This window comes from Ahaetulla prasina, chromosome 2 (assembly GCF_028640845.1).
Source record: "Ahaetulla prasina isolate Xishuangbanna chromosome 2, ASM2864084v1, whole genome shotgun sequence".
Lineage (NCBI taxonomy): Eukaryota > Metazoa > Chordata > Lepidosauria > Squamata > Colubridae > Ahaetulla > Ahaetulla prasina.
In genome coordinates, this window is record NC_080540.1 from 157,980,360 (window position 1) to 158,247,161 (window position 266,802).

The window sequence follows — 266,802 nt, forward strand, 5'->3', positions numbered from 1 at the left end:
TATTTTTTTGTTAATTTATATGCTGCCTATCCCTGAAGGTTCTAGGTTACTTAATAGTCAAGATAAGCATAAAATAAAAAGCAATCCCCTTCAAAAATAAACTCATAAACTACTCCATAATATAAATAAAATTGATATAAAAACAACAAATATACGAAGCAATGTGCCTGCTGAATTCTAACCTTCACTCACAACATACCTTCTCCCTGCACTAGATGGCACCCAGGTCTTAATGCCTCTCCTGAAATCCAGGAGGGAAGGGATACACTGAATCTCTCTATTTTATTTTTTATTTTATTTATTTATTTTTGTCACACAGTATATATAAGCATAAGCATGAAACAACTATACAGCACATAAGCCTATATATGAGTATGAGTATGTAATAACTATATTAATTGGATATAACAAAGGAAAACAATAGGACAGGAACGGTAGGCACGTTTGTGCTCTTATGCATCCCCCTTACAGACCTCTTAGGAATGGGGTGAGGTCAATAGTAGATAGTTTTTGGTTGAAGCTTTGGGGATTTTGGGAAGAGACCATAGAGTCAGGTACTTTATTCCAGGCATTAACAACTCTGTTACTGAAGTCATATTTTCTGCAATCAAGATTGGAGCGGTTAACATTAAGCTTAAATCTATTGTGTGCTCGTGTATTGTTGCAATTGAAGCTGAAGTAGTCTTTGACAGGAAGGACATTGTAATAGATGATTCTATGAGTTAAACTCAGGTCATGTTGAAGGCGGTGTAGTTCTAAATTTTCTAAACCCAGGATTTCAAGTCTGGTGGCATAAGGTATTTTGTTGTATTCGGAGGAGTGGAGTACTCTTCTTGTAAAATATTTCTGGACACATTCAATTGTATTGATGTCAGAAATGAGGTACGGGTTCCAAACAGTTGAGCTGTATTCAAGAATTGGTCTAGCAAATGTTTTATATGCTCTGGTTAGTAGTGTAGTGTTTTTGGAGAAGAAGCTAGAAGAAGCAGCTGCTCTCTCTCTCTCTCTCTCTCTCTCTCTCTCTGTGTGTGTGTGTGTGTGTGTGTGTGAATCCTAAGTGGTAATTGAAAATGCCTGCTCCTGACTATCTTGTACAGACACGACCTGGAAGGAGCCGATTCTTTCTGATGAAATGATAAAATAAAAACAGGGAAAGGTGGCTGTCTAAATATCTGGATAGCTACAATTGACTGCTTTAATTGAGGAAAGAACATAATTCAACATTGTTCCTATTTGGAAACAGCTTCTGGACTTTCTACTCAATATAGAAAAAAATGAACTCTGGATGTTGCTGATTAATAGGCTGTTAATATTTCTTAAGTAAAAAACTGAGGCTGTAATGTTATGTTGTACTTTGCTGCACTGAAAAAAATTGGGAGTCGATGCTTTTGAGGGATCCTCTCTGAACTAGCTTGTTTTCTTGCAGACGTTTTCATGACCCTAATTAGGTAACATCATCAGTGCTAGTGAGGAGTGCTGTTTGCTGTCAGTTTATATTCTGGTGGCTTGCTTATCTGTGTGGGTGGGGGCCGTCTTAAGAGATTCTTTGGTTGGGTTGTTTACTGATGGCTCTTTGGCAGATTCTTGACTGGGATATTGCTTACTTGACTGTCTGAACTTAACTGTTGTGTCTTGCCCGCTCTCACGGCAGCCGGGGCCTTCTTATCTGCTCCCGAACACGGAGGAATGTATGCCTCCTGGCCCCAGTCCTGGCTCCATGCCCAAGCAGGCTGCAGAGGAGGGAGCATCCCCCGGCCCCAGCCCTGGCTCCATGCCCAGGCAAACGGAGCAGCTAGACCCCTCCCCCTCCTCCACAGCATGTGTGCCTGAGGAAAGTTTATTTCCAACAGCTGCTGATTGGAGTGACTCTCGCATCAGAAGACTGGATAGGCGGAGGCAACAGAAGGAAGGGAGGGGCAGGCCTTAATGAGTGCTGAGTCATGGAGCCACACCCCATGGCCTATATAAAGGATCTGCTTTCTGGCAGTCTCTGAGTCAGGCAAAGTCGAACTTATCTTGCTGAAGTCACTTTCTGGTCTCCTGCCTGCTCTGAGGACTTTGCTAGGACTTTGGGCAGAGCTGCAGAGGCAAGCCTGATTCGGATTTCCCTGACCCGGCCGTCAGCGGAGGAGTGGGACACGACATTAACCTTGGAGATAATCTATGCTGATCTGGGTGCTGATTACTGGTGGAGAGGTGCTGGAGTCTTTCTTTTTTGGGGCTGGTTGATTGTCTCTTTTGCATACGATATAGATGTTGTTAATATCTATGTGTCTATTGATGGCTGATTTGTCAGAGGGCCAGGTTTCTAAAAATTCCCTGGCATTTTTGGACTTGGCCTAGTCCAAGACTATCACATTTTCCCAACTGAAACTATGCTTAGATCTGTCTATAGGTTGTGAAATGAAAGAATTTTCGTCCTGTCTTCTGACTGCTAATTGGTGTTCATGGATGCATTCTGCCAGTCTTCTGCCTGTTGGTCCTACATAATGGTTGTTGCAGTTCTTACACTGTATGTTGTACATACAATGGGTCTTTTGGTTTGCTTAGGATATTTTGAAGGCCTTTGATGCTTTTATACTTACAGCCTGCAGAGATTCTCAGACATCCAGGTCGTGGTTGTCCCAAAGGTTCTTTTCAGGAGGCAACTGGACTTTCTTGTTTTTCTTTTGAAATTTTTATATATTTGGTTCTCCACAAAAAAGATCTTTCTAGGTAGTTCTCTATTCATTCTATTCTATTCATTCATTCATTCATTCATTTCTCTATTCCGTTTGAAACCATCTTTTTAGGAAGGAAGAGAACTACTGTATAATTTAATGTCTCTTCCCTAGTTTTGGTCCAGGAGGACACCACGGTTGGTGGTATTGAAACCTCCCCCCCACACCGTCCTGAGATCTAGGAGGGTTGGCCTCCTCTCATTCTGGTCCCTCCAAAGTTTGTTCAGATGACAATGGCTGAGTGTTAAACAATCATTCAATAGCAGTGGGGAAGCCAGATTCATTTTACAACCATGTTACTAGCTTAACAATAGCAGTGATGCATTTAACAACCGTAGCAAGAAAGGTGGTAAAATGGGGCAAAATTCACTTAACAAATGTCTCACTTAGCAACATAAATTTTGATTGTACGTTGTGATTGTACATTCAGGACCACCTGTACTAGACTGTCCACATTCAGCAAATGTATAGTTTTGAACCACTTTCCCAATTCTCCTTCAAAGTCATTTCACCCCAATGTCGTTTCACCCCAATGTCATTCAGGCTGATGGTCTTTTCACCAGCAATATTTCCCTCCAAGGGGGATTTCCAGAAAAAAAGATGACACTAACATTTCACAGATTTTTTCACAGTGGTGTTTCTAAGAAAAACTATCCTGGATAGCTTTTCAGTTCATTGCCTTATACACTGTAAGCCGCCCTGAGTCTTCGGAGAAGGGCGGGATATAAATGTAAATAAATAAAATAAATAAATAAATAATGGAAAAATGTTTTTTTTAAAGTGTAAAAATTTAGTAAAAACTGTCCCTCTCTGCTCCTTCTAAAGCTGGCAGTATAGCTTTGAAAGAAGCAGCTTAGCAGAAAGGTGTGGATAATTTAAATTTGGTCCATGTCACTACAGGATGCAATCAGTGTTTACCGGTAGTCACTAAGCTGTTCCATCAAATTCTCAGTGAACTATTGTTTTGAATAAAAAACCAAAATCCAAGACTGCTGCTACAAGCACATTTCTTCAGCACTCATATTTTTCAGATAAATCCGTCTCTCAACTCTGTATTGTTTTTATACTTTTTTTGGCGGTATGTTGCCCAGTCACTTCTTGTATGATGTGTGAGCCTATACATTTGATACAAACCAACATATATACACACACACACACACACTCTCCTTAAGATTCACATTTTTTGGGGTGGGACATATTCAATGTATTAAAGGCAACTTTTCAAACTAGCCGATCCAAAGCCATTTACAATACTGCAGCAATACAGCCCCAACTAATACATATGTACATCGCGCAATAAATTCATCTCCTACACGATCTGTGGCTCTGCATCTGAAAATAAACGTCTCCCCAAAGCTTCTCAAACAGCTAGATCCGAATAAGTTTTCGGGAACACCGTGTACCTTCGTTAAAATAAGATTTTGGCGCGCGGTTTCTAAGAGACAAAAAGCTGACAATCCGTTCTTCTTTCGCCTGCCCTGTCCTTCTATTTAGCTTCCCCAGGTTTGCGTTCATTATCCACTTTCCTTTTACATTGCTAGATCGCAATATTTTACCACCTGATGGATTCTCCTTCCATCCCAGAGCTAGTTAGATAGGCTGGAGCGGCGGAGAAATCCCACAGATACGCGCCTATCCACACTTTTCCAACTTTCCGCCTCCATCCTCGCAAATAGAAATTCTCCGCCCGAGGCTTTTCTCCGTGTACGACGGGGTTGCATCTCCCCAAACAAACAACGGCCTGCTTGCTTTCTGGCGAGCTGGATTTGCTGGACCTCCCTGGCTAGGGTCCGTGTGACTCACCTGCAGTTGATTTTAAGTGCAGCTTTCGCAGCTTTAGATGGTCCTTGGAGGCAGCGACGGCTTTTCTTAGCTCGCCTCCCCACTTATACCACTCATTTCCCCCCCTTCCTCCCCAAGGTACACAAGGCGGGCAGTGACGCTGGAGCCATCGTATTGGCCGCCAGCAGCTCCTCCCTTTGCTTGAACTTCGTCTCAAGCAAATTGGAACCAAAGACTACTTCGGAGAAAGGGTCTCTTTTCGGAGGAAGAAGAAAAAAAGACATTCTCCACCTTCGTAGACTTTGTTTTTTTTTTTCCACTTCTTTCTCTTTTTTAATTGAAAAAGTTTTAAAACAACAATTAATTTTTTCCCCCTCCCCCACCTTCCCCCCTCCCTCCAAAACCCCCTCCCCCCCCCACTTCCCGGAGCAAACACAAGGTATAGTTCATTAAACAAACAGTCATACATTAAATTTTTAAAATCTAACACAATTATAATCCTTCTCTCCCACATAACCTGACTTCTTCCATTAAAATCAAAAACAAAATCCTTCATTCAAAGGCAATCCGAAATTTCTTAATCTGATATCTATTTTGAATATAATCAATCCAGTTCTTCCATTCATTTAAATATTTTTCTTGAGTACTGTCTTTCAAGAAGGCTGAAATTTTAGCCATCTCAGCCAAATTGGAAACTTTCAATATCCATTCTTCTATTGTGGGTAATTCTTTTTTCTTCCAATATTGTCCAATCAACAGTCTTGCTGCTGTTATTAAGTTCAAAATCAACTTAGTCTCAATCACTGTACAGTCCGTTGTTATTCCCAAAAGGAAAAATTGCGGTAGGAACTTTATCTTCTTCTTCAGAACATTCTGCATAATCCACCAGATTCTTATCCAGAAAGACTTAATTTTCTTACAAGTCCACCATACATGAAAATATGTAGCATCACACCTTCGTAGACTTTGGAGTGGGCATAAAGGCAAGCGAGCAGATGCCTCCATTCATGCAGCAGAGCAGAGAAAAAGCAGGAGGTGAGTGGAAAAAAGCACGGAGCGCGCAAACACAACGACTGCGTAGAATCAGAGGTCCCCGACGGGGTCCATAAACCGCGCTACTGTACGGTATTACCTGTAGGTGGGCCACTCTGGCGCACGGAAAAGTTCCCTCTCCTACACGAACACCTCTGAGTTTGTGTGCGTGTATATCCATTTTTTTTGGGGGGGTAATTGATTACAGTATATACTGTACTAGTGCAAAGTATATACACATGTTCGCCACCTTCAGGTATTTCTAAAAGTAATCAAGGCGGAATATAACTAATACAATAAATAAATGCATGTCCCGTAGGATTCCCTCTGTGGTGAATTGGGGCCAATTTTGCCAAAACATGTCCTCAGAATTCCAAAGGAAGCACAAGAATATACACTATATGTACCACAAATCATCCCCAAAATCAAAAGGAAAAACAAATTTCCCATATCAATAAAAAAGCTGCAATCCCCAAAAAAAATCCCTCTGGAAAAAAACCAAAAATGATTATGTAGCAAACTTCAAAAACCGCTACAAAAATATTTGCAACCAAATAAAAACAGAATGTAACACTTACCACACTAAACAAGAAGAAAACCTTCTACGCACCAATTCCAGTCGTGCTTTTTATAATTTTGTGAACAATAAACTTAAAGAAACAAGAACCATTCCACCACTAAAAGAATCTAACAGTAAAGAATGTACTGACGAAACAGACTACCAACCTTGATCAAGGAAAAGCAATAGATCCAATCTACATAGACTTCTGCAAAGCTTTTGATTCAGTAGTACATGATAAACTACTCCTCAAATTAAAATCCTACGGCATTTCGGGACCTCTTCACAATTGGATAAATGCCTTCCTGTCAAACAGACAACAAGTGGTCAAAATTGGCAACGCTATATCTAATCCTGTTCCTGTCAAAAGTGGCGTTCCCCAAGGTAGTGTTCTTGGACCAACACTCTTCATACTATACATAAATGATCTCTGCGACCTCATCTCAAATTATTGTGTTCTCTTTGCTGATGATGTCAAACTATTTAATACCACTAATAATACTTCTACTCTTCAAGAAGACCTGGACTTAATTTCCGATTGGTCTAAAACTTGGCAACTCCAAATCTCAACCAGCAAATGCTCAGTCTTACATATTGGAAAAAAGAACCCTAACATCAAGTACAAACTTGATGGACATTACCTAACTGGTGACCCCCACCCCGTCAAAGATCTTGGAGTTCTCATATCAAATAACCTTAATGCCAAAGCCCACTGCAACTACATAGCAAAAAAGGCCCTAAGAGTTGTAAACCTAATTTTACGCAGCTTCTTTTCTAAAAACTCTACACTACTAACTAGAGCATACAAAACATTTGCCAGACCTATTCTTGAATACAGCTCATCCGTCTGGAACCCACACCACATCTCTGACATAAATACAATAGAAAGAGTCCAGAAATATTTTACTAGAAGAGTTCTTCACTCCTCCGAAAACAACAAAATACCTTATACCAACAGACTTGAAATCCTGGGATTAGAAAACTTACAACTCCGTCGACTTCGACATGACCTGTGTTTAACACACAGAATCATCTATTGCAATATCCTTCCTATAAAAGACTACTTCAGCTTCAATCGCAATATTACAAGAGCAAAAAATAGATTCAAGCTAAATGTCAACCGCTTCAAACTTGATTGCAGAAAATATGACTTCTGTAACAGAGTTGTTAATGCTTGGAACTCATTACCTGACTCCATAGTCTCTACTCAAAATCCCAAAATCTTCAACCAAAAACTGTCTACTATTGACCTCACCCCATTCCTAAGAGGACTATAAGGGGCGTGCATAAGAGCACAAAAGTGCCTACCGTTCCTGTCCTATTGTTCCCTTCATCATATCAAATTGATATAGTTGATGCATATTTTTTTACATATATATATATATATATATATATATATATATATATATATATATATATATATATATATATATATTCTTCAAAATATGTTGTTTTATCTATGACAATTGTTTGTGTATATGACAAAAAAAAGAAGAAGGTTGGAAAGCTCAGACATTTACTTAACAACAGCAAGGCAGCTTTTAAAAATTACTTTTAAAACCATGACAAACCACAAAGTAAAACACAAAGATAAAAATATATTGTCAAAGAAAAAGAAATCACTTTAAAAAAACAAAACAAAAAAAACAATAAAGGAAAAAATGGTAAATTATTTTAGCAGTAATTAGTTACAATTCTATATGTAGTTATTCAGTGCAATTAATATTCAATGCATTTCTGTAACTGGTTTTTTTTTTTAAAGAAGACCTATTGTATTTTATATAAATGAATCCTATGTTTCATTATATTTGTTCATATGAAGTCTATATCTATAGGGATTTCATTCTTAGGTGGCAATTGCAATCAGGCAGTTTTAAAAAAAATTTTTTTGCTTTATTTAATCCCTCGTATCTTTTCCTACAGGAAATTCCTTTTTGTGCCACATGCACCCCATTAGATTCAGAGCGAATAGGGGTTAAAACCCAACATTCAATAATGTATATTTTGCAGGCATTTCTGACAACAGAATAATTCGTTGATTTTGCAAAAACAATTTGCTGCGTAAGGAGAGATGCCTATTCGGACATCTGGAGAATGATATTGTGTTAACCCTCCCCGCAAAAAAATTGCAATATGAGCAATCTTCATGAAGCAATGCATTGAAATAGTATGACTAACAAATCAGATGAAATGAGATCTACGCTACAGTAATAGGACTGTGCAATGTTTTGGCTTCTATCCAGTGGTGGGATTCAGCCAGTTCGCACCACTTCGGGAGAACCAGTTGTTAATTTTCAGAGTAGTTTGGCAAACTGGTTGTTGGAAGAAATCATTAGGGCAGAGAACCGGTTGTTAAATTACTTGAATCCCACCACTGCTTCTATCTCCCATGGTGCTTCTAAATAAATGGGAGTGTGAACCAGCCAAGCATCTTTTGAAGACTGAATCCAAACTGGAGAGGCCTAATCATTTATGTGAAATGGCATATTGGGTTTTTATGCAATAAGAAAATAGATGCAAGAAGGCATGCTAACTTTACTCTGATGTTTTCTGATTTGCACAATAGAGAGATGAAGTGCCAGAAGGATAAGAGCCCTTCTTTTTCTTTCTTTGTTTCCCAAGCTGGAATTTTAAGAAAAATCACCAGATATTAATTGAGGTTAAGGATATTATATTTTTTTACCCAAAATTACAATTACTTTGGATGTGAAGCCATGCTAGGGCTGCCTTTTCATTGCCTTTTATAGGCTTGTTAGTTTAAAGATTTAGCCAATCATTATCAGCAGAATAATATGTTAACACTTTTTTCTTAAATTGAAGGCAGATGCTTCCTTATTTAGAGTATAGTTGAATATATGTTGCCTAATCTAGAGATAAAGCAACAGGCTTTCCTTTTCATCTTTCCTCCTACGTTATTATAAGATATGTGTTTTCCTTTACATAGATTTTGCCACATGGTACTTGTTTGTACTGATGGGAACCAACATTACTCTTTTCCTTTTACAATCTTCCCTTATTGTAAACATATAATGAAAATATTCCAATAAAAGTGCTTGCAAATGGAAAATTAAAATTATTAAATAGTTTACTGTATTAACATTTGGAGGAGGCTGAATATATACTGATAGTTCTCCTAACTTTCCGGAAAGTCTTAAGAACATGTCTGTATGCTTTCTTTTAGGACTAATGGATAGGCAACTAGGAAAAAATCATGGAACTTTGTTTTTAGATATGATAACTGCAGCAAGATTATTTTACCCTTGAAAGTGAAAAGGCTTGATGCTATCCACAGTGGAGGCATGGCTGGGTAAGATGATAGAACTTACAGAGATAGCTAAACTAATTTCTTTGATTGGAGAAAAGCAATATCTATATTCATGGCTAACTGAAAATCCTTATAGACATTTTTCAAGAAACAGGAAAAAATGTCCTCATGATTTGTAGTTTTGATGAATAGAAAAAACTGGATAACAGATAATCATCATAATAAGTGAACTTCTTATTTTTGTAACTGAGAGTTAATACTGTAAATGTACTGTGTATTGTAGAAGAAATCGGAAGCGTCTTTTTTCTATTTTTTGGGTTCTTTTCTGCACTTTTTTCTCTTTCTTTGCTTCATTTGCTCTATATTAGTTTATGTTCCTTTTTATATTTTTCGTAACACTTTTAAGAACATTTATAAAAGGATGATTGACACCTCCAACTTTTCACCCAGCAGGTTTAACAGTAAGATTATAATAACCTTCCTTATTACAAATCCAAATGTCAGTTCTCAGTTAAGCCGAGTTATCATATTTCATTTAAATGTCTCATTTAGGGACAGAGTTCCTTCCAATCTGGCAAAATTATACTTTAGTTTTAACAAATTGGTAAGAAATGTCACAAAATAAAATTTGGGACTTGCAGACTTGTTTGCTAAACATTATGGGATAGCCTCATAATGTGAGACCAAGAATTTTCAATTTTTTTCAGTTTTCAGTTTTTTATGTGTTCAACTTACTTGAACTTCACAAAAATAATTCCTCAATTACAGCACTGGGATTTGTGTTGCCTTTTCTGTTTTCACTGGGTGTTGTGCTGTCTGCATTTATTTGTTTATTTGTTTGTTTATTTACCTATTTATTTATTATATAGTATGCTGCCCAGCTTGCCAAATTATATCTGTTTGTAGCCAATAATTGATATTAGATAAAATGTTCATATTACTTAAATATTTATTAGACATGTATGCATGCTTGTATAAATAAATAATAGAGGTACCAAAATGTGTGACAATTTAATATTGTAAGCTGAAACATTTTGCGAGGAGATCTCAATTTGTGATAACACTCAGAATGAATCCTTTACTTAGGAATACTGAGGCCCTGCTGTGCATAAATATGTCATTAGGTATAATAAAAATGGCAAAAGTAACAGATTAATACAATGACATTAAATTGACTTTTTTTTCATTGTGAATGCCTGGGTGAAGCCATGCTAGGGCTGCCTTTTCATTGCCTTTTATAGGCTTGTTAGTTTAAAGATTTAGCCAATCATTATCAGCAGAATAATATGTTAACACTTTTTTCTTAAATTGAAGGCAGATGCTTCCTTATTTAGAGTATAGTTGAATATATGTTGCCTAATCTAGAGATAAAGCAACAGGCTTTCCTTTTCATCTTTCCTCCTACGTTATTATAAGATATGTGTTTTCCTTTACATAGATTTTGCCACATGGTACTTGTTTGTACTGATGGGAACCAGCATTACTCTTTTCCTTTTACAATCTTCCCTTATTATAAACATATAATGAAAATATTCCAATAAAAGTGCTTGCAAATGGAAAATTAAAATTATTAAATAGTTTACTGTATTAACATTTGGAGGAGGCTGAATATATACTGATAGTTCTCCTAACTTTCCGGAAAGTCTTGGGAACATGTCTGTATGCTTTCTTTTAGGACTAATGGATAGGCAACTAGGAAAAAATCATGGAACTTTGTTTTTAGATATGATAACTGCAGCAAGATTATTTTACCCTTGAAAGTGAAAAGGCTTGATGCTATCCACAGTGGAGGCATGGCTGGGTAAGATGATAGAACTTACAGAGATAGCTAAACTAACTTCTTTGATTGGAGAAAAGCAATATCTATATTCATGGCTAACTGAAAATCCTTATAGACATTTTTCAAGAAACAGGAAAAAATGTCCTCATGATTTGTAGTTTTGATGAATAGAAAAAACTGGATAACAGATAATCATCATAATAAGTGAACTTCTTATTTTTGTAACTGTAAAATGAGAGTTAATACTGTAAATGTACTGTGTATTGTAGAAGAAATCGGAAGTGTCTTTTTTCTATTTTTTTGGTTCTTTTCTGCACTTTTTTCTCTTTCTTTGCTTCATTTGCTCTATATTAGTTTATGTTCCTTTTTATATTTTTTGTAACACTTTTAAGAACATTTATAAAAGGATGATTGACACCTCCAACTTTTCACCCAGCAGGTTTAACAGTAAGATTATAATAACCTTCCTTGTTACAAATCCAAAGGTCAGTTCTTAGTTAAGCCGAGTTATCATATTTCATTTAAATGTCTCATTTAGGGACAGAGTTCCTTCCAATCTGGCAAAATTATACTTTAGTTTTAACAAATTGGTAAGAAATGTCACAAAATAAAATTTGGGACTTGCAGACTTGCTTGCTAAACATTATGGGATAGCCTCATAATGTGAGACCAAGAATTTTCAATTTTTTTCAGTTTTCAGTTTTTTATGTGTTCAACTTACTTGAACTTCACAAAAATAATTCCTCAATTACAGCATTGGGATTTGTGTTGCATTTTCTGTTTTCACTGAGCGTTGTGCTGTCTGCATTTATTTGTTTGTTTATTTACCTATTTATTTATTATATAGTATGCTGCCCAGCTTGCCAAATTATATCCGTTTGTAGCCAATAATTGATATTAGATAAAATGTTCATATTACTTAAATATTTATTAGACATGTATGCATGCTTGTATAAATAAATAATAGAGGTACCAAAATGTGTGACAATTTAATATTGTAAGCTGAAACATTTTGTGAGGAGATCTCAATTTGTAATAACACTCAGAATGAATCCTTTACTTAGGAATGCTGAGGCCCTGCTGTGCATAAATATATCATTAGGTATAATAAAAATGGCAAAAGTAACAGATTAATACAATGACATTAAATTGACTTTTTTTCATTGTGAATGCCTGGGTGAAGCCATTAAATATTAACTTCTTCCTACCTGCTTCCCTGTGAAAGTGGAATATTTAATGTTTCCTCAGGAGAAAATCTCCCTCCAAAGCAATTTAAGGCTTAAATTAAAAAAAAGGAAAGTGCTTCAGTATTGGACAAAACCCCTGCCGCCCATCATGAAAGCTGGAACGCCCATTAGTGGGTGGTAGGGACCAGATTGACTACCACTGATTTATAGGGAAAACTTTCACTATTAAAAATTAACATTTAGTATTTAAATATTTAATGTTATATTACATTATGTCCCAGAAGTTTGGAATCTGACTATTTTTATGGTTGTACCAGACCTGAGATGTTGCGAAGAGAATTATTTTGAGAAACTAGAAAAAGATATTATTCTTGATATTAAGGACTGAATTCAAGAAGTATGTAATTTATCTGTTTTTGAAAAGCCAATTGCAACATTTCAATGAAAAATAGTGCAATATGTTTCATCTTCAATGAAAACAGATTAGATAAAATAAACTTCAGGGATATGTAGTGTTTGAATATTATCTTTAACAAGGTTGGCTTCAAAAGGGTTTTTCAAATGGATTCTACATCCTTAAGCAATGCCTTGCTGCTCTGGTGATGATCCGTGGCGATGCAGTATTGCAGGCTAATTCTGCCAGCAGTTCGATCCTGACTGGCTCAAAGTTGACTCAGCCTTCCAACCTTCCAAGGTTGTTAAAATGAGGACCCAGACTGTTGGGGTCAATATGCTGACTCTGAAAAACCACTTAGAGAGGGCTGCGAAGCACTATGAAGCAGTGTATACAATAAGTCTATGTGCTATTGCTATTTCATGATCATGCTTTAGGGTGTGAGTGCATATACTCACGTATACGTATACAATATATGCAAATATCTTATGCAATATCTTATGCAATATATGCAAAATGTAGATACTTTTCCATTCCAGAAAGCCATATCTTACACTGTTGGATTTTTGATGAAATTTGCTATTTGCCATTTCTCCTACCCTCTCTTCAGTGCTGCCTTAGAATAGCTTTTTTTGAATGTCTGAGAACTTCGAGTCCTAATGGAAATATATCAATAACTTTACAATGAACAATACAGCTATTGTGTAGAGCATATGTTTGTGGAACATATTTTCCAAATAGTACAGGAAAATATTAACTTTTTGGTTTGCAAACAATAGCAGCTCCAGGGCTCCTAATAAATGCTCATTACATTTCATAATTTTACGTTTCAATTTCCAAATGAAAAATGGGAAAAAAATTACTTCTATACATTACAGATGCAGTTTGAAGTATGGTGAAATATGAAACAGAATATTATCGATTGTGGCACCAAGAATAATTAATTATCTTTTCAAATGATATGGCTATTGTATATCTTAGAATTTTAATTGTCTGGTTGTGACCTGCATCTTGTTGACTCAGTGCAGACATCCCAATGTAGCAGCCCTTTGATAGGATCAGAAAACAAATTCCACTCTATGTCATTGTTTCAGAGTACAATAATATTGTACAATACAAATAATACTGAAAGTCTGAGCAAACAGAGATAATCAAGTTGGGGCAATCTTGAGCTCTTCTGTCTTCCGTCCTCTTTCTGGCTAAGCTGGTGCTTACCTAATCTGTTTGAATTCCTTCTTCAGGATCGCATCTACAATCCTCTGCACCAGTGGTTCTCAACCTTTTCTTTACCATGGACCCACTTTAAATACCTTTTGTGACCACAGACTATGGCCACGGACCCCCAAGACTTAACTCAAAATTTAAATCATAACATTTCTTCAAGACTTCGTGAACCCCATGACATCATGGAAACCCCCCCCCCCACAGGCTCAGAATCACTGCTCTACACCAATGTTTCTTAAACTTTTTCTCCAAGAGTTGTCTGGACACAGTCATACAAAAGTATCATTTTTCCATGCTATTGCAGTGTTTTATTGCAGATAAGATCGACATTTGCCTACTGGTAGTTTCAGTGAGAAATAACATTGGATTAGCTTTAAGTATTAGAAGGTGGGGCAGAAGTTTAGTTGTTGTTGTTAGTTGTGAAGTCGTGTCCGACCCATCACAACCCCATGGACAACGTTCCTCCAGGCCTTCCTATCCTCTTCCATCCTCTGGAATCCATTTAAGCTCACGCCTACTGCTTCAATGACTCCATCTAGCCACCTCGTTCTCTGTCATCTCCTTCTTCTTTTGCCCTCAATCTTTCCCAGCATTAGGCACTTCTCCAGTGAGTCCTTCCTTCTCATTAGGTGGGCAAAGTATTTCAGTTTCATCTTCAGGATCTGGCCTTCTAAAGACCAGTCAGGGTTGATCTCCTCTAGGACTGACCGGTTTGATTGCCTTGCAGTCCAAGGGACTCGCAGGAGTCTTCTCCAGCACCATAGTTCAAAGGTCTCTATTCTTTGGCGCTCAGCCTTCTTTATGGTCTAACTTTCATAGCCATACATTTCAACTTGGAAAACCATAGCCTTGAAGCTTAGTAGGCAGGGATTAAATTACTACAAAATTCAAATATACTATAATTATCACTTTTGATTTTTAGCTACAATGACTAGTCTGGATTCAATTTTGGAAATAGCTTCCTTTTCCTCTGTTGCCTTCTTCACTTCTGTTTAAGTGGGGTTCCTTTCCAATGAGGAAATATGTCCCTTTAAGATGTTACTTATATCAACATTCACAAATGACAGATTTGGGAAATGCTAGTTCAGCTGCATCTTTGGATTTTTTCTCCTGAGGGTTTATTTTTTATTAGATTCTGATTTGAGCTTTCCAACAAATGCTGCTTCACTTCTTTCGTAAATCAGAAGAAACTCTGGAATCTCTCTTTTGTCCTCTTCAGATAACTCTAGGACAAGCCATGCGAATGTCATTCTTTCTCTCTCCTCTTTCTGCTTCCCTTTGATGACCCATCACCCAGACAATATTTGTGTGTGATTGTGCCATTGTTTGCATTACTGAAGTCTAAACATTGATCTTTGTTCTTGCAACACCTGTATTAATTGATTATATCTTAAGTGCAATGTAACAAAGTTATTGGATGACTAATGGATGAATGGGAAGGTGAACAGAAGTAAAAAAAAAAATGGTCAAGAGTGAGGAAAACGTTGCAAAATGCTGACTGCAGGAATGGCACCCCTGAAAAGCTGATATTCAGAACTGATGGGGTGATTCAGGGAGAGATCAGAATCAGGATAGCAGGGGATTTAAAAAGAAACTATTTGGCCAAAGAATTTGGCAGGAGTTACAAACATATGTCATATAAACAGCTGCTGGATGACTCACAAAAGAGATCTTAGCTGGCCAAGAAAGATTTCTGACTGCTAAAGAAGTCGAAGGAAGGAAGGAAGGAAGGAAGGAAGGAAGGAAGGAAGGAAGGAAGGAAGGAAGGAAGGAAGACTTTCTGTACCAAACGATATGATGCTGTGTAATATGAGCAGGAATTATTACAAATAAATATATAAATAATCTTAATAAAGTTAAAATATAAAACTTTGGAGTTGGTTTCATGCTCGCGTAGTTTCACATGCTTCTCCCATCATCTGCCAATGCAGAATTGATTATTTTAGTCCGGCTGCATTTGCAGGACTTCAACAGCACAAGTTCGGTCCTGTGACATTTGCTTGCAATGTTGTAAAGGATCCAGCATCAGGGCAGTGAAATGCTGCTTGTGACAATTGCTTCTCTCTTCTCCCTGGCCTGCAGCAACTTTAATTTTAGCATGTAATAGTTGCTGAATACAGTCACTTAAACAGAATTGTGCTTCAACTTTGCACAAGATCATTCTGTGCGTAATTTTTATCTCAGCTTAAAACCGTTGTAACTACAATGTTACTTTTTCCGCATTGTGTGCATCTATTTATTTTTCAGTTCTATTTTGATGGACTGCAGATGGGTTAGCTCTGGAAGTCTTGGGAAAAAATCCTACTTCTGTTGAAGATCTGTGGGTGCTTTTTTTTTTTGGGGGGGGTCGGTCCTGAACCGTGGGTGGGAATTGTAAAGATTCTTTTTCAGAACTAAAGCAATTGAAAACTTTGTTTTCATTAATGCCGACCTACTTGGTTAGGAAATAGCTAAGACAATAAACACCACTGCCAGCTTTAACAGATTAATAATTTTTATTTTTTTTTCTTGGCATTGGTGTTTCTGCTTTGTAGTATTTAGTCATATGGTTCTAATTTGTTGTCCAACTGGATTTTATGTTCTTTGCCACTGGTAGAGAGACGCAGACCATGAAAAACCTGAAAGGAAAACACAAGCGTGCTTCTGGGTCTGGAAAAGGGCTTTTTCGGTGGTCAGAGGCTGAGGTCTGAGGGTAATGTCATCCAGAATGGAAAAGTGATTAAAAACTACTGTTCTGGATATTGTCTCCACTGAAAGAATTCAGGCAGTGATCCTTTGTTGGAATGGTAAAAGATTTGTCTGGTCAAAGTAGGCAGATTACTGTATAGAAGAGGTGAAATTTAGGGTGCATATTGAAGATGAGAGTGGGCGAGCAGGGGAAAATCTGGCTTTTCAAACCATCCAGATGTCCTGGGGGGCTGTTGAATCATGTATACTTTATAGGGGTTTATATGGAAGTCTGCTTTGATGTTGACTCAGCAATGGATATTCAATGATTCAACTTTTACATGTAATCCTTGACTTACGACCACAATTCAATTCAATTCATTCAAAAAAAAACATTCAATGCCTGGAATGCACTACCTGACTCTGTGGCTTCTTCCCCAAACCCCCAAAACTTTAACTTTAGACTGTCTACTGTTGACCTCACCCCATTCCTAAGAGGTGAGTAAGGGGCGCGCATAAGAGCACCAGCGTGCCTACTGTCCCTGTCCTAATATTCCTTTTTACCCTTACTCTTTTTATGTATTCAAATTATGTTTATACTTTTTATCTGTAATCTTATATATGCTTGGCAAATAAATAAATAAATAAAATTGAACTCAAAATTTCTGTTGCTAAGCAAGGCAGTTGTTAAGCGAGTTTTACCCTAATATATGACTTTTCTTGACACAACTGTTAAGCGAATTACTGCCGTCGTTAAGTTGGTGATACGGTTGTCAAGTGAATCTGGCTTTCCCATTGACTTTGCTCGTCGGAAGGTTGCAAAAGGTGATCACATGATCCCGGGTTACTGCAGCCATCATAAATATATGCCAGTGGCCAAGCGTCCAAATTCTGATCACATAACCACAGGGATGCTGCAGTGATTGTAAATGTGAAAAACGGTTATTAATTTCTTTTTTCAGTACCGTTATAACTTTGAACAGCCACCAAAAGAATGATTCAAAGTCAAGGGCTACCTGTATTTCACGATTAGTCATTGGTCCATAGACAAATTTTCTTCTGCAAATGTCGTGTCCCACTCCTCCGCTGACGGCCGGGTCAGGGAAATCTGAATCAGGCTTGCCTCTGCAGCTCTGCCCAAAGTCCTAGCAAAGTCCTCAGAGCAGGCAGGAGACCAGTAAGTGACTTCAGCAAGATAATTTCGACTTTGCCTGACTCAGAGACTGCCAGAAAGCAGATCCTTTATATAGGCCATGGGGTGTGGCTCCATGACTCAGCACTCATTAAGGCCTGCCCCTCCCTTCCTTCTGTTGCCTCCGCCTATCAAGTCTTCTGATGCGAGGGTCACTCCAATCAGCTGTTGTTGGAAGTAAACTTTCCTCAGGCTCACATGCTGTGGAGGAGGGGGAGGGGTCTAGCTGCTCCGTTTGCCTGGGCATGGAGCCAGGGCTGGGGCCGGGGGATGCTCCCTCCTCTGCAGCCTGCTTGGGCATGGAGCCAGGGCTGGGACCGGGAGGTGCCCCCTCCTCTGCAGCTTGTCTGGGCATGGAGCCAGAACTGGGGCTGGGAGGCATATATTCCTCCCGTGTTCGGGAGCAGATAAGCAGACCCCGGCTGCGGTGAGAGCGGACAAGACACAACACTATCCCTCACCGCAGGACCCTTCCCCCGGGGCTGACGATCGGGATGCGGTCGGGCCGGGTTCTGCTCGTGGAAGGCCCACACCAGGTCCGGGGCATGGACGTCGGAGGCGTTGACCCAGGTGAACTCGGTCCCGTACCCTTGCCACGCAACCAGGTATTGGAAGCGCCCCTTCAGCCAGTGGGAGTCGCGTATGCTGTGCACCTCGTACTCCTCCACCCCGTCCTCGTCGACAGCGCTGGGCGGCGCCGGGCGCCAGAGGGGAGACGGCGGGGCCTCAGGGACCAGCAAGGACCGGTGGAAGACGGGATGGATCCGCATGGAACGCGGCAGGGTCAGCCGGTAGGCCACCGGATTGATGACCGCCTCGACGGGGAACGGACCAATGAACTGGTGGTCCAGTTTCTTCGCCGGCCGGTCGGACGGGAGATGCTTTGTGGAGAGCCACACGCGGTCTCCGACCACCAGCGGGGGTGTTGCTCGTCGGGAACGATCGGCGACCCGCTTGTAGTCCTCCTTCGCCCGATTCAGCTGCCAACGCACCATCTGCTGGACCGCGTGCAACTCGGAGAGAAAAGACTGTGTCTCGGGAACCGGGGAGTCCGGGGGCGCCAGAGGGAAGAGCCGCGGATGGTACCCCAAGTTGGCCAGGAACGGGGTGGTCTGGGTGGAGGTGTGTTGGGAGTTGTTGAATGCGAACTCTGCTAGGGACAGGTAATCGGCCCAGTTGTCCTGCTGTTGGTTCACGAAGCACCGGAGGTACTGCTCCAGGATGCTGATGACCTTCTCCGTCCCGCCGTCGGTCTCTGGATGGTGCGACGACGACAGGCACACCTGCACCTCCAATGCGGCCATCAGGCTCTTCCAAAAGCGAGCCGTGAACTGCACCCCACGGTCCGACACCACCCTGTCCGGCAGGCTGTGGAGGCGGAAGACGTGCTGCAAGAAGAGACGGGCTGTCTTGGTGCTGAGCTTCTCGCACCCGAGCCCGTAAGTCCACCGGTTCCCGGGCGGCGGCCAAGGCATCCGCCGGCAGTACGGTCCATGGAGGAAGAGGGTCTTGGGCGCTCAGGTACTCCAGCTTACGGGACAGGGCGTCCGCCCTCCGGTTGTGGCCGCTGGGGATATAGATGATGCGGAAGTTGAACCGGGCAAAGAATAGCGACCACCGGATCTGCCGCTGGTTCAACTTCCGAGCCGTGGTGAGATGTTCGAGGTTCCGATGGTCCGTTCGGACCTCCACCTGATGCCGGGCCCCCTCCAGGTGGTGCTGCCATGCTTCGAACGCGGCGTCATAGCCAGCAACTCCTTTACCCAGATGGTATAGTTGCGCTCGGAAGGGTTGAGCTTCCGCGAGTAGTACGCGCAGGGAAAAAGAGTGCCGCCATCCGCCGGGGCCTGTAGCAGAACCGCTCCGAGGGCGACGTTGGAGGCGTCCGTCTCCACCACGAAAGGCCGGTGCGGGTCGGGATGTCGCAGGATGGGCTCCGTGACGAAAGCCTTCTTGAGAGCCGCGAAGGCTTCCTCCTGCGGGGGACCCCACTGGAACGGGACCTTCTTCTGGAGGAGCTGGGTGAGCGGAGCCGTCAGCGTGGCGAAGCCCGGGATGAAGGTCCGATAGTAATTGGCGAAGCCCAGCAGCCGCTGGACATCCTTCACCCAACACGGGGCTTCCCAGCTGCTCAGGGCCTCCACCTTGCGCGGGTCCATGGCGATCCCCTCGGGTGAGAGGATGTGCCCAAGGAACTCGATGGACGACCGGAGGAAAAAGCACTTCTCCAGCTTGGCGTAGAGCTGGTGCTCCCGCAGGCGCTGCAGGACCAGGCGGAGGTGCTGGAGGTGACTTTCCCTGGACCGGGAGTAGACCAGGATGTTGTTCAGGTAGATCACCACGAACCGATCCAACATGTCCCGGAACACATCGTTCATAAAATGTTGGAAGACGGCGGGGGCGTTGGTCAGCCCGAACGGCATGACCGTGTACTCATAGTGTCCGTGCGGTGCGAGCGCCGCCTCCCACTCGTCCCCTCCACGCATCCGCACCAGGTTGTAGGCCCCCCGGAGGTCGAGCTTGGTAAAGATGGAGGCCTCCCGCAGCCGGTCCATCAGCTCCGGGATGAGCGGCAGGGGGTAGCGATTCCGCACCGTGATGGCGTTCAGCCGGCGGTAGTCGCAACACAGGCGCAAATCCCCCATCTTCTTCTTCACGAAGAGGACCGGGGCCGACAGAGGGGACTTGGAAGGCCGGATGAACCCTCGGGCCAGATTTTTGTCCAGAAAGTCCCTGAGGGTGGCCAACTTGGGCTCGGACATGGAATACAGGCGTCCCATTGGCAGCGGGGCGCCGGGTTGCAGGTCCACGGGGCAGTCGTAGGGCCGGTGCGGGGTAAGCGGTCCGCCTCCTTTTTGCTGAAGACGTCAGCGAAGTCCTGCAGCTCAGGGGGCACGGCGACGGCCGGGGTGAAGATGTCCTGGCCGGCGCAGGTGTGGCGGATGTGGTCGACACACTGCAGGCTGGGAAACGAGATGGCATTCTGCGACCAGGCCACCTGAGGGTCGTGAGTCCACAGCCAGGCCAGTCCGAGGATCACTGGGAAGTGGAGGTCCGCCGTCACGTAGAAGCGAATCGCCTCCTCGTGGTCCCCGATGGCGAGGCGCAAGGGCTGCGTGGCGAAGTTAATGGGTCCGCCCACCAGCTCCCTCCCGTCGATGGTCTCGGCGCTCATCGGAGGTCTACGGAACCAAGGGACACCAAAATGGTCCACGAAGGCCCGGTCCATAAAGTTCGTGGTGGCCCCAGATCCACCAGGGCGTGCGCCGGGATCCCTCCCGGCCGGTCACCCACCCCCCCCGGGGTGTCCAAAATCAGGTGCCGAGGGGGCCTGGGGTCCACGTCGGCCATGTCTGGCGGGGGTTTGGTCCATGCCCGGCCTAGGGTTTCCCCTGGGCAGGGCCTGCCCCGTTTCCCGACTGGCCAGGCCGGGATTCTGGGACGGGCATACGTGCTCCGGCGCTTCCTGGGGCATCTGGCGGCGAAATGGCGGGCTCCCCACAGTACAAGCACAGCCCCTTGGCGCCTCGGCTCCGCTCCTGGGCCGTCAGGCGAGGCCTGGCGCTCCTAACTCCATGGGCTCCTCGGCGGCCACAGGCGTGGGGCGGCCGGGGCGGGTCGGCACGGGTCGAGGAGGCGGCGGTCTTTGGCGGTTGCTGGCGGCGACAGGGCAGGCGTTGCTGGAGGCGGGTGTCGGCGCAGGCAGAGGGCACCAGGTCAGCGAGGTCATGGCGCCTCCACCCGAGCCAGCTCATCCTGGAGCTCTTCGAAGGCCCCTCTTGAGCAGCGTCCGCTAGTGCCGTGTCGTTCCAGTCGAATCATGGCACAGCAACCGGAATTCGCGATGTACTCCCGGGCGGGGCCCTTGTTGGATCTCTCCAGGCGCCAGGCAGCCGTCTGGGCCCGCACAGGGTCTTCATACATCAGGCGCAGTTGCCCCCAGAACCCCTGGTAGTCCGCCAGCAAGGGGCTGTCCCTGAGCACCAAGGGCATGGCCTACTGCCCAGCCTGGCCAGACAACAGGTTCATCACGAAGGCCACCCTGGCCCGGTCATCTGGAAAGTCCCCCGGCCGCATTGCCATATAGGTCTGGCACTGGGCCATGAAGGCCGGGAACATCTCCATCCGTCCTGAGAACTTCTCCGGCACCGGTACCGGGCTGTGGCGCTGAGGAGGAGGAGGAGGAGGTTGGACTGCTGGGGCATTCCCAGCAGCCAGTTGAGCAGTCAGCTGGGCGACTTGCTGTTGCAGTTGCTGGTTATCTGCTTGTAGCTGCTGCACAATCAGTGCCAGCTGTTGCTGATCCATCTTGTAGATGTGTGAGGGGTCAGGCAAGATGTCGTGTCCCACTCCTCCGCTGACGGGCCGGTCAGGAAATCCGAATCAGGCTTGCCTCTGCAGCTCTGCCCAAAGTCCTAGCAAAGTCCTCAGAGCAGGCAGGAGACCAGTAAGTGACTTCAGCAAGATAAGTTCGACTTTGCCTGACTCAGAGACTGCCAGAAAGCAGATCCTTTATATAGGCCATGGGGTGTGGCTCCATGACTCAGCACTCATTAAGGCCTGCCCCTCCCTTCCTTCTGTTGCCTCCGCCTATCCAATCTTCTGATGCGAGGGTCACTCCAATCAGCTGTTGTTGGAAGGAAACTTTCCTCAGGCTCACATGCTGGGGAGGAGGGAGGGTCTAGCTGCTCCGTTTGCCTGGGCATGGAGCCAGGGCTGGGGCCGGGGGATGCTCCCTCCTCTGCAGCCTGCTTGGGCATGGAGCCAGGGCTGGGACCGGGAGGTGCCCCCTCCTCTGCAGCTTGTCTGGGCATGGAGCCAGAACTGGGGCCGGGAGGCATACATTCCTCCCGTGTTCGGGAACAGATAAGCAGACCCCGGCTGCGGTGAGAGCGGACAAGACACAATAGCAAATTTGATTTGCCCCCTTTTAAAGTAATCTAAACTAGCAGCCTTACATATTACGATTGCCAATCATATTGTTTACTTATGGTCTGTATATAAAGAAAAGGCATTTTTTCCATATGTATGATTTATAAAGTGGGGTTGTGGTGATCTGCTGAATGCTTCCTGGCCAACATTTGCAGGAAAAGAGAAGTAAAGGCCCTCTCCCCATTTGCACTTAATCATAATACCGTCTTGCCTTGACTGTTCTCCTTCTGTTCATGAGATCACATATGTGTCAGATTTCATACCAGTTTCTCCTCAAGGACTTCAGAGACTCAAGGGTTTTGGAAGCTTTTGGTGCTCCTTGCACCTAGTGGGGTGAATCTAGCAAGTTTTCTACCCTGCTCTCCAAAACCCAATTTGGAGATATTGCAAAGGTATGAAGAAATTGCTTTATGATAAATAGCATGCTGTGAACGGCTGGGTGATTATAGGTTAAGAAATTTCACTTTGAACAGCTGCCAAGGTCAACAAACTACAGAGCAGCAAACGAGCTGACTTAAAGATAGAGCAATGAACTTTTTTGATCCCCATGGGCTTCTGTTAGTATTGTTGAGCATTACCCATAAGGCAATCTGGTTGGTCTGTAAAGTGCACTTCTTTTCTAAATTCACTCCCCTTTGTCATAGCCAGGTTCCCTTCTTTAGGGACTTTTCTGATTGAAAGTGGAGGCAGCTTCTCTTTGGAGAGATCTGGAGCAAACAGCTCACATTTGGCACAAAGGGGATCTGACTCTGCTCTCTTCCAGTTGCTTTTGATATTTTTCAGGGGCGAGGGGGAATATCTCAGGTTGCAATTTTAAATAGCCCTCTCCAGTGGTGGGTTTCAAATTTTTTTATTACCTGTTCTATGGGTGTGGCTTGGTGGGCGTGGCATGGCTTGGTGGGTGTAGCTTGGTGGGCGTGGCAGGGGAAGGATACTGTAAAATCTCCATTCCCACCCAACTCCAGGGGAAGAATACTGCAAAATCCCCATTTCCTCCCCATCAGCTGGGACTTGGGAGGCGGAGAATAGATGGGGGCGGGGCCAGTCAGAATTTTTACTACTGGTTCTCCAAACTACTCAAAAGTTCCGCTACCGGTTGTCATGAACTGGTCAGAACCTGCTAAAACCCACCTCTGGTCCACTTTTTTCTTAACTTCTTATACAGCTAGCCCTCGACTTATGACCACAATTGGGATGGGAAGTCATTTATGAAGATATTGAAGAGTACTGGGTCTAAGACAGAACCTTATGGTACCCCACACTGACTGACAAACTGTATTCAATGAGTAGTCCTTACTGGGCCTATATCTACATGGGGAGAAGTAAGCAGTGGGGTACCGCAAGGTTCCCTCTTAGGCCCAGTACTCTTCAATATCTTCATAAACGACTTAGATGAATAGAAAGGAAACTCATCAAATTTGTAGATGATATTAAACTGGCAGGAATAGTTAACACCCTAGAACCATGATGGCAAACCTATGGCACGTATGCCGGAAGTGGCACACAGAGCCATCTCTCCGGGCACACCAGTCTCCGCCCGTTGCTCTTCCAGTTTCCGGCGCACACATGTGTGCACACATGCATGCCAGAAACCAGAAGACCAGATGACTGGCACGCATGCGCGTCCCAGAAACTGGAAGCTCAGCTTCAAGTTTACCAACAACTAGGTTGTAGTCTTCTTTGTCGAATGCCTTGTTGAAGTCTAAGTATACTATGTACACAGCATTTCATTATCTACTAATTTAGTCACTTTGTCAAAAAATGAAATAAGACTGGTTTGGCATGAACTGTTTTTAACAAACCCATGCTGGCTTCCAGTTATAACTTTATTTGTTTCTAGATATTCACAGTTCTGTATTTTGATTATTTTTTCCAGTATCTTTCCAGGTATTGATGTTATTCATTGATTCATGTCCTCCTTGTCTACATGCATACTTCCAATGAGCCTGAAAACTTTTAGTTTTTATCTTGCCCGCTTCATGCACCTCATACTACTGCCCTATATTTGGTGATTCCAGCTGCATTTCTTTCTACCCTTTGCCCTTCAAGACGGGCCGGTCAAGGAGCAGACACAGCCAAGGCAGGATGAAGTCAGATCAGGGGTGAAATTCACTTACCTTCCCTACTGGTTCGCAAATGTGTGTGCGCCATCATCCGCGCATGCACAAAGCCTTCTGTGCATTTGCAGAGGCTGAAAATCATTGCAAAAAAGGGATGCCATGATGTCTGCACAGGTGGGAGGGGCTTTGCACAGTCAGCCCTACCGGATTGTGCAATCCGGATAGAACCAGTTGAATTTAACCCCTGAGACAGATGCATATCCTAAGCACATCCCCAAATGGTGCTCCTCAGCCCTTTCATTGCTTAAATGACAGACCTTAAAGTCTCACAAAGTGTTAAAAACTAAACTTGAGTGGCAGTAAAAGAATCAACGTTATGATAGCTGGGAGGGAGGAGGGGACACTGAGGTCCCCCCCCCCCATTTTCTTCTTACTAATCCAGGGCTAGACAGAGCAAGGAATCTGGGGATATGTCTTGATTTGCTGTAAGGTGTACTCACAGAATATACCATTAAAACTGATACCATCAAAGTTGATATCAGCCAGAGCACTGAAACTCAAAGAAACAAGGCAAGATTGGAAGATGTGGAGAGACCTGGATCATAGAATCGCCAAGAGTTGGATACAACTGAATGGATAACGTCATCCTCATCATAGTGACAGAATATTCAGATAAGGATTTTTAATTTAAAAAAAAATCCTAATGTCATCCAAAAAACAAAGTGTTATGTACAGGTTCTTCTTGACTGATTTTTTTTCCCTTGTCAACATGGGTTGACAATAATTTCCCAATAAAGTCTCTGCGCTTCGCAAATTTGCTAGGTGCATTTCTCCCCATCCATTCATACGGCTTACTTTTTCCTGGTAAGTTTCAGCTATATGGCTCTATCAGGTTGCCCTTGTGGGGCTTTACCTCCTTAGTTGTTGGTACTGGTGCTGGGAGAGACAGATAGTACATATTCATCACCGCTTGTGAATTCTATCTTTGGGAACAGGGGGTGGCCGGGCAACTGGATGCTTGGGGTCTGTGGGTGTTGGCCACTTGTCTCACTCCGGAAGGGGCAGAACATCTGGAAAAAATCACATTGACTGCTTAAAATCCTCGCTGCTGGATGTCATTAGCACCAAGTGTTGCAGCAGCAACTGACTTGGTGAGAGCATGTGTGGGGAACAAAGGTATTGTGCCTGACTAACTCTTACTCTGTGTCCTCAGCGCATCCCATTATGCCCATTCTTTTTAAAAAAAATTAGAATGCCAATATTATCATGACTTTCTTGCCTAAACCAATAAGCCATTTTTAGACAATGGTGATCAATCAAGGTTCTGGCTACTTTCCTCCAAAGTCTCTCACATGGTGTAGAATCACAGGAGGCCTTTTGGTCCATGAAAACAATTTAAACATTGCCTTTGGGAAGACTATGTTTTTGGCTCGGTGGTGCAGAGAGAGCAGACAGGGTTTAATTATTCTCAGAAAGCATCCAGTACAAAGGTTTACAACACAAAAATCTGATGCATGATTTACCGATTACATGTAAAGGAGTAATAAGGAGATAATTTGCAGGACCCCCTTTTTGGTATATAGGAAGAATGATGGAATTAAACAATTTTTTGAAAAGCTGTAAGGTGTTATTTCTGATTGGAAAAAGGGGAACTAGCAGAGATGTAGACTAAGCAGAATTAGATTTTAAACTTTTTGGTAAAATTAGTCTTTGTCAGGCATTTTACTATTTTTCAGAAATGTTTGGACTTTTGTGTGGCAAAACTTAGCAACCACTACTTGAAGGTATATTAAACAGGCCATGGAAGTATATATTTTTATAGCCTGCTGGAGCTTAGTCCAGTTCTTTAATGATAACTTCTGTTTTTTCTCCTTGAGAAGTTTTTTCTAACTTTTTTTTAAGAGTACAAAAATTTTCCTGAGAAGAAGGGTCATGTTGTGGTCCGCTGGCAGCCTGCAGACCTGGCAGCGGAGTTGAACAGTGAGGAGGCTGGGGAAGACAATGGGCCAGTCCTGGAGTCAGGGGAAGGCTCGGACGAGAGCTCTGCGTCCGAGGCAGAGATGGAGCCAGGGTCATCTGGGAGCGATGTGTGGACTCCAGAGCTCCAGAGGTGGACAGCAGAGAGGCAGAGGAACAGGAGGAGCTTGTTCCTAGTGCATGTATGCGAAGAGCTTCCAGAAGGCAAGAGCAGCTGAAGCAAAAAGGACAACTCAGGAATAAGGCCAGAAGATTATTGGCCACTCCCATAAGACTTAAAAGAGCAGCAATGAGCCGTTGGGTTCTTTGTAGAAAAGCAACGTTGATTACATTGCTTCTTGTCAGCGTCTCTTGAACTTTGTGGGGCTTTTGCCAAGAAAAGCCTTTTGGCAGGTTGCCAAAGACAACAAAGGTTGGTGATAATGCCGAAGGATTGTTTATGGAGAATTTGTTTTGGATTAAGCTGAGAATGAATTAATTCTCAACTGATTTAATAAAATATGTTTCAGGACTAATTGTGTTTGGTAATCACTACTTGGGCTGTGATCACAACAGATCATGCATATTTGGGTGTTACCTTACTTTCCTTGCAACACACTGTTTACCAAACCATGGTTTAGATTGCTATTTTAATGGAGAAGGAGAAGGGAGTTGCTGACTACATTTTACATATTTTTTGAAGTAAACCAATAATTTGTTGAAATGTACTTATTATTTTATAAACATTGCTAGCCGCACTTATAGACGGTTTCAAATGAACAACTTCTGAGGCTACAAAAAAATTGAGACATACCCACAGATATTTTATTAGACCGTGTTGTATTTTCCTTCAACTCATATAAATCTTTCACTTATAAAGACCTGGATGAAATAAACTGTTGGAGGCAAGGTAATCAAGGCCTTGTAAAGAATGGCTCAGCTCACTTAATAATGAAGAAACGCATCATGGAAAGATGGTCGCTTACTAGATGGAAAGACACAAAAATATTTACAATGATAGCAGTGGTGGGTTGCTCCCGGTTCGCCCCATTTCGGGAGAACCGGTAGTGACGGTGGCGGGAGACTCCGCCCACCCACCCAGATGTCATCAAAAATGATGTGGGCATGCGCAGAAGCGCTGCATGCTGCCGATAGCGAACCGGTAGCGCTGGGTTTTGAAACATACTACTGAATGACAGGCAAAAACATTGATAATTAACTTATGACCCTAAAAGTGTATTTATTATCAGGATCATCAGGCATAGCTCTATCACTGATTTTCAAATAAATGTTTATGGTCAACTGTGGCAGTCTCCATCTCTGCAAGATTCTGTTCCTGGAACCTTATAATAAAAGTAATAGCATTCATAACTTCAGATTCTGGTCCATCGCAAAGGGCTGCATATTCTTGATAGGCTAGGTATATTGATTCTGTGGAAGGCCGAATAGATTGATAGATGGAAAGCTGCAAAGATAAGTAAATAGGGTTGTAAATTTCTTATCTCCTTTGTTTTCATAAGACTTTGGGGATTGATAAACAGTGACGGTACTGCAGGATCCAAGCTAAGTCAATCACCTCGACCAAAGCTTTTGTCATCCCAGCTTACGAAGGTGTGCTGGAGCCCATCTTCAGGGAATTTCTCTCTAGCACCTGCTCTGTGTGTGGTACCTGTTGTATGTGGATTTTTAGATGCTGATTAGGGTGTTGATGGTTGGCTTTTAAGTCATTGGTTATCATTTGCTTGTGCTGCCCAGCCCTCACCTTTTAAGTACTTGATATGCTGGTGATAAATTAGCAGTTCTGTTGACTGATGAGGGGCCTGTTTCAATCACTTCCCTGGCTGTTTTTGTGCCTGCTCGTTCTGCAATCTTAGTCGCTTCAAAGTTGAATGTGTGTCTTTGTTTGTTGTAGTTTGAGGCTACCATTGAATTCAGGTCTTCTTGTCTGAAGGTACTGGTCATCCAGCATTGGAGATTTCCTGCTGGTGAGAAAAAAAACCCAGTCACATTCCCCAACACGGGTGAGGACTGGAGAAGGAGCTGAGTCCGAGTGTGGAACACCAAGTAATTTTTTTCCTTATCCTGTAACCGTTTTTCTTGCCATGTTCTCATGAACTTCCCCGAGGCAGTTTAATGTCATTCCAGTTTTAAAATAGAATAAATTGCTTCCAATAGCCCTCTTGTTTTGTATGTTTTTGCGGTTATGATTTGGCATGCTTTGCTGACCATTTGGGTTTACCAGAGTCTCTATAAACTTGGGCTTTATACTCCTTGAGAGGGCTAATTCTGTGGTGCCCAGGTGATTGGATTGAACTGAACCAGAAAGAGAGCTGGATTGTGCCAGATTTATGCTGCTACTTGTGTTGCCATTGGCAGCTGTCCATGTTTTCTGCTGTTTCTATTAACTGTTTTTAGTTCGCTGGTTCCTTAAAAGAACTGTACGAAGAAATGCCAGAGGCGATCGCCCGGATAGCAGAATTGAGCATCCAATTATGAGGCCACTGCTGTACCCCCTGTAGACGTTTTGTATATAATTATGTGGATTATGTGTACATCAGTGGTGGGTTGCTACCAGTTTGACCCGGTTCGGGCGGCGGTGGTGGGAGGCTCCGCCCACCCACCCAGATATCAAAAACACACTGCGCACGCGCTCCTGAAAGCAAACCGGTAGCGAAGGTAAGTGGAACCCACCACTGGTTTACATGTTTACTTCTCTTCTGTCATGGGCCTCTGGTGGCTCAGGCTGGTAAGACAGTCTGTTATTAACACAGCTGCTTGCAATTACTGCAGGTTCAAGTCCCATCAGGCCCAAGGTTGACTCAGCCTTCCATCCTTTATAAGGTAGGTAAAATGAGGACCCAGATTGTTGTGGGGGCAATAAGTTGACTTTGTATATAATATACAAATGGATGAAGACTATTGCTTGACATAGTGTAAGCCGCCCTGAGTCTTCGGAGAAGGGCGGGATATAAATGCAAAAAAAAATAAATGTTCTCATCATACGCTAAATCAATAAAAATTACCTTTGTTATATTTGAGGACTCGTACATTGGCAATACAACTTTCAGCTTGACTGGGAAATGCTCTTGAGATCAATATCACATAGATCCAGGCCTCAAGATTACTTATGTTACCATCCTCAGCCATGCCATTTGCTTACACCATTATAATTTTGACATTCTTAGGGCGATCACTGTTTTTATTATGCATGGCTCTATCAGCATTGTTGGTTTCCAGGTTGCTGTCCACTGGCTACAGTCCTGTGCTGGGTTTTGTTTTAACTCAGCAGCCTGAAGAAACCCTCATTAACAATTCCTGGTTCCTATTCCATTGTTTTGTCCCCCTCTTTCAACATTCCTGTTGAGAGACAAGTGCTTTCATCTCCTTTGCAACCTACCCAACTCATTGGGAGACAAACAGGAGCTTTGGTCAGTGAGAGTGGGAGAGATGAAGCATTTAGTACAGGGGTCACCAACCTTTCAGACCTCAGGGACCACTAAATTCATAATTTTAAATCCCGCGGACCACTAATATGATCTGCTTAATGACCGGCTGGGTGGGTGTGGGAAGGTGGTCATGTGACTGGGTGGGCATGGCCAACTCAATGTCATTTATGTCGAGGGGCACCTTGCCAGTTTCTACTCGCCACTCCTCACCTGCCCATCCTTAGGGCCCCAACAGGAAGCAGTTGTTAGAGCTAAGCAACCACTATGAGAAAGAGTTGGCAAAATAGCTCAGTTCAAATTGGATCCGACCGAGAAGGAGGCTCAGTAGAAGCACCTCACTGAGGACTAGGAGCATAGGCTTTCCAAGCAGAGGGAAGACCTGAGGGATTGCAAGGCCTGGTATTGGCACCTGGAGGCTCAGCAGGCTGAGATGGTCAGCCAGTTCCAGGCCATGATGCAGTCCCACTGGAGCAAGGCCCTCCGGCACTTTGCCACCAGCAGCACTTCCTCCAGCCTTCGTCCAAAGCCCTGCACCAGGCGGCTGAAGCAGACCCTGAGTCAGAATTTCTGCCCCACTCTGACACACACAAAAAGACCCCAAAGGGGGAGACTCTCTGCAGCAACACAAACGTTCATTGCACCTTAGTTTGAGGACCCCTAATTTAGTGAAATATTTAAAATGCTAATAATTTTTTTGGGGACCACCAAAATTTTCTCACAGACCACCAGTGGTCCACGGACCACCAGTTGGTGACTGCTGATTTAGCAGGTCAAGGAAATTATTTATACACTTACAGTGGAAATGCAAAAATCAAGATCTTATGTAATATCCAAGAAAAACCAGATATTACACTTGCAGTCGCCATGAATTTAGAAAGCTTCTATTGTACAGTTTGCTTAAGGGTTACAAATACAATCATGTATTTGAATGTGGGAGAGAAAAAGTGCTAAAATGGGATGGCAATGTGCCCAAATTATGAAGTCTCTCGGAATGAGAGATCAATTCATTTCTTTTGTTTTCATCCCTTGGTACCAACACCCATGGCCCAGTGGTGAGTTTCAAATCCCGGAGCTACCGGTTCACTATTGGTAGCATGTGGGTGTGTGCGCTTGCTTTGCGAGTGTGTGACACTTCTGTGCATGCGCAGAGCGTTTTTGATGACATCTGGGCGGGTAGGCAGAGCCTCCCGCTGCCGTCACTACTGGTTCGCCTGAACCAGGACGAACCGGGAGCAACCTAGCACTGCCATGACCTATTCCTTTCAATGCCTGCTCAGTGTTGATCATTATAGATAGTCCTCGATTTACAACAGTTCATTTAGTGACCATTCAAAATTACAACAGCACTGAAAAAAAGGGACTTATGAACATTTTTCACAGTTACAACCTTCGCAGCATCCCCATGGTCACATAATCAAAACTCAGATGCTTGGCAACTGGTTCATATTTATGATGGTTGCAGGGTTCATGTGATCCCCTTTGGCAACCTTCTGACAAGCAAAGTCATTGGGGAAGTCAGATTCACTTAAAAACTGGATTACTAATTCAACAACTGCAGCGATTCACCGAACAATTGGGACAACAAAGGTTGTAAAATGGGGCAAAGCTCACTTAATAAATGTCTGAACAACAGAAATTTGGGGCTCAACTGTGGCTGTAAGTTGAGGATTACCTGTACGTGACCTGCTAATTGGCATAATTATTTTTTATAGCTCCCATTCCAGAATTATTTCCTTGTGACAAATTATTTCCTTCTGATCTCTAGGCGGTGTCAGTGAATCTGGTCGGGTAGCTTCCTTGTTCTTCACCTTCCTCTGTACGTCCCCATTTTTCCTCAGCTTTGAATTTCATTCATCTCTTTCTCCCAGTATTATTTTTTTTAAATATGTTCATTCTGGATGCCTACCCACAGCAAGCAAATTTTCATTTATTTATTCCAAACCAAGTGAGGTAAAACGGACTGGGGTGGGGTGATCTGAGGTGATAGCTGCTTATTTTCACTATAGGCAGAAAATCTAACCCTTATTATAAAAAAATAACTGTGTTTACCCAAAAATAATACCTACCCCAAAATAAACCCAAGTTAAGGTCGTCATCAGCCGGCTGGCGTGGCCGGCACCGGAGGCAGTGAGGGCTGACCATGTCTGGCAGCATCTGCAGCCTGTGTCGCACAGGTGAGTTGATTATCCGTCCAATCAGGAGGCAGAGGTGGGGGGGAGGCATGCGATCCAGATGTGCTGCGCAGGAAAGCCGAGAGACACGAAGATGGCCCCTGGCCCACTGACTCTTTGCTTTCTCATAGCCCACATGGCATGTCCGGATTGTGTGCCTCCCCCGCTGTGCCTCTGCCACTGTCTGCTGCTTGGACAGGTAATTGATTCACCTGCACTGCATGGAGTGCACTGACCAAGGGGCCATCTGGACAATGTTGACCCTCACGCACCCACTGCCTTTTGTGTGTATGCTGGGGGGAATGCACCCAGCCATGCTGATGAGCCTGATAATCATGTTTCCCTGAAAATAAGCCCTAATTTTAGAGCACCCAAAAATATAAGACCGGGTCTTATTTTCAGGGAAACATGGTAAGTTGATTGGCATTTAACATCATTACTGGTCAGCAGATATATGACTCTATAAAGGTTGTTTGTATCCTTCTTAAGTGGGCAGAACCTTCTGGTCTGTCCCCAGCGCTGTTCAAATGAATTTGACTTGGGCAGATTTTATGATCTCCACTTGTAAACTGGGATGTGGGGAATTTTCCCCTTCAGTGGTGCCCTTGTTTAAGCTCTCAAATGTGACAATTTGCTATTTTGAGTCTTGGCTGGATCAGAATGTGGAATGCTTGGAGCTGATGGCTGAATTCAGCAAGCTGCCCAGCAAAGAGCTCTGTTGCAATAGCAATGATGTGGCCCAACTGACAGAAGCTTCTGACAATAGATGAATAATGAAGCCTAAGCGAAACCAGTCTGAAGGCAAGCCTTCAGGGTGCAGGTTCAGCTAGAGCGGATATTAGAAGATAATGGGTTGGGAATAAACTGTCTTGTCCAAGTCTGATACAAATAACACACACATGCACAAGGAGTCGAGTCCAAGGCTTTACTTAGTCTGAGTAATTACAACAAGGTGTCTATAATATGCGGACATGCACACACAATCTCAAACAGTACAGAATCACTTGGAAATTTAACAAGCAAACTCCTGATAAGCAAAAGTTTCAAGTAGTAGGCAGAAATGTCATCCAAGCAGTATTGACTTTTGTAGAGCCACTGTAGGTCATCAGCCGGTCCAGATTCAAAAGCAGCGTTTCCACAGGCAGGAGTTCAGGGCACAAAAAACAAAAGGGTCCAGTAAATGGAGCAGTTGTTGCCCATGAAAGGTTGCTTGCTAGCTGTGGCTCTAAAACAGAGCCGCCCCAGTTGCAAGCAGTTAATGGAAGGGATACCCTTCCCTTGGAAGGACCTGTGCAGATCTCCTCTGTGGAGCCCTTCATGCCTTAGAACTTGGGGTGTCGGGGGCAAAGGATCAGGACCATGCATTAAGTTGCATTTCAGGACATTTATCCAGAGGTGAAATCCAGCAGGTTCTGACAAGTTCTGGAGAACTGGTAGTGGAAATTTTGAGCAATTCGGAGAACCGGTAGCGGAAATTTTGAGCAGTTCGCAGAACCGGTACTGGAAATTTTGAGCAGTTCGGAGAACCGGTAGCGGAAATTTTGAGCAGTTCGCAGAACCGGTACTGGAAATTTTGAGCAGTTCGGAGAACCGGTACTGGAAATTTTGAGCAATTCGGAGAACCGGTAGCGGAAATTTTGAGCAGTTCGCAGAACCGGTACTGGAAATTTTGAGCAGTTCGGAGAACCGGTAGCGGAAATTTTGAGCAGTTCGCAGAACCGGTACTGGAAATTTTGAGCAGTTCGGAGAACCGGTACTGGAAATTTTGAGCAGTTCGGAGAACCGGTAGTGGAAATTTTGAGTAGTTCGGAGAACTGGCAAATACCACCTCTGGCTGGCCCAGAGTGAGGAGGAAATGGAGACTTTGCAATATCCTTCCCCTGCCACGCCCACCAAGCCATGCCCACCAAGCCACACCACGCCACACTATGCCACACCCACAGAACCAGTAGTAAAAAAAAATTGGATTTCACCACTGCATTTATCGCTCAAACCTATGCACAAGAATCTGGTCAACTAAAGTTCAATACTAAATTGGCACCAGATAAGGGTCAGCGGAAGAGGACTTGGATTGTTTGTGGGAATGTAGTGCCTCTAGGCTGATGACATGCTTAACTCCAGCTCCCAGCCCTGCCTGCTCTTCTTTGACATGTGTGGTGAGGCCTTAGATCAGACCCCCTCATCTGCTGTTGCTTCTAGCTGCTCACAGGCTCTGCAGCTGAACCAGCCCCAAGTGTCTCCCTGCTGTTCTCTGAGGCAGGCTGCTCTCCCACAAGGTTCTCTGAAGTTACCTCCACCTCAGAGCCTTTAGAATCAGAGCCCTTTCACTTCTTGATCAATAGGAACACAGCTGCCAAAAATCGCTATTCATATCTACTGAATTCTTCTCCTTTTTTGTTTGGTAATCGTTGTCCGGTGTCATTCCTACGTTAAAGAATCTTCTACCCCAAAACAATGATTTTGAGTGACATAAAAGTGAACGTTTTTGTGAAAATATAAAAATGGATCGGTCCACGTTTATGTAGGATTTTAAGGGAAATGAACTTCAGTTCCTTATTAAACCTACTGACCAAGATAGGTTTTAGTTTTTTGCTCAAATGACAAACTTGGAACTGCATGTTTGCCTTTATCCAGTGGATTGATTTTATTTTTTACAAAGCTAAAACATCTTACTATAATCCATGTGTCTCATCATTTCTATACGCTCATCTCTTGTTTTGCAGTCTTGTTATGTTCCAACAATCAGTTTGTGAAGCGAAATGATTGCTAAGTGAACACATGACAGAGACGCTGCAAATATCACACACTGCTCTGCATCGTCAGGTGGGTAAAAAAATTGGTCATAAATGTGTCCGTTGGCTCAGTTCAACTGAGGTAGTTGCTAAATGAGAAGTGGGTGTAGTCTGATTCTTGTGCAAACGATGAGACTGTGATCAATACAAACTTTTGGCTGGTCTGGGGTGGCCATATGTCAGAATATAATCTGTCCATAGGGCTGGCAAGTAAGAGAGGGGGATGAAGAAGAATTTGCTATCTCGGCCTGCAGCGTAACGGCTATGAGGGTAGGCAGAGATTAGGGCATGTTCCATGCAGTCTGTAACTATCTGTAGGTTTTTTTTCTTCCATCTACTGCCAACAAATGTTTGGTTAACTGTGGATAGAAAGAAAGAATAAGAATAAGTCTGGCACCTGGACTGGGCAAACCATCTGTTTGTCAGCATAAGAAACAGTTAATTGGCAATCTGGGTTGAGATCTGTCCCTCGGCTGTAAAATAGTACTGTGTCTTTCATGCCATGATGACATTTCTCCTGTACCACAGCTATGGCTACCACCCAAAGAGATGAAACTATATTATATATTATAGTATTTTGCATATTGTTTTTACAGTGCTAATATTTTATTTTACCCTGCCCAGAGTCCCCTGTGAAGGAGATGGGTGGTTCTTAAATATGATAAATGAATGAATCAATGAATAAGTAAATAAAGAGTTGGAAAACTTGAGAGAATATTGTTGTTCTGGGTGTATCTTGCCATTTTTAATATTCCTTTCTAAATTAGGCTGTGCAAGCGATTGGCAATATCTTCCTGTGCCACTGCGTAGTCTTGCCTTGGCATTGGCATCTGTCATATAAATAGTTATTCTTTTTTAAAGTGTTTAAAATCTCTGGAGACCAGCAAATCTTATGAGATTTCAGTCATCACATTCCCATGATCTCGTATCAGAATTCTAAAATTTTGAGGGATTTCAACATTCTTGCCTGAAACTTTCCAGTGTTTTTTTTTTTAGCTGATAGAATTATTAATGTGATGTTTTGAGGTGGAGCCTCTGCAGACTTGACAACGGAGCAGCTGATAATAAATTTCAGATGTCTTGGGAGGCATAGAGGCCATTCAAGAAAGCAAAAACAATTCATGGAACTGAACTGCTCTTTTCCCGCAAGAGGGTAATATGGGACCTATATAAAGCTGAGGGCTATTTGCTGGATCTGGTCTTTTTAAAAAAGGTGCAGAAGACTGGTTTTGTTCTTTGTAGGAAATCCTCAGGTGCTATGATGAATCATCTATTAGGATGTCATTACTGGAAGCATTTTATATCGTAAAAAATAGTACAAGTCTCCTGTAATATATACACTGGTGGGATTCAAATGCAGCACTCTGGGACATGGGGGTTAATTACAAAATGGGCGCTTTGCTTTATGACATCCAGATCCAGTGAGCAAGGGGTGTGAACTGCACAGAAAATACACTTGTTTGGTTGTGAAGAAATATCCCCAAAGTCAGATGTACACTAAATGTAGACTGACTTTTAGCTACACACTTCCCCAGCAAACAGCAAATTTTGAAGCTGCTGGTAAAGAGGATTCATTTTAGGATGAATAACCACAGTTTGTATGTTGGAGGTTCCTAAAGGAACGCTGAGAAACTCTGTATTTTAAAGAAAATTTGAGGGAGGGGTGCAGAATATCCCTTCTCCGCCTGAGGCTGTAGAGACCCGGCATCAATCAAAACATTTTTTGTGAAGCAGCTGATCAACACTGACAGGGTAAGCCACTATTATATGAAAATAAGAGCAAATTTCACTCCATTTTAGTACTGATGATGTTACCTAGTTTGGTAATGAAACATCTGCAAGAAAACTGTCAAGCTCAGAGAGTACCAAGGAACCCACAGTTCAACCCTGAGCTACAAATATTCTCTTCTATCGATAAACACTTTTTGGTTAGAGAGACTCAGAGCCTGCCTTATATGAGATGGCTCCCAGTGGATTTCATTCTAAATTTTGATATGATTTCTGTAAAGAAAGAATGTAGACTTATAGTGGCTGAGTATCTGATCCTTCATACATCAAAAAAATACAAAGCTAGGGGATAAACAAATAAAAATATTTGAAAAAAGAAAAGGCTCAGGAAAGAAAAAGAGTGAAAGTGTAAGAAAGAAAGAGGAAAAGAATGACTTCCAACTTTCTTTGGTACAGATATAAGTAAAAATATATATCAAACTCTTACTCTAAGATTAACATTTGTCTACATTATTACCATAATCCCTTATTTAATCATCAAAACCCAGATCAATTTTTAATTTCAGTTGCTCACAAAAAGTCCAGTAATGGTTCATATTGCTTTAATCACTATTTGTTAATAAAACCACAACTGATTTATTTAATTGCACCAAACTCTAAATAAAACAGGACTGAAAAATCCTAAATGCTAGCATAGACCCATGCGTCTCAACTTTGGCAACTTTAAGGTACATAGATTTCAATTCCCATAATTCCCCAGGGAGCATGAAGTTAGCCCATCTTAAAGTTGCCAGGACTGAAAATCGCTGATCTACAGATAGGGATTCTTCCATTCCTCTTTTACTGGTTCCTAGTTTTAAAATCTGAATAACCCATGTGCATAGGCATATAATTTAGTTACTAGATGAACATTTGCTACTCTGCTGTTGTTGAATTCCTTTATGCTATGTAGAGAAACAAGTTTGCTATCTACTTGTTATTTTTTACATGTCTCAGTATCATTTGTAGCCTAATTTGTTTTTGCAGATTTTCATATTGTTTAAAGCTGTGTCCTAGTTAGGATAATGCAAAGCAGAGTTTGTTAGAACAATGAAGTGTAAACTTTAGTGTGGTTGCAGCAGCTGGAGCAGGGCAACGATTGATAAAATCCATGTAACCACAATAGAAATGTTCATATTAAAAGAAATATTTTAGAGGAAGAGAAGGACCAGCAGAAAGGTGGATTGGCTCATTACAGCAGCAATGGCTGCACTGTCTGGAAACTTGAAGGATCCAATTGGAGACAGATTGTCATGGGGAATATCTATGTCATTACTAAGCGCAAACATTGACTTAATGGCACATAACCAGTCAATCAATTTTAAAACAAGTATTATATGCATAGCCATATACACACACATTTTGTTTTGAAAATGAAAATGAAATAGGCTGGACCAGGAATTAAGTAATGTATAACTTTCCATTTATTGTTTCCTGGCTGACATCATTCCTCACTTTATTTCTTTGGTTACCAAGCTAACAACTACGAGCCAGAGCTAGTGCTACTATAGATGTAGGTCTATGGAGATTCTCAGTCATCCAGGTCTTGGTTGTCCGAAAGATGCTTTTTCAAGAGGCAACTGGATTTATTTGTTTTTCTTTCAAGACATTTTGCTTCTTATCTAAAAAGCTTATTTAGCTCAGATTGGATGGTCCTTCCATTCTCCCCCATCCAGTCAGAGTTGAAGAAGCTTCTTGGTGATTAGTGAAATCTCTTCAAAGAAAAACAAGAAAATCCAGTTACTTCTTGAAAAAACACCTTAGTTGTAAGATGGAAAGTGCCTAAAGAAACAACGCAGTGTAGTTAGGCTAGTCAATTGTATAGAACAAAAATGCTTCCACCTGAATTCTGTTTTATCAAGTTGCAAAGCTATACTCAAAGTAAAGTCTTAGAGTAGCAGGTATAATAACATATGAGGTATTGCTGATAAAAAGGGCTGGGAAGTGGCTCACCAGGCTAATGTAGACTATTATTAACACACAGCTGCCTGCAGTTACAATTACTGCAGGCTCAAGTCCCACCAGGCCCAAGGTTGACTCAGCCTTCCATCCTTTATAAGGTAGGTAAAATGAGGACCCAGATTGTTGGGGGGGCAATAAGTTGACTTCGTATATAAATATACAAATAGGATGAGACTATTGCCTTACACAATGTAAGCCGCCCTGAGTCTTCGGAGAAGGGCGGGATATAAATTCAAATAAAAATAAAAAAAATATTAAAAGTGGTGCTGTCAATAGGAACAAACTTTGCCTTGAATGGTAATGAGTAACTTACACCAGAGCCGTCTGGAATGCTTAAGTTACCCATTAATTTAACAGAACATAAGAGCTTTACTTTGGGGGTGGGGGCGGAGCTACCACCTTTTTGGGGAAAAATCAATAAGAAAACAGCATCCTTTTTCTGGGGATGGTCCTCAACAATTGGAAATGTTCTGTCATGTTTATTTGGTGAACCGTTGAATGAAGGGGTTGGAAGGTAGTTTGGAGATCCTCTGGTCCAATTCTTTCAGGGCCAAAGCAAGACCTCATGATGGCAGCAGTGATAGTGGGATGCTCTTTGTTTTTTTAAAAAAACAAAACAAATTTCTTCATTTCTCTCACTTCACTGGGATGCTACATTATAAAGACCCCAAGAAGGGTGTGGTTTTCTTTAATAGAGTTGCATGCGGTTCTACCAGCTGCACACATTTCTTATGAGCAAAATCCTGCCCCCTGCTCTGGTCCTGCAGCAGCGTTGATGGCAAACTCAGACAGTGAGGAGGCTGGGGAGGAACATGGGCCAGTCCTGGAGTCTGGGGAAAGCTCTGATGAGTGCTCTGAGGCAGAGATGGGGCAGGGCCATTTGACAGTTATCAGCTGCCTTTGGAGTCGGATATCAGTGGGGCAGAAGAACAGCTGGAGCCTGTTCCCGATGTGCGCATGCGCAGAGCTGCCAGGAGAACAGCTAAGGAACAAGGGCCGACTCGGGAGGTGGATGGCTCCTCCCATAGGGAATAAAGAGGAGCGAAAGGTGGGGGGAGTTTGCAAGAGACAATTAGTTCAATTCACGAGGGTGAAGATCTGTTCCTGACTTCTTGCCAAGTAATTGCTGCTACAGTGTGGGGTTTGGAAGATATTGGCCTGGCAACTCTCCAAGCCTGATAAAGGTCTGGAGTTGTGAAATCTAATGAAAGACTGTATGCTGGGACTTTGCTGGAGAGGAATTTCCCTTTAACCTAAATAAAAGGTTTTATCAGCACAAGGAGTTTGCTTCATGCTCTTGGGAAGCCTAGGTCAGAACACCCCCTTGCTACTCAGTGGGACTTTGCTTCTCAGCAGTGGCTGAATCTAAGATGTGACTCTAAAGCAGAGTTCCCCAACCTTTTTGGGTTGGTGGCAGTGGTGGGTTTCAAATTTTTTTACTACCGGTTCTGTGGGTGTGGCTTGGTGAGTGTGGCATGGCTTGGTGGGCATGGCAGGGGAAGGATACTGTAAAATCTCCATTCCCTCCCCACTCCAGGGGAAGGTTACTGCAAAAATCCCCATTTCCTCCTGATCAGCTGGGATTCGGGAGGCAGAGAATAGACGGGAGCGGGGCCAGTCAGAATTTTTACTACCGGTTCTCCAAACTACTCAAAATTTCCGCTACCGGTTCTCCAGAACTGGTCAGAACCTGCTGAAACCCACCTCTGGTTGGCGACCCAGTGGAGGGGCAGGGGCAGGTGCCTTTACGCACATGTGAATGGCAATGCTAATGCGAGAGGGTGTATGTGCACACATGCACTGGCCAGCCACGGCCCACAGGTTAGGGACCCTGACTCTAAAGCACCACAGACAAACATGATCATCCCTCTCTTTCTCTTGCCACCCAGGTTTTTTTTGCTTTGGATACCAGTCCCCTAACTCCATATATCCTCTTTTCACCCTGAGAGCTTATCACCCTCTTTTATACATAAATGGAAATATGCTCACACTTAGATTCACGTATTGGTCCCTCAGGAATAATTCCTGCATCTGATGAAATGAACTGTAGTTCACGAAACCTTATGATATGAGAAATAAGGTCCTGCAAGATTACCTTTTGCTGGCAATGTTACCTTCCTGGTTTGCAAAATTTTACACATTTTTTAAACTTACATTTTCTCCAGAATTCCTGGCCGTAGAGTTCTTTGATATCAGCTGGTACTTTGCTCCAGAGGGTTTTGAAGAACTCTGCTGCACATTTATCTACTCCTGTAAAAAATGCACCTGGCTCAATGATGCTGACTTTGACTCCAAAAGGATGCATTTCACGCCTACAAGAAAAAACAACTCTTTAAAAAGTAGGGATTTTCCTCCTGCCTCCAATTGGTATCATTCCTTGCTCCATCTTGCTAGATCCCCAAATGTGCTTTTCTTCTACTTACCTTGTTTTTAACTGAAGACTTCCCCCCCCCCCCGAGAATAATCCCAGAATTCAGCTAGAATTTATGAAAACAAGATTTTGATAGCCTAAGAGCTGAATGAAAGAAAGTGACTCAAACAATGAAGGAGATAAAAGATACTGTCCTTTCTATCCCCCAAAGGAATTTGCTTTTAGCAGACCAAAAAATCCAGAAGAAAAATTTAATTAGGACATTTGCAGCTTTGGAGGATAGCAGCAAACCCATTTAAATAATAACCATTATGAAAGAGATTTTAATTTATACCCTTCATAAAATATTCCCTTGATTGTATCATGACTTGGGTGTGAACTACACACCCATCTGTGTAGTTTTCCTGGCAACAGTGGTTTGCCACTGCCTTCCTCCAGAATATTTTTGACTATCATCTACATTGTGGATTTGCTAGTTGTCTACTATCCAAGAATGAATCAGGTCTTAATTTTTGGAGATCAGGCAAAGTTGGCTTTTTGATGCCACCTGCTGGGCTACCCTTCATATGAAGTCTTCTTCTAGTTTTCAAGCTGAGCTCAATTCTTCTGACTTTACAAACACATTCCATTTCTATATACGCTAAAAGCAAAACTTGATCTCGTGGCATCCTAAAGTCTAATAACATTTTCAAAAAGATCAGTCAAGTTTGGGTATGTGGGGTTAGAAATATCATCATCATCATCATCATCATCATCAGATACAAAGGGTGGAAGGGGAGGATGCTGAAAATGTTGCAGGCACCTGTGCTGCCTCTCCCCCATCCCAGTTTGAGGCTTCTCCCCAGCAGCACAGCAGAATTGCCAATAAAAACTGCAATTGTGAAACAGATGGGGGAGAGCTATGTGCCGCTAGCAACAAATAGGAAACAGCCAAATAGATGGGACTGTTATTTCTTCACAGAAACAGAATTGTCCACGGGGAAAAAAAAGAGGCACAACAAAGCAAAACAACCCACATCGTGGAAGGTGCTAATGCTTAACATTCTGTATATTAATAAAGAAGAAGGAATTTTTTTAAAAAAAACAATGGAGGGTGGAGGGAGTTAAAGACAGAACAGTATCAGAAGAGAGCACTGCTCTATGCTAGTTAATAGTAAAGGTAATAAAAACAATGTCACAGTTCCAAGCCAAGCCAGCAAAAGAAGAGGCCACACTGAGCAGAACGGGTCTCTTTACTGGAGTCTTGGCTCGGCATGTGGTGAACAATATAAGTAAAAGGGTTTCTAGCCAGCATTAGTGGCTTCTGCTAGCTAGCTGGCTATAGGGACTCAGCACGCCCTGCCCTCCTGTTCCCCATTGCTCCCTGGCCGGCTTCAGCAAGTACTCTTTGGGCCTGGATGGCTTTTGAACTGACTGCAGCTGGCTTGCCTTCCTAGCTCCCCTCCCAGCATGAGTCCCATCACCCGACAACCAACCTTTGCGCCCCATCTGCGCATGTGTGGCAACTCTGAAACGGCACATTGTGGCAACTTGGAATGGTGTGCTGTTTTGGATATTGATAAACGGTATAGAAGTCATAATAGAACAAAGTATAGAGAAAATAGGGTAGGACAAGAAGCAATGGGTGGAAACTAATCAAGGAGAGAAGCAACTTAGAACTAAGAAGAACTTTCCTGACAGTTAGAGCAATTAATCAGTGGAATAACTTGCCTGCAGAAGTTGTGAATGCTCCAATATTGCAAGTTTTTAAGAAGAGATTGGATAACCAATCTGAAGTGTCTGAAATGGTGTAGGGTTTCCTGCCTAAGCTGGGGGTTGGACTAGAAGACCTCCGAGGTCCCTTCAAACCTATTCTATTCTATTCTATTCTATTCTAAATTATATAGTAGCAATAATAATAGAAATAATGAAGGATATGATAACAACAGAAAGCACTGAAAAAATGTGTACATTTTACCTTTGTACCTATTTTGTATTTTCAAACCAAGATATTCCCATCCCTTATATATAAATAGATATAAAAATAGATATAAATAGATATAAAAAATCAGCTGACTCAGCATCTTTTCAGTCTGCATCAATCAAAATTGGGTGCAGTTTAAAAAAAGAATCTGTGCCGATCATCATCATCATCATTACCCCCAAAAGCAGAATTAAGAAAATTAAAAGCAAATCACTGGAATGACAATTTTCTTTTCAATATCCATTTTGTTTTACTGTTAATGGGTAAGTGTTTAATAATGCAATTACATGGATTTCCATTAAATGGCATGTACTTAAACAACAACAACCAGAAATTCAAATGCTAGGGTGTGGGAATTTGAAAGGGAAACCAAATCAAGGGTTATTGATGGTTTATTTTGAAAGTAAGGCACCTGGACTTAAACCTGGATAGAAAATGTTCAAGATTTCTATGTTCCTGAACTTAATTTATTGCACATGAATGCTTCTTTTGGCTAGAATGTCCAAGCCCCCCAAAGAGACGGAAATGTCCAAACATGAGATGGCTAACAGATGGTGGTGATATGTTGGTTTGAAACTTGTTTATTGTGAAATGAGAGGCTAGATGAGTACTAGCCTCATCTCCTCTTTCCCATGGTGATAGCAGGCTTAGAAGAGACAGAATGAAATAAATATCCAAGGGAATGACTTGCCGGAGACTGTCAGAGAAGGCTTCCAATGCAAATTTTGAAGGGCTGTAGCCGCCTCCACCAACGGCAATTCTTCCAGCCAAACTGCTCACGTTGACCACTCTACCTCTGGCTCTCCTGATGAGGGGCAGCAAGTGGAGTGTCACATCAACTACTCCCAGCAAATTGACATTTAGCACCTTTGCAAAGTCATCTTTGGTCAGCCACTGGTTGGGAGCCAATGGGAAAGCGACGCCTGCATTGTTCACCAAGCCCCAGAGACCTGTGGAAACAGACTCATTACTTCTCTTATATGGAATCGAATTGATGGTTCAATAGATTACTTTGAAGATGTCTTCAGAGGTTTTAGCTGTTCATGTTGATTCATATAAACTGAAAGTTTTTTGGCATTAAAACTGAGCCCAGCATCACATTTTTCTTACTATACCTGCGCACACACACACACACACACACACACACACACACACACACACACACACACACACACACACACGTGTTATATTTGTCTGCCTGCCTGCCTGCCTGATCTGTCTGTCTGTGTCTGTTTGTCTGTCTGTTCTATTTTATCTTATCTTACCTTACCTTACCTTATCTTACCTTAGTATCATCTCCCCTGCAAGGAGAACCCAGGCCACTCACATTAACTCACCTCCCAGTTCTAAGCAGGATTATGGCCAGTAATTTTAGGATTGCACCTGTAGTTTTTGAACTAGCAAAACCTTTAAAATCTTTACCATTGAACTACTTACCATATTAGATATATTTTCTCTAGACACTTATATCTTCACCATGCCCTCAAGAGGCCCCTCAAGCTATTTTTTTCTTACGTCTTTAGTTATCTGAGTAAAGCAGCCAGCAACAAAATTTTCTAACTTTTTTTTATTACTAAGCTTAGTGAGGATTATTTATATGGAAGATATTTTCAAGACTCTTTTGTTAAATAGTATTATTTAGAGTGTGATTTCAAAGCAATGAGAATGTTCAGTTGTATTTAAAATTTTAGGAGGTCATGCTACCACAAGTTTAGAAGCCTTGTCTTACTGGCACTGTTGTCACTGAATATGGTTTTCACCTTTCTTGAAATAATACAACATCTTAAAAAGATGTGTTATGTTCTGAACATTAACTACTTTGATTGTTAACTACCATGTTCCTTCGAAAGTATAGACCTGGTTTTATATTTTTTTGGACTCCAAAATAAGCACTAGAGCTTATTTTCGGGGAAACATTATTTCAGGGTGATCGGCCCAGCTGGTCACCCCATCCCTCAGCACACATACAAGAGGTGACAGGTCCATAGGGACCAACAGTATCCGGCAGCAGCTACAGCCTGCTGCTTCCTTGGTCTGCGTACTCTGGGGCTATGCAGCCTGTGTAGCTCAGGTGAGTTGATTCCCTGTCCAAGCAGCGGATGGAGACAGAGGCGCAAGGGATGGGAGGCAGGCGATCCAGACATGCCTCGCAGGCCAAAAGAATGCGGAGAGTTGGTCAACCAACTGAGCCTCTGTGGCTCAGACTGGTAAGACAGTCTGTTATTAACAGCAGCTGCCTGCAATTACTGCAGGTTCAAGCCCCACCAGACCCAAGGTTGACTCAGCCTTCCATCCTTTATAAGGTAGGTAAAATGAGGACCCAGATTGTTGGGGGCAATAAGTTGACTTTGTATATAATATACAAATGGGTGAAGACTATTGCTTGACATAGTGTAAGCCGCCCTGAGTCTTCGGAGAAGGGCGGGATATAAATGCAAATTTTGAAGGGCTGTAGCCGCCTCCACCAACGGCAATTCTTCCAGCCAAACTGCTCACGTTGACCACTCTACCTCTGGCTCTCCTGATGAGGGGCAGCAAGTGGAGTGTCACATCAACTACTCCCAGCAAATTGACATTTAGCACCTTTGCAAAGTCATCTTTGGTCAGCCACTGGTTGGGAGCCAATGGGAAAGCGACGCCTGCATTGTTCACCAAGCCCCAGAGACCTGTGGAAACAGACTCATTACTTCTCTTATATGGAATCGAATTGATGGTTCAATAGATTACTTTGAAGATGTCTTCAGAGGTTTTAGCTGTTCATGTTGATTCATATAAACTGAAAGTTTTTTGGCATTAAAACTGAGCCCAGCATCACATTTTTCTTACTATACCTGGACAAACACACACACACGTTATATTTGTCTGCCTGCCTGATCTGTCTGTCTGTTCTATCTTATCTTATTTTATCTAATTAAAATGAAGGCACCTGGTAAGCATCATGGGAGGCCTATATAGGCACACCCATGCTTGTGAGCATCACACAGGCTGCAGGCAAGTTGAGAGACACGAAGACAAGCCTCTGCAGCCACCCGCCTGCTCTGACCCACTGACTCTTGGCTTTCCTGCGGCCTGCGTGGCATGTCCAGATCGCATGCCTTCCCCCTGCCTCTGTCTCTGCTTGCTGCTTGGACAGGTAATCAACTTACTAGTGCGGGCTGTGGCTGCCCACCGCTTCCTATGCTGGCTACACAAAACCCACTTCACTAGGGCTTATTTTGGGGATAGGTCTTATATTAGGTGCACACTTAAAAATCAGACTAGAGCTTATTTTTTGGGTAGGTCTTATTTTTGGGGAAACACAGTCTCATTTTGGATGGCTAATCATGAATCTTAATATGATTTTGAAGGATGGATGTAATCAGTTGTGGCCTGATTTGGATACCCGGGTATCTTCCATACCATTTTAAAATAACATTTGAAACCAAATTTCCTCATATTCACCACAAATCATATACTCTAATTGCAATGGCCGAGGAGCTATAGAATATGTATTTATGTATCTCAGGTGATTACATCTGAGTGGTCTTTAATATGACAAGATTTCAGAGAGGTGTCAGATGTAGACTTCCTTTTAAGGTGAATGACATCAAACTACTGCTTTGCAGTGATTCATCATTTTGATAAAAAATTTATACAGGGCACAGAGGAATTTATGTAAATAAAGATGATGCTAGAAATTGGTGAACTGCTTTGCAATGTGCTAACTTCCCATTTATTTATTTTATCTAATTAAAATGAAGGTACCTGGTAAGCATCATGGGAGGCCTATATAGGCACACCCATGCTTGTGAGCATCACATATTCTATGCTTGGCCTGCCTAGTATTCTTGACTAGGCAGGAGTTTGCTAATTTGGAGCTGAATGGAAATGTCTCAATAACCCCATTGTTATGGTCAGGTGACTTCCTGGAAGATTTCGATTGGAATTGGCTTATACATTCTGCAGTCGTGGTGGATTCACTAAGTTCCATAATTCTTGGACTCTTTTGGAATTTTGAAAGAATCTTGTATGTTCTCAAGGACTTTCCAAATTGGCATTCAGTAATGAATGCTACTTTCTCTATGGAAGAACATGATGGAAAGAAACACTAATCATTCTCAAGTAGTATCCTCTCTTGAGTGATGGAGTCCAGCTAGTCCCAATTTAATGAAGAACTAGGAGCAATATAACTTGTGAGATCACAACTAGAAACAAATAGCACAGGTTTCCCTGCAACTACAAATTGCTACTAATAACATATTCATATGCTTTCCATGATATGAGGACAGCCACGTTTTCTCACTGTTGTATCATCATATTGTTAAATAGTAGTAAACAAGAGATTTTATTAACAATACAAGGAACTACTATATCTAGATTTTGAAAGGATGAGTTGCAGTGTTTGAAGCCTGGGTTGACAAATGTTTAAACAATCTAATAGTACAGATATTTTTTTCTCTGACAGTGCTAGTTTTCATACCGTTCAAGAGAAGTGATATGGTAGCTCCACTGATTTTTGCAGAGTAAGTTTTGTGAGCAATATTGAAGGAGTTTTGCGTGCTTATAATAGTTTCACTATGGAATAGGTTATGCAAAGCTTGGAAGGCAACTTGATTCTAAGGTGGTTGAAATATTCTATTGAATGTCTGTGGAGATTCTCACAGAAGTGGGTTTCAGCAGGTTCTGACCAGTTCTGGAGAACCGGTAATGAAAATTTTGAGTAGTTCAGAGAACCGGTAGTAAAAATTCTGACTGGCCCCGCCCCCATCTATTCTCTGCCTCCCAAGTCCCAACTGATCGGGAGGAAATGGGGATTTTGCAGTAACCTTCCCCTGGAGTGGGGTGGGAATGGAGATTTTACAGTATCCTTCCCCTGCCACGCCCATCAGGCCACTCCCACCAAGCAATGCCATGCCCATCAAGCCACACCCACAGAACTGGTAGTAAAATTTTTTGAAACCCACTATCCAGGACATGGTTGTCCCAAAGTTGCTTTTTCAAGAGGCAACTGGACTGTCTGCTTTTTCTTTGAAGACATTTCATTTCTCATCCAAGAAGCTTCTTTAGCTCTGAATGGATGGTGGGGAATGGAAGGAAGTTGGCTAGGTGGTTAAAGTACCAGACTAGAAATCAGAGGACTGTGGCTTTTGAGTCCCACTTTAGGCATGAAAGCTGTCTGGCTGACTTTGGGCTAGTTAATCTCTTTCAGGCCAGCTCGCCTCACAGAGTTGTTATTGTGGGGGGAAATAAGAGGAAGAAACAGTATTATGTACATTCATCATTTTGAATTACTGTACACCCAAAAAGAGGGTGAAAATTTGGGTGTATCTTATACTCTGAATGTAGCCCACGCAGCTTCTCAAACTGAGGTTTCAGACACTGAAAGAAGCTTCAGGAAAAAAACCCCAAACAGAGCTTCAGAAAAAAAAGTCCCCAAATAAGAGCTTCAGAAAAGAAGCTCCCAAACAGAGCTTCAGAGGCTTTTTTTTCTGTTTTGGAGGCTTTCAGAGGCAGAAAAAAAAAAGCAAAAAAAAGGCAAGGCACAGAGCTCACAACCAAGGAAACTGTTGCTAAAATTCACCTCTGGAAACAGCTGATTGGGAGTATTCCAGGAGGCCAATCCACCTGCCAATCAGCCTTTTTCTTATTTTCCTCCCCAAAAACTAAGGTGTGTCTTATACTCCAAAAAATATGGTATTTCTAAAAATAATAAAGGTGGAATAAATAAATAAAAATAATTAGGTCCAATTGGGCTCACGCAGAAAGAACAGTATTTATACTGTACCTTTGTCTCCTACTTGCTCCTTCACCCACTCAGTTGCTGCTGCAACACCCTCAGTGCTGGTGACATCCAATAGGGTGGTTTTCAAACAAGCCGACGTGACTTTTTCCAGCTCTTCTGCCCCTTCTGGAGTGAGACAAGCGGCCAACACCTGCAGACCCCGAGCATCCAGCTGCCTGGCCAGCTGTTTCCCAAAGCCAGAATCACAGCCCGTGATGAAGACGTGTTTCTCTGTCAGGTTCTCCACCATTTGTCTTTCCAGGTACCATCGGCAAAGGAGCCAAAGGCCCAACAGGGCAGCCAGAAAGAGCCACATAGCTAAATCCTGCAAAATAATCACCTACAAACTAGAAAAATCCTGTGTATTAATGAAATAGCTTCAGGAATCTAAAAACATCAACAGTCGATTTGTATCGGCAATAATTTAATGAATGGAAGTATATTTTATTGCACCATCTCAGCTTTTCCTAAATACTCTGATGAAAGGGAACATGACATTTTATGAGACAACCTTTCCCACTGGTTGGCAGCATTTCCCATCAGGATACTCTTTCTAATACCTACCTCTAGTTCTCCAGAGCTTTTAATACAGGTAGTCGTTGCTTAATGTCCACTTGTTCAGTGACCATTTGAAGCAGTGGTGAAATCCATTTTTTTTTACTGCCTGTTCTGTGAGCATGGCTTGGTGGGCATGGCAGGGGAAGAATACTGCAAAATCTCCATTCCCACCCCACTCTAGGGGAAGGATATTGCAAAATCTCCATTCCCACCCCACTCTGGGGCCAGCCAGAGGTGGTATTTGCTGATTCTCCAAACTACTCAAAATTTCCGCTACTGGTTCTCCAGAACCTGTCAGAATGTTATAATGCCACTGAATGAGAGATACTTATGATAAGTCTTCATAGGTCCCCATGGTTGGGGCCACCACAGAGTCCATATGCTCCTGTGATCATGATTTGAATTCTTGGTGACTGGCTCGCAATTATGACATTGCAGCATCCCACATCATATGTTAATCATTTATAACCTTCAAAACCCTCCTTCTGTCAGGGACTGTTGTGTCTCGTCCGATCTCACCGCAGCCGGGGCCTTCTTATCTGCTTCCAAACACGGAGGAATGTCCTAGTATGCCTCCCGGCCCCAGCCCTGGCTCCATGCCCAGACAGGCTGAGGAGGGAGAAAAACCTCCAGCCCCCAGCTCTGGCTCCATGCCCAGGCAAATGGAGCACCTAGACCCCTCCCCCTCCTCCACAGCATGTGAGCCTGAGGGAGGTCAATTGCCAACAGCTGCAGACTGGAGTGACCCTCGCGTCAGAAGACTTGATAGACGGAGGCAACAGAAGGAAGGGAGGGGCAGGCCTGGATAAGTGCTGAGTCATGGAGCCACACCCCATGGCCTATATAAAGGATCTGCTTTCTGGCATTCTCTGAGTCAGGCAAAGTCTAAACATATCTTGCTGAAGTCACTTTCTGGTCTCCTGCCTGCCCTGAGGACTTTGCTAGGACTTTGGCAGAGCTGCTGAGGCACGCCTGATTCAGATTTCCCTGACCCGGCCATCAGCGGAGGAGTGGGACACGACAGGGACAGTCAAGGGAGGAGCTGGCAGGAAGATGCAAATGGTGAAAATGTGACTGTTAGTCACTGCATCCGTACAAGTAGTCATCAAGTTATGACCCTAATGGTGCCCGCCCATTCGGTTGAAGGTCAGGACAATATTAAATGGACTGGCTCAAGTAATAATCAGCCATCCCTGTTCTTTCTAGCGTATTCATTAAACGAATGCATGGATCATTAAGCAGGAATGGGGGAGATAATGCAGGCACTAGATCAGGGCTGTCAAACTCGTGTCATCACGGCGTCGTCACCTGACATATGGGGACTTCCGCCCCCTTTGCTAAACCGGGCATGGGCGTGGCCAGCAAATGATGCGTCTGGCCTGCGGGCCGTGAGTTTGACAGCCCTGCACTACATAATGAAGGCAGTAGCCCACCTGCCTCAGGCCTCCCCTACCCCGAGATAGCCAGGGCTTCCTAGCTCTTGAATGTCTTGCATGCCGGTCTGAGAAACAATGGGGAAGGAAAAAGATGAATGCACCTGCCATTCCTAATTCTGTCTCTGCCCTTCCTCCTGCCAAGGTGCCCTGCTTTTCTAGGGAAAAAAAAAAGAACCAGTTTTCTAGCCTTTTGGAGCTTCTTGGCTAATCAGCTCTCTGCCCATCAGCTGTCCATGAGCGCACTTGCAAAGCTCTCCTGCCTCTAGGCTTTGGGAAGAGGGCCCTTGCACAAAAGGCAGCAAGCTTCCCAAAACCTTACCTTTTCTTTCCTTAACACCTTTCCCTCCTTCCACCAAAAGCCACGTTTCTTCAATTAAAAAACAAACAGAAAAAAAGCTGGGAGGGACAGACTTGTTGATTTTCCCTCTCTGCCTCATTTAGCTGCTAAAAGTAAACTCTCCCTCTGGTCTCCAGTTTCTATCCCTTTTAAAAACCTTGCCTTGACTCCAGGCTGAAAAGCAGAGGAACCAAAAGGACAAAGAGAGAAAATCTTTCTACAACCTTTTCCCCTGAACTAAAAAAAAAAAAAAAAGAGTCATCTCTAAAAGTTGTGCCAGAAAATGGAGGATATTAGGTCTTTGCCAGCTTTAGCTATCTGTTGACTGCATGTAGAGCCCAGCTAGGACATCTTAAACCGTAGGCCAGTGTTTCTCAATCTTGACAACTTGTAAGACGTATGGACTTCAACTCCTAGAATTCCCCAACCAGCCATGCTGGCTGGGGAATTCTGGGAGTTGAAATCCACACATCTTCAGGTGGCGAAGGTTGAAAAACACTGCATGCTAGATGGTAGACTGCTTTCTACAGGCAGTCAGATGAACAGCTAAATAGAACAGAATAGAATAGAATTCTTTATTGGCCAAGTGCGATTGGACACACAAGGAATTTGTCTTGGTGCACATGCTCTCAGTGTACATAAAAAAAAAGATACCTTCGTCAAGGTACAACACTTACAACACTTAATGATAGTCATTGGCTACAAATAAGCAATCAGGAACCAATCAATATCAATATAAATCGTAAGGATACAAGCAACACAGTCATACAGTCATAAGTGGAAGGAGATGGATGATGGGAACGACGAGAAGATTAATAGTAGTGCAGATTTAGTAAATAGTTTGACAGTGTTGAGAGAATTATTTGTTTAGCAAACCTTGCAAAGATCCAGCATCTTTCATTTTGCAGCACAAGTTTCTAGTTGACTTAAGTTTTGGAGATGAAGGATTCCTCCCCCCCCCCCCCCGCCGTTTCTGGGGAAAAAACTGCAGGTTTCTCTCCTTGCTCACTTGGTTCCTCTACTCTTCAGCCTGGAGCCAAGGTAAGGTTTTTAAAAGGGATAGAGATGAGACAGCAGAAGGAGAGTTTCATTGTTTCTTGGGGGGTGGGGGGAGAATAGGAGCAAGGGGTATTATGCACCTTCTCTTTAGCGCCTGGACAAAAGATTAAATTTAATTCTAAGAAACAAATAATGAAACAGAGCTAGAAAATTAAGAGACAGAAATCAGAAATAAGCAAAGAAAAGGGTAAACTATTATAAGACTATATGCTAAGTCTGTGATGGTGAACCTATGGCATGCGTGCCACAGGTGGCGCATGGAGCCATATCTGTGGGCACGCGGGCATTGCCCTACTAAGCTCCAGCGCGCATGCGTGTGCCAGCCACCTGATTTTTGGGCCTTCCGGGCCCTCTAGAAGTGGGGAAATGGGCTGTTTCCAGCCTCCAGGGGGGTGGGGAAGGCTATTTTCAGGCTCCTAGAAAACCTCTGGAGTCTTGGGAGGGCAGAAAACCAGCCTTCCAGTCCCACCGGAAGTCAGGAAAAGGGCCGTTTCCGGCTTCTGGTGGGGGGAAGACCGTTTTCGCCCTCCCCAGGCTCCAAGAAAGCCTTTGGAGCCTGGGGAGGGCGAAAAACAGGCCTTTCAGTCCCACCGGAAGTCAGGAAAAGGGCTGTTTCTGGCCTCCGGGGGGGCAGTGGGGAGGTTGTTTTTGACTTCCCCAGGCTCCAACAAAGCCTCTGGAGCCTGGGGAGGGCGAAAAACAGGCCTACCAGGCCCACCGTGCCATCATGTGCCAAAAGCTGGGGGAGCGTGGGGGAGGGGGTCGCACACGCATACATGGGGCAGGTTCAATTATGGGTGTGGGCACACGCGTGCATGACCCCACCGCGCTCCCCCTGCTTTTGGCATGTGAGGCCAAAAAGGATAGCCCTCACTGTGCTAAGTCATTGGCTCCTGACCCACAGGATTCTCTTTACATTTGTGAGGATGAAACTTTTGGAAGAAAAATCCATCCGGTTCAGTTCCAAGCCGGGAGAAAGGCACTGGAAACAAAATGGAGGCTGGAGACTTGAAAAGAAGCTCCATTTATTGATGAAGCAGAACCACCAACCACATGTGATTTTGGGCAGCTGACAAAATGGGAGTTGAGAGTGGGTGGGTTTTTATATCTTCTTTAAGCTCTGTACTTGAGCTGCCTATTCCTGTGCAGGAACATGTCCTTTAATATTCTATTGGCTGTTGGGGGCGAGGGGCATGTAGGCGTTATGTAGAGCAGGGGTCTCCAACCTTGGTCCCTTTAAGACTTGTGGACTTCAACTCCCAGAGTTCCTCAGCCAGCTTTGCTGGCTGAGGGACTCTGGGAGTTGAAGTCCACAAGTCTTAAAGGGGCCAAGATTGGAGACCCCTGATGTAGATGTAGACCCCTGATGTAGCTGGCTCTACAGTATAGGCAAAAGAGGAAATGCAAAATCCTAAGTGTGTGTTTGAGCTAATCTGGTCAACCTCTGTCTTATTGTTTATCTGAGCTCCCAGTTTTCTGTGACATTGAAGTTTGGACTGCTCTTGGGGTGGTGCAATGAAGGGGCTTGTGTTCTGAAAAGTTGTTGGGCAATTCCTATTGTGGCTAATGGCTTTCCTCCTGTGTTGGATCTTGGCTGAGGGGCTGCTGTCTAATCCTTCCATTCTGCCAAAGAGTTTCAAAATATCCTGTCTTGAATAGATTTCTGCCTGCAGTATTTGCTTTGCTTATGAACAGAGCTATCTAGATACCTGTCTTCCCCTTTCAATAAACTCTTTATCTCTTAAGTGCTGGCATCTGCTTTGGGCTATTAAGAAAGACTGAGTCTGATTTCTGTCTTTAAAAGCAGGGGTCTCCAACCTTGGTCACTTTAAGACTTGTGGACTTCAACTCCCAGAATTCCATAAATCTTAAAGTGACCAAGGTTGGAGACCCCTGTTTAAGAGCATGTTTCTCCATTTCTGGGAAATATAATATTCTTCCTTTTTAATATTTCCCAAAATATTTCATTCTTCTAGGAAGTGGGGGGGAGCTTCCCACAAAACCATACAGGGTGTGAATGGCAATTGTGTTCAGGTAGTGCCTTTAATCACCCAATATCAAAACTGTATTCAAAGAGTGGTTCCACACTGTATGTTGATATACACATTTGATTTATGCCCCACTGTGTGTACAAAAGCTCAAAGCAACACACACAGTGCTCCCTTCTCCTATTTTTCCCAGTGGGGAGTTGGTGATACTGTAAGACAGGTGTATCAAACTCAAGGCCCGGGGGCCGGATTCGGCCTGTGGGGTGTTTAGATCTGGCCTACAGGGCCACCCTGGAAACAGCGTAGGACCGGCCTGTGGTGCCTCAGCCAGTGAAAAGAGAGAGGGTTGCAGGAGGCTGTCCCAGCCGAAAATGGAGATCGGGAGCCTATTTTCGCTTGGGCTGCCACAGGAGCCCCCTACATGAGTGACGTTGAGCTTGCCACCCCCACCCCAACTACAGCCACCAAGGTCAAAAACAACCCTGATGTGCCCCTCAATGAAATTGAGTTTGATACCGCCGCTGTAAGAGAATCACTGGCCCAGATCTACTCCATGCAAGGTTTCGGTTGGTTGAGGGCAGACTACACCATGCTCCAAGGCTAATCCTGTATTATCTTTCCTTCTTGTTTTTACTACAGGTAGTCATTGAGTTATGACTGTAATGGAACCTGCCCCTGGAACAGTTGCTCTTCGTGATGGCTGTAAAGGGAGTTGGTCATGTGACTGAGCCAATTTTATGACGTTTTCGTGGCAATCGGTAAGCAAACACCACAGTCATTAAGCGAACCCATGGTTCACTATGGGTTGGTTTTGCTGAAAACCAGAAGTAAATATCAGTTTTTGGCAAAACTATCATAAAATGTAGTTATGTGACCATGAGATACTTCAAGTGGCTGTAAATGTGGCCTGTTTGCCTAGTGCCTGAAGTGTGGTCACATGTCCATGGAGGTGGTGGTGATCGTTGAAACTTTGAATCTGGGTTGTAAGTACCCCCAGATATGTCCATTGGAATTTTCAATGGTCACTAAGCGACCAGTGATAAGTGGAGGAGTACCTGAAATTTAGTAGTAATTTGTACTACTATAAAGTAGTAATTTGTAATTTGTAAAAATTTGTAATTTTTTTTAAAAAACAAAGCCTTTTAACAGACTAATTGGTTGGAAGAGTGTTCATTATTCAGGAACATCTGTTGGATCACATCAGAGAGCAAAGCATTGTGGGAATTGTACAATATTTGCATATAGATACAAATGACATAAATGGGCACAAAACACACCATTGGGGAGAGTAGCACACCATATTCTCTGCAGTCCAAATGTGCCCACTAGGCACATAGCACAGCTTTCCTCCTTAATAGATTTTGTGAGGTAAGAAAAACATTGGATGAAGAGGTAGGAAAATAGAATGGTTTTAAGCAGAAAATGTTGCTGTTTAATTTCCATTCTCTGATTGAAGATGCAGGATTATACAGACGTCTCCCCCGAGAATATTCTCAGATTAATACAGTTTAATATAGTGTTTTTCAAATTTGTCAACTTTAAAATGAGTGGACTTCTGGAATTCCCCTGCCAGTGTGCTATCCAGGGAATCCTGGAAGTTAAAGTCCACACAACTTAAAGTTGCCAGGTTTAACAATTCTCCCCTTTTAGGCTGAGAGAGATGGCAACATTCATGGGTAAAATAGGGATGGATCTTTTTAAGACTTGGGATAGGAAGCCACCAAGAAATTCCTAAGATGTAGGGATCGATTTGGAAAGTGAAAAAATATTTCCAGAATTTAAACCGTGAAAAGTCCTAAAAATATCACATTCACCTTCAACCTTCCTTACAGTTTTATTCCTGATATTTGTGACTCCAAAAATTACCTGGGATTGGAGATTGGAGATATCCCTTAAAAAGATACTTCAATAAATATGGACAGTTCTGGCATTATACAAAGACAGTGACAGATACCTTTTTCAGCATGTAGTTCTCTTTAAAGGAAAGCTAAAAAAAATAATCCTTTGTTAAATGGATCTCTTACCTCTTTTAGTTGTTTCAGCTCCTGGTGTTGCAGAATTTCAAAAGATTTTGGTGAATTTTAATGCTGAAAGCTGGACACTGAGACACTTAGTCTGCAGGTGCTGGAGAGCCAAAATAAGTTCATCATTACTTGCTAGAGGTTTCGGATAGGTTGGTTGATATGATCCGAGAAGGCTGAACTTGATTCTTAACGATCATGTGACTGGCATTTTAATGTTGGTTAAGAGAAAACAAACATTCCCATCTTTGGTTGGCTCATTATATGAACTGAACCTAATTCCCATGAGCTTGCATTCTTAGACTTTACCCAAAGTGGGAAAAAAGCACCAGTGCTTTGTTCAAAGGTTTGTCCAAAGAAGGAACTAGAGTGGAACGAACGACCTCCAAACTATTGCACAATGTACTCAGAGCACGGTTGCAGAAAACGCTGACTGAGATCTGTTATCATTGGTAAAAATGCTACAGCCACACCAAAGGGCAAGTTGGGGAAAGCTGGAAAGAGATGAAAAGAAAACGACAGAGATAGCAGAGAGAAGGGAGATGACTTTTTTTTTTTTGGGGTGCAGCAGAAATGTGAGTTTCATTGTGAAATCCTAAAGGATATTCTGGCTGCTGAAAGGGAAAACTGAAACGAAGAGAGACCGGAGGTTGGGGTGGGGGGTGAAGAGAGAGTTGGCAAAGCTCAAAGAAGTTCCCAGTCCAGGGTATCATAAACATCTGAGCCAGGATCAAGGAAGAGTCAGGCAGCACATCTTTCGGTACAGGAGGAGAATCTACAAAAAGCTTTTTGTGCAACTCCTGTATGCAAAACCTGGCAAAGAACTAGCAGGTGTAGCAGCTTGCAGGTTTCTGTGTTGTAGACCAGGGGTCTCCAACCTTGGCAACTTTAAGCCTGGCGGACTTCAACTCCCAGAATTTCCAGAATTCCCCAGAATCCCAGAATTCCCCAGCTTTGCTGGCTGGGGAATTCTGGGAGTTGAAGTCAGCCAGGCTTAAAGTTGCCAAGGTTGGAGACCCCTGTTGTAGACAGAATCCCCTCAAATATAATGTTCTCCCCATGAAGGAAGGGCACTCTGAAATGGTTAGTCAATGAGGAGAGAGGGTATTGCCATTCTGTGCATGAATAGCAATAGCAGACTTCACAGTGCTTTACAGCCCTCTCTAAGCGGTTTACAGAGTCAGCCTATTGCCCCCAACAATCTGGTTCCTCATTTTACCGACCTCGGAAGGATGGAAGGCTGAGTCAACCTTCAGCCTGGTGAAATTCGATCTGCCAAACTGCTGGCAGCCAGTGATCAGCAGAAGTAGCCTGCAGTACTGCACTCTAACCACTGCACCACCATGGCTCCTTGATCCTTTGTTTGAGCTGCTGCCTTATGGAAGAGGATGAAGGCACGTCAGAGCTCTAAGGGAGGAGAGAAATATGGAAGCATTCTAGAGCCGTGATGGCGAACCTATGGCACGTAGCCATATCAGTGGGCTCAGCTCCATCGCGCATGCGCACGCCGGCTACCAGATTTTAAGGCCTTCTGGGTCCACCAGAAGTAGAGAAACAGGCTGTTTCCTGGTTCCGGTGGGCCACGGGGTGGTGGTGGGGAAGGCCCATTCTTTTCTCTCCCCAGCCTCCCCAGCCTTTGTAGGAGTCTGGGTCGGGTGAAAACAGCCTTCCTCACCCCCCTGGAGGATCTCCAGAGGCTAAAAAGGGCTCCTCCCATCTTGCTCCTGGCACACAATAGCAAAAAGATTAGCCATCACTATCCTAGAGGAATACTTATTGCATAGCTATTTGTTATTGGTCTTTAGAAAGCTATCTTACACTGAGGAGAAGGAGGAGGAGGAGGAAGAGGAGGAGGAGGCTGATGAAAACTTTTATGGATAGAAATAAAAATATGGCATAATTTAATTTGTTTAACTATTTGAATACAGCAGGTAAATTAGTGACCCTGTTTTGCTTGACGATCCTTGCCAATTCTTTTGGAATCATTTGTATGGCTGGAATGATGAAAATTTTACATCTGCTTGAGATAATGCCAGATGTTAGAGGAACAAATCTCGAGTGAGCAGTCAACATTGGTGTAGGGATTATGTACTTAAGTGATCTTAAACAGAATTGGGCAATGTACAGCATACATCTTCCTGAGTGACCTCAACCTACCTCTTATTAATTATTAATTTGAAAACAAACGAATGTACAACTGAACTCATCCATACTACCCTGTACAATGCTGTTACAAATCTAGGTCTTGATCAACTAGTAACTAACAACACTAGCCTCAACAACTGCCTTGACCTCATCTTCTGCAACAACTCAAACTCAATTTATGGACTACAAATAAAATAACTCTTTTCCAATAGTGACCACAGCATGATAGACTTTTGTCTCAATATACACCCTTATAAAAAATCTCCATAATAATGGGATACCAAACTACAACTTCAAAAAAGCCAACTATGATCTTATAGACACCGACCTCTCATCTCTTGACTGGCAAATTCTATTCTCTAATTGTATCACTGCTGAAGACCACTATAGTGTTTTCCTACTTGAAGTCAATAGAGTCATTAAATTATAATACCACAAACCACCACCAAAATCAGGAGAAAAAAATTACCCATATCAATAAAAAAGCTCCAATCCAAAAAAAAATCCCTCTGGCAAAAAAACAAAACTGGCTATGTAGCTAACTTTAAAAACTGCTACAAAAATATATGCCACCAAATAAGGATTGAATGCACCAATTACCACATCAAACAAGAAGAAGACCTTCTGCGCACAAAATCCAATCGTGCTTTCTATAATTTTGTAAACAACAAACTTAAATACTCAAGATCCATCCCACCCCTAAAATGATCTAACGGTAAAGAATGCAATGATGAAACAGTTAAAGCAAACCTCTTTATCACATTCTTCGGCTCAATCTTTGTTAACAATAATGGCTCATACCCAACATTCCCCAGTCATACCAATAATGATTACAACAATCTAACACAAATAGATTTCACAGAAGATAATGTTGAAAGGCACTACACAGACTGAAACCATCTCTATCTATTGGACCTGATGGACTATGTGCATACATCTTAAAAAAGCTTTCCACTGTTATTGCAGAACCCCTAAACATAATCTGAGTGCCGGGAGGTCCAGCGACGCCAACTGGTTCATCCTGAAGACAGCAGGGAAGACTCTGCAAATAATCCAGGGCCGGATGGCCTAGAGGAGGAGCTGAGAGGAACAAACAGTCCCTCCGGCCAGCTCGACTCACTCCCAGAGAATGAATTGCGCAGGTCTGAAAGAGTCAGGAGACGCCCAGTCTACTTGCGTGATTACGTCGAAAAATAAGATGTAAATTTTATGTAAATAGTGGTAAAGTGTTTTCTGGGAGGGAAGGAGTGTAATGTATCTTTAAAAGTTTTGGCGGGAAAAAAGCACGTTGCTGATTGGTTGAAGCCACCGGCTAAACTGTATATAAGGAGAGGTTTTCCCGGGCACTGGTTGCTGGGTTCACCATATAGTAAAGAGCTGTTGTCACTATCCTGGTCTCCTGCCTCGTTATTGCCCGAATCTAACATCTGGAGTCTTGGGAGGGCAGAAAACGAGCCTTCCAGTCCCACCAGAAGTCAGGAAAAGAGCTGTTTCCAGCTTCTGGGGGGGGGGAACCGTTTTTGCCCTCCCCAGGCTCCAAGAAAGCCTTTGGAGCCTGGGGAGGGCGAAAAACAGGCCTTTCAGTCCCACCGGAAGTCAGGAAAAGAGCTGTTTCTGGCCTCCGGGGGGGGTGGGCAGTGGGAAGGTCGTTTTTCAGGCTCCTAGAAAACCTCTGGAGCCTGGAGAGGGCAAAAAACAGGCCTACCGGGCCCACCGGGCCATCATGTGCCAAAAGCTGGGGGAGCGTTGGGGGGGTGTCGCACACGCATACATGGGGCAGGTTGAATTATGGGTGTGGGCACGCACGTGCATGACCCCACCGCGCTCCCCCTGCTTTTGGTACGTGAGGCCAAAAAGGTTAGCCCTCATTGTGCTAAGTCATTGGCTCCTGACCCACAGGATTCTCTTTACATTTGTGAGGATGAAACTTTTGGAAGAAAAATCCATCTGGTTCAGTTCCAAGCCGGGAGAAAGGCACTGGAAACAAAATGGAGGCTGGAGGCTTGAAAAGAAGCTCCATTTATTGATGAAGCAGAACCACCAACCACATGTGATTCTGGGCAGCTGACAAAATAGGAGTTGAGAGTGGGTGGGTTTTTATATCTTCTTTAAGCTCTGTACTTGAGCTGCCTGTTCCTGTGCAGGAACATGTCCTTTAATATTCTATTGGCTGTTGTCAGAGTCCTATTGGGGGCGAGGGGTATGTAGGCGTTATGTAGAGCAGGGGTCTCCAACCTTGGTCCCTTTAAGACTTGTGGACTTCAACTCCCAGAGTTCCTCAGCCAGCTTTGCGGGCTGAGGGACTCTGGGAGTTGAAGTCCACAAGTCTTAAAGAGGCCAAGGTTGGAGACCCTGATGTACAGGTCATAGCTGGCTCTACAGTATAGGCAAAAGAGGAAATGCAAAATCCTAAGTGTTTGTTTGAACTAACCTTTGTCTTATTGTTTATCTGAACTCCAGGTTTCTGTGACATTGAAGTTTGGACTGCTCTTGGGGTGGTGCAATGAAGGGGCTTGTGTTCTGAAAAAGTGTTGGGCAATTCCTATTGTGGCTAATGGCTTTCCTCCTGTGTTGGATCTTGGCTGAGGGGCTGCTGTCTAACCCTGCCAAAGAGTTTCAAAATATCCTGTCTTGAATAGATTTCTGCCTGCAGTATTTGCTTTGCTTATGAACAGAGCTATCTAGATACTTGTCTTCCCCTTTCAATAAGCTCTTTATCTCTTAAGTGCTGGCATCTGCTGTGGGCTACTAAGAAAGACTGAGTCTGATTTCTGTCTTTAAGATCAGGGGTTTCCAACCTTGGTCACTTTAAGACTTGTGGACTTCAACTCCCAGAATTCCATAAATCTTAAAGTGATCAAGGTTGGAGACCCCTGTTTAAGAGCATGTTTCTCCATTTCTCCATTTTAGGGAAATATAATATTCTTCCTTTTTTATTTACATTTATATCCCGCCCTTCTCCGAAGACTCAGGGCGGCTTACAGTGTATAAGGCAATAGTCTCATTCTATTTGTATATTTTTACAAAGTCAACTTATTGCCCCCCCAACAATCTGGGTCCTCATTTTACCTACCTTATAAAGGATGGAAGGCTGAGTCAACCTCGGGCCGGGCTTGAACCTGCAGTAATTGCAGGCTGCTGTGTTCTAATAACAGGCTTCTAACAGCCTGAGCTATTACGGCCCTTATAGATTCCTTTTTAATATTTCCCAAAATATTAGGAGGCTACGCCTCCTCCCTCATTGCGTCGGCAGATAACCGCCCAGCCGCCCTTTTTCGGGTGACCCGTTCCCTCCTTCACCAGGGGGAGCGGGATGACCTGGACGTGCTGAGAGTTTAACGTTATCTATACGATAAAATCGTTCAGCTCCGAGACGGTCTAGACCAAAATTGCGGCGATTCAGATGAGGCGTCTGAGGTGGTCTTGGTGACATTTGTTGGGATGAGTTTGACCCTGTGGCTCCGAGGACATGGACAGGTTGTTGGGTAGGCTGAATGCCTGCGTGTTTACTGGACCCGTGCCCTCCTGGCTGGTGCTGGCCACTCAGGAGGTGACACGAGGCTGGCTCAGGCGATTCTGAGTGCCTCCTTGTTGGAGGAGTCTTTCCGGCCGCCTTGAAAGAGGCGGTGGTGAGGCCTCCTCAAGCCCTCCTGGACCCGGCTGTCTTAGGTAATTATCGTCCGGTCTCCAACCTTCCCAGCGAAGGTTGTAGAAATATGGTGGCATATCAGTTTCCTCTGCACCTGGATGAAACTGTCTATCTAGACCCGTTCCAGTCGGTTTCCGGCCCGTTACACGGAGCGGCTTTGGTCGCGTTGGTGGATGATCTCTGGAGGGCCAGGGATAGGTTGTTCCTCTGCCCTGGTCCTATTAGACCTCTCAGCGGCTTTCGATACCATCGACCATGGTATCTTGCTGCGCGGTTGGGGGATTGGGAGTGGGAGGCACCGTTTATCGGTGGTTCTCCTCTATCTCTCCGACGATGCAGACGTGTTGACAGGGGCAGAGGTCGGCCCGGGCGCCTCACTTGTGGGGTGCCGCGGGGGTCGATTCTCGCCCTTCTGTTCAACATCTATATGAACGCTGGGTGAGATCATCAGTGGCTTGGTGTGAGGTACCAGCTGTCGCTGATGACACCCAGCTGTACTTTTCCACACGGGCCACCCCAATGAAGCTATCGAAGTGCTGTCCCGGTGTTTGGAGGCCGTCGGGTCTGGATGGGGAGAAACAGGCTCAAGCTCAATCCCTCCAAGACTGAGTGGCTGTGGATGCGGCATCCCGGTACAGTCAGCTGAGTCCTCGGCTGACTGTTGGGGCGAGTCATTGGCCCCGATGGAGAGGGTGCGCAATCTGGGCGTTCTCCTGGATGAGCGGCTGTCTTTTGAAGACCATTTGACGGCCGTCTCCAGGAGAGCTTTTCACCAGGTTCGCCTGGTTCGGCAGTTCGCCTTTCTGGACCGGGATGCCTTATGCACGGTCACTCACGCCCGTGACGTCTCGCCTGGATTACTGCAATGCTCTCTACATGGGGCTCCCCTTGAGGGGCATCCGGAGGCTTCAGTTGGTCCAGAACGCGCGGCTCTTGGGGTGATGAGGGAGCCCCTCGGGGCTCCGTGTTACCTATCCTCGCAGACTGCACTGGCTACCTGTGGCCTTCCGGGTGCACTTTAAGGTGTTGGTGACAATCTTTAAAGCGCTCCATGGCATAGGGCCGGGCTATTTACGGGACCGCCTACTGCTTCCAAATACCTCTCACCGACCCGTGCGCTCCCACAGAGGGACTCCTCAGGGTGCCGTCAGCTAGGCAGTGCCGTCTGGCGACACCAGGAAGGCCTTCTCTGTGGGGCTCCCACCTCTGGAGCGAACTCCCCAGGACTTCGTCAACTTCCGGACCTCGAACCTTTCGTGTGGAGCTTAAAACGCACTTATTCATCTGCGCGGGACTGGATTAGATTTTAAAGTTATTGGTTTTAAGGGGTTTTTTATTATTTATATTGTTTTTAAATTAGGCAATAGAATAAGTTTTTTAATTGTTGTTTTTTAATTTGTATTTATATGTATTTTAACTGCCTGTGAACCGCCCTGAGTCCTTAGGGAGATAGGGCGGTATATAAATTTGAAAAATAAAATAAAATAAATAAAATAAAATATTTCATTCTTCTAGGAAGTGGGGGGGAGCTTCCCACAAAACCATACAGGGTGTGAATGGCAATCGTGTTCAGGTAGTGCCTTTAATCACCCAATATCAAAACTGTATTCAAAGAGTGGTTCCACACTGTATGTTGATATACACATTTTATTTATGCCCCACTGTGTGTACAAAAGCTCAAAGCAACACACACAGTGCTCCCTTCTCCTATTTTTCCCAGGGGGGAGTTGCTGATACTGTAAGACAGGTGTATCAAACTCAAGGCCCGGGGGCCGGATTCGGCCCGCAGGGTGTTTAGATCTGGCCTACAGGGCCACCCTGGAAACAGCGTAGGACCGGCCTGTGGTGCCTCAGCCAGTGAAAAGAGAGAGGGTTGCAGGAGGCTGCCACAGCCGAAAATGGAGATCGGAGCCTATTTTGGCTAGCTGCCACAGGAGCCCCTACATGAGTGACGTTGAGCTTGGCCACCAAGGTCAAAAACAACCTGATGTGCCCTCAATGAAATTGAGTTTGATACCGCCGCTGTAAGAGAATCACTGGCCCAGATCTACTCCATGCAAGGTTTCGGTTGGTTGAGGGCAGACTACACCATGCTCCAAGGCTAATCCTGTATTATCTTTCCTTCTTGTTTTTACTACAGGTAGTCATTGAGTTATGACTGTAATGGAACCTGCCCCTGGAACAGTTGCTCTTCGTGATGGCTGTAAAGGGAGTTGGTCATGTGACTGAGCCAATTTTATGACGTTTTCGTGGCAATCGGTAAGCAAACACCACAGTCATTAAGCGAACCCATGGTTCACTATGGGCTGGTTTTGCTGAAAACCAGAAGTAAATTATAGTTTTTTGGCAAAACTATCATAAAATGTAGTTATGTGACCATGAGATACTTCAAGTGGCTGTAAATGTGGCATGTTTGCCTAGTGCCTGAAGTGTGGTCACATGTCCATGGAGGTGGTGGTGATCATTGAAACTTTGAATCTGGGTTGTAAGTACCCCCAGATATGTCCATTGGAATTTTCAATGGTCACTAAGCGACCAGTGATAAGTGGAGGAGTACCTGAAATTTAGTAGTAATTTGTACTACTATAAAGTAGTAATTTGTCATTTGTAAAAATTTGTAATTTTTTTTAAAAAACAAAGCCTTTTAACAGACTAATTGGTTGGAAGAGTGTTCATTATTCAGGAACATCTGTTGGATCACATCAGAGAGCAAAGCATTGTGGGAATTGTACAATATTTGCATATAGATACAAATGACATAAATGGGCACAAAACACACCATTGGGGAGAGTAGCACACCATATTCTCTGCATTCCAAATGTGCCCACTAGGCACATAGCACAGCTTTCCTCCTTAATAGATTTTGTGAGGTAAGAAAAACATTGGATGAAGAGGTAGGAAAATAGAATGGTTTTAAGCAGAAAATGTTGCTGTTTAATTTCCATTCTCTGATTGAAGATGCAGGATTGTACAGACGTCTCCCCCGAGAATATTCACAGATTAATACAGTTTAATATAGTGTTTTTCAAATTTGTCAACTTTAAAATGAGTGGACTTCTGGAATTCCCCTGCCAGTGTGCTATCCAGGGAATCCTGGAAGTTAAAGTCCACACAACTTAAAGTTGCCAGGTTTAACAATTCTCCCCTTTTAGGCTGAGAGAGGTGGCAACATTCATGGGTAAAATAGGGATGGATCTTTTTAAGACTTGGGATAGGAAGCCACCAAGAAATTCCTAAGATGTAGGGATCGATTTGGAAAGTGAAAAAATATTTCCAGAATTTAAACCATGAAAAGTCCTAAAAATATCACATTCACCTTCAACCTTCCTTACAGTTTTATTCCTGATATTTGTGACTCCAAAAATTACCTGGGATTGGAGATTGGAGATATCCCTTAAAAAGATACTTCAATAAATATGGACAGTTCTGGCATTATACAAAGACAGTGACAGATACCTTTTTCAGCATGTAGTTCTCTTTAAAGGACAGCTAAAAAAATAATCCTTTGTTAAATGGATCTCTTACCTCTTTTAGTTGTTTCAGCTCCTGATGTTGCAGAATTTCAAAAGATTTTGGTGAATTTTAATGCTGAAAGCTGGACACTGAGACACTTAGTCTGCAGGTGCTGGAGAGCCAAAATAAGTTCATCATTACTTGCTAGAGGTTTTGGATAGGTTGGTTGATATGATCCGAGAAGGCTGAACTTGATTCTTAACGATCATGTGACTGGCATTTTAATGTTGGTTAAGAGAAAACAAACATTCCCATCTTTGGTTGGCTCATTATATGAACTGAACCTAATTCCCATGAGCTTGCATTCTTAGACTTTACCCAAAGTGGGAAAAAAGCACCAGTGCTTTGTTCAAAGGTTTGTCCAAAGAAGGAACTAGAGTGGAACGAACGACCTCCAAACTATTGCACAATGTACTCAGAGCACGGTTGCAGAAAACGCTGACTGAGATCTGTTATCATTGGTAAAAATGCTACAGCCACACCAAAGGGCAAGTTGGGGAAAGCTGGAAAGAGATGAAAAGAAAACGACAGAGATAGCAGAGAGAAGGGAGATGACTTTTTTTTTTTTGGGGTGCAGCAGAAATGTGAGTTTCATTGTGAAATCCTAAAGGATATTCTGGCTGCTGAAAGGGAAAACTGAAACGAAGAGAGACCGGAGGTTGGGGTGGGGGGTGAAGAGAGAGTTGGCAAAGCTCAAAGAAGTTCCCAGTCCAGGGTATCATAAACACCTGAGCCAGGATCAAGGAAGAGTCAGGCAGCACATCTTTCGGTACAGGAGGAGAATCTACAAAAAGCTTTTTGTGCAACTCCTGTATGCAAAACCTGGCAAAGAACTAGCAGGTGTAGCAGCTTGCAGGTTTCTGTGTTGTAGACCAGGGGTCTCCAACCTTGGCAACTTTAAGCCTGGCGGACTTCAACTCCCAGAATTTCCAGAATTCCCCAGAATCCCAGAATTCCCCAGCTTTGCTGGCTGGGGAATTCTGGGAGTTGAAGTCAGCCAGGCTTAAAGTTGCCAAGGTTGGAGACCCCTGTTGTAGACAGAATCCCCTCAAATATAATGTTCTCCCCATGAAGGAAGGGCACTCTGAAAAGGTTAGTCAATGAGGTGAGAGGGGATTGCCATTCTGGGCATGAATAGCAATAGCACTTCACAGTGCTTTACAGCCCTCTCTAAGCAGTTTACAGAGTCAGCATATTTCCCCAATAATCTGGGTCCTCATTTTACAAACCTCGGAAGGATGGACGGCTGAGTCAACCTTCAGCCTGGTGAGAGTCGATCTGCCAAACTGCTGGCAGCCAGTGATCAGCAAAAGTAGCCTGCAGTACTGCTCTCTAACCACTGCGCCACCATGGCTCCTTGATCCTTTGTTTGAGCTGCTGCCTTATGGAAGAGGATGAAGGCACGTCAGAGCTCTAAGGGAGGAGAGAAATATGGAAGCATTCTAGAGCCGTGATGGCGAACCTATGGCACGTAGCCATATCAGTGGGCTCAGCTCCATCGCGCATGCACACGCCGGCTACCAGATTTTAAGGCCTTCTGGGTCCACCAGAAGTAGAGAAACAGGCTGTTTCCTGGTTCCGGTGGGCCACGGGGTGGTGGTGGGGAAGGCCCATTCTTTTCTCTCCCCAGCCTCCCCAGCCTTTGTAGGAGTCTGGGTCGGGTGAAAACAGCCTTCCTCACCCCCCTGGAGGACCTCCAGAGGCTAAAAAGGGCTCCTCCCGTCCCACCTTGCTCCTGGCACACAATAGCAAAAAGATTAGCCATCACTATCCTAGAGGAATACTTATTGCGTAGCTATTTGTTATTGGTCTTTAGAAAGCTATCTTACACTGAGGAGAAGGAGGAGGAGGAGGAAGAGGAGGAGGAGGCTGATGAAAACTTTTATGGATAGAAATAAAAATATGGCATAATTTAATTTGTTTAACTATTTGAATACAGCAGGTAAATTAGTAACCCTGTTTTGCTTGACGATCCTTGCCAATTCTTTTGGAATCATTTGTATGGCTGGAATGATGAAAATTTTACATCTGCTTGAGATAATGCCAGATGTTAGAGGAACAAATCTCAAGTGAGCAGTCAACATTGGTGTAGGGATTATGTACTTAAGTGATCTTAAACAGAATCGGGCAATGTACAGCATACATCTTCCTGAGTGACCTCAACCTACCTCTTATTAATTATTAATTTGAAAACAAACGAATGTACAACTGAACTCATCCATACTACCCTGTATAATGCTGTTACAAATCTAGGTCTTGATCAACTAGTAACTAACAATACAAGACTCAACAACTGCCTTGACCTCATCTTCTGCAACAACTCAAACTCAATTTATGGATTACAAATAAAAGAACCCTTTTCCAACAGTGACCACAGCATGATAGACTTTCGTCTCAATATACGCCTTTACAAAAATCTCCATAATAATGGTATACCAAACTACAATTTCAAAAAAGCCAACTATGATCTTATAGACACCAACCTCTCATCTCTTGACTGGCAAATTCTCTTCTCTAACTGTATCACTGCTGAAGACCACTATAGTGTTTTCCTACTTGAAGTCAACAGAGTCATTAAACTATACATACCACAAACCACCACCAAAATCAGGAAAAACAAATTACCCATATCAATAAAAAAGCTCCAATTCAAAAAACAAAATCCCTCTGGCGAAAAAACAAAACTGGCTATGTAGCCAACTTTAAAAACCGCTACAAAAATATATGCCACCAAATAAGGATTGAATGCACCAATTAGCACATCAAACAAGAAGAAGATCTTCTGCGCACAAAATCCAATCGCGCTTTCTATAATTTTGTGAACAACAAACTTAAAGACTCGATCCATCCTACCCCTTAAAGGATCTAACGGTAAAGAATGCAATAATGAAACAGTTAAAGCAAACCTCTTTAACACATTCTTCGGCTCAGTCTTTGTTAAAGTAATGGCTCATACCCAACATTCCCCAGTCATACCAACAATGATTACAATGATCTAACACAAATAGATTTCACAGAAGATAATGTTGAAAAGGCACTTCGCAGACTGAAACCACCTCTATCTATTGGACCTGATGGTCTATGTGCATATGTCTTAAAAAAGCTTTCCACAGTTATAGCAGAACCGCTAAGCATAATCTTTGAAAAATCTTTCAGGACCAGCTCCCTTCCCAAACTATGGTCACTAGCCACGGTCATCCCTGTCTTCAAAAAAGGAGACCCCAGCCTAGTTGAAAATTACAGACCAATTTCTTTATGCTGCGTCACCTGCAAAGTAATGGAATCAATCATCAACCAATCCATCACCCTCCACCTAGAAACAAACTCCAAATCTCAACCAACAAAGGCTCTGTCTTACACATTGGAAAAAAGAATCAGAACAGTAAGTAACAAGCTTGATGGACATGACCTTGTAGATGACCCTCACTCCGTCAAAGACATTGGAGTTTTTATATCAAACGATCTAAGTGCCAAAGCACACTGTAACTACATTGCCAAAAAGGCTTTAAGAGTTGTAAACCTAATCTTGCGTAGCTTCTTCTCCAGAAAGATTACACTACTAACCAGAGCATACAAAACATTTGCTAGACCAATTCTCGATTACAGCTTGCCTGGCTGGAACCCACACTTCATTTCGGACATTAATACAATTGAACGTGCCAGAAATATTTTACAAGAAGAGTTCTCCACTCCTCTGATCACAACAAAATACCTTATACCACCAGACTTGAAATCCTGGGTTTAAAAAATTTAGAACTCCGCCGCCTTTGGCATGACCTGAGTATAACTCATACAATCATCTGCTACAATGTCCTTCCTGTTGAAGACTACTTCATCTTCAACCACAACAATACATGAGCACACAATAGATTTAAACTTAAAGTGAACCGCTCCAATATGAAAATATGACTTCAGTAACAGAGTTGTTAATGCCTGGAATGCACTACCTGACTCCGTGGTCTCTTCCCAGAATCCACAAAACTTTAACCTAAGACTGTCTACTGTTGACCTCACCCCATTCCTAAGAGGTCTGTAAGGGGCGTGCATAAGAGCACCAGTGTGCCTACCGTTCCTGTCCTAATGTTCCCTTTGGTTGTATCCAATTCGTATGGTTATTTCATGCTTATACTTATATATTATTGTGTTTGACAAATAAGTAAATAAATAAAAATAAAATAAACAAAATAAAAATAAAATAGCCTCCTGTAATTGAAGATGGAGAAGTAGCTGGAATACAGATGTCTGCTTTTCTCTTCACAATCCTATAATTTTCTAGAAGGTGCAACTGACCAGGGAAGGCTTTTCCATCTGGTGTCTTCCCAATGTATAAAAATGAGTTCTTTCAGAATGTTTACCTCCCAATTATGCTAGGAGCTGTCATAGAGAGAGGCAGGTAAGAACGATACAAACTCAACCTTAAATACCATCTCACATAAGTGACCTATTACACATTTAACTACATTGAGTGCACTAAGCCACAATTTGTTTAATAGCTTTTTACTGAATAAGCCATATTGGGTGGTTTTATAAAGGTAAAGGTAAAGATTTCCCTGTCCAGTCCTATCTGACTCTAGGGCACAGTTCTCATCTCTGTTTCTTGACCAACAATATGCTAATTCCCTAAAGCAAGATTTGCATATCGTATTAACAAAATACGAATGCCCCACATTATGGCTTAAATCTTCACCCCTTCAGTTCCAGCGGACTCTTTTTGGTTGAACTTCCTGCAGACACTAATAATACAGTGTATCTCAATGCCCTGCATTTGAAGGAAAATTCTTGAGGCCAACTTGAAAGCCTAGAACCCAAGAACATTTTCTCAGGAAATAAAAACTGTTAATTTAGCCATCAAACATTTAGAAAGCCAAGATTCTCATAAACTAGGAAAAGGTAGATTGTGATGAGCAGAGGTCTGGGAAAGCAAAACTAAACAAACTCCCTAGAAATAAAAAAATCTTCATGAAATAACTGCCTTTTTGTCCTTACAATGCCCCCATTGATTTTGTAGTCCTGCCCCATTACATCAACGGTCTCACTGACTCCATGAGCTGATGAAGTCTTCTACCCTATGAAATGCTTGGTTGCTCTGTCAAATCGTAATATACTTTAATTTGCATAAGTCTATAAAGGGAGACTGTAACCTAACCACTTTTTAGGCAATTCTTTGCTGCTTCCCGTTATCAGCAACTGTCAATAAATCAAGTTGCGCTTTCACAGAAATGAACATCCAGTTCAGATGAACTTGAAAAAGGGAGAGAGAAAAGTCTTACAATACCTAAGCGCACTAACGTGGCTATCGTCCCTGTCATTGTATTTTTATTCTCTTCTTCTTCTTCTTCTCGTTTTTGTTTTGACAAATTCCAATAAATAAAAAATAAATAAATAAATTGTGTCGTGATTTACATATCTGATTAGATGCACAGGTAGTCCTCATGACCATAATTGGGCCTGTAATTGTAATTATAAAGCATAACAGTCGTCAAGCAACTTATCATGTGACCATGCCGAATTTTACAACTTTTGTGGCAGTAAACCACTTGACGGCCGTCTCCAGGAGGGCCTTCCACCAGGTTCGCCTGGTTCGGCAGTTGCGCCCCTTCCTTGATCGGGATGCCTTATGCACAGTCACTCATGCGCTCGTTACCTCTCGCTTGGATTACTGTAATGCTCTCTACATGGGGCTCCCCTTGAAGTGCACTTGGAGGCTTCAGTTAGTCCAGAATGCAGCTGCGTGGGTGATAGAGGGAGCTACGCGTAGCTCCCATGTAACACCGCTCCTGCGCAGACTGCACTGGCTGCCTGTGGCCTTCCGGGTGCACTTTAAGGTGTTGGTTATGACCTTTAAAGCGCTCCATGGCTTAGGACCTGGGTACTTACGGGACCGCCTGCTGTTACCACACGCCTCCCACCGACCCGTACGCTCCCACAGAGAGGGACTTCTCAGGGTGCCGTCCGCCAGACAATGTCGGCTGGCGGCCCCCAGGGGAAGGGCCTTCTCTGTGGGGGCTCCCACACTCTGGAACGAGCTTCCCCCGGGTTTACGCCAAATACCTGACCTTCGGACATTTCGTCGCGAACTCAAGACTCATCTTTTTATCCGCGCAGGGCTGGCTTAAATTGGGATTTTAATGTTATATTTATTAATTTTAAACGGGGTTTTAGTATGGTAAATTTTAATCACTGGGCTAATTTAAATAAGTTTTTTAAATCGTATTTTAAACTTGTATATTGTATTGTCGGTTTTATTATGCCTGTACACCGCCCTGAGTCCTTCGGGAGAAGGGCGGTATAAAAATCAAATCAAATAAATAAATAATAAATAAATAAAGCGAACATGGCGGTCATTAAGCAAACTTGGCAGTTGTTAAGCGAACCCATAAATGTGGGCGAGTTGCTGAGCATCCAAAATACAGTCACATGGAAAGGGGGAGTGACCACTGGAACTAAGAATTTGTCTGTGCTAAGCCAAATACTTTTTCTGTGGTCCATTATATGTTTGAATGGTTGTTATGCAATCAGTTGTAAGTTGAAGGGTACCTATAGAAATCCATGTTTGTAACTCCAGCATATTGAAGGACATTATGTGTCACTAGATATTTACTGTTCTTATTTCAACATAGCCTCTGAATGGAGAGGCCATTTTGTGGTGCTGTGCTTTTAGTCCTTGCACAACTTTCTTGCCTTCTTTTCAAAGGTTAAGAAAAATAAATCGCTTGAACATTTTTCTTATTTCTCCTATAGAAGCTTCACCTCCAGATAGCTAAGCAGAACAGAGAGTTCTTGAGTTATGGTCATAACAGAGCCTGCCATTATGATTGCAAGTCATGACAGCCATTAGGTGAGGCACCCAGGTGATTGCCTTGCATAATGACCCCCCCATCCCTGTCCCTTGAGGAGGATGTTAAAGAACGCGCAGCGGTGGTGAAAATCAATTTTTTTTACTACCGGTTCTGTGGGCATGGCTTGGATACTGCAAAATTCCCATTTCCACCTCGCTCTGGGACCAGCCAGAGGTGGTATTTGCCTGTTCTCCGAACTACTCAAAATTTCCACAACCGGTTCTCTGAACTACTCAAAATTTCCACTACCGGTTCTCCGAACTACTCAAAATTTCCGCTACCAGTTCTCCGAACTACTCAAAATTTCCACTACTGGTTCTTCGAACTACTCAAAATTTCTACTACCAGTTCTCCAAACTACTTAAAATTTTCACTACTGGTTCTTGGAACTACTCAAAATTTCCACTACCAGTTCTCCAAACTACTCAAAATTTCCACTACTGGTTCTCCCAACTACTCAAAATTTCCACTACCAGTTCTCCAAACTACTCAAAATTTCCACTACCGGTTCTCCAAACTACTTAAAATTTTCACTATCAGTTCTCCAGAACCTATCAGAACCTGCTGGATTTCACCCCTGCTATGCAGGTCATTAAGTGGGTCATGGGTTGCATGCAAAGCGAACAAAAACAATATTTCTGAAGCAAAAACTTTGAGAGACCTTGCTAGAACTTTTCTAAAAACTTTTTGTTGTTTGACTGACTGCCTTTAGGACCCAGCTAGGACTCTAAAGGAAAGTCAACTAAGATTGCACATTTTAAACTATTTAGGTTATTTAAAAATGGCACTGTGAACTATTTGTACACCAGAGAGCCATCAGCAAAATTCATAATGTATTGTATTGAGAAGGATTACACAATCACAGAACTAAGCCATGTCAATTCCTGACCATAAGAGGGCACCATATACTGTACAATATGAAGCTTTATTTTATTTTTTATTTTTTTACAGCTTACTGAATGGGTAATAAAGAACTGGGGGTGGAGTGTCTCTGAAGTTTGATATATACTTCAATAGTAACTAGGTCTGCATGCTACATTGACAGGAGAAAATGTACAGCCTGACGTTAATCTGAATTAAGGTTATTCTTTAATAACCCTGTGGTTCTACAAAATTGTGGTTTGTGCTTTTGGAAAAAAGCATAAGAAGAAAAAGAAAAGAAATGTGGCTAAGAAAGTAGGATAATGTCAGTCTTGAACATCAATGCTTCTCTTATGGCTTGGTTTAATTTTTAGATGTATCTCCAGTCTAGACAGTCTCTGAAGGTGACAACTTTAAAGGAATTACTGTCTTCCTAGTCAAACTTTTCCACCAGAGCAACAAGTGATACTGTACTGTCTACTCCCTGGAGATGTTAAGGTGCCCAAAGCCATCTAAATGTTATGGGGTGGATGAGGCAGTATCCTTCCTTCCTTCCTTCCTTCCTTCCTTCCTTCCTTCCTTCCTTCCTTCCTTCCTCCCTCCCTCCCTCCCTCCCTCCCTCCCTCCCTTCTTTCCTCCCTCCCTCCCTTCTTTCCTCCCTCCCTCCCTGAGAGTTTTTCTTTGCTTGCTCACTGTTTTTCCCACTCCATATCTGGCAAAGAGACCCCAGAGATAACTCTTTGAGGATTTCCTGCTACTTAAAAAGCAGAACAGAATAACATAGTTTGAAGGGACCTTGGAGGTCTTGTAGCACAACCCTCTACTCAAGCAGGATACCCTATAACAGGGGTCTCCAACCTTGGTCCCTTTAAGACTTGTGGACTTCAATTCCCAGAGTTCCTCAGCCAGCTTTGCTGGCTGAGGGACTCTGGGAGTTGAAGTCCACAAGTCTTAAAGGATCCAAGGTTGGAGACCCCTGCCCTATAACAGTGATGGTGAAGCTTTTCGGCACCCGAGTGCTCAAACTGGAATGCATGTGCAAGCGCATGCGTGCACCGGAGCTCCGGAAACCCGAAGACCAGCTGGCCGGTGCACACTTGCGTGCCAGAAACCAAAAGAGCAGCTGGCGATGGCATGCGTGCCGACAGAGAGGGCTTTGCATGCCACCTCTGGCACGTGTGCCATAGGTTCGCCGTCATGGCCCCTATACCATTTCAGACAAGTGGTTGTAATGGAGCATTCACAATTTCTGAAGTAATTGTTCTGTCAGGAAACTTCTCCTCAATTCTAGGTTGATTCTCTCCTTGATTAATTTCTATCCATTGCTTCTTGTTCGGCCCGCAGGTGCTTTGAAGAATAGGTGAATTCCCTCTTCTTTGTGGAAACCCCTTAGCTACTGGAACATTGCTATCATGTCTTCCCTAGTCTTTCTTTTCGTTAAACTGCTGTAGACTTACCCAATTCCTTCAACCGTTCTTCATAGGTTTTAGCCTCCAGTCTCCTAATAACTTTTGTTGCTCTTTTTTGCACTCTTTCTAGAGTCTCAAGATGTTTTTTTTTATAGTGTGATGACCAAAATTGAATGCAGTGTTCCAAGTGTGGTCTCACCAAAGCATTATAAAGTAGTACTAAAGCTTCACAGGACCTTGTTTCTGTCCCTCTGTTACTGCAGCCCAGGAGTGCTTTGCTTTTTTTGGTGGCTGCAGCACACTCATATTTAAGTGATTATTTATTTATTTATTTATTTATTTATTTAAATTTTTATACCGCCCTTCTCCCGAAGGACTCAGGGCGGTGTACAGCCAGGATAAAAAACACCCACTGGGGCTCCAAGATCTCTCTCACAGTTACTACTACTGAGCCAGGTACCACCTATTCTATACCTGTGCATTTGGTTTTTCTTGCCCAAGTGTACAACCTTATTTTTCTCATCATTGAATTTTGTTGTGTTAAAAAAATATAGGCAGATCAAGATTCAGGCTAAAGAAAAAATGTATCGGGAGGAGTCAAACTTAGAAACATTTCTCTGAGATCCTATTTTCAGGAGCTCACTTTGAATCTATACTGCCCTCCCTGTACAGGCTCACCTGTGCCAATTTCACTCTAGAGATGTTGATAACCATTTCAGCTTGCTGAAGATTCTCTTGTTTCAAACCCACATAGGGCCAATTAGAGTGGACTTGACTGCTTGACATACCTAATGGGCTGGTTTTTGCTGTGGGAAATTCTTATCCCTGAGGAATAGACATTTTCAATTCCTCCTCGTGGCTTCCAATTGAATGATGGGCTCTTTATTTTTATTTTTTTTAAAAAACTGCCTGAGAAATGTTAGGCATAACACTGTAATGAGGGCAGGCAACTGTCTGCACGTCCACTGTGCGGGGTTTTTCTCCTAAAAGGTAAAGAGGCTTATTTGTGTGTATGTTTGTTTTTGTAATAATGGTCCTCCATATTCTGGGCTGATTTAATAGTTGAATAATTAATCTTTAATGGATTGCTGGGTAGGAATTATTAGAATGGTAAATCAAGTTATACTAAAAGTAGAAAAGAAAAGGAGGAGGAGGAAGCATAGTGATTTCCAAAACTAGTTGTTCACATTTGCAAATTGAAACAATGTAGGGTTATGATCCTGTCCAAAATCTACACAGGGCTACATAATGATCTGCATAGATAGAACAACTAATATAAAGAAGTAGATTCTAGAGTTAAATTGGATGAAGCAGATGTTTATAGAACAGACTTCTCTCACATTTTCCCTCATAGGAATTTCTATTTAAATTCTGTCTTGAATTAGAACAGGGGTCTCCAACCTTGGTCCCTTTAAGACTTTTGGACTTCAACTCCCAGAATTCCTCAGCCAGCTTTGTTGGCTGAGAGACTCTGGGAGTTGAAGTCCACAAATCTTAAAGGGACCAAGGTTGGAGACCCCTGAATTAGAATGTCAGTCTTCCCCAATCTACTATATGTGAAAAACATGAGCTGCAGAGAATTCTAATGGATGCCAAATTCTATATTGGACGAGAGAAAATATTTCCAGGGATCAAGAATGGAAATTACCTGTCTGTAGTGCTATTGGATCCATTTGGAGAAGATGGTCCAAGACCAAAAATCTGATTCCTTGAATATTTACATCTTAGGAGAGTTGCAAAACATGATGGTAATCTCTCCTAAATTGTTACATCTCCAACAAATACCTTGTATTCCTCTTTATCCATACTGTAATAAAAGTTTTTTTTTTTAAAGAACATCAACAATAGTTTCTTCCTGAAGTTTATAGTCTTGCTTTGTAGGTTTGATTTCCAAATTAAACATTCTTGGCTAGCTCTTTTTTCTGTTTCTGCCTTTAGTACAAACTGATATTTCTTTCTCGGTATTCTTTATATTCTATAAAGAACTGCCAATTTCTTAAAATATCTTATTTCCAAAGTACGTCATTGTTTGTATGTGAGTTCCAGTGAAAAGGGGAAGATAATGTTCTTGAACTTCTTTTCCCCAATAATTTATATACTACTTGATGTCCTAGAAATTGTTCTTTTGCCAATGTCGATTTCTCCTCAAGTTCCCAAGGAACCACTTGCAATGTTGGAGAACTGCCTAGGAAGGAAGAAAACGGTAATGAAATAAATCTGGAGGATCTCAACATACAACAATGAATCTTCAGGGTGGCCGTTTTAAATATTATCACTAGGATAAACTGAACCCAGGTGGCTTTTTCAAATTAGTTATATAAACACCTTGTCTCTTTCATTAAATGTACCGATTACAAGCCATTTCAAAACAGATGCTGGCAATCCGTACTGTAGACCCCCTTCTCAGACAGAGCCATGAATGACTATGCAGCATCAACTGGTGACTGGGATGGAGATACAGTAACTCTGCCATATTAACCCATTACACAGGATATTCAAACACATGTAATAAAACACACAATTGAGATCCCTGTGCTCTCTGGACATCTTGGTGCAGCTGTGTTAGTACTTCAAAGTGGTCCAGATCACAACTGGGTTTGCAGCAGAACTGAACTTACTCAGTGATGGGATTCAAAAAGTTTAACAACCGGTTCTCTGCCCTAATGTCCAGCTGGATAGGCGTGGCTCAGTGGTCATGTAACCGTGTGGGCGTGGCCAACTCAACATCACTCATGTCGATGGGCGCTTTGCCTTAGCTGTTACAATATAATAAGGGTTAACCAGAGAGGCAGTTTCTGTAAGCAGGGCAATAAAGATTAGGCTAGAAATAACACCAGAATGTTTCCTTTCTGCTTTCCTTACAGGATTAGCCCCATAAAGTGGAAAAAAACAAAATAAGATTTCTTCCAATAACCGGTTCTCCGAATTGCTTAGACAGTTAATAACTGGTTCTCCCGAATAGGTGCGAACTGGCTGAATCCTACCACTGAACTTACTGTAAACTTGGCCAGGTAGTGTAAATGTGGTCCAGGTTAGTCCAAAATGATTACTTGATTCAGCTCTTCAGCCAAATCCATTTTGTTATGTGGAGAGAGAGCGGGTAGAGAAAACTTCATGAGAAACGGAAGAGATTTAATTATTACCCCTTGTCTGGTAGCAAAGGAACATTTCTTTTTTGGTATTTCCTCAATATTTATCTGCCAATTTATCATACAACTTTCTAAGATATTAACTGTGTAAGATAGTTATAATTACATAGCACAGCTGAATTTCATCTTTATTTAATGGCTTTGTAAGGCTGCCCACTTGTCAATGAGATTGGGCAGTTTATGCAACAAAACAATAAAAAACAAATAAACAAGCTAGGCTGCCATGCAGCAAGGGACAAATCAGATGGATTATACCATTGCTGGTGCTTAGTAGAGTCACACAGAATTCTAACTTTGAGCTTAGTACTACTGCTCCGTTGTAATATCAGATGCAACAAGGCTTTTGCCTTGATCCTTGAAATACCCACGCCTATAGGTTGTTTAAGAGGTGTCAAGCCCAACACCTCTTTTTAAAAAGTTGGTTCAGAGAAAGATGTCTGAGCATGTGCAAAATGCCTTCTCTTACATCTGTAGATTCTCACTTTCTCATTTTACGTGCCTGTTTCAACATGTCTTTTAATAATCTTTTGGACCAACGAAGGCATGATCTGCCCTTGGCCTGCAAGCTGACTGCAGCTGAACTTCCATCGTGCTCTACCCAGGGAGCCAAGACCCATGTGGCTGCAAGCCTAATTATTTTTTGGCAACTGTCATCCTACAGCTGGAGCTCCTCACCAGCTTCCCAATTGGTTAGAATAGTGGTAGGTTCTCTCTGCACTGGGAACTGGATGGCAGCTGTGGCAATCTAGGTGCCAACTCTCTCCATCCAGCGGTATCATGTGGTGAGTTCTCTAGTCCAAGTGACCACACCTGTTTGGAGTTGGGCATTTTCTCTGGCTTTCCTTTTCCCCAAACCTGCTTCTGCAATGCATCCTTCTCCTTACTCCTTTCTGTTTTTCCACAATTGCAAAATTTCCAAGATTCAAGTGCCAATTGTTTGTCAAAAGGACTTCTGGATTGTTCTTTTTCATTCTGGGCACTGCAGTTCAAGCTGGAAAAGGATCAGAGAACCGCTCCCTCAAGTGGAAGTTGGTGGAACAAACTTGATGGTAGCATTGTGTGGTGACTCACTTGCTTTTGTTCTATTTTAGCTAATTGATTGTCATTCAAAAATATGGCCGATTCAACTTGTAAATTGTACATGATCAACACCATTAGTTGGTCCATACAATGTTTGTTAAGAATCTCCTTCCAGTTCTCTAACTCTGCAGAGGATAAGCTAACATAAAGCCACCTTAACCTCTTTATGTTGGAATTCATTGTTGGAATGTATTTCTATGCAACAACTACAGTAGTATTCAGCCAGTAGACGGCAGTGTTTATAAATTTGGATCTATGGTATATACTCTGTGCCAGGGATCCCCCACCCTCAATCCATGGACCCGTACTAGACCAGTGGTGAAATCTAAATTTCTTTTCTACTGGTTCTGTGGACGTGGCTTGGTGGGGGGGGGCTCATGTGACTGGGTGGGCGTGGCTATGTGACTGGGAGATCAAAAGACAGAAACTCACTAACAATGTCCTGCTGGAGCAGGGTTGGACTAAATGACCTCCAGGTCCCTTCCAGCCCTGGATTATCCTCTGAAACTGCGTCTAGTGCCAGGTTTGTAGTCCTTCCTTCCTCTCCTTTTTCCAGTTAACATGGACCATGCTAGAAACCAGGCTGCGCAAACAAGTGAAGCCCCATCCATGGGATGCAGGCAGCATGCAAAACCACGTCCCCCTTCGGTCCACGGAAAAACCTCTTTCCATAAAAATGGTCCCTGGTGGTGTCCAAAAGGTTGTGGGGGGTGGGGGCGCTGCTGTATGCACTTTTGTTCTAAGTAGAGTTTCCTATTTCTTATTACAGGGGCCTCTGGTGGCTCAGACTGCTAAGACAGTCTGTTATTAACACAGCTGCTTGCAATTACTGCAGGTTCAAGTCCCACCAGGCCCAAGGTTGACTCAGCCTTCCATCCTGTATAAGGTAGGTAAAATGAGGACCCAGATTGTTGGGGGCAATAAGTTGACTTTGTATATAAATATACAAATAAGATGAAGACTATTGCTAACATAGTGTAAGCCGCCCTGAGTCTTCGGAGAAGGGCGGGATATAAATGCAAATAAAAAACAAAACAAAATAGTTAAACAGTTGAGCAGAAAAGGATGTGATGATTGTATTGTACTTTTTGTTTGCTCTATGGTGCTTTATATAAACAAAATTTCTAACACTATTTATTTATACTTCCACCTTTATCATTGTTATAAACAACTCAAGGTCTAATATTCCTTCCACCTCCTATTTTTCTCCACAACAATCCTTTGGGGACTAGGAGTCATAATGTCCTGGTTTCTAGCCTAGATTTATTGAATTTCCCTCAGTTCTGAAAAAAAGATATTTAACATTACTGTCCCTTACTGCTATACCCACGTGAAATAGTCATCACCGGTTGTATTCTTCGTGGAGAACTGTTTGACCTTGTGAACAGTCTGGCACAGAGGTGGGTTTCAGCAGGTTCTGACCAGTTCTGGAGAACCGGTAGTGGAAATTTTGAGTAGTTCGGAGAACCAGTAGTAAAAATTCTGACTGGCCCCGCCCCCATCTATTCTCTGCTTCCCAAGTCCCAACTGATTGGGACGAAATGGGGATTTTGCAGTAACCTTCCCCTGGATTGGCAAGGGAATGGAAATTTTACAGTATCCTTCCCTGCCATGCCCACCAAGCCACGCCCACAGAACCGGTAGCAAAAAAATTTGAAACCCACCACTGGTTCCTGATGGGGAAACACACCAAGTCCTTGTCTCCTTCAGAATTGAATTGAGTTTACGTTCGGGACTGACATCTCAAAGCAAGCGTACTAAATCTCCTCACAATAGATATTTATGTAGTTCATACTTTACGTCAGCAATTCTGATTGACTTACCACACACCTTATCTTTCCTTTTTAATCTCTGGGCAGATTTTCCTAGCTTGCTTATGTGGGCGCCAGTAACTTATGTCACTTTTTTCTTTCTAAGAATTTCTAGCATTCTCTTGTGGTGCCATTATTATGAGTGGCAATGGTGCAGTACGGAGAGGGGAAAAACACAGATTTTTTGATGCTTCTGTAAGAATGATGAGAGGGGAGAATGGCTGCTTTAAATTTGCAAGCCTTCTCAATTGATCTGGCCTACTACCCCTTTTGGTGTGTGATTTTTGGCATGCCTTGCAAGACTTGGTACAGTCCTTGAGCCACCAGAAGTTATATATGTCTGCTTTGAAGCATACTTTCTATCCAAGGGTAAGGTTTTTTCTCTCTCCCTGCCTTGAAACTTTTGAGGTAATAATGCACAACTGACATTTATAGGATGCGCTGAAAGTACGAGTGGGAGACCGCATCAGATCACTGTGAATATGCAAATAGCTCTAATGGTGCATTAGTAACCCTTCTGGCTGCTTTGTGCCATTAAAAATGATTGCCGAAATGACTGCATTTAGAGAGACATTATAACTTCTCTCCCCGCTTTGCAAAAATACGTAGGTATCTGATCTTATCAACTCTTCCTGCTGAACAGAGACGTGTGGTCTCTATAAGGATCTTCCAATTTGAGGCCTGCTTCTAATTATGTGATATATATATATATATATATATTTAGAAATCTCCTCTCACTTGCTAATAGGTTTTCCTTGATTCTTTAGCAGCTGCTTCCCATGTAGATTATTGATAATTTAACTTTTAAAAACATCGCTGTTGTATGTACATGTCGTGTCCCCCTCCCCCTCCGACGACCGGGTCTAGGAAGTCTGTATCAAGCGTGGCCACGAAGCCTCTGCAGCTTTGCCAAATTCCTTTCAGATTTCTCAGGGCAGGCAGGAATCCAAGTTGTGACTTCAGCAAACCAGATGAGACTTTGCTTGACTCAAAGTTGCTTGACTCAAGTTGATCCTTTATATAGGCTGTGAGGTGTGGCTCCATGACTCAGCACTTATCCAGGCCTGCCCCTTCTGCTGATGTCGCCTCTCAGATCTCCGGAAGCGGGGATCCTCCCACTGTGGGTTCTCTTCCTCTTGATCTGCTGCCGGTAATTCCAGCACGTGGCTGGCTCCCTGCTCACACGCTGTAGGAGTGAGGTTTGTTTGTTCATTCCTGACATTCTGTCCGGGCGTGGTGCCAGGGCTGGGGGCTGGAGGCATGCCAGGCCGTTCCTCTTCATTATCAGACTCTGAATCTGATAGCAGGCCCTGGAGGAGGCGGGAGGGGCCTGGCTGAGGAGAGGAGGGAGGACGAAGGACGAGGCACAACAGTACACTCCATTCAGATTGATCTAGAAAAAGCTAACCCCTGTGAATATCATAGAAAAAATTAGATATGCTTAACAGAGCAATCTGGATTTCCCCTCCCCCCACCATACTGTACCATTCCCAATCATAATAATTAATTCCCATTGGTTTATACTCTTGCTAACTGATTTAAGGAATACGGCATAAGAAATATATATATATTTGAGAATACGTAACCATGAGGTAAGTTGATTCTTCTTACAAATATGTATCTGGATTCTATGTGCTTGTTAAGTGCAAAAGCATTAGGTAGGAAGGAGCTATGCTCCTTCTCTGTAGCTCTTCCTTAAAAGAAAGTTGGATAAGTTTTTTATACGCATTTATAATGCACAGTCAGGCCTTGAATCCTCTCCTTTTCAGTTTCAAAAGTCTCATTTAAATATTGCATATCTATTGCGAACCAAGAAACTTGATTGTGCCCTTGGTAGCTCATTCATTGGAACTATTCATTGTTGTTCAATGCAACATCCATTGGCATCTTTTGGTAGTCCTTTTTGATATCATAAAGAGAAACAATTACATTCACCATTTAAATCCCATCTGTGTTCCCTCTATCCTTACTTCTGGAATTCATTGTTGGAATGTATTTCTATGCAACAACTACAGTAGTATTCAGCCAGTAGATGGCAGTGTTTACAAGTTTGGATCTATGGTATATATATACATATATTCTATGCTGTTGGGTTTTAAGTAGAGTTTCCTGTTTTCCTGTTACAGATAAAGAGTTGAGCAGGAAAGCACATGGTGACTGTACTCTTTGTTTGATCTGTGGCGCTATATATAAACAGAATTTCTAACACTTACCATTAGGAAGGATGAGGCAGTACAGTAACTTCAACTGTATGCTTCTTTCCTTCGCAGACATTTTTACTTATAACAACCTATAAAGTAAATGATCTTTCTCATTTTCCTGCAACTGGGGCATGAACAAACCATCTCTTACCTGCAACCAGGTGGCTTAAAGTCATATTTTGTTATTTCAATTTCACTCCCTGCTTCTTGGAGCATCCCGGTCTTCTTGAATCGAGAAAGTCTGCTAGAGATCAGAATACTTTGAAAGCAGCTGAAAAGTACACTTCATAACCACTATCTGTAAATGCTAATTGCAATGGAAGAAGAAAGAAAGAAGAAGAAAATATAGGAAAAATGCTTATGAAATCTTTTTATTTCTTGCAACCCCCACAATGTGGGTGCATCAATCTTGTGCTTGTAGGTCATTTTGGTGCATTGTCCCCCTCTCTGTATTTTTAACTGCATCTCCCATAATTCCTGATATATGCAAGCTGGTTGTATAGAATTTTATCCCAAACATTTAAATCATGTCTCTATCCTCATTTTAGGAATCAGTGAAGCACTACTCAGGTCATACCAGTGGTGGGTTTAAATTTTTTTACTACTGGTTCTGTGGGTGTGGCTTGGTGGAGTGACAGGGGAAGGATACTGTAAAATCTCCATTCCCTCCCCACTCTAGGGGAAGATTACTGCAAAATCCCCATTTCCTCCCGCTCGGCTGGGATTTGGGAGGCAGAGAATAGATGGGGGAGGGGCCAGTCAGAATTTTTACTACTGGTTCTCTGAACTACTCAAAATTTCCGCTACCAGTTCTCCAGAACTGGTCAGAACCTGCTAAAACCCACCTCTAGGTCATATCTTTGCAGGGAGATCTCAGCAGTACACAAGACTTAAATAGTCTTCCCTTTTTCAAGAGTCATGGGAAATGGGCCTGTCCTGTGGGATCCTGGGAATGTCAGCAGAAGGAAACTTCTACCATTAGGCCCAACTCTGAGTGTTCCAGATCTTTCTGGGTGTCCTGCACACTCAAGAGCAGGGCCTAATGGTATGCTGACTTTCTGAGACAACACAAGTGTGACTTGGAAAAGATAAACCCTGCTCATAGTTTCTCGGATGCTGAGAACTACATATGGAGATATCACCAGGGCAAGATCCCACATTTACCTCAGGGGAGTCTTCAGAAGGAAAGCTGTTGGAGAAAGAAAAGATGGCAGCAGCCACTATTATTTCTGTGGAGATGATTCTAAAGCCACTTCTGCAGTCATTTTTTAAAACAGAAACCCTCTCACTTGCTAGTCTTATGCTTGGCCCATAACAATGAATCATGTGCCTCACAATACCAAAACAATAATTCTCCAGAACACCACCTTGACACTGTATGATTTCATAAAACATGTCAAGGTCAACAATACTGAAAGTGATAGTCGATGCCAGCACCTCTCCAATCTTGACTTATCTCAAAAGAAGCTAAGCAGAGTCAGATCTGGCTGGCATTTTGATGGAAAACCATGAGACAATTCCAAAGATGTGAATTTGAAAAAAACATCCCAGAGAAAGGCAATGGTGAACCGCTGTTGTCATGTTGTTCAAGGAAACTACATGGATATGTCCATGAAGTAATCAGGAGCTGAGTTGATCTGATGGTAAAGAACATTGAATTTGTCACCTTAAAATGGCAAATTAGCTGACATATTGATTTTCTAGCATTTGGGAAAATAGGAAAAAGAAAAGAAAGAAGACTTGGAGTACTATTCTTGTGATTGTGAAAGAAGGGCCTTTTACTGTAGTATCTTTTTATATAATCAATCATAATATACTATAATTATATAAAATACATATTTTACTGTAGTATATGTTTGTATAATCAAATAAGTATATTAAGTTCTGTACACTGCCTAGAATCTCTTGTGAAATAGACAGCCATACAAATATGAAAAATAAATAAAACATATACATAAATATTAAATATAGAATGTACAAAATCCTACTTCAGACTTCATTTGATTGTTGCGTGTTTTTATTTAAAGCATCCTGTATGCAGAAATAAAAAAACCCAGGAAGATGAGGCTCAAGCTTTTCTTGCTGATGTGCTAATTTACACATAAACGTATTGCTTGTTTTGAAATCCTACTTCAGACAGAAATCCTTCTGGTCTACCTTTTCCTCATTACAAATGTCATGCGATTCTAAAGGAGAACAGCCTTAAACTGCTTTTCTTTCTCCATCTTTTTGGAGATCATTGTTTTCTGAATATTTTAGGTTGTATTATTATTATTATTGTCACTTTTTCTTTATTGCTGTGGTTGATTTAGAAAGAAGCCATTGACCCTATGTTTGAGGAGTCAACTGAAAAAAAAATGGTAAAAAAAAGGAATATTAGGACAGTCAGGTGAACTTATACACGCCCCTTACAGACCTCTTATGAATGGGGTGAGATCAACAAATTTCCAAAATTCCTTTGCTACATTCTAGGTCTGGGATCTTTTGACAATTTTAGGAAGTTCTTCTGTTGGTTATTCCTCAAAAATGTCACCCTTGTACCCCATAAAAAAAAAGTACAATATGGAAGGCTGGACTAATTTTTTCCAGCAACTTCCAAAGGCAAGGTTTAAGAGAGAGGGTGGGTTAATTGATTGCCTTAGGTCAGGTCAAAATGGTGGCCTGCGGGCCGGATGAGTCACACGCAGGCCACGCCCACCCCAGCTCTGCAAAGGGAAAAAACATCGCGAAATGTCACGTGATGGCAATGTGACGCCGTGAGTTTGACACCCGTGCCTTAGGGGACGATAACCTTAGAACAAGAGCACAATATATCATAAAAAGGTGATTTAATATAACAAAGGCTGTTTTCACATCAAACTACAGATTTTTAAAAAATCACTTTTTAACTTGAGGTGTTGGGGAAAAGACCAAGCAGATGAATCCCACCAGTTGTCAACCTCCCCCCCTCCCTACATCAGCAGATGGGTCCCAGCAGTACGGGTTCAGAAAACACTGGTTCCAGCAGATTTGAGGAAAATATATATTTCCTAACTAGTAAAAGTTATGTTTCATTCATCATTTGATGTCTCCAGCAAATCCAGACTATCGATTTTAATATACTGGATTTTTCGGAGTATAAAATGCATCCAAGTATAAGACACACCTTAGTTTTTGGGGAGGAAAATAAGAAAAAAGCTGATTGGCAGGTGGATTGGCCCCAAATCAGCTGTTCCCAGAGGTGAATTTTAGCAACAGGTTCCTTGGTTGTGAGCTCTGTGCCTTGCTTTTTTTTTGCTTTTTTCCCCTGCCTCTGAAACTCTGTTTCAGAAAAAACTTTTTTCTGCCTCTGAAAGCCTCCAAAACAGATCTTCAGAAAAAAAGCCTCTGAAGCTCCGTTTGGGGCTTTTTTTCTGAAGCTCCATTTCTGATGTTATGTTATGTTATGTTATGATGCTTTTTTCAACCTCTGAAACCTCTGTTTGAGAAGCTGGCAGGACTACATTCGAAGTATAAGAGGCACCCAGATTTTCACTCTCTTTTTGGGGGGAAAAAGGTATGTCTTATACTCTGAAAAATACGGTAAGTAAAAGTTACACTTCATTTACCATTTGGTGTCTCCCCCAAGTCCCCAGGCTATCAATTTAATTCCATAGACCATGGCAAATGGATGGGTGGTGTGGTACACCTTTCTCTTCTCCATTTCAGGGCCTGCCATTTTTAATGAGAGAAGAAAAGGGCTTGGCCTTTGGACTTGCTATGGTCAGGCTAGTGCTCAGACATCGAATTCTGCCGTTGTTATATTTCAAGGACCTGGGTTTTCAGAGCCGGATCAAATGGTCTTGCAACTTGCTGCCATCTTTTCTCCCTACGGAGCCTTCCTGCTGCCCTCCCACGTCTCCCCCACCCAGGAGCTAAAGGAGTATGTGCTGAGCTGAGCCTCATCCGCTGAGATGGCAGTGCTGTTTATCAATCCCCTGCAGACTTGATAGGGAGATTTAATCATTTTCTTCCCTGCGGTTGTCCTGAGGAAAATCTCTCCTTGGCAGCTTTTCTGTGCCCTGGGAAGAAATTTCCTGCTGACAACCTGCCTGCCCCCATCAAATACCAGATTTGGAAGAAAAGGTCTCCCCCCTTTACTTTCTTCAGTCCTATTAATTTTCTCACAGCCAATGGGGAAAATTGATTTTTTAAAACAGGGTGGTTAAAGATGCTTTCAGCATCGTGCATTATATTAGGAAGCCGCAAACTCTGCATCCAGGGAGGTTAGACCTCTGAGCACCACTTCAGCCAGGTTCAGATTGTCCATAGTCTATAAACTAGAAGGACTTTCCAGCAGGTCTTTTCTTATCTTCTTTAATTCTTAAGTGGGGTATGGTCTACATTTCCAGGACTTATTTCATTGATTGAAAGTATTCATGGCTGGTTTGAAAGAATCTTGAGCTTACCAAAAGGCATAATACCTTCCCTTCCCTCAAACCAATTAAGATTATTACCTAGCCAGTGAATTGTCACTGGGAAATGTTCTGCAAGTGTTTTGCTTTGATTTAATAGCCCTCCTCCCCACTTTGATATATGTTATAAGTTTCTATTTAAAGGCTTGAAAATTAGCATTGCTTACCTGGGTAGGATGAATCATTTTTTTTTTAGAATACCAAAAGCTGGTTTTAGCACGCTTTAAATAGAGTCAACCTATCATGATCTTTGCTTATGGCAGAATGTTAGTTCAACTGATTTTTTTCTGTGCCTCTGGTAAAGATTTAAATAACTCCTTTTTGGAGGGGACCATCTACTAGATGCCCCTTTCTAACATTGATAGCTCCCAAAAGATGAAGTGAAGCAAACTGTCGCTCAAGTGTGGACAATGTGAATTTTGACTAATAATTTTAGAAAAACCAAACCCCAAGGGAATCAGTTGAAACAGTCATGGATCTGCCCCGACACCTTTCCAGATGCCAGTTCAGAGAAGGAAGGTGAGTTTGAGTCTGCAGAGGAAAGTATGGAGCCAAGTATTGATCAGGATCAGGGCTCAAAGAAGTCTAGCCTGATGGAGCAAACTCAGCTGGATCCATCAGAAAAGTGACAGGCTGAGGCGAGGTGAGACACAGCTGCAGCACGTTGGCAAAGAGGGCTCCAGGTGAGGACCAGGAGCAGATGCCGCTCATTAGCAATGAGGAGGAGGTGGAGCCCACACTGCCTCCTGATCAGTGGTTCTGTGGGCGTGGCTTGGTGGGCATGGCAGGGGAAGGATACTGCAAAATCTCCATTCCTGTCCCACTCCTGGGGGAAGGATATTGCAAAATCCCCATTCCCACCCCACTCCTGGGGGAAGGATACTGCAAAATCTCCATTCCCATCCCACTCTGGGGCCAGCCAGAGGTGGCATTTGCCGATTCTCCGAACTATTCAAAAGTTCCACTACCGGTTCTCTAGAACCTGTCAGAACCTGCTGAATTTCACCCCTGCTCCTGATCCAAGGACAGCTAGAGCTGAGTGGAGATAGACACAATATAGGTCAGTTAGACTATTCATGAAGAGGTAACCTTATCTCATGAAGGGCTGCACCAATATCACCTACTTAACCCCGTCCTGAAGACTTGAGTGTTGCTGGAGCAACGTGCCCCGTTCTGTGCCTTTTGTGCTCATGCTGTGTATTGTGGCCTTACTGACTCCTGAACTGCTTTCCTGGACTTTGTATGTGCCCGTTGGACTCAGTTATCCAGTGACTCTTGCTGTACTGAGCTTGGAATCCAGAACTGTGCAACAGAGGTGCTTTTCAAGGACCTGTGATGACCCAGGGCGTGACACAAAGGCAACACAGCCAGAGAACCGATATGAGTCCCTTTATTATCACCAACTGTGCCCCCCAATGTCCCTTTCAACTCTCCGGCCTGAAGAGAGCTCTTCCACCAACCTGGAGTAGTCTTTGGCTGGCAATACTTCAGTCCCAAACATTGTAAGCAGAAAATTTCTAACAAAAAATCCAAAGGCAAGATAAGGTAATTAATCCAGCAGGGCAAGCAAAATAAGGAATTCCACAAATAAAGTAGCACGACAATAAATCAAGCCAGTTGGGAGGATGCCAGGATTCAAATAAGATAAATGTCAGCATTTGTTCCTGACAAACACCCCTCCCATTTGCCTTTCCTTTTAAACTCCAGCAGCACCTGTGTCTTGTAAAGAGGATCAGGTCCCTTTCCTCCCTCGTAAGCCACGCAACCCACGTTGCTCTCTTCTCCATTCCTCCCTGTGCTGCCTAGAATGAGGAGGGGGTGGGCCTTGGTCTTCATCTCTCCCTCGTTCTACCTCTCCCCTGCTCTGCCCAGCCTGACTTTGCTCTTCCCCAGTTTTTTCCACAGCCAACAGATCTACTCTCTCACTCTCTGTCAGTCGTTCCTCTTCCCCTTCAGATTCAGACTCCAACGGGGCATGACAGGACCTGTTTGGGTGGTTTGAATAAACACCTGTAGAACTCTTGCCATGTGTGGAGGAACAGCGGGACAGCACAGGAACATTTGTCCTTGGCATCTCACTAGGTGGGCAGAAAGAGGAAGAAGAGGAGAGTCTGGCAGGAACAGAAGGGTAGAAAAGACCAAAGATGTCTACTTTGGGTTTAGCATCCTGTCACTAACATGTTGCAGCAGACTGTGGCTTTCAGAAGGAAAAAAATGCCATGTCAGACATGGTACTAGCTGCTGTGGCGGTCGAAACCCCCAGACTTATAGTCATGGGGGATTTTAACCTGCCATCAGTTGGCTTGTCATCGACGGCAGCTCGGGAGTTCCAGGCTTCCATGACGGCCTTGGACCTGATTCGAGTAAATGATGGCCCTACGCACTCGGGGGGAGGCACGCTGGATCTGATTTATATCTCTGGGCAGTGGCTTAATGATCTGGTGTTAGATGACTTAGTAACAGAACCAATGTCATGGTCGGATCATTTTCTCCTTCGCCTAGACTTCCGAACCGCCATTCACCACCGCAGGGAGACGGAACCTATACGGTGGTTCCGTCCCAGGCGCCTGATGGACCCCGAGAGGTTCCTGACGGAGCTTGGGCCATTCCCTGAGGAACTGGCCCACGGCACGACTGAGGAACTGGTCACGGCCTGGGAACAGGCCGCGGCCGGGGCCTTGGACCGTGTCGTGCCTTTGCGGCCTCTGACCCGGCGGAGATCTCGTCCGGCCCCTTGGTACTCCGAGGGGCTGAGGGAGATGAAACGCCGGAGAAGACGCCTGGAGAGCACCTGGAGGTCCAGTCGCCCGGTTGATCGACACTAGTTAGGTCCTATTCTAGGACCTACCTAGTGGCAATGAGGGAAGCGAGGCGTTTCTACGCCTCCACCCTCATTGCGTCGGCAGATAACCGCCCGGCCGCCCTGTTTCGGGTGACCCGCTCTCTCCTACATCAGGAGGTGCGGGATGACCCGTTGCAGGGACGAGCCGAGGAGTTTAGCGGTTATCTATACGATAAAATCGCTCAGCTGAGGGACGGTCTGGACCGAAATTGGGATGATCAAGCGAGGGAGAGGAGGCACGCCTTGTTGAGTCCATTTGGGATGAGTTTGACCCTGTGGCTCCGAGGGCGTCGACAGGTTGTTGGGGAGGCTGCGGCACGACATGTTTACTGGACCCGTGCCCTTCCTGGCTGGTACTGGCCACTCAGGCGGTGACACGAGGCTGGCTCAGAGGATTATCAACGCTTCTTTATTGGAAGGGTTTTCCTGCCGCCTTGAAAGAGGCGGTGGTGAGACCCTCCTCAAGAAGCCCTCCTGGACCCAGCTATTTTGGGTAATTATCGTCCAGTCTCCAACCTTCGCTTTGTTGCGAAGGTTGTAGAGAGTGCCGTGGCGCGACAGCTACCCCAATACCTGGATGAAGATGTCTATCTAGACCCGTTCCAGTCCGGCTTCCGGCGGATACAGCACGGAGACAGCTTTGGTCGCATTGGTGGATGATCTCTGGAGGGCCAGGGACAGGGTTATTCCTCTGCCCTGGTCCTATTAGACCTCTCGGCGTTCGATACCATCGACCATGGTATCTTGCTGCGCCGGCTGGGGATTGGGAGTGGGAGGCACCGTATATCGGTGGTTCTCCTCCTATCTCTCCGACCGGACGCAGACGGTGTTGACGGGGGCAGAGGTCGACCGCGAGGGCCTCACTTGTGGGGTCCCGCAGGGGTCGATTCTCTCGCCCTGCTGTTCAACATCTACATGAAGCCGTTGGGTGAGATCATCAGTGGTTTCGGGTGAGATACCAGCAGTACGCTGATGATACTCAGCTGTACTTTTCCACCCGGGCCACCCCAATGAAGTTGTTGAAGTGCTGTCCCGGTGTTTGGAAGCCGACGGGTCTGGATGGGGAGAAACAGGCTCAAGCTTAATCCTCCAAGGCGGAGTGGCTGTGGATGCCGGCATCCCGATTCAGTCAGCTGCAGCCGCGGCTGGCTGTCGGAGGCAGTTATTGGCCCCAAAGGATAGGGTGCGCAACTTAGGCGTCCTCCTGGATGATCGGCTGTCGTTTGAAGATCATTTGACGGCCGTCTCCAGGAGGGCCTTCTACCAGGTTCGCCTGGTCCGGCAGTTCGCCCTTCCTTGATCGGGATGCCTTATGCACAGTCACTCATGCCTCGTTACCTCTCGCTTGGATTACTGTAATGCTCTCTACATGGGGCTCCCCTTGAAGTGCACTCGGAGGCTTCAGTTAGTCAGAATGCAGCTGCGCTGGTGATAGAGGAGCTACCGTAGCTCCCATGTAACACCGCTCCTCGCAGACTGCACTGGCTGCCTGTGGCCTTCGAGTGCACTTTAAGGTGTTGGTTACGACCTTTAAAGCGCTCCATGGCTTAGGACCTGGGTACTTACGGGACCGCCTGCTGTTACCACATGCCTCCCACCGACCCGTGCGCTCCCATAGAGAGGACTTCTCAGGGTGCCGTCCGCCAAACAATGTCGGCTGGCGGCCCCAGGAAGGGCCTTCTCTGTGGGGGCTCCCACTCTGGGGCCAGCCAGAGGTGGCATTTGCCAATTCTCCGAACTATTCAAAATTTCCACTACCGGTTCTGCAGAATCTGTCAGAATCTGCTGAATTTCACCCCTGCTCCTGATCCAAGGACAGCTAGAGTGGAGATAGGCACAATACAGGTCAGTTAGACTATTCATGAAGAGGCAACCTTATCTCATGAAGGGCTGCACCAACATCACCTACCCCGTCCTGAAGACTTGAGTGTTGCTGGAGCAATGTGCCCCATTCTGTGCCTTATGTGCTCATGCTGTGTATTGTGGCCTTACTGACTCCTGAACTGCTTTCCTGGACTTTGTATGTGCCCGTTGGACTCGGTTATCCAGTGACTCTTGCTGTACTGAGCTTGGAATCCAGAACTGTGCAACAGAGGTGCTTTTCAAGGACCTGTGATGACCCAGGGTGTGACACAAAGGCAACACAGCCAGAGAACCGATATGAGTCCCTTTATTATCACCAACTGTGCCCCCCAATGTCCCTTTCAACTCTCCGGCCTGGAGAGAGCTCTTCCACCAACCTGGAGTAGTCTTTGGCTGGCAATACTTCAGTCCCAAACATTGTAAGCAGAAAATTTCTAACAAAAAATCCAAAGGCAAGATAAGGTAATTAATCCGGCAGGGCAAGCAAAATAAGGAATTCCACAAATAAAGTAGCACGACAATAAATCAAGCCAGTTGGGAGGATGCCAGGATTCAAATAAGATAAATGTCAGCATTTGTTCCTGACAAACACCTCCCATTTGCCTTTCCTTTTAAACTCCAGCAGCACCTGTGTCTGTGGATGCCGGCATCCCGATTCAGTCAGCTGCAGCCGCAGCTGGCTGTCGGAGGCGAGTTATTGGCCCCAAAGGATAGGGTGCGCAACTTAGGCGTCCTCCTGGATGAAGATGTCTATCTAGATCCGCTCCAGTCCGCTTCCGACCCGGATACAGCACGGAGACAGCTTTGGTCGCATTGGTGGATGATCTCTGGAGGGCCAGGGACAGGGTTATTCCTCTGCCCTGGTCCTATTAGACCTCTCGGCGTTCGATACCATCGACCATGGTATCTGCTGCGCGGCTGGGGATTGGGAGTGGGAGGCACCGATATCGGTGGTTCTCCTCCTATCTCTCCGACCGGACGCAGACGGTGTTGACGGGGGCAGAGGTCGACCGCGAGGGCCTCACTTGTGGGGTCCCGCAGGGGTCGATTCTCTCGCCTGTTGTTCAACATCTACATGAAGCCGCTGGGTGAGATCATCAGTGGTTTCGGGTGAGATACCAGCAGTACGCTGATGATACTCAGCTGTACTTTTCCACCCCGGCCACCCCAATGAAGTTGTTGAAGTGCTGTCCCGGTGTTTGGAAGCCGACGGGTCTGGATGGGGAGAAACAGGCTCAAGCTTAATCCCTCCAAGACGGAGTGGCTGTGGATGCCGGCATCCCGATTCAGTCAGCTGCAGCCGCAGCTGGCTGTCGGAGGCGAGTTATTGGCCCCAAAGGATAGGGGGGGGAACTTAGGGGGCCTCCTGGGTGGTCGGGTGTCGGTTGAAGATCATTTGACGGCCGCTCCAGGAGGGCCTTCTACCAGGTTCGCCTGGTCCGCAGTTGCGCCTTCCTTGATCGGGATGCCTTATGCACAGTCACTCATGCCTCGTTACCTCTCGCTGGATTACTGTAATGCTCTCTACATGGGGCTCCCCTTGAAGTGCACTCGAGGCTTCAGTTAGTCCAGAATGCAGCTGCGCTGGTGATAGAGGAGCTACGCGTAGCTCCCATGTAACACCGCTCCTCGCAGACTGCACTGGCTGCCTGTGGCCTTCGAGTGCACTTTAAGGTGTTGGTTACGACCTTTAAAGCGCCCATGGCTTAGGACCTGGGTACTTACGGGACCGCCTGCTGTTACCACATGCCTCCCACCGACCCGTGCGCTCCCATAGAGAGGGACTTCTCAGGGTGCCGTCCGCCAAACAATGTCGGCTGGCGGCCCCAGGAAGGGCCTTCTCTGTGGGGCTCCCACTCTGGGGCCAGCCAGAGGTGGCATTTGCCAGTTTGAGAATTGCTGAAATAGAAGAAATCAAGGAGAAGTTGATCTCTTCATCTGGTGCATTTTATATTTTTAAGATATGTGTGTCCAACACTTCTGGAGGACAGCAGGTTAGATAATACCAACCAAGGAGAAGTTGATCTCTTCATCTGGTGCATTTTATATTTTTAAGATATGTGTGTCCAACACTTCTGGAGGACAGCAGGTTAGATAATACCAACCAAGGAGAAGTTGATCTCTTCATCTGGTGCATTTTATATTTTTAAGATATGTGTGTCCAACACTTCTGGAGGACAGCAGGTTAGATAATACCAACCAAGGAGAAGTTGATCTCTTCATCTGGTGCATTTTATATTTTTAAGATATGTGTGTCCAACACTTCTGGAGGACAGCAGGTTAGATAATACCAACCAAGGAGAAGTTGATCTCTTCATCTGGTGCATTTTATATTTTTAAGATATGTGTGTCCAACACTTCTGGAGGACAGCAGGTTAGATAATACCAACCAAGGAGAAGTTGATCTCTTCATCTGGTGCATTTTATATTTTTAAGATATGTGTGTCCAACACTTCTGGAGGACAGCAGGTTAGATAATACCAACCAAGGAGAAGTTGATCTCTTCATCTGGTGCATTTTATATTTTTAAGATATGTGTGTCCAACACTTCTGGAGGACAGCAGGTTAGATAATACCAACCAAGGAGAAGTTGATCTCTTCATCTGGTGCATTTTATATTTTTAAGATATGTGTGTCCAACACTTCTGGAGGACAGCAGGTTAGATAATACCAACCAAGGAGAAGTTGATCTCTTCATCTGGTGCATTTTATATTTTTAAGATATGTGTGTCCAACACTTCTGGAGGACAGCAGGTTAGATAATACCAACCAAGGAGAAGTAACAAAGATGATTAGGGGACTGGAGGCTAGAACATATGAAGAACGGTTGCAGGAACTGGGTATGTCTAGTTTAATAAAAAGAAGGATTAGGGGAGACATGATAGCAGTGTTCCAATATCTCAGGGTTGCCACAAAGAAGAGGGACTCAAGCTATTCTCCAAAGCACCTGAGGGTAGAACAAGAAGCAATGGGTGGAAACTGAACAAGGAAAGAAACAACTTAGAACTAAGGAGAAATTTCCTGACAGTTAAAACAATTAATAAGTGGAACGACTTGCCTGCAGAAGTTGTGAATGCTCCAACACTGGAAATTTTAAGAAAATGTTGGATAGCCATCTGACTGAGATGGTGTAGGGTTTTCCTGCCTGGGCAGGGGTTGGACTAGAAGGCCTCCAAGGTCCCTTCCAGCCCTGGATTATCCTCTGAAACTCTGTTTCAGAAAAACTTTTAAATTAGAAGTGGGAAATCATGCTGGAGTAATAGCATGATCATTAGCCCTTGGAGACTTTAAAAACGGCTTCCCTTGCTTTGTACCGTCACAATTATCCTAGTCATTATATTTGCCAGTTTGAGAATTGCTGAAATAGAAGAAATCAAGGAGAAGTTGATCTCTTCATCTGGTGCATTTTATATTTTTAAGATATGTGTGTCCAACACTTCTGGAGGACAGCAGGTTAGATAATACCAACCAAGGAGAAGTTGATCTCTTCATCTGGTGCATTTTATATTTTTAAGATATGTGTGTCCAACACTTCTGGAGGACAGCAGGTTAGATAATACCAACCAAGGAGAAGTTGATCTCTTCATCTGGTGCATTTTATATTTTTAAGATATGTGTGTCCAACACTTCTGGAGGACAGCAGGTTAGATAATACCAACCAAGGAGAAGTTGATCTCTTCATCTGGTGCATTTTATATTTTTAAGATATGTGTGTCCAACACTTCTGGAGGACAGCAGGTTAGATAATACCAACCAAGGAGAAGTTGATCTCTTCATCTGGTGCATTTTATATTTTTAAGATATGTGTGTCCAACACTTCTGGAGGACAGCAGGTTAGATAATACCAACCAAGGAGAAGTTGATCTCTTCATCTGGTGCATTTTATATTTTTAAGATATGTGTGTCCAACACTTCTGGAGGACAGCAGGTTAGATAATACCAACCAAGGAGAAGTAACAAAGATGATTAGGGGACTGGAGGCTAGAACATATGAAGAACGGTTGCAGGAACTGGGTATGTCTAGTTTAATAAAAGAAGGATTAGGGAGACATGATAGCAGTGTTCCAATATCTCAGGGTTGCCACAAAGAAGACAACCCACGTTGCTCTCTTCTCCATTCCTCCCTGTGCTGCCTAGAATGAGGAGGGGGTGGGCCTTGGTCTTCATCTCTCCCTCGTTCTACCTCTCCCCTGCTCTGCCCAGCCTGACTTTGCTCTTCCCCAGTTTTTTCCACAGCCAACGGATCTACTCTCACTCTCTGTCAGTCGTTCCTCTTCCCCTTCAGATTCAGACTCCAACAGGGCATGACAGGACCTGTTTGGGGGGTTTGAATAAACACCTGTAGAACTCTTGCCATGTGTGGAGGAACAGCGGGACAGCACAGGAACATTTGTCCTTGGCATCTCACTAGGTGGGCAGAAAGAGGAAGAAGAGGAGAGTCTGGCAGGAACAGAAGGGTAGAAAAGACCAAAGATGTCTACTTTGGGTTTAGCAACCTGTCACTAACATGTTGCAGCAGACTGTGGCTTTCAGAAGGAAAAAAATGCCATGTCAGACATATTGTAGTTTGATGTTCTTATTTCTCAACTGCCAACTTGACTGACAGCCATCTGAATTTGTAGATGGGAGTGCCAATCCTGCAGATCTTTAGGAAGACCGTTTAAGACCTGACTCTTCAGGTGAGTTGTAAAAGCTTTCTGTTCAGTTCATCGCTTTATCGCTTCATATGTTCTAATGAATTTTGTTTTGTATTAATCATGTTTTTTGTAGGTCACCCAGAGTCACATGATTTGGATTGGGCAGCCCCTTCCTTCCTTCCTTCCTTCCTTCCTTCCTTCCTTCCTTCCTTCCTTCCTTCCTTCCTTCCTTCTAAAATTCATTCATTCATGGGAACAATGAGAGGAGAAATTCTGTTTGCTTGAAGGGGCTGTAGCTTTACCTATTTTGAAAAGCTGAATAGGTATACAAGAGTAATGAAAGAATAAGGACAACTTTGCTTAGAGGAGAGGGGAAGGGAATGGGAAAGGAAAAAAACTTTTTAAATTAGAAGTGGGAAATCATGCTGGAGTAATAGCATGATCATTAGCCCTTGGAGACTTTAAAAACGGCTTCCCTTGCTTTGTACCGTCACAATTATCCTAGTCATTATATTTGCCAGTTTGAGAATTGCTGAAATAGAAGAAATCAAGGAGAAGTTGATCTCTTCATCTGGTGCATTTTATATTTTTAAGATATGTGTGTCCAACACTTCTGGAGGACAGCAGGTTAGATAATACCAACCAAGGAGAAGTAACAAAGATGATTAGGGGACTGGAGGCTAGAACATATGAAGAACGGTTGCAGGAACTGGGTATGTCTAGTTTAATAAAAAGAAGGATTAGGGGAGACATGATAGCAGTGTTCCAATATCTCAGGGGTTGCCACAAAGAAGAGGGACTCAAGCTATTCTCCAAAGCACCTGAGGGTAGAACAAGAAGCAATGGTTGGAAACTGATCAAGGAAAGAAACAACTTAGAACTAAGGAGAAATTTCCTGACAGTTAAAACAATTAATAAGTGGACCGACTTGCCTGCAGAAGTTGTGAATGCTCCAACACTGGAAATTTTTAAGAAAATGTTGGATAGCCATCTGACTGAGATGGTATAGGGTTTCCTGCCTGGGCAGGGGGTTGGACTAGAAGGCCTCCAAGGTCCCTTCCAACTCTGTTGTTGTATATCTATATATAGATACTCTGTTGTTGTTATTGTTAAATGGTTGAGAAATTGGACTTTGTCGCCTATCTGGGTTCAAGAAGCCCAGGATTAAATGCAGTCCTTGTGGATAAGAAAGAAGCAGTGAGTTCAGCTTAGTGTTATCTAGAATGGTTCATTATAGGAATAACAAAGCACAGATTTCCAGCATTCCTGGTATGAGCACTGGAAACTCCTCAATCTATCTTTCAGTTTCAGTTATGGCTGAAGCCTTTCTAGATTTCCTGCTAATAACCAAATGGAATTCATGAATACAGTCTTTCCCCAACAACAAACATCAATAAGAAACCATGTTCAGGATTACACAGAGGTGATAAGGCAGCAGAAGTGCATTATGTCTCCATCCTTGAATCTTCCCATAACCATCTGGTGACTAAGTGACTTGATTCCTCCTGGGAAGAATATTCACATTATCAGGCAGATAAATTCACTCTGATTTTCTCAGAGTTCAACTCGAACTGGACAAGCCCGACTAAGGTGCTTGGGGCATGGTCTTGCAGATTTATTTAGAATGAGTTTGAGTTTGTAATACCCGATGGAGTGGACAGGGTCCTTCAGATTGTGATGTTTGGCATTTGTTTATTAGATCCAAGTCCTTTCCTGCCCAGGAGATGATTTGCAGTTGAATTGGACAGTAGCTCAAGAGGGCCCTGGAGGGAAAGAATTACATGGACCCATCTCAGTCAGGCTTTAGACTGTGGTATATTCCTGATATGTTGTTGGTTTTGCATTTTGATGACCTGTGTTGGAGTTGGCATTGGGATGGGGTGTCCATATTTATTTATTTATTATTTATTTATTTATTTATTTATTTATTTATTTATTTATTTATTTATTTATTTTGTCAAATACATATTAAATAATATATATAAGTATAAGCATGAATTGAATACATAAAATGAATACAACTAAAGGGAACATTGGGACAGGGACGGTAGGCATGCTGGTGCTCTTATGCACGCTCCTTACAGACCTCTTAGGAATGGGGTGTGGTCAACAGTAGACAGCCTTAGGTTAAAGTTTTGGGTTTTTTGGGATGAGACCACGGAGTCTGGTAGTGCATTCCAGGCACTACCTGGAATGCACTACCTGTTACTGGAGTCATATTTTCTGCAATCGAGATTGGAGCAGTTCACTTTAAGTTTGAATCTATTGTATGCTCGTGTATTGTTGTGGTTGAAGCTGAAGTAGTCATCGACAGGAAGGACATTGTAGCAGATGATTTTATGAGCTATGCTCAGGTCATACCAAAGGCAGCGTAGTTCTAAATTTTCTAAACCCAGAATTTCAAGTGATGGCATAAGGTATTTTCTTGCAAGCAGAGAAGTGGAGGACTCTTCTTGTGAAATATTTCTGGACGTGCTCAATTGTATTAATGTCCGATATACAGTGTGGGTTCCAGACAGATGAGCTGTATTCAAGAATTGGTCTAGCAAATGTTTTGTATGCTCTGGTTAGTAGTGTAATCTTACCTGAGAAGAAGCTACACAAAATTAGATTTACAACTTTTAATGCCTTTTTGGCGATCCTTATGCTCAGTGATCTCTCAGCAGCTAATCAGTGACTAGGATATCCTTTTAGTTACCTGTGCAAAGCTTTATCTCCCTTGCAAGGCTGTGCAAGTGATGCTGTTGATGTCGAGTCTTTGTGTCTGGAAGTTGTGTAGATGCAGAAGAACAGACCTAGGCTGTGGATATTTGGGGGTAATATCCATCTTTGGGGGCCTTGGTTGAGAATGAATTTGGAATCATGGCTTCCGCTTGAAGAGTAGGCAGCAGCTGTTCCAAGAGGCTTTGCTCAGATCCATCTAATGCAGGGGTCTCCAACCTTAGCAACTTTAAGACTTGTGGACTTCAACTCCCAGAATTCCTCAGCCAGCTTTGCTGACTTAAAGTTGCCAAGGTTGGAGAGCCCTGATCTAATGCACCAGTTCCACCCATTTCTGGATCAGGAGACTCTTTGGACAGTCATGCTCAGTCATGAATAGACCATTGCAATGCACTCTATGAGAGGCTGCTCTTGAAAAACCATCTAAGAACTACAGCTGGTTCATAATATTATGGTATAAGCAGTAATAGCATGCCATGGTATATCCATAGGACACTACCGTTCTACAAGCTGCATTGGTTGCTGGTTAGTTTCTGGATGCAATTCAAGGTGCTGGTTACCATTTATGAATTTCTTTATGACATAGGGCTTTGTTACCTGAGGGACCATCTGTCTCTCATCATTTCTGCCCATCTGGTAAGATCCAGCAGAATAAGTTTGTTTCAAGTCTTCTCAGTTAAATAATGCCATTTGGTCGAACTCCCAAAGTATGTCTTCTCTATCACAACACCTGGAATGGCATCACTCCAAGAAATCCATATGGCTGTCCCACTGATGGTTACCAGGCATTGGGATAGGAAGGTGATTAGCCAGAGGTGGGTTTCAGCAGGTTCTGACCAGTTCTGGAGAACTGGTAGCATAAATTTTGAGTAGTTCAGAGAACCGGTAGTAAAAATTCTGACAGGCCCCACCCCCATCTATTCTTTGCCGCCCAAGTCCCAGCTGATCAGGAGGAAATGGGGATTTTGCAGTATCCTTCCCCTGCCACGCCCACCAAGCCACGCCCACAGAACTGATAGTAACAAATTTTGAAACCCACCACTGTGATTAGCCTCTATGAAGTTCTTCTTTTTCTGGAGGTACCTCCCTTGGTTCTTTTATTTTTATTTTATTGTTTTTGCTTTTCAAGACGACAAAGCACCCAGAACTGTTGAGAGCTGATTTTTTTTTATATCTCTTTAAAGAAACAAATAGGGACGCGGTGGCTCAGAGGCTAAGACGCTGAGCTTGTCGATCGAAAGGTCGGCAGTTCAGCAGTTCGAATCCCTAGTGCCGCATAACGGGGTGAACTCCCATTACTCGTCCTAGTTTCTGCCAACCTAGCAGTTCGAAAGCACGTTAAAAAATGCAAGTAGAAAAACAAGGACCACCTTTAGTGGGAAGGTAACAGCGTTCCGTGCGCCTTTGGTGTTGAGTCATGCTGGCCACATGACCACGGAGGCGTCTTCGGACAGCGCTGGCTCTTCGGCTTTGAAACAGATATGAGCACCGCCCCCTAGAGTCGGGAATGACTAGCACATATGTGCAAGGGGAACCTTTACCTTTAAAGAAACAAAAACAAAAATCTGGATATTTACCTTATTGGGAAAGGATGGATTAGTAAAAGTGTTCACTGATTCATAATTAAAATCAAATCACCTGCTTTGATTGTGATTAGAAGTTGATCTCCTAGCCAGAATATCACTTGAGGCATAACACGAAGCTTACAAACTGAAAAACAAAAGGTTGGAGGCAAATGCCACATTAGGAAGAAATGGAAGGCACAAAATATTCATATTTTCTCTTCCCTCCCCCCTCTTGGTATGCATTAATTTTCCAGTCTAATACAAGCAAAGCAATAAAAATAGAACATAGTACAGACCAATATTAATAGTATAATTATATTATTAGGTAGTTTCACCTTTTCAAATGCCTCGGAGGAGAAGAAAATGAGTTGTTTGCATGATTAAAATGTAGAACTGTTCATCTCCAGTGCCCTGGTGGAAAAGGGCAGAAGTGCCAGGATATGCATTAAAGGGTGAGGGTTTTCTACAGGTGTGGAGAGGTGAAACAGATTGAACCAAAGAGATACTCTGAACTTCCTTGGCTGGCAGATTAACACAGCTCCCACTTTCAGGATGTCCCAGCTTACTTTCACCTCTCACTGATGCCAAGAATAAAATGTCAATTGCTTTCTGTTGTTGAGCAAGCCTTTTATAGATTGTTGTTGTTGTTAGTTGCAAAGTCATGTCAGATCCATCGTGATCCCATGGACAACGTTCCTCCAGGCCTTCCTGTCCTCTACCATCCTCTGGAGTCCATTTAAGCTCACGCCTACTGCTTCAGTGACTCTATCCAGCCATCTCGTTCTCTGTCGTCCCGTTCTTCTTTTGCCCTCAATCTTTCCCAGCATTAGGCTCTTCTCCAGTGAGTCCTTCCTTCTCATTAGATGGCCAAAGTATTTGAGTTTCATCTTCAGGATCTGGCCTTCTAAAGCGCAGACAGGGTTGATCTCTCTAGGACTGACCGGTTTGATCACCTTGCAGTCTAAGGGACTCACAGGAGTCTTCTCCAGCACCAGAGTTCAAAAGCCTCAATTCTTTGGTGCTCAGCCTTCCTTATGGTTCAGCTTTCACAGCCATACATTGCAACTAGGAAAACCATAGTCTTACACATTTTTGTTGGCAGGGTGATGTCTTTGCTTTTTAGTATACTGTCTAGATTTGCCATAGCTTTTCTCCCCAGGAACAAGCTTCTTTTAATTTCTGGGGTGCATTTCTCCATCTGCGGTGATCTTGGAGCCCAGGAAAATAAAATCTGTCACTACCTCCATTTCTTCCCCATCTATTTGCCAGGAATGGAGAGGGCCGGATGCCATGATCTTAGTTTTCTTAATGTTGAGTTTCAAGCCAACTTTTGCACTCTCCTTCTTCACCCGCATCAAGAGGCTCTTTAGTGCCTCTTCACTTTCTGCCATTCGAGTGGTATCATCTGCATATCTGAGGTTGTTGATATTTGTAGATTGTAGATGGGTTAAAGCAGGGGTCTGCAAACTTGACTCTTTTAAGACTTGTGGACTTCAACTCCCAGAATTCCTCAGCCAGCTTTGCTGGGAGTGGAAGTCCACAACTCTTAAAAGAGCCAAGTTTGCAGACCCCTGGGTTAAAGATTGGTTAAAAAAAAGAAGAGAACAGTTTTACATTTCTTCAGTTATTTTGACCAAAAGGGGAAACTTGGCAGAACTTGGGTTAATTTCACCCAATTAGAAAACATCCCCTGGCCCCCTCAAAGAAATGTACTTTAGCTGCTGAACTGGGAGAGGAGGACTCTCATTGCAGATGTTACCTAGTGGACTAATAAAACTTCTGCAACTGGGCCACCAAGGTCAGAGAATACCAAGGACTCCACAGTTCAATCCTGAGCTATAGATACTCTTTTGTACTGAATCATAATTCCAACCCAATATAGTTAGCATCAGAGGTGGATTTCAGCAGGTTCTGACCAGTTCTGGAGAACCGGTAGTGGGAATTTTGAGTAGAACCAGTAAATATCACTTCTGACTGCTCCCCCCCAATCTATTGTCTCTGCCTCCTGAGTCCCAGTTGATCAGGAGGAAATGGGGATTTTGCAGTAACCTTCCCCTGGATTGGGGAAGGAATGGAGTTTTTACAGTATCCTTCCTCTGCCACGCCTACCAAGCCACACCCACCAAGCCAAGCCATGCCCACCAAGCCACACCCACAGAACCGGTAGTAAAAAAATTTGAAACCCACCACTGGTTAGCATCAACAGTGAAGGAAGCTGGGAGCTATATCTCAGCAACATCTGGCGAGCAGGGTTTTTTTCCCCATTCATGAGCTACAAACTGGCTCATTCTAGAAATTTTTCTCTAAAGTTTAAGATTCTAGTCCTGTTTAGTTAGAACTCTGCTTTATTACTAAGGGTAGTTAGTGTGTGGATCAAAACTCAGGCACGTTTCTGCACCTCTTGAGTTTTCCACTCATCTTGTTTCTTTAATAGGATTTTTTTAGCCTGCACTATCCCAAAAGTTTCAGGATAGAGAATAACATTTAATAGCAAAAATTCAGAACATTTTAATTAAGTAAAATTAAGTGTAATTACAGCTTGCACGTGGCAGGAAATGTAATGAGTGGTGCCATTAACAAGTCTGTTGGTAAAAGCAGATGAGGAGACCACACCAATGCTCATAATGAAACACTGGAGTGGAACACTTGTTATAAGTATGAATAATAGATGATTGTATGTTAAGAGCACACGGTTCAAATTCAAATGCTACCTGTTTTCAGACCGAACACTGACAGAAACAATAATTATTCAGTAGCCAATGTTTTTTTATTAATCATATTTTTCCCCCCAACTCATCTTATCTCTTACAAATCAGGATATGGAACTTTTGCAGATATTTGAGATCCAATTGCTAAGTGATTTATCAAGATCTCTGAACATGATTGGGTTTTTTTTTTGAAGACCTTTCACTAACATCATCAATGCTAGAAGGGAGGGAGGTTTTCTTTCTGTTTATAGACAAATGCTTGCCCTGTCAATGTTGGTGGGATTTGTTGTTTCCTTTTGGGTAATTCCTTGATTGGACTGCTGTTTACTGTTTATTTGTTTAAGTTGGTAGTTCCTTGATTGGGGTATAGTTCATTGCTTGACTGTCTTCTTTTCTGACTCTTCTTTTGCAAGATTGGATGCATGTCTGTTGGTCTGACTGTGATTTCACCTAAATCTGCATTTCCAGTTTATTCTAATGTACAACCAGAGATGGGCTGCTGCCGATTTGGCCCAGTTCGGGCGAACTGGTAGTTGCGATCCGGGGGTGGCCCACTCTCCCTGGCGCTATTCCGTCCTATATCGTCGTGGTTTTGAAGTTGTGCACATGCGCGGAAGGCCGCACACATGTGCAAAAGGCGCACACTCACATTTTTGGTGCTGGGCAAACTGGTTGTTACAACCGGCAGTAGCCCACCACTGTGTGCAACAACCACCCACCAATTCTGTAGAGTAAGAACAACAGGACATCACCCCTAACCCAAATACAGCTGAAAGCTGATGGTCACTCTGCCCATGTTTTCTGGTTAGAAATGGAAAATGGCAGAATTCTTCTCTTGCTGTATCAGCCTTTCCTATTCAATCTGACTAAATCAGCAGGCCTTGAGTCCCAGCAATACAAGAGTCTCATCTGATGGAATCCAGAGATCATGCATTTTCTGTCATTGCTCCTGCCTTCTGAACCAGCGTTTCTCCCAAGATTTGTGTGGCTCCCAACCTGACTTTCTAAACAAAGCTCTTAAAACACACCGTAACTTTTGCCAAGGCCTTGGTCTAGCTAATTGTGGGTCCTCAGCAGTAGTCTTGGTATGCAGGATATATTAAGTCTTATATGTTTGTTTGTTTTTAAAAATGTTTGTTACTGTTTAAATTTTTAACATTGTACATTGCCCAGAGTCATTTTGAATTGGGTAGCCTTACAAATGTAAACACACACACATGCACAAACACTGCCACACACATATACAGACACACACACACACCCCTTCCATTCAATTGTGCCTGCTTCTTGGAGGCTTCCTGAACAAGTCCCTGCAGTTTTCTTGACCAACTTTTTCTGAAACGGTTTGTCACTGCTTCCTTGCAAGGGTTGAGAGAAAGTGACTGTCCCAAGATCGCCCAACTGGCTTAGCAGGACTAGAACTCACAATCTAAAACCAAATATAAAATAAAATGCATACAATAGTACAGTTTGTTATCAGGATATTGGAATCAGATCATGGCAGGGAACCTATTTGAAGAGGAAAAACAGTTTCTGAAAGAAATAACTTGGTTTAATATCAGTATTAAATTAGTTTTAAACCAACCCATTTACAGAAAGATCTTGACAGACTTGAACATTGGGCGCTATCTAACAAAATGAAATTCAACAGTGAAAAAAGTAAGGTTCTACATTTAGGCCAAAAAACCCAAAATGTACAGGTACCGGATATGTGGTACCTTGCTCAATAGTAGTACCTGTGAGAGGGATCTTGGAATCCTAGTGGACAACCATTTAGATATGAGCCAGCAGTGTGCAGCAGCTGCCAAAAAAGCCAACACAGTTCTGGGCTGCATAAACAGAGGGATAGAATCAAGATTACGTGAATTGTTAATACCACTTTATAATGCCTTGGTAAGGCCACACTTGGAATATTGCATTCAGTTTTGGTCGCCACGATGTAAAAAGGATGTTGAGACTCTAGAAAGAATGCAGAGAAGAGCAATGAAGATGATTAGGGGACTGGAGGCTAAAACATATGAAGAATGGTTGCAGGAACTCAGTATGCCTAGTTTAATGAAAAGAAGGACTAGGGGAGATATGATAGCAGTGTTCCAATATCTCAGGGGTTGCCACAAAGAAGAGGGAGTCAAACTGTTCTCCAGAGCACCTGAGGGTAGAACAAGAAGCAAGGGGTAGAAACTAATCAAGGAGAGAAGCAACCTGGAACTAAGGAGAAATTTCCTGACAGTTAGAACAAGTAATCAGTGGAACAACTTGCCTGCAGAAGTTGTGAATGCTCCAACACTGGAAATTTTTAAGAAAATGTTGGATAGCCATTTGTCTGAAATGGTGTAGGGTTTCCTGCCTGGGCAGGGGGTTGGACTAGAAGACCTCCAAGGTCCCTTCCAACTCTAATATTATTATTATTACTTAATTAGAAACAATAATTATTTCTTTTTTAAAAAATCATTTATGGATCTGGCAAAATATAACAATAGTTATTTTAAGATGGAAGACAACTGCCGAACCTGTTTTTCTCAGCTAAGAAGAATGCCGGCAGAACAAATTGAATATTTTACCAAGGATTTACTTTTTATTCCAAATAATCCCACTAAGAATTAACTAGGAATTCTGAGTCTTGCTTTCTAATGAAGTCCTTAATATGCATCCAAGTACTATATAAAATTGTGGGCTTCAATGCTGGTGGTAATTTGAAACTATGACTGTTACTGAATCTGCTGTCCCCACCTTCTAAGCGATAGCCCCAGTTTGGCACAAGTTTTTGCAGCTTTAATACTGTCGCCAAGCCAACACATCAAAAACACTGTCTGCAGGGAACAAGTTCCTTTCTCAATCAGAAGGGAGATTTTTATGCACTAGATGGAATCAGCCGGGCATGTCTGGTTGGGAACAGCCCCCCAGTTTGAGACAAGCAGATTGCCATCAATACGTCCTTCAAAGACACCCTATTACAGTATTGCAATTCTAATAGGTACAGGGAATAAAATGATGCTAAAAAGGACCCAACGGTGATCTTCCCCAATGAAGATGACTCAGATTTTCCCCTCAGCTCTTCCCATTCCATTACAGATTATTGGATTCTGGGAAAACAATAGCAGAGGTAGCCAAATAACATAAAGTAAGATCTTGTGAAGGCGTCCAGGCCATTCCTTTTGTTCCTCAGAATCATTGCTTATCTCTGAATCCTTTTTGTGAACCAGAAGGAGCCTGGAAGGAGTTTGCTTGTCAGAAGGCAAGGATCACCTAGTGATGCTTCTGCTTCAGAGTTCTTATTCTCTTATGAAAAGGAAAAACCACCGTCTGTTTTTGATTAATTTGGGTTAGTGTGAGCTTGTTCTTGCTTTGTTGCTCTTTTCTTTTCCAGAGCTGAAACCATTCAGAAGAAATGAAGATCTTCCTCTCCTTCCAACTGTTGGAAGCTCCATCCAAAGTTGACCTGGTAGGACCAGAATGTGAGGCACAAGCTGCAAAGGAAAAAGTGATTCTTCTGCTCCCCCACCCATTTCTGTCTCCAACCTAAAAGTATTCTCCCTATATATTTCTCCATTAAATATTATTTGTGCAAACGATGCTTCCCTTAGCATATATGTAGCTATATGCTACATCTTGTAAATCTCTCCCCTCCTCTCCCTCTCCCTTTCACCAGTGGTGAAATTCAATTTTTTTTTACTACCAGTTCTCTGGGCATGGCTTGGTGGGCATGACAGGGGAAGGATACTGTAAAATCTCCATTCCCACCTCACTCCAGGAGAAGGCTACTGCAAAATCCCCATTCCCTCCTCACTCCTGGGGGATGAATATTGCAAAATCTCCATTCCCACTCCATTCTGGGGCCAGCCAGAGGTGGCATTTGCCAGTTCTCCGAATGACTCAAAATTTCTGCTACTGGTTCTCTAGAACCTGTCAAAACCTGCTGGATTTTACCCCTGCAAGAATCCCTCTAGTTCTGCTTTCTCCTATAGTTGAACATTGTATAAAATGGACCACTTCTTTAAATTTCACCTATGTTCCATATTACTCCCCCCAAGCCCTTTCCCCATTCATTCTCTGCACTCCAGCCCAATCTCCTATTGACCTAATTGTATAACCCTCCAAATGTTATGTCTTTGTCACAGTGAATTAAATGTGCTATTTTCTGAACCTCCTGCTTAGCTCTCATTGAAACAAAGATGCTCCTCGTCAAATTCTTTGCCTTCCTTTCATTGCGACTCTTTATTATTTGATTGTTTTCTACATTAGCATTAAGTATTAGTTGGTTTATATTCTCCCAAACTGCCAATTGTTTATTATTCGATAAGTTATATATCATTAGTCTTGAACATTAATTGCTTGAGACAAATAAAGATATACTACATCAGGGTAAATACATTGCTTGATTGGGAACTAATTGTAAGTAGGGAACTTATGGACCACATAAGATTGTTTAATAGCTAGAATTGTGGTACTGTGGCAGGTTCCAGTTTGCAAAAGGCTCTTCCCAAAACTTTTCGGGAGTTCTGTGTGAAAAATTCACCTAATTTGGAAAAAAGAAGACAATGCACAAAATTCTATAATTTAGTGTTGGTTTCTTTTTTTTTTTTGGTCTTTAAATTTTATTAATCTTGCCTAATCAGGTGCCCTTCATGTTTGACTGCATTGTTCCCATTATCCCCATCTACCTGGCTGGGAACAATGGGAGTGGACATTCAACATCCAATATATTTTGAGTATACTGTTGCGGGAAGGCAAAGGGAAGAGAACAGATCCCAGTTTCAGTAGTAGTTTCATGGCCAGCTTGTCCACAACCTATAGTTCCCCAGCGGTTGAGCTTGTCTCTCTGTAATATTCATGGTAACAGTGCAAAGGATATTCAATCAGTGTGTTTTTCCCTTCCCTGGTTAATGAGCTTTTATTTTGACAAGGAGGAAAAGGGTCTGTTTAAAAATAAGCCCATTTTCATTGCAGGTGACGATTGGGAAAGTGAACGCTATAAATAAAATGGCCTCTTTGCTTCCTCCTGCCTGCTGTCTTGCCTGGCAGTTCATCAGTGCCTCTATCGTTAACCTCTTTGTGTCAGGAGAGGCTCAGCATTTCCAGAATCCTAATTTCTAGAAGGCCTTGCTTTCTTCCAGATGGATTGTGGCACACAGGCTCAATCCATGTATGTAGGTAGTGACCTGGGCAGAGGGCAACAAGGACTCTTGCTGCCCCTATGGATATAACAGTAACAGAGTGGGAAGGGACCTTGGAGGTCATCTAGTCCAACCCTCTGCTCATGCAGGAGACCTATACTAGGGATTCAAACCAATGGTGAAATGTAAAATTTGTTGCTACTGGTTCTGTGGGCATGGCTTGATGGAGGAAGCGTTAATGTGACTGGGTGGGCATGGCCAACTTTTTTGGGACCGGCCGAAGAGGTTGTAGAAAAAAATGCTTTTAAAAGGCTCTGACGATCCCAGGTGAGCCTCACAATCAGCAGAGGCTTTTTTTTTTTTACTTTTAAAAGCATTTTTTTGGCTGAAGAAAAAATGCTTTTAAAACTAAAAAAAACACCCTCTGATGATCGAATGGCTCAGCTGTGCATGGTGGGGGGGGAGGGATTTTTGCTACTGGTTCTCCGAACCACCTGCTGCTATCGCTACTGGATCGGGCAATCCGGTCTGAACTGGGAGCATTTCACCCCTGATTCGAACTGCCGAACTGCCGACCTTTCTGATTGACAAGCTCAGCGTCTTAGCCACTGAGCCACCAGCCTATCTCATGCTCTGCAGAAATCTGCCATTTACATTTCAAATAGCCTTTTTTTTTTCACGTATCAGGGAGAAGAGCTCCTGTCCAATAGCCTAATTCCCCCAAAAAATGCTATGATGGAACCAAGAGACCTGCTAAAGCAGGAATCAAGGAGGTGGAAAATGATACGAAGCCTCCTCTTCTCTTTGAAATGCTACTGGTTTACCGGTTGGAGGGGAGTTTGGATGGTGTCAATGGGTCAATTATGGGGAGTGGAGGGCAATATAACTCTGCTGGAAGAGAAGAACTCTATTTAACCCACCAGAGAGGAGAAAGAGAATGACTGGAATGAGGTTGGAGGCAAGGTGCAATCCAGCATGAAAAAGGAGGAAGTGGAGAAATTAAGATCAAGGCCTTGGAGAATGAGAAGAATTTCAGCAAAGCCTGCAGAGTGACCCATTGGAGGAAGAAGAAAGTGAGGAGGGATTATTTGCACGTCTTGGGATTATTTATTGTATATATTACGCTTACACTGTATGTATGTGTCAGGTGTCTCTCTTCATGTTATCCTCACAACCACAACCTTGTAAAATAGATTGGACTGAGGTCCTTTTTCTATTTGCATTTAATTCTGATCTCATCATGTTCTGTTGGATGCCCACAGTAAGACGTTGTCTTAATCTCTTCTACAGCCCACAAATGAGAGAGGCCTTAAAACATCAGTAGCTGTACTGATGTATTTCCCCCTGTAAACCAGCAATGTCCGATGATGGCTACAAAGTGGTATACAAGTGATTATGTCCAAATTATGTGACCAGCAATGGATGGAGGAAATGGGCGCTTATTGGCCATTTCAGATAGATACCCTTTCCCCCAGACTCCAGTTGGTTCTTTTGCTGGTATTCTGCAAAAGAACACAGCTGGTCCTAGCAGTCATGTTTCACTAGAGTACCAAAAACATACAGTAACATTAGACTGGCTGGCTGAACTCTAGGTGGTTTAAATTCCATAGCTTTTGCTGATATATTGCAAGATTGAAATAGCAAAATAGAAGAAGGATGGGACCCATTGCCTCCTAAGAACAGGATAGAGGAAAGTTGAAGTCAACATTTGTAGCCGGAAGGAAGGAAGGAAGGAAGAAAGGAAGGAAGGAAGGAAGGAAGGGAAAGAAAGAAAGAAAGAAAGAAAGAAAGAAAAAGTAGATTGTAAATAAAACACTCGGTGCCTTATTTTGTGCTACACCCATTATATTTTCTCAAAATTGGATTGGAATGGAACGGAACGGAACGGAACAGAACAGAACAGAATAGAATAGATCACAAGTTGTAGACAAAATTCCCACGAAGTAAGCCACTGAACTGCAAGTGGCAGCTTTTCCAGTGGAGTCTCCTCAGAGTCTATAGAAATTCTGCTTGCTTGGATTTTTTTTGGTGAGGAAGGAGTACAGTACTAGGTGTTCAGTATCCGTCCCTACGGCCCCCTCTGTGATCTCTTCTTTCTCCTCTATTTTCATTGAGTCTTTGTACCACCCGAGGTTTAGGTAGATGCTGGGCTCAGCAACCCTGACAGCCTACTTTTGGACTGCTGTTATACTTTAGGGAGATTTGGGTTAATGTCAGCATTCCAGAAAAGCCCCAACTCCAAGTAATACTCTGAAGTTGCGGTCACCAATGTTTTGGACCTCAGGGATCACTAAATTCATAATTTTAAATCCCGGGGACCACTAATATGATCTGCCTAACGACTGGCTGGGTGGGCGTGGCTACATGGTCATGTGACTGGGTGGGAGTGGCCAACTTGATGTCACTCGCATCGAGGGGCACCTTGCCAGTCTTTACTCATTCCTCTCCTCCCAGCCATTCCTTGCCTGCCTCCCCGGGCTTCTTAGGGCCCCAAGAGGAAGCAGTTGTTGGAGCTAAGCAGTCACCACAAGAAAGAGTTGGCAACACAGCTGGTTCAGTTCAAATTGGATCTGACCGAGAAGGAGGCTCAGCAGAAGCACCTCACTGAGGACTAAGAGCAGAGGCTTTTCAAGCAGAGGAAAGACCTGCAGGAATGCAAGGCTGAAGTAGACCCCGAGTCGGAATTTCTGCCCCCCTCCGACCCACACAAAAAGACCTTGAAGGTGGAGACTCTCTGCAGCAACACAAATGTTCATTGCACATATCCGGCACAGGGACCGTAGTTTGAGGAGCCTTGATTTAGTGCAATATAAAAAATGCAAATAATTTTTCTGTGGACCACCAAAATTTTCTTGCGAACCATCAGTGGTCCACGGACCACCAGTTGATGACCGCTGCTCTGAAGCAAGCAAAGTTCTATTTACTAGAATAGGTAAACTGGCACATCTGGGAAAACCCGAATCTGAGAGGTCCGGGTTTTCCCTCAGTAAATCAAAAACCCCAAAATCATCCCCTGACTCCTCAGTCGATCACATGCTACAATCACCATCGGTCCCATCTCGAGACAGCACTCCGACCACTCCTTCTCCAGATGCAGGATCGGCCTGACCTTGACCGACAGAAAGAATGCTATTATGTCTAAAGGCAATCCCTCTACTAAATCTCCCCTCCTATTTTCCCTCACATGAGAAAGTGGCAGCATGGAAGCTTCTGGCTTAATATGGCTTCCAAAGCTGACACTAGGACTGTTTGCTATTGTAGTTGCCAGTTGACAGGTATAGAGGCACAGAAGTGAGTTGCCTTCCTTTGGGGAAGGCAAGTATAATGTTTGATCAAGGAACTGCAGGGATTCTCCAGAGAGTGGCTGAATGTGAGGAATATGAAGTATCACGTAATATCACATAGAATCATATGGATTCTAGAGGATTCTGGGTGGTCACGCAAATGTTTTGGTTAACCCTGCCAGTAAAGCTTTGGTCCATCTGAAAGAACAAGTATCCAGTTTCCTTCATAGCCTGCACTTTCAGCTTTGTGTTATTCAGCAAAAATACTTCCAGCACTTATCAAGGTCAGAGTGGTGAATATGAAAATGAATATTTGTCATGTTCATCCTTGATCATTCTTTTTCTATTTTGCCTGTTTTTTAACCAGGTTTAAAATGCAGCATTTTGTTCAAAATAGGCTTTTGTTAATAGATTTTCAAAAGTCTGTATTTGTAAGCTGGGGAGGAAATAGGAAAAAAAAAAGTAAATAGGCACTGAAAATAACCACTCTTGTGACTTACAACAACCAGTTTCCCTCCTCCCCCAACACAAAAATAATGATGAGTGGAAAATGCTTTGGCAGATGAAATAGCCAAATAATCCACATACCCTATATGGAAGTGTGTTATTTGTTGAATTGCTAATCAAAATAAATACACAGAGAGTTAAGGCTAGAAATCAATGGAAAATAAAGCACAACAACAAAAGGAACAGGAAAAAACCTCAGAGTGGCCACAAATTAAAAGTTTGCTGTCGCAAGATGAAGTCGGGATGTTTATTAGCTGAAAAGACTGCAAATAGAATAGAATAGAATAGAATTCTTTATTGGCCAAGTGTGATTGGACACACAAGGAATTTGTCTTTGGTGGATACACTCTCCATGTACATAAAAGAAAAGATACATTCATCAAGAATCATAAGGTACAACACTTTATCATTACGAGTATTAGAAGGTAAAGATAAAAGGGAGTAAAGGGTAAAGAGAGCTAAATTAATTAATTAATGTTTGTCAGGATGGTTCCCTAGTTCAGCCTGCGGCTTTGTAATGCTTTGATTCTGTAAAGGTGGTTTGGAAGTTATGGGACCCTAGTCCATGATGGGCAGCTGTGTGGCTCAGGGAAAGACGCAGATACTTTAAAAGTTTGTAGACAAGTGTTAAGTTTGGACTTCTGGCCTCCAAAATCCATTGTTCAATTGGGCTACACCAGGGATGTTCAAACTTGGCTCCTTGAAGAGTGGTGGACTTCAACTCCCAGAATTCCCAAGCCAGCATGAGCTATAAATATGAGCAAGTTCTGAGAGTTGAAGTCCACCACTCTTCAAGGGGCCACGTTTGGACATCCCTGAGCTACACTAACTTCGTTTAGGATTTCTAAGAAGCTTCTACATAGCTACTGAGGGGGGGGGGGGAAAGGTACTTGTGATAAGATAGGCTTCGAGTGGCTAAAGAAGGATTTTTCTTTCCCTCTCATGCTGTGACTCCTTTTGTTCTTGGGCTGTAGCGAGTCCCGTAAACCAAGAAAGCCCACCTTGCTCGCACACGTCTTAGCTTTTTGCTGTTGTTTTTGCTAGCACGGTCAATCTCCTTTTTCTTATTACCTGGGACTTCTTATGAGCTTCACAGCTCCCAGATCCAATTCTATTTAATGACAGAGGGAGAAATCGATGGCGGCTTGGCTTTGAAAGCACTCCAGTAGTAATTCCGTGGGAGCCATCAGCAGCTGAGCTTTTCTGTCTCCTGCCATCTCTTTCTCTTCTTGCTGGGATAACATTTTTGTTTCCTTGCTTTGAATCTTGTCTATCTCCCCTGGCCTTCCTGCAACCAGGAACCGAAACCTGCAATGTTGAGATTGAATAGAAGGTAGAAGCTTTAGAAAAAAACATTTATTTGCATGATAAGTGGAAACAAACTGGGCTGTTCTCGGTTTTGTAAGGACTAACGTGCCAACAGGATTGACATAAACAGCATCCTTCAAAACACTTTTAGCCTGGATATTGGGAACCTCTATCTCAGCGGTTCTCAACCTGTGGGTCGCGACCCCGTTGGGGGTCGAATGACGATTTGCCAGGGGTCGCCTAAGTCCATCGGAAATATGGGAAGTATACTTGTGAGTGGAAGAATCGCGCTCCAATGGTTGACTCCGCAAGCCAGCTGCAAGCTCTTCAAATCGCTAGCCAAATTCGGCTTCAGGCGCGATGAATTAAAAAAGAGAGAAATCTTTGCTCTGATGTCTCCCTCTCAAGCCAGCTGCAATCACTCCCAATCACTAGCCTAATCTGGCTTCAGGCGTGATAAACTTAATAGGGGAGGAGTCTCCGCTTTAATGCCTCCGTCCTCAAGGCAATCGCAAGCAGTTCAGATCGCTAGCCAATACGGCTTCAGGCGCGATAAATTCAAAACGAAAATAATTTTATGGTTGGGGTCAGCAAATCATGGGGAATTGTATTAAAGGGGTCGCAGCACTATAAAGATTGAGAACCATTGCTCTATCTGGTGATTTTAATCTAGCCTTAGGAGCCTATTCCCTTTCTGTCCTTCTTTCCCTTCCCTTCCTTGTGAGAAAGTCAATACCTTGTCTTCCAGCAGGCATGATCAAACATAAGAAACAGGACATTCTGAAGTTCTTGCAGCATTCTAGATTTGTTTTTGGGTCCAGCAGCTAAAATCCTCGTCCACTGACAGTTTCAACACTACAGAAGCATCTTCATATTTTATTGCTATACACATTTTCCTTTTTTATAATTTTCACTTCTGAAGAGGAGCCAGTTTTGCCTTTGTGATGAGTAATGTCAGTGTCATTGTTTTTATATTTTTTTAAAAAAGATGACAGTTTATATCCATAAAAACTAATACAGGGGTACTTTGATACCCATCGTTAATTGGTTCCAGGAAGCTCAATGAGTATCAAAAATAATGAGTACCAAACAAAATTTTTTCATAAGGAATCATGGAGTGAGTCACAAGGCAGCTGACACCAATGCGTTCTAGCTTGTGCATTGTGTACCAAACAAATGATGAGTACTGGGTCAAAATGTGTTGAGTACCAAATTCGATGAGTTTCAAAGCAGTGGAGTACCAAGGTACCACTGTACAAAGTAAAAAAAAGAAAAGAATTAAAAGAAAAAAACAGGTGGTGAAGAAAATAAAAAAGGAAATTAAAAAAAACACAGTAAGAAAAAATACACAAACACTCTTGACCTACTAATACGAAATGAAACAAAATATTTTAACATTGGGCATATTGAAAGATATTTTTGCATAATGGGTCCAGAAGTTAATTTTAAGAGTGGGGTTTTTTTTTTTGCCTATGTGGACCATCTGTATTTAAAAGGTACTATGAAAGAGAAGCAAGTATTACCAGACATGATTTAGACTGATTTAAAAGTAGTTTTTTAAAATGACAGACTAAAAGAATGATATGGAAAAATATGTTGTAGTGGATATATAAAAGAAACTGGCTGATGTTTTAATAATTAAAAAGGATATACAAATAGCAATCTAAGAGAGTGACTTGGATAATTTCCTTATATTGACTTTACAAAAGAGGTTTCTTAAAGCGTTGAAGAATTTTGTGAGACAAGCATTGTTTTTACAGTGGGAATCTTTATGATATTTCATTGACGGTTTACCAAGGATGGCATTCTGTCCATGCTTGTGGCTGCTGTGCCCAAAAACCTGTCTGAATAATGGGGAGAATCAGAATTCCTGTTTAATCACAAGCTGTGCAATATCTTCTGTCATGGCTTTGATAAGCTTCCATAGTTTAATATTTTGTGAGAAACATTCAGAAATACTGTTAGTGCGCAAGGGATGAGAAAAGGTTGTTTATAGCTCTTTGATTGAAATGCTTTTCCCGCAAACCTTGTTATCGGATGAAAATTGTGCCTTCAAGTTGCATTTACTAAATTCTTTTCCAACTGTATCACTATATGCAAACTATAAGCTCAAATCCCTCACGGAATATGTAAAGGAGAGTTGAGTGCTGTAAATGTTAAGTATTATGAAAAACGTATCATTTGGCTCCAAAATGGTTCGGCGCTCATACTCTACCAGTTCTCCCTCATTTTTATTTTAACCCATATTGAGTCAGCAACCTGAACAGCTTGCAAGCTACTTAACATGATCTCTAATATATAGGTACGAGTTTATTCACTATATCTTCCCTTTCTTCGAATAACTCTTTTTAAAATCACAACAACTCTGCAAGATAGGTTGGGCTGGGAGATTGTGATGAATCCAGAGTCACCCAGTAAGTTTCCTTGTCTAATTCGGACTTGATTGTGGGCTTAAAACTGAGTCTCCTTGTTCCTGGGCCAACATCTTAACCCATACACTACACTGGCTCTTTTTGTGGTGTTATCTCTATCTACACAACAGATAATATAGTGTTCTATTGATAAAATCCAACAGTAGGCAATGTGCTGTCTTAGGATACCTAGCCTTTGATGCTAGAAGATTCTAGGCTCCCACTTTTTTTAGATTTTAGATTTAGATTTTTAGATTTAGATCACAATCAGTGATCCATTGGATCATCGTTTCAAAGTTATTTCCTAACCTAAACAAAGAAAGGGAAGGAGGTGGTAAAAAAGCAGTGGGAGTAGGAGCTGGACTAACAACTACAAGAGCTTTAGTTCTTTTAGTTAGAATTACAGTTATATCAGGTTTAGATCATCATCATCATCATCATAATATTTTAATTTGTATACCACCCTTCTCCCGAAGGACTCAGGGCAGTTTACAGCCAAGATAAAATACAATAGAAACACATACAATACTAAAAACAGACGTTAAAAAACTTATTAAATTTGGCCCAATTTTAAAATACAATCAAACCCTATAAAATTAAAACCCATAAAATCAACTACAAAATTAAAATTCAACCCGATCTAAATGGAATTTCCTAATAAAAACATGTCTTCTTGTGGTTAAACAATAAACACCACTCTTTGAGATCTGTTAATTGAGCTATTCGTTTTATTATTATTTTTCTGCACCTCTATTTTGCTGTATAAAATTACTGTCATATTGTTTTCCCCTCCTGCATCTCTGTGTTAGGAAGGGCAGAGGCATCTCCTGTGTTTTGGGTTTTTATGGGAACAGGTGACTTCCCACCCTGTTTCCTGCTTCCCATCTTGCACTCAGCCAGTGATGGTGCAAGTTTGCAGGATGGTGACAACAATCCCACAATTGATATAACTGTGTAATGGGTAGGCTGGGCTAAATGTACATTGAGAATGCAGAAGGAATACTTTGTGATATGTCACAGCTCAAGGTGTGCTTCAAGAGGAAATGATCATACATATCTCACACAATCAGTGATGGGTTCCCCTGGTTCAGACCTATTCTATAGAACCGGTAGTAAAACCGGCGGGAGGCTCCGCCCCCTGACCCAAACGTCATCAAAAGCGATTTGCGCATGCGCAGGGCACAATGCAAACCGCTAGTAAAGGTAAGTAGAACCCACCCCTGCCCTCGATGTCTTTTTTTTTTTAATTGAAAGAGTTTTAAAAAACAAAAACATTTCCTTTTTCCCCTCCTCCCAAAAACCCTTCCTCCCCCCCCGGCTTCCCGGGTCAATCACAAGGTATTGTTATACATAAACCAAACATAGAATAAAATTTTCCCTTCCAATCCAAATAACCACATCCAAAGCTTTTCATCTCCCAACCCCCTCCCCATTACATAAAATAACTTTCTAATTATTCAAAGGCAATCTGATATTTCTTAATCTGATATCTATTTTGTAGATAATCAATCCATTTTTTCCATTCAATTAAATATCTTTCCTGCGTATTGTCTTTTTAAAAAGCTGAGATTTTAGCCATCTCAGCCAAATTAGTAACTTTCAGTATCCATTCTTCTATTGTAGGTATCTCTTCTTTCTTCCAGTATTGTCCAATCAACAGTCTTGCTGCTGTTATTAAATTCAGAATCAATTTAGTCTGAATCCCTGTACAATCCGTTATAATTCCCAAAAGGAAAAATTGTGGCAGGAACTTTATCTTCTTCTTCAGTACATTTTGAATAATCCACCAAATTCTTATCCAAAAGACCTTAATTTTCTTGCAAGTCCCCTGCCCTCGATGTCTTGTTTAAGGAAAATGGGCAGCCAGTATTATTTCTTAAAATAGCATCAGTACTGTAAAGAATTGTTCCACAGAGGCAACAGAGTCCCTTACATATCTCCAGAATTAATTCCAAATAAAAACAATTCAGGCTGAGTATGACTTTCATGCTGAAAGTGATTAGTCACACTTTACTCGAACATATAATGTGAGTTTAACAAGAGCCTAAGACCATGATGGTGAACCTATGGCATGCGTGCCCAAGGTGGTGCATAGAGCCATCTTTCTGGGAACATGAGCTGTCGCCCAATTCACCTGCAGCTGCACATGCACATGCGCCCCAGCTGGTGTTTGGGCCTCCACTGCACATGCGTGCCATTCAGAGGACCCAGCTGGTCCTTGGAGCTCTCCTGCGCATGCGTGCGCATTTGCGCATGCGTGCAAGAGTACTTGCTCACAGTGAGCACAGGTGCAGATGGTGCTTCACATGTGTGCATTGCATGTGCAAAAACCACATACATGCGCAGATGGTGCAATTGCATGCACAGCGCATGTGGGAGCTGCGCAAAACCTGCGCGGATGGCATGCACATGCGCAAAGCACATACCTGTTCGGCACTTGGTGAGTAAAAGGTTTGCCACCACTGTCACAGATGTGTTAATGGGGTGAAAATGTCTGTCCACCTCATCACTTGCTAAAGCAATACTTCACCGCAAGCATGCAGCATTCTAATTACAGTAATGTAGGAGGAAAGGGATTTGTTTATCTCTTTCCATGCAAATATGTGCAAGTGCTTCCCAGCTTTTGCTGCAGCAAATGATCATCTATCTGAATAACTATTATCCTACTGAGCTGTATGTTTGCTTTGTGTAGATCAGTGGACCAGCACAGCATATTCAGTCTAAGTCGTCTTCCGTTTTGTTCTAGCATGGATATTCGAAGTCAGTGGAAGGTATGTAATCGCTTGGAGGGGAAGAGGGGAAGTGTTAATGGCATACTTCAGAGCAGCAGTAATAAACACAATCACATAAAATGGCTCCAGTGACGTCACCCTCCTGCTGGGTGCTCAAACAGAGCACTCCGTGTTAGAAGATTGTAAAAGTCAGTGAAACAGAAAATAAATCACTGTTCACTGAGCTTAGCATAATCTCTGGGTGAAAGAGGTTATCAGAATTGTGGAAGAGTGGCAGGTCTGACAGGGGGTTTGCTCTCAAGAGCGAATTTTCCTGGATTTATGACCCCACCGAATTCCACTCCTTCCAACTTCAGCACGCCCCTGTTTTTATCAGGGAAAAGGAGAGGAATGTCGCTTCTGCTCCAGAGGACTTATTAAATTGATTGATATTCCAAGCAGACGGGAATTTCACAAGCGTTCAATCTTTGATGCAGAATCAGCATGGCAAGTACCGACTCCCTTTTTGAAATTTGAAACCTTTCTTTGTCTTTGATTAATTGACTTTTAAAATGGCGTCTAAAAGTGAAAGTAAAAATTTTTTAGTACGATGAAGCAGCGTTACTTGTGGATTGTTACAAACGGAGTTTTTTTATACTGAAAGGAGGGAAGGAGAGTTATTAACTTTGAATTCCTGATTCTTTTGAAGACAGAATGGCAGCTAAACCTTTAAAGCCTTCTGGAAGAAGGGGATCTGAACCAAGTCTTGAGGAAATATTGAAAGAACAATTAAAACTTTCTGAAGATAGGCAAAAAGAGATGATGGAGAATTTTAATGCAAAAATAAGAGAAGATATTCTTATGGCAGTTCAAGGACTGAGTAAAAAAATTGAAGGATTGGAAGTGGAAATGCAACAGATCTCTCAGTCAAATAAGTATTTAGAAGACGAAATGAAAGGTGTTCAGAAAAAAGTGGATCAAAATGAAGATCAGGTTGTGATATTACAATATAAACTTATGGAAGGAGCTCTTAGAATTGTTACATGAGAGGTTGACCCTCTGGGATTATAGTTCGTTTATTTTATTAGGAGACTGGAATGGAGTAATTGATACAAGAAGGGATAAGAGAACCTCCTCCAAGAAGATACCTATACATGCAAAATTACCAAAATCCTTTTTTGAAATGATGGAAGACTTTGAGTTTAGAGATATATGGAGGTTACGGAATCCAGATGAGAGAGATTTTACTTTTTTTTCTGATAGGCATCAATCTTTTTCACGCATTGATTTTATTTTAATTTCTAATGACTTGCTTTCTAGGGTGAAGAAAACGAAGATATTTCCGAGGTGTTTAACTGACCATAGCCCAGTATGGATGGAATTATTACAAGGGAAAAAAGGTGGTAGAACATGGAGGTTGAATGAAAATCTGTTTAGATATGAGGATAATGTAACTTATTGTAAGAAACAGTTAAAAGAATTTTTTGATTTTAATATGTACAAAGGGACACCTATAGGAACTGTGTGGGAAGCGAGCAAAGCGTTTATTAGAGGGATATTGATTTATTTGGACAATAGGCAAAGGAATAATAAACAAAGGCAGCGTAGATATTTGGAAGAAGAAATTCAAAGGAAGCAACAGTTATTAATTCAAAACCCACAAGATCATAAACTTAAAGAGGCTATAAAAATATTACAGAGTCAATTTAATATGTTAATGGCAGACCAGGTGGCAACGAATATACAATATGCTAAACATAATACCTTTTGTAATGCAAATAAACCTGGGAGATGGTTGGCATATAATTTAAGGAAGAAACAGAAAGCACGTGTCATACAAAAAATAGAATATAAAGGTAAAGAGATATACCAACAGGATAAAATTAAAAAGGCATTCTCAGAATTTTATACTGCACTATATGCAAAAGACAAAATATTGAATAGGGACATTTATGATTATTTGAAAGATTATAAGGTTAATATTCTAACATTAGAACAGAGGAGGAGCTGAATCGGCCGATAGCTACTGGAGAAATAGTGGAGGCAATTAAACAATTAAAATGGGGAAAACCCCTGGTACAGATGGTCTTACAGCAACTTATTATAAAAAAACACAGGATGAAATATTAGGCCCACTTAAAGAATTATTTAATCAGATACAATTAGGATTGGGAATACCCCCGTCATGGAAAACATCTTTTATTTCACTCATACCAAAGAGGAGCAAGACTGCTCTAAACCTGGTAACTATAGGCCGATTTCACTTTTAAATAATGATTATAAGATTTTGTAAAATAATAGCAAATAGATTAATGTTAGTTTTACAACAAAGAATTCATACTGATCAATCTGGTTTTATAAAAGGAGGCAGATGAGGAATAATGTTAGACAGATTATTAATATATTGGAATATTTGGAAAGAAGAATACTTCAGCAGCACTTATTTTTTGGATGCAGAAAGCCTTTGATCGATTGCATTGGGATTTTTTATTTAAATTAATAGAGAAAATGCAATTTGGAGACTGTTTTATTAGAATAATTAAAGCGATTTATGGAGAGCAAACAGCACAGATTATAGTAAATGGTAGTTTGACAGAAGTTATTAAGATTGCGAAAGGAACAAGACAGGGATGTCCCTTATCACCATTATTGTTTGTTTTGACTCTGGAACCATTATTAGATAAAATACGAGAATTAATGAAAATAGAGGAATTAAGATTAGACAATATGAGTACAAAGTTAGAGCTTTTGCAGATGATGTAGTGGTTACGTTAACAAATCCTATAAATTCAAGTAGATTTTTGTTGGAAGTAATTGATAAATATGGAAAGGTATCAGGATTTAAAATAAATCAGAATAAAACAAAAGTGATAATTAAAAATATGTCTATACAACAGAAACAAAAACTAGAGGAAATGACAGGATTTGAGGTAGTAAAAAAGGTTAAATATTTAGGGGTCTATATTAGCTCATCGAACAAGAAACTTTATAAGAATAATTATGACTTGCTATGGCAAAAAGTTCAGAATGATATGAGTGGCTGGAAGAAATTGCAGTTATCCCTATTGGGAAGGATTGCGGCTATTAAAATGAATGTGTTACCTAGATTTTTGTTTCTGTTCCAGATGATACCTATAATTAAAAGGATAAAAATTTGGAAGATTGGCAGATTGGGATTAATAAATTTATATGGCAGGGTAAAAAGGCGAGGTTAAAATGAAAATAATACAGGACTCACGGGAAAGAGGTGGTTTAAGAATGCCTAACTTTAAACTATATTATGAAGCAGTAACCCTTTCAGTAATAAGTGACTGGTTTAACTTAACAGAGGAAAGAATTTTGAATATAGAAGGTTATGACTTGTTATATGGATGGCATGCGTACTTATTTTATGGAAAAAAGTGGATAGGGCTTTTAAGAATCATGTGTTGAGAAGTGCTCTTTTGGTCTGGAATAAATATTCCTATAAATTAGATTACAAGATTCCTATATGGGCGAGCCCTAGACATGCAATAGAGAATATAAATATAGAACAGAAACAGGAAATGATTACATATAAAGAACTTTTGTATGCTGAAGGAGGTAGATTGCAATTAAAATCATTACAGGTATTAAATGAAGAAGGGAGGAATTATACTTGGTTTCAATATGGGCAAATAAGTGCTAAATGGAAAGAAGATCAAAAAATTGGTATAATGCAAAGGGAGGAAAATTTAATAAAGCAAATTAGAAATCAGACCCAGGAGCATATAAAGAGATTGTATAATGTGTTGCTTGAAATAGATTCGGAAAAGGATTTGGTAAAGGATTGTATGATAAAATGGGCACAGAATATTCAGGAACCAATAATGTTGGAAACATGGGAGAAAATCTGGGTTAGAAATGTTAAGTTTACACAAGCACAGAATTTAAGGGAAAATTTTTATAAGATGTTTTATAGATGGCATTTAGATCCCAAAAAATTATCATATATGTATCCTAATATCCAAGCGAAATGTTGGAGGTGTGATTGTGATGATGCTACATATTTTCATATTTGGTGGACTTGCAAGAAAATTAAGGTCTTTTGGATAAGAATTTGGTGGATTATTCAAAATGTACTGAAGAAGAAGATAAAGTTCCTGCCACAATTTTTCCTTTTGGGAATTATAATGGATTGTACAGGGATTGAGACTAAATTGATTTTGAACTTAATAACAGCAGAAAGACTGTTGATTGGACAATACTGGAAGAAAGAAGAGATACCTACAATAGAAGAATGGATATTGAAAGTTATTAATTTGGCTGAGATGGCTAAAATCTCAGCTTTTTAAAAGACAATACGCAGGAAAGATATTTAATTGAATGGAAAAATGGATTGATTATCTACAAAACAGATATCAGATTAAGAAATATCAGATTGCCTTTGAATAATTAGAAAGTTATTTTATGTAATGGGAGGGTTGGGAGACTAAAAGCTTTGGATGTGGTTATTTGGATTGGACTTTACCTTGTGATTGACCGGGAAGCCGGGGGTGGGGAGGAGGGGTGTTTTGTTTTTTTTTTGGGAGGGAGGGGGAAAAAAGGGGGAAAATGTTTTTGTTTTTTTAAAACTCTTTCAATAAAAAAAAAAATAAAAAAAATAAAATAAAATGGGGAACTCATAAAATAATTCAATCCAGAGTTAAAGCTGCTCAACTGGCAATAGCTCTTCTGAATTAAAATTGAGGTGTCGGAATTGATAATATTAGAGGCCACTTAGCTCACTGGCTTTCTTGGTTATCTGAATCTGACAAATTTCCAGATGGGAAATTTTACATTAATTTCAAACTGTGTGAGACTGGGCTGATAACAGAAACTCCTGAAAATACATGAGGTTTTGAGTTGCATTTGCCTGGATTGTAGATGAGGGTAAACTACTACTATTCTGTAAATCTCTGCTTTGAAGATTATGAAAAGACACCTGGATAATCCTACCCTAACTTTTTCTCCAGTTTTCTTTCTTTCTTAACAAAAATCCAAAGATAAGAGGCAGAATTAAGGGATAGCTCTGGGAAGTTTATCCTTCTATCAATTCAGTGTCGCGCTTGAGTTGCCTCTTTCTCTCTTTTTCACCATTAGCACTTTTATTAGCCTGCTGGGAAACCGATGGCAAACCGATTCAATGATGGATTTTTATTATTCTGGAACAAAGGGGAAAAAACATGGGAGCTCTTATGCTGTCATTAGCCCCATGAAGATAAAACTCACAGGCCGTAATGTAGACAAGTTAGAAATCACTTAAGAGTTTCTAAGGGTGACGGACAGGTAGTTCTAATATATAAGGGAAAAACGTCTCCAGCTTGAGTTTGTGGCTGACCGAATCTTCATCACAAAACAAAATAAAAATAGGACAGAACTGATTTGTTCACTTTAATAAAGCTGTTTAGAAATGATGTCAGTTTGTTTTTGGGTCTTTTTACTTGTTCAGGGGGATCGTTTAGGGCAGGATTTCCCAAACTTGGCAACTTTAAGAGCTGTGGACTTCAACTTCCAGCCTGTTTGGGGAATTCTGGGAATTGAAGTCCCCACCTCTTAAAATTTGAGAGACTTGAGAAACATATCTCTCATCAATTCCTGAAACGGAGTCATTTCCACTAGCTTAGGAACTACAGTTCTGTGCAGGATGGATGCATTAGAGCAGGGCTCCCCAACCCCCAGACCGTGGCCACCTACTGGTCCGTGTCCTATTCAGAATTGGGCCGCACAAACAGCTCCACTCGCATGAGAGGCATCCAAATGCTTCTCTCTAGCATGAGTGGAGCTGTGTGACCCAGTTCCCCTCTTCCCAACCCCCATAGTTGGGCTGCCAAGCCACCTGATCCCGATGCCCCAAAAGCAGAGCGGTGAGAGCAGAGGCTGAGTAGGTCGAATGTGCCCTGCTCAGCTTTACTAATTTTTTAAAATTTTGTCACAATAGTATACACAAACATCAACATAAATCAGCAAAATATCATATAAGCATATATATGAGCAAAAGTATGTAATAATTATATAATTTGATATAATGAAAGGAAACATTAGGACAGGAACGGTAGGCACTTTTGTGCTCTTATGCATGCCCCTTATAGTCCTCTTAGGAGTGAGGTGAGGTCAATGGTAGACAGTTTTTGGTTAAAGCTTTTGGGAGTTTGAGAAGAGACCACAGAGTCAGGCAGTGTGTTCCAAGCGTTAACAACACTGTTACAAAAATCATATTTTCTGCAATCAAGATTGAAGCGGTTAACATTAAGTTTGAATCTATTGTTTGCTCTTGTATCATTGCGATTGAAGCTGAAGTAGCCTTCAACAGGAAGGACATTGCAATAGATGATTCTATGAGTTAAGCACAGGTCTTGACGGAGTCGGCGGAGTTCTAAGTTTTCTAATCCCAGGATTTCAAGTCTGGTGGTATAAGGTATTTTGTTGTTTTAATTTTAATTTAATTTTAATTTTAATTCCCCGAGGCTGCCTGCGCAGGGCTCCTGATCTGCTTTTGGAGCGTCAGGAGCCTCAGTAAGTCTGAAGGAGCGCAAGACTGCACCCCCCACCCCACCAAAGCCTTCTCCGCACCAAAAGCTTTTGCAAACGGCTGAAAGGCTTCAAGGGAGCAATCTCTTTGCAAAAGTGGAGCTAGGTGCTTGTGAGACCCAGTTCCCCTCTCCTCCCCCAACCCCTTCCGGGCTGCCAAGCTGCAAAGGTTGGGAACCCCTGCATTAGAGAGGAATGGCAATTTGAAAGATTGCCTTTAATAGATAGGCCAGAAATCCCAACAGTTAGTTGTTTAATATTAATAATAATAATAATATTTTTATTTATAGACCACCCTTCTCCCAAAGGACTCAGGGCGGTGTACAGCCACAAATAAAATACAGAAAGAGAACAACAATACAAAACTAAAAACAACCCTTAAAAAACCTATTTAATTTGGCTACTTATAGATAAATATATTCCCTCTAAAATTTACTAAAAAATTTAAAACCCATAAATCAATTTAATAATATAAAATTTAAGCGAGTCCAGCAAGACGAAATAAGTAGGTTTTAAGTTCGCGGCGGAAGGACCTAAGGTCAGGTATTTGTCGGAGTCCAGGGGAAGCCTGCTCCATAGGAGCCCCACAGAGAAGGCTCTCCTGGGGGCCGCCAGCCGACATTGCTTGGCTGACGGCACCCTGAGGAGCCCCTCTCTGTGAGAGCGCACCGGTCATTGGGAGATAGACGTTGGCAGTAGACGGTCCCGTAAGTATCCAGGTCCTAAGCCATGGAGTGCTTTAAAGGTAGTAACTAACATCTTGAAGCGCACCCGGAAGACAACAGGCAGCCAGTGCAGTCTGCGCAGGATAGGTGTTACATGGGAGCTCCGAACTGCTCCCTCAATAACCCGCGCAGCCGCATTCTGGACTAGCTGGAGTCTCCGGGTGCTCTTCAAGGGGAGCCCCATGTAGAGAGCATTGCAATAGTCCAGACGAGAGGTAACGAGAGCATGAGTGACCGTGCATAGGGCATCCCGGTCCAGGAAGGGGCGCAACTGGTGGATCAGGCGAACCTGATAGAAAGCTCTCCTGGAGACGGCTGTCAAATGGTCTTCGAAAAACAGCCGCCCATCCAGGAGCATGCCCAAGTTGCGCACCCTCTCCATCGGGACCAATGACTCGCCCCCAACAGACAGCCGCGGCTGCAGCTGACTGTACCGGGGTGCCGGCATCCACAGCCACTCCGTCTTGGAGGGATTAAGTTTGAGCCTGTTCCTCCCCATCCAGACCCGTACGGCCTCAGACACCGGGACAGTACTTGATAGCTTCTGGGGTGGCCTGGGGTGGAAAAAGTCATCAGCGTACAGTTGGTATCTCACCCCAAATCCACTGATGATCTCACCCAGTGGCTTCATGTAGATGTTGAACAGGAGGCGAGAGAATCGATCCTCACGCACCCACACATGAGGCGTCTCGGAGTCGATCTCTGCCCCCCTGTCAACACCGTCTGCGTCCGGTCAGAGAGGTAGGAGGAGAACCACCGATAAACGGTGCCTCCCACTCCCAACCCCTCTAACCGGCCGCAGCAAGATACCATAGTCGATGGTATCAAAAGCCGCTGAGAGGTCTAATAGGACCAGGGCAGAGGAGCAACCCTTATCCCTGGCCCTCCAGAGATCATCCACCAACGCGACCAAAGCCGTCTCCGTACTGTATCCGGGCCGGAAGCCAGACTGGAACGGGTCTAGATAGACGGTTTCATCCAGGTACTGGGATAGCTGACGTGCCACCACACTCTCTACAACCTTCGCCGTAAAGTGAAGGTTGGAGACCGGACGATAATTACCTAAAACAGCCGGGTCCAGGGAAGGCTTCTTGAGGAGAGGTCTCACCACCGCCTCTTTCAAGGCAGCGGGAAAGATCCCCTCCCACAGAGAAGCATTAATAATCCCCTGGAGCCAGCCTCGTGTCACCTCCTGTGTGGCCAGCACCAACCAGGAGGGGCACGGGTCTAGTAAACATGTGGTGGCATTCAGTCTTCCCAGCAACCTGTCCACGTCCTCGGGAGTCACAGGGTCAAAATCATCCCAAACCACCTCAACAAGACGGGTCTCGGAACTCTCGTCTGGATCTACCCAATTTTGATCCAATCCGTCCCGAAGCTGAACGATTTTATCGTATAGATAACCGTTAAACTCCTCGGCACGCCTTGTGGGGTCCTCCGCCTCCTGTGGAAGGAGAGAACGGGTCACCCGAAACAGGGTGGCCGGGCGGTTATCTGCCGACGCAATGAGGGAGGAAACGTAGGAACGTTTCGCATCCCTCAGTGCCACTAGGTAGGTCCTGCTATAGGACCTAACTAGTGTCCGGTCAGCCTCAGAATGGCTGGATCTCCAGACACTCTCTAGGCGTTTTCTCCGGCGTTTCATCTCCCTCAGCTCCTCGGAGAACCAAGGAGCTGGTTGAGATCGACGCCGGGTCAGAGGCCGCAAAGGCACGACACGGTCCAAAGCTCCAGCCGCGGCCTGTTCCCAGGCCGCGACTAGCTCTTCAGTTGTGCCGTGGGCCAGGTTCTCGGAAAATGGCCCAAGCTCCGTCAGGAACCTCTCAGGGTCCATCAGGCGCCTGGGACGGAACCAACGCATTGGTTCCGTCTCCCTGCGGTGGTGGGTAGCAGTCTGAAAGTCCAGACGAAGGAGAAAATGATCTGACCATGACAAAGGCTCAATAAGTAAATCATTCAAAATCAGATCATTCAACCACTGGCCAGAGATAAAAACCAAGTCTAGGGTGCCACCCCCAATGTGAGTAGGGCCATCAATTAATTGAGTCAGGTCCATGGCCGACATGGAAGCCATGAACTCCCGAGCGATCGAGGATGCTGTGCCAGTTGATGGCAAGTTGAAATCCCTCATGACCAACAGTCTAGGGGTTTCAACTGCCAACCCGGCCAACAACTCCAACAGCTCAGGCAGGGCTGTTGTCACGCAGCAAGGAGCCAGGTACGTGATCAACAAGCCCACCTGAGTCCTACGACCCCACTTCACATAGAGGGTTTCACACCCAGCTATCTGAGGCACAGTGGTCTCCCTCGGTTCCAGACTCTCCCTAATAATAACCGCCACCCCGCCACCCCTACCTTGGGCCCTCGGCTGATGGAATGCTCGGAAACCTGATGGGCACATCTCTACCAGGGGAACCCCCCCTTCAGTGCCCAACCAGGTTTCCGTAATGCCCATAACGTCCGTGGTCCCTTCCTGAATTAGATCTGAAATCAGGGGGGCTTTATTAATCACGGACCTTGCATTGCATAACATCAGCTGAAGGCCCAAGTCCCGGGTACTCTGGCCACTCGGGGAACGGGAAAATTCTGGGGGGTTGGAGCACGCGATCGCTCTTAAATAGCGAGGGCGTACCCCCAAAACCTGATGTGCCCCCCCCCTTCCGCCATATCTGCCTCTCCCACATACCGTATTGATAACAGAGCCCTGATAAACTGGAACGAGGCAGTTAAATGAACTGCAGCATTAATTTATACTCCTGACATGAACAAAGTAATCCCAGGCAGGGATTGCTTAGGGAAAGAGTTTCTCAAGTTAAAAGTCAGCTACTCTTGGTGCTCACACACAGCCACTGATCACTAACAGTCGAACAGCCATTTAGTGACCAAGGATTCACTAAAACTAAATTCCTGGAATTTTTTTCTTGCCCGTATTGCTCATCTCTGCATTCCAAGGAATTCCCATGGCTCTGAATTCACTGTCGTTATGGAGAATATTTCCTTTCCTGCCAGCAAAATCCTGAAACTCTGAAAAGCAGCTTGCAAACTATACCTGAAGATATGGATGCAGAGGCAGGTTACCCATTGTTGGAATAGTTTATAGCATCTTGCAAATCTAATGGAATCTGGCAGAGGTTTTTATATGTTAGGATTACTGGCTTCATTCTTTTGCAAACCTCAGGGGGAAAGAATGACTGAGAATTCTGGAATCCTATCAGTGGCAATTTTATCCAAGATCTCACAAGACTAAATTTTACCATTGCTGCACTAGAGAAAAAAAAAATCTCAGGAATCTCTGGAAGAAGAAATATTAAAAAATATGTATAGTAAAGTCTACGTGATATCTATGGAGGCCTTTTTTTGGGGGGGAGGAAGTAGGACACTTTCTTTATTAGAGGTGTGAAAATAGAAGATGGATGATTGGCCATTTCTTGGGATTTGTAATAATGGATTCCTGCACTGGCAATAGTATTAGATCAGACTATTATCAAGATATATTTTTATTCTATAATTCTATAAGAAGTGAACAAATGAGGGTGTGTGATGCACTTAGAGAAAGTCTTTAATTAATTAAGCCACTGTAATCCTAAGTGGAATAGCATCCTCCTTCCATGCCTATTTATCTTTTTTATTTATTTATTTATTTCATTTTGTCACAACAGTATACAAACATTGACGTAAAACAACAACACATCATATAAGAAAAATATATATATAAGCAAAAGAATGAATAACTATGTTAATTTGATATAATCAAAAGGAACAATAGGACAGGAACCGTAGGCACATTTGTGCTCTTATGAATGTGCTCTTATAGTCCTCTTAGGAATGGGGTGAGGTCAAAAGTAGACAGTTTTTGGTTGAAGATTTTGGGATTTTGAGTAGAGACTATAGAGTCAGGTAATGAGTTCCAAGCAACTCTGTTACAGAAGTCATATTTTCTGCAATCAAGTTTGAAGCGCTTGACATTAAGTTTGAATCTATTGTTTGCTCTTGTATTATTGTATTGTTTGCTCTTGTATTATTGCGATTGAAGTAGTCTTTTACAGGAAGGATATTGCAATAGATGATTCTGTGTGTTAAACACAGGTCATGTCGGAGTCGGCGGAGTTCTAAGTTTTCTAATCCCAGGATTTCAAGTCTGGTGGCATATGGTATTTTGTTGTTTACGGAGGAGCGAAGAACTCTTCTAGTAAAATATTTCTGGACACGTTCAATTGTATTAATATCAGAGATGTGGTATGGGTTCCAGACGGAAGAGCTGTATTCAAGAATAGGTCTGGCAAATGTTTTGTATGCTCCGTATATCTTCTCTCCAATTAAGAATCTCAGCTAGGGGGGAATTACTGAGTCAGAAAATGCTGCTTGGGCAAAGATCAAACATTTTCTATGTTATATTTCTAACTCTGAGTTTCTCCTTTGCCACCTCTGTGAAGTAAACAAACACACAAACACACACACACACTGCCATCTAGTTGTGGACATTCCTTCTATACATGGAAATTCCTAATTTTTAATTGGGAGACAGAAGTAGGTTAGCTCTGTGTATGGTATGTCCTGTCCTAATTGTATGCTGTTGTGAGTTGTAAATCACACCAACTTTTACATAAAGTATTATAATGGCAATAAATAAGGGAAGGACTCGAAGATGGCTGATTGCATCATAAGTGCAAATGGACGTGATCTGTTCCAAATCTGGAAGGGTTTCTCCGTTCAGACGAGAAGCCTGAAAAAGCCCTTCTCAGTAACAGAAGTAGTCGTTTTGCGGATGTCCTGTTTCCATCTCTCAGAACTGGCCTCTTACATATGTTGCTTAATTGAAAACATATTCTCATATCATTCAGCCAGTAGAAATCTCAATTCATTTTAAGCAGCTCAAAATACACATCCCCACCTCCTCAGGCTGTCTCTTTCTTTGATAAAGGAAAAGACAGTGAGGCTCTTGGGATTTGGCAGATCTTTGAAGCCCTTGGAGAATTAGTCATTCATCCTCAACAAAGATATGTAGAAAGGGAAGCAGATTCACAAAATGTATCTTTCGAACAAATTTCTTCCTCCTAGTTTGGCATTTACTGCATACTTCTTTGTCTTTCTTCTGGACTCCACTGGACATAATATATTGGATGTATTGCACTCATAGTTTCACTGCATTCTCATTTTAAGCTTTTGGAACCAATTTGCTGGCAAGCAGGAGACCATCTGCGCTAGCATCAAATCCCAAGATAGTGGTGGCATGCGCACACGGCACTTCCCAGTTAATTCTCCTGACATAATTTTTTCCTTAATATTCTACTTTTATTCAGGCAGCCTATTATTTTTTTTGTGGGGGGGGGGGGAAACAGTGCTAGAGACTTTTATCTTTACAGTTGGAAGATTCAATCTGTACAACTGATTTGGCAGCTCCTCCTCTCCCCTGATTTCTCTTTGCTTTACTGATAAATTGGGTGGCAATTGTCTGATTCACATTTGACTTTCACAGAAAGAACTGATTTTGAGAGCTGGAAATATTTGTTTTTCACCCCTATCATTGATAGATAGGAGTGTTGGCTTGAGCTGTTTTTTTGCAGGAAGGAGGTTCCATAGTAAATAGAACTGTGTATTGAAGGTGCAAATTGATGTATTACAACTCTCTATTTTTATTCTGTATCTGACTTCAACAACAGCTACTAGTGTTGTTTGAGAACTAACCAATCCACTGCCACCAAATGTTACCACTGCCAGGAAGGATCTGCTACCAAAGCCTAGTTTTTCCACAGTCATTTCTACTCTTAAAGACAGGCTGCTAAGCACCTCTAGGCCTCATGGACATTGATGGATCCCTCGCTGATGCCACACTGCCAAATGGGTCCTTGAGTGGCGCAGGCTGCTAAACAGCCTGTTATTAACAACAGCTGCCTGCAATTATTGCAGGTTCAAGTCCCACCAGGCCCAAGGTTGACTCAGCTTTCCATCCTTTATAAGGTAGGTAAAATGAGGACCCAGATTGTTGGGGGCAATAAGTTGACTTTGTATATAATATAAAAATAGGATGAAGACTATTGCTGTCTAGTCAGTGGCTCTTCTTCCCCTTGTCTCTCAAGGACATTCTCTCAGACCATTAAAGGTAGTCCTCAACTTATGACCGTAAAGGAACCTGCTCATTACAGTTATAAGTAACGATGGTCATAAAACAACCCAATTGTTTTGACTTTTTTGCAATGATTGTTAAGTGACCACCATAGTCATTAAATGACCACTGTGTTTGTTAAGTGCTATGGTCATTAAGAGAGCCAATTATTTGCTAGTGGCCAATTTTGCCAAAAACTAGAAATAAATGACAGTTTTGGACAAAAACATCATAAAATACAGTCAGGTGACCACAGGACACTGCAAATGGCCCAAAATAAGGGCTGGTTGCTAAATACCTGAAATGCAGTTCAGGGGAGGGCCTAGCTGTCACGACTTTGGAACCAGGTTGTAAGTGCGCTGAGGAACTCTTTCATAACTGTGTATGTCCACTAAACAGCCAGTTGTAAGTCAAAGACTACCTATACAGGTGCCAATATGGCTCTTTTTCCTTTAAAGTTCTGCCAGCCTGTTCCGTACCTTTACTGTGGTCATTTTAATTTAGATCTTCTATTGCAGATGTTTTTGTTGTTTATTGTTATTCTACATTATTGTGAGCCTGGAATATTCACTGTATATTCAATGATGTACAAATGGAAAATCTATCAGGGTGTCATCCATTCCTTGCAATGCTATGGACGGGGTGAAATTGACTTACCTTCCCTACCGATTTGTAAATGTGCGCACGCCGTCGTCTACACATGTGCAGAGGGTTAAAATATCACAAAAAAGCAATGTCATGACATCTGCGTGGTAGGCGGAGCCTCCCGCAGCAGCTGCTACCAGTTCGGCCTAGCTGGATAGAACCGGCTGAATTTCACCCCTGGCTATGGAGCTAAGAGAAGAGCTCAGTTTTTCCTTTCTATTTTAATTTCTTTTTTATTTTAATCAGATCCTGCAATTGTGGTTGTCAAAAACAATGTCAAGGTGAACCCATTTTTCCCCTTTACCTGGTGCAGTTTCATCAGGAGGATCTGGGCTCTGTCTCTCTTTAGTGAAATCTTTAGAACCACCCACCTTCTGAACAGGAGAAGAAGAAGCAGAAAACTAATTGCCGCCTTTGTAAATAGATAATAACGGCTGTAATGATATATTATTGTGCAAATTGACTTATGTAAGTTGTCCTGTCAGCCTTGTGAGATGGAGAGCAGGATAAAAATACTGAAAATAATAATAAAACGATCAGGCTGCCCTTCATACCCCAGGTGGATCTGAACAAAGCTAAAGAAAAGTGAGAATACGCACCATGCAGAGGAATGGTTCCGCATCATTTGTTCCTCCGGGTCTTCATTTAATCTAGTGGAAGAGAATTAAACTGCTTCCAAAACTTTCCAAAGGAGAAGAAGCTTTCTGAGATTATCCCATTATACTGACATTTATTTAATCATGGTGTTGAGGGGCACTGTGTGAATGTCTTGACTTTTATTCAACATATTGATCTGTTCATACCTATAGCATCTATTGGTGGGAAAGTTATCAGTTAGTATGTAAGGAGACATTACAGGTGGTCCTTGACATACAACTGTAATTGAGCCTGGCCACTATAGTTGTATATCATGACGGTTGTAAAATAGGTCAGGTACCTGATTATTATAACTTTTTTCGCAGCAGTCATTAAGTGAACATGGCGGTCATAAAAAACAAACGTGACCATTATTAAATGGTCATTAAGCGAACACACTGTTCCCTGTGGCACAGTTTCATCGAAAACCAGAACTGGGTTTTGGCAAAACGGTCATAAAAGGCATTATGAAATGTGACTGGAGGATGCTGCAAATGGCTGTCAAAGTGATCATGTTGTTGAACGCCCGGTGTGATCATGTGATTGTGGGAGGGGGCAACTTATCAGAATTTTGGAACGGGTCATAACTCCTTTTTTCCAAGTAGATCATAAGTCAAGGACTTTAAACAGTCATAAATTGGGGATAACATGAGCTACCTTCTCTGGGGTGAGTTACCATCCTACCATGACAAAGAAGACTATAGACTTGTTACTTGGGAATTGTTTGAGCTTTTATAGAACACAGGAATTCCCTCAATGGTATGACGAGCATATTTGAAAGAAAGGAATAAATTGCTATTACAAGAGTGGCCTTCTTGATCTCTTCATCACCATAGGGCACCTGTTAAGTTCTTTTCTGGCTATTTTTTTATAGACAGCCTGTTCCTCTCCTATTCAGCTTGTTCATATAAAATTCCCTCGTAATGTGAGCAGTATATCAGTACTAGAAGATTAATCATTAGTACCTCCTTATTTTAACTGCCGAAATACTGGCAGTCCTCAAAACTTCTAATTCCTTCTGTGTAGGAATGTTAGAGATGAATTATAGTGTAATCCTGAACAATTTATCTCTAATTCGAAGTAAGTTAAATGAATATTACTCCCAGACCCAATGTGTAATATGACAACATGTTTTTAAAGAGAGAAAACCAATCTCTTGGAGGGTTAAAAGACTAATATTGAAGAATTAGCACTTCTTTACCTGAGCCTCAGCATCGACGCCATGTGGCTACTGTATAATTACAGACTGTGTTTTTGCATTTTCAAATCAGCATTTGTTTAGAGTTTGCTGCTTTGGCATGTTTAAAAGGAAGTGAGACCTACATTTTAATGGGATTTATTGCCACATAACATTACCTAAATGGTTGCCGAAATGAATCGTTATTCACTACATTTATACAGTACTAAAAGTAATAAGTCTTTCAGGTGCCTTAAGACACTTGGAAGGTTTTGTTGCAGCAAACTCTCCACCCCACCCGGAGGGGCCTGTTGAGCTATTCTGAATGCCGATGGGATTTATTACTCAATAAGTGTGTTTACGACTCTACCCTTAAGAAGTAATATAATAATAATATAATAACAGAGTTGGGAGGGACCTTGGAGGCCTTCTAGTCCAACCCCCTGCCCAGGCAGGAAACCCTACACCATCTCAGTCAGATGGCTATCCAACATTTTCTTAAAAATTTCCAGTGTTGGAGCATTCACAACTTCTGCAGGCAAGTCGTTCCACTGATTAATTGTTCTAACTGTCAGGAAATTTCTCCTTAGCTCCAAGTTGCTTCTCTCCTTGATTAGTTTCCACCCATTGCTTCTTGTTCTACCCTCAGGTGCTCTGGAGAACAGCCCAACTCCCTCTTCTTTGTGGCAACCCCTGAGATATTGGAACACTGATATCATGTCTCTCCTAGTCTTTTTCATTAAACTAGACATACCCAGTTCCTGCAACCGTTCTTCATATGTTTTAGCCTCCAGTCCCCTAATCATCTTTGTTGCTCTTCTCTGCACTCTTTCTAGAGTCTCAACATCTTTTTTACATCATGGCGACCAAAACTGGATGCAATATTCCAAGTGTGGCCTTACCAAGGCATTATAAAGTGGCACTAACACTTCACGTGATCTTGATTCTATCCCTCTGTTTATGCAGCCCAGAACTGTGTTGGCTTTTTTAGCAGCTGCTGCACACTGCTGGCTCATATCTAAATGGTTATCCACTAGGACTCCAAGATCCCTCTCACAGGTACTACTATTGAGCAAGGTACCACATATCTGGTACCTGTGCATTTTGGTTTTTTTGCCTAAATGTAGAACCTTACTTTTTTCACTGTTGAATTTCATTTTGTTAGATAGCGCCCAATGTTCAAGTCTGTCAAGATCTTTCTGTAACTTGAGCCTATCTTCTGGAGTGTTGGATATTCCTGCCAGCTTGGTGTCATCTGCAAATTTGATGAGTTCCCCATCTATCCCCTCGTCCAAGTCATTGATGAAGATGTTGAAGAGTACTGGGCCTAAAACAGAGCCTTGGGGTACTCCACTGCATACTTCCCTCCATGTGGATGTAGTTCCTTTCAGGACTACATGTTGAGTGCGGTTGGTCAGCCAGTTACGAATCCATCTGGTGGTGGTGCTGTCTAAGCCACATTTTTCTACTTTATCTAGTAGTAGGTTATGGTTTATTTTATCAAATGCTTTACTTAAGTCCAAGTAAATTATATCGACAGCATTCCTCTGGTCTACTAATTTTGTCATTTTGTCAAAGAATGCAATAAGATTAGTCTGGCATGATCTGTTTTTGACAAACCTATGTTGGTTTTTGGTTATTACTTTGTTTGCTTCTAGGTGTTCGGTGATTTGTTGCTTTATCTTTTCCAGAATCTTCCCCGGTATTGAGGTCAGGCTGATAGGTCTGTAGTTTCCTGGATCTGTTTTTTTTCCTTTTTTGAAGATGGGAACTACATCAGCTCTTTTCCAGTCCTCTGGCAGCTCCCCTGTGCTCCAGGATCTTTGAAAGATATAGTTCAGTGGTTCTGAGATCATGTCTGCCAGTTCCTTCAGAACCTTGGGGTGTAATCCATCCGGTCCTGGTGATTTGAACTCGTCTAGGGTAGACAGGTGTTCACTTACCATTTTCTTCCCTATTTTAACTTGTGTTTCTAATCTGTTTTTTGTGGTGCTGTTTTTGATAGGTTGGATTGTTTTTTCCTTTTGTGTAAAGACAGATGCAAAAATGAGTTAAGTAGATCTGCTTTCTCCTGTTGCTTGTCATCTTCTTGCCACTTTCTCCCAGCAATGGGCCAATTGTTTCCTTGACTTTTTCTTGTTTTAACATGTTGGAAGAAGCTTTTTGTTATTTTTACTTTTGTCGCTAGCCTTTGTTCATTGTGAGCCTTAGCTTTCCTCACTTCATCTTTACAGGCTCGGGCTATTTGCTGATATTCTGCCTTAGTTATTTGCCCCTCTTTCCACTTTTTATATTTGCCCTTTTTGTCTTTCAATTTTAATGTTTTTAAAATTTTAAAGTGTTTTAATGAAGTTTTCGGTCAATTAGTTTGTGATCCAATCCCACTGATTCCAATTTTTTTTACCAAGAGTGCTTTGGTGTGCAGTTGATTATTAATATTTGGGTGATGTAGTGATTTTCTCTTACTTGCATTAATTAGGTTCCAACCGATGATAATATCCTCTTAGCGAAATTTCGTATTGTACGTACACCCACATAGGTACATGGCTGATAGGAACAAAAGTTGATGGGTCAAAATCTGAAACATCATAGAGCTTTTACAGGAAAACGCCAGACATTGAAGTGTTATCAGTTGGAAGAGGGGAAAATGATCTATGTTTTTTTTATATGCTTGCAAGAATGTGTTGGACATTATATTCAGTCCTTCCTCAATAGAACCATAAAAGAACATAGGTTAATCTGGGAAGTTATGACTTATCTAGGGCAGCCAATGTAGCCCAGACTTTGGTTTTCTGCAGAGAAATCTTCTCTACCTTTTGCAGCTCAGTGATCTGTGGCCCTGTCTCACATCTGGGATGATGCACATCTCCAGAAAGGCTGGAAGTGTCATGTGGCAAGGTAAATATTTTTTAATGAGACAGCTTTGTGGATTGAGTAGCTATATTTGTCTCAGTAGGGTATGATGAATCATCTTGTTTTTCTTCTCCAAGGGAGCTGGGAGTCTTTCAGTCAACTCCGAGGACAGCTGTCTAGAATCACCCAGGACTACAGTTCTCAGGATAAATAGAGAATGTGTTGATCTCCAGAAGTTTAAAAGTCCCGTGGTATCAGAAGAAAACTCTGGGAGTTGAAAACACCCTTTTGTAAATATATGGCTCCCCCTGAATATAGGCTTCAAGGAAGCCTATATACTCCCCTCCATGATCCCACAGATCATCTACTTGCTCTTTCCTCTCTCTCCATTAGTTGTGTCAAATTTGATAAAGCATGTTCTGCTCTGAAGTGTCACACTCAGGTAATGACAGCTTGTCTTCTTGTCAGCAGGAGAACTCCCAAGAGGTGGATTTGGAGGTGTTTTAGTTTTCCCTCTCTCTTCCTCCCCTCCCCCCTTCAGTGCATCTCTCTCTCTTTTTCCTCTCTGTATGTGCATGGATTGATTGATAGAGTTCACTTTGTTTTCTCTTTTCACTGGCTTCTGACATACTCTGGCTTATTCAACAAGAGACAAGTGGGTGGAAGGATTGTTCTCTGGTTATTACCTGATCTTTGAAAGAAGCCTCTCCCCTTCCCCCCCATGTGTGTGTGTGTGTGTTGTGTATATGTCTATATGTGTGGATTGTGTGTTCAACAGAAGACATAGGTCCATTGGTTTAGCATTTCAGATTGCACAAATGTAATGTGCTGCCAAGTGGTGCCCTACAGACACCTCCTTCCTTCTGTCTTTCTCCGAAGTAATTTGCTGGTATTAATAATTTTATAATAATTATTATATAATAATTATTATAATTATTATTATATAATTATTTAATTATTATTTAATTTTTATACTGCCCTTCTCCCGAAGGACTCAGGGTGGTGAACAGGCAGATAAAAATAATACAATACATTACATTACAATAAAAACACTATTTAAAAAACTTATTCAATATAGCCTAAATTTAAAATACAATACAAAATAAAAATAAACCCCAATAAAATCCATAAAATCCATGTTTAAAAACCCTATTTAAGCCCGTCCTGCTCGGAAGAATAGATATGTCTTTTTTTTTTTTTTATTGAAAGAGTTTTAAAAAAACAAAAACATTTCCCCCCTTTTTCCCCCCTCCCTCCCAAAACCCACCCCCCCCCCGCTTCCCGGGTCAATCACAAGGTATTGTTATACATAAACCAAACATAGAATAAAATTTTCCTTCAATCCAAATAACCACATCCAAAGCTTTTCATCTCCCAACCCCTCCCATTACATAAAATAACTTTCTAATTATTCAAAGGCAATCTGATATTTCTTAATCTGATATCTGTTTTGTAGATAATCAATCCATTTTTTCCATTCAATTAAATATCTTTCCTGCGTATTGTCTTTTAAAAACGCTGAGATTTTAGCCATCTCAGCCAAATTAATAACTTTCAATATCCATTCTTCTATTGTAGGTATCTCTTCTTTCTTCCAGTATTGTCCAATCAACAGTCTTGCTGCTGTTATTAAATTCAGAATCAATTTAGTCTCAATCCCTGTACAATCCGTTATAATTCCCAAAAGGAAAAATTGTGGCAGGAACTTTATCTTCTTCTTCAGTACATTTTGAATAATCCACCAAATTCTTATCCAAAAGACCTTAATTTTCTTGCAAGTCCACCAAATATGAAAATATGTAGCATCATCACAATCACACCTCCAACATTTCGCTTGGATATTAGGATACATACATGATAATTTTTTGGGATCTAAGTGCCATCTATAAAACATCTTATAAAAATTTTCCCTTAAATTCTGTGCTTGTGTAAACTTAACATTTCTAACCCAAATTTTCTCCCATGTTTCCAACATTATTGGTTCCTGAATATTCTGTGCCCATTTTATCATACAATCCTTTACCAAATCCTTTCCGAATCTATTTCAAGCAACACATTATACAATCTCTTTATATGCTCCTGGGTCTGATTTCTAATTTGCTTTATTAAATTTTCCTCCCTTTGCATTATACCAATTTTTTGATCTTCTTTCCATCTAGCACTTATTTGCCCATATTGAAACCAAGTATAATTCCTCCCTTCTTCATTTAATACCTGTAATGATTTTAATTGCAATCTACCTCCTTCAGCATACAAAAGTTCTTTATAAGTAATCATTTCCTGTTTCTGTTCTATATTTATATTCTCTATTGCATGTCTAGGGCTCGCCCATATAGGAATCTTGTATTCTAATTTATAGGAATATTTTTTCCAGACCATAAAGAGCACTTCTCAACACATGATTCTTAAAAGCCCTATCCACTTTTTCATAAAATAAATCGGCATGCCATCCATATAACAAGTCATAACCTTCTATATTCAAAATTCTTTCCTCTGTTAAGTTAAACCAGTCACTTATTACTGAAAGGGCTACTGCTTCATAATATAGTTTAAAGTTAGGCATTCTTAAACCACCTCTTTCCCGTGAGTCCTGTATTATTTTCATTTTAACCCTCGCCTTTTTACCCTGCCATATAAATTTATTAATCCCACTCTGCCAATCTTCCAAATTTTATCCTTTTTAATTATTGGTATCATCTGGAACAGAAACAAAATCTAGGTAACACATTCATTTTAATAGCCGCAATCCTTCCCAATAGGGATAACTGCAATTTCTTCCAGACACTCATATCATTCTGAACTTTTTGCCATAGCAAGTCATAATTATTCTTATAAAGTTTCTTGTTCGATGAGCTAATATAGACCCCTAAATATTTAACCTTTTTTACTACCTCAAATCCTGTCATTTCCTCTAATTTTTGTTTCTGTTGTATAGACATATTTTTAATTATCACTTTTGTTTTATTCTGATTTATTTTAAATCCTGATACCTTTCCATATTTATCAATTACTTCCAACAAAAATCTACTTGAATTTATAGGATTCGTTAACGTAACCACTACATCATCTGCAAAAGCTCTAACTTTATACTCATATTGTCTAATCTTAATTCCCTCTATTTTCATTAATTCTCGTATTTTATCTAATAATGGTTCCAGAGTCAAAACAAACAATAATGGTGATAAGGACATCCCTGTCTCGTTCCTTCGCAATCTTAATAACTTCTGTCAAGCTACCATTTACTATAATCTGTGCTGTTTGCTCTCCATAAATCGCTTTAATTATTCTAACAAAACAGTCTCCAAATTGCATTTTCTCTATTAATTTAAATAAAAAATCCCAATGCAATCGATCAAAGGCTTTCTCTGCATCCAAAAAAATAAGTGCTGCTGAAGTATTCTTCTTTTCCAAATATTCCAATATATTAATAATCTGTCTAACATTATTCCTCATCTGCCTCCCTTTTATAAAACCAGATTGATCAGTATGAATTCTTTGTTGTAACGCTAACATTAATCTATTTGCTATTATTTTTACAAAAATCTTATAATCATTATTTAAAAGTGAAATCGGCCTGTAGTTACCAGGTTTAGAGCAGTCTTGCTCCTCTATGTCTTAAGCTGCGGCGAAAGGTCCGGAGGTCAGGAAGTTGTCGAAGTCCTGGGGGAAGCTCATTCCAGAGGGTAGGTACCCCCACAGAGAAGGCTCTCCCCCTGGGGGTCGCCAGCCTATACTGTTTGGCTGACAGCACCCTGAGAAGACCCTCTCTATGGGAGCATACCAGTCGGTGGGAGGCATGTGGTAACAGATTTTTTTATTATAGATTTTCCCTTATTTGTACATACAAACATACATACATACATACATACATACATACATACATACATATATAAATATACATACCGGTATCATTATCTGTATTCACTCTCAATATTATGACTAAGTCTCATAATTCTGTGGCACAAAAACCTTCCTAAGAACTAAGGAGTAGAGGGATGTAGAGCTTACTCTTTTGACTGAAATTTCTACTACTAGTCAGGAAAACAAAAAATGGCTAAATGCCACTGATGCTGTCTAGTGAGGAGAATTGATGATGGCAGGGAGGAAACTGTTGGCAAAATGTTGGTAGTGACTTGGTAAGCCAGGAGATGAAGAAATGGATGAAGACATGGGCTGGAAGTGATCCAACAGGATGGGAGCAAGAAGAAAGGAGACCGGGAGCCTTTCCAGACTGCTGAGTTAAAGTGGTTTCCACCTACATCAAATTGGTACAAAATAATATTAAGATAAAATCTAGTATTCCCATTACCAACACCTCTCCTCCTTCTAACACATCTATTCCAAATCACTAAAGCAAGAGCATCTGCTATCAGAGGTGAAATCCAGCAGATTCTGACAGGTTCTGGAAAACCGGTAGCAGAAATTTTGAATAGTTCAGAGAACTAAACTACTGTGTGGTCTGTGTGGTCCCAAAGTGGGATGGAAATGGGGATTTTGCAGTATCCTTCCCCCACCATGCCCACCAAACCACACCATGCCCACCAAGCCACGGCCACAGAACTGGTAGTAAAAAAAATTGAATTTCACCATTGATCTGCTTGGAGGGATGTGCGTGTGTGTCCAAAAGATTCCATTGCTGCCATCTTCATTTATTTTTTTTTTGGACACTCCAGAATGATGTTACTCTGATTGATGTGTGCCAATTCTGGTAGGCACATTAAATGGGTTTCACCTTGTACTTGCCTAAGCGGTCCTCGAATCGTCTGCGAATTCCTCCAGTAGGGCGTTTGCAGGTTGCATCCGCTCCGGTGGGCGCCAGTCACCCCATTCCCAACGCCCGGAACCAGTCTAGCCCCAGCAAGCTTGGCAAGGTTCCTCGACTAACGTGATGGGCAGGGTCTTTTCGTATGTCCCGTACTTGACCTCGACGGTCGTTGTCCCTCGAACAGGGATGCGGTTGCCCTGGTAATCCTGCACCCGGGCCGTTGTTTCTGTAGCTTGCGCTTTGCGATGTCGGCAAGGCTTTCACAAAAGTGTCCCAGGACATGATTGTGATAGCTGATCCTGTGTCTACTTCCAGTCGGCACGGTACGCCTTCAATTGTCGGGTTTGTGAAGATCTTTTCTTGATGCGGGTAGCTGCGTGGTCTATGGTAACAGTCATTCGGTTTGACTTGCGCTCTTTCTTTCCTGGCTAATCGCGGGTCGCCTCGCCGATCTCGCGCTCTGATTGGCTGGTTTGAAATTCGGCGGGAATGTGGGGTTTGCATCTCTGACTCAGAGCCGCTCTGATTGGCGATTTGAATTTTCGGGGAAGGTTGGGGTGCTCGGCAGACTTGAGCCAGGTGCCTTCCTTTCACACCGCCGGCAAATGGCGTCCCTGAACTTACATCTTTGGCGCTGATGTCGCCCGCAACTTCCGCATTCCTCCGGGTCTTCCTTGTCGATTTTCCGGTGTAGTGGACTTCTTCCTCCTCTTCGCTGGTTGACTCACGATAGGTTTCTTCGTGGTGGACTGTGCTCGGCTTTGCGCCCGCCATCGGCGTGAGTCGCTTTGTAAGGTGTCTGCTGCATGGTTGGACATCTCATGGGCTCTGGCTTCGTCCAGGCGTTTGCCAATGTCAGGTTGCTCTTGGCTAGCAACCGTCTCCTCAAACGGATGTCTCTGACCCCCGTATAAGTTGTTCCAGCAGCTCTTCGTCCAGATCGCGGTACTGCAATGCTTGGAGGCTTGTCTCAGGGCTGCCATGTAGTCGCTGATAGACTCGCCTTCTTGTTGCCTCGCTCCCAAACTCGTACCGTCGAGCGTGTTTGGGCGGGGCTGGTGCGTAGTGATTCTTCAGGAGGGTCTGAAGGGTCTGCCACGATACGGAGTGTAGCGGTGTTGGCTCCGCTAGGGCTTCTGCGACGGCGATGACTGCTGACCCACAGTGGCTTATGAAGTAAGCCCGTTTGCGGTTGTCGGAGACTCCCTGTAGCTCGTTTGCCTCCAGGAAACTTTCGAAACGGGTCATATATATTCCCCATGTCTCCTGGGCAGGGTCAAACGGAGTGGGTGGCGTGTAGCCGGTCATCGCTGCATTCGCCGTCACCTTGCTGGGTTTGATTCTCGTAGTGAGTTCAGCTCTGTTCTGGTGCTCTGCCTCAATATCCCATCCTCGTCGCCAATGTTAGGTTTGGGTATTGACGAGGCAGGAGACCAGGTTAGTGACAACAGCTCTTTAATATAGTGTGACCCAGCAAAACTCTGGAGAAAAACCTCTCCTTATATACACTTCAGCCTGAGGCTGCATCCAATCAGAAACGAGATATTTCCCGCCTAAAACTCCCGCCAAAACTTACAGTAATACATTACAGTCAGTATCCCACAAAATGACATGAGAACCAGAGAACAACAATTCTGATTTCCCCCAATAGAAATAAAGATCAGCTTCATATAATATAGTATTTCTTCTGCCAATCAATTCCAACCAGCAGTCCAAAATACGAGGAGAGTATCAAGTTGAGGACGGCATTTAATTTAAAAATGTGTGTGCATCCGCTTGAGTGCCATTGCACCAGGGCTGGGTTCTACTTACCCTTACTACCGGTTCGCAATGGGATTGCGCATGTGCGCTCGCTTTGCTCATGCGTGCGCTGAACTTCTGCACATGCGCAGATCGTCTATGATGACATCTGTGTGGGAGGGCGGAGCCTGCCCCCGGTTTTACTACCGGTTCACAAGAACTGGTCCGAACTGGGGGCAACCCACCACTGCATTGCACTCATATGCACATTTATACAGTTTGGTTATTTTTAATGCATGTCAAAAACATTTGTTTTATAGAAACTAGGTAATAATACTTTATGTATAAACTTTTATGCAACAATTGCCTGTGGTTTGATTTTACACGTCGTTTTCCAAAATCGGATGTGTGAGACCATAAAATAAAACCTTTTTGGCTTTGTATGTAATTTTATGTTGTTACTAATGAAATAAGAATATATCAAAATGATAATTTAGTATTTTCTATTTTTCTGATATTAAACCCAGTATCTTACGTAAATCTATTTAGAAAGCAGTCCAAATCCCCATAGACTATTATATAATATTAAACGGTACTGTCTTCAAATGCAAGTAGTTGAATATACGAGAGGGTGATGAAGATTGTTAAAACGATTGTAATGTTTTACATGTACAAAGTGAATCAAAAATTAAATTTCTTTCTTAGTGGATGTTGGAGCTCTTCAAAACCACTCATAGATTTCATGGTTAAAGAAATTAAAAAAGTTTGGCATCTGACTAAATCAGAAGGAATGGAGGTTCAGATTGGACATCCAGATTACTAACTATTTCATGAGGTTTTTGAGAATGAATTCTGGCTGGATGGCAATATTTACGGGACCGCCTGCTGCCGCCAGTAGCCTCTCATTGACCGGTGCGCTCTCACAGAGAGGGCCTCCTTAGGGTGCCGTCGGCCAAACAATGTCGGCTGGCGGCCCCAAGGGGGAGAGCGTTCTCTGTGGGGGCTCCGGCCCTGTGGAATGAACTACCTGTGGGGCTACATCTTCTCCCTGATCTTCGGACCTTTAAGCGCGAGCTCAAAACTTTTTTCTTTCACCAAGCAGGGCTGGCCTAATGATAAATTTTAATTGTGGGTTTGTTAGTGGGGTTTTTAAGGGGTCTAATTTATTAAAATGTTATACACTTATTTTAAATATTCAGCCCATCGAATTAGATTTTTAATGAATATTGTAATTTAAATTTTTTTTGGTACTTATGTTTTATCTAGGCTGTACACCGCCCTGAGTCCTCGGAGAAGGGTGGTATAAAAATGTAAATAATAAATAAATAAATAAATTTTCAAAGTAAAAGAAATGTATCATTTTTTTTAAAAAAAATCATGTTTATTAAATATTTTACAAAGCAAAAGACAAATCTAATGAAAAAGACAGAAAAGACAAAAAACAAACAAACAAAAACGTGCAAGAAAAAATAAAATTAAAGCTAAGAAATACATTTTTCAACCTTCTCTTTAATAGATATTGACCAACCTGTCAGTCCCCATCCTTCTTATATCTTCCAAAGTTGTAGATTACTAAATCTATAACCCTATATTAAATTCTCATCTTTTTCAATCATTAAATCCATAAATCATCATTTCACTTTTTTCTTCTTCTAGATGATTTCCATAAAAAGTCTCCAGTCTTTTGAAAAAGTACTTATTTTTTCCCTGACCAAACAGGTCACTTTTGCCATTTCTGCTAATTCTGACAGTTTTTCAATCCATTGCTCCATTGTGGGAATTTCAATACACTTCCATCTTTGTGCATTTAATAATCTCGCTGCCACTGTTATATACAAAGCTATTCATGAGTCTTTTCTAATTTAGTATCCATAAATCCTAAAGAATTTTTTTTCTGATTTCTTTGCAACATTAATCCTTAAAATTCTTTCTATCATTGTATGGAATTGTATCCAAAATTTCTTGGCATTTTCATGTCCACAGTGCATGATAAACTGTTCTTTCATGTTTTTCACATTTCCAACGTTGACTTCAAGCACCTTTATACATATTTGATAGGATCCCCAGTGTCACGTATCAACAATGCACCACTTTATAAAAAAATTCTCTCCAGCTATAACCAATGTAAATTTTATCCAATTTATCTAAGTTTTTTCCCCTGTACCCAGCTATATATCACAGCCAAAACTGGCAGCCCACTTTAACATACCATCCTTAACTTGTTCCCTTTCTTTTTGGAAATCTTAACAAAAGTTTATACATTTTTGCAATCATATGTTCAACATTTGTACATAATTCATTTTCAAATTCCATTTTTATGGGGTTTTTTCCCCTCGTCTTGCCTGTATTAAATCTTTCTTTTAATTGTGCACGAAAAAACCCCATTGAAAATGATGTTCCTCTGCAGTTAATGGTTCTCTTGACTTCATCTTAAATTTGCCATCCTTAAAGAAAGGAATGCTTGGAACGCGGTGGCTTAGTGGGTAAGATGCTGAGCTTGTCGATTGAAAGGTCGGCAGTTCAGCGGTTCGAATCCCTAGTGCTCCCATTACTTGTCCCAGCTTCTGCCAACCTAGCAGTTCGAAAGCAGGTAAAAAATGCAAATAGAAAAATAGGGACCACCTTTGGTGGGAAAGTAACAGCGTTCCATGCGCCTTTGGCGTTGAGTCATGCCGGCCACATGACCACGGAGGCGTCTTCGGACAGCGCTGGCTCTTTGGCTTTGAAACGGAGATGAGCACTGCCCCCTAGAGTCAGGAATGACTAGCACGTATATGCGAGGGGAACCTTTACCTTTACCTTTAAAGAAAGGAATGGTACATTTTAATGTCTTTGCATTTGTAGAGGATAACCATAGGTGCATGGTTATCAGTTTTCATTCTGGCTGATGACAATAGATTTTTGTTAGTTTTTGAAATGATTTGAAATGACTAATACTTTCATTGTCCGGCTATATACTTTTTACAGGCCGAGATGCAGTCAGATACTGAAGAGTGTCCCTCCCTGCTCCCGGAGTTTCTATGTGAAGCGGGTCTGAATCAGCCTGCTCAATTAACACAGATCAGTTTTGTCTGGCAGCACCAGGCAGCATTGTATGGTCCTTTTGTCATGAAATATGAATGTCACAAACAGCAGCCATCTCAGTGGTGAGAACAACACCCAAGGTGGCTGTTTCCCTTGCAGGATATTTGAGGGGAACTGAGAAGAGACCACCACTGTGGAGTTATTATGTCCTTGCAATTAGGAGGGGCAATGCTTTTATTAATTATCTTCCCACTACTAGTTTAATTATCATCCTTCCCATCACAGATGCTCCCCTCTGCTCGGGGCTGAGAGCTGGATTTGTTCATGACTTACATTGTCCCTTCTACTCTTGCCCTGTATGTGTTGAAGTGATACTCTAGGCTGAAGTGCTTCTGGTAACAATGATGATAGGAAAGTAGTGTGAACACTAGAGAGGGGGGAAAAAAGGAAGTCAGGGGAAGGGAAGAAAAGAAGAAAAGTCATCGAGAAGGATAAGAGGTTTAGGGATGCCATACATATACTATCAACTGATGTAAAAAAAAAATGAAAGGCTTTGCCTCAAAAACATAATCTGTGTGCAGTCTAAATCTTTTGTCAGATGAAAAATTTCTCAAAATAATTAGAATTGTTCCTCAAGCATTTAGAGGAATATGAAATGCACTTAGTTATTATTTTTTATCCCACCTTTATTTATAAGTAACCTCAAGGCGGCAAACATACCTAATATTCCTCTAATTTTTTTGCCACAATAACAACCCGCTGAGGTGGGCTGGGCTGAGAGAGAGTAATTGGCCAAAGGTTACCTAGCCAGCCCAAATCCAACGTGGCCATTGGAACAAAAGCGTGCAGGGCCTTATGGACCAAGGACTGTATTTTACTTTTAATAGGCAGAACTGGAATGTTAAACACTAGGTTTGATGCTAGTTCAGTTACATTTAATTCATCAATATGAGTCATTGCCACGTATTAAAACATTAAATTCAAATGTTCTTTTGGCTGCCAATTTCATCCTTTCCATCCCAAGATGTTATGCTTCCAAAGTCCCAAAGGCAGTGGTGAAATCCAATTATTTTTTTTACTACCGGTTCTGTGGGCAGGGGCTTGGTGTGGCTTGGTGGGCATGGCAAGGGAAGAATACTGCAAAACCTCCATTCCCACCCCACTCCTGGGGAAAGGATATTGCAAAATCTCCATTCCCAGCCTACTCTGGGGCCAGCCAGAGGTGGTATTTGCTGGTTCTCTAAACTGCTCAAAATTTCTGCTACCAGTTCTCCAGAACCTGTTAGAACCTGCTGGATTTCACCCCTGCCCAAAGGTGCTTTGGGACAATCACGACTTGGATGACTGACAGTCTCCATAGACATTGTGCTTCTAAAGTTTCCCTCTCCCGTCCAGCTACATGTTGGTCCACAGTCCACTATATTCACTCCTTCCCACATGTTCTGCTGGCTGAGTTTCTAGTCACTACTTTGGTATCATCTCTACAGCCAAGAAATCACCCACTAGCCATTCGGCCTGTTGATGTTTCTGTAATTCCAAGGTGACCAATTTGATGATATGCTCGGCAATTTTCTCCAGCTCAGTTTTTCTTTGTGTGCAAAAACTCCTAGATATCTCTAGTGCCATTTCATATTCCTTTGGTGAAACTCAGAAACTCCTCTCTTCTAGAATTTATATTCTAAAAGTTCAGTTTGCATCTTTTTTGCTAGGCTTTTCGTAAGGCTTTAAAAACCTCACTGTGTACCCAGGCCTGAAGCTTGGAATCCGCTAAGGGTCCTGTTTATTGGCTTTACTGTTAGTTAGTTAACTATCCCGATTGCTACATAGATTTATTTTGGGATGTTTTATTGTTTTTAATTATTTTAACTACTTTACAGTTTTAAAATTGTAAGCTACCCAGAGTCACTTGGCTGATATGGGCGGCTACAGAAATTGAATGAATAAATAAATAGAATAATATGATTTGCCTGGAATATTAAACTCTGTGATTATGGTTCACCTGAAATTTCCTCTGTGTGACTTCATGTATCAAATATGTTCCAAGATATAAAGCTATGTCTCAATATAAATTCAGGAGTTTTGAGATCATATTGGCTGCCATCATGATTTTTATTAGCTAAGGGTTTGCTAAAGATTGTCAGATTAAGATCTTAGCCTAAAAAATTGACCACACTTCCAAACCCTTTTTTTCTGCAATAAATATTCTTGCCAAATTTTATTTTCAAACTTCTGGAATCTTGATGGAATAATTATATCCACTGTGACATTTCTCGTACCTAATTTGATGACAAGCTCCTAAGAAGAAATTTCCATTTCAAAAATTGTCAAGTTCTAGCTGCAAAGTTTATTTTAGCTTGACTACAAACATCCAAACCTAACTAGGACAATGCCAAAAGGATTTTTAAAAAATGCATTGTGACTTTTGTGACCCCAAATTCTACAAATTGGTTGTACTTGCAAACCAAAATTACATGCAAGTATGCCACAGGCTGTTGTGTCTCGTCTGATCTCACCACAGCCGGGGCCTTCTTATCTGCTTCCGAACACGGAGGAATGTCCTAGTATGCCTCCCGGCCCCAGCCCTGGCTCCATGTCCAGACAGGCTGAAGAGGAGGAAGTATCTCCAGCCCCCAGCTCTGGCTCCATGCCCAGGCAAACGGAGCAACTAGACCCCTCCCCCTCCTCCACAGCATGTGAGCCTGAGGGGGATCAATTGCCAACAGCTGCAGACTGGAGTGACTTGATAGGTGGAGGCAACAGGAGGAAGGGAGGGGCAGGCCTGGATACGTGCTGAGTCATGGAGCCATACCCCATGGCCTATATAAAGGATCTGCTTTCTGGCATTCTCTGAGTCAGGCAAAGTCTAAACATATCTTGCTGAAGTCACTTTCTGGTCTCCTGCCTGCCCTGAGGACTTTGCTAGGACTTTGGCAGAGCTGCAGAGGCATGCCTGATTCGGATTTCCCTGACCCGGCCGTCAGCGGAGGAGTGGGACACGACACAGGCAGAATTTGCACCTTGATGCGTTGAACATAATTCATTGCTTGGCGTCCCTTTTTCCTTTTTCCGGTGCATGCCGCTCATATCCATTACGATCACCTTTACTTTTGACACCAACTTGTCACCCAGTTTCCAAAAAGTAGAAGAAAAGACCGCAGACTTCTGCTATTTTATTTGGTGGACAGGGGATCTTTGCAGAATTCTATTAGGTATGAATTCTGTTCATACAGTGGGGATCTATAACATCAAATGTAATAGCCCTGCGTTTCCTTATTGTGGTGTTCTGAAGATAGTAAGTTTTGTCAAAATGAAGTAGCCCCATTTTTTCTCATTTCGGTGCCCTGAAAATAATGAAAAAGTTGAACTGATGATTTTGTTGTTGTTTATTTGCCTGTTTCTCTGTTTGTCAATTTCAGTAACTTCTCCACTTTCTCTGAAGTAGGAGATGTGGATGCTAAGTTTCAGTTCTTCTGTTCTACAAATAGCTACTCATAGTTTTGGACTTACCACCACAATTGGAACCAAAATTCCTGTTGCTAAATAAGATGATTGTTAAGTGAGTTGTGCCTGATTTTTTTGCCATAGTTAATAAGGGAATCGTGCAGTTGTTAAGCAAATTTGACTTCTTCCATTGATTTTGCTTGTTGGAAGCCAGCTGGGAAGGTCACAAATGATGATCAGATGACCCCAGATTCTACAACTGTCCTAAACACATGTTGGTTGCCAAGCACCACAATTTTGATCGTGTGACTGTGGGGATTCTGCAGCAGTCATAAGTGTGAAGACTGGTTGTAAGTCACCTTTTTCAATGCTGTTGTAACTTCAAACAGTGACTAAACAAATGATGGTAAGTCAAGGACTACTTGTAGATGCACAATCATGGTAGGGTCTGCCACCTGTCTTTATTTCTGTCCTGGTGTCTTCCAATACCTTCCTTCCTTCCTTCCTTCCTTCCTTCCTTCCTTCCTTCCTTCCTTCCTTCCTTCCTTCCTTCCTTCCTTCCTTCCTTCCTTTCCCTCTCTCCCCCCCTCTCTCCCCCCCTCTCTCCCCCCCTCTCTTCCTTTCTTCTTTTTCATTATTCTAGATGGCCAAATGAAGTATGGAATGAGGTCACGATGAGGCAGCCTAGATAGGCTCCAGCCAGAATTCTGAAGTCATATTCATCTGCACTGTCCCAATAGTGATGGGGGACATGTTGAATAGAGACAGAAGCAAAGTCAAAGAATAACTGGCTTTAAAAACTGGAAACAAAAATTTACACTATCTCAGAAATGATATGGCATAGACAAACTTCTATAGTTTCATTATTTTGTGCCAACTTCAGGAGAAATAGAAGGCTCTTTCTCCATTATTGAGTCTAAGAATTTTTGAGTTTGCACAAAATAAATAAATAATTGTCCCCTCTTGCCAATGCCTATTTCCATAATTGAGTTAAATATTCACAGAATAAAGTGACTATGATCTTTAAAAACCTATCTTTGTCCTGAAGGGGTCATAAGGTTATTTGTTGCCTTGTTAGAAGACATTAACATAACTATCTTCTAAAGCTGGGAGAAGTGAAGTCTGCAAGTAGTTATGATAAAAGTTAAAGATGCTGTTGGCTCCAGGTGACTGGGTATGAAATGCATTCTCTTTTGGTGTGTGGTTCTTTCTTGCAGGAAATTCTTTTTAAATTTCCTAGTCTAGCCAAGAATCTCGGGATTGTCAGATATTTGCCATCCATGGACCAACTGTGCAGAACAAAGGTCAGCCAAGGTCAGATAGGAACAGCTACCTACTGAGGTTTTTCTTCAAACTGAGCTTGAGTCTTGGTTACTTACATGGCACACTGTACTGTATTCTTGTTGTTATAAAGAAATGGTTTCCCATCTTCTTTTTGCAGGATGGTTTTTGACCTCCCAGTTTCACTCTCATCTACAGTTTTGTTCAAATATCTGGAGAGTTGCTACATAGGAAAGGAAAAGAGCTTGCTGTCATAGAAGGTCCTATGGGATTCAATTCTAGAAAGGCAGATACAGTTGAATGCTTGGAGAATTATCTTAATATGAACAGTTTGACCAAGGAACATTTTTTTGGGGGGTGGGTGGGTTCTTACTAGCTTTGTGCAAAAGAGTTGCATCACATGTTTTACAATGCTTGCATCCAAGTTCCAGCTATATGCATTATGTATAAGGGTTATGTGTTTCACTAAGAGAAAGTGCCCAAATATCTCCATCCAAAATGGAGGCAATTGGCTTACAGGATGAGTGAATGAAAGAATATGAATATTGAAATACAAGATACTAATTTTTCTGCACGACTGGCATATAATAATGAAAGCATGAAAGCATACGCAAGATACTGAAGAACAATATGTAATTGAATGAGACACACAAAGAGACTCTTTCAGAGTAACAAGTACAGTATAAAACTTGGAAATGTGATGGACAGGTAAACAATGCATGTATATTGAGGGTGAAATGGCAAGAATTTCCAAACATTTTAATTGTAATTCATCAATCTTCAATGTAACGATACAGTCTTCATCTATTAAAAAAAATGCATCACTACAACTGGGATTTGTATATTTCCCACTTTAAATGTAATCATATCACCCTTTAATAATTGATGCAACAGAAGACTTCCCCATTTGTCTGACCAAGATTCAGGTCCATATTGCATTGAGAGTGGATTAGCTTTGTGAAAATTGATTCGGTGTCTGTATTGCCATCCCAATTTTTGTATCCTCATACTGCATACTGATAAAGCAGAAGGGAAATGTTAAGGGAATACAATTCTAGACTCTTTGAAAGTAGAAGTTGTGGTTTCATCTGCTTCTTGGAAGCCAATAAATTGATAACAGAACTTGCTGTTGTTTGTGACAGATCAACAGTTGGACTTATCATGAGGTATCATGCTGGTCACAAGGAGTTACAGCCAACAGGAAAATATTAATTTTACTTTTCCATTCATAAGGCAGGGCTAGGACTTTTATATCTTACAAAATGTAGTCCCTACCAATGCAATCACCTATTGTACAAAAACTAAAAGATCCATTTTATTGTTTAAACATAACTTCAATACGGTAAAGAAAACCAAAACACAAATATTGCAGATTCATATCCCATATATTATAAAATTATTTTTACATTGTTTAGGCATCATATGGATTGGATTTCTGGCGATCACAGTGGTACTTCACTGTAAGTTCAGCTGTCTTAATCATTGAAAATTATACTGACAGGGAAGAGATATTTTAAACCTAATGCTGTAGGTATAAAGTCAGTGCTTTATAATACTTTCTGCTAGATTGTGCATCCAAACTTCCACGGAGGAGAACTTAGGGAGCCTTCAGACAAGTTATTTAGAGAGAGAGAAAAAATCTGCTGCCACTGCTGTGTATTACTGACATCCTGAATATGACAAAAAACAACAACAACCCTGTGGTAATAGAGATGAACTCCAAAACGACCTGTGTGCATGTGGACCTAAATATGTTTGAAATCCAGGTGGATTAAGTAAGACTTGGCAGGTGAAAGGGCTACATGGCCATTTTCCTGCAAAGGCAGACCTCCCGCCAATGGGTGGGCAGCCATAGTCGACACTGCGAAGGTGTTGTGGAGGTAACGCATTTAGGAGAGGTGGGATATATATGCACGCGTGCATCGTTATCTGGCAGGTGTGATGAGATCTGTGAGAATATAGGTGCGTGCAAACCGGTGGAGAAACTTTATTTATTTTGTCGAATACATATTAAATAATATATATAGGTATAAGCATGAATTGAATACATAAAATGAATACAACTAAAGGGAACATTAGGACAGCGACGGTAGGCACGCTGGTGCTCTTATGCACTCCCCCAACTTGTGCAACGGTGGAGGTGGGCGTGCGGCTCGAAAAGAGGTTGCCTTCCGTGGGTCCTTCCTCCTTTTCTCCTCCACCCCTTATCGCCGCTCTCTAATCCCCCGCAGCCCGCCCTTTATTAAAGTGGCGGGAACGGGCGGCGAGGAACTCTTGTCGTCGACGTTGGGCTTTGCCTCCAGTCTGGTTGCTGCTGCTGCTGCTGCTGCTGCAGGGCGAGAGAGGGACGCCAAACTCTTCGCCCGGGAGCCAGAAGCGGCGGAAAGAGCCCCCTTCTCTGCCCGTCTGAGGCAGAGCAGCTCTCCGCCGCCGACTCGGAGACGACCCGCCGAGGCTGCTAGCTCGCTTGCCCTCCTTTCTTCATCAGGGTAGGATTTTGACGGCAACGGAAAAGCCAGCGATTCGGGGCGAGAGCAACAGAGTAGGGGAAGCGGAGGGATTATGTGAAAGTTTCGTCTAACTTTTTTGGGAGGGTGGTATATTTGGTATTCTTTTCATTGCGGGCATTGCTTGCCCGGCTGGCACTCTTCCTGTCTTCAACTGCAAGGGAATAACCGCGGGAGGGGAGAATACAGTTATGTCACTTTCTCTTGCCTAGTTAATTGCAAACTTAACTTTGGGGGCATCCGCTTGGCCACTAAGAGAAAATGCCCCCAATCCAAGTCTGTTCTTATGTCTTTAATGACTAAAAAAGTATATAAGCATGCTGATTTGCAATTAAGGGCAGCATTTATAGATGCTGGACTGTAGTTCCCAACAGTGTAAAGGATATCTGAACAGGAGTATAACAGAGTAGAGAATGAAAGGGTCAAATGGTTGTTTGGAATTGTGTAATTTAGAATATATATGTATGTATGTATGCATGTATCTTCTAAATTATATATATAGAATCCAGGGTGGGGTTGAGAAGATAATGTATCTGATGCAGAGACCTCTTATGCACCTCAGCAGAAGAGAGAGTCATGGAGTTAAGATATGGTAACATCATTTAACTATTTGAATAGCTATAATGCATAAGACATTGCAGGATTGAAATATAAAAAAAATTCAATTTGTGGAGAAATTGCTTAACAATATAAGTTAAAACTGCCTCCAAAGGTGGAAGATTCTCCTTTGCGTGAAAGTGCTGAAGCGATGTCAGAATGATAATCTGTTAAGGGTTTAATCATTTTTTCCTTTGTCCTGGGACTCTACCAGATGAACTGAAAAAACTATACCAGATCTAAAATGTTACGATTTTTTCATGTAATGCCCAATAATGGCGTACCTGGTCTGATATTTTGGGCCAGATGAAAGTTGGTAGCAATGGTCCCTCTGCTTGATAGCAACAAGAGACAAACATTTAGACAGACTGGCAGTGAGCACTGATGGGCTTGCCTCTTCCTGGCCAGTCCCTTCCTGACCCCACTTCAGATTTATTTATTTTTATTTATTTATTTTATTTGTCACAACGTTATATATAAGCATAAGCATGAAAATAACTATACGATATATAAGCATAAATATAATCGTAAGTATGTAATAACTATATTAATTGGATATAATGAAAAGAAACAATAGGACAGGAACGGTAGGCACATTGGTGCTCTTATGCACGCCCCTTACAGACCTCTTAGGAATGGGGTGAGGTCAATGGTAGATAGTTTTTGGTTAAAGCTTTGGGGATTTTGGGAAGAGACCACAGAGTCATGCTGAATGACTAAATCATGATTAAATGACTAAATGACTAAATGATTACTAAATGATTAAATGACTAAATCACAGCATGATTTAGTCATGCTGTGTCCACAAAAAGAGGTACACAAGGTATTAAGTCAGGCATTTTACACCATTTTGTAAGGATTCTGACTACGTATCCCACAGAAGGCTGTAAGAAGGCCTGGCATCTTGAGAACTGGCATGTGTATGACACAAGTGTTTATATGTATGTTTTGATCGCCTTCATACTTGTGGAGCAGAACAGAGGAAAGATAGTAAATACTGAGATAAGGCAAACGCCATCCTAAGATACTGAAGGCTGCTTCACCTCTGAAGACTGAATGCACTGACCGCATCTAGGTTTTCACATAAAGCAAGAGAAAAAATAAATAAATAAAAAGTTAATAAGACCAAGAGCCCCAAGTAGTCTATTTCATTGCTAATCTGATCCTGCTGGCTACTTGGATTTCTCATCTGAAGAAACCATTTGATAGGCGGGAATAAGGACTGGTGGCGGCGCAAAGATTGATACATATATTTAAACTATTTAAGCTATGCATGAATGGTGGTGGATGGCTGATTAGGTTTTGAATGAAGGTATGACTGAGGTGCAGTTAAACGTTGCAATGCAAATATGAACAAGCAAAAGCTTAGGTGTGGGAAAGTAGATGAATGAAAAAACTAATAGCACATTTGTTTCATATGGTATTATAATCTTAATATAAGCAAATGTGTGTCTGTCTGAATGTATTCTTCACAGAATTACAGAACTGAAATTAAAATACAGGTGTTTTTAAATAACTATAAGAACTTCATGGGGCTTTGCTATTATGTTGTTTTATGCATACTGTACACATCACACAGATATAAAGTTTACGTGCATGTTAAGAAAAATCGCGCATATATTATTTTAAACTAGAATTGGAGGTTATAAATGTGATCCTTAACTTATTCATCCAGCCTACGTGCTTCTCTTTTGTTAGAATTCAAAAGTACTTACTATACATATGTAAAACATATGAAAGGGACTAAAACTTCTAAGACATTTAAATGCAATTTGAAAACTGAAGATTTAATGCAAACATCCAAGACACACTTTAAAACAAGTTTAACAAGCTAACTATGGAGAGTGTTCTAAAACACAACTTTACAGTGAACAGAAAAATGTATGTACAAGAAGTTAAAAGGCCCCAAAGAAGGACAGATTCTTTCTCTGCAGAATGCATCAGATGAACCTGAAATATGCATTCATAGAATCCATACATTCTATATAGGAAAGTTGGTAATAGTCTGTGTGCTCTCCTAAAGCTTATAATGCAAACCTAACTGCTTCTTAGGAACCCCCACCAAACATATAGCTTGTTTGAATGTATTTATTGTATGCATTTATTAAAACAAAAAAAACACTGAAATATATCTGAATCATAAGGACATCTGGATTATATTCAAGATATGTTATTAAAGACACATCTATATCTGTGAATGAACATAATATCAGTATATCAAAAGCAATGGAAAAAAAATATAGTAATCTTGATTATAAATCTTGAGTATAAAGTTTATAAGGATTAAAATTGTACTGAAGATCACACCATTAGTTTAAAATATTGCATATCTGAATATAAAATTTAATTAGTGTAAGTTAAAATTTCAGGGTAATAAAAGTGTACATGAAAGAAGAAAGCGTAAAAAAGGTTAAGCTAAGAATATTATGATTAAAGAGAAATGAACCACAGTAGCAGACCTGATTATCAGTCTTGAGCAATCCTGTTGCTTTATTATTTATTACAAATACAGTAAGAATTCTATCATTGTACAATAAACTGAGATACAGAAAGATTGCAGACATGTAAGTAGTTAGCGGCTTAAAGCCCATTGAACAGAATTGTAGCCAAAGCGAATAGTTCTTTACCAAACAGCTTGAAATTCATTGAGGGATTCCATCAACTGTGTTGCAAGTTTTGTTGATTGGGAAAGAATTAACTCTTTATAAGAGATTGCTTGTATCATCTTTCCATATGTCCCCAGTGTTGGAAATCATTATGACAACCTTTAATGCCGATTATCAAACAGAACAAAGAAAGAGGACTTTTATACAGGAGGCTGCACAAAATCTGAAAATTTAAAACGTTATACCATATACTGGGCAGGATTTTTTTTAAATTTATAGCACTCAGTATTAATATCAACTGTGGTTTGACTGGGACAAGCTAAGTTATGTATGCCAGTAATAAAGAAGGTGAACTAAAGGTAGAATTCCAAACATTTTATGTCACAAAACTTATCTTTTATCTCTCTCAACTATAATACAGGCAGCCAGTTACTAGAGTTGAGAGTACTTACTGCAAGTGGATGAAAAAATGATTGAGAACATGATGAGGAGGAGGGCTGTTATTATTATTTAAAAACTTGAAACGGTCCTCATAAGAGGTAGCTATCATCAACTAGAACCATAGACTGGAGTAGCAGAAAATTATGAAGCAGGAGGAAGCCAAGCCAAGAGCACAGTTTTCTCCTCCTCTCCAATAAGATCCTCACCTAACTCTTCTTTGGACAATGGCTCAAATGAAAGCCCTATCATGAAGTCATTTCATGCCTGTCATTAGGGCCTCACTGTATGCTTATAGCTTTGCTGGTTGAATTGGAGTAAACCTATCCTAAGAATTTGCCCTCACGAATCAACAATTTCACATGTTGACAACAAATAATAGTCCCTTAAAGAGGAACTGGACTATGTTGGGAGATATGGAGACTGAGGATATAAACGACCCTCCAACTCCAGGCTTAACAATTGGAAATGAATTCTTAAGTTTGTTAAGGTTAACAGAGATATGATAACCCAGTGGTTTCAATCGGAGGAAGGAATCATGTATTCTTCAACCCTCAGCAACCACCCAAGCGCTGTTTTTGCTGGCAGAGGGTTGCAGGAGGTTGTTGCAGCCGAAAACGGAATCGAGGCGGGCTGCATGTGGCTTCCCCAAGCTCTGTTTTCCCTGGCAGAGAGCTGCAGGAGGCCATTGTGGCTGAAAACGGAGCCTCAATGAGTGACGTGGAGCTGGCCATGCCCACCCTGGCCATGTCCCCCCACCCCGACCCCTCGAGGTCAGACACAACCCTGATGCAGCCCTCAATGAAAGTTTGACACCCCTGTGTTAGACAGTTGCAAGCCCTCCATTGTGGGATACTTGTGCTATTTAACACTAAACAAATATAGATGGGCCTTTTCTAGAGTCCATGTTGCTGGTCTCCCATCAGCCTTATTAGAGGGAAGATTTCACTGGACCCTTTATTCACAGAGACTTTGCTCCTGTGGTTCTAAGATGGTGGATATTCTCACCCATGTTCTCATGTGGTGCCTCTTCTACCGTGCTTCAAGACGTGCTTTGACTACACCAATCATTTCCAAATAACAAGGGCCATGCAGATAAAGTTTATGTTCATTATCTTTTAAGGGACACTAGTCATATACTTAAGGGACGCGGTGGCTTAGTGTAGGGGTCTCCAACCTTGGCAACTTTAAGCCTGGAGGACTTCAACTCCTAGAATCCCCCAGCCAGCAAAGCTTAAAAACCCACCCAGCAAACCAGGCTTAAAGTTGCCAAGGTTGGAGACCCCTGGCTTAGTGGGTAAGATGCTGAGCTTGTCGATCGAAAGGTCGGCAGTTCAGTGATTCAAATCCCTAGTGCCACATAACGGGGTGAACTCCCATTAGTTGTCCCAGCTTCTGCCAACCTAGCAGTGCAAAAGCACGTAAAAAACGCAAGTAGAAAAATAGGGACCACCTTTGGTGGGAAGGTAACAGCGTTCCAGGCGCCTTTGGCGTTGAGTCATGCCGGCCACATGATCATGGAGACATCTTCGGACAGTACTAGCTCTTCGGCTTTGAAACGGAGATGAGCACCGCCCCCTAGAGTCGGAAACGACTGGCACGTATGTGCGAGGGGAGCCTGTACCTTTACTTTTAGCCATACTCTTAACAAACATATCAAGTGGCCAAAATTTTTTACCAAGTTGCACAACTGCGCAAAAAAATAAATAAATTAGACATGCTGTTTTATTGTCCCATATTTTTCCCCTTCCCTAACAACTAATTGTTGTATTAAACTGTTCCTTTTTTACTGCAGTTTTTATTTTTAATCAGTATTAAATTGTAAAGACTGGTCAAAGACCATAATAAAGATATTTGATTTGAAGGAGAGGAGGTAACTGGAAAACAAAACCTAAAGAGTTAAATCAAGTCAAGAAAAATAAAACACCAAAAATCTGGAGTTGTGCAAGTCAACCAATTCAAGCTAAACAAGTTGCTGTAGATCATGGAAACTGAATACAAAAATGGAAAACAACCAGAAAATTCTCTTATTCAGGGAGGAAAAAATGCAAATACAAGGACAATCAAGAGAAGCAGACATTGCAAAACAAATAGAATACAGAGTTGTAGGGACAGGTAAGGTAAGCCTCATCCAGTTAGACACAGCCAGTAAATGTAGACTGTAATAAACATCATATATGTTGATTCCATTGAATCTTCCACTTTTAATAGCTATTCAATAAATATTGTGATTGAACAAAATACTTGGCATTTTACAACTGATCCATATATGTCTGTCTGTCTGTCTGTCTGTCTGTCTGTCTGTCTTGGCATATTCGGGTCTTTTCCCGTGTAAGGTTGAGAGTATCTTGGCGACATTTCAACGAGGTCTCACTCATCAACTTCAGGCTGGTGCTTTTGGCTTCGTGCTTCTGTGAGCAAAGGGTGGTTGGAGCTGCCGTCTCTATAAATACTGGTGGGGAGGTGGGGAGTGTTGCTATGAGCGAGTTGGTTGGCTATATGGTTGCATCTCAACCTTACATGGGAAAAGACCCGAATATGCCAAGACCTACATACCTATACCCGTGAAAACCTACGAAAACATATATATGTACTGACGAGTGAGACCTCATCGAAACTTGGTGACATTTAGAAAAACAACCGGAATTAATTAATATTGGAAATACAAAGTATACATCACAAGTGGAGGATATTGAACATAACAACCCAGTTAGAGATAGTGAAAGAACACAGCTGGTGAAAAGCCTAATTAATGCAGAAGTAAATCTCCCAATAATGTGTGTTATCAAAAGAAAGAGCTCTGGCAAAGCAATATACAGTAAACACGGTTAATGATCATGAAGGAAATGGACATAACTGTAGAACAATCAATGACTCACAGAGCACCACAAAATCCATTGCTAGCTCAAATTGATAAGGCAATGAAGACAAATAAGGTAGGAGTTCACAAGTTACTGCAGAAGTGCACAATACAAAGCAACCAGAAATAGAATCAAACTTGAGATTCTTTAAGGAAGCGTAAGATGCAACATATAAGTTTACACCAAATATCTCTGGGGTTAAAAATAATTATGTTAACAAAGATATTTATTTTTAAATTTTAAGCGTAATAAGAGTATATGGAATGGCGTGAGGATGATTCAAACACTTCAAAAGCAAACAAACAAAAAACAACAACGAAGGGACCAGAGACTAACAAATATGTCATATTCCAACACAATACCAGGAGTCTTTGCAGGAGAATAAGGCAAAATAATTCATCCGTTCCAAATCCAAAATGTGATTAATCAACAGAGTTTACAAAAAACTAACATGATGACTTCTATAATTAAATGTGCATTCTGGAACAATATTGAATAAATGCATAGGTTCCCCGCCCCCTTTTCTACAAGATTATATGATATTTCTCTTAAGAAATTTAGTTGATAGGAAATAGTACAGTGGTGCGTTTCAAACTTTTTTACTATCGAGTCTGTGGGTGTGGCTTGGTGGGCGTGACATGGCTTGGTGGGTGTGGCTTGGTGGGCATGGCAGGGGAAGGTTACTGCAAAATTCCCATTTCCTCCCGATAAGCTAGGACTTGGGAGGCAGAGAATAGATGGGGGCGGGGCCAGTCAGAAGTGGTATTTACCGGGTCTCCGAACTACTCAAAATTTCCGCTACCGGTTCTCCAGAACTGGTCAGAATCTGCTGAAACCCACCTCTGGTCTGGTAGTATTATCTAGCTACACGTGTTTCTATAAATAAGCCAAGAAGAACCCCCCAAAATGAGGTGTGCTAAAGGAGATTTAATGAGCCTAATTTTATTATATCATGATGTGAGAATAGAAGAAACAAATCCTGGAAATTATTATAAAGATGAAACTCAAACACTAAGGCTGAAATCTAAAGGGAGAATGTTAATATATATTAGTATTTATATGCTACACAGACAACGAGTAAATTGGGATAGCCTGAGTTATTGATATGTTATGTGAACCTAGAAATGTAGATTTAATTATTTATGGGGATTTTTTTAAAAAAATTGAATTTATATCCCGTCCTTCTCCAAAGACTCAGGGCGGCTTACACTGTGTTAAGCAATAGTCTTCATCCAATTGTATATTATATACAAAGTTTTATTGCCCCCAACAATCTGGGTCCTCATTTTACCTACCTTATAAAGGATGGAAGGCTGAGTCAACCTTGGGCCTGGTGGGACTTGAACTTGCAGTAATTGCAAGCAGCTGTGTTAATAACAGACAGACTTAGTCTGCTGAGCCACCAGAGGCCCATTTTAATGCTATAATCAGCCCAGGTTTGGTAATATTGAACTTTTTTGAAATAGAGGCAATTTTCCTTCTGAGTCATGTGTCATACAATATGATCCAGAATAAGCACAAGAGTAGAACTACTTAATATATAAAGAAAGAATCTTTAGATGAATCTAACTGATTAAAAATGAAGAGTGGAACTAAAACAACCAAAATCAAATCAAATCCTGAATTTAGAAAAAAGCGAAAACATCTATTGTTAATCTGCTGCATATATGGAAGTACAAAAAGATAAGTGTAAACCCCTCAGTAACTGTGTTTTAAAAATATTTGTGTTCACCAATGTACATTCAATGAACATGTTCACTAAATAGAGAATGGAAAAGTACATGTTCTTAATACTTTGAATTTCCTTTCCTATTTTCAGAAAGTAAGTGACTTAAGTTCTATTCTGCAGTTGAAATCTCATGAGAGGGGATGAATTAATTAATTTCCTAAAAAATGAAAACAATAGCTTCATTTTATACCATCACAAAGATAGAATGGTTGATATATCTTTGCACCTGACAGTCTTCTTTTCTGTGCTGACTTTTTTTCTCTCCACTATCTATTTCTCAATTCCCCTGCACCCCTTAATTATGTTTTTTTTTTCCTTTCCAAGCTTTTCCTCCCTCAGGGGAAAAAAAAACCCACAATGAAGTGTTCCCTTGTTCTGACAGTGTTGCTGTCCTTACTAGTGGCAAAGTTATGTCGTGGTTACTGTACTGAGTCTCTGGAGCAACAGATGCCCAGCGGAGTCCAAACAAAGGTGAGGTAAACTGAAATGTTATTAAATATATGGTGTGGCAGTTTTCTAGAGCAGGGGTCTCCAACCTTGTCAACTTTACGGCTTGTGGACTTCAACTCCCAGATTCCACAAGTCCACAAGCCTTAAAGTTGATAAGGTTGGAGACCCCTGCTCTAGAGAACAACAACAGCAACAAATTCCTGTGCTCCATCTGGTTTAAATCTCCCTATAAAATTGTACTGGTATATGTAGGGAGGATGTCTCAGAGGGACTATAGAATGAAACTTGTCTGTAGAGGAAAAAGACATACCGTACGACCACCATTGGAACTGGAATTTCTGTGGATAAGCAAGGCAGTTGTTAAGTGAGTTGAGCCCAATTTTACAACTATTTTTGCCACAGTTGTTAAGTAGATCACTACAGGAGTTAAGTGAATCACATAGTGTTAAGCAAAGGCCACTCCCCCCCACCCCGATTTTGCTTGTGGGAATCTGGCTGGGAAGGCCACAAATGGTGACGTTGCAGTCATCATTAATACATGCTGGTTGCCAAGTACCTGAATTTTGATCACATGTCCATGGGTATGTGTGCTGTGATGGTTGTAAGTCAGAGGACCAGTCATCAGTCATTTGTTTTCAGTGCTGTTGTAACTTTGAACAGTCACTAAATGAATGGTTGTAAGTTGAGGACTATTTGTGTAGAGCTGAGTGCTTCCTTGTTGCAGTGATGGGCAGCTCTGTTATTGCTGTTTACCTACTGTTCCTGATGAAACTACAGCTACAGCAATGGGTGATGAAAGGGTCTGCTAATATGTAATGCAAAAGACCATGTAGCCAATACTTTTCCCCTCCAAGGGGAAGGAAATGATCTAGAACTGGCCTAGTTGTTTTCCTACCTTTGAACTTAGATGTGAAGAAGTTAATTAAAAACAAAACTGTTTCTACTTTCCCACGATCGATTCTAGGACAACAGGTGCTGTAGAGTTTTGGACATGCTTTTGATATTTCTCGTTAGTCTCAGGGTTTATTTTTTAAAATATTTTTTTAAAAAAGAAAATGGATTGACAAGATTAAGCAATTGCCAATTTTTTAATTGCTCAGGAACAAGAGAGGAAAAGTAGTTTAAAACTTTAAATTCCCCTTTAATAAGTCTAGTTTCAACGTAATGATTTTATATGTACAGAAAATCTTAGCAATGCTCTATAAAGCACCCTATTTTTGGCCTTTTTAGTTCTCCAAGATTACATTATTCAGCTACCTCACTAAATCTCTCCCGCCCCCATGTCTCAAATGGAGTTGATTTTGGCAAAAAAAAACACCTCAATTTTTAGATGTTTGTTCAAGATGTTGAGAAGAAAGTCTTGAGGAAGCAGAAAAATCTTCGGAACAATGGGACTTAAAACAGTAGGAAATAGCACTGGGAGAAATTACAACAACAAATTTCAACCTTGAAGTTAAGGATAATTTTACTCACATTTCATCTCTACTCCTTTAATATTATTACATTAAAGCATACGTGTGTGTGTGTGTGTGTATATATATATATATACATACATACACACACACACACATATTGATTTTAGTTTCAAAAACAATGCCTGTTCATAGAAATCTATTCCCAAACAGCATAAAATTAAAAAAAATACCTCTCTAATTTTTCTGGGAGAGAGCTTTTTGATTTTTTTAAAAGTTATGCTACAATATTGTTTAATTTCAATGTACTTTTATTTAAATAATATTTTAAAATGCATTTAAGAAAATAAGATTATGTCATTAAGCAGAAAAATGGTAACATGGCTGAATGCAAATGTGCAAAACATAATATGGCATAGCAAGTAAATCTGTTAGCTTTGAGTATGGACAGGATAAGAAGAGATACAACAATTGCTTTTGTTGGATACAGCTTCTATTTTATATTCTGTTCAGTCGTGCCCAATTCTCAGAGACTGCCTGAACAAGTCCCTAAAGTTTTCTTGGTAAGGGTTTCCAGAAATAGCTTACCATTACCTGTGACTGGTTCAAGGTCACTCAGCTGGCTTTGTGCTTGAGATGGGACTAGAACTCACAAAAGTCTCTAGCCTGATGCCTTACTCTCAACACCAAACTGTTTCTCGTAGCCTGTATATAACTGTACTACATGATAGGTATTATTGTTGTGTCTATCCTGTTGTCCATCATCGACAAGATAGTTAATCTTCCTGTTGCTTATATTTTTTTGTTGCACATCTTGAACTTATTTAACTGACACGTATTTACACAAATGTGTTTATGCCACCAGGTAATAGAATACCTAAGTTTGCCTTCTCTCAGTTCTTCCTCAGTTCATAGCTATATTTTAACTACTGTAGTTTTTAAATACAGGACTCTGGTAATCCTCAGCAATTTAATAAGGGGATCCCTTGAGTCCCTCTACTTTTTCCAAACATTCTTGGAATGCTCCTTTTGTATGTTACTTTAACAATCTACAGAGATAGCGCATTAAACAGATCAGGACTTCTTTTTCTAAGATGTCTTGATATTTATTTTAGCAAGGGGATTTTTTTTTTGAAAAATGTTCTTCTTCACATCCTGCAAAATTTGGCGGTGCGGTCCACTCTGAACTTTCTGCAGTGTACAGGTAGTCCTCGACTTATGACCACAATTGAGCCCAAAATTTCTATTGCTAAGTGAGACAGTTGTTAAGTGAGTTTTGCCTCATTTTATGACCTTTCTTGCCACAAATGTTAAGTGAATCACTGCAGTTGTTAAGTCAGTAACACGGTTACTGTAACACGAATCTGGCTTCCCCATTTACTTTGCTTGTCAGAAGGTCGCAAAAGGAGATTAGGTGACCCCAGAACACACCAACCGGCATAAATACATGTCAGTTGCCAAGCATCTGAATTTTGATCCCATGACCATGGGGATGCTGCAACGGTTGTAAGTGTGAAAAATGATCCTAAGTCATCTTTTTCAGTGCTATTGTAACTTCAAGCAGTCACTAAGCAGACTGTTGTAAGTCAAGGATTTCCTATACTACCTTCTGCAACATTCACAGATCACGCTTAAGGCCTGCCATGCATTTCTATTGAATTCAGTACTTCCTGACAGACTAAACTAAAACAACTTTCTGTGTTCCAAATCTGTCATCTTGAGATGAGCCAGAATCTAATCTGATACAAAAGGGACATTCATTTTTAGGTATCAAAAGAGGAAGTTCAATAGAGGATGAGATACAATTTTCCTCCTTCCTCCCATTTCTGTTAAAAAAAGGGGGCTTTATGCAGTGTAAATTGCTTTTGGGGGCAAGGCCTGCAAGGAGTCTTAAGTAGCTTCTTTTGTCAAATCCCTTCTGAATTAGATCTGTTGAGGATAAAAAGCTTTGAGAAATCCAATTCTGTCCTCAGCCATCATAATCTCTTCTTGTTACTTCTGTGCAGTCCAAAATAGGACTCAAATTACCATAACTTTACCGCTCTTAACAAAGCAATTCCTTATTTTTGGATGTTCTTGAAATTTGGACACATTTTACTCTGTCCCCTCCCTCAAATTGCTTTACTCAGCCACCCCCAAATTAAAGTAGCAGTTCTCTTTCTTTTCTTCTTCTAGGCTGATTAACATACTGTATAAGGAGAGGTAATTGGCATCTTTTTAAATAAAAATCTGCTGTTACCTGGAATTAGAATGGAATTGGCATTGGATTCGGAAGGGAGAGATTTCATTAGGGTTTGGAGACGTTACTTGTTTAGCTAGCATTGTCAGTATATTGGTAGCTACTTTCCATAAAGGACAGTCAAAGACAAATGAAGACTCTTAATACTCACATGAAGATTTTGAGGTCTGAAATTTGAGAAGGGGGTTTAGCTGTGGGAATTGGTGTTCTATTCTCACAATATTAGGTGAGGAGAATAACTGAGGAGTTATGGGAACTGTGGGAACTGGAAAGGGAGTCTCCTACCAGAAATAAAAGAGAGAAATCCTTCCATAGATTTCCTATTAAGCCAGGGATAAGGCGGTCAATTGCAGAATTTTGCATTCTCTAGGTTGACTAATTGACTGGTGATCAATCTACCTAGAAATTTAAAAAAACGGCTGTGGCAGCCTGGGTTTTGGTCTTCCTCTAAGAGAGATAAAGGATAGTTTCCTGGTTGTCCTGAGACTGACAAAATCATCGGGAGCCACAGTTGAAATGGTCCACATGGACCATTTCAGGTTACCCCTCTCACTTAAGTCAACATATTTCCCTCTGTGCAAGACAGAGCATCTGGAAATGGGATAGAGAAAAAACTTTCAGAGCTGTGGGTGGACAATAAGATACAGGAAGTAAGTGAAGTCCTCTGGAAATATCTTGGGGCAAAGTGATGATGATGGTTTATCCTAAGTGGTTAGATCTTCAATTCATAGAACTTGTGTAGAATTTGATTTTTGTAGCATCTGTTGTCAACTCTACTAGGGAGACCAGACCGGACAAGGAAATCATCTCCACAGGAAGGCTAAAAACTACTTTTACTGAAATTGGCTATAATAACAGGTCTGATTGTGATGTACCTTCCTTATTGTTCAGTGAATTAGGGAGGTTTCTTCCTGAACTGCTTCTAAATATTAACTCTTTGTCCTAGACTTGAAAAAAAATGCTTCAGCACTTTTTGTCTAGGTAATGGCTCCTGCATATCCCCATTGTGGTTAGTCTCCTGACTCACTTAACTTGTTGATGAATGTCATAGCTTTTCTTGCTACTTATCATTCTGAAACATTTCCCCCATAGTTCAACACATGGTTCTCCAGGAGGTGAGATAACAGTAAGCTCTTTCGAACAACAATAGCAGTGATTTATCTCTATGGGGATTCTGATCATCTTCTAATTCAAGACTTTCTCCAAAATGGGTGCCTTCTAAGAGTGTTGCACTAAATATTTATTTATTTATTTATTTATTTATTTATTTATTTATTTATTTATTTAAGGAAATATATATGGCCGCTAAACTCATTCTTAGTGACTCTTTATAAAGATAAAAGCCCAATACAAAAAGAATAAAAAATACCCTTCCCCCAACAGTCAAATGAGCCATTTGATGGGCTGCATCCCACTCTGGGGTCCCCAGCAGTGCTGGTATTTAGCTGGTTCATACCAGTTCGAGTGAACCGGTAGCGGAGATCGCGGGTGGGTCCGCCCACCTGTCCGGCACTATGTTGTCCTATTTAGCCACATTTTCAAGGCTTGGCGCATGCGCGGAAGGTGCACATGCAAGTAAAGCGCATGCACAGAAGACCGGGCGCATGTGCGGAAGGCTTGCGCAAGAGACGAACTGTGATAATCTGTGGAACCCACCTCTGGTCCCCAGGCTTGTTGGCAAAACCAGGTTCTTTAGGGCCATATGAAACAATGTTGAAGTGGAAGTCAATTTATCTCTGTGGGGATGATGTTCCACAGGAAGGGAGCCACCATGGAGAAGGCTGTTCTATTTGGTCCTGCTAGAATGCTAGATCGTCCATTCTTAGGAGAGGGGATTCCTAACATTCCTTGCCTCCATGCTCTGGTGAGTCGGGTAGATGAAACTGGGAAAAGTTAATCTTTCAAATAACCTGGTCCTAAGTCACATAGGGAGGTGGTGGCTCAGTAGCTAAGACACTGAGCTTGTTGATCAGAAGGTCAGCAGTTCAGCGGTTCGAATCCCTAGCACTGTGTGACGGAGTGAGCTCCAGTTACTTGTCCTAGCTTCTGCCAACCTAGCAGTTTGAAAGCACGTAAAAAACGTAAGTAGAAAAATAGGGATTACTTTGATGGGAAGGTAATAGCACTCCGTGCGTCTTTGGCATTTAGTCATGTTGGCCACATGACCACGGAGACGTCTTCGGGCAGCATTGGCTCCTCGGCTTAGACATGGAGATGAGCACTGCCCCTAGAGCTGGAAACAACTAGAATGCATGTGCGGGGGAACCTTTACCTTTTTAAGTCATGTAGGGCTTTCAAGTTGACAATCAGCAACTTGAATTGAAGGCAAGAATCCAGTAATTTCCTGGAATGAGGATGGGGTTGTTTGTTTAGCAACTACATATTGCATTAATGAAGTTTGCTATATATTTATTTATTTATTTATTTAAGGAAATATATATGGCGCTAAACTCATTCTTAGTGACTCTTTATAAAGCTCAAGATCAAATCAATAAATTTGATGGGAGCTATATCATTTTATACCTTTTCTTCAGGGATAAAAAATAGTGTAGACAAAAATTTTGAATGCTGGAAAAATTTGAGGGATAGACTGGAGAGAACTCTATTTATTTAAGGAAATATATATGGCCGCTAAACTCATTCTTAGTGACTCTTTATAAAGATAAAAGCCCAATACAAAAAGAATAAAAAATACCCTTCCCCCAACAGTCAAATGAGCCATTTGATGGGCTGCATCCCACTCTGGGGTCCCCAGCAGTGCTGGTATTTAGCTGGTTCATACCAGTTCGAGTGAACCGGTAGCGGAGATCGCGGGTGGGTCCGCCCACCTGTCCGGCACTATGCTGTCCTATTTAGCCACATTTTCAAGGCTTGGCGCATGCGCGGAAGGTGCACATGCAAGTAAAGCGCATGCACAGAAGACTGGGCGCATGTGCGGAAGGCTTGCGCAAGAGACGAACTGTGATAATCTGTGGAACCCACCTCTGGTCCCCAGGCTTGTTGGCAAAACCAGGTTCTTTAGGGCCTTATGAAACAATGTTGAAGTGGAAGTCAATTTATCTCTGTGGGGATGATGTTCCACAGGAAGGGAGCCACCATGGAGAAGGCTGTTCTTTTTGGTCCTGCTAGAATGCTAGATCGTCCTCCTTAGGAGAGGGGATTCCTAACATTCCTTGCCTCCATGCTCTGGTGAGTCGGGTAGATGAAACTGGGAAAAGTTAATCTTTCAAATAACCTGGTCCTAAGTCACATAGGGAGGTGGTGGCTCAGTAGCTAAGACACTGAGCTTGTTGATCAGAAGGTCAGCAGTTCAGCGGTTCGAATCCCTAGCACTGTGTGACGGAGTGAGCTCCCGTTACTTGTCCTAGCTTCTGCCAACCTAGCAGTTTGAAAGCACGTAAAAAACGTAAGTAGAAAAATAGGGATTACTTTGATGGGAAGGTAATAGCACTCCGTGCGTCTTTGGCATTTAGTCATGTTGGCCACATGACCACGGAGACGTCTTCGGGCAGCATTGGCTCCTCGGCTTAGACATGGAGATGAGCACTGCCCCTAGAGCTGGAAACAACTAGAATGCATGTGCGGGGGAACCTTTACCTTTTTAAGTCATGTAGGGCTTTCAAGTTGACAATCAGCAACTTGAATTGAAGGCAAGAATCCAGTAATTTCCTGGAATGAGGATGGGGTTGTTTGTTTAGCAACTACATATTGCATTAATGAAGTTTGCTATATATTTATTTTACTGAACAAACGAAGCAAAATAATAATTTTTTTGGCTTTGCCCTTCATTGAACTGCGCTAATTAACTGAATAATTAATCTAGAGGAGCTGAGAGGTATCAGTAGGCACTTTCAACTATTATTTTGCTATCTCTGCGTTACAGATTATGAGGAATTATGCTTTGAAAATAATACGTACTTGCATAAGAGATAGGGTCAAGATGGGAATAGAATGTTGAGGACGGGAAATATTAGGTTATGAATTGCCATGTCAACTTTGATTGATGTCATGTTGTTTTTTCATTTCAACAGAAGAACCCAGAACTCTATAAGCTGCCACTATCCTTCCTCCGACGACTGTATGGTGGCCAAGGAATATCCTATGAGGCACTGCTCAGACTGTCAGGCAAAGAAGAAATCAGTAAGTAATCACTAAGAAAACAGCCTCAAAGCAATTCAAGAATATTTGATAAATTGAAAGGTTTTCATCTATGTTTTAAGAGTTAAGTCAGCCTTATAATAGCATGTAATATTCAGCAACAAGATAGCCTGTGCATGTTTTTGAATGGAATATGAGTATTCCCCTCATACTCTCAGATTAAATAAGGGAGAGATTTTCAGTGAAACCCAAAAACGTACAACTAGGCATTCAACAAGTCATAGTAGAAACAGGTTACAATGGTATGAATTTTCTCTGAAATGGGAGAATTCCCCAAAGGGTTTGTGAATATTTATAACACTACAAAATGCAATGTGTATAACTACGTAATAATGTTTTTCCTCTGGTCTTAAAATCTTTATGATATTGTCAATATTTTAATCCCTCACATTTACAGCTCATTTATTGCAATAGATTCATGCTGAAATCATAGATTGACCAACGTATTAAATACACAAGGGGTTATAATACAAAAATCAGAGAGAAAAATGATAAAATATAATAAATACAATATATAAAGAGGCAAATGTGTAGAAAAGGAATCCTTATTATTTCTAAAGGCTTAGTGCCCACCATATTAGTACTTTGACAAACAAATCCCATTACTTTTAAAGAGTTTAATAAGCTTATTCCCTGCAACTTTAAATATAACTTTATGTAATGTGTATATAATAGTACAGGTAGTCCTTGAATTACAACCATTTGTTTAACCATTCAAAGTTACAACAGCATTGAAAGAAGTCACTTATGACCCGTCTTCACACTTACGACCATTGCAGTATCCCCATGGTCACGTGATCAACATTCAGGTGCTTGGCACCTGGGATGTATTTATAACAGTTGCAGTGTCCCAGGATCAGTTGATCACCTTTTGTAGCTTCCCAGCTGGCTTTCAACAAGCAAAATCAATGGGGGAAGTCAGATTCGCTTCATGACTGCATGACTTATTTAAATAACTGCAGAGATTAGCTTAACAACTGTGGCAACAAAGGTTGTAAAATGCAGCAAAACTCAATAACTGCCTTGCTTAGTAACGGAAATTTTGGGCTCAATTATGGCAGCCAGGTCGAAGACTGCCTTTACATGTTCACTCAGTATGGGAGGGGTTAAAAAGGGAGCAAGTTTTCAGCTGTAGGTCATGTACTCCAAGGACTGGCTTTACTTTAGAAACTTCCTTCTGTCTTCAATAAACTAAGCTTGGTTTGAGGTCAGAAAAATTTTGTTAACTCAATCTGTTCAAAAGTAGTAAGTGAAATAAGAAAATGGAAACAGGGTAGAAGTGGAGAGTTTTAGAATGGGAACAGAGATTGGGAAGAAAACAAAAATGTTGGAGAATGTGGAGAAAGGAACAGGTCATAGGGAGGGAGGGGGGGAGAGGGAGGAGGGAGGGAGGGAGGGAGAGAGAGAGAGAGAGAGAGAGAGAGAGAGAGACTATGTTTCAGTGTGTATCTATGTATCTGGAAAGGCATATGGTTGTGGTGCATTTGAGCCTTCTGCTTTGTATTTTTTTTCAGATCCCCAAACCCTTGCCTCTTCTCAGAAACGTAAGTTGATCAATTGCTCTCTGCAATAAGCACTGCTTTCTCTATTATTGTTTCTGATTGAATAAACTTTAGTAGTACAGGTCCATCACTGGAAAGAAGGATACAATAGAAGGATAATTTTTCACAATGTTGTTAGGCTTTTCCAGGCTTTCTATGTTTTAAATCATCCTTTAGGTTTTTCTTTTACTTCTAAATCTTTAATCTTCCTCTTTAGCAAGTCTTTAGAAACTCTTTCATCTTTCTCCATAAATCCAATTGCGGCTTTTTTAACATTTGGAGATCTTTTAACTTTTAACTCAGGTTAAATCTCTAAGATGACAGTTGGAATTTTCTCACCCGGTTTCACTGCTCTGTCCACACACCACTCCAGCACAAGATCCTAGTGTCCTGGCTGTCCCAGCTTGTGGCTGACCAAAAAATGGCCATCGTCCCTGCTGCCGTTCGGGAGAGCTTTCTTCGGATCAACGAGGAAATTATGATTTCCTCGCAATCGACGAAGCGCCTCTCCTTTCTTCAGCACCCCTCCAGAGCAGTTTAAGCCCGTAGGGTCCCCCAGCAAGCAGTTTCCAGCTGCATTTCATCAAGCCCGGGGAAGCTCCGCTATTTTCCAGCTGTTCTCACCGCAACGTCAACTGGAAGCAAACAACTCTTCTTTTTTATTAAATGAATACAATAATCTGCATTCAGTTCCAGTTCTTCAATTGATTGAATTACCACAGAAGCTAAGATAGGATAGTGACAAGCCATGAGCCAAAAATGGTTCAGATGGTGTCTCTGAGTGACACCCAATACTTTGCAGTGAAATAAATATTCTGATTTGTTAATCAACAGCCCATTCTAGAAACATATTTAATACAGGTAGAAGTAGACTGTTATATACAAACATGCATTTATTACCATCGTGCCATATTCAGAATTATCTCTGAAATTCAGAATGCAGTAAATAAGCCTTCCAGATGATTTACAAACGCTACATTAACTCAAGACGGTTGATTTTTCCCCAGTTGGTTGAAAACTGCTTTGTCCAATAAACTTAATATTTCCATAGGAGACATGCATGATTTCTTTGTTGGACTGATGGGCAAAAGGACCATAGAGCCTGGTAAGTATGTTTGTGAACTGAGGAAGCATACACTTCCTTAAGGGTCCTTTGTGAGTAGAATGGAATAGAATTCTTTATTGGCCAAGTGTGATCAGACACACCAGACCAAAGTGAAAAAGTGAAAAGTGAGGCACAAGCAATCCCAGCATAGCTTCTACCTGCTCATCCGAGTGTGTGTGTGTGTGTGTGTGTGTGTGTGTGTGTGTGTGTGTTTGTTTTAAAGGCTGCCTGTATGAGGCATTCTATTCCTTTATGTTACTTTCATATTAAAACTTTCATCTGCCCAAAATCTTCTAGATGCAACTTACAACAACCAAAAGCATCTGCAGGGGAAAGAGACAAAAGTAATGAAAAGTGCATTGCAATATTGTAGCTCAAATTCTGTCCCTTATGTACAGTACTTGTGTGTGACATGCAATACAAACATAAAAAGATGAAGCCTGTGTTGTTATATCATGATGCATATTTTTTTATCATTTTGATGTCCTGATTAGGAATGGCCATCTCTGCCGACCACCACAAGATTACTGTAATGGAAATTTAATATTCCTACATCTTTTTTCGATTACATTTTATGCTGCACTATAAGAAGAAAAGCTGCTTCCAATTTTCCCTTCTTTCGTGACAATTTTTGGACATTAGAAAAGAACAAACTTTGTTCTGTATCCCCCCCCTCCCCCCCGCCGGTTCCTTCAGCTTTGAATTTTTCCTCTTGCTTTAACATTACCTCTCCCTATGCTGAGCAATCAGGTAGTGAACTCTTTGCTTGTATCCTCTATCAGCTATTGGAAAAAACGAACTGAACCAAATTCCATCAAAATGATGGGAGCTAAATACTTTGGCTTGGAAACCAACTTTCCTTATGCTTTAATTCTAGATAATTCCGTTGAACTCAGTAAGGAAACATTCACTGGTTTGAGTGATGTAAAATATTCGCCGAATGCAGAATGAGGTAAGGAAAGAAGGGTCAAAACTTAAAACTTTTAAATGGCGTGAAAAGAGAAATTCTTCCACAGTTTGCTCTTACATAGATTTTTTACTGTTTATAAGATTTTAAATATGCAAACAACTTCACATATGGTAAAAGCACACACAAGCATTCATACAATCTACATATATAAAAGCGAAAACCACTCATGCATTAATCATGAAATCTCCAGAACCGTAAAGCCTACAAACTTGAAATTTGCCACATATGTTCTTCTTGGCTTCTAGGTGCTCATTAAGAAAGGATTTTTCGAAATGACCATCAGAGTATTAGTATTTTCTATATTATTATAACACGCTCTGATGCTAATTAGTTAGATGTTGCCCCCCCAACTTGAAAATAACTCTGGAGAGAATGGGATAGCATAGGACAGGCTTCTGTGGGGCAAGCCTTATGGAGAGAAGGGGATAGGATAGGAGACGTTTCTGTGGGGCCAGCCTGAGGGACAGAAGGGAAGAGGAAAGGATCTATGGGGCAAGCCTGAGGGAGAAGAGGATAGAGAGGAGAGGCTTGTGTGGGGCTAGCCTGAGGGAAAGGAGAGGCCAATTGTAACTACTCATTAATTTTCAAATTCTAAGTCCGATCACATAGTTTCGTAGCAGAGCACAGGTATTCAGCTAATTTCTTATATATATTTGTGTGATTTAAGTTGAACCAGATATGAACAATGTGTGACTCTGATATTAGTGGTCTTCCGTCATTTTTTAGGGTAGGGTTAGATGAACACTGCAGATGCAGCAAATCTGGTAAGTAACCTGCCAGTGAGCAAAATTGAGGTGCTGTGAATTCTTTAGAGCTGAAACAGGCAAATTTTTAAACAAAAATATTTGTAAAATGTAAAATACTTTCAATGGTTTCTGCCTAAAGTCAAATTACAAGTCTAACTCTGATGTATCCTTCCAAATATCCATATAACCACAAGATAGCACCACATTTAAGCAGTTTTTCCTACATCTTTGTTGCTGTCTAGATATTATCTGGATTATTGCCACCCAAATAGGGGAAATTTTGTTCATTTATGGATTTGACTTTATAGATGCCAGCCTAAAACATTACTGGAAAGCAGCAAGTGTGGTCATTTTGAATCATCCTTGAAAATTTAGCGGTGGCACATCAATGATCATGAATTCATCTTGTGCTAAGTTCCCTGTGCTGATGTTAAGTTAACATTACACAGAATTGGGCGGGGGAGGGGCAGTGTTTTCCTTCAGATCCATTATATGAAAATACCTGTGATACATTCTTAAGAAAAAGGAAAAGCAAATAATTTTGGAATCCATAGATGATTCCCTTCCCTCAGGGCACTATATGGCACTAGCCTGTTCCCTGCTTCCCATCTTCCTAGCATCTTCGCTTCCTTCCCTCAACCATTGATGTTCTGGACATTTTCACCATTCCTGATTCCAAAACATTTTTGTTCAGGTACAGTCCTCTCCCCTTTCCAATTTATGCATGGATCAACACAACTGTAATATGCATGTTTCAATTTGGGCACAGGCTACCTCAAAACAATTGTTTGATGCACAAAATGGCTCTTGCACTGAATTTTTTTTTTTTAACATCCTCTCTTAACTTTATATGCAAATGCAGCCTTGTTCTCTTTGGTCTGTTTTATTATGTCAAAAGAACCTTTGCATCTGTTTGAAGCCCTATCCACCTAATCTTCTATGACTTAAGGTTTTTTTTAATGGACAACTGCACTGTATATTGCACTCAGCTTAGTAGTTTTTGCTTAATATTTTCTTGTACAGGTTTCATGCAAGAATGAGGACAAGTAAAAAGTCTGCAAGACTTCAAGAAACCAACACAAATTAGATTTCACCCACCAAAGCCACTTTCAGCCAAGCCAGAAACTTCGATGTACCATGGAGCTTCTTCATCTTGTCCCAGCCTCCTCCCATATTCTTTTCCTCAATTATGCTCTTAATTCCAGCTTATAACTAATTGTAATGCTTTAGTGTTCACTGTTCAAATATTTTGACAACTATCTCTAGTCCTCATAGTGCTTTGTCCCCCTGTATACATGTGACTTAAATCTTGAAGAACCTCTTCCATGTAAAACCGTCCTTCTGAGCATCCTTTTTGTGGCACAGAATAAGAATTCCTCAGTCTTCTATATTAACAGGGTTTTTACTTATGACCTGCCATTGTGTGTGTCTCATTCTTTGATATTTCAGATGACTGCTGTCATTATTGGAGAGGAGGGGACACTTTCGACAAAATCAATAAACCAACACATTTACAAAATGGTACAAGTTACCGGCACAATGTACAGTACATATCCAAATCTGTCTGCTGTTTAGGAGACCATGTTTTAGGATTGCATTACACTTTTGCATTGGAGGCCCTATGGTGTTGCTTGTGCCATATGTGTCCCGCAGGTGCTTTTTCAAAGGCAACTGGATTTTTTGTTTTTCCTTGAAAACGTTTCGCTTCCCATCCAAGAAGTTTATTCACTGAAGTGAAACATCTTCAAGGAAAAACAAAGGAAGTACAGTTGCCTCTTGTAAAAGCACTGTGACCTGGATGACTAAGAATCTCCATAGACATTGTGCCATAGGTGTATAAAACACCACATTCATACACGGCCCAAAAGCATCCTACAACAATCTTAAGACATTTGGAAACTGCTGATTTGCAGAATAAAGTCTAAATTAGATTAGATGGAATATTGGTCTGACATAATATAAGGCTCTTCTACATTGGAAACAGACTACCAGTTTACAAACATGTAAAACATTAAACCAAATAGTTGTAGATATAGGCCAGCGGCATTATCCTGTGCTAGTTGAACTTTCAAGGAAAATTCCATGCACAGGTTAGTAGAGTTGCCAAATCCAGTGGCTTTAGAAAGAAAGTAAAAGCCTAAACTTGATAACGAAACAATAGTAGTCCCAAAGCTGCTTTTTCAAGAGGCAACTGGACTTTCTGGTTTTTCTTTGAAGATATTTCGCTTCTCATCCAAGAAGCTTCTTCAGCTCACAATAGTAGCATACTTTAAATGAGATCTCTATCTTTTCTATTTACCCATCTAAAGAAGTGTATGCATCTTACTGGACAAACCAAGATCTAGGTAACCTCTTAGTAAGAATCCAAAGAATTAGAAATCATTAGTTAATCCATGAGACTTTGCAAGGGAGTTTCTTTGCAAGGAATACGTTTTAAGTTTGCCACTCCTTAGCATCATGTTTGAGCAGACTCCTGACCACCTGAAAAAAGCCATGTGGTGATATTAGAGAATGTGTGTGTCCAGGTTTTTCAATCCGCTTTTGGAACATGAAGTTTAAGGATGGCAATGGGATCGAAGGCCTTTTAGAGACCACCTGCTATTCCCGTTTACAATTCTATCTAAATCTGAGGGGAAATCCTTTTGGATCCTGGGAGGGTTGTAAAAAGTAAAAATGGGGGGATTTCGTGAGAGGCAAGCTTGATAATTAAACTCTTTTCTCAAGTCCCTGCCAAACTCCCTGAAATACTATTGAAATTTGTCACAACAATCTTAAGAAACCATGGACAGCCTTTCCCTGGCTGTATGTAAAAATATGAGAGAAACAGAATTGATTTCTGCTTATTAACATAGATGAATTTCTCTTAATATTTATTTGCTCTGCTCCAAGTGTATTTATTAAGCTTTTGAAAAAATTTATCCCAAGTAAATGTGCTTTGTCATTCAAAATGCCAAAATTAGTACAATCCAGGTAAATTAATCAAGAGTCAATGAAATAAAGAGAGCCAGTTTGGTACAGTGGTTAAGGCACAAGGGTAAAACTAGGAGACTATGAGTTCTAGTCTTGCCTTAGGCACAAAGCCAGCTGGATGACCTTGAGACAGTCACTTTCTCTCAGCCCTAGGAAGAAGACAATGACAAATTGTCAGAGTTTGTTGTAGCACACACAATCAGACACACAATCAGGGCCTCTGTGGCTCAGACTGGTAAGACAGTCTGTTATTAACACAGGTGCCTGCAATTACTGCAGGTTCTAGTCCCACCAGGCCCAAAGTTGACTCAGCCTTCCATTCTTTATAAGGTAGGTAAAATGAGGACCCAGATTGTTGGGGGCAATAAGTTGACTTTGTATATAAATATACAAATAGGATGAAGACTATTGCTAACATAGTGTAAGCCGCCCTGAGTCTTCGGAGAAGGGTGGGATATAAATGCAAATAAAAAAAAATTCTGCAGGATTCATCTACATAAGAACTTCTTTAGATACAATACCATACATCAAAAGTCAGCATCAATATCAGGAATACAAGCAATATTTATAGAAGCAAGTCATTACAGAGTAGAGAGATACAGCAGCTAATATTGTACAGAGGCACCCATTACAGAGGCCAAACGAACTCTTACATACAGTTCAGCAAGTCTAAGCCGCGGCCAGACTCCAGACTGTCTCTTATGGCCCCATACAAACAAATACTATGTTTCAGTTTCCAAACAATCCTCATTGGCTGACCTGTTACCATGTCTATCCAAACAGTCCTCATTGGCTGACCTGTTGCTATGCCTATTCCAGTCTATGTATATTCATACTCTTGACAAAATCACTTCTGAAAAACCTTGCCAAGAAAACTGCAAAGACTTTTGAAGTCAAGATGGACTTGAAGGCATAAAAAGAAAGACTATCCTCACTAAGCATCAGATTATATACAATGAAAGAACTATTTCTTTTCATCAATGAAATAGCTCAACGTTTAACACTAATAGAAACAACCGCAGCATGACCTCTGGATTCACTAACTCACAATTATGTAATTTGGTTTGCATAATTTCCAGATTTTGTTCCTCCTAAAGATGCCAAAGTTCAGTCATGAAAAATCAACCCTTTGTGCTAGCACTGAGCAACTCCTGGAGCTATATTTGAAATACAGAACGAATTAGAACAAGACAAAGATTTTTGCTAAGTAAGCCCATATGAATTCTTCAAAAGAGCCGAGGTTTTTCCCTTTAAAGCAATAGGTGTCTTTTTGAAGGCTGAACAAAAACTGTTCCTGGTTGGTTTTTACAGCTATGTGCAATGAAGTGGCTGGGCACGCAAAGGCAGCCAAGAGCACCTTCTGAACTAGTCCTGCAAACTCACAAAAAGACACTCACTTTATTGATTTCAAGAGGGGCTCCTGCAGAGCCATACTTGAAAGCCCTGTGTGAAGCCCATCATCATTTTCCAGTGACTTATAAGAAAGCAGTTGCTCAGTGAAGAACTGGCACTTTCCCACTTTTACGAACATGTATAGACTTGAACACAAGCTCTTAATAGTATTTCTGCCACCCTCTCTAGGTTTCTGCTACCATTGTTCTCCGAACAATGATATCCCGGGCTTGACGATTTGAAAAATTCACATAGATTCTCTACTTCGAAGCACTTCTAGAGCAAGGGTGTCAAACCGATCCCATTGAGGGCCATATCAGGATTTTGTTTGCCTTTGGGGGGCTGGGGTGGGCGTGATCTGGTCATTGCAGATCTGGGTGGGCATGGCTGGGGCGGCACAGGCCAGTCCCTTGCTGTCTCCGGGATGGCCCGGCAGGACAACTCTGGGTCTATTGCAGACCGGATCCAGTCTGCGGACCACGCTTGACATGAAATTTGGACATTTAGCAACTAGCATGTATTGATGGGACGCGGTGGCTCAGGGGCTAGGATGTTGAGCTTGTCGATCGAAAGGTCGGCAGTTCAGCGGTTCGAATCCCTAGTGCTGCCGTGTAACGGGGTGAGCTCCCATTACTTGTCCCAGCTTCTGCCAACCTAGCAGTTTCGAAAGCACGTAAAAATGCAAGTAGAAAAAATAGGGACCACCTTTGGTGGGAAGGTAACAGCGTTCCGTACGCCTTCGGCGTTGAGTCATGCCGGCCACATGATCACGGAGACGTCTTCGGACAGTGCTGGCTCTTCGGCTTTGAAACAGAGATGAGCACTGCCCCTAGAGTTGGCAATGACTAGCACGTATGTGCGAGGGGAACCTTTACCTTTACTTATGTATTGATGATGGTTGTAATGTCCTGGTGTCATGTGATTTCCATTTTCAGCCTTCCCAGCTGGCTTCGGATAAGCAAAGTCAATGGAGGAAGGCAGATTCGCTTAATGACTGCATGATTCACTTAACAACCGCTGTGATTCACTTGGCAAAAAGATAATAAAATCAGGTACAACTCACTTAAGTACCACATTGCTTAGCTATGGAAATTTCCGCCTCAGTTGTGGTTGTATGTTAAGGACTACCTGTATCTTCCTTTGACAAAACAGGTAGTTAAGGGTGTCAATTTTTCAGAGGAGGAGGAGGAAAAATAGTTTGTCTAAGAACAATTCTGACTAGAATTGACTACAGCGTTGATTACCTCAACTTACAACAGTTCATTTAGTGACTGTTCAAAGTTACATCACTGAAAAAAGTGACATGACTGTTTTTCACACTTATGATCTTTGCAGCATCCCCATGGTCACATGATCAAAATTCAGACTGTTGGCAACTGTCTCATATTTATGACCATTCCAGTGTCCCCGGATCATGTGATTCACTTTTGTGACCTTCTGGCAAGCAAAGTCAATGGGGAAGCCAGATTCACTTAACAACTGTGGCAAGAAAAGTCATAAAATGGGGCAAAACTCACTTAACAAATGTTTCACTTAGCAACATAAATTTTGGTTTCAATTGTGGTCGTAAGTCAAGGACTACCTGTAGTAGCAATTGACAAAGATCTCCTGATCTCTCACAACATGATTCACTGGTAAACCCCAGCAGCTAGGTGGTGGAAGGGAAGTTTCCCTTAGCTTTACACATAATAATTTTTCAATCCAAAAGTTTAAATTAGAAGGTATTTATTAAAAAATATGAAAAAGGAATCCAAGGGAATTTCACTGTTTTAAAAAAATAAAAAACTTGGTATAGAGCAGGGGTCCTCAAACTAGGGCCTGTGGGCCGGATACGGCCCGCCAAAGCCATTAATCTGGCTCGCCCACATCACCCCACCTACCTGCTGGCCCCCACCCACCTTCTGGAAGCCAAAAACGGGATACACAGAGGCCCCGGGGCCTGTTTTTGGCTTCCTCACCCCAAGGTAGCCACATCCCTTCACTAAACTGATTTCCATCCCCAGGAGCGGAAATTTAATTTAATAACAAATTGAAGTTTAATTTTTGTATATTGTTTGGATGCTAAATTGGCTATGCCCACCCAATCACATGACCACCTAGCTATGCTCACCCAGTCACATGACCATCTAGCCACACCCACCCAGCCAGTCCAGCCCCCCAGCAGTCTGAGGGACTGTGAATTGACCCCATTTAAAAAGTTTGAGGACCCCTGGTATATAGCAATTATTAAAAAGTCTTAAGAGTCACAAAGGACCTGTGAGATCTTGAGTTGGCTTCATTACTCCTGTTAATCTCTAATCTCCTATATGGCTTATGATTTTAAAATATTTTAATAATGATTGTTTTTGGACATGTTTATTGTTTTTTATCCTTACTTTATGTCGCCCAGAGCATTTTTTGCAAGATGGGTGGCCATATAAATTTGATAGAAATAATAAATAATTATAGTCAGAAAGAACAAATGAGCACTAATGCTACTACACTTTGAAAAGTATCTTCCGATTCTGATTCGTTTTAGTTAGCATTTTTCGGTAGAGATGCTACAGAAGACTACTGTCATGAAGCAATGTTATCTCAAATCCGGTTCTCCAAGTCCCTTTCCATCCTTTAAAAAAAATAAAAAATCAATTTTGGAGTAAGAACGGCTGGAAATTTTCTTCACAATTTCCCATTCTCTGTGCAAGCTCTTCATATCAGTATCTGTAATAGTTCTGAAATAACACTGCCAAAGGAGTTAGCAGGGGGCCTTTGAGAGAGTGAATTCAGTTCAAACGATAAATAACCAGGAGTTTCACAGAAGAGAATCCGTGAGACAGATTAATTGGAGGAAGATTTTCTGTCCTTTGGGCATCAAAAGCAGTGGGCCCCACGAGAATATCTGCATTTATTTATTGGTATCCTGCTGCAATATAAAAGCCATCTTCATGAAGAATAAATAAACCCAGTTTGGATAAGCAGCAAGAGTAATTGAATAAGACAAACACCCTTAGGTTCTGTCTATTTGAGGCCTCAGCTATCTGAACAGTACATTACTTTTTAAAATCCAAGTGACCTCCTAGGGAGACCAAAGGCTTTCTACAGTATTTACAATAAACTTCATAGGAAACCCATTTTTCTTTTTAATTTCTGCTCTGCTGCCAAGTAGTGGCTAGATAAAGACCGCCATCTTGTGAATTGTGTCTTACACTACAACAAAGTGATAACGGACAAAATTAAGAACTAGAGTAGGTGGTATCTGGTATGAAGCAGGATTCTAGTCAGATTGTCAGCCCTGATTTATAATCATTGAAATATTTTTGAACAGTTAGGGCTTCTCCTGTTATCTAAACTGGAAACTGTTGCTTAAATCAGGGGTCTCCAACCTTGACAACTTTAAGACTTGTGGACTTCAACTCCCAAAGGAATTGTGGAAGTTGAAGTCCACAAGTCTTAAAGTTGTCAAGGTTGGAGACCCCTGGCTTAAATGATAAAAAAACATTTTGCTTGGCAACCATGTTGTTTTTAAAGGATCTCATAGTCCCTCATAGCTCAGAACACTGGGCTGAAGGAACCTGATTATTTATGCAATCCCAAGTGAGAATCTAAATGTTTTATCTTTCTGGAGTTTGGAAAGTGAGCAGGTGGGAATGACTGTGCAGGCAGTGCTTGACTTATAACAGTTCATTTAGTGGCCACTCAAAGTTACAACAAAAAAGTGACTTATTATGACTGTTTTTCACCCTGACAACCATTACCGCATCCCCATGGTCATGTATTCAAAATTCAGATGTTTGGCAACTGAATCAAATTTATGACTGTTGCAGTATCCTGAGGTCATATGATCCCTCCTTTCAACCTTCTGACAAGCAAAGTCAATGGGAAATCCAGATTCACTCAACAAATCGTGTTACTAATTCAACAAGTGCAGCCATTCACGTAGCAACTGTGGCAAGAAGAGCGTAAAATGGGGCAAAAATCACTTAAGAAATGTCTCACTTAGCAACATAAATTTTGGGCTCAATTGTGGCTGTAAGTCGAGGACTATCTGTATTGCACTGTGGCCATGTTTCTGGAAATTCAGTCTAGGAGCTGATTCTTTTCCTAAATTCAGATTTTCCTAAAACTGGAAGGAGTTATTAAGGCCATCGAGTCTAAGTCTCTGCTCACTGCAGGAATCCAAATTAAAGCATCCCTAACAGATGGTTATCTAGCTTCTGCTTAAAGATACTAAGTGAAAGGGAATTCTCCTGCTCTCCAAGCAACTGTTTCACAGCCCAGCTACTCATCCATTTAGGATTTTTTTTTTTAAACCATCAAGAGGAATCTGCCTTTTGTATCTTTCACTCTGAAATGGAGAAGAGTTTTGTGCGTCATCGTTTCAGGTTCTTGAAAGAAATATCAATCTGGTTTAGTTCCAAGCTGGGAGAAAGACACTGGAAATATGGAGACTGATTGGAAAGATGGTTTATTGATGAACAGGACCACACGGGTTTTAGGTACTGGGCAGCTGAACACATGGAGTGGAGAGTGAGGCTTAGTAATACCCTCTCTTGGACCTTGCCCTTGAGCTTCCTGTTCCTGTGCAAGGAATGTATTCTAGTGGCTGTATTAGGGGTTGTAGCTAACTTTGTAGCTTGTCTGAGAGGTTTGGTTGAAGCCTGGACTCTCTGAGATGGTGTAATGAGGAGGCTTGTGTCCTGAAAGGGTGTTGGGCCATTTCTATTGTGTCTTAATGGCTTTCCTGGTTTGGATCTTGAGTGAGGGCTGATCCTACCATTCTACCTAATTCTGCCTTTGCTCAAAATATCCTGTCTTGGGTTAATCCTGTCTATGAGTTAAACTTAGGTCGACAAGACCTAAGTTTAACTCCTAGAATCATCTATTGTAATGTCCTTCCTGTTAAAGACTACTTCAGCTTTAATTGCAATAATACAAGAGCAACCAATAGATTTAAACTTAATGTCAACTGCTTTAATCTAGATTGCAGAAAATATGACTTCTGTAACAGAATCATCAGTGTTTGGAATACTTTACCTGACTCTGTGGTCTCTTCCCATAATCCTAAAAGCTTTATCCTAAAACTTTCTACTATTGACCTCACCTCATTCCTAAGAGGACCATAAGGGGCGTGCATAAGTGCACAAACGTGCCTACCGTTTCTGTCCTATTGTTTTTCTTTTCTTCTTCCTATATATATATATATATATATGCTTATACCTCCTAATATTTACTCATATATATGTTTATATACTATATAACCTTTCTGTATGATACTTACATATATTGTTGTGACAAAATAAATAAATAAATAAAATAAAAATAGATTACCAAATCTGCATTTCTAAAAGCTGCCTCAGTTTATATCTGCTTGGGGCAGGGAACTGTTTATTTTTTTATTTTTTTTATTTTTCAAATTTATATACCGCCCTATCTCCCTAAGGACTCAGGGCGGTTCACAGGCAGTTAAAATACATATAAATACAGATTAAAAAACAATTAAAAAACTTATTCTATTGCCCCAAATTTAAAATAGTATAAATAATAAAAACCCCTTAAAACCCATAACTTTAAAATCTAAAATCTAAAATCTGTTCTGTCTCCCTTTAAGATTTTTATTTCTTTTAGGGGAAATATAATATTCTGCCTTCTTAATATTTCTCAAAATATTTCATTTTTCTAGGAGAGAGGTAGGTGCTAACTTTCTACAAGGTGTTTGAATACTGTTAAGAAAATGCCTCCTCCCTGCCCACAAATTTTCTTTTTATATGAATAACCATACTTGACTCCACCTCCCTTCTTTAGTCTTTTTTTTAATTTGAATTTATATCCCGCCCTTCTCCGAAGACTCAGAGCGGCTTACACTATGTCAAGCAATAGTCTTCATCCATTTGTGTATTATATACAAAGTCAACTTATTGCCCCCAACAATCTGGGTCCTCATTTTACCTACCTTATAAAGGATGGAAGGCTGAGTCAACCTTGGGCCTGGTGGGGCTTGAACCTGCAGTAATTGCAAGCAGCTGCTGTTAATATCAGACTGTCTTACCAGTCTGAGCCACAGAGGCTTAATTTCTTAATTTCTAGTCCCCAATCATCCTTCACACTTTACTCTGGACTTCTTCCAGTCTGTCTAAACTATTAAAGTATAATGCCAAAAAATAGGCACAGTACTGGAAGTTGTGTCTGATCAATATTGAATAAATTACAGCTATTACATTAACTTCCTGTAATGTAGAATGTATTTCACTTCCTGGGCATCAATTTTGCAACCATAACCCTCTGTTGATTCCTAATTTGAATATATTATTTTTTAATTAACTTTAATTTACAAATTTTAATTTACTTTTATTTATTTCCACCTTTATTATTTTACTCAAGGCAGCGAACATGTCAAACACACCTTCTTCCTCCTCTTTTCCCCACAACAAAAACCCTGTGAAATGGGATGGACTGAGAGACTGACTTGCCCAAAGTCATCCAGCTGGTCTACTTTGAATATCCAATTATTATCCAACTGGTTTACTATTGAATATCAAATTATTCCAACCCAGTTATCTTATAACCTATACCTGTGCACTGATTTTGTTTCCTAAATGAAGAACTTAGTGTCTGTTTTCATTAAATTTCATTTTATTATTTTTATCCCATTTTATTAATCCATCAAGTTCAGTTCGAAATTTTCCTTTTACAGTAATATTAGCTATCCCACTCAGTTTTGTGTCATTTGCATATTGTTAAGCATTCTCTCTACTCTTCAACTAGGTCTTTAATAAAAATATGGAAGCGTAGAGGCCATGGAATTGAATCCTACTGTATATTACTTGATGCTATTTCCCATTTTGATAAGAGATGATTGATTAGTACACTTGGCATGATTTTCAGTCCAACTATCTAGATCACACTTCTCTAGGTTGTTAATTGTGGAAAGAAATTATTTCATCTTCTACATCATTAGAAACATGAACTGTCTTGCTTCTGAATCTGATTATAAATTTATTACTGCAAATTTATGCCCTCTTAATATAGACTAATTCCACTAAACTTAATGAGATACCAGAATGGACATGTCTTGCATATGTGCAAAGAGAAGACAAAAGAAGTAACTTACTATTTCAACAAAACCAAGAATTTTCTATAAGCTCAGTCTGAAATGTTAGAGCCTATTTCTTATCTCTTCACCTTTTTGCATCTCTCACATTCAGATACTCTATTGTCAAGGTGGGTCTCTAAGTTTTGTAAACATGAGATCATCTCATAGTGACCACATGGATACAACCATAGAGTGGTACAGTGGGGACTACTGCCTTCTTCAGCTTGTTTCAACAACCCAATATAGCTTCTAGGACTTCCCAATTGTCTCTCATCCAAATATATTTGGACCCTAAAATATATTAACAGGGTTTAGTACTGTTTTTCTCCCAGTCAGCTAAGTATCAGTCAAGGGTGGTTCATTTAAACCTATATGCCAGAAACACAATAAAATTTAGTTTTATCTAAAGCAAGTTTACACTGTTCTAATCAAGCATCTTGTTACCTGGAGTGGCCATCCAAAGGTAAAGTATGAAGGCAAAGCTATTGTTCATTTTCTGATGTCTTCAAGTCTGTGATGAGTCTTGGCTGGTTAAGTCCCTGCTGTTTCCTTGGCAAATTTTTGAAAGTGGTTTGTCCTTGCCTGCTTTCTGGGGCTGAGAGAAAGTGACTGGCCCATAGTCACTCATCTGGTTTTGTGCTTTAGGTGCTACTAGAACTTACAGTCTCCCATTGATCTATAAATTGTAGAGCTAACATAACATTTCAAACATATGTTATAGTAAAGTAATTATCTTTCTATAGTGCCTGGTAGGATTTAGAAATCAGTTAGAAACAAAAAAATAATGAATGCATTCAAAACAGCATTTTGCATCTGAATTAGTGTTAGAGGGAGGGAGGGAATCACGCACGCAAATCACACACACAAACAAACAAACAAACAAACACATAGTTGAAAATTGTAGTGATTCTCTTCTACGGTATGTGAGACACTCTCAATTGCTAACACAAATGCTTATCCACACTAATATATAACCTGAATAACTTTACCTAAAAACTTATTAAGTTCAAAATCAATTTAGTCTCTATAGCTTTACAATCCATAATTATTCCTAGTAGAAAGAACTGTGGAGTAAACTTAAACTTCTTTTTCAGAATGTTCTGCATGTTCCACCATACTTTAATCCAAAACGCTAATAACTTTACCTAAAAACTTTATGCACAAAAAAACCCCCAGTCTCAGCGTGTGTCTAAGCATGGGAGAAGCTACAGCCAATCTCCACAGTGGCAAATCAGACCACACTAGCTACTATCATGACAAAGAAATAAGCTGGCATCTCAGGCAGATTATTTTAATGTACCAATTTTTTAAAAATGATAGCAACTGATTATATCATTAATTATTATTATAACACTTTTACTGCCATGTAGTGGGGAGTTTTTATATACTGATTGTGCAGTTTGCTAGAATATGAAGAAAATTTGCTATTTTTGCTTCAGACAATAAAATTCTTGAACGTTTTAACATCTTAACATTTACATTATAGTAGTTAAGTGTGCTTTACATATGCTGTTCCTGAGTATTAATCTTGTTCAAGCATCTATTGCTTCAATTTATAGTAAGCTACTTTTTCAATCCTTTTCCTATGTCTGTATTTATCAGAGGCACATCCACCATTCATTTATTTGTATCTTGCTTCTGACTAGTAGAGTTCCAAGCAGAGGTAGATAGATAGGATTAGCTTGGATCAGATGCCTTCAGGTGAAATTCATAGGCAATAAATGTGATTTAGACCAGAGATTTAATTATTAGACTACAGAATGCATATATTTTGGAAGGCATTACCCAGCTTTTCTTGACTCCTGCTGATTTGTCAGATCAATGTGATATTTATTTATTTTATTTTATTTATCATATTTAGATATTGCCCATCTCACTCTCGGGGTGACTCTGGGTGGTGTACAACGAAAAGGTATTCCCATAAAACGTTTCAGTGCCCTACACCTCAAAAACAGATGCAAAGTTGGAGGTTTTAATGCTTGGATCATAAATCAGGCATCCAAAGGTTGTATACTTACAAAATGCAAAAATAATATTCCTGTAGATTGAGACAGGCGAGCTAATTTGATGTTGTGGTTGAAGTATTAGACTAGAAACCAGGAGATCATGAGTTCTAGTCTCTCCTTAGGTTGGGTGACCTAGTGCCAGTTCCTCTCTCTCAGCCCTAGGAAAGTACAAAGGGCAAATCTTTTCCTAAAAACCTTTGCCAAGAAAATTGCGAGGACTAATCCAGGCAGTCCCCAGGAATTATAAACTGTCTGGAAAACACACACACACACAAACAAACAAACGGAGGTGGAGGCTGTTATATATTATGAGGAGTGGGAAATGAGACAGCTGAGGAGTGCATTCACAACGTTATTTATTACCAGCGCAACGGCGCTGGTTGGAAAACCAGAACAGGCAACAACCAAAACAACGAACGGGGCGAGCCTCGCTGACAGCTCTTAAATAAGGCTCCTGTCAGAAGCAACACCAATAGCGGCTCTCTGTTTTCCTGCTTTCAATCCGGCTCGCGCCGCGGCCAATCAGCAGCCGCTTGCTGTTGGCAAGGCTCTAGCCGGCGACGTGCGCTCCCAGGATTCTACACCCCTCCCTTCCCAGTTAGCACATGCGTAATCAGCCAGATAGGCCGGCCGACGGCGGCTCCGCCCAGACCTCCTTAATTCCGGGGCGGCGCTTGGCAGAGGAGGAGTTGTGAAGGCCATGCCGGGCCTAACTGGGGCTGCTGACGCTGGCTTCGTCGACGACCTGGAACCCGGTTCCTCCGGTAAGTTTTCCGACGAGAACGCTTCCGGTTCTGAGGGTTGGTGTCCCTCCTTACGGGTTGGGGGGGGTACGGGGGCCTGGCCGTCGAACGGCTCTGGTAGTCGTGGTCTGGGGGCCTGGTAGTCATTCCGATGAGGTGAAGGATGTTGTTGTTCCTCCACCTGGGGTAGTGTCATTCGCCCCCGGAGTTGATTTATGTGGCGTCGCCACTCTCGTCCGTCGACCAATCTGACCCTGTAAGAACAGGGTCCCGTTATACTTATTATGTGGCCGGCCGCCCATTTGAGCGGCGACCCATAGTTCCTTGCAAAAACTGGATCCCCTGCTTTGAAGGTCCTAGTGTCACCCCCCCAGTCAGGACGTTGGTCGGGGCAATAGACAGGGTGCAATCGATCAAGGGCTGTTCTGATCCGCCGCCCCATTAGTAATTCGGCGGGCTTAGGTTGAGTCCGGCCACGGTGTAGCATGCTGTGCCATTAGGAACTGGCAGATCCTCGCATGCCAATTGGCAGGGCCCAAACGGCCCAACGTTTCCTTGACTGACCTTACTGCCCGTTCAGCCCGGCCGTTAGCCGCCGGGTGGAACGGCGCCGTGGGCGCATGCCGGATGCCATGCTTGGCTAAAAAGATCTGGAAAGGTGCCGCTGCGAACTGAGGGCCGTTATCCGATACCACTACGTCGGGCAACCCATGGGTAGCAAAGAGTTTTTCCAAGACCCTGATGGTAGCCTCCGCAGTGGTGGATGGCATGAGTGTGACTTCCACCCATCGGGAATAGGCGTCGACTATAACTAAGAAGTTTTGACCCATATATGGTCCAGCAAAATCCAAATGGATTCTGGACCAAGGCGCCCGGGGGACTTCCCATTCCCTAACAGTGGCCGCCGGGGGGTCAGGTCTGGACAATTGGCAGCGCTGGCATCTGGATACCCACAGCTCTATGTCGTGGTCTAATTTAGGCCACCACACATAGCTGCGGCCCAGAGCCTTCATTCGTACAATGCCGGGGTGGGCGTTGTGAAGGCTATCTAATACCGGTGCCCTAACCGCCGCGGGCACCACTACCCTGGTGCCCCACAATAGGCATCCTTTCAGCACAGACAGTTCATGCTGCCTGCGCTGGAAGGGTAGGAATTCAGGAGAGGTGGCCACAGCTGGCCAGCCCCTTCTTACCCAGTCGAGGACCCGAGATAAGGTCGGGTCCTTGGCTGTAAGTCTGGCGATGTCCGAGGCCGAGACCGGCCCTTGCCACTCGTCGATGAGCAATACTGTGGAGGCGGGGGCTGGGTCTACTGCGGCCGTGGGCAGCGGGCAGCGGCTGAGGGCATCTGCATGCCCGAGCGCCCTGCCGGGACGGTATGCTAAACGGTAATTATACGCCGCCAAAAACTCTGTCCATCTAGACATGCGCGGCGACAATATGGGTGGAGTTTGACGGTCCCCGGCCAGCAAACCCAAAAGGGGCTTATGGTCGGTGATCAAAAGGAAGAATCGCCCATACAAATAGTCGTGGAATCTCTTGATTCCTGCCACCGCTAACGCCTCTTTATCCAATTGACTATAATTCCGTTCGCCGCTGATAGCGCCCTGGAATAATAGGCAATTGGAGCCTCAGAGCCGTTGGGAAGGAGGTGGCTCAGGACAGCCCCAATTCCGCACGGAGAGGCATCACACGAAAGGGAAACCGTTGAAGGGGATCGTATTGGACCAACACAGATGAGGACGTGAGTAAATCCTTCACAGCCCGGAAAGCTGTTTTAGCTTTCCGCCCCCAATGCCACGGAGATTTGGTATCCAAGAGCCGATGTAAAGGCTCTGCCACGGATGCCTTGTGTGGCAGAAATATGGCATAGAAATTTAGTAATCCCAGAAAAGCCTGCAGTTCAGCTTTATTAGTCGGAGTCGGAGCCTTCTGGATTGCTTCTATCTTGGAGGGAGTGGGGTGGATGCCCTGGGAGTCCACCAGGAATCCCAAGAATTCCACCGCTGATACTCCGAACTTGCATTTCTGTCTTTTTAACTTAAGCCCAGCTGACCTGATCCTCTGTAGAACAGCTCTCAACTTCGCGCGCAGGTCAGCGTGATTAATGGCGGAAATTAGGATGTCGTCAAAGTAGGGAACGACACCCTCGAGTCCATGGAGCAATCGCTCCATGAGACTCTGGAACAACCCGGGGGCCACGCTAACGCCAAATTGAAGCCTTTTGCACTTAAAAGCCCCCCGGTGTGTAACTATAGTCTGTGCCATTGCCGTCGCTTCGTCGACTGGCAACTGCTGGTATGCCTGTGCCAAGTCAAGCTTGGCAAATAGGGTTCCCTGTCCCAGTGAGTGCAACAGGTGCTGCACCACAGGGACCGGGTACGGGTTGGCCTGTAAGGCCCTATTGATGGTTCCCTTGTAATCAGCGCAGATCCTTATGGATCCGTCCTGCTTAATAGGAACCACAATAGGGGTTTCCCAAGGGGAATGCTCCACCTGCTCTAGAACTCCCTGCGCGATAAGCCTATCAATCTCTAAATCCACCTTCTGCCTCAGTGCGAACGGCACCCTCCGAGCTTTTAACCGGATAGGGGCAATTTGGGGGTCTAAATGAAAAGACACAGGCTTCCCCTTATATTCACCTAATTTGCCGTCAAACACGTCGGAAAATTCTTGTAGAACATCCTCAAACGGACCAGCTGTGGTAGAATGGATCCCTAAGACATTGAGGCCGAATGCCTCAAACCAATCAAGGCCAAGTAGGCTGGGCAGGTTGCCCTTCACCACAACTAGGGGAAGACGCCCCGAAAATCGGCCATGGCTGACGTTGAAAAGGTCGCATCCCTCAATCGGAATGGGGTGGCCTTGGTAGTCCCTTAGGCTAACATCGCACTGCTTGAGGTGACTTTTAGACAATTTTGGTATCACTTGTTTTAGCGCAGCCCAGGAAATTAGAGATTTAGAAGACCCCGTGTCAACCTCAAATTTGCAGGGAACCCCTTCCAGATTTACTGTGAGGTAGAGCTTGTTGGAGGCTTTTGTCGCGGTGGCATGGTTAACTTCATGGCATTCGGTTCGCCGAGCGAAGGGTTTATTAAAGGGTTTCCTGCTTCTTGTCGGTTCCCCCCATGCGTCGCTAGTAGGCAGCGTGGCCCGGCAAACTTTTGCCAAGTGACCCCTTTTTCCGCACCTCAGGCAGATTGTGGTCTTGAAGCGACAGGTTGCCCTGTCATGTTTCTCACCGCAACCCGCGCACTTGAGGGTGAACGGATGGGCCGTAGGGGCCCGTTTCTTCTTTTGCGCGGCTCTGAGGCGACTCACGCTGTTGCTGTCATCCGATGATTCGGTGCCCTCAGATTCTGCTTGGTGGACAGTGGACTCCGCAGATGGGGGTCCCCGGGAAGTATTGAAGCTTTGTAGTTCCGACGCTGATTTTTCCGACATTTCGCTTGCTTGGGCTTCATCGATAGCCGATGTTAGGGTCAGTTCTCTGCGAGCCAATAACCGCCTTTGCAGCCTCATGTCGCGAACCCCGTTCACCAGTTGCTCTAGCAAGGCATCATCTAGGTCACTAAAGTCACATTGTGAGGCTGCTGACCTGAGGGAGGCTATGAAATCAGCTATAGATTCTCCGTCCCGCTGAAAACGGCGGCGGAAAACATGCCTTCTGGCAATCCGTGAGGGTGCAGGGGCGTAGTGGTTTGTCAACTTGTCCAGCAGGACCTCCCAAGGGACATCTCGAAGCTGCTGAGGGGCCACCAAAGCTTTGGCTGTCTTGAACATTTCGCGACCACAAAAACTGAGAAAATACCCCTTCTTCCTCACCTTGGACATTTCCGTGTAATCATTAGCCTGTAGGTAACACTCAAAGCGCTCAATGAAATCGTCCCAAGTTTCGGCGGCTGGCTCAAACGGGCCGAAAACAGGTTGGTTTGCCATTCTGGGCGATCGACTGGATGAGCCGATGCTAGCCGCTCTTACTGTTGTTGCTCTTAGCTCCTCAGGATCCCACCTTCGTCGCCAGTGTTATATATTATGAGGAGTGGGAAATGAGACAGCTGAGGAGTGCATTCACAACGTTATTTATTACCAGCGCAACGGCGCTGGTTGGAAAACCAGAACAGGCAACAACCAAAACAACGAACGGGGCGAGCCTCGCTGACAGCTCTTAAATAAGGCTCCTGTCAGAAGCAACACCAATAGCGGCTCTCTGTTTTCCCGCTTTCAATCCGGCTCGCGCCGCGGCCAATCAGCAGCCGCTTGCTGTTGGCAAGGCTCTAGCCGGCGACGTGCGCTCCCAGGATTCTACAGAGGCAGGGGTGAAATCCAGCAGGTTCTGACAGGTTATGGAGAACCGCTAGCGGAAATTTTGAGTAGTTCGGAGAACTGGCAAATGCCACCTCTGGCTGTCCCCAGAGTGGGGAGGGAATGGGGATTTTGCAACATCCTTCCCCCAGGAGTGGGGAGGGAATGGGGATTTTGCAATATCTTTCCCCCAGGAGTGGGGAGGGAATGGAGATTTTGCAGTATCCTTCCCCTGCCACGCCAAGAGCCGGTAGTAAAAAAATTGGATTGCACCACGGGGTGGAGGGAAGATAAAGGTCTGAGCGCTGCATTTCTTTCGGGGAAGGTGGCCATTTCAAAGTAATCCATCCAGATACGCTGGACTGGCTTTCCGTCCATCCAAGGACAGAAGCGGCTGGTATCCCCCCCCACCCCACGTCCCATTGCCATTTAATTAACTTCTGAGCAGCAGCCTTGCTTGCCGAAGGCAATTACATACATTATACCCTTATTATTCTCGTATTAGCATTTATTCTCTGTGCCCGTGTCGGGGCTCCATTATGGTGGGTGGGTGGGGTGGGCTCCACTAGCGAAGCGGAGACCCTATATAATAAAAAAAAACATTATTAAACGCTCCTGATTCATAGAGCAGAAGATGCAGAAGGAGGCAGAGATCCCGGGCTCGGAGGGCCAGTTGCGCCACAGCTCTTCTCCTTCCCGCCGCCTCAGCGCCGCCTCTCGTGCGCCTCCTTCCGTGGGCTCTCCGTGCCCGGCGGGCGTTTTCCGTGCCTCCCCGCGGCTGCCATACCCGGCAGGCAGGGCTCCTTTTTTCCCCCTGCCTCCCCAACCCTCCCGCCTCCCCGGCGGCGGCGGGCGGCGGCTCCATCCTCCTGAGCCTTAGCAGGGTTCCCTTCTCCCAGGCCGGCACCGGCGGCTGTTGGCTTCCCGCGCGTATCCCCTGAAGCCGGGGCTGCTGCAGTGCCCCCTCCGGGGCTGGGGGCGGCGCTGGGCCCGGCCGTCTCGGGGCCGGATGGAGCCTCTTGGCCGGGGCCGGAGCAGCACCTCCTCGGCGAGGCCGGGCTGGAGGGTAGGGGAGGCCGGAGCCCTTTGTGTATGCGAAAGCGGGGATGCTGCCCACCGCCTCCCGGGTAAGGGGCCACCTTCCCTTCCCTTCCCTTCCCTTCGGGGGAAAGAGCTCCTTTCTGCCGCCTACAAAGGTGTGAGACTCCCCCACTTCAGCATCAGGGATTCCCGGTCGGGGCCGCCTTTCCTCCGTGCCTTGCAGCCCCCTTTGCCTTCACCCCGCTCGCTGCGCCCTCATCGCCGCCCTCTACCCTTCTTGTCTCGGAAAGATTTCCCGGCCCTTTGTAGTACCCATTCACGGGTTGACCCAGAGAAACTCCATCCCGACGACCTTCTTTTTCTCTTCCTATCCCGCAACTCCTCGCCTGACATCCCCGCAAATGCGTGTCTGCCCCGCAAATGCGTGTCGCGTGTTGGTAGCCTCCTCTCCCATCTGCTGCAAATCAAAACTGCCCCTCTGCCTCTTTTCTTTCGCTCTTCTCCGTTATCCTAGGATTCAATGTGGGTGTCCCGTCTCACCTCATAGTCCAGATAAAGAACAACTTTTAGGGGTCACCCTTCCTTCCTTCCTTCCCGCCCCCATCCCACCCCGACTTATTGGCACTCACTTATAACACTCCCTCCACTTCTGTTTTCTTCAAGCAATAAAAAAAACACCATTGATAAATAACTTGCTTTTTTTTTAAACCTATCTGCCATCCAGTTTCTAAAGTAATGCATTTGTTTTGGGGGAAAAAAAAGGGGAGTGGGGAAATGAGAAATTATGACTTGATTGGAAAGGTTTTTGCATAGAGAGCATCCTTTATTAATATTGGTCTTTCCTATCTATTTTGATATTAGGCACGGTCCCCGATGAAGGCTAGAGTGGGATATGTGGGTTAAGGTGGTATCTTTGACTGTTGCTAAAGTTTATAAGAAAAGACAAACTTGAGCACTCTGCTGTGCATATTTTGTTTTATTATTAGCCAATTGAGGCTCATAAACAAAGATGCAACAGGTTGGGCTTGAAGACAGTATGAAGGGAGAGCTTAAGGTGTTTAGGAGTTACCTTGTGATTAATTTCATTTTCAGGTTTACTGTTTGCTCATCTGTTAAAAAGAGTCAGTAGAACATGCATCTTAAGTAAGGGGTTTTCAGAGGAAAAACAAAACTATAATCAGAAAAAACCCTGCAACTGGTTTTCCAATCCAAATCCCTGGTTTGGATTGGCAAACCAGTTTTCTTATTTATGAAACTGCGTGTCTCTAGAGTACAGATATCTGGTCAACTAGTTGCAGAACTGGGAATAAGAAGAGATGAAAATGGAAGCCGATGATAACTTTCTAACTCTTTAATAATATTGCTTTAAAACATGAAAGGATGTTTCTTGTGGCTCTGTGAGTTCTAATTTCTGCTTCTCACATGCACACATTCATTTTTTCCTTCCTATTGTAACTATTAGACCTAAGCAGTTATGTTCTTTTGTTCTGTGAACAATACATTTGCTTATATCCTGCAATCATTGTTATCCTTGCTTTTTCATTTTACAGTGTTTCCAATGTGGATTATAATGTAATAAAAATTATGTCTTAGATTTCACTCCAAATCAGTAAGAATCTGTGAAACTGTGAACCTCATTTTTTTTTCCTCTCCAGAGCTTCTCGCCCAATTGTTCCCCCTTCGGTGCATCTGAAAAATGTGGCATTAGAAGGCAAAAGTGAACAGGAGAAGGAGATTTTAAGGAACAGTCAAGATGGGCATGAGGATCAAACTGAATAGCACTGACCATCCGAATAACTTGTTGAAGGAACTTAACAAATCTCGATTGACAGAGTCTATGTGTGACGTCACCATTGTTGTGGGTAGCTGTTCCTTCCCTGCACACAAAGCAGTGCTGGCATGCGCAGCAGGCTATTTCCAGAATCTTTTCCTGAATACAGGATTGGATGCTGCCCGCACTTATGTAGTGGATTTCATTACTCCAGCCAACTTTGAAAAGATTCTGAATTTTGTTTATACATCGGAGCTCTTCACAGACCTTATAAATGTGGGTGTCATTTATGAGGTTGCTGAAAAATTGGGCATGGATGATTTGCTGAAGGCTTGCCATTCTACCTTCCCAGACTTGGAAAACTCAGCTGTCACTAAACAGCCTTCTGCTTCAAATGAAAACCGGCCTAGTGGTGCTTTAGCTGAACCAAACCATTCTCTAGGTGAAAGTCGAAATAGCGGGGAACAACTGGGATCAGAGCGAAATTGCAACATGCATGGTGAAGCAGCCACTGGCTACAAAGAAGATCCTACCAATGAAGCTAGTCACAATTTAATACATCCACAGACTCCCAAAGCTGAAGAGCAAGAAGCAACAGGACCATTTACTGCTGCCATGAGTATAATGACCCAGGCTGGCCTCGGTAATATTAGCATGGCTGTTCAAACCACTGTGAACTCTTGTCAGCAGTATAAGGTCCAGAGCAATGGGGATTATAACAAAAGTAATCTTTTTGCCTCCGATGTCTCCTTAGACATATCAACAAGTAGCAATTCCTGCCCCAGCAATAGTGACCATTCCAAAGATCATGTTTTTGGGCCAATTGATGAATTACAGCTGGAAGATTTGGGGGAAGAAGATCTGCACTTTGAAGATCCCAGTGAAGAGCTGGGTGCTGCAGAGGAAGTGATAGAGCTGAGCGATGATAGCGAGGAGGAACTATCCTTCGAGAACGACAGCCGGGAAAACAAGGCCATGCCTTGTCAAGTGTGCAAAAAGGTTTTGGAGCCCAACATTCAGTTGATACGTCAACACGCCAGGGATCACGTAGACCTTCTGACTGGCAATTGCAAAGTTTGTGAGACCCATTTCCAAGACAGGAACTCTAGAGTCACTCACGTCCTGTCACACATTGGGATATTCCTTTTTTCCTGTGATATGTGTGAAACTAAGTTTTTCACCCAGTGGCAGCTGAACCTTCATCGCCGAGAAGGGGTGTTTGACAACAATATTATTGTCCATCCCAGTGACCCTCTGATAGGGAAGATCAATTTGTTCAATGGGGATTTGACATGTGCTGCCTGTAGAAAACCACTGGCCAAAGATTTTCAGGTGGTCCGTGGCCACATCTTGGACCATGTGAACGTGAAAGGCCAAATATGTGGTATATGTGACCAGCAACATCTCAATCTCTGCAGCTTGATGTGGCATACACTTTCCCACTTGGGAATTTCTGTCTTTTCTTGCTCCATCTGTGCCAGTAGTTTTGTGGATAGACACCTTTTGGAGAAACATGTGGCTGTCCACCAAAGTATGGAAGAAGCTCTCTTCCGGTGTCATTACTGCGGCCAGGCTTTCAAACTTGAAGCTGCATATCGCTACCATGTTAGTCAGCACAAGTGTAACTCTACCTTGGACCTCGTCCGGCCGAACTTTGGTGACCGTCTTCATCAGCAAGCTTTGCAAAAGCGGAAGCTGACAGAGAAGTTCCTAAATGAGGACGTGGCCCTCCAGAACCAACCTGGGAACAGTAAATACAGCTGTAAGGTTTGTGGGAAAAGATTTGCTCATACCAGTGAATTCAACTACCATCGGCGGATCCACACAGGTGAGAAGCCCTATCAGTGCAAAGTGTGTCACAAGTTCTTCCGCGGACGTTCTACCATAAAGTGTCATTTGAAGACACATTCTGGGGCCCTCATGTACCGGTGCACCGTTTGTGGCCACTACAGTTCCACCCTTAACCTTATGAGCAAGCATATAGGTGTGCACAAAGGGAGCCTCCCACCAGACTTCACCATTGAGCAAACTTTCATGTACATCATCCATTCCAAAGATGCAGAAAAAACCACAGAGAGTTGATGCAGCTATATTGGGGAAGGAAACACTACCTGAGATAGCAGTGAAACTTGTTTCAGATTTTTTTAAAAAATTACTTTTAATGGTCTGTATACTTTTATTTTCTTACGTTTCTTGTAGACTTTTTCTTAAATCATTGTCCTGTGAAACAACATCACATTAGACGTGTTACTGTTCTCAAAAACCATTGTGTTTACCTCCCGCTGAGTTGTTTCAAATGTAAGAAATAAGCTCTTTCGTTCTTCAGCTAATATATTTCCCATCTCATGACTTCTCCCCTCCTCTGACAGGCTTTATCTGACATCATTAGAAGATTGATGCTGCTAAGATGTATCAATGCTTCATACCAGTAGGGCTAGCAGGGGGAAAAGTGGAAAGTATGGGGAAAAATGGTTCTGGCTTATTGATGACAAGGTTTAATTTCCGAAAATTAAAAATGCAAATCCTAAGCATACTTACTCAGAAATAAGGCTGTCTTTGTTTTGAGGGAGTTATTTCCTATTGGTACATGTATTGTAGACACATCTGTGTATTCTTCCTTTCAAGAGGATTGCCTTTTCTTATATAGTAAACAAAACTGTCATGCCAGTCTACAGACTTCAATTGAGAGAAAGCTGATCTCCATTCAGTGAAAAGCTGATTTCTTTGAATGAAGCTGATATGAAAGGTACAAGGGCTGGGTACATTTGGAGGTTTAATCGGTCGCCAAATGTACCTTGCATCTAGCCTTAATTTGCATTTGCCCTTTTACAAAGGATAAATTATTTTTTAAAATAAAAAGAATATCTAGTTTATAACAGAGAGATCAAGGTAAAAAGAGAATAGATAGATTTTAGGAGACCAGAGGAAATGGAGTTTGCCAATTTTGGATTAATTTTCAATGGAGTGGAGAGGAGAAGATTATGAGAAACAGTTCTTAGTTTTGGCAAGGCACACTTATTTTAGTTGTTCAAACAATAAGATTTGATCTGAAGTGCCTCTTTCAAAAATTCTTAGGGCACGGAAAAATTGCAAGAGATAAGTTTGCTTCCTTTCTTTTGCAATGCTGCCTTAATGCTAATGTGGAATTCTGTCATAATATTTGTCTTGAACAATAAGATGTGTTCAGAGGGTAAAAAAATTAAAGCAATATATTATGCTAGTGCTTGGAATCTTCCTTTTGGCCTACAATATTTATTTGCCTGATAAAATTTAGTTGGGCTTATTTCTGAGTAAAGATGGGTAGGAATGCACAGTTGTGTTTGAAAAGACACTGTTGCCTTAAAACATCTCTATAAGGGGGAATGAAAGGATTAGAGTTTTTGTATGACCTGCAAGCAGGACACTAAATACACTGTTTTTATTTCTTGTTTAGAGTGATTCAGAAGTTTTCTTAACAGTGGCACTTATTTGTACACTTTACAGATTATAGTATTTGTTACATTGAAAATGCCACTCCTCCTTGCCCCTGCTACTATGTCAGATTGTGACATGAGGAATATAGTTGCATTGGTATCATAGCAGTGGTGGGATTCAGCCAGTTCGCACCTATTCGTGAGAACCGGTTGTTAACTTTCTAAGCAGTTCGGAGAACCGGTTGTTTGAAGAAATCTTATTTTGTTGTTTTCCACTTTACAGGGCTAATCCTGTAAGGAAGGCAAGAAGGAAACATTCTGGTGTTGTTTCTAGCCTCATCTTTATTCCCCTGCTTACAAAAACTGCCTCTCTGGCTAACCCTTATTACATTGTGACAGCTAAAGCGAAGCGCCCATTGATGTGAGTGATGTTGAGTTGGCCATGCCCACACAGTCACATGACCACTGAGCCACGCTTACCCAGCTGGTTATTAGAGCAGAGAACTGGTTGTTAAATTATTTGAATCCCACCACTGTATCATAGATGCAATCTGAATATATTTTCAACACATTTAGTTATATAGATTTTTTTTTTTTATTGGCCAAGTGTGATTGGACACACAAGGAATTTGTCTTGGTGCATATGCTCTCAGTGTACATAAAAGAAAAGATACGTTCATCAAGGTACAACATTTACAACACAAATGATGGTCAATATATCAATATAAATCATAACTTTCTTGCTCCAGAATTGAATTTTATTAACAACAAAACAAACCATTACTTTTTAAACTTCTCAGAGGTTCCACTGGCATTGATTGGCTAATGTTGACTGCATTATCGAAAGGCATCCTGATTCATTCCTAGAACATTGGCAGTTTTGAAAATATTTCCAATATTTGCATAGCTGAAGGTGATAAAAGTTATAATTCAGTTTATATGGAGGACACCATATTGGTAGAAGTAAGGGTTGCTGCTCAAATGAAGAATCTGTCAAAATATAGGAGCAGGGGCAAGACTACTAACTAAGCAGCATTTATCTTGATGAATGATTGTTGGATGCACAAATTGTTGGAGGCAGGAATTGGGTTTGGGAAGAGGAACCTTTAATGATTTATTTATAGGGCTGCCATAGTTGCATTGCAGAATTACCACAAGATGGTAGCAAAGAGCTACATAAAAATCGATGATTACATTTTTTATAGCCCAGATACCCTCTCCTACTTATTAATAAATATGTCTCTTGTTGTTGCCCTCATATAGTGCCTATGATATCACAACCACTGTGCACCATTATTTCCTACACCTGTTTTACATTTGTTTTGTCAGGTTTAATACGTTTCATTATCAGTCCAAGAAAACCAATTGTCTTTCTATTAAAAGAAAAAGAAGAAAAACAGCAAAACTATTTTGTCTCTCATACCTTGTCACAATAATCCGCATTATAGTTTCCAAGTTATTCTGATCATGTACAGTTTTCTTCTGCTACCAACATACATCTTTTTTTAAAAAGCAAATTATGTGTCTGGTTCTTCCCTTACATCATTCCTTTTAAAAAAAAAATAGTGCAGAAGCAGGTTGTAAATTCTGTCTTTGTGCTAATGGAAGAATAAGCTAGCAGAAAGTACAGATTTGTTTTATCTGCTGAAAAGGCCAAATATATTTGCTCTGTAATAATGAAAAGTCATAGTAGAGGCTAAAATTGGAGCTTTCCCCCTTTTTTTTTGAGGGGATGGAAAATTGGAAGTGGAACGAGGTGTAACTAACATATTTAGAGGGCAAAGCAGAAGACAAAGGCCTTGATTTGGATTATAGTTTGCTTCATTTGGTGGACCGTATTTGATCCCTCAAACAAGTATAGTTCTGTGGATTCCCATTCAATGGGGAATAGTAGGAAAGGTGATTTATTGAGAGATGGAACAGCTGGTTTGAGAACTGGCCCTTGGTATAATGCAAACTACCTCATGAGGAGAAAGCACTGAAGACTTCACAGCTCCTGTTGTGTACAAATGGACTTTTGGGCTTCTATATATAAACACACTGTTATTAAAGAGAACAGAAATGTAACCTATGGGTGTGTGTGTGTGTATGTCAGTGGTGGGTTGCTCCCAGTTCTGTCCGGTTCTATAGAACCGGTAGTAAAGAGTCGGGAGGCTCTGCCCACCTGCCTGGACGTCATAAATGACGATCTGCGCATGCGCAGAAGCGCGCACACACATGCGAGTGAAGTGAGTGGGCGCGTGCACCCCTGTTGTGAACTGGTAGTAAAGGTAAGTAGAACCCACCCCTGGTGTATGTATGTAAAAACTACAGCTCCAGGAATCTCAGCTCTGAAACTAATTCTAGTAGGGCAGCCTTTGGGCAGGTTTGCTTTGTCGTTGCTTATAGTACCTACCTCTAAAGGATGTTGTGAAGATAAATGTTTTGATATGTGTTCAAGAGAAAAGCACTTACTTCTGTCTTGTTTTCACATCCTAGGAAAATAAGAATGTTTCCATAATACATGCATTGTGTGTGCAGATATTCAGTGTATTTGGTTCCTTTCCTTTTGTGGCCTTGGACACCAACAAGATATGCTGAGGAACTGAACAATGTATATGGCAGATGGGAATAGCCTGAGGAAGTATTAATGCTGAGAGTATTTGTAATGATCTAAAAGCTGCCCAGGGACTGAATCACTAATCTTGATCGATAAGTTAATGGCAGGGCCCTGACCAGGAAGAGGGAACCAAAAATATGCCAAGCCAAAGGATTTTGCTGTTGAATAGATATTAATCTCCTAGTATTGGCTAATCAGGAAGCTTCATGCTACCTATTAATCTTGATGAATTTGGTATTTCTTCCTTTTCTATGCTGAAAGATGGTTCCTGCCTGCGCCTTATCTATGTTCCTACTTAAGGCGGCTGCTGCTGTATTCATGTATTTCAGGCAATGCATGCAGTGCTGTGAACCATGTTTCCTGAATAAAAATGTGGCCTTCAGTAGGAGAAGTGGAGAAGCAGTTCCTATATATTGCTTGTATGTAATAGGAATTAATTTCTTATCTTTAAATCAAAGCAGAATTCTACAGCTGCTTTCCTCTGATTCTTCAGTGCCAAACCCGTCCTCCTGCTCCACAGGGATAACCATTGCAGCTTGAGAAGTTTCTAGCAAAATCTTGATTGGGCCTCATAATTAGGGCATTTGGAACCAGAGAATTGGGGATTGGCTTCAAGTTCTGAACATCTGCTTGAGTGTAGCTTTGGCCAAATAACATCACCTGCCTGCCTCATACATTTATCCACTCATGAATGAAAGTGGGGAGGAGGAATAGTTAAAAATACCTACCTCACAGGTGACAAGTTGTGAGGTGTAATAAATGTCTGTCAAGTGCTTTGGAACCCTTAGGGTTGTAGAAGGACTAAGTATTGTAATTAAATAGCTTCACTCTGTTTGACATGCTATCATTTGTGAAGAATCCCTTCTCACCATTATCATACTAGCAGGGAAGGATTTAGGCACGGAACAGGTATTCCAATCTCACGTAGAACACTTTTGAAATAATGAAAAAAATATTTTGGAAATGGATGCATTATTAATTACTATTTTCTGTAAACTCCAGCCCTGCCCTGCCCTCCCCCTCCATTTCCTCCAAAGATCCAGATGTCTTGAAATGAAACAGCCAAAACAGAATAACACCGAGCATCGTGATTGCTGTCAAATCTCTTGGTTAAGTGAATTGTAGGTACTGACCTCTCAGTTATTTAAGTGTTCACTATCTATTTGCTGTAAAGTTTGTATATTTTGTAAAACTTGGTTCTCCTTCCTAAAGAAAAGAAAGTAGATGTCTAAAATGGTTGTACATCGGATTCTTTTATACTCCATTGTTTGGCACAAAAGTGTGTTTTTTATTTAGAATAATAAAAGTGAAAACTGAAAGAGTCCACCGCACTGTTTTTCTTATTTGTAAATGGTGATAGATTCTAACTAAGTTCTTTGTTTTAGCCCAGTGTGAGGCTGGGCACTTTCTTTGCCTGCAGGACATCACTAATTCCTTCCCGTGCATTTCCAAGGACATAGGGTAAAGCTGTTATTTGGTGAACTGTTTCACTCAATCAATAGTCTAAGGCTATACTGAGCAATGCTGACTTTTCCCATTTAAGAAAATGTATATAAACCAGTTTCCTATAAAATCAGCAACTTTTATGTCGGGGAAAAGAATAGCTGGGAGATTCCCGTGGAGGCAGTCACCATATTATGGCTTAGCACTTAAATGCTTACAGGACCACTTGCTTCAACTGGATTCAACAACCCCGAGGAAGTGGCTGCTTGTAATATTCCGCTTCTGTTCAGTGAAAGAGCTAAAGTAGCTGGCCTCTAAAATTTGGCTGTCCCTCTGCTGAGGGCCTTCCCTAAGCTGCTAAAGCAGCGGTTCTCAACCTGTGGGTCGGGACCCCGTTGGGGGTTGAATGACGATTTGCCAGGGGTCGCCTAAGACCATCGGAAATATGGGAAGTATACTTGCGAGTGGAAGAATCGTGCTCCAATGGTTGACTCCACAAGCCAGCTGCAGGCTCTTCAAATCGCTAGCCGAATTCGGCTTCAGGCGTAATGAATTAAAAAAGAGAGAAATCTTTGCTCGGATGTCTCCCTCTCAAGCCAGCTGCAATCACTAGCCTAATCTGGCTTAATAGGGGAGGAGTCTCCACTTTAATGCCTCCGTCCTCAAGGTAATCGCAAACAGTTCAGATCGCTAGCCAATATGGCTTCAGGCGCAATAAATTCAAAACAAAAATAATTTTATGGTTGGGGTCGCCACATCATGGGGAATTGTATTAAAGGGGTCGCCACATCGTGGGGAATTGTATTAAAGGGGTCGCAGCACGTTAAAGGTTGAGAACCACTGTGCTAAAGACTGAGCTACTTCAAAGACTTTAGGGAAATATTGGGGTTGTACGAGCTATGATGTCGCAGTGGTTAGAATGCGGTATTGCAGGCTAACTTTGCCCACCAAAGCAAGAGTTTGATCCTGAGGGGGGCTCAAGGTTGACTCGACCTTCCATCCTTCTGAGGTTGGCAAAATGAGGACCCAGTTGTTGGGGGCAATATATGCTGACATTTGTAAACGACTTAGAGAGGGCTGTAAGTACTATGAAGCGGTATATAAATGCTATTGCTACTTGGATGTCTCTTTTTCATTATTAGGTACAAGAATTGCTATTTTTTAACTAGGGTTATTTTAATGGTTATTTACTGGATGTTTATTTTTTAAATTTATTTTGCTGACTATCTTGCCATGGGGCTATTCTAGGTAGCCTACAACAATAAAAACAGGAATGAAAAGAGGTGTAAACGTAACAGTAGCAAAATAATGAAACAATAAACAGTGAGATAAACAATGAAAATACAGTGATATGAGATTAAAAGATGGGTGGGGGAAGCAGGAATGCAGGGGGTGAGGTTTCTACTTTAGTTAGCATATTGGACATTGCCATGAGTTAGGGGGATTCAGCAGTATACAAATCGTGTATGTGTGTGTACATTGGCTTGTTTTAAAAGATGAACCAGTAATAATCTTAAATGAGAGAGCAGTGGTGTTGGGGAGAGGATGGCGGTTAGAATATGCAAGATAGTAAGCATAATACATTGATACAGGTTTTATTCGATAAATACGATAAATAATAAATAAATATTCCTTTTGTCAGGCGTGTAATGCCAATGGGTGTTCAAAAGGCTTTTAATGGTGACACCATGCTATTTTGCAGATTTTGGCCCCCAATCTGCAGACACCTCTGGGAAACAAGATAGAAAATGGTGACCTGCCTGCTCTGATCCTGTAAGACACATACAGAAGTGTACATTCAACAAAATTAGTATATTCAAAGTACTCTTCTCTAAACTGATAAAGATCTACATTTGAGTAGAGCAAGGTTTCTCAAGTATATTTCTGATTAGTGCGATCTTTTCAAATGACTCTTCTTTCTAGTTTGGGCCAAGAGAGGCCATTTCCCTCCCAGCTGGGCAAGGAACACTTTGAAATGACATTGTTTGCTATAAAATAGTGAATATGAATATAAGCTGTGGTGGTGCACTGGTTAGTACTGCAAGCTACTTCCACTGACTGCTGGCTGCCTGCAGTTCAGCACTTCAAGTCTCACCGGCTCAAGATAGACTCACCTTCCATCCTTCCAAGGTCTGTAAAATGAGGAGCCAGATTGTTATGCTGTAAATTGCTTAGAGAGGGCTGTAAAGCACTCAAGTGGTATATAAGTCTACTGGTAAGTGCCATTGCTATTAACATGAGAAGGAAACATAAAAATGGTGTACATGTAAGCTAGATTAGGTCTCTTATTCCTCCTCCAGCCATACCTTTGATAGGATAGCTAATTGCAGCCCAAACCATTACAGTTAAAAGGAAGAAATTAGTATCTTCAATGGATCAATCAATGAATCAACCAGTCAATCAAAATACCATTTTATTGAGTACAAGATTCATTCAGCCCATCTGCCCATTTTTACATCACTTTTGTAAAGTTGGTAAATGATTAAAAGTGCTTGAAAATTGCTATGAATTATCTTGCTTATTTCAGTTAAAATAGAATGTTTACAAATACCTTTACAGGTGTCCCCACTCTACTGCCCTATTCCATTGCTGTATTAGGTTAAAGAAGTATTCTATGCATCCCTTGAATGATGTTTGGGTGCAACAATCATAGCTACAACTTCTTACATTGTACTTAATTTAAGGGACAGAGAGAGAATTTATCCCTCATGTTTCATTCGGTTCATTTATGAATTTCTTCTTCAAACCAGTTATGTCCACTTTCTAAACACAGAGACCCTTTATGTCTTGTCCAGTCTTTTACAAACATGATCCATGGCCAATAATAGCATTACTTTGCAAGCATTGAACACTGAAATAATTCTCTCTTAAATTTATTTCCATACCAGGTAAAAGGTTAGAAGGGTATATAACTCAAGGAGGCGGAAAACTCAAGGATAGACAAATTTTCCAGCTGCAGAAGAAGGTAAAGGGAAAAAAAAAAAAAGACACCCCAGAATCTTGTTTGGGATTTTTAACACAATGAAAGAATTCAGGGTGATGTGCATTCTCTCAGAAGTGAGAAACTCTAGAATCACCTGCGGTGTAATCGTCTAGAAATATTCTTTTCACATTTTCCTAAATTCACATTTTCACTGGGGTATAATTTGCTATTGTGGTGTTAGGTAAACGTTAGTGGTTTGGGCTGAAAAGGCTTATGTAGGAATTGCTAGGATCGAATTGTTAGTATCCTGTTTTCCCGGTTCCAAGAGACAACTAACTGAACGTTCACATTAAAATAGGGCTACACCCTGTTTTATCTTCATAGATCACTTTAGTTTTTTAGCTTCTAGGTTGGATCTATATTTACAGGTGCTTTAGCTATAAGTTGCTCTGGCTAGCAATTCTGTTTAACCAGCAGTGCAGCATTAAGTTTTCAGAATACTATTTTCATACAAAAACTGCTCACATTAGAAGACATTAAGAGAAATACATCTCTTTTCCACAGTAAAATGTCAAAGCGGCAAAAAAAAAATTTTTTTTTTTTCACTGCAAGTTTCAAGACGAAAGAAGTAGCTAAGGACTAATAGCAATCTTAGATTTTGGTTGATTAAGGCCAGTCAGTTTGATACAGCAGCAAATAATCCTCCTCCCTACCTCATTTTTTCCTATATTGCCCTTTTTAAATTGTAAAAAACACTGGCAACAACAACAACAAGAAGAATCCTAATGAAGCCTATCCTTTGCTGATAGAGAAAAATGCAGATGCATTCTTATGGCAATGAACCAAAAATCAGGAAAGCTGTTTAAATTGGCGAGGTCTTGTCTTGCGTGATGACTACCGAGTGTTGAGTGTTGGAGGATGAGCCATCTCTGTCCTTCTGCTCCATCTGGTTTTTGGGAATGTATCGAACCACAGCAGAGATAAGCTTCCCTTGGAAGTTCTTGCTCAGGAAGTTGTACAGGATGGGATTGACTACACAATGGATAAGACTGAAACAGTCTACGATGTCGTAGAAGAAGTACAGGAACTCAAGCACAGAGCAGTGGAGGAATATACTTGTTCCCTCAAGGGTGAAGATCATCAAAGTTAGGTGGAAAGGCAGCCAACTGATCAAGAAGACAATTATGTAAGCATAGATGAGGTAGCAATTTTTTCTGCTCTCTGGCTTGTCACAACGCTTGATGTGTCTGGCGGTCATTATGTTGAAGACTGCCATGGTGGAGAATGGGATAAGGAACCCAATTAAGACAAAAAGGAGGGTGACACCAAGGGCCCACTCATTGTAGGCCTCCAGCGGGGCCATAAAGAAACACATGGGATAAATGCTTTCCATTAACTCCATGTGCACCACCTCTGGCAAAGGGAGGATGGCAGCAAAGGCCCATATGCAGCAGCAGGTGATCCGTCGCACAAGATGTTGGTGTTGGTGCCAGAAGTGGGAGGAAGTTGTCAGGGACACATACCGATCAACACTGAGACAGGTGAGAAAGAAAATACTGCTGTACATGTTGGCGAAGTAAAAATAGTGGGTGAAGCGACAGAGGAAATCCCCCCAAAGCCAAGTGTAATCAAGCACAACTTCCAACATCCAGACTGGTAAGGAGAGGACCACCCCCAAGTCTGCAAGGGCCATGTTGAAAATGTATAGGTTGACCAAGTTCCGTTGGTTTCGGGTCTGCCAGTTGACCCATATGACCAAGAGATTCTCCACCAATCCCACCACAAAGATGATGAGATAGAGGACAAAGAGAAAGACCCGTTTAATGTCATCATCTAGTCCCAAATCACAAGTGCTGAATGTGTGATTGAACGCCTGGAAGAGTTCTGTCAAGTTGTGGTATGCTTCATGGTAAGGGGAGAGGGTCGCTGGCTCTCCCATTTTGAGGGGAAAAGATGAACTGCAAAAAAAAAGAGAGAGAGAAAGAAATGTGAAATTAGAATGTATTCTTCCCCTGAACCAAGAACATTTATATCAGGAATCTGTTTTTTTTTAAATAGTTATGGTTTTTAAATCTGTTCAGGCTTCAAATCTGGGAGGACTCAACAGGAGTCCCATTTTTTTGGTTTGCGATTTGGCCACTGCTGCATATAATGTATAAAAAGGTTTAAGGTAAAGGTTTCCCTCGCACATATGTGCTAGTCATTCCCGACTCTAGGGGGTGGTGCTCATTTCCGTTTCAAAGCCAAAGAGCCAGCGCTGTCCGAAGACGTCTCTGTGGTCATGTGGCCGGCATGACTCAACACCAAAGACGCACGGAACACTGTTATCTTCCCACCAAAGGTGGTCCCTATTTTTTCTACTTGCATTTTTACGTGCTTTTGAAACTGCTAGGTTGGCAGAAGCTGGGACAAGTAACGGGAGCTCACCCCGTTACACGGCAGCACTAGGGATTCGAACCACTGAGCTGCCGACCTTTCGATCGACAAGTTCAACGTCCTAGCCCCTGAGCCACCGTGTCCCTATATAATGTATAGTATTCATCAAATACATTGATCAGTCACCAGAATATAATAGAATAGAATAGAATAGAATAGAATAGAATAGAATTTTTATTGGCCAAGTGTGATTGGACACACAAGGAATTTGTCTTGGTGCATATGCTCTCAGTGTACATAAAAGTGTACATAATCTGACAGCAAACAGCGCTCCTTACTGACACTGAGGATGTTACCTAGTTTGGGTAATGAAATGTCTTCAAGAAACAAGCAACAGGGAAATTGTTGTGGGGAAATGTGGAGTTGCCTGTTTTCCCTGCCTATATTCATTGAATATGAAAAGAGTATACTAGTGGAGCTTTAGAAATGATCATTCCATTTTTCTCTTTTTGGGTTGTGGAGAGGGAGAGACACAAAGACCACATCAAAGGAACCCAACAGTAAAATCACTTTTGCGGGAGATACCTGTATACCTAAGGAAGGATATGGCACTGTACATATAAAAGAATACTTAAATGTAACCTCTTCATTAAAAATCATTACCATTATGCATTTTTGCCACTAATGAATGAATGAATGAATATTTTAATTTGTATACCGCCCTTCTTCCGAAGGACTCAGATAAAATACAGATACACACAATAGTTAAAAACATCCCTTAAAAAACTAATTTAAATTTGCCCAAATGTTAAAATAACACACTCCCCCATAAAATTACAAAACTTTAAAAACCCATCAAATTCAATTAAAATTCAAAGGTAAAAATCAAGCTAGTCCAGCCATACGAAATAAATAAGTTTTAAGTTCGCGGCGAAAGGTCCTAAGGTCAGGTAATTGTCGAAGTCCGAGGGGAAGTTCGTTCCACAGGGTCGGAGCCCGCACAGAGAAGGCCCTCCCCCTGGGGGCTACCAGTCGACACTGTTTGGCTGACGGCACCCTGTGGGAGCGCACCGGACGATGGGAGGCTAATCTACCATGTTTTCCCCAAAATAAGACCTTGTCTTATATTTTTTTAAACCCTGAAATAAGCACTTGGCCTTATTTTTGGGGAGGTCTTATTATTTTGGGGTGTATGGAGCAAGATGGGGCTCCTCTTGCCACTTACCTGATTTCCAGCTCTGCATTTAAACATTTTCGGGGAGGGCTTATTTTCAGGGGGAGGCTTATTATAGCGCATGTGCTCAAAAGCCAAATTGGGCTTATTATCAGGGGATGTCTTATTTTCGGGGAAACGGGGTACATGTTTGATATTTGGGTTGGATCTAGGTTAATTGGGTAATTTCAAACAAAGACATAACAAAGAGTAAAGTCTCAAAGAGGATTCTGTATATCTATATGCAAGCAATTTATTTTATTTCCTTTTTGTGCAGAGATGGCAGGGCTTTTGTTATTGCAGGTTCGGTAGCAGTGCAAGGGCAGACCATGATTTTTTGATCCTTGCTTTTAGCATTCCAAAATTGACTATTTTGAGGCCCATTGATTTTCTGGGGTGACATGACAGCAGTGTTCCAATATCTAAGGGGTTGCCACAAAGAAGAAGGGGGTCAACCTAGTCGCCAAAGCACCTGAAGATAGGACAAGAAGCAATGGGTGGAAACCAATAAAAGAGAGGACCAACCTTAAAATAAGGAGAACTTTCCTGACAGTGAGAACAATTAATCAGTGGAACGACTTGCCTCCAGAAGTTCTCTTCTTTTTAAGAAGAGATTGGACAACCATTTGTCTGAAGTGGTACAGAGTTTTCTGCCTGAGCAGGGGGTCAGGCTAGAACACCACCAAGGTCCCTTCAAACTCTGTTATTCTATTATTCTATTCTTCGAACTGTTTTTGAAGAACTAGAGAGTGAAAATAGTGGATATCTGAAAATATGCTAATTTAGCCTTGATTATGCAAACACTATACATTAAAATAAAACCGAACATGGTTGAAATGTCATCTTTTCTATGAAGGAGTGCATGAAACACAGTGTGGTAAAAAGCCTTCAGGTTTATTTCAAATAATGTCCACCACATTCACAAAGCTACTCAAATGTGCTGGGAGAAACTAGAACATTTCAGCAGCACAAAAGCAACTTCAGTCTTGATAGTGTAAATATGCCTTTCATGTTTTAAAATCTTATTTAATACTGCCATTAGGTAATTTAAAAATGGGAAACAAAAATATGCTTTGAAACTATATGTGTTCAAGGTGGTTTTTATTTCAAAATAAATGTATAGATGACTTCCATCTGTAGGGACCAGGTGAACTTTGAGATACCTTCATATATTGGGGCTGAGAATATATTTTCTAGGGGTAGTCCTGGGAAACAATTGTGGCATTCTGAAGAATGTGATTAGCTACACACACTCTTAAGAGCGTTGGACTGGAAAGTCCTTGATTAAAATCCTCCATTAGTGATTAAAAGATCACTGGGTGGTCTCATATCAGGAACACAACTGTCAGCCAAAGTTGATATGAGAATAAGCTGGGAACAGAGAGCTGTTTTATTCAGCCAGTTCACTTTGAATTCAGAGAAACACATATCGAGAAACACATATCAAGGAACAAATATAGTTAATAAAATGTGCCTCATGAGTGCTGTGTGTGCCTCACAAAGTAATTAGAGTTGGCTTATTGCTGATTAAATTGACCCTGTATGCTGGTTTTGGCTATAAGCTGCATTTTTATCAAGACACTGCTTTTGGAGATGTGTGGGAGCCGAAGGCATGAGATATGAACCAACCCAATTATTTTATTGAATGCTTAATAAGACTGATATCCCTTGGTAAACATTGACATCATGCTGATATAGGATCCAGACAAATAGGTTGGTTCTAGGTAGATCTGATGGCAATTAAGTCTCTCCAGTGTTCCACATTCCTTCCTTCCTTCCTTCCTTCCTCCCTCCCTCCCTCCCTCCCTCCTACTAACTAGCAGGATTGGCTAAGTTTTAGTCACTTATTATATTGGCCAGAATCCATAGGATGCTTCAAAATGATTTAAAGCAGGGATCCCCAACTCCTGGGCCACGGCCCACTACCAAGTCATGGCCTATTCACAACCTGCACACTGGCCTGCTGCTTACATAACTTGAGCTGCGTGCTTATGCATCAACCAACTACTCGTGCGGCCCGGTTCCCCTCTGCTCCCTGCCAGGCCGCCAAGCCACAAAGATTGGGGACCACTGGTTTAGAGGGTATACAGCTCTGTTTCAGACTAAGTCATAATAGCTTTACCAAGGCCTATCTACCATATTTTGAGCTTTCCAGCTCTGTAACATGAGGTTCCTTATGCCACTCTTTCCCAACCTGACTGTTCCAAATATATAGGGCAGTGGTGAAATCCAAATTTTTTTTACTATCGGTTCTGTGGGCGTGGCTTGGTGGGCATGGTGTGGCTTGGTGGGCATGGCAGGGGAAGAATACTGCAAAATCTCTATTCCCACCCCACTCCTGGGGGAAGGTTACTGCAAAATCTCCATTCCCACCCCACTCTGGGGCCAGCCAGAGGTGATATTTTTATTAGACCAGATGTAGGCACTGGCTGGTTTTTGCATTCCATGGAATTCTTTCTTCAGGATAAAAATGCAAGGAAAAACAACAGCGTGATATATCTAAAATGTTGACATATCCTATCAATTGTAAATTTTGGACCATAAAGAATGTTCTTTTGTTCTGTTCCTGTTTCCTCAGATCTTTTAACTAAAGGTATCACAGAGGATCTTATACCTTCAACAAATGTGTTTTGCGAAGATAATAATGACTCTCTAAATATTTTCTTTGGGTTTAAAAGAGCTGGAGATTAGACACTGACAAAACTATCAAAAAATTGGCCTAAAAGTAGCTGATGTTTAAATGATTCTTAGGATGGGTTTTTATTAGACCAGATGTAGGCACTGGCTGGTTTTTGCATTCCGTGGAATTCTTTCTTCAAGAGAAAAATGCAAGGAAAAACAACAGTGTGATATATCTAAAATGTTGACATATCCTATCAATTGTAAATTTTAGGCCATAAAGAATGTTCAAAAGAAACAATGGTCTCAAATGAGTTTTTTTCTTTCTTTCCATGTTATACACATATTACTTTGCTCCTTGAAACCATCAGTTAAAGAAATTTTCCCAATTTTAAAAAACCAACAATCTTAATGAAACTTTAACAGTTGAAAGCAGAATGGATATATAATGATGGATATAGCAATTTCTTTCTCAAAGTGCCTTTAATTCTATTTACAGACAAATTTGTCTATTTATAGATAAATAAAATATTTGCTTCTCTGCAGTCTGGATGGAGAAGAACCATATTATTATTTTATTTACACAAAATGACAGTATACTCAGCAAACGAGATAACTATGCTGGATTTCGTATCACAGCTCATTAGTTGAACACTTCCCAAGTGTTTAGGACTGCGTGATGTATCGGCAAATTATGGAGCAGATCCCAGTAAGGTGGCCTTCTGCAGCTGACCAATGGTGATCTTGTCAGCGCCAATTGCTTTTAAGTGCTTGCCTAGGTCTTTAGGCACAGCTCCCAGTGTGCCGAGTACCACTGGAACCACCTGCACTGGTTTATGCCAGAGTCTCTGCAATTCGATTCTCAAATTATAATAATAATATAATTTTTTATTATTATTATTATTATTATTATTATTATTATTATTATTATTAATAATAATAATAATAATAATGAAAACAGGTTAAAAAAAGACACATTTCCTATAGGACACTTGAAAGAAGAGAAAGTACTTCTTAATCTAAATTAAATCTGTTTTCCCCCCCTAAGCTAAGTTCCTAGCAATGAAATTTATTTCTGGAGAGCAGGTCAATTGATGGCTTACCTTCTTAGAAACCAGAATTGATTCTGGTGATGTTGCAATAAAGAGATTTACCCTTCAGTCCCTCCAACTTGAATGTGAGGTGCAGTCTTTCCAGGAATGTGAATTTGTTGGCAACTCACAGATTTGTTGCTATTTTCCCTCCCTCCTATCTCTCACACACAGGAAATGAGCATCACAGGCTGTTACTCCGAAAGCAAGGCCCCAACTGAGAATTTTGCTTGAATGCTCGAGCACGGCTCCGGTTCCAGGAATGGGCAGCACGGATCATTCTCAGCCCCACACTTTTGAAGAAATCTAGAGGATGTCTGCTTTCCTGAGGCAAATTTCCTTTTTCCGTTCTGCATTTTTGAAACCAGCTTCCCTGCTTTCAAATAACACAGAGTGTACTGCCAAAAGAACAGGAGAGAGACAAAGAAAGAGACTGCCCTGGCCAGTTTCACCGTTAGGTAGTGTGAGACAATTGCAGGTGCTGAGGAGAAGAAGACAAAAGTCCTTGGAGGAAGGAATCAATTAGCCTCAATTAGTCAGTTGTCCTCACATGAAGAGAATGTTTACCTGTTGCTGGTCTTAAAAGTAGACCCCACTCTCAGCTCTGTTCTGCATATGAAACAGAGAAGGAGCACCCCCTGCTCTTCATCTCAACAGCAAAGCAACCTTGCCTGGAGACACCTGTTTTGACATGCCTGGATTGCACAAGGCATTTTCAAACCATCTCTAGAGGGGCCCTTGAGATTTCATTGGTAGCCATTGCTGTTTTCCCTTTGCTTCACTTTCCTTCTCTGAACAATGGGGGATAAATCATGAACTCTTATGGTTTCATTTGTTTCAACTACTAGGGCAGCTGTTAAAGTCTCCACGAAAGTAATCCATCCCCATGTTTTCCCCAAAACAAGACTGGGTCTTATATTAATTTTTGCTCCAAAAGATGCATTAGGGCTTATTTTTTGGTTAGGTCTTTATTTTCAGGGAAATATAGTACTAAATGCATCCATCGGCTGACAGTCTTAAGGGGCTTATTTTTGGGGTAGGGTTCTTATTACAAGCATCCTGAAAAATCATGCTAGGACTTATTTTCTGGTTGGGTTTTATTTTAGGGGAAATGGTATCAAAAATATGTGTGTGCATTTTTACACCACTTTATAGAATCAGAACACTCAAAAGCCAATCCTACCACTGCAAGAATCTAAATTATTTATTATTCATAGCTGTCCAGCTTTTGCTTGGACATATCCAATGAGGAGAGGATTTATAATAGGGAAAGATGCTTGCAGAAACTGTACGGTTTTCTGGAGTTCTTTCAGTCTGGCAAAACTCTGAGATTGATGTTGACAGCTCTTTTGGATCACCAACAGTTTGCTCAGGATATGGGGACTGCATCTCTCTTTGTTCTCACTGAGCTCTCTAGACTATTGACCATAACTGCTGGTCGAGGCAGTTGCAGCCTGCTGTGAAGGCTAGATTGTAACCCCAAGGCCAGAAAAGGTAAATTTAACCCCACGTACCATAGAAATAGCTCACCTCTGTTTGGAGGTTCCCCAAAGCCATTCTACTGCAGTCAGCTGATTGAAGTTTACTGATAGGAAGCCCCGCAGCTGCTTCAAGAACATACCACATCTTTTGACCCTTTCTGAATCCTTTTCTTTCTGGAAATAAATAATCTTGATTTGAGTATTTTCGTGCAGAATATAACTTGTTCGGAATTCAACATCAATTTTTCTTAATTGCCTAATTAATTTCTTCTTCTTCTTCTTGTGCCATATCCGTCATCGGATGCTGGCAATCATGTTGGCGATCCTATTTTTATCAACAGCCGCACGAAAAAGTGCTGCTGAGTTTTGTCCAAACCAGTCCCGTAGCTTTTGAAGCCATGATGTTCTTCTTCTGCTTGGATCTCATTTGCCTTCAATCTTTCCCTGGAGGATTAAATGAAGAATGGCATATTTTTCCTGGGTGTCGCATCACATCTCCAAAATATTATAACTTCTGCTGTTTAATGTTTTGATGATTTCCCTTTGCTTTCCCAAGCAGCTTATCACCTCCTCATTTGTGATTTTGTCAACCCAGCTTATATATAACAGCCACATTTCAAATGCTTCTAGTCTCTTCAAGTGGCTTTCTGTCAGAGACCAATTCTCTACTCTGTAAAGCAGAATAGAAAAGTTGTACAATCTGACAACCCTGATTTTCAACCTTAGGCTTATGTCATGACTGCAGAAGGCCTTTTTCATTTTGAAGAACACTGTTCGAGCTTTCTCTATCCTTGTCTTTACTTCAGTGGTCATGTCCCAGCTTTCATGTAAATTAGAACCGAGGTATGTGGTCCTTTCAACTTTTTCTAGTGGTATTCCTTCTGAATTTATCAGTGGTAAATTAATGGGTTGTTTGCTGACGACTGTGATCTTGGTTTTTGAGGTGTTAAGCTTCAAGCCATATTTTTCCGATATTTCTGTGACTCTGTTGATGAGGAGCTGAAGGTCTTCATGCTTACTGGCAAGCAAGCATTAATTTCTAGGCTTTGCGAAACAACCTAGAAGGAGTTACAAAAAGAAGAAAAAGTATGAGCTAATCAAGTGCCATAAACAATGCAATCTCAGTTTCACACTCTGAGGAAAATGGAATACTTGTTTACGTATTGTAGTTATGATTGCCTTTATTCCAGCCACGCCACCACAAGCTCACTCCTTGCATTTCATCTCCCCTACAGTCTTAAAAGATGGCTTCAGCAAAATGGTAGTCACTAGCCCTAAGTCTTCCAATTTTAGGAGCTATTCTGTCCACCTTCTATTCTTCCTCCATAATTGTTCCATAGGAGGTTATTTAAAGGTGTCTCTTCCATGTGTTCTGAATAATCCCCCCACAATCATGTGATTTTGGAAACCCAGGACTGAAATTGAGAGATGAAATTGAGAGGCAATGCCAGTAAATAAGCCTCAGTTGTTAGATGTCGAAGCCCGGAGCCTTTGGGATTGGGATAAACCTTATCAGTAAAGGATGATGGCTCAGCACTCTCCAAAGGGAAATGAGTGAGGAGGGGCAGCTGGCTTGATTCCAGCAAAGGGGCCAAAAGTCTTTACATTCAAAACAATTGCTGGAAAGGCCTGGCTGGAACAGGGAAGTGCAGTAGCTCAGATAAATCAGATTTTTCTTTTTCAACAACAACAAACCAGATCAAGTATCTTTGGCTTGTGACAGAACCATTGTCCCATGATGTGCTGCTAAGTCATCCGGCCTATATCATGGCTTGTGTTTTCTCACTTCTAGATTATGATGGGATACAGAGAATAATGATATGATGATGTAAGGTAGTGTGATGATGGTCAGCTTAAGAAGTCAGAGAATAAATGGTTTCAAGCAGAATGGTGCAGACCAGGACTCTCCAAGAATAAAATAGACCATACCATTCAGTGGTAAAATCCAATTTTTTTTACTACTGGTTGACTTGATGGGCGTGGTGTGGCTTGGTGGGCGCGGCAGGGGAAGGATACTGCAAAATCCCCATTCCCTCCCTACTCTGGGGGAAGGATATTGCAAAATCTCCATTCCCACCCCACTTTGGAGCCAGCCAGTGGTGGTATTTGCCGGTTCTCCGAATTACTCAAAATTTCCGCTGCTGGTTCTCCGAACTGCTCAAAATTTCTGCTATTGGTTCTGCAGAACCTGCTGGATTTCACCCCTGATACTATTGCAATCTGAAATGTGTGAGGAAGATTTTCATTTTTAGTGCATTAAATTACACCAACAAGGTATTTGAAGATTAGCTCCAAAATAGTACAGATTCTGTTTTTTTTCCTCTGTCACTGTTTTTACTTTTGGAAGGACTCCTTCCAAGACATTTTTGTCTTGGAATGTTAAAGAATATACTCCAAAAGTATTCCAAAAGGGAACACCTCCACCCTCTGCAAAGTGAACTGATGCAACAAATCAAGCTTCTCAGCATTTAAACTGTGAATTGCTGTGAATTGATACATTGATCAAGTTTGACTGTCTCCAAGATGGGGCCCTCATACAAGTTGTGACTACTGCCCCTAGTGGAAATTCTGTTCAACTGCAGCATGAACACATCTGAATACTGTCAGAATGGGGCTGGCCAGTATAGCTTAAGGCTGTGATGGTGCAAGTGCCAGAGATGGCACGCAGAGCCCTCTCTGTGAGCACGTGTGCCGTCGCCAGCTGCTCTTCTGGTTTCCGGCGCATGCATGCGCACTGACCAGCTGGTCTTTGGTTTCCGGTGCTCCGGCATGCACGCGCGCATGCGCACACACACATACTTTCCAGCTTGGGCACTTGATGCCAAAAAGATTCGCCATCACTGGCCTAAGGTTTGATATATATATACATCAGTGCTACTTCTTAATAAAGAATGTCAGCTTTCCCACTCAAATTGGTCTTGGGAAAGATTCCACACAATGGCTATATTTCCATATTTTCTTGGAAATAATAATAGACAAACTTGAAAAAAGGACAAATCTGAAAGAATTTCATAAGGATAAGGTAAAGGTAAAGGTTCCCCTCGCACATACGTGCCGTCGTTCCCGACTCTAGAGGGCAGTGCTCATCTCCGTTTCAAAGCCAAAGAGCCAGTGCTGTCTGAAGACGTCTCCGTGGTCATGTGGCCGGCATGACTCAATGCCAAAGGCGCACGGAATGTTGTTACCTCCCCATCAAAGGTGATCCCTATTTTTCTACTTGCATTTTTTACGTGCTTTCGAACTGCTAGGTTGGCAGAAGCTGGGACAAGTAACGGGAGCTCACTCCGTTACGCGGCACTAGGGATTCGAACTGCTGAACTGCCAACCTTTCGATCGACAAGCTCAGCGTCCTCCTGGATGGGCGGCTGTCGTTTGATGATCATTTGGCGGCCGTCTCCAGGAGGGCTTTTTACCAAGTACGCTTGGTTCGCCAGTTGCGCCCCTTCCTTGATTGGGATGCCTTATGCACGGTCACTCACGCTCTTGTCACTTCCCGTTTGGATTATTGCAATGCTCTCTACATGGGGCTGCCCTTGAAGTGCACCCGGAGGCTGCAGCTAGTCCAGAATGCGGCTGCGCGGGTAATAGTGGGAGCAACTTGTTGCTCCCATATAACACCGATCCTGCGCGGCTTGCACTGGCTTCCTGTGGTCTTTCGGGTGCGCTTTAAGATTTTGGTTACCACCTTCAAAGCGCTCCATGGCTTAGGGCCCGGGTACTTACGGGACCGCCTGCTGCTACCTAATGCCTCCCACCGACCCGTACGCTCACACAGAGAGGGTCTTCTCAGGGTGCCGTCCGCCAAACAATGTCGGCTGGCGGCCCCCAGGGGTAGGGCCTTCTCTGTGGGAGCTCCTACGCTCTGGAACGAACTTCCCCCTGGATTGCGTCAATTACCTGATCTTTGGACCTTTCGCCGTGAGCTGAAAACACATCTATTTATACAAGCAGGACTGGCTTAATATTTTTAATATTTTAAAATAATTTTTAAATTTTTTAAATCTTTTAACCGGGGTTTTATTATTTTAGGGTTGTAATTTTAAATTTTAAATTTTAAATTGGCCATTTTCTAATATGCTTGGTTTTAAATTGTTGTTTTAATTGTATATTTCTTATGTTTTTTATCTTTGGCTGTACACCGCCCTGAGTCCCTAGGGAGAAGGGCGGTATAAAAATTTAATAAATAAATAAAATAAATAAACATTTTCTTAAAATTTTCCAGTGTTGGAGCATTCACAACTTCTGGAGGCAAGTTGTTCCACTGATTAATTGTTCTATCTGTCAGGAAATTTCTCCTTAGTTCTAAGTTGCTTCTCTCCTTGATTAGTTTCCACCCATTGCTTCTTGTTCTACCCTCAGGTGCTTTGGAGAATAGTTTGACTCCCTCTTCTTTGTGGCAATCCCTGAGATATTGGAACACTGCTATCATGTCTCCCCTAGTCCTTCTTTTCATTAAACTAGGCATACTGAGTTCCTACAATTGTTCTTCATATGTTTTAGCCTCCAGTCCCCTAGTCATCTTTGTTGTTCTTCTCTGCACTCTTTCTCGAGTCTCCACATCTTTTTTACATTGTGGCGACCAAAATTGAACGCAGTATTCCAAGTGTGGCCTTACCAAGGCATTATAAAGTGGTATTAACACTTCACGTGATCTTGATTCTATCCCTCTGCTTATGCAGCCCAGAACTGTGTTGGCTTTTTTGGCAGCTGCTGCACACTGCTGGCTCATATCTAAATGGTTGTCCACTAGGACTCCAAGATCCCTCTCACAGGTACTGCTATTGAGCAAGGTACCACATATCCGGTACCTGTGCATTTTGGTTTTTTTTCTTAAATGTAGAACCTTACTTTTTTCACTGTTGAATTTCATTTTGTTAGATAGCGCCCAATGTTCAAGTCTGCCAAGTGTTTATCATATACATATCACTGACAGAATAGATATGCCAAGATAGTTTGAATAAATGGCATTTGTGATAAAAGAATAAGAGATGCCATATACATGTGGTGATAATGCTTGAATGTGGAAGGATTCCCCCATCACATCTTCTCTTGTTTCAGACACTGTAGCCCCTCTGTCCCAATACTCAAACACCTGTTATGTCTCTTTTTAAATACCCTGGAAGCATGTTGCTCAAGAGGTACCAGTAATTATGTAGCATTTTACTAATTCTGCAATAAGCGATAAGTCTTCTGTTATTGTTAGAAATGCAGGCATGATTGTAGGGAATACTGAATTTTATGTTTTTCCTTTCCTAGAAATAATTCATCGAAGAACTGTAGGTGTGACAATTTCCTGTGTCTATGACATTTGGTTAATTAGAAACCCCACCCACCAGCATGCTATCAAAAAGTTTCTTGGGGGTGGTGGTGTCTAGTATATAGTTTGAGGTGCTCAAAAAACTCAGCTTTTGGTGCCCTTCTATAATTCCTAATCCATTTTTATTTGAGTTGGTATTGCATGTCTTGGCCAGATGTAATGGTACATGTCTACCTGTAGGGAACACATGCCTGAAGTTTACCATGGAATAGGCACCTCCAATGCTACATTTGTTATAAAACTTCGTTCAGAATTATATACTGTATTCAGTGATGTACCTATAATGACTCTTAATGTCACAGACTAAAAGATAGAGACTTCACTTTTAGAATAGAATAGAATAGAATAGATTTTTTTATTGGCCAAGTGTGATTGGACACAGAAGGAATTTGTCTTGGAGCATATGCTCTCAGTGTACATAAAAGAAAAGATACATTCATCAAGAGTTCTAAGGTACAACACTTAATGATAGTCATAGGATACAAATAAGCAATTAGGAAACAATCAATATCAATATAAATTGTAGGGATACAAGCAACAAAGTTGTCAGATTCTTGCTTATGAAGGGAACATTGCTTACTGGAACTCATACCAAAACGTTAAAATATGGATCAATGTACCAAGTACCATATTTTTAATATCAAGGGCTAAATGTTAAATGTGCTCATTCTTCTGCACTCCCCGATCATTTACAGCAGTAATTCTTAAACTTTCTGTGCTCAGGAAGGGAATCCTGGTATGCTGTACAAAATAAATAAAACATTGGCCTCCTTAAAATTCAGAATCTCCTCTGTGTGTCTGTATAATTTCCAGCTCTAATGAACTCTGATCACTTCCAGGAAGCCTGTATGGCAACTGGGCAATTCCACTAAAATACTCTAGTGATTGCGAGTGAAAAATTCTGCCTCTCTAAAACTAAGGGAAGTTCTAACCCAGTGTTTCTCAACCTTAGCAACTTTAAGTTGTGTGGACTTCAATTCCCAGAATTCCCCAGCCAGCCATGTTGAACCTTGGCAACTTTAAGATGTGTGGACTTCAATTCCCAGAATTCTCCAGTCGGCTCCAGTTGCCAAGGTTGAAAAATACTGATCTAATCATTCCTTGGGTGAATCTACTTACATTCAATTTGTCAATACATACCCTTCTTTGTTGCTCTTAGATACTGAGAATACATTTCGTTTTTATTTTTTAGCTGGAGTGTAGAGAGAAGACTATTTTTTCCCATTATGGAAAACTTACTTGGATTTTTTAAAAAAAGTCCTTGACAGATAGGAGGTTATAAAAACTATCTTCCGGAAAAGAGAAAGGAAAGGCTGATAAGAAAGGCTCAAGCAGATGGCTTCATTTCTTTCCCTCCTTTTCCTCTACTAAACATTGTCAGCACTTTGACTCCTCGTGAATTCTTGGAAAAGTGTAAAATCTCTGGCATTCTCTTAGAAAAGACTTTCATATGAGAAAGTCCTGTTTTCTAATATTATATCCATTTCAAAGGGACCTACCAAGTTTTTGTCAATTAGTCATTATTTCACTGGGTGGACAAGAAAACTATATTTTCTCATGCAATTAATAATTCAATTTTTTTTAAAGTCCAGGAAGTAAAATAATCTGTCAGGATTGACATCTTCTAGTGTCATGTGCCATCACATGTTCAATTCGGTCCTCAGCTACAGGATTTTGCGTATTCTGAATGACTTCCAAGATACCCAACTTTGCTGATGTTGCTCAAAAGATGTTGACTTCCTACAGGCAGTTGTGGTTTAGTGTGGAAGATTTTTTGTGAGCATAACAGTGTATGTATTCATTTTTCTGTGACTCCAAATACTGCTGAAAATATCAGACACGAATGGAATATCAGTGTCCTTCAGGATGATACATTTCTACCTTCTGAGCCCCTTCTTTGTCTAATTTTGGCTCAGCCCCAATATTAAGGGCTGCCTATTTTAGGTTTTTAATCCAAATGTAGTAGCTAAGGTAGTGTGATGGCTGAATCAGAGAACTTTGATAACATCTCACTGGTCAGATTGTCTTAGTGAGACAATGCTAAACATGGTAGAGACCACAAGGATGAGTCAGTAGTAAGATCCTAGAACTCCCATCACTTTGAGAGTCCTCCTCCTCCTCCTCCTCCTCTTCATGGGATAATATAAATTAATTAGCTCAAATAACAATAACAACCAGTGTCATAAAATGACAGAAAAAATGTTATAATGAATGCGTACTGAATGCATCACTCCCACTGTCAAATCTAACCCTAAAAAATGAATGGAAAGGTAACACTAAAGGCATGTTTTGCCAAGATGGCAGTTATCTTTCCTTTTTACACAATTTTACACAGATTTTGGAATTTGTTGCAGTGGAGGCTTTTAATGTATTTCTATGATCATTTTTAAATTTTTTTTGCTTATCTGCTTTTATTAAAGTTTTAATGTATGTAGCCAGTGGTGTAAAGTCCAAGGCATTGAAATCTTCCAAATATTTGCTGGATTCTTTTGGTATCATTCTAAGAAATCCAGTTATTGAGTATTGTAGTTTACTTTTTCTTCAATTTGCAAACCCATTTTTTTAAAAAAATGCTTTTGGTCAACAATTCCTAGTATTACTGTATTTAAGCACCACACATTTTTCTTTTTAAAGTAGTAATATCTGGTATATTGTGTTTCAGCTGTCTGTCGGTTTGTATTTAAAATCCCGTAAGGCCTCCTTATTGTCTATGATTCATTTTTTGTTAACAGTACAAATAATCCTTGATTTATGACTGTTTGCTTAACAATGATTCAAAGTTACAATGACCTCTGAAAAAGTGATTTACAACCTCTTCTTGGAGCTATGACAGTGGAACCACGCCTGAGGTCACGTGATCACATTGGGCACTGAGCAACCAGCTCACATTTACGATGGTTGCAGCCACTTGCAAATACATCAAGGGTGTCAAACTCGCGGCCCACGTGCTGGATGAATCATGCGCTGGCCATCCCCACCCCCAGTTTAGCGAAGCGGGAAAAAGTTGTGATAAGTCACATGATGACAACATGATGCCGCAAGTTTGACAGCCCTGAAGTACATGGTCATGATTTGTGACATTCCCAGCCAGTTTCAACAAGTAAAGTCAATTGGGGAAGCCAGATTCACTTAACAATCCTATGATTGGCTGAACAACTGTTGTAAAAATGGTAATAAAATTGGATCTGGTCACCTGGTGATTTGCTTAATGACAGGAGTGAAATCCAAATTTTCCCCTGCTGGTTCTGTGGGCATGGCTTGGTGGGCGTGGCAGGGGAATGATATTGCAAAATCTCCATTCCCACCCCCCTCCTGAGGGAAGGATATTGCAAAATCTCCATTCCCACCCCCCTCCTGAGGGAAGGATATTGCAAAATCTCCATTCCCACCCCACTCTGGGGCCAGCCAGAGGTGGATTTGTCGGTTCTCCGAACTACTCAAAATTTCTGCTACCGGTTCTTCAGAACCTGTTAGAACCTGCTGGATTTCACCCCTGCTTAATGACCACATCCCTTAGTGACCAATATTCTGGTCCCAATTGTGATTGTAGATGAAGGACCACCTGTAAAGCCAACCTTTCTACATAAAATTCCAAGGCATACTTTTTGAAACACTTGGGACAACATTGCTATAGCAACTAATGAGGTGAATTAGAATTTTGTATTTTACCTACGTAGATGACATTTGATATTAAATAGAATATGTTTAATTTTGCCTTTGACGACGTTAGTTTGCATAGCCTGTTTCTGAGCTTCCATGATACACACACACACACACACACTCCCCCCCCACACACTATGAAAAAATTCTGATTTCCAGGCATTCATGTGGTTTTTAATTATTTCTTTTTTATAATAATCTTTTGAATTCTGTAGTCTTCAATTGGTATCCTTTATAAATTTCCACAGTGGTGGAACCATTAGGTCTCTTACAGTGCCTGATATAATCACTGAAGCTGTAACAGTAACAGAGTTGGAAGGGACCTTGGAGGTCATCTAATCCAACCCCCTGCTCACGCAGGAGACCTGTACTAGGGATTCGAACAACTGATCTGCCGACCTTTCTGATTGACAAGCTCAGTGTCTTAGCCACTGAGTCACCTAATCAGGCTATGTCTTTCTTTTTCTATTATTTTCTTTACTTGGAGTAATCATATACTATCTTTCTTTCTGTCAAAATAGAATTTGTCTATAATGCTTCCTCAATGAAAAGCATGATGGGTGGTCATTCATTTCCTTATTTCCCAGTGTTTTAATTCAACTCATATCCAATCAGTTACGCCTGCAGTATATCTAATAATTTGTTTAGAGATGTAATTATGTTCCCTGCATTTAATTTAATTTAAATTTTGTTTTTCAAATTTTTTAATATCAGTTTTATATCGTTAATGCAACCATTCCTTTTAACTTGGCCACATAATAGTCAGAAGCTCCCATAAATCTTTCCTCTAGTGCCAACTGTCTTAGGGTATTTCTATTCATGAGCTGTAATCTATCTTCTTGAAGAATTTTGTCTCCTTTTAATCATCAAAGTTGCACATTGGTGTGAACTTAATTGCATTCCCATATTCTCGCTGAATAATGTAGTGTTAGGGATCCAAGTTCTGCTTTTGATTTTGAAAACCTTTTTAGCCGACCTATGTATAGCAAATGGATTTCTTTAGGACTTTGCCGTGTGGGTTGAAAGCTACATCTGGTTTTGTTCAAATTAGCTGGTGTTATTACTGCTAAAATTAAATAAGAAAGGTGGCAATGAGTTACCTTGGACTAATCCTCTTCTAATTTTGACTTCACCCAATTTTTTTTTTTCCATTGTAGGCCGTAAGATATGTTTTCTTTGCTGTCAGGTTTTCTAATCACCAGGCATTTGCTGATCTAACTATGTGGGAATCCAGCAGTGGTGGGTTTCAATTTTTTTTACTACCGGTTCTGTGGGCGTGGCTTGGTGGATATGGCATGGCTTGGTCGGCGTGGCTTGGTGGGCATGGCAGGGGAAGGATACTGTAAAATCTCCATTCCCTCCCCAATCTAGGAGAAGGATACTGCAAAATCTCCATTTCCTCCCGATCAGCTGGGACTCTGATGGGGTTGAGGCCAGTCCGAATTTTTACTACCAGTTCTCCAAACTACTTAAAATTTCCGCTACTAGTTCTCCAGAACTTCTCAGAACCTGCTGAAACCCACCTCTGGAATCCAGTGCCTTTTTATCAAGCTATTTAAAAAGATTGTTTTCCTTCTGAGTGTTTAAGGACCAAGTTGTCAATTATTAGCTGATCTTTTCTGCCCTGTGAAATTTTGCCCAATAGGCAAAAGTGTAATTTGTTTTTTACATATATGTCATTTTTTACATAGATGTATATTAGGTTTGCTGTGATTCCTGTAAATAATTTATATTCCTTGATGTACAACCATTCATTTAATGACTATTCGAAGTTACAATGGCACTGATAAAAATGACTTATGACAGTTTTTCACACTTACGACGGCTGCAGCATCCCCATGGCCATGTGATCAAAATTCAGACGCTTGGCAACTGACTCATATTTATGACGGTTGCAGTGTCCCAGGGTCATGTGATCTCCTTTTGCGACCTTTTGACAACTAAAGTCAATGGGGAAGCCAGATTCACTTCACAACTGTGTTACTGACACGACAACTGCAATGACTCACTTAACAACTGTGGCACGACAGGTCCTAAAATGGAACAAAACGGAACTGTCTCACTTAGCAACAGAAATATTGGGCTCAACTGTGGTCATAAATCTAGGACTACCTTGTTGTGTCTCGTCCGATCTCACCACAGCCGGGGTCTTCTTATCTGCTTCCGAACACGGAGGAATGTCCTAGTATGCCTCCCGGCTCCAGCCCTGGCTCCATGCCCACACAGGCTGAAGAGGAGGAAATACCTCCAACCCCCAGCTCTGGCTCCATGCCCAGGCAAACGGAGCAACTAGACCCCTCCCCCTCCTCCACAGCATGTGAACCTGAGAGAGGTCAATTGCCAACAGCTGCAGACTGGAGTGACCCTCGCGTCAGAAGACTTGATAGATGGAGGCAACAGAAGGAAGGGAGGGGCAGGCCTGGATAAGTGCTGAGTCATGGAGCCACACCCCATGGCCTATATAAAGGACCTGCTTTCTGGCATTCTCTGAGTCAGGCAAAGTCTAAACATATTTTGCTGAAGTCACTTTCTAGTCTCCTGCCTGCCCTGAGGACTTTGCTAGGACTTTGGCAGAGCTGCGGAGGCACGCCTGATTCGGATTTCCCTGACCCGGCCGTCAGCGGAGGAGTGGGACATGACATACCTGTAATAGATCTGCTGTCATTAGGGCCAATGTCTTTTTTTTTTTTTTTTGGCATTAAAAAGTTTCTTCCCATTGTCATTCATTCTTCATTCTTGTTTGCAGAAGCCCAGCAGTGGAGATTGGTTCTGTAGTCCACAATATTGGATTTCCAAAGTTAGAGTATCCAAGGCAGTTTTTGTTGATCCAGATGACAACCAATCAGCCATTGGATCAATTTTTGTTTGTTTTCCGAATTGCTAATGAATTTTGGAGGTACCTAATCTAGCTTTTTAGCTGAGGATGGCCTGACTTGTTTAATTTAGAGAGCTATAGAAATGGCCTTGAAAGGAATATTCAGAAGCAGGGGAGAAATCCAGCAGGTTCTGACAGGTTCTGGAGAACCGGTAGTGGAAATTTTGAGTAGTTCAGAGAACTGGCAAATACCACCTCTGGCTGGCCCCAGAGTGGGGTGAAAATGGAGATTTTGCAGTATCCTTCCCCTGCCATGCCCACCAAGCCACACTACACCCACCAAGCCATGCCCACAGAACCAGTAGTAAAAAAAAATTGGATTTCCCCACTGTTCAGAAGCCTTTACAGAAACAAGGGCAGAAGCAGTGTGTGGACCTAGGGAAGGAGACAGAAAAGGCTCGGGATAGCTCCTCCCTGGCTCAGTGGGATATGAATGAGAGACAGTGGTGGGTTGCTACCGGTTCGCACTGGATCAGGTGAATTTTTTTGTTTTTGTTTACATTTATATCCCGCCCTTCTCCGAAGACTCAGGGCGGCTTACAGTGTATAAGGCAATAGTCTCATTCTATTTGTATATTTTTACAAAGTCAACTTATTGCCCCCCCAACAATCTGGGTCCTCATTTTACCTACCTTATAAAGGATGGAAGGCTGAGTCAACCTTGGGCCGGGCTTGAACCTGCAGTAATTGCAGGCTACTGTGTTCTAATAACAGGCTCTAACAGCCTGAGCTATTCCGGCCCCTCGGTAGAGGCGGCAGTGGGAGGCTCCACCCACCCATCCGGATGCTTCTGCACAAGCGCTCACGCAAGCATAAGTGAACCGGTAGCGACGGGATTTGGAACCTGCCCCTGGTGGGAGAGAAGGTGAAACACGAATAGAATCTCAATAAAGTTCATTTCTAATCTTCATAGAGTTGGTTTCCTGATCCGGTCTACCTTGTAAGGCTGTTACTTGAAGCTTTTTGAACAGAAACTGTCTTGCTATTGTCAGAATACCTTCAGCATCACCATAGCATGCCATACCCACACTGTTGGAAGGTAACCTTCTGTTGTCCTCCTTCTCCCCCTCTCCCCCCACTCCTCTTTGAATGAAAACTAGATCCATCTATTCATTTTAAATACTGAACGGTACATTAGATGGAGTAGCTTTTGCACATGGAATTTAGGGCAATTATTCCCATTTCTACTAGATTCAAGAATCCTCAAAGGAGAAGAGATAAGTTATTATTAACAATATCTGTGTATATGTCCCACTAAAAATGTAAGGCTGAAACATGGCAATTCTCCAGAAGCACTGCTTCTCCATTCTGAAGAAACGAACCGATGGACTTTATCTTCTTTAAATCTTCCTCTTTATCACTGCAATGGAATACGATGGTGATGATGATCAGTGAGGAGGAGGAGAAGGACAATAATTTATATGACAAGGAAGAGCCGCAACAGACAGAGAATTTATAATAATTTATATACATAAACTAAACTGCGGTTTCACTGAAAGTCTTAGAACATTAAAGAACAAACTTCTAATGAAACTCTTCACGCTTATGGAAGCAAGGATGCTGTTTAGCCTGCCTTTTTAGTTTCTTCTAGGCAGCCTGCTGGGGGAAACGGTGGTGGGATTCAAATTTTTTTTACTACCGGTTCTGTGGGTGTGGCTTGGTGGGCATGGCAGGGGAAGGATACTGTAAAATCTCCATTCCCACCCCACTCCAGGGGAAGGATACTGTAAAATCTCCATTCCCACCCCACTCCAGGGGAAGGTTACTGCAAGAATAGATGGGGGTAGGGCCAGCCAGAGGTGGTATTTGCCAGTTCTCTGAACTACTCAAAATTTCCGCTACCGGTTCTCCAGAACTAGTCAGAACCTGCTGAATCCCACCTCTGGTGGGGGGGGAAGGAAAGTGTTCCCCCCTCACTCACTCCTTTTATACTTCAGGCCTCTTCCCAGAATTCCCTAGATGTTTGCGTTTGTTTTGGGTGGCTGATTTTCCTCTGTGCTGTTCCTGTTTCTTGTGCTTTCTGCCAGCTAGTTCTGCTCCTGCTCACGGGGCCCTTAGGGTCTTCCACCAATTGTGTTTAAAGCAAGCCAAGATTCCCGGCTTTCAGCAGGATTTTTGGCAGAAATCCAGATGGATCAACTTCCTAAGGACCAGGGTGATCCTGCTGCTGTAACAATGTCATTTACTGTCCTGTGGGTCTCAGAGGATGGGGCGCGCAGTGGAGCATCATATTTTAAAACCAGTATTGGTTTTAATATTTCCTGTGCCTCCTTCCAGATATGTAAAATGGGCTGGTCTGGCTTCTGCATTGTTGTGATAAGCAAAGGCAGAACTCTGAAAAGTAAAACCCTTGCCAAAAAAACCCCACGACCCTAAATTGGTGCAAGATGCCTGCACCAACTTACAGTCCCATACGAGTGTATGGCATAAAATAAATAGGAAATACTTATATAGCAATAAACTACGGTGGAGTCTGGAATAAAGTAGGGCACGTCAAAGACTTTCTGTTACATACCATTAGGAATCTGGTAGCAATGCCTTATATAATATGAGAGCCACAAGCCTGTTTTGCTACTTATATTGCTGGCTGCTGTATCTCCTATCCAGAAGGTGGTGCTCATGTATCACCAAAGTTTATTCGAGGAATAAGCTTTTTTGTCTTGAGAAATAGGATGTCTTGGCTTTACTGTTAAATTCACAATCCCAATTATGTGACTAAGTGAATCACTTGGTCATTAAGCAAATCCAGCTTCCTCAATTGACTCTGCATATCAGAAGCCATCTGGAAGGCTGCAAACAGCAATTATGTGACCATGGGATGCTGTAACTGTTAGAAATACATGCTGGTTGTCAAGTACCTGACTTTTGATCATGGTACTACAGGGACACAAGCGATGGTTGTGCGAGAATCAGTTGCAAGTTGCTTTCTCCCCTTGCCATTGTAACTTTGAACGACTGTTAAAAGAATTCTGGTCCATGACTGTAATAAACTGAATCGAATTGAATTGTTAAAAGAATGATCCTAAATTGAGGGCTACCTGTATTTCTATCAAGGAAATTATAAAGCAGAGGTCTTCAAACTTGGCAGCTTTAAGACTTGTGGACTTCAACTTCCAGAATTTTGGGAGTTGAAGTCCACAAATCTTAAAACTGCCAAGTTTGAAGACCCCTGTTATAAAGGATATTTGTCTTTAAGATTCCAAAGTTACGGTTATACCTGTGTTTTAACATTTCTTAGCTGCAATCTGATTCTCATTTTTCTGTACAGGAGCGTCCCTGACTTTGGTGTGTCTGACTAGTGAGTAGTTAGGTATGGTATAGGATTGTATTATTGGATACTTTGGTTTAAAGACCAACTTTATTAAACACACTTAGTTTAGGCTTCAATCCAGTAGATAAAATGTAAGGCATAAGCTTAGACTTAGACTTTGGAACTAGACTTTGGGCTTATAGAGTTAAAACAGTGTCGCCAAATCCAGTTTGTTATCTACAATGCCTCTTTATCTAGATAGCTCAACTCAAAGCTCACTTCCATTTCCATTCTTCTAATATCCATGGGATTTGGTGAAAGGTGTGCCGTCATTCTTATTTTAGTTTTCTTTCTTTGATGTTATAAATCCCCTTTAATTGTTCATTTATTGAGCGGAATACATAGTCTAATAACAGCCAGATGCTTGCTTAAGAAAAGATTAAATCCCTCCCAGACCAAGTTGCTATAACAGAAAAATAGGTCCTAGTAGTTACTCCAGATGTGACTTCACTCCCCCCAAAAGAGTTGGCATTGGACTTGGGACTCCTCCTGGATTCAAGATTTAAACAGAGGGCAAGATTTGTTTGCCTTTAGCAGAGACAGATTGTTATAAAGAAAACCTATCTATGTGATTAATAAATATAGACAATGACTTGGTTGAAGCACTGATGACGTTACTTAACTGGGTAATGAAACATCTGCAAGAAAACAGCCAAGCTCAGAGAGCACCAGGGACTCCACAGTTCAACTATGAGCTTGAGATATTATCTTTTATTGGAATGACATGATTACACACAATCAATCAAACAAATAAAGAATCAAAATAAATAAGTAATGAAAACAAGAGACTTTATACATTTAGATCAGGGGTGTCAAACTCGATTCCATTGAGGGCCGCATCAGGGCTGTGTTTGACCTTGGGGGGCTGGGGTGGGCGTGGCCAAGGTGGCTGTGGCCAGATCAACATCACTTGTGTCAGGGGCGCCTGTTGTGGCCCGAGCACTTTGCCAGAGAAAGCGGGCTCCTGAGCTCCATTTTCGGCTATGACAGCCTCCTGCAACCCTCTGCCAGCTGCTGGCAGAGGCACCATGGGCCAGTCCTTCATTGTTTCCAGAGCACCCCCATGGACCAGATCTAAGAACCCCATGGGCCGAAACTGACCCCTGGGCCTTGAGTTTGACACCCCTGATTTAGATCATTACTCAGACTTCTTTAGAGGGGCAATCCATTTTCCCAGCATTTCCTGAGATAATTGCAAGTGGCAGATAATTTGGAAAAAATGTATTTCATCCTAGTCATTTACCATCACTTCATGCCCATCTGAATCATAAGACATTTCAGGGTTCTTTAACAGCAGGGTCTATCTATATTTACAGATCCCTCACATCCAGGACATAAACTGTTTCAATTCCTACCCTCAAAACGACGCTACAGAGCACTGCACACCAGAACAACTGGACACAAGGACAGTTTTTTTCCTGAAGGCCATCACTCTGCTAAACAAATAATTCCCTCAACACTGTCAAACTATTTACTAAATCTGCACTACTATTAATCTTCTCATCGTTCCCATCACCAATCTCTTTCCACTTATGACTGTATGACTGTAACTTTGTTGCTGGCAATCCTTATGATTTATATTGATATTGATTGTTCCTGATTGCTTATTTGTACCCTATGATCATCATTAAGTGTTGTATCATTAAGTGTTAAATTTGTACCCTATGACCAGCATTAGTGTTGTAAATGTACCTTGATGAAGGTATCTTTTCTTTTATGTACACTGAGAGCATATGCACCAAGACAAATTCCTTGTGTGTCCAATCACACTTGGACAATAAAAATTCAATTCAATTCAATTCAATTCAATTCAATTCTATTCTATTCTATTCTATTCTATTCTATTCTATTCTATTCTATTCTATTCTATTCTATCAGAAGTGGGAAGGGGGAGCAAAGGTTTGACAGGAGTGTTGCAGCAACACAATGGAAGTTTCACCCCTTTTGTGCATGTGTTATAGGATCTCACGTACAGGTATGAAAGGGTGGAAATTGATGGGGAGGCATTGCCTTCTTCATTTTGACAAGTGGGATCCCTTGGCTATTTTTGAACTGTTTTCTCCTTTGAAAGGATTTCTGAAGCCAATGCATGAAATTGACAGAAAGTTTAAACTGGAAGGGAGATTAAACTGAAAGCTGAGCTCCTCGACCGGTTGAGTTGAAGGACCAGCAATTTCTTTCTTTCTTTCTCGCCTTGAATGGTTTCCATCCCAGCTTCCTGTCCAAGAAAACCATTTGGCCTGGCCATCTATTTTCTATTGTTCCAGCAGCAGAGCACAGAATTTAAGTTGCAGAATGGCAGATTCTGCTTAAGTGCTAGAAAGATTTTCCAAATTTCATGTGTTCCCGTTCCCAGCTGGATAAGTTCAAGCAGAAGCTAGACTCTTCTAAAGGGGTGTCAAACTGGCGGTCTGTGGGCTGGATGCATCATGTGCAGGCCACGCTCACCCCAGCTCTGCAAAGGCAAAAACCATCGCGCTATGTCACGTGACGCAATGGAGCGTGCAATTCTAGTAAACCATCGATCTGAGATGTTTGTATGTGGATTCTTACACCAGGGAGAGAGAGGGAGGCAGGCAAACTTCAAAAAGCCTTTTAGTTTGTGATTTTATTATTCTAAGGGAGGTCACTGTTCAACCCCTATAGCAGTGGTAGACAACCTGGTCCCTAAAGCTTTCATGGTGGGTGGTAGGGATTTTGTCCGATACTGAAGCACTTTCCTTTTTTTAAAATTTAATTGACTTTTAAAAATTTTTTATAGCATTATTTAAAAACATTTTCATTAGGATTTCATAAAATTCCCTGTGACAATTTAAATTTCTGAAAATATACTATTGGTATCGCCCGCACATAAGTTTAGTTAACGTTACGTAAGTGAAACTAAATGGCGCTATAGTGTGACCGCAAACAAAAGACCCTCGTCCCAGAATAGCTCGCGCATCTCCCCCCACACCACCCAGCTGTAACAGACAAGCAGAGCTGGTAGCCGGCGCCCCCCCAAACCCAATCCACGATGCACGAGAGGCATGTGCAGACGACGATACACGGTGCATTACTATGGAACCGGTGGGTGGTTAGAAAATTTTACTACTAACAGAGATACAAAAATGGGCAGTAGGTATAAAAAGGTTGACTACCCCTGCCCTATAGGAATGAAGACACTTTATTTATCCCCTTTCCCTACCCCTTTTTCTTTGGTGCTACCTCTTTTTAGACATGCACCAAGACAAATTCCTTGTGTGTCCAATCACACTTGGCCAATAAAAAAATTCTATTCTATTCTATTCTATTCTATTCTATTCTATTCTATTCTATTCTATTCTATTCTATTCTATTCTATTCTATTCTATTCTATTCTATTCTAAGCATGAGGCAGGAAGCTGGGTTCTTTTGACTGCTGGTTGAAAGTCCTTTCTGGCAGAAAAGTGGAGTAGTGTTGTTGTTTTTCAAAGTGAAAAAGGAACGCCAGGCCAAGGAATGCAAAGTTCACACGAAACACTGGAGGGCAGAAGAGGAAAAGAAATGCATTGCCACCCTTCTATCCCATGATTTTGGAGGCCCTTGTCCCAGTAGAAGCAACAGCTCAGAGACTTAAACTATTACAGCACAAACTTTCATGGACCAGAGTTCACCTCAGTGGATACGAAGGATGAAGATGGAAGGCTCGTTGGAGAAGTTGCTGAGCATATTCCCATTTGTCCACAAAGGAATGGTGCCCATGCCCACCAGGGCTTATTTAAGTTACACAACATGAGCAGATGCATGAAGCTAAAGGCTAATTTCCATCTCTGCAAACTTCTAGTTTCCATCTCTGCAAACTTGTTTGCCTTACATGGAAATCTTAGAAGTGCATTTTCTAAAAGCAGATGGAAGCATCCCAACGTTGCCATCTGAGGATTTGTTGCAATCCAAAACATTCTGCAGTGGGTTAGTGAGCTTTACCTGGTTTTAGAGATTCCTGGCTAACCCCGAATAGTCTACTGCTGCCACCTAGAGCCAGGCTGGTGTAATGGAATGATTGATGACTAGAAAATGGCTTTCAAGTCCCAAAGACTGAGTTTGTGCAGAGATCTTCCAGTAATGAATAGAATAGAATAGAATTTATTGGCCAAATGTGATTGGACACACAAGGAATTTGTTTTGGTGCATATGCTCTAAGTGTACATAAAAGAAAAGAAAATATGGGTGAAAGGATGTGGGCGAAAGGATGCTTTGCGTTTTTCAGAAGATGTTGTGGCCAAAAGGCAGTTGGATGTGAGATCCAGACTGGAGATATTTCTCTTTGGAGGAAAGAGAGATCTTGGGATCACACATATGGATTCTAAACAGCTCTTCTATTGTGAAGAAACTGAGTTTTTTGCAACTGCTCGTGATAGAATAGAATATATTTTTTTATTGGCCAAGTGTGATTGGACACATAAGCAATTTGTCTTGGTGCATATACTCTCAGTGTACATAAAAGAAAAGATACGTTCATCAAGAGTTCTAAGGTACAACACTTAATGATAGTCATAGAGTACAAATAAACAATCAGGAACCAATCAATATCAATATAAATCATAAGGATACAAGCAACAAGGTTACAGTCATACAGTCATAAGTGGAAGGAGATTGGTAATGGGAACGATGAGAAGTAATGCAGATTTAGTAAATAGTTTGACAGTGTTGAGGGAATTATTTGTTTAGCAGAGTGATTAGCTAGGAATTGCAGGTTCCATCATGCTCTAAGCCATTAAGGATTCAAAGTTTGACATAGTCAAACTTGGCATTTAATTTTCTTTTTATTATCAAGTGACTGTACAATGGGTGGTCACCACTTGTACAGGCTCTATGAGTCGTAAGTTATAAAATTCTAGGGCAAATCTATCTGAGAGAGTTCTGGTCCATTCAATTGAGGAGTAGGATTTTGCACTGGGACATTCCCCCCCACCCCCATAAAATCAAAGTGCTCGTTCTCACATGCAATTGCAAATGTGTTGTGTGTAGTTTGGCTCTTTGCAGTAAGGTGGTGTGACATTCTGAGATGGGATGGGACAGGGATAAACTCCAAAATCAATTGTATTTTTGAAGGAAAAATACGGCCTGTGAAATATAACCTCCCCAGTCTGATATCAAAACCAGCAGTAACCCTACCATGGGAATTCTTTGCCCAAACATCTGAAGCAGAGGTGGGTTTCAGCAGGTTCTGACCAGTTCTGGAGAACCGGTAGCGGAAATTTTGAGTAGTTCGGGGAACCGGTAGTAAAATTCTGACTGGCCCAACCACCATCTATGCTCTGCCTCCTGAGTCCCAGCTGATCGGGAGGAAATGGGGATTTTGCAGTAACTTTCCCCTGGATTGCGGTGGGAATGGAGATTTTACAATATCCTTCCCCTGCCACGCCCACCAAGCCACACCCACCAAGCCAAGACACGCTCACCAAGCCACACCCCAGAATCGGTAGTAAAAATTTTTAAAACCCACCGCTGATCTGAAGATTATGGTGCTTCCATGGCTCTCACAGGCCTCCTCTTTTCCCAAGGGACTTGTTGGCTTCCTCTTCAGTGCCCCTGTGTCTGTTCTGGGATCCCCACCAGAACCAGAAGTAGAACATTTTCTCCAGTCCTAAGAATGTTCAGAGTCTTCCTTTTTGGCAGACAAGCTTGCCAGGGTTTCCATAGAACTGACATACCAGCTCTTGCATGTCTGACTTTGGAGGTGTGAGCAAGATTGAAACATTTCAGTCATCAATAGGGCAGAGAAAACACACCAGCCAGACCTCCTAGACCAGGGGTCTGCAAACTTGGCTCTTTTAAGACTTGTGGACTTCAACTCCCAGAGGTCCTCAAGGAACTCAGGAGTTGAAGTCCACAAGTCTTAAAAGAGCCAGGTTTGCAGGCCCCTGCCCTAGGCTGCACAAAAAGAGAAGCAGGGGGCACAAGCTCTATAAAGAAGTTAATGTAGTAAATCTCAACCATAGTTCACAGGGAGGGCAGCCATTTTTGTGGGTGCTGTTTCACCTTCTCAATAGTGGCTTCTATGTAGGGTCAACTGAGGAAGGATGAATGCTTATCTTGGTAGTCAGCATAGAATTGTATGTCCCTATGACTGACACGATAGATAGCTCTTACAACTACGAATGGAAAGATGAAAGGCCTGGCACCATCTCAGAAATGAGAGAGATTTTAAGAACTGTGTAATTAGCTCTCAGCATCTCTCTCTCTCTCTCTCTTTCTCTCTCATTCTCATGTTTGGCTTGTACCAGTGGAAAGAATTACGCAAAATGAACAAGCATAGACAGATGTGCCTGCTTTCACTGCACATACTCAGGAGTGCCAGACCATCGCGGCCAATGGGCACATTTGGAATTTTGAGAGCATATCACGGACGTTCTCCTCCAACTCCAGGCCTGCCATGATGGGAGGAGCCAATCAGAAGCTTCCATGAACAAGCAAGGAACCTCATGAGGTTCTTCCCCATTGGTCCTCTTCCCCTCTTGAATACACTCAACCACCTTGGTTTACCTCTGACTTTTTCTTTCTAAGTTCCCATGTAAACCAAGCGTTGGGTTGCAGCTACCCACCACTCTTATTTCCTTCCTTTTGAGGCAGTGTTACGCTATAGCTGTGGCTACCTTCCTTTAAAATAAACGAATAAAGGAAAAGGCATATTTTTTAAAAAATGGTGAGGCAGGATACTTACCTACCCGAAGGAGGTTTTGTTAGGTGGGTTGATGCTCGTGAGCAACCTGTTGCAGAATCACAGCAAAACTGAATCACAATTAGCAAAGCGCAGGATGAACTCCTATATCACTTGAGCAGGCTGAGGCAACATTCCAGTGGGGAAATTCAATTTCAAATTCAATTCAATTTGCAATACTGCAAAATCCCCATTCCCACCCCACTCCAGGGGAAGGATACTGCAAAATCCCCATTCCCACCCCACTCCTGGGGGAAGGATACTGCAAAATCCCCATTCCCACCCCACTCCTGGGGGAAGGATACTGCAAAATCCCCATTCCCACCCCACTCCAGGGGAAGGATACTGCAAAATCCCCATTCTCTCCCCACTCCTGGGGGAAGGATATTGCAAAATCTCCATTCCCACCCCACTCTGGGGCCAGACAGAGGTGCTATTTGCTAGTTCTCCGAACTACTCAAAATTTCTGCTACCGGTTCTCCAGAACCTGTCAGAACCTGCTGGATTTCACTCCTGCCCTCACCCCTTTCTCTTCTTTGCACTACCACCATAGCCAATGCGGAGAAAAGGGGAATCACATCCTTCCATGTTCTAATGGAAGAATATTCACTTGTCAGGAGAGGCAGATTGGATAACGTTGCCTGTATAGCTGCAGAATATGGACAGAACACACAATTGGATCTGCTCTAGGCACTCACGAGCAATATAAACCTTGATTGACAAGCACTGAGGAAACCTGGGGTGCAGCGAGGAGGAATGAGCTCAGTAACCATCAGGTTTCCTGCCACTTTGGGAATAGATCATTTCTTTCTGCAATTGTAATAAAACAAAATTGGAGGATGCAGCCCAAGGAAATGCCTGTTAGGTATACTCTTTCATTTTTAATATTTGGGTTTTTTGTTTTTAAATCTATGCAAGAAGAAAAGTAGCTTGTCAGGAAGAAGGGCTATATTCTTTGAAACCATTCTTACGTTTCAGAGAAGGACTGGGAATACAAAGAGCAGCCTCCTAAAAGGGGTTTGTCCTCCTTGCATGTATCTTCTTGAAGCTTCCACCATCACTTCTGGAGCAGAACGGCCCAGTCCCTGCTGTATCCACAAAACTCACTCAGCAGTAACAACAATTTTGTTTGGCAGATTAGCAGATTTGGACTAGCTGACTGCCGCTTGCGCATAAAAGAAAGGACGGGCACTTCCCTTCTAGTACATTTTTTGCATTAGGGGCCCATCAGGTGCGTAGTATGGAAAGCACAAAAATAAGCCAAGAGGCCAACAATTCGGATGTCACTGCGGTCCCTCCCCAAAAATGCACAACGAGGTTTGGAGGCAAGCGGCCATTCTTGTGTTTGAAGTGGCGGGAGGAACTAACAATGTCTGCCTGTCCTAAAGGCCTATTGTAAATATTATTTATATATATATATAAAGGGAAACTTTGCTGATTTCTGGCATTACCTAAGCCTCTCAGGCTGTTCCACATTTCCCTCCCAGATCTTGGAATGCCCTTCTGTCACCTCTCTATCTTCAGCTACAGAGAAATTATGACATTGGCCAGATCTCCAAAGGACCAGAGGGACTATTGGGGTTCTTCCATGAGGGTGTCCTTTACCAGGAAAGCAGACAGGACTTTTCCTGTTAGCACAAGCACAAGGAGAACAGCAGAATGTGCTGTACCTGCCCCTAGGAACTGAAAGGTACAAGGCTCTGCCAGAGCTTGTAATCTCGTTTAATTAAAAGAGTGATCAAATATTCTGGCAGTCTTCAATTAAAGGTATTGGCATGGCAGGGTGGAGACATGACATGAAGTATGCATGTGCTTGAGCGTACGGCTTTGTCTCTGGGATCAGGCTGCCATTTTCCTAAGTGTGCCCTGCCCGAATTTTCAACCTGGCATCATAGGTGACACACCCTGGGCACAAGAGAGACATTTAGGCAGTGTAGGTGCCAGTCTCAGAGCGATAGAGGGGAGAAATGCCAGGCCATTGGGTACCCACCACTGTCCTTTGCCGATCTCCTGAGCAATGCTCTCATCGATTGAGTGCAAATGTGGGACAGTCACTTACAGTCATTTACTCCAATAAATTCAGGCCAATTAATGGCAGCGCTTGCTTGAGTGAATGGATTAGACAAGTAAATCTGCCACCGTTGCCATCTGAATTAACCAGATGAACAATTCTGAAGAAATGGGTTCAATGCATGCAGCTATTTCAATTGCCTAATCTTAGGGCTCATTCCCACATCCCCTTTTTCACCTGTCCCTGAGCCAGGAGGAAGTTGTGTCAGCAAAATAGTGTTGATTCTACACCATTATTTTAAAACTACATCCAGATCAGGAGTAGACCGGGCTCTGTCAGTACCGTCCTGTCATGAGACACCGTACAGCAGGGGTCTCCAATCTTGGTCTCTTTAAGACTTGTGGACTTCAACTCCCAGAGCTCCTCAGCTAGCTTTGCTGGCTGAAGGACTCTGGGAGTTGAAGTCCACAAGTCTTAAAGGGACCAAGGTTGGAGACCCCTGCCGTAAGAGAAATGATAGGTGGTTTCCCTGGTGGAAATTCCAAGCCTGCCCAATGTCACTGTGGGAAAAGTGGCCATCCATTGCTATACGGAACATGTATTGAGATGGTGCTTGTACTTACTGGGTACTCCATCCAACCAATTATACCCCCCCATCCTTTTTTTTTGCTTGAGGATTATCAACCTGTTGCCCACAAGATGGCAGCAAAGACAATTTTCTGTCTCTCTTGGGAGCCTATAGGTGTCTGTATAGGTGGCTGATTTGTGCATTCTAGTTACTGTATAGTCAGGAGATAATTGTTGAAAAGGCAGACTTCAAGTAACCAGATTTCATTTGTGTGAAAGGAACTCTTGTTCTGAAATAGGAAACCATTCTGTAGGATGAGGTCAGTATTGCCTATAAAAGGAAGAAAATAAAGAGCCCAGTGATTAAATAGAAGAAGTTGGTTCCAAAACAGACCAGCCAAATCAATTGTAGCACAGTGGATTGCCAATCCAGATTGCTTCATCCCAAGGACCTTCCTCCTAGGGCCGAGATGGCGAAACTATGGCACACGTGCCGGAAGTGGCACACAGAGCCATCTCTCTGGGCACACCAACCGTCGGATTCCAGTGCGCATGTCTTTGAAGACCAGCTGGTCTTTGCGTGTGAAGGCTCACCAGAAACCGGAAGACCAGGTGGCCGGCGTGCATGTGCATGTCGGAAACCAGAAGCTCCGTTTTCCGGCACTCGCATGTGCGCCGGGGAGCTGCTCCTCTGGTTTCTGGTGCTGCCCCGCATGTGTGTGCATGCTCCCGTTTCAGCACTCGATGCTGAAAAGGTTTGCCAACACTGTTCAGGGCCTTGGGTTATCCACATAGGAAGTCTTGTGCCAATGGAAGAGGAAAAGCTCTGTTTCCACACATTTAACTTCCAACTTTGAGCTGCTTTAGTAGCAGGCATCAATAAGCTGAAACAACATCCCAGGGATATGCCTTCAGAAATGATTAATGGGGCCTTTTTAAGCACAGCAAGTGAGCATGTACAGTAGATGAGCCTTTAGAATGGCCATTCGGTTTCATATACTTAGAACACCTGCCCTTTCCCCTGTAAGACTATTAAAAAGTCTGCTGCCTACAACTAGGTTGTTTTTTAGACAATCTACATCAGGGGTCTCCAACCTTGGTCCCTTTAAGACTTGTGGACTTCAACTCCCAGAGTTCCTCACCCAGCTTTGCTGGCTGAGGGACACTGGGAGTTGAGGTCCACAAGTCTTAAAGGGACCAAGGTTGGAGACCCCTGATCTACACATATTGTTTTTCTCCTCCATTTAATCAATGTATCCAGTAAATCATTCCAGCTGTCAAAGAGAACGAGAAAACTTTTCTGGGGAATGCCAGTCAATTCAATTCAACATAATGCTGCTTTTTTTGTATGCACCCGGAAATGGCTTGTTATTGAACAGATTAAAAAAGAAAGATGTAGTAAATTGTACTACTCTAATTTGCTACATTAAAGAAATGACTTTGAATTTGCTCTATGTACTGGTATATTCATTCCAAAACTTTGTCCTGCACCCAGAGTTTACTTTTGCACATTAAAACAGAGGAGAAAAAATGGTTAGCCTTAATTTACAATACCTGCGTTTAAAATAGATTCAGCAATATTGGCTACTTGGTGTACTGATTTGAAACACGTACTGCTGGAAGTGTGGCAAGCAGGAACTTCTTCATTTGCCCAGGTGTATTATAGACAGGCCTCCCTAGCGATAAGTTGAACTGGTGGGTGTTGAGGACGGCCCCAAGTCATCTCTCACACAGATTTGGAAGCACACCTGGTGATACCTTAAACCCATCTTGCATTGTTCAAAACCAGCTAACGATCTTTTTGAAGAAATGTTAGCAAATAAATAAGCCCAGGGTGGTAGACTGCCTTTTGGTTTGATAACAATTGCAAGAGAATGGGCATGAAGACGATATCTTCCAAACTGCTGGTGGACCCATCTCATTCAAACGTGTTTCAGTTTTAGAGTGCTTTGACTGTCACCGCTTCCAGCAAAGCAACGCTTTAGGCTGGGGGCCACAGGGGGTCTTGCCAAACATTTGGGGGAATCGCACAACTAAGGCCAATGAGTTGATACACACCAGCCATATCACATAACCTCTCTGACACAGCATTGGTGCTGCTCCCGAATGGCTCTGTGTCCACATACTCACTTGTTGAGTGGGAAATCCAATTAATTTTTCTGTTCGGTAGTTCAAATGGAGTATCTGCAAATGGAATTTGCCCAGGATTCCATGTGGAGAAGGATAGTTATTACCAGAAGGATGATTATTGCAATAACTATTTTATTACAATAATAAGAAAAACCTCAATAACACCATAAGCATTTATCTGCTAAGCCTGCTGTCTGAGGTTCTGGGACTTTTAGCCCTTGAACTGAATTATGAATGCAGCACTGCAATTATTGAGACATTGGATGAAGCCAGGCCTCTTGTCAGTGGTGGGTTTCTACCGGCTCGCCCTGGTTTGGGTGAACCGGTAGTGGCGGCGGCAGGAGGCTCCGCCCACTCGCCTGGACGTCATCACGAATGCTCTGCACATGTGCAGAAGGTTCTGCACATGCACAGAAGCGCTACGTGTGAACTCATAGTTCCAAACTGGTAGTGAAGGTAAGTGAAACCCCCTACTGCCTCTTGTCCTTTCAGTCATTGCCTTTATGTAGCTCTGGGATCTGTGGTTTGGTGAATATTGGGAAGGGGAGTAACAGGCTGGAAGTTGGGCCACAGCAACAGGCCCATTAGCCATTGCAATTTGATTCAGCTGGAGAACCTCAAGGTCCTGGAAACTGAAGCCGATTTCTCGGCTGAAGTAGATCGATACCAGCAGAGGATCGAATCAGAGAACCGTGAAGTTTGAAACTTTCCCAAGATTTGAGATCCGAACAGGAAAGCTAACAAAAGGGAGGATTTCAGAGCCTCCCACCCAGTTGATGCAGGGACAGCCTCTGGAGTCAGAGCTTTTCTGCTGAGCTTTTGAAAAATACGCTGCCTTCCCAGCCTACTTCAGCATTTTCGGTTTGCTTCCAGGCATCTGAGCCATGGGGTGGGGCGAGGGAGTTTTGCCTGAGCAGGTCTGAACAGGGAGGATGGAATCCAGCTGGCAATTAGCAGCTCACACCATAAGAATCGGGCTTTGTTGTCAGAAATGGGTTGGGCCTGTTTCAGCAGTTAAAGAAAGTGAGCATGGTGGTGGCCTTCGTGGTTGAAATGATGGCCAATGTATTAAATTAAGGGCAGGAATGTTTGAAAAAAAAAAAGGGGGGGGGCTTATTTGAGGAGTATTTCAAGTTATCAGTGTGCATTAAAAACCTATGCAACTATAGGTCTTACGGTTATGCCCAGACATTTGCACTCAAAGATCATCCAGGGTTTCAGGATGGCCCCTTTGGGCTAAGCCTATAATGTAGTTGATTCAATTATTTGTTACGCTGTTATCCTCTCTTTCATTCAGGACTTCAAGGAGGCTTTCCTGGATCCTTTCCAGAGGTGCAGAATCCTATACTTTCATGAACATGACCAAAGCAGGGTTGTGGACTTGCAATGCAAGCTTTGGTATTGTATGTCTCAAAGGGGCAGAGCTTGTATTGCAACAGCACAATTACCATTTTCTTCACCGTTTTGACCCCTGCCCTGAAACCTCTGCCTCCTCCAGTTGTCCTCCACAGCAACAACCTTGGGTGGTAGATTGAATTAAGAGACAGTGGATGACCTGAAGTCATTCCATGAGCTTCTGTGATCGGGAAGGCCTGGAATCTGGGTCTCCCTGCACCTAATCCAATATTTTAACTGTTACACCTCATTGGTTGTCTCTTTTCATCTGGCTCATTCTGTATTAGAAGGACCATGGTTTTAAGTGCAAGGCTAGTCATATTAGTGAAGCTTTGTTTGAAGGATTCTACATTGCAGCTGGACTAGATACTCCCCTCCCTCCTATTTCCAGGTTCTGGCCATATAATTTTATGAAGTATTAGATCTTTGATGTTCTAATGATCATAGTTTGGAGATGACTATCTGAATTAAGGCGGTCTTCTCTAATTGGTGTCCTCCAGAACTGCTAAATTCTACTACCCAGATTTCCCTATCCACCCCATCTGATTGCTACCTAAATTTTTAAAGTCTCATCTAAAGGAAGATAATTTTCAAAATGAGCACAGCTTCTATGGGCCTTTACAGAAATAAGAAATCTTTTTCTAATCTGAACACTCTGGAACTTAGAAATGTGCGCCTTGGTAGGTTGTTCGGTCAAGTTCTCATTTCAAACAAATAGGCTTTCCAAAAAAGTAATAAATAGTGATAGCCCTATTTTGCAGAACTATCTAACTATTTAACTACCTTTGCTAAGCTTGTTTGCAATTTAGCTGCAGGTGAACATGTTATTTGCAGTTTGTCTTGTGGAATTGTGGAACCCAACAAACCAGGCCAAAGATTTACAGGTACAGCGGAACTCAGTGCAGTGGATAGAAAGAATCTGGAGTAGGTCACACAGATCCCCAAGGAGACAAATTTGGACAGAAAGGGCTGAAGTTGGAAAGCCTTCATTTTGTACCATTCTAAGAAGTGGAAGTCTCTCAGGCTTTCAATTTCTAACATGATATGATTGATCTTGAAATATGGTGCTGGAGAAGACTCCTGCAAGTCCCTTGGACTCAAAAGTGATCAAACCAGTCAGTCCTAGAGGAGATCAACCCTGACTGCTCTTTAGAAGGCCAGATCCTGAAGATGAAACTCAAATACTTTGGCCACCTAATGAGAAGGAAGGACTCACTGGAGAAGAACCTAATGCTGGGAAAGATTGAGAGCAAAAGAAGAAGGGGATGGCAGAGAACGAGGTGGCTGGATGGAGTCACTGAAGCAGTAGGAGTGAGCTTAAATGGACTCCAGAGGATGGAAGAGGACAGGAAGGCCTGGAGGAATGCTGTCCATGGGGTTGTCATGGGTCGGACACGACTTTGCAACTAAGAACAACAACATGATTGATCTTATTTGGGAAGTATTAGGTGGAGGGGGAATATCAGTTGCTATGTGGGTAAGAAATTAAAACATCTGGCACTAGGAGACTCTGGAGAAATAACCACCACTCTAGTAAGCAAACATCTGTGTTTTGGCCAGCCACCTAGCCATTCTCCTGGCATTGGGAGGGTTAACTTTCTCCTCCTGTTTTCCCAGGCAAGAGTTTGTGGCTTAAGTTTTCCAATCTTGCTGACGATGGGCAGCTAAACCAGTTCATTCCAGCTGTACAAGCAGGGAGGGGAGTAGGGTGGGGCTGGATCAGAGTGAAGTTCCTGACTCAGCTTGTCCTGGCTTGGGAGAATACTTGGGTGGGCAGGGAAAGGGGAGGGCGATGGCTAACTGCCAGATGAGGTGAGTCAGGTTGACATTGTGAGGTTTCACTGGATGCCAAGTGACCTGTGTGCTAATCCCAGAAGGAGTAGCCCAGATATTCCATTTGTCAGCCCGCAGAATGATCAGCCAATCAGCAGATGCCAGGTTACTCCTGCTTTGAAGAAGCTTTCTGGCTGGCACTGAGCCGGTTCTTCTAATCCCTACATGCACTGAGTTGGCTTCATGGGACATTTTAGGCCCCCTGCAGAATCCTACCCAAGATCACTTTTCCCTGACAATATAAATTCATTGATTAATTGCAAGATCCCTTCATGATGAATCCAGAAAGATTATGCTCTGGTTTCCACTATGTTAAAAAGTGTTCACCTCTAACTTTCCTTTGCTGTTTTCAATTGTGGCCAAAATTACACTGGTCTTAAAAACAACCTTTACAGCACTCAGGCATTTGGTCCCTATCTTAGAAAAGCTGGACTAGATCAGAATTGGTTCTGAACCGGTCCAGATGATCTAAAACGTGTGAATTAGCACCAGTTAGAAAATATTTGAGGCACAATTGGTATCTTGTTTTCAGTCTTCAGCTCCTGGACAATGTGTTAGTGTTTCCTGCATATGTTTAGGAACTGGATGGAATTTAAGAGAACTGAATGGGATCACCTTGCTCATTGTGTTCATATCTTTCCACAATTTAGGACCATGCAGTGATCATACTATGATCTATAAAATCCAGACTAGGGCAGCCTATAAGAAGATAGGTAAAGCCATAGAGTCCAAAAAATAAGAATAATATAATAGTCAGTCAATCCTTCACCAATTTTGCTGCTACTCAGATGTGTTGGACTTCAGTTCCATAATCTTCAGCTGATTTATAGGCCATAGTAGTTGAACATTCTGGGAGTTGAAGTCCAGGACTTTGATGGAATACAAGGTAGAAGAAGATTCGACTTAAATGATATTTTCGATTGAGGAAACCCAGATCCAATTTCACATGTATTCCTGTGGCAAACTCGGGACTTGTGGCCTGGTCACTTCTTGTAACCTAATGTATTTAAGGCTCAATGTAGGGATAATATGGAGTACAACTGTGTATGCTAACTGTGGTAGGCTAACCCTAATCCTAACCCTTAAGGAAGATAGTTTTAAAGAAGCACTTAATATGCTTTCTCTGTTTTTACACCAATTGTTTATTGTTAACAGAGAAATTGCTTAAAATATGAACGTGGGTTAAATGAATCTTTTGCATTTTTGAGATTTTATCCAGTTAATAAATGCAGGAGCAAAGGACCTACAGAAGAAAAAGATGCAAGTATATTTATTTATTTATTTAATTTCTATGCTGCCCATCTCACTTATTAGATGGACCCAATTTCCCCTCCCCCCAAATAACCTACTGTCATCGTGTTTCTATGGCAATGCTATAACAAATTCCACCCAGTGTAAAATTCAAATGACTTAATTGCAAAGACTTGCAACGATTACACCATTATTTTCCCAACAATTCAGTATGGTCATTGGAGTCCAAAGGATGTACACTTTTTCTAACACAGATATATTGGCTGGGCAGAGTGGGGGGGGGACATGCATTGTTCCTCGTTACCACGTTGTCGAGATCTGCAGATTCCAAAAGATCTATCATGCTGAAAGCTCCTTCTTCTCTGACCTTGTATCTCTGTGTCTCCATGTGGACAGTGGACAGACCAGTAACCAGCTGGCTGCAACAATAGCTCCTTTCCACTAAAAGGCATCCTCATACCATGAGGACACTTTGCTTACAGGGCAGGAAATACCTCTCTGGGAGGAATTCTGCTGATGCAGGCTCAACCTGGGCTACCTCAGGATCCACACCAAAGAAGCTTCCCTCTATCACACCCAGCAAAGGTAGGAGGCACTGGGAACGTGAGGCAGTTACCAAAGACTAGGCCGTCCAAGCTGCTGGGCCTGTTCTGAAAGCAATGGCAGCGTCTGGGTGTGGTTTTTGGTTCCCACTCTCCTGACGTGAGGAGACACAAACTTGGCAGCTGCTGGGTCCACACCCAGCAGTAAATCTCTGTTAAAGAAAACACTAAGGAAAGGAATTTACATCCCGCCCCTGGGTTGTCCTGCTTGCTGAAAGGCTCTTTGTAAGCTAATTTGGGCTGCTCACACTTATTCACATGCTCGTGCAAAAAAGGGGGGAAAAACCCCCAGAGTGCTGAGTTTTATTAGATTATTTTCTCCAAAGTGCAGTGTGGGCAACACTTTTTTTGTAGTCCACTAAAATCACCCTTGCTGTCGAAAACATCATTAAAAAAGGACAACAAAGAATGTTCTTTCTGCGCCAACTCAGTAAGCTCAAACTGCCCAAGGAGCTGCTGATCCAATTCTACAGAGGAATTATTGAGTCTGTCATTTGTACCTCTATAACTGTCTGGTTCGGTTCTGCAACCCAACAAGAAAAACACAGACTTCAGAGGATAATTAGAACTGCAGAAAAAATAATTGCTACCAACCTGCCTTCCATTGAGGACCTGTATACTGCACGAATCAAGAAGAGGGCCGTGAAAATATTTGCAGATCCCTCGCATCCTGGACATAAACTGTTTCAACTCCTACCCTCAAAACGACGCTATAGAGCACTGCACACCAGAACAACTAGACACAAGAACAGTTTTTCCCCGAAGGCCATCACTCTGCTAAACAAATAATTCCCTCAACACTGTCAGACTATTTACTGAATCTGCACTACTATTAATCGTTTCATAGTTCCCATCACCAATCTCTTTCCACTTATGACTGTATGACTATAACTTGTTGCTGGCAATCCTTATGATTTATATTGATATATTGATCATCAATTGTGTTGTAAATGTTGTACCTTGATGAACGTATCTTTTCTTTTATGTACACTGAGAGCATATGCACCAAGACAAATTCCTTGTGTGTCCAATCACAATTGGCCAATAAATTCTATTCTATTCTATTCTATTCTATTCTATTCTATTCTGAAGTGCTATCCCGGTGCCTGGAAGCTGTATGGGTCTGGATGGGGAGAAACAGACTCAAGTTCAATCCCTCCAAAATGGAGTGGCTGTGGATGCCGGCACCCCGGTACAGTCAGCTGCAACCGCAGCTGACTGTTGGGGGCGAGTCATTGGCCCCAACAGAAAGGGTGCGCAACTTGGGCGTTCTCCTGGATGGATGGCTGTCGTTTGAAGACCATTTGGCGGCCGTCTCCAGGAGAGCTTTTTACCAGGTCCGCCTGGTTCGCCAGTTGCGCCCCTTCCTTGACCGGGATGCCTTATGCACAGTCACTCACGCTCTTGTCACCTCGTCTGGATTATTGCAATGCTCTCTACATGGGGCTACCCCTGAAGTGCACTCGGAGGCTTCAGTTAGTTCAGAATGCAGCTGCGTGGGTGATTGAGGGAGCCACATGTTGCTCCCGTGTAACACCGCTCCTGCGCAGTCTGCACTGGCTACCTGTGGTCTTTCGGGTGCGCTTCAAGATGTTGGTTACCACCTTTAAAGCGCTCCATGGCTTAGGGCCCGGGTACTTACGGAACCGCCTGCTGTTACCTTATGCCTCCCACCGACCCGTATGCTCACACAGAGAGGGTCTTCTCAGGGTGCCGCCCCCAGGGGAAGGGCCTTCTCTGTTGGAGCACCTACCCTCTGGAACGAACTTCCCTCTGGTTTGCGTCAATTACCTGACCTTCGGACCTTTCGCCGTGAATTGAAAACGCACTTGTTTATCCAAGCGGGACTGGCTTAATTTTTAAACTTTTTGAATTTTAATAATTTTAATTGGGGTATTTTATGAATTTTATGGGTCAAATTTGACGGTTTTAAATTTTCGGCCATTTATTGAATATGTTATTTTAGCTTTTGTCTTAATTTGTATATTGTACTGTTTTATTCTGGCTGTACACCGCCCTGAGTCCTGCGGGAGAAGGGCGGTATAAAAATCTAAATAATAAATAATAAATAAAGAAAAATAAAGAAAGAATTCCTTTGGGTTTTGGCAAGGCAACCTACTATCTTCCGGCAAGCTGGTGAGGATGTTATTAGCAGGCCAGGTGGGGGATGTCAACTAGCCAAGTATGTTTATTACCTCACCCTGGATGAGAGCGCCCTCTGTTGGCTTGGCTACTTATTATACAGTAGTCAAGATCCTGAGGCCAAAGTACCTGGGTGAGAAATCCAATCTCTATAGGTTATCTATAGAGGGTCTAGATCATGAAGCAAAGTTTAAGGCCACTGCTTTATTATAACGATTATAACAGATTCCCCTCTGAATGCAGTTGTGTGGAGGCTGGCAAACAGAATGCTGTATTGCAGGCTAATCCTGCTGACTTCCGATTGCCAGCAGTTTGGTAGTTCAAATTTCACCAGCTCAAGGTTGACTCGGCCTTCCATCCTTCTGAGTCGTTAAAATGAGGACCCAGATTGCTGGGGGTGGGGGGCAATATGCTGACTCTGTAACTGACTCTGCTGACCCCTTAGAGAGGGCTGTAAAGCACTGTGAAGCGGTATATAAGTCTAAGTGCTATTGCTAGTAGTAGTTACATGATGACTGACACTTGACCCACCGTTGTTGGGTGTGGTTTGGCAACTTTTGACAAGGGAAGGTCTTCTAGCTTTGCTGGAAAAAAATCTCAGGGGGCCTACAAAGCAACACTAGAAACTGCCATAGGTTCCCGGTGCACTAGATAGAGCTTGGCAGTGATGTCCTTCTCTGATGGGAGATAAAACTTTTTAAAGCTTCTTCAGTCCCACAAAATGTCCATGAGTAAGGTAGATAATAGGCCAGTATTGTACTTTTCTTTTCAACAGGAAAGGAAAAAAAAATGCCACTGCAATATAAGAATACCGAAGGTTTCAAAGGTCTGAGCTCCAGAACCTAAACCAAAATCAGGATACCACTTGCTCCAGGTTCCCAATGCTTTATTAAGCCGGAATCTTGGCACACAGTGAGTTCCGTCAAAATGAAGAAAGGAATAAAGTTAGCGCTGGGAGCCTCTGCCTCCCAGCACCTGTTGAAGGCTGGAGCTGTGCCTTTCCTCCGCTGGAGCAGCCAACCATTTGTCGGCCAGCTTGCGGACAACCATGATCAGCTGATCATTGGCCCACTTGCAGTCAGCTTTTTGTTGGCTTGCCCTTGCTCATTGCTTGCAGCTTCATCTGCCGGTCAGATGGGTTTCATGATGTTCTTCCCACCACCCACTTCCTGTGCTAGGGGTCGCTCCCCCAGGTATGGCAACCCTGAGACGGTGTTTGGTGTCGTCGCCATTTTGGGGGTTGACAGTAGGCTTCTCTGCTTTAGTGTAGTGCCCTCCAGATGTGAATTCTCACACTTGAGAATTCTGGTCTTTAAATCCAATACAACTAGAGGTTGTAAAAAATTATGGTAGTGTTTCCTACCTTAACAACTTCCTGATGTGTGGTCTTCAACTTCCAGAATTCTCCAGCCAGCTAAGAATTCTGGGAGTTGAACTACATAGATACTTCTAGAAGCTACCTATGTTAAGAAACACTGGGTTATAGGATATAACACTCGTTCCACTGATATATTTCTACCCAACCTCCACCCCATAAACTTGGATTGTCCTATGGGCAATAGCATTTTGTGGCTTAACAGCGATTCCTAACAGTGATACACAAAGCTACAGAAAAAGCAAAACCTATTGTATTGAAGGCAAAGAGCTCTTAAGGAAGTACATATAAAACCACATCCTTAAAGTCCTCTGTTGTTATTCATGGAAACAGTATTAAGGATCAGATAGATTTGAACTGAAGACTGCACATTTAAAGTCACAGCCATATCCTTTCAACACTTCTTTTAGAACAAGTCCTAATAAATTTTAAAAAAACCCTTAATCACAAAATTCATATTATTAGAAGAAGACATCTGCTAGTCGCAACAACCTCTTGCGTTGAAAAAAGCAAGTATTGTTAGGCACCTTGGCATCATACTGCTGTGCTCTGTGTGTCTGTGTATTGTGTGCGTGGAGTATATTATTCAATTCTATGTTAATATAAAGGGATGCGGTGGCTCAGTGGCTAAGACACTGAGCTTGTCGATTGAAAGGTCGGCAGTTCAGCGGTTTGAAACCTTAGTGCTGCGTAACAGGTGAGCTCCCATTACTTATCCCAGCTTCTGCCAACCTAGCAGTTCGAAAGCACGTAAAAAATGCAAGTAGAAAAATAGGAACCACCTTTGGTGGGAAAGTAACAGCGTTCCGTGTGCCTTTGGCATTGAGTCATGCTGGCCACATGACCACGGAGACGTCTTTGGACAGCGCTGGCTCTTTGGCTTTGAAACAGAGATGAGCACCGCCCCCTAGAGTCGGGAACGACTAGCACATATGTGCAAGGGGAACCTTTACCTTTATGTTAACATGTTTTAGGAAAAGAAACTTGTTGGCAGTGTCACATGTGTCACTCCCTCTGTCTAATGTGAAACTTACATACTCATCAACATGCCTTCAATCCTATGGCAAAACCTCATGAGAAATTGAACCACTCTTAGATTATGTTAAATACTTGGCCATGACTGATGAACCATCCACCCAAGATAGCCAAGTACAACTATGTTCCGTCTTGAGCAGCTAAAAACATAATGGGTTTTTCTGTGCTCAGTGAACCGCAAGGTGCCATCTTGTCCTGTCTGCTCTAGCTGTAAACTTTGGCCATTTCTGGAGGACAGCAGCATTTTTGAAATGTAATGCTGACAGGTCTCAGGGAGAATCATAGCTCTGTGGAGCTGAAATGGTCCACAAGGGATCTAGTCCAATTTTCTTCAGGAAGCCTAGTTATAACATCTAAAAATGGGGGCTACCCAGCTCTTCTTAAAAGCCTCCATAGATGGAGAACCATGCTTTCTGCGTGTAGATTGTTCTGCTGTTGCACAGATTTTACCATCAGGAAGGTTTTCTTTAATATTGAAATGAAATGAAACCTAGTAGCCGAAACATATTATATTCAGACACGGCTTCTTCCCGATCGCCAGTCTGTCAGGAAAGCTTATTTATTTGTTTATTATTTGTTTATATAAGGTGCCTCTGTGACTAATATTACACCATTGTTTGAAATGAAATAATGCGCTTGGTCTAATTGGGATCTTTCCTTGCCCCTGAAAAGGCCTAAATATAATACCTATTGGCTGAAGTTCTGAATAGGAATAAAACAATTTTCTACAGACTTTTACACCTCACCCGAATTCCTAATTAGATCGAACAAAAGTCCCTAGTTTTCCTCAGTGGTGACACTTTCACTCCCCTGTCCCCAAATTCTCTGGTATACTTGTTTTATCTTGCACGGGTAGCTTTTAGGGCTGTCTTCTCCCTCTCCTTGCTTTTAAGCTCATGTGCTACCCACTCCTGTTCAATTTGGCTGCTGTCAGGCAGCTAAGCGATATGTCAAAGGCATTGTTTCCAAAAGCAAGTGCCGGCTTGATCTGCCTTCTAATTAAAGCTCATTCCTGACACACCCCAAACTTGTCTCTTCATATTTTCACACACACACCCCTTGCAGTCTTCCTGCCTTCTTAAGTCCCTTCGTTGGCAGGGAAACAAGAGGCCTACTATACGGTGATTTGACTTATTTGCAAGCGGAATGCTGCAACTGGATTTTACCTATTAATTTTCAGGAAGTTCACTCTGAAGGTTCTTATTAATCAATGTGATTATTAATAGTGTAATTTCCTCCCTGCACCTGTACTTTTATTGTCAATGATAATAATACAGTTATAAATTGTTATTATGAACAAGATTGTTAAAAAAGGAGAAACGAGAAGAGACCTTTATATGTTTCCCAGAATGGTGATTATCATTTGGTGCTTTCCTTAAGGGAGTTTGTATTTTGTTTTAAGGGAACTGGAGAAGTTTAATGCATATGGCTTAGTCCGAACATTTAAAATTAGTTCATATTCTTAAACCTATAACAGAAACTGGATATCCTTATTTTCGTGTTATGGAAACCATTCAGGTTGTGATGCAAGAAGGCACCCAGCCAGATAATTTAGAAAATATTACCTATGACAATTTAGGCCAGGGGTCAGCAACCTGCAGCTCTGGAGCCGCGTGTGGCTCTTTCACCCCACTGCTGCGGTTCCCTGTCACTCAAAATATGTGTCACAACTGCCAATTTGTGACACCCACCCGCACATGATTTGTTGAGCTTTCCAACCTCTAGTAGGCCAACCATGGATAAATCCAAAAAAAGAAAAATTTCAGAAGGAAACAGAAACTACATATGCTAGTTTTGTGGCCACTCAAGAAATAGTCAGGCACGGGAAGGATTTTGTGGCTTCTGGTGTTTTCTTTTCGGTGGGAAACGGGTCCAAATGGCTCTTTGAGTGTTTAAGGTTGCAGAGCCCTGATCTAGGCCCTTGGTTCCCAATCAGAGCCATTTGAACATGTGTGGACTTCAACTCCCAGAATACCCCAATCAGGGATATAGTTGGTCCACACATCTTAAAAGTTGGTTGGTTGGTCGGTCCACACATCTTAAAGTGGCTCAGGCTGGGAAACCCAGGCCTAGGCAGAATGTTTAGAGTCCAACAATTAAATAAATGATTGTTATACATCTCCCAGAGTCATGATCAATGACATGAGCAGCCATGTAAATTTGTTAAACAAATAAATGAATAAATATTGAGTATGTAACACATGTCCAACTATAATAATACACAGACTACATACAAGTATTTACGGTACCACAGTACTAAAGAAAAGGGCTTGAACTTGCTGCTGGGATTGCAGACAGCTAAGAATCCTGTCTTAACTGCTTCCTGAAGCAACAAAAAAAGGAAGTAAGATCCAGGATGGAAAGGAAAAAATAGAATAATCTGAATGGAAGCTCTGATCAACCAGGAGCAGAAGAAAATGTAATGTAATTCAATGCAATGAAAATGTAATTCATTGCTAGGTATAAGATGTACTTCCAACAAAGACCTTTAGAGGGAGCTCGAGCCCATGCAACGCTGTGTCAAAGGGTTTCCCTAGAGAACCAGTCTTGAAAATTGGGTGCGGAAAACCCCGATGAAGTGAACCATGGAGTATTACAATTTTTAGTTGTAAACACGCCAGCTTCTTCCCCAGTTCTTTATTTGAAGTGCCACAGTGTTAGAGATATTCCTGTCTTATAATTATTACAGATTACCATAACAATCTGGGTTTTTTTGGAATAATGGTTTTATCCGTGTCCAACATTTTATTTCAAGTAGCCTACTTTTTTTTTTTAAGTGTGGAATGATTTAACTGCATGACTGGAATAGCGACAGTTGGGAGCAAAATGTGTGACATGTTAGAAGTGGCATTTCCCATCTGTGGTCTTCTCAGCATCTGAACAGCTTCTTGTATACAAAGTGCTTAAAACTATCCTCAGAAAAGTCAAAAAAAACCCTACATTAGCGTTTTCCAAACTTGACAAGTTTAAAGATGGGTGAACTTCAACTTCTAGAGTTCCCCAGCCAGTATGAAACTTTGGGAAATAAAGTCCACCCATCTTAAACTTGCCAAGTTTGGAAATCACGGAAGTAAGTTTAGCCAGTCTCTGATATATGAGCTGCACACAGAGCTACAAAAAGCAGCTCCAGCTTGCCTGCACCTTACACATCACTCATATAAGTTATGTCCTCATCAAATGAAAAACAAAACAAAACAAACAAAAAAGGAGAATTGAAAGAGAAAATGTGGAAAATCTCTCAAATAAGGAAGGACCCAGTTTATACCCCCATTCAAAAACATTGTGATTCATCCCTGCACAGATTCCGTCAAGCTGACATCTTTGGAGCAAATGACAATATCCAGGAATCCCAGCTAGCACAGAACTGGGAATTCTGGGGATTGTAATCTGAGACAACTGGCGATTTCAGGTTGAGGAATGCTGACCTAGTTCTTTCTCTTTGCTGCAGCTGGAAGGAGCCCTTCACTCTTGAGACATTTGCTGAGAATTTCACTGGTGAGAACTTTCATAGGGAGGAGCCATCATTCAGTGGAACAGCCCAAGAGGAGGAGGACTCCTGGTTCAAAGGATGGGAGATTGAGTTAAAGAATCTCTATGCAGGAAGGGCCTCACCCAAAACCTGGGTATGATCTATATCCAAACCTTGTTTGCATGTGGCAATATTTTCCCCAAAAGCTGTTACAGCTTACGAAGCCTTATCACTGGAATTCTTTTTGACAGATTATGACAAATCTGTATGTCGGATCACACCATCCATAACTAACTTATTTTACATCCCTCATTTTGACATGGAAAGTCACAGTATATCCTCCAATGTAAGTCTTTGATCTGGCTAGAAGTTAGTCATTGTCAGGACATTCTGTGTGGCTCATTCTTGTCACTTAGTTTCTCACTTACTTAGGTAATTGAGTGTCCCCATTTCCCTGTATAGCCTGCTTCTGGGCTGTCTTGTAAAAAGCCAGGGAAATTAATGTTTATAAAATATTCAAAGTGTCTTAGAAACAAGCAGCACAATCTTAGGTAAAGGTAAAGGTTCCCCTCGCACATACATGCTAGTCATTGCTGACTCTAGGGGGCGGTGCTCATCTCCGTTTCAAAGCCGAAGAGCCAGCGCTGTCCGAAGACGTCTCCGTGGTCATGTGGCCGGCATGACTCAACGCCAAAGGCGCACGGAACGCTGTTACCTTCCCACCAAAGGTGGTCCATATTTTTTCTACTTACATTTTTACATGCTTTCAAAACTGCTAGGTTGGCAGAAGCTGGGACAAGTAATGGGAGCTCATCCCATTACACAGCAGCATTAGGGATTCGAACTGCTGAGCTGCCGACCTTTCGATCGACAAGCTCAACGTCCTAGCCCCTGAGCCACCGCGTCCCTAGCACAATGTTACAAAAAGACAAAATGATTAAACAGCCTTTGTTCAACTCAGGACTTTGGGGACACGCAGGTCATGCCTTGAATTTAATATGTTTATGTATGTGTATGCACACATGGGTAAAATGATAATAATAATATGTGGCTGATTGTGTGACCAACCATAAGAATATAAACAACAGGATGATAGAATGGTAACGATGGGTACATTGGAATATTTGCAAGAATTACCACTTGCCTACAAGCAAGAACTGGTGGGACCACAAAATGGACAATGTAATAGAAAATGAAGAAGCTCTGGGATTCTAGAACTCAAACAGATATGTATCTGTCACACAACCCACCAGATTTTACAATTGTTGATAAAAAAAGAGACAAAAGTTTCAGGATCCAATCTGAGTCGGTCACTAGGACCGACAGGTTTAGTCTTCCAAGCTTTCGGACTCGTATTAGTGCCCATCTTCAGGGAACTTCTCTCTTAAAAGCAATCCTGCAACATTATCCTAGATCCTGCAAAGACATTATCCTGGATCCTGCAATAAATATCCTTTGCATTTGCTTTCATTTGTAAAAGACAAAAGTGGACATTGCAATATATGGAGACAGCAGAACAGAAGAGAAAGGATCGGGAGAAAATAATGAAATCCAAAGATCTGCAAACAGAAGAAGAATGACGGTGGTAAAATAAAGCAAAACATGCCAACAGTAATAGGTGCCTTGGATGCAATCCTAAAACATCTAGAGCGCCGCTTGAAAATCCTTGGCATTGAGAAAATCAAGTCAATTGCAAAAGGCAACTTTATAGGAGAGCTTATAACCTGCAGTGATGCCTATAATATTATTAAACAACATCTTATCTAAGGTTTGTTGGAAGGACTTAACAGGTGGACAAAAGTGGCAAATTCCGCTTAAGCTTTGGACTTTAGAACTATAATAATAATAATGGCTAAATGTGGCTAACGGGGGGGACACCTGTGACTACGTCTATGTGGCAGTACCTTTGCATGTAGATTTTCAGATGCCACGAGAACCATTAGATTTTGGCTGAGGGTTTTCCCACACTGCAGTTGCTTGGGTCCCTTGTAGAAAATGGCTGGAAGTGCAGCTGGTTTAAGAGCTTTCTTTCCATTTTTGAACCTTTCCCTCCATTTTGGCCACTCTTGATGGCCTGCTGTTCTGTTGGTCTGACTGATGCATTCCACTCCCTCTAGCAAGGAATTTGTGAAAAACGTTCAACTTTCAATGTTCCAGCAGTGAACCTGTGAAAATAAGGCCAGCACTCAGCAGTCTGAGATGAAATAGCCATGGAGAGCCCTGGTCAGTGACCAGAGGGATGTGAGTGGTCCTGGCACAATACTCAGTTGCCAGCTATAGTGAAGGGAGTTTGCCTTTAATCCAGTGAAGTACGTCAGGAGAACTAGATCACGTAGCTTGAGCCAGCATTGAGCTAGAAAATGCTACTTTTGATGTGGACAGAGAGTTGGGTGGAGGTGGCCTTCCCAGTGGGTGGGAGGAGAGGAGAGGATGACATCATCTATTCCTAATCTCAAAAAACAATTAGTGTCCATCATTGCACTGGGATAACCTGATTAGGTGATTCAGCCCTGAGTCACTAAGATTCAAATTGCAGTCTTGCCTACGACTGTAGGGACATCCACATGTTTCTCTAACTATAACAATAGCACTTAGACTTATTTACCGCTTCCCAGTGTTTTATAACCTTCTCCAAGAGGTTTACAGAGTCAGCATATTGCTCTCAACTATCTAGGTCCTAATTTTATTGGAAGGATGGAAGGCTGAGTCAACCTTGAGCCTGGTGAGATTTGAACTCCCTGGAGTGAGCAGTGAGTTAGACCAGCAGTACTGCATTCTAGCCACTGCACCACCACGGCTCTATAGCTTGAAGATGCCTTGCTTATTCTTTAAAGATATGTCCTCACAACCCAGCCTTTATCACATCTCCACTGCATAGCTCAAGTGGTCTAAATTTATATAATAATTAATAATAATGATAACATTCAAGAGGTCAAGTCTAAACATCTGGCAGTGTTGAGTGACAAACCATAATAATAATAGCTGCTGCAAGAAGATTGCAGAGACTGAGTACGAGCAAGTACTGAGTACTGTGCATGATACAGTAGTAACAATGGTTCATTAGAATATCTGCAAGAAATACACTTGCCTGCAAGCAAGAATGGGTGGGACTGCAAAACAGACAAAGTAACAGAAAATGAAGACCCTAAAATGCCCTGGAACTTTAGAATGCAAGTAGACAAGCACCTGCCACATAATATCTGTTATGTATTCATGGTTGTACCTTTAAATATTTGAGCGGGAAATCAGCACGTTGCTGATTGGTCGAAGCCTCAAGCAGAACTGTATAAAAGGAGAGGTTTTTCCCCCAGCCTGTTGCTGGGTTCACCCTATATTAAAGAGCTGTTGTCACTACCCTGGTCTCCAGCCTCGTTACTTCCAGAACTTAACATTGGCGACGAGGGTGGGATCTCGAGGCTGAGGAGAACCAGAACCGAGCTGAAGCACGATAGACCCGAACCCAGCAAACCCAGGGCAGAAAAGCAGAGATGGCCAGTTACACTCCGCCCGCACGTTGACCCGCTAAAGAGAAATGGGGAACGTATATGTCCCGTTTCGACAGCTTACTAGAAGCCAACGAACTGCACGGAGTTCCAGATAACCGAAAGAGGGCTTATTTCCTAAGCCACTGTGGTCCGGAGGTCATCGACATCGCGGAAGCCCTGGCAGAGCCAACACCGTTGCAGTCGGTGTCATGGCCAACTTTGCAGACTTTGCTAAAAAATCACTTCGCACCAACGCCGTCCAAATACGTGCGGCGGTTCGAATCGAGAGCGAAGGCAGATGGAGGCGAATCCATCGGTGACTACATGGCGCCCTAAGAAAAGCGCCCAGGACTGCGGATACCGCGACCTAGAGTGCAGTGCTCTCGAGCAACTCATCCGAGGGGTCAAAGATATCCGTTTGCACGACGGCTGCTAGCAAAGAGCAACCTCACACTGGCCAACGCTCTGGACGAAGCCAGAGCACATGAAATGTCCACCCAAGCGGCAGAGACACTGCAGAAGCCGGTCCCACAAAAGGCGAGCGCAAAGGCAACTCCGGTGCACCAGGAGGAGGTTCAGACCGAATCCGACGGTGAAGACGAGGAAGGGGTCTGCCGCACCGAGAAACGCGACAAAGGGGACCGAGACGAATGCGGAAGCTGCGGGGGTCAACACCAGCGCCAACGCTGCAAGTTTAAAGACGCGACGTGTCGGCGGTGTGGGAAGAAAGGGCACCTAGCTCAAGTTTGTCGAGCGGCCCAACCTTCCCGCCGAAAATTCAAATCGGCCAATCAGAGCGCGGAATCGGCAAGGCGGCCCGCGATTGGCTCAAACAAAAAAGGCGCGGATTCCAACCAAACAACTGTGGTCATAGGCAGCCGCTCACCAAAGTGGAGAAGAAGATCTTCACCAAGCCAAAAATAGAGGGAGTACGGTGCCGGCTTGAAGTAGACACGGATCAGCGATCACCATCATGTCCTGGGACACTTTGGCGGTCGCTGCCGTCCGTCGCAAGCGCCACCTGCAAGCACAACGGCTACGAGTCCACGACTACCAGGGAATCGCATCCCTGTTCGAGGGACCACCTCCGTCCGAGTCGAGTACGGTCCACATAAAAGACCCTGCCCATCACGATCGCCGAAGGAACTCTGCCCAGTCTGTTGGGACTAGACTGGTTTCGTGCCCTGGGCATGGGAGTGACTGGCATCTACAGAAGTGACTGTAACCTGAAAGACATTCTCTTTAACGAGTTCAAGATGTCTTCAAGGACTGCCTGGGCAAGTACAAGGGGACCCCTATTTCCTTCAACTTAGACCCCAGGTAGCCCCATTAGGCTTAAGGCGAGGAGAGTCCTTTGCCCTAAAACCAAAAATCGATAAGGAGCTGGATAAGCTCATTAATCAGGGATTTTGGTGCCAGTCGATCACGCAAAGTGGGAGACGCCAATCGTCACCCCATAAACCGGACGGGTCAATTAGAATTTGCGCTGACTACAAGGCGACGCTTAACAAAGCCTTACAGAAAAGCGCTTACCCGGTTCCGTGGTGCAACACTTATTGCACTCTTTGGGGCAAGGGCAAGTCTTTGCAAAGTTAGACTTGGCCCAAGCCTACCAACAACTGCCAGTAGACGCCCGCACAGCCAAGCCCAAACGATTGTAACGCACAGGGGGCCTTCAAGTGCACCCGATTGCAATTTGGGGTTAGTGTGGCACCAGGGCTGTTCCAAAACCTGATGGAACGACTACTGCAGGGCTCCCAGGGTAGTTCCTACTGATGATGTCCTAATTTCAGGGAAAACATGGAGGAATTGGGGAGCGGTTAAGAAAGGTCTTGAGCATTTTCCGGACAGCCGGATTAAAAGTCAAGACAAACAAATGCCAGATAGGGGTCGAATCGTCGATTTCTTGGCTACCGGATAGACAAGAAAGGAATTCACCCTACTGAGAGCAAGGTTAAGGCAATTAGGAAGGCTCCAGCGCTAAAAACAAAGCAGAGCTGCAGGCATTCCTGGGATTGGTTAATTTTACGCGGTCTTTTAAAGAACAAAGCAACTGCTATGGAACCGCTGCATAGGCTCTTAGGAAAAATACTGTTTGGTCTTGGGGAAAGTCAGAAAATAGGGCTTTTGAAGCAGTAAAGAACCTGCTCTCAAGTGATAGCCTGCTCATCCAATATCACGACTCATTACCCCTAGTGCTGGTTTGCGATGCCTCCTTATGGGGTGGGGCTGTACTCAGCCATAGACTTCCAAACGGCACAGAAGCCCCTATAGCTTCTACTCTAGAACGATGTCCTCCCAGAGAGGAACTACAGCCAATTAGACAAAGAAGCACTAGCCATTGTGTCAGGGGTCAAAAATTCCATGAGTATGTCTTTGGGCGGAATTTTGAAATCGTGACTGACCACAGACCGCTACTAGGATACTGGCTGGCGATCACCAACGCCTGTGGCACTTTCGCCACGCTTGACCCGATGGACTATATTCTTAGCCGCTTACTCGTACAAGCTGCAGCATCGACCAGGAAAAGAAGTGGGCATGCAGACGCGTTGAGCCGATGCCCACTACCAGGGGCGATCAAGACCCCACTCCGGGACGCCCATCCTACTTATTGACTGTTGGACTCTGGCCCAGTCACATCTAAGGAAGTGGCTCGGCATCATACCGACATTGTGTTAAGGACTGTACCGGTTGGGTACAGAGAGGGTGGCCGCTGCGCCGGGCTTAACGGTTCAAAGAATTTGTTAAAAACGAGATGAGCTCTCGGCTCAAGGGGTGCCTGTTATGGGGTGATCGTGTAATAATTCCTGATAAATTAAGGGAAAGGTATTGGACCTCCACGAGGGTCACCCAGGGATCAAGGATGAAGGGTTAGCTAGAAGCTATGTATGGTGGCCACTCATGGACGCAGAGATTGCTGAGAGGGTAGGGAAATGCCAAGCTTGCCAAGAGTCCAGACCTCTACCCCAACGGCCCCAGTCAGAGAATGGGAAAAGCCCCAAGGGCCCTGGTCAAGAATCCACATTGATTTTGCTGGCCCTTTCACGGCCAAACATTCCTAGTGGTTGTGATGCATTTTCTAAATGGTTGGAGATCATAATCATGAAATCCACCACGTCAAGCAGTAATCGCAACCCTGCGCCACCTATTCGCAACTCACGGGTTGCCGGACACTCTGGTGTCCGACAATGGGCCCCACCACGGCAGCCCAGTTTGAAGAATACCTGGCAGAGGAAGGCATCCGACATGCCCTCTCTGCGCCTTTCCACCCTGCGCCGAATGGTTTTGCAGAGCGCTCCGTCCGGAGCGCTAAGGAGGCATTGTCCAGGCTCAAGCCAGGTGACTGGCAAACAAAATAGACTTTTTCCTAGCCGCCCAGCACAGAACCCCAAGCACGCCACCGGAAAAGCCCAGCCGAATTGCTAATGGGACGGAAACCCGTGCCCACTTGACGCTTGAACCCCATTACACACCCGAGGGTTACAAGGGGAACTAGAAAAGACAAGGGAAATGAGCATAGGCGACGGTGTGGGCCCGAAACTATGGGGACAGCCCTAGTTGGTTCGCAGGACAAATAATAAAGATAACCGGCCCAAAATCGTACGTGGTAGAGCTACCCGACAACCGAGTGTGGAGGCGCCACATAGATCAGTTAAGAAAACGAATAACTGGCCAAACCGAACCAAATGAAACAGATCATGACCAATACCAATTTAAATCCACAGCTGACAATGACCCGGGGGAGGCGCAAGACTTAGCTGAGGTCCCAGAGTTCCAGCGACGCCATCAGGTCCCCGAGGGAAACAGCAGGGAAAGTTCCAAAATTAATCCAAGGCCGGATGGCCAAGAAAAAGAGTCGGCCAATAATCCGGAGCCCGTTGGCCCAGAGAAAGAGCTGGGAGGAGAAAACAGCCCCTCCGACCAGCTCAAAACACCACCCAGAACTGAACCGCGCAGGTCAGAAAGAACTAGGAGACGCCCAGGTTATTTGCGTGACTACGTCGAAAAATAACATGTAAATAAATATGTAAATAGAGGCAAAGTGTTTTCTGGGAGGGGAGGAGTGTTATGTATTCATGGTTGTACCTTTAAATATTTGAGCGGGAAATCAGCACGTTGCTGATTGGTCGAAGCCTCAAGCAGAACTGTATAAAAGGAGAGGTTTTTCCCCCAGCCTGTTGCTGGGTTCACCATATATTAAAGAGCTGTTGTCACTACCCTGGTCTCCAGCCTTGTTACTTCCAGAACTTAACAATATCATCAACACAATTGTTCATAAGAAACCCCAAAAGGTCTGGATAGTGGATATTGCAATACCTGCAGACAGCAAAATAGAAGAGAAAGAACTGGAAAAAAACACAAAATACAAAGACCTACAGATATAAGTAGAATGACAGTGGTAAGAGAAAACAATGACAGTACCAATAGCAATAGGCACTTTGGGTGCAATGCCAAAATAATTGAAGCACCACTTGAACACCCTTGGCATTGATAAAATCACCATCACTCAATTACAAAAAGCAGCTTTACTTGGAACAGTTTCAATCCTGCAGTGATATCTTTAACATGCAACAACAAACTCTGCCTATCTCAGGTCCTTGAGAAGACTCAATATGTTTGGCTAAAAATGCCAAATCTAGGCTAAACACCTGGCTGACTGTGCAACCAACCATAATAATGTTATTATTATGATCCCACTTTTGTCGATTTTGAAGAAAACAGGTCTTGGCTACCACACAGCAAATAAATGTTACCAAAATCTTACACTTGCTGCATATGGGTGGAGCTTTGTGGAAGATCAGAAACTGAAATCCAGTAATTGACAAACACTGTAAGACCTTTTAGCACAGAGATAGGAATGGAATTTGGGGCTAGGGAAAAGTATACAATAAAATAAAGTGGGGTAAAATTGTGAACTGTAATGGAATCGACATGCTGAAAAGCCAAAGCATCAGGAGCTATCAGGATGAAGTCTACAATTTTACAGCTAGACAACATAGATCATGGATAAGTTAAAAAGGTGATTATAAAAAATACATAGAAAGAGTAAGAAAAGTGCTAAGGATAAAATTAAATGAAAGAAACACCATCAAAGTCATCAACACCTGGGCCATACCTGTGACACAATACCCTGCTGGAATTATTAACTGGACACAAGCTGAAATGGACAGTTTAGATCGAAAAACAAAAAAGCGAATGATTATTCACTATGCAGTACATCCCAGTAGTGATACTGATAGATTATACCTGCCTTGCAGAAAGGAAGACAAAAGTTCACTTCAAGTCAAACAAACTGTTGAAGAAGAAAAGCATACATTGGCCGTTTATTTATTTATTTATTTTTTATTTGAATTTATATCCCGCCCTTCTCCGAAGACTCAGGGCGGCTTACAATGTGTTAAGCAATAGTCTTCATCCATTTGTATATTATATACAAAGTCAACTTTTATTGCCCCCAACAATCTGGGTCCTCATTTTACCTACCTTATAAAGGATGGAAGGCTGAATCAACCTTGGGCCTGGTGGGACTTGAACCTACAGTAATTGCAGGCAGCTGTGTTAATAACAGACAGACTTAGTCTGCTGAGCCACCAGAGGCCCATTAGACACAAGGCAGCCAAGAACAAGCACTGATTCAAGTTAAAAATTTGGAACTTACTGAATGTGCAGGGAACAAAACATGAATATTGAAATAATGTAATAAAAACAAGAACAGAACACTGGCAAGGAAAAGCATTACATGGTAAATTTCTACAAAAGATCAAGGGGAAAGCCTGACAAATCCTGGCAATGGTTTACAACTGGAACATTAAAAAGAAAGAAAGAAAAGAAATTGAAGGCTTGATTTTGGCTGCGTAACAGCAAGCTATTTGAACTAATACAGTCAAGGCCAGAATTGAAAGCTCATCAAATGATTCAAAGTACAGATTCTGCAAAGAAGATGAAACAGTAGCTCAGATTGTGCAAGAAGATCATACAAGCTGATGATATGCATTATTCACTGGAACATCGTGTAAAAATTATCATGTGCCAGTAATGAAAAGTTGGTGGGAACATTTAGTGGAAAAAGTAGTGGAAAATGAGCAGGTTAAAATATTGTGGGATTTCTGAATGCAGTCTGATAAAGTCTTGAATTATAACATATCAGAGTTAACTGTGCTTGAAAAGAAGAAAGTGTGGATAATTGATGTGGCAATATCAGGGGATAGTAGAATAGAAAACCTAAAATTGGAGAAGACAATAAAGTATCAAGACCTGAAAACTATTCTTGAATAGAGCTCATCTGTCTGGAACACGCACTACATATCGGACATTAATACAATTGAACGTGTCCAGAAATATTTCACAAGAAGAGTTCTTCACTACTCTGCTCGCAACAAAATACCTGAAATTCTGGGCTTAGAAAACCTGGAACTACGCCGCCTTCGGTATGACCTAAGTGTAGCTCATAAGCTTAGTACACAAAATTGTCTGCTACAATGTCCTACCTGTCAATACCTACCTGTGGTTCAGCTTCAACCACAACAATACAGGAGCACACAATAGATACAAACTTAAAGTGAACCGCTCCAAACTCGATTGCAGAAAATATGACTTCAGCAACAAGTGGCCAATGCCTGGAATGCACTACCTGACTCTGTGGTTTCATCCCAAAACCCCAAAAACTTTAACCTAAGACTGTCTACTGTTGACCTCACCCCATTCCAAAGAGGTCTTGCATAAGAGCACCAGCGTGCCTACCGTCCCTGTCCTAATGTTTCCTCTATTTGTATCTATTTATATATCCAATCTATGTTTATACTTACTACCTAATACGTTCTTGACAAATTAAAAAAAAGATGGGGATGACCTTGGGATACAGGAGGGAAAGCTGTGGACTGAATAATCAGCATGTAAAAAATATCTCAGCCCACAGAAGGAGGGAGGGGGCAGGAACTTAGTACTTAGAATAACTTTATTGTCACTTTAAAAGTACACTAATTGGCATACATTAAAATGAAATTTCATTGCATACAGCTCTCAAAGGGTCACCACCTCCAATATACACTATATAAATATGACCAAAAAAAGTGCATACATATGATATGATACAGAAAAACAACACAGTCTAGTTTGAAGGAGTTTCAGAAGAGACCCTCCCTGGTTTTCTCAAGAGTTCAAAGTCAGGAGGGGAGAAATTCTTTCAGTCTTGTAATACTCTGTTAATATAAACTTGCAATAAAGATAGAACTAATGCATCTTGTCTGGACTATCTTTCTGGACCAACAAGAGAGTGAGAGAAAGACAGATTAGAGAGCATTAGAGCAAGACAGCGAAGCAGGAGATGAGTCAGGGGCCAGGGCAGGCACTAGAGCAGGGGGGTCAAACTCACGTCATCATGGTGTCGTCATGTGATGTATTACAACTTTTCTCCCCTTTGTTAAACCAGGCATGGGTATGGCCAGTGCGTGATGCATCTGGCCCATGGGCCATGAGTTTGACAGCCCTGCACTAGAGCCAGTGAGGAGCAACAATGGGACAAATGATAGAGCAGATAACAGTAGGGGTGATACAACAGATGATGGAGCAGGTGCCACAGTAGATGATGGAGGGTGGATGAAAATAGGGACGATGACAGAGCAGATTGTTGTGTCTTGCCCGCTTTCACCGCAGCCGGGCCCATCTTATCTGCTTCCGAACGCTGAGGAATGTCCTAGTATGCCTCCCGGCCCCAGCCCTGGCTCCATGCCCAGACAGGCTGAGGAGGAAGAAGTACCTCTAGCCCCCAGCTCTGGCTCCATGCCCAGGCAA

The 266,802-nt window shown here is 42.2% G+C and overlaps 6 protein-coding genes across 20 annotated transcripts in view; 2 read left to right on the forward strand and 4 right to left on the reverse strand.

Moving 5' to 3' along the window:
* LOC131192991 (17-beta-hydroxysteroid dehydrogenase type 6-like) overlaps positions 1–4,638 on the reverse strand; it is a 17,001-nt gene extending 12,363 nt beyond the window's left edge. Inside the window, exon 1 of the mRNA XM_058172672.1 lies at positions 4,524–4,638. The gene's annotated coding sequence lies outside the window, so the exon portion shown is untranslated. The remainder of the gene's footprint in view (positions 1–4,523) is intronic.
* An 11,013-nt stretch (positions 4,639–15,651) lies between these two features.
* Positions 15,652–176,809, forward strand: TAC3 (tachykinin precursor 3). Of its 11 annotated transcripts, none has more exons than XM_058171533.1 (9): positions 86,481–86,574; positions 96,800–96,856; positions 107,176–107,289; positions 163,124–163,270; positions 170,932–171,040; positions 172,573–172,602; positions 173,651–173,704; positions 174,582–174,656; positions 176,444–176,809. In XM_058171533.1, exons 3-8 carry the CDS (start codon positions 107,197–107,199, stop codon positions 174,653–174,655), a joined length of 507 nt encoding a protein of 168 aa, XP_058027516.1. In that variant the 5' UTR covers positions 86,481–86,574; positions 96,800–96,856; positions 107,176–107,196; the 3' UTR covers position 174,656; positions 176,444–176,809. The 11 variants fall into 11 exon arrangements, with proteins under 11 accessions (XP_058027521.1, XP_058027526.1, XP_058027518.1 ...); XM_058171536.1 differs by having other exon boundaries at positions 107,176–107,250; XM_058171538.1 differs by lacking the exons at positions 86,481–86,574; positions 96,800–96,856; positions 107,176–107,289 and adding exons at positions 15,652–15,747; positions 35,091–35,190.
* On the reverse strand, positions 35,204–49,299 carry LOC131192410 (retinol dehydrogenase 7-like). Its single transcript, XM_058171531.1, has 4 exons — positions 48,987–49,299; positions 43,914–44,172; positions 41,043–41,200; positions 35,204–35,518 (listed from the first exon to the last, which is right to left on the reverse strand). Exons 1-4 carry the CDS (start codon positions 49,297–49,299, stop codon positions 35,301–35,303), a joined length of 948 nt encoding a protein of 315 aa, XP_058027514.1. The 3' UTR covers positions 35,204–35,300.
* Positions 176,810–189,379: 12,570 nt separating the features above from the next.
* On the reverse strand, positions 189,380–193,539 carry LOC131190591 (uncharacterized protein K02A2.6-like). The gene is made up of 3 exons (XM_058167931.1): positions 191,678–193,539; positions 190,138–191,094; positions 189,380–190,037 (listed from the first exon to the last, which is right to left on the reverse strand). The coding sequence occupies exons 1-3, from the start codon at positions 193,537–193,539 to the stop codon at positions 189,380–189,382; spliced, it is 3,477 nt and encodes a 1,158-aa protein (XP_058023914.1).
* A 901-nt stretch (positions 193,540–194,440) lies between these two features.
* ZBTB39 (zinc finger and BTB domain containing 39) lies at positions 194,441–204,040 on the forward strand. 2 transcript variants are annotated; one of them, XM_058171876.1, is made up of 2 exons: positions 194,441–195,101; positions 196,602–204,040. In XM_058171876.1, the coding sequence occupies exon 2, from the start codon at positions 196,700–196,702 to the stop codon at positions 198,797–198,799; it is 2,100 nt and encodes a 699-aa protein (XP_058027859.1). In that variant the 5' UTR covers positions 194,441–195,101; positions 196,602–196,699; the 3' UTR covers positions 198,800–204,040. The 2 variants fall into 2 exon arrangements, with proteins under 2 accessions (XP_058027859.1, XP_058027858.1); XM_058171875.1 differs by having other exon boundaries at positions 194,442–195,032.
* A 2,527-nt stretch (positions 204,041–206,567) lies between these two features.
* On the reverse strand, positions 206,568–237,826 carry GPR182 (G protein-coupled receptor 182). Of its 4 annotated transcripts, none has more exons than XM_058171490.1 (3): positions 237,720–237,826; positions 215,925–216,933; positions 206,568–209,053 (listed from the first exon to the last, which is right to left on the reverse strand). In XM_058171490.1, the coding sequence occupies exons 2-3, from the start codon at positions 216,011–216,013 to the stop codon at positions 207,958–207,960; spliced, it is 1,185 nt and encodes a 394-aa protein (XP_058027473.1). In that variant the 5' UTR covers positions 216,014–216,933; positions 237,720–237,826; the 3' UTR covers positions 206,568–207,957. The 4 variants fall into 4 exon arrangements, 3 of the variants coding, with proteins under 3 accessions (XP_058027473.1, XP_058027472.1, XP_058027475.1); XM_058171489.1 differs by lacking the exon at positions 237,720–237,826 and adding an exon at positions 236,502–236,795; XM_058171492.1 differs by lacking the exons at positions 215,925–216,933; positions 237,720–237,826 and adding an exon at positions 214,407–214,664.
* Between the last annotated feature and the right edge of the window lie 28,976 nt (positions 237,827–266,802).

Bases quoted from the DNA above. Each gene is read 5' to 3' on its own strand.
- GPR182 (XM_058171490.1), bottom strand. From the start codon at position 216,013: ATGTTCTTGAAGCAGCTGCGGGGCTTCCTATCAGTAAACTTCAATCAG. The intron at 209,054-215,924 runs GTGAGCTATTTC...TTTTTTTTGCAG, and splicing joins TGGGGAACCTCCAAACAGAG to TTCATCTTTTCCCCTCAAAA.
- ZBTB39 (XM_058171876.1), top strand. From the start codon at position 196,700: ATGGGCATGAGGATCAAACTGAATAGCACTGACCATCCGAATAACTTG.
- LOC131190591 (XM_058167931.1), bottom strand. From the start codon at position 193,539: ATGGCAAACCAACCTGTTTTCGGCCCGTTTGAGCCAGCCGCCGAAACT. The intron at 191,095-191,677 runs AGCTGTTCTACA...CCTTTTGATCAC, and splicing joins GACCTGCGCGCGAAGTTGAG to CGACCATAAGCCCCTTTTGG. The intron at 190,038-190,137 runs GGGCCCTGCCAA...ATTACTAATGGG, and splicing joins AAGGAAACGTTGGGCCGTTT to GCGGCGGATCAGAACAGCCC.
- LOC131192410 (XM_058171531.1), bottom strand. From the start codon at position 49,299: ATGTGGCTCTTTCTGGCTGCCCTGTTGGGCCTTTGGCTCCTTTGCCGA. The intron at 44,173-48,986 runs GTACAGTATAAA...CTGTTTCCACAG, and splicing joins GGAGCAAGTAGGAGACAAAG to GTCTCTGGGGCTTGGTGAAC. The intron at 35,519-41,042 runs GTAAGTTTAAAA...TTCTATCCACAG, and splicing joins CCAGGAATTCTGGAGAAAAT to TTAACCAAACATTTGTTGGC.
- TAC3 (XM_058171535.1), top strand. From the start codon at position 107,197: ATGAAGATCTTCCTCTCCTTCCAACTGTTGGAAGCTCCATCCAAAGTT. The intron at 107,290-163,123 runs GTGATTCTTCTG...TTCCTTTCCAAG, and splicing joins CACAAGCTGCAAAGGAAAAA to CTTTTCCTCCCTCAGGGGAA. The intron at 173,705-174,581 runs GTAAGTATGTTT...CTTTAATTCTAG, and splicing joins CAAAAGGACCATAGAGCCTG to ATAATTCCGTTGAACTCAGT.